This window comes from Protopterus annectens, chromosome 17.part0 (genome assembly GCF_019279795.1).
Source record: "Protopterus annectens isolate FY-2018-M chromosome 17.part0, PAN1.0, whole genome shotgun sequence".
In the NCBI taxonomy this organism is placed as follows: Eukaryota; Metazoa; Chordata; order Ceratodontiformes; family Protopteridae; genus Protopterus; species Protopterus annectens.
In genome coordinates this window covers 34,201,910-34,490,267 of record NC_056751.1, presented here as the reverse complement: position 1 = coordinate 34,490,267, position 288,358 = coordinate 34,201,910, and the positions used below count along the sequence as shown (strand labels likewise).

The 288,358-nt window shown below is 39.5% G+C and overlaps 1 long non-coding RNA gene across 1 annotated transcript; it reads left to right on the top strand.

The window, feature by feature from the left end:
• The first annotated feature begins 66,822 nt into the window (after positions 1 to 66,822).
• Positions 66,823 to 211,165, top strand: LOC122791363. Its single transcript, XR_006363151.1, has 3 exons — positions 66,823 to 67,218; positions 67,456 to 67,688; positions 210,565 to 211,165. It is a non-coding gene; the product is annotated as an uncharacterized LOC122791363 (long non-coding RNA).
• The last annotated feature ends 77,193 nt before the right edge of the window (positions 211,166 to 288,358 follow it).

The following is a 288,358-nucleotide window of genomic DNA, read 5'->3' as shown; positions in this document are numbered from 1 at the left end:
AACACCTTCTTGGCCACATCCTGCTCTATTACCTTTCCCTTTCTAGTTATTTGCATCCAATACATTGGTTCCCTTGCCAGCTTTCTCCAGCAAATTCCATCCACATCTTTCCTGTTTTCTGTACTCCTAGTTGAGGTCATCCCCATTGGCAAAATCCCCTTTCTCCATTTTCGTATTAACTTAGTTTTTAGAATACTTTCTGTTGTTTTATGACTGTAATATTCTGATGGTAGTTATTATTCTCCTTAAAGATTTGAATACAAAATTTCATTCTGTCTTTATTTATTTATTGAATTTCCTCCCTGCTTCATCACCATCATCATCCCTTTCCATTTTGAATTTTAACCTTCGGTTTGTGTTATGTATATGATCCTTAACCGAGTAGCTCTAAATAAATCCCTTCAGATCAGGTAATCCTAAACCAACTATTCTAGAGCATATCAACTTATCTCATTTAACTCTTGCCCTCTTCCTTTCCCAGATAAATTCCTTAAACTCTTTATTAATTATTGTATAGACCTCTTCCTCTTGTTGATAAAAAAATATGCCTAACCCATATATAAAACAAAAGGAGCTAAAAACATTTTCACTGCTTGTATCTTGCTGTCCATATCCATAATCAAGAGCTTCCATTGGGTTATCTACAGACTTGTTTTGTTTAGTCTCTTCTCACATATCATTAGCTGCCATAACAAAAGCCTTTTTAATCCATACTTCTAAATACTTCATCATATTATGTTCCCATAAATATGGGTATCGCTGAACCAATTCATATATGGGCACATAATTTATGGCTAAAGCCTTTGTTTTATCTTCATTAATTTGGGAGTGGACATAGAATCTCCAAATGATGTCAACATACTATAAGAGGGTCTTACACAAATAAACGATTGGTGCCAAAGTCATGGCCTTAAACTTAATGCAAAAACATGTATTATTATTCCTTTCAGTAAAAGTGATGCTCCTGTTAACTACCACATCAATAGCAAGACCTTAGTATGCACTAAGTGGTGAGAGACCTGGGCACACAGATTGACAGCAACCTTAACTTTGACCATCACATCTCCGCAGTGGTAAGTAGGGCATTCTATATTGCTCATCTAATAAGTAAGGGCATTGCCTCCAGAAAAAAATAAGTCATTACCTCCTTGTACTCCTCCTTCATCAGGCCAATAATTGACAACAATGCCCCTTTTGGTATGTACCTTTCTAAACCCCTGCAGCAATTGGAGAAACCACAAAGGTTCCTCACAAGGAAAATTCAAGGTCTTCACCATCTGTCCTATGGGGACCATCTGAAATCACTGTCACTTCATTCTGTTTCATACAGACTACTCAGAGGTGATCTCTGCCTTGCATGTAAGGCAATCTCTGACCCTGCATTATTGGAAATGCTTCATATCTGAAAGTCAAATGGTACATGAGTTACTCACTTTAAAGACCTTAACCTGGTATGTGACATTAATAAACCCTGCTGGAGGGACAGAATTGTCTCCCAGACCTCCACTTCATGTCAAACAGAGCACCTCATTGGCCCTCTGCAAATGCAATATGGACAATTGGATGGGTGACTGTAAATTCACGCTGGGGAATCCATCTGTGCTCCTCTCAGGCAGGGACAATAGGTGCTGATCATGAAATAAGGGTAAGAACTTGGCTAGGCTTGTAAGGGCCCTAGGGACATTAGCCTAGTAACTTCCTTTGATCCTAAACCCTAAAAGACTTGCTATCTCTAAATGTTCCACAACACTGAGATGCCCTTTTCTGGATTTATCAGGTGCAAAGCAATATCATGTGCAAATAAAGTCAACTTTCTCAATTACCATACCAATTATAGCCTTGCATTTCTGAGTCCCTTATTTTCTTTGTCAGTGGCTCTAAATATAAAGCAAATAACAAAAGAGAAAAATGAAAACTCTCGCTTTAATTCTTGCCTCCAATTCTTCAAATATCCCCGTAATTAGCCTTATTATTGTATCAGGAAATGTAAATGCTTCCATTGCCTTACTCATAAATATCCCAGCTTACTCTATCAAATGCTTTCTCTGCATCAAGACCCACTAACACCTATGGTATTTTCTTATATTCTGTTTCCCACTCGATCATCATTGTTCTATTAACATTGTCAAATGTTTGCCACCTCTTTACAAAATGACATTGATCTATATCTATCAATTTTTGGCAACAGTTTTATTATTTTTAGCTAGTTTAGACATAAACACTTTATAATCATTGTTTAAAATTGAAGTGGGTCTATATGAAACTGGGTCTGATGGGTTCCTTCTGTCTTTGGTTAATACAGCCACCACAGCTTTCTTTCAAGATGTTGCTAATTCTCCTTCTTTTAAAATACTGTTAAATAAAAATCTTCTAGATCTTTATCAATTTCTTCTCTCCTAACTTCCAAACTTCCAATGGAATATCATCTGTTTCTGGAGACCTTCATGAAAATTGGATATACATTACCACTTTTATATCATCTCCTCCTATCTTAACTGTTAGTTGTTGAGCCTCATGTACCTCTAACCTTGGCATAGTTAAGGCTTCCATAAATATTTTTGTTTGTGCTCTTTCTTTATTTTCACATTTTTCTAATTTATAATAATTTTCATAAAAGTTCCAAAGTATCTGAAATACCTGTAAAGATTCTTTGGTTATTTTTCTTGTTATAGGCTTCCTGTGTTTTTGGTGGCACACTTTTGCACTGTCTGTTGCCTAAGTCATTGTGCTAAAAGATTTTGAGCTCTGGAGTTATTGTAAAAAAAGTTGCTTAACAGCAATATTTCTAAACTCATGCATATTTTCCAGATACTCATTTTCTTAAGTTATGCATATTATTCAGATACTCCCTTATTTTGTCTTTGGCACTCTGCATTTGTGCCTCTTTTTATTCTGTGAGAGTCACCCTATTCTGCAGTACTTTAGTATTTGTTAGCCCCTGTAAATAATTCCTGCTACTTCTTTACCATAACCCTTTCTCTTTTATTTCTACCCCATTTTTAGACTTCATTTTCATTTAATCGTAATCTCTAGATATAACATCTGAAGACAATTCTGTCTTTCCCTGTAACTCTTGAATAATTTTCATTACCCATGCCTTAAATTCCCCTCTTTTTAACAGATGGGTGGGAAAGCACCATTACCCTGCATTTTTATTTTTTATCAGTGCATGATCTAAGACAGTTATTGGATATTTGTCTAAGCTTTCAGTTAAGGGTACATGTTCTGGTGATATTTAATTTATATCTAATCTAGTCCAGTTATTATACCTTGAGGAATATTATGTAAATTCTCTCTGGGTTCTTACGACTAAATTCACATCTTTCATACCAAATAATTTCCTAAATTTCTTCAGAAATGTACCCTCTTTTGTTATATTTTTCCCTTCTAGGTCCCCCTAATACATCCTCACTATTGAAAAGCAAGTTCCAGTACCCAACTGAAAATAATATTTCCTGCTGAAAGATGATTATTTTCTCCCAAATTGTTGTTAAGGTCCATAATAGTAGTTTTTGCTGGAATATAACATGCCACCATAGCTTTTCTCCCTTGCCAGTAGCCCCTTACTGTTTTGTCTTTTTTCCCTCTTCTGTTACTACTGAAGACCTTCTAGCAGTTGGTATAATTACTCCCCTTTTCATAGGTTCATAGGTTCATAAATTCATAGGAGATTACTAGGCTAACGGCCCTAGAGCCCTTGCAAGCCTAGCCATATTAATCCTGAGTTGCTCCATTTGTCAGTGGTTAGATGAGTGAAGTTCTCAGAGGTAAGGGTCTATAATAGTTAACATTGACTTCCTCTGTCCAACAGGGACATAGGCAACACCCCAGGAGTGAATTTGTGGTCACTCAGCCATTAATCTAGGTTGTGTTTGAAGAGGGTCAGGGAGGGGCTCTGTTTAACATGAATCGGAAGCTTGTTCTAGAGAAGTGGCAGTCTCTAGGAGATGTATCTATCTCTCAAGCATGAGCTGTTCATGTCACAGGCTAGGTTAAGATCTCTGGAGCGAGTGACCGTCCTGCAGTTTGATTTATGAATGTGTAGCATTTCCATCAGGGCCGGGTCAGAGACTGCCCTGTAGGGCAGGCACAGTCACTCCTTAGCAACCTGTAGGAGACAGAATACAGTGAGAGGGCTTTCAGTCTTTCCATGTAAGACTTGTTTTTGTACCCTGTAATTTCTTGGTGAGAAACCTCTGTGGTCTCTCCAGTTGTTGCAGGTGTCTGGTGAGGTACATGCAAAAGGGAGCACTGCACTCAATTACTGGTCTGATGAGGGCCTAGTATAATGGAATTATAACATCCTTAGATCTAGATGTAATACCTTTACTTATAAGGTGTGCCACATAGAGGGATTTCAAATAATGAGGAAACGTCTCTATGTGGAAAATCTAAGATTCCCTAGAGTTCAGGCACCTGATAAAAACCATACTGTGAATATCCCACCTAATAACAGGTGGTTGAAATACTTTCTTTAAAATATTTTCAAAGTATAAATCCACTGATAAAAGTAGGGAAGCACAAGCTAGTTCAAGTTAACTCTTTTTTATTAAAAACACACAAACAAGTGATCCAAATAGTAGCTAAAAAAAAAACAGAATAAAGTGTAGAAATTCAGCATTCCATTTATACACCTATTTAAAAGCATGTTTAAAAGCATGGGAGTGGTTTACTAGGGTAGCTGTGTTGTAAAGGACAATTGGCATATTTACTTGCTAATACCCCCTTCCCTCATACACCAGTGTGACATTGTGACATTCGACACAGTGCTGGCCTACTTCATGCTCCGTGATTCCAGGGTATGTTTAAACTAAACTAAACTAAACTAAACTAAACTAAACTAAACTAAAAGTTAAACTAAAAATTACACATTAAAATTGTTAAAACTTCCTGAAAGCATTTCATTGTAGTATCAAAACAGAAAAAAGTCTTCAAAATTCCTTAGAAATCTTTTCTACCAACATTCAGAAAAATGTTTAACATAGATCGCTTTCATCTAGTAGAACTTCTTCAGGTTTGTGTGTCAAGTGGGAAAAACAATTAAAAATTAAAAGTTAAATAACAATATATAACACTACAGTTTGTTGGGCTAAAAACTATACATATTATTTAAGAAAATGTAGTACAAAATTCAAATCCTAAATAAAAATCTACCAAACACTTGAGAATATATATATATATATATATATATATATATATATATATATATATATATATATATATATATATATATATATATATATATATATATATATATATTTCTACCTGACTTAGGGACAAGAAGATCGACAATGAAGAAGACGACGCGAATCGAAGTGCCAGAAAATCGACAATGCAGAAGACCCGACACGACGGATGACAGCACCGGGTTTAGTGTGGGTTTGTAAGTGTGCTTGTGTTGTGTGTGTGGTTTGTGGAATGGGGATGTGTGTTTGTTTGTTGTTTGTTTTGTTATTGTGTGTGTGTGGTAAGGGTTTTGTGTGGTTTGTTGTGTTTTAAGGTTGTCGGGTGTGTGAGGTGTGAGGTTTCGTTAATGCACGATTATGATTATGTGGTGTCGGTGATATCGTTGTCGGTGTTGTGTGGTTTCGACTATGTCAGGTAGAACCATATATACACATACATAAGTCTATTCATCCCAAATGATAAATCTATTAAGAATTTTAAAGTAAAATACACTCAGAAGTCTATAAAATATATATAGATTATATATATGAAAAATCTAGTGGAAAAACAGTCGCTCATGCTCACAGCAGTGATATTCCCTCAGATCTGCAAACCCCAGAAAACATGTAAACAGGACCCTATTTAAAAATTATGAATGTTATAATATTGGAGTCAGTATAAAAATGTTTTATATATCGCAACAGGGCTAGCCACTCAGAGGTGTAAACTTTGACTCAAGATGATTGTCACTATGGAAGTCGCATCCCAACCTCTTGTGCAAAATGGGGAAAGCGGTTGAGGATGGATGGATGGATAAGCATGTAGTATATCTTCTACTAATACTAAATATGTGTCTAGTTAAACTCAAAACACTATGCATTAAAAAGTTACAAACAAGAAAGGCTAAACTGTCATGAAAATCTTGCATGTGCCATATGGAATCTAGCTCTGCTGTTTGATAAAAAAATAATGAGTCTACTGTTTAAAATATTCAAGTTAATCTATCTGAGCCAGCTAAAATAAGTAGCATTCAACCCTTCACTAATATGAGTGTAGCTATTAAAGCTGTCCATGTTTGCACTAAAAAGTTATAAACAAGAATTAATGAAATGTCATGACATCTGTGGAATATGTACATACTGCTCTAATGAGGTTCTATTGTAATCAAAAGTCCTAGTTATAAAAAAATGTGAGAAAGTGTCTTACGAATGTGCCCTAATTCTAATAACAGTGCCAAATGAAGATATAATTAGAATAAACATTTAAATATTTAAAAATGGTTATTATAAACAGATAAATATTTGTATACAAATATATCAGCTAAACAAAAATTAACAATTAATAAGCTACTACCATAGTATTAAATTTTAAGATTACCTTTACAAAGTTAATAGTTAATAAAATTGATAAAGTGCACACTTTTAGTCTTGTAAACAATGGAGATACTTTTTTAGCTCTAGTACACTTTTCAGTTAGCAATAATAAGTTTAGTCCAGGCTTTTATAAAGAGTTCAGCCTTAGTTGCTACATAACTTTTTGTTTTTCTAAAGTATATGGTACGTCTCCTTCAAGGTCAGTGAGGTCTATGTGATAAAGTATTTGAAATTTAAACACACAATGTGCTCTGTGGAGTTGAAGGTGTCTGGCCAGGGCATTGTTTCTACATTTAGAGTGGATCTCGGATAGATGACTCGAAATCCTTTGTTTCAGTTTATTAATAGTCTTTCCCGCATAAAATGCATTGCATCCATTGCAACTAGCCCTGTAAACAACTTGTGTAGAGTTGCAGTTGCCACCTGCATTAGTCTTAATCTTCTTCTTCTTCTTCTTTTGGCTTTTCCCGGATATGGATCACCACAGCGGATCACCTGTCCGCTCTTGATTGGCAGTGGAGTTTTTACGTTGTTGAGTTGCATTAGTCTTAATAACCTTCTTTAAATATGGGCAGTATAAAGAGTTTCCCTCTTGAATGTAGGCAGAATATGAACAGTTTGTTTCACATTTTTTCATATTCCTTTGCTGTGGTTTAGGTTTTCCTTCTACAAAGCTCCTAATATTTCTAGCTTTCCTATATACGAAAGTCTGGGCTTCATCCAAACTGTCTACAAGATGAGGGATTTCTGTTATTATGGACCAACTCTCCTTGATAACATTCTTGATAAAATGAAAATCCATAGTATATGTCAGTATGCAGCTGTCTTTTGGCTTATTTTTCACAGATTTCTTAAAAATTCTTCCAGTAGGTCAGTTTAGTTTGTGTGCATTGGTAATTTTAAGCTAGATGATTGGTTCAGAAATGTTTCTTAACATTAGGTTCTCATACCCCCTTGCTAAGAAAAGGTTCCATCTTTGTGGTTATTCTAGCTAGCCTATATACCTGGGATTTAACCACGTTATATTTTGTCTTGGTGGGATGCAGACTTTTACTGTGGATTAAGTTCACTCTTGTCAGTTTTCAGTAAAGATCAGTGGAAATTCTGCTGTTGTTAATGTCCTTGGTAATTAGCATGTCCAAGAACATGGTTCAGCAGGAGCTGTGGGAGGAGGTGAAACATAGGAAGGTAGTAGTTAGATTGAGGTACCCGATAAACACTTCTAGCTGTAAAGTGTCACCTTTCCATACAATAAAAATATCATCAATAAAACGAAGATAACATGAGATGTGCTATTTGAAATTTCTATTGGTGAACACAAAATGCTTTTCCCACTTGCCCAAGGCTATATTGGCTATGCTGGGAGCCATCGTCGCCCCATAGCTATTCCAGTCTTTTGCTTGCAATATTTTCCATTGAAAGTAAAGAAGTTAAAATCAAGTACCAAATTAATGAACTTACTTAACTTTTCTAGCTGTGCCTGGGTATCATTATGGTGTCTTTTAAAAGCATTCACAGCTGCTTTCATGCAGTAATTGTGAGGAAGCACAGTATATAATGACTCTTCATTGATTGTTAGCAAGATGCTTGTCAACTTCAACAATAATGTTTCTTAATTTTCTCAAAAGGTCCACAGAATCTTTTATATATGATCCGTTCTTCTCAGCTAGGAGTTTCAATAGATAATCTAGATGTATGGTTATTGCTTCCATAAGGATCCCCCACTTGCCACCGCTGGCCTGTATGGTGGTTATCTTTATTTTTATGAGGTTTTGGTTTCCAAAAAACTTAGGCAAATGGAGGCATGGGATCCATAAATAATCATACAGATTCTCTGTAATCAGACCTTCTTCATATAAAGCCATAAGGTTGGTATTCCAGTCACCATATGCTCCCTTTATTCCATCCAAAGTATAATTCTCATAAAAATTCATGTCATTCAGAGTATCTTCTATTCTCAGATTGTAATTTATAGTATCAGTCACCAGTACTCCCCCTCCCTTGTCAGCCTTCATTATACATCTGGACTTATCACGCCCCAGTTCAATTAATGCTTTTCCGTCTTCATGTGTGAGGTTAAAGTACATTTTCTTTGGGGGTTTCTGTAGCAATTTTCTGATGTTTCTTTCACATTTTACTTCAAATGCAGCTAGAGTTTGGTGCAAGGGAGGGCAATAGCTGCTGGGTCTCTATCGCTTTATCGATGGGTTTATTTTCACAATTTTTAGCCTTGCCGTGGAATTTTACATTTACATTGAGTTTTCTCACATAATTCTTGAGGTCTATAAGTACTTGGGCTGCATCACTTCTGCAATTATGTACAAAGGTAAGCTCTTTAGAAAGTACACTTCTTTCAATGTCAGATAGTTCTTTTTTGGAGTAGTTCTAAATTAGTGGATAAGTTAGTACTGTGTCTGGTTCCTCTGTCTGACCTTGGGACCTGAGCTGTAGGTGGGATTGCCCAGGTACCTCATTTCCCTCAACCCAGTCCACTGTTTGGTCTTCCTGTTGCATTAGGGGTCCTGGTTGGAGTTTGAGAGCTCTGAAATTCCTGTTGTACCCTCTGAAACCTCAGTGGACTGTAGTAGTATTCCTCATTGTAGCTCTGGTAAGATGGACTGGCCCTGGGGCTCTGGTGTTGGTGTTGGTACTGGTATTGGTGTTGGTTCTGGTACTGGTATGGTGGTTGGTGTCTATTCTGATGAAAAGGTTCTTTGTGATGATGTGGGTCTCTGTAGTGGTGCTGCTGTTGTTAGTGATAGCTAAATTGTTGGTGGTCTCGGTTGTCCTGTTGGTTCTGCCATTTTTCCATTAGATCCCTTTGGCAATTCTGGTCCATTCTGTGGCTCTTATCTCTGTTCTTATCTGAATCCTCCTGTTCCACACTGGGTCTCTGAAGTGTGCTGGTAGCCAGAAGTGATTGTGATGGTAGGGGGGCTTCCTGTTGTTCTTGTGCAATGCCCCTGTCTGGTTCTATGTGGGGATCTCCATTGTGAAGATTTCATTAAGATCTGCTGCCATGGTGGCAATTCCTTCTATTAAACCTGTTGTAATTCCTATAATATGTAGAACCCTGTCTGTTGTTGGTTCTCCTGTTTCTATTTTTTGCCTTGGTAAGCCTCTCTTTACTAATATGGATACGTGGTGGTCAAAGTTCAGATTGCTATCAACCTGAGTACCCAGATGACATACCACTGGATCTACATTTGGGGGGGAGTTGCTGTCTATAATGTAATTAGCAGGGATGTCAGCTTTCCCAAAGTGAATAATAACCCCTTTTTTTCATTTAGCTTTAATCCGTGGCTTTGGCACCAATCATTTGTCTGCGTTAATCCTGTCTGTAGTATAGTAACACTGATGGGGGACTCAGTGATTGCTCCCAATTTACAATTGTCAGCAAACGTGGTCAGCCACAGGCCATCCAAGCTTGCCCAGATGTCTGAGAAATAAATTCTGAACTATAAGGGGCCCAGCACAAAACCCTGCAGTACACCACTGGTTACTCATCTTTTGCTAGAGGTGAAGTCACCTACTTTAATACTATACACCTGTCGGTGAGCCAGTTGGCTATCCATCAGGTAATGTAGGGGTTAATTCAAAACTGGGAGAGTTTCTCCATAACACCTGATTGTGCCAAATGCCTTGGCTAGGTCAGTACAGGAGATATGCACTGTCTTTTCCTCCTTCAGGGTCCTGGTCACTTTCTCAAAGATGTCAGCCATGTTTAACATACATGATCTACCTTTAATGAATCTGAACTGGGTTGGGTTCAGGGTTTGGCGATAACCTATGTCCTTGTTAATAAGGTCCATAATGATTTTCTCTATGGCCTTGCAGATGAGGCTAGTCAAGTTTATAAGCCTATAATTCTCAGGGTTGGTTTGTGCAGAGGGATTACTGTTGCTGTCCTCCATTCCACTGGAACATAGCCAGTTCTCAGGCTGTGGTTAAACAGGGATGTAAGTGGGTCTGCTAGGTCATGTTTTAGGTTGTTTAAAAGGCAACCTGGGATGTTGTCTGGTCCCATTGATGCTGTGTTTTTGGCCTTAGAGAGAGCCTAGCTGACCTGCTCTCTTGAGATAATAGACTGAAGAATGGTGGCAGGTATACTTTGAGGTATCACTGGAAGGGACAGGGGTGAAGTTTTCTCCAAATTTGTCAGCTAGCAGTTTGGCTATTAGCTCTGGTTGAGTATGGGTGGTGCCATCCAAAACCAGTTCAGCGCATAGCTGTGTATTCCCTTTTAGATTTCGGATTTAATGCATGTACATGAGTTATCTGGAGTCCATGCTCTCTCACGCCACAGTCAGTAATCCTGACAAAGAGGAGACTGCCAGCACAAACACCACACCACTCACATCAGTCACCCAAGCACAACACACACACACACACACACACACACACACACACACACACACACACACACACACACACACACACACACACACACACACCTGTGCAAAGGTCCTCAATAAAACCTTACCTAAACAGCAGCAACCTCCAAAACACACTCACAAACATTCCACACACAACAGCAAATACATCACACACAGCAGACAACAGACCAGTGTCTCACAAACACAGCCCATAAGGCAAAACAATAAAACGTCACAGCCCACAAGACATAACAATAAACCAAACACACTAGTCATTGGTGACTCAGTTGTGAGACACATGGATGTCCCCCTCACCAGGCTCGATAAGGAGAATGTCACAGTCAGTTGTCTGTCTGATGCCAGAATCCACCACATTACGCAAGCACTTAAGTCTCTGCACATGTAGAAGTACGACTTTGTCATTGTACATGTTAGTGTGAATGATGATATGTACTTCCCTGGACTATATGAACAGAGACATGATTGAACTCTCAGAGTATGTGTTCCAGGCAGGTATGACCCTGGCCCTAAGCAGCATCCTACCTTCACCAAGAATGATACCACAATAACAACAAAAAATTATTGACTTTAACAATTGGCTTAGTTTCTGGTGTCATTCCAAGGGGATCCAGTATTTGTCTGCCAGGGATAACATGGCTGACAGGCCTCGATGCATTGCCAGAGATGGCCTTCACCTATCACCACTGGATTTCTGGATCCTGGCTAAGATTCTCACCTCCCCCATTGTGCCTTTTTAGGCAATGTTCCAAAGACAAACCTTCCAACTTAAAAGATCTGTCAAAAAGCAAATTGAAGGTCATGCTGCTTAACGCTAGGATGCTTAACCTGAAAATGGACTCACTGGAGGCCATCCTTGCACTGGAAGATGCTGATGTCTGTGCAGTCACAGAAACTTGGTTCAGGACTGCAGAGAGCACCCCTACCTTACCAGGCTATACCTCATTCCACACATTCCGACCCCAAAATAAGGCCAGGAAGACTAAGGGCGGTGGAGTTTCTATCTTCATTAACGACAGACACACCTCCAAACTGGTTTGCCAGCATGACACACTGGAACTACTCCAGGTACAACTGACAGCTGGCAAGACACCCATCCAAGTTATAGCTAGCTATAGACACCCACTCCTCTTACCTGGATCTACATGACTCTATCAAGGTACTCCCTAACACCCTGATCCTTGGTGACTTCAACTACCCCACCATAGACTGGGTGAACTATTCTTGCACTAATACACTCTCTCAATGGTTCCTTGACTTCATCATTTCTAATGCACTAGACTAGCTCGTCTCATCCCCCACAAGGGGAGATAACATTCTGGTTTTGGTTCTTACCAACATGGGTGACCACTGCATGACTCCCATAGTATGTTCTTCTCTGGTGAGATCAGATCATTGGACTGTCTTATTTGAAGTTTCTCTCCACCCCAACCCCCAGCCATAATCAAGCTAATAGACTTCTCAAAAGCTGACTACTACCTCCAAAGGGAGGGTATCTGTGGCTTCACACCACCGCCCCCCCTCAGAGGATGCAGATAACTATGCTGAACAGTATACCAATGCAGTATACAAGCATCTATATAACTGTATGGACTCAGCCATACCCAATAGAACTAAAACCTTCTCCTCAAAGAAACACAAACCTGTTTGGTGGACATTCTCTATCAACACGCTTTACAACAAAAGGAAGAAACTTGTTCAAAGGTAAAAGGCAACAAATTCCAAACTGGAAAAAATCCCTCCTTAGCCTCAACAAGCAAATTAGATCACTAGTGAAAACCTCCAAGGCCAATTTAACTAGCCTCCATAACAAAATGAAACCATGAAGTCTTCTTCGGTTATGTCAGGAACCTCTGTGGCAAAGCACAGATTTGTTCTGAATTAGTACTTAACAGTATCACTTACACTGATCCTGTTGGGTTAGTCAACCTGCTGACAGATAGGTTCAGCGCAGACTTCACCCCCCCCGTCCCCTCCCAAAGGCCCATTTGACATCCCTGATACTTGTCCCGCACCTCACATTTCCCAAAGAACACAGCTTCCATGGGACCTGATAGTATCCCATGATGTATTCTGCACCATCTCCAGCAAGAACTGGCTTCACCATTGAGCACTCTATTCAACCACAGCCTAAGTACTGGCTTCATTCCAGCAGAGGGGAGAACTGCCATTGTCATCTCCTTGCACAAAGGTGGTGCCACTACTGACCCTGGAAACTATTGCTCCATTAGCTTGACAAATCTGATCTGTAATGGATCTCATAAACAAGGACATAGGCAATCTCCAAGCATTTGACCCTAGCCAGTTTGTATTCATCAAAGGCAGATCTTGCCTGTTGAACCTGGTTAACTTCTTTGAAACTGTCACCAAGGCCCTGGATGAGGGAAAGTCAGTACATACAGCTTATCTTGACTTGGCCAAGGCCTTTGACACAATCCATCACTCGGGCATCATTGAAAAGCTAACAAAACTTGGCATAAATCACTATCTCATCCGGTGGGTGGCCAACTGGCTCACCAACAGGACCCTCAAAGTCAAAATAGGTACCTCCACCTCTGATAGCAGACCTGTCACTAGTTGAGTTCCCCAGGGATCTGTCCTGGGACCCCTACTGTTTGGCATCTATTTCTCAGAGGTCCAGGCAAAGACAAAAGGCTTGTGGCTGGCCAAGTTTGTGGACGACTGTAAGTTGGGTGCTGTCATTGACTTCCCAGATGATGTTAACATATTGCAATAGGGTCTCACAGCAACTAATGACTGGTGCCAAAGTCATGGCTTCAAGCTAAATGCAAAAAAATGTATCATCATACCATTCGGCAAAAACACAACCCTGTTGATTACCACATAAATGGCAATCCCCTAAGCACACAACCTGTGGTGAGAGACCTGGGCACTCAGGTTGATAACAACCTCACATTCAACCATCATGTAGTGGCAGCGGTCAGAAAAGCCTTTTACTTGGGTCATCTCATAAGTAAACGGATTGCATCCAGAGAAAAGGACCACTCTATACTCCTCCCTCATTAGACCAATAATTGAGTATAACGCCACATTTGGGATGTAACTCTCCAAACATCTGCACCAACTGTGAAGGCCACTGAAATACCTCACAAAGAGACTCCATGGCATTCACCACCTGTCCTATGCAGACAGGCTCAAATCACTATTACACTACTTGGTATCGTACAGATTGCTCAGCGGTGATCTTTGTCTCGCCTACAAGGCAATCTCAGACCCTGCCCTACTAGAGATGCTCCATATCTGTAAGTATAAGTCCTCATGCACTACCTGCTCAAAAGGCCTGAATTTAATATCCAACATCAACAAAACCTGCTGAAGAGAAAGGTATGTCTTCCAGAGGCTGCCCCGTCTCTGGAATAGACTTTCCATACACGTCAAGCAGAGCACCTCACTGACCCTCTTCAAGTGCAACCTTGATGAGTGGATGGAAAACCACAAATTTGTCCCAGGGGTTCCACCTGTGTCCCTCATTGACAGATGCAACAGGTGCTGACTGAGGTTTCTTTTTGGGGATAAACTCTTGGCTAGGCTTGGAAGGGTCCCAGGGCCATTAGCCTATTAACATCCTATGATCCTATGTAGTTAAATAATGTCTTGTGATTATCCTTAGCTAGGGAGGCTATTTTTGCTTCATAATTAGCTTCGGGGGACTTGACAAGATCTGTAATTTGCTTGTTTAAACTAGTGAGGGATTTCTTCCTCTGCTGAGACACTTCCCTGTTGTTCTTGGAAATTAGTTTCATTCTGTTGTTGTAGAGCTTGTTTATACTAGGGGTCTACCAGGGTGGATTGTTTTTTTCAGCAAGACCTGGTTTTAATCCAGTCAGGTACAGCCAATTCTATACAACTGCTTAAGTGGTTATACAGGGTATTTGTGTTCAGCTCTGCATAGAAGTCCATGTTATCTGCATTCAAGGGGGCTTTGAAACGTCTTATAGCATCCCTTCATAGGAAATAATTTGTCTTCTAAAATGTATTCAGCATTTTTGAGCTTGATGAGGTATCTGTTCTTATAATTGCATCAAACAAGACAGATTTATGGTCCGTCTTACCAGAGAGGACATCACACGTGGGGGGGGGGATGTGCAATGCTCTCCTATGTTAGTGAGTACTATGTTCAGGCCATTTCAGAGCCTTTTGTGGGTGTGCTGACTAGCTGTTCCAGAACATTTGCATTGACAAAGTCAAGAAGCTCTGAGCCAGCATGTTTGTAGATGTATATGTTTCCCAGTTAATGGCTGGATAATTAAAATCATCCATAAGTAAGGTGTTGGGCTGTATGACAAGTGACTCCAGTAAATACAGCTATATGGTATACTTTTCCTGTTTCATGGTGGAGGACCTATAACTAGCTATGATGTGGTAAGGGACTTTGTATTTAGTCAATAGGACATGAAGTAACTCAAGAGAGTCATACTGTTTGATCAGTCTTGAAGTGTACTTATCCTTAATGAAGGTAGAATGCTGCTTAAGGCTAGGCTTATACTTGCCTGTGACACATAATCTCAGGGCTCAATCATGTCTCTTTTCATATAGTACAGTGAGGTACGTCTCAAGTTATTCACCCCCACATGGACTATGATAGAGTCATACTTGTGGTTGAGTGACTTGAGTGCTTGAGTAACTTGATTGATCCTGGTGCCTGACAGGCAGATAACTTTAACCTACTCCTTATCCAGCCTGGTGAGGGGAACATCCAATTTTTCAGAATGGAGTCACCTATGATCAATACATTAGGTTTTTGGTGTTATGCCTTATGGGCTTGTTTGTTGAGACACTGGTGTGTGTGTTATTATGTGTGTGGTTATTGTCTGCATTGTTATGTGTGTAAGTGGTTTCCAATTGGGAAGACTCTGATCTTTTGGCAAGTTGCTAATGAGTACCTCTGCATATGTGGGTTTATCTGTCATGTCTTTATTTAGTGTGGGGAGTGTGTGCTTGTTGACAACATGTTTGGCATTAGATTTGTCCTTATGTGAGAGTCTTGCCTCCAATTTTATAGCATAACTATGAAACACAGTCATAGAGTCCCCCAACGATATTAGCTTATTACCGAAAGGGCTGACACAGACAAATGATTGGTGCCAAATGCAGGGACTAAAACATAATAAAAAAAACCCCTCCTTATCCCTTTGGCAAAGTAGCCCCTGCTATTTATGATACAGATAGCACCTCTCTAAGTTCAAACTCAGTGGTGCGAGACATGGGAACACAGGTTGATAGCAATTTAAACTTTGATCACCATGTGCCCATAGTAGTAAGAAAAGCATTCTGCACTGTACATCTCATAAATAAGGGCATCGCATCCAAGACCAGGGAGGTCATAGCTCCACTCTACTCGACCCTTATCAGACCACTAGTTGAGTACAATGCTCCCCTCTATAGGTTCTTCATTAGACATCTGCAGAAACTGGAGAGACCACAGAGCTTTCTGTCCAAGAGAATCCAGGGCCTCCAAAACATGACATACATGGAAAGACTGAAAGGCCTGTCACTGTACTTTGTATCATACAGGCTGCTGAGAGGTGACCTGTGCCTGGCTTACAGAACAATCTTGGACACTACCCTAATGAAAATGCTGCACATCCACAAATCAAACAGGACAAAAAAATCTTGCTCCAGGGACCTCAACCTGGCCTGTGACATAAACAGGAAATGCTGGAGAGACAGATATATCTCCCAGTGATTGCCAGTCCCCTGGAGTAAGCTCCCACTCAATGTGAAACAGAGCTCTTCAATGACCCTATTCAAGCACAACCTTAAAAGCTGGATGGGTGACCATAAATTCACTCTTGGGGTGACACCTATGTCCTTCATGGACAGGGGCAGTCAGTGGTCAAAAAGGGTACTTGGGTTTTTACATGGCTAGGCTTGTAAAAGCTCTAGAGCCATTAGCCTAGTAACCTCTTATGAACCTATGAAATATATCTCTCACATAAAGTATTTGTTTGTTTCAGGAATAAGTGGTTGTCAGTATATGTGAGACAACTGCTACATTGCCTTAGGATGCCCATGTATGTCAGGTTGAGGGAACTTGACCACCCATGATAGCAGGCTCCTACTGTATGTTTTATTAGGGAAGGGAATGGGTTAATTTGACAGGACTGTACTGGAAGAGCCAAGACTACAAGAGGGACCTATACATTGAGTAGGCTGAGGTTGATCAATAAGGCAATGCTGCTCAGTGTGCAACTGCATTGCTTCTAGAGCAGCAGAAAAGCTTGGAAGGGTTTCACTGACAGCCGTTTAGGGGAAAAACTGAGCTTTTAGACTTTTGCATCTCTACAGGGCACTGTTAACTGTCGCTGCTTGAAGAACAGCACCACACAAATGTGAGGCTTAAATACACGTAATAAGAAACTAGTTTTAAGCTAACTACAAATCAGGAAAGCACACAATAAGCCTTCCATCAGGAATCCCAAACTCAGACAGGTTAGATCAGCACACTTCTGCCACAAGGGTGCAAAAAAACACATTCTTAATGTAGAATAGCTGGTTTGGAGCCCAAGTGTGACAGTACTGCACAAACTACTTACAACTTACAGATACAATGTAATACAGTGCAATTAACTACTTAAAGCAGCAGCAGACAGTACAGTTTTTTTTGAACCTGCTAAAGTACAGTCACAGTTTATAAGAGAAATGCAAAAAGATACTTGGAGCCCTTTTTGTGTGCTTCCCAGCTCAGATAGACCAAGTAAACACCTATTACCACTAGATGAATAATTCCAGTCCTCCTAATGCAAAAGCATAATAAAGGAGTGTCCAGAATGAAATGCTACCACAAACAAAAGATACAAAATGCTACCACAAATAAACTTAAATGGATACAGCAGTGTACTTTAAATAGCTTATGAAAGTGTGATTATTTAATAAAAGTTCTTCACTTTTTATAAAGCCAAGAGCCACTCAGTTGTACAGAATTTATAATGGCACTAAAAAGAAGATAAGCTGATTAATAAGCCATCCATCCAATAAAATTGCATGCAGAAATCTCAAGTGTTTCTTCATCCTAAACAGACCAGGCTACCTCCCAGTGCACTAGATGGAAAATCCACTGACCTCTTGATGCTTGCCAGAGTGTAAACTATACTACTTTATCCAACAGCTAACTAGAAAATGAATTCAGGGCAAGTAAATCAGTAGAACAGATAATGAGAGGCAAAGTGCACTTTTTCAATATAAGTACAAATAAGGACAAATAAATAATTCAAGATATCAGCAGTGTATTAAGCACAATTTATAGTAGAGGTGGGCAGCTTAAAATAACCATGTTTAAAAAGAAGATCAACAAAGGGGTGGGTAGATGGGAAAAACTAGCTGGGAATCGCCAGCAGTGCTTTATAGAGGCTTGAAATCTTTTCAGAAAAAGACAAAAAACATTCTCCTTGATATTCTGCTGAATATCATAGGTTCATAAGTGTTTACTATGCTAACAACCACAAGGACATTTTTAAACCTAGCCATGCATCCCAAATCTCTGACAAGCTATGGTACCCTTGATAAGTGTAAGTAAGGGCTTGGGAGATGAAACATTTACAAGCAGGGGCCTGAGAGATGAACCATTTACAGGCTGCCTGAGTCCAGTAGAGACATAGGTGCCAAACCAGGGATGAATTTCCTGTTCCCCATCAAGTTGTCCATATTACACTTGAATTGGGTTAGGGAGGAACTTTGCTTCACATGGATGGGGGGGCCTGTTCCAGAGAAGGGGTAGTTTCTGGGATAAGTCTTATTTATATCATAGGCAAGGTTTATTTGTTTAGAACAGGTAATTCTGTTGCTGTTTGTTTTGAGGATATGCAGGAAGTCCATCAGAGTGGGGTCTGGCAATGCCTTGTATGCCAGGCATAGATCTCCCCTCAAAAACGTGTAGGAGACAGAATACTGGGATTTGACCTTGAGGTGGTCTGCATAGGACATGTTATCCATCCTAAAATCATTTCTTTATCAAATTCACATACTCATTCCTTTTCAAATGTGTCTCCTGCAGCATTGCTATTTGCACTCTGAATTTCTTAATATAATTCAGTAATCTTTTTTTGTCTATACCTGTAAGCAATTTACATTCCAAGATAATATGGATAGCACAGCCATTATAATAAAAAGCTGTTGTTCCTAGCTATTATACATGTCAGTTTTTTAATGTGCATTTCTAACTTTCGTGTTATATGCTATCTCTAATGTTTGGCAGGCTGATCCTTTATACTATTGCTTCTTCTCAACACCATTTGAACATATGTTACATTTTTCAAGATTTTTTGTTTTAATGAAAACCCTCATTCAGAAAATTAAGTACATTTTCAAAACACCCACCCTTCCTATTAACTTAGAAGAAACACACAGAACTATGTACATCTTCAGAAAATGAAATATACCCCTCCAGATAGTAACAATTGCCCCAGATTGACAGCTGCATCCACAAGCATTACATAACCTTAACTTAAAGTTACCCATGCTAAAGTATATGCTACAGCTTGTGTTCCTGTGTAACACTGATTGTTGTATGTTTTTTCTTATCTCTGTTCCCCTCCCAGTTGTAAAAGAACAGCTTGGATACTTTCAGAAAACATTACCTTTTAGCTCTAAGAAAAAAAGTGCACTGGTTTTCTTCAAATAAATCTAAATTGTACACTAATTATTAAATACATTAAAGTATTACAGCTGCTAGAGAGGCTGCTGTCTCTTATTCACTTCCCATAATTTCATACCTTATTTTTCCAGTGAGCTCCTTGTCATTGTACCTTTAAATTTTGCATTTCCATCAGCAAAGAATGCTCAGAACTCTCAAGATTAATTGCTTGCACTTGCAGACAGCTTGTCTCCATGGAAAAGTAGTCTGCAATGAATCTTTTAAATTTCTCTCAGAATAGAATGTACAGCTGCAGACTTTTTGTCTCTCACTGAACATTTGCTAATGGAAGAAAATCAAGCTAATATATTTGCAAGTGTAAAAAAATTGGCATTTTCACGGCTTTCATCATTTTGTCTTATTTTTCAAGCGTACTTGCTTACAAAACACTTGTTTATATCTAAGCCAAATGCACTAAACTAGATATAAAAGTAAGAGCAAATAGTTTAATCCTACATATAATATGATCAGTGCACTTTTACATCCTACCCACTCCAGCCACCTGAGATCACAGCATATTAACATTACACATGTTTTGCTCATAGGTTCATAGGTTCATACTAGGCTATCTGCCCTTGGGCATTTATAAGCCTAGCCCGATTGTGTTTGGCTTACGCCCCCCCTTGATTTGAGTATACTGTGCCCTTTTTAAAGTTTAGTTTACTGTGCCTCTGTCTAATAGTGACACGGAAATAATCCCCGGGACAAACCTACAATCCCCCATCCACTCATCAAGATTCTTCTTGAAGAGAGTCAGTGAGGTGCTCTGCCTAACATGAATTAGAATTCTATTCCAGAGCGATGGGAGCCTCTGGGTTATGAATCTGTCCCTCCAGCATATTCTATTTATTTCTGTGCTGAGGTTCAAGTCCCTCGAGTGCGTGGCTGTAAGGGATTTAGATTTACTGAGGTGGAGCATGTCCATTAATTCTGGGTTGGACATAGCTTTATATGTCAGGCATAGATCGCCTCGAAGCAGGCAGCATGCAACTGACTAGAGCTGGAGTTTTTTTAACCGAGCAGCATATGGCATCTGTTTGAGTCCCTTGATCCTCCTGGTGAGGTACTTTTGGGGTCTTTCTAATTGCTGCAGGTGTCGGGTAAGGTACATCCCAAAGGGGGCATTGTATTCTATGATGGGCCCGATGAGGGATGAATAAAGGGGCATGATTACCTCTCTTGATCTAGATGTGAATCCTTTCATGATGAGATGGGCTATGTAGAAGGTCTTTCTAACCACTTTGGCAATGTGGTTGTCAAAGGAGAGATTTCTATTAACTTGGGTCCCCAGATCCTTAATTACTTTCTCTGTACTTAATGGGTTACCACCTACGTGGTAATTTGTGGGCACATTGTTTTTGCCAAAGGGTATGACTATACACTTTTTGGCATTTAGCTTTAGACCATGGCTCTGGCACCAGTTATCCGTCTCTGCGAGACCTTTTTGAAGGATGTTTGTGTCAGCTGGAGAGTCGATTATGGCGCCCAGTTTACAGTCATCTGCGAACTTGGTGAGCCATAGTCCTCCCACGTTGGCCTGTACTTCAGAAAAGTAAATACTGAACAAGAAAGGTCCCAGGACAGAACCTTGTGGGATGCCACTTGTGACCGGTTTCAAGTCTGACATGGCCCCAGCAACTCTGACTCTGTGGGTTCTGTCTTTGAGCCAGTTTGCGACCCATCTTGTGACATAGGGGTTTATATTTAGGATGGATAGCTTATCTATGATGCCCAAGTGGGGTATTGTGTCAAATGCCTTTGCGAGGTCCAGATAGGCTGTGTGAACTACCTTCCCTTCATCTATGGCCTTGGTGACTGTTTCGAAGAAGTCGACCAGGTTCAAAAGGCAGGATCTGCCCTTGACAAAGCCAAATTGGGTAGGATCTAGTGTCTGTAGGTCCCCAATGTCTTTGTTTATGAGTTCCATGATGATCCTCTCCATAGCCTTGCAGACTAGGCTAGTCAGGCTTATGGGGAGATATTTTCCAGGGTCCGTAGAGGCGCCACCTTTATGGAGTGGGACCACTGTTGCTGTACGCCATTCTTTGGGCACATATCCTGTAGTGAGGCTGAGATTGTACAGCAGTTTTAGTTGAGGAATTAGTTCTTCTTGGAGTTCATGTAGGAAGCAATCTGGTTCCATGAAAGCAGTGTTTTTTGCTTTGGAGAGGGCGGCCTTCACCTGAGCATCAGAGATGTTTGGGAGGCTGCACTCTGCCGGGATAGATACTTGCTCTTTTGGGGGGGAGGGGGGGAGAAGTTTGCACTGAACCTGTCTGCCAGGATATTGGCGATGTCTGTGGGTTCATTATATTTTTTGTCATTTAGAATCAACTCACAACAAGTCTGGGAGTTGCATCCCAGGTTCCTAACATAACTGACAAAAGCCTTATGATTATCTTTAGTGTCCTGTGCAATTTTTCTCTCGAAGCTGGCCTTGGAGGATTTTATGAGGGATCATAATTTTTTGCTAGTACTGATCAGAGATGCCTTCCCTTTTAGGGGTTTTGCTCTATCATGTAGTAGCTTCCTCCTTCTGTTGTACAGTTTATTTATGGCTGGGGTCCACCAGACTGGATGCCTGCCTTTGGATGATTGGGTCTTGATTTTGTTTGGGATAGCATGATCCATGCATTCCTGGAGATGTCCGTAGAATGCGTTTATATAGGATTCTGCAGTTTGGGCCGTAGTTTCCACTGGCCCTGGGGCCTTGAAGGATTCCACTTCGGTTTTGAGAAGTGTGAAGTTCACTTTTGAGAAGTTTTTCACTGTGGTTTTCTGGGCTGGGAGTGGGGTCGGGATGTGGATATCCAGTGAAATTAATTTATGGTCTGATCTTACCAATGAGGGATATACTTCTGGTATGGAGCATAGAGTCCCCATGTTGGTAATGATCAGGTCTAGTATGTTTTCCCCTCTTGTGGGAGTGGTGACTAGTTGTTCCATAGCATTTGAGTTTATAAATTCCAGGAACCTTTGGGCTAAGGTGCTGGGGCTTGAGTAATGCTCCGTGTCTATGTTTGGGTAGTTGAAGTCGCCCAATATAATGGTGTTCGGAGAGATCTTCATGTTCTCCAATGTTTTCAGGAAAGCTGAGTGGGATTCCTGACTTTGAGAGGGTGGTCTGTAGGATGCTATAAACTGAAAAGCAGTCTTGCCCACTGTCAGTTGCACATGGATGGTCTCCGATACTTCGTGCAATGCCACTAACCTGGAGGTGTGGATATCCTTGATAAATATGGAAACTCCCCCTCCTTTTGTGGTTCGGTCCGGGTTTTGGGGCCGAAAAGCATGATATGAGGTATAACCTGGTAGTGCTGGGGTGCTCTCTGGAGCCTTGAACCAGGTTTCTGTCACTGCACAAATATCAATGTTCTCCATACTGAGGAGAGCTTCGAGTGCGTGCATCTTGAGGTTAAGACTTCTGGCGTTTAGCAGCATTACCCTTAGTTTCTTGTTCCTTGTGCTGTCTATGGAGGTGGGTTTGACTTTTGAACCTTGCCTAAAAAAGGCACTATGGGGGTGGCAAGAGCCTTTGCCAATATACAAAAGCCCAGGGGTGACAGGTGCAAGACATCCCTAGCGAAGCAACGTGGCTTGTCGAGCATGTCATCCCAGGGTGACAGACACTGGATCCCCTTTGAATGACACCAAAATTTTAGCCAATTGTTAAAATCGATCATTTTGTCTTTATACTGTGGCATCATTCTAGGTGAGGGTAAGATGCTGCTCAAGGTCAGGGTCATACCGGCCTGGGCTACCTGATCAGAGAGCTCCTCTATGTCTCTTTTCATGTAGTCGAGGGAGGTACGTCTCAGGTCATTTACGCCAGCATGTACAATGACTGAGTCATATTTGTATTTGCTTTGGAGTGACCTGAGTGCTTGCGTTATGTGGCGGATCCTAGCGCCCGACAGGCAGCTCACTGTGACCTTCTCTTTATTCAGCCTGGTGAGTGGGACGTCAGTGTGTCTGACAATAGAGTCACCTATTACAAGAGTATCAGGTGTGTTATTCAGCCTTAAGGGCTGTGACTGCTTGGCACACTGACTTTGTGTGCTATGTGTTGTACGTGTTTTGTTTTGGGGTAGCGTTTGCTTGGATGCCTGCTTTGGAGGTCTCTGTTGCTTAGGTAGATTTTATTTAGAGCCTCCGAGTATGTTTTTGTGTTTTTATGTGTTTGGTTCGCTGTTGTGGTGGGACTATGTGATACTGGAATTTTGTTGTGTGAGGTTACCTTCTCCTCCTGACTGGTTACACCAGTTTTGAGATGAGAGAGCTCAGCCTCCAGTTTGGCTGTATGGTTGCATCTCTCACATATATTTGAACCTGTTTGGAGGAGGAAAGGGTTGTCCGTGTACATGAGACAGTTGTAACATTGCCTCAAAATTCCCAGATTCACCAGCTGGACTGGAGAGGAAACCATTGACTGACCTTTGGACATGCTAGAGTAATATAGAGAACTGAATTAAAACGGACCAATAGGGGACAAGGTAATCGTAGAGAGTATAAGAGTAAGTAGTGCTTATGGTTTATTAGTGCTAACTTGTAAGATTACTTATTTGGATCAGTGAGGGGCCTTAGAATGAGAATAAGGTGTTTAATTTGAGAGATAGAGCAGTTCTAAGGGAAAAAGTGAAGCGCAGACTTTGTGGAGCCAGGAATAGTTTAAACCCAATTAGGCGGCGCTGCCCGATGTTGCGCTATGTGCAAAAAAGTGCAAAACTGCGCAAAAGAGGGTTTTAAGAGAGGGAGATCAAGGAGTTTGGAATTGACCCAAAATGGCCAATAAAACTACAGTTTCAAAGCAGTAACCACTCCCACAGGGGCAGGCAGGCTGCTCAATGTTTATCACTGCCACTGATGAACACAGAGACTTCCCTTTAGCCCAAGCAAACAATGGCCTCCAAGAAACTTACAAACAGTTCAGAACAGCAAATCTGTAACTGAACTTTTTTAAATCTCAGAAAAGTGGGAAAAAAGCAAGATTTTTTTTGTCCAGCCTTTCTTCTTGCTATATTGTTATGGTATTTTTTGTTACTTAAAAAAATCTTGTTTACTTTAATATCTTTAACACATACAACAGTCACTGAAGAGACTCATGCAGCTTTAAGGTGAGCTTACACAAAACTCCTATGTGACAAGCCCTTCACAGCTTTACTGCATTGAAAAGTATGCTCCTCTAAGGCTTTTGAGGATTGATGGCTGGCTTGCTGCTCCTTTGCTGGTAAGATAAGTCCCTTTAGGAGAAAACCTTCCATTGCCTACATATTGTTTGTATTTTATAACTTTCCTCTTCAGGAAAGTTATTTTAGAGTTAGGAGTTTTGTGTTTTACCAGACTTTCAAGAGAATGTATCATACTTTTAAATGGGAGTGCTATTTTTTCCTGTCAGTTTAAAATTTGTGTAAAGTAAATTATAACCTTTTTTCTGTGGAGAAATAATGTTTATTTTGCTTTTTGTGGGGCTGGCAAATTGTTTTAACGTGCTTTATACAATGCTTTTCTGTGAAAAGGTTACTTTTAAAAACTTGTGGTATTTGCCAGCATTTACTGCTTGTGTTCCTAGGAAAGAGGCACCATTTTTGGCTTGCCGATGGAACAAACTACTAGTCCCATGATTGGTCCTTCTTCCAGCTACAAAAAGAAAAATGTTACGCAAACATCCTTTGCCACCACAGCAGGCTAACAATTTGCCACAGCTGCAGGTAGGTGACTCTGCTGTTGCCATTTCTTGTACTTCAGACCACTCATCTTTTACCCCAGATTCCTCAGGTGTAGCACCTACAGCCACTATGGATCCGAGATTAGCCATATTCTCTGAGACTGTTGTGTTCCCCTCAATGGGCATGGGAAAGTCACTCTTGTCTGTCCTGGGATAGGGAACAGGGAAAGATTCTTTGTTGTGTCAGAATGCTGTGTCTATCCCTAGGGAAGCTGCAGCTGCCATTAGTAACACAACTGGCCACATTTTTCCTGTCAAAAATGAAACAGGAAAATAAGCATGTGTCTACCTCTTCCTGAAATTTCCTTAGACAGGATTAGTTTACTGGATCTGGCTCAGGGTTTTATTTGAGCTATTAATTTTTTTTTTTGCAAAGTAGTTTCTGGTAAAAGCAAGAGGGGTACATCTTTTTCTGAAGCATTTCAAGATTCTGAATATGAACAGGAAGATGAACAGACAGATACAGGTTTTTCCTCTGATCTCTTTCTCAGAATCAGAGTAGAGCTCTGTACCTGATTCTCCTTGTATCAGTTTCTCTTTTTCTGCGACTATTGCTAGAATGTGCCAGTGTTTTCAGTGGGAGACCATTGTGGTTTCTCAGTCCTTCATCAAATACTATGTGCTGTTACAGAAGGAATTTCCAGAACCTGTACCCATTCCTCCTATTCTGTCAGCTTTAGAGGATGTGTGTATACTCAGTCTTTTAAGTTTTTATACACTATTCCCAAACCTGACTCAACAGCTATAGCTTTAGTTGATCCCACTGCTGCTAATCACTTAGTTAATTCCAACACTACTCTTTCTGATAAGGATGGGAAAATCATTGATACATGTGGGGGGAAAAGTATATACTTCTGCAACTTTGATTTTCAGAATTTTGTATTGTCAGGCTAATATGTTAAAGTTTATTCTGACTAATTGTGAAAGTATAAGGAATGTTTTATTAGCAATTTCTTCTTGTGATGAAAAAATCTGCTTTAAATAATTGTTTTTTTATTGAACAGGTCACAACTCTTTGCTTACAGTGTGTGTGTGTGTGTGTGTGTGTGTGTGTGTGTGTGTGTGTGTGTGTGTGTGTGTGTGTGTGTGTGTGTGTGTGTGTGTGTGTGTGTGTGTGTGTGTGTGAGACTCTGTTGATACCTCTTTCAGGGCTAAGGCTTCTGGTACTGTTTTGAGGAAGCTTACTTGGTGGCATTCTTAGACCTCTCAGACGACGTAAAAATTAGATTTTAAATTCTCCCTTGGACAGAGATTTAATGTTTAGCCCCTCTGCTGCAAAGGTGATCTAAAAGTTTGATGAAAGGGGTAAGCCGATGCAGGGAATATCTACGATTTTTTCAGGCTTCCTTTTTCAAATTTTTTAAAGCATTCTCTAACTCCTCATCCAGTTTTGGCAAAAAGCAGAATAAACAAGTCTCAACAAAATACAGGTAAACAGATGTTTAAGAAGAAATGACAAATGTGTTCCAAAAACAAGCCTCAAACCTCTCAAAACCAAGGAAAGTCCAACAAGTCTTAATGACTTTTCAAGAGACCTTGTGACCCCTGACCACCCTGCCCCCTTTTTTCTTCCAGAAAAATGGAATCTCCATTTTCTCTTTGTCAACAGGTAGTTTCAGAAAATGGGTTCTGAATATCATTTATTCAGGTTACAGATGGCAGTGGGAGGAAATTCTTCCTTTGCTTTTATTTTTTCTCTGGGCCTATGTCAAGTTTTGGTAGGATGATTCTCTAATGTCTCCTGGACTCTTCTACTTCCATCTCTTAAATGTTGTCAGCTTGGATAATCTACCCATATAGCTAAGGCTCTTGTAGCAGTGCTCAGTATGATAAATATAGTACAGTTGTTTAAGTAAACTTAACAGGAGATGTTTGAATGATCATTGCTGCAGTACATCTTGGTGCCCAAACTTGTCTTTTAGTCAGCTCAGCTGGAGATGCCCGACAGTTTAGGCTTGTGAAATGTGCCCTGAAGCTTGGAAAGCTGGACAGGTGTTATAACCTTGGTAGGATAAGCCCATATAGTTAAGGCTACTGCAGCAGTGATAATTCAAACATCTGGTGTTATGATAAGTTTACTTACATGACTGTACTTTCTCCATTCTTATGGAATTGGCCAAGAGCATTTAGCACATGCTTCCTTACAGACTGGATCTACTCACACGGGGAAGTGTAATACTCTCCAGTCTCAAACAACTTCAACTAACTCTGTGGATGATGAATTAATTTTGATACCTGTTTTGTGAAGACAGGCAGCAAGTTCTAAAGGAGGCAAGAAAACCTTCTACAAGGAAATCTTGGCAAGTGGAACAAAGATTTTCTGTTTCATGCCTAGTCAATAACCAGAGTCCCATCAGGGATTATATCCCAATGGTTCTGAAATATTTCGGTGAGTTCCTGTCCCCTGGTTGTCTTACTCCTATATCAATGTACATCTGGTGGCAATGTCAGCATATCTGCCCAAGGATCCTCCCCTTTCTTCACTGTTTTAGGTAGAACAGTTTCTTAAGGGGGGAGTTACATATTAGGCCTCCTAGAAAACAGGTGGCCCCTTCCTGGGATCTTACGTTTGTGCTGGAAAAGTTAACTATGTTTCCCTTTGAAGCAGCTTATCAAGCTGATTTAAGGTTCATCACATGGAAGACTGCGATTATTGCTCTGACATCTGCAAGAAGAGTATCTGAGTTGCAAGTTGTCATGGTGGGTGAACTCTATCTGGTCTTCCATACAGGTAGAGTCATTCATAGTACAGTTGTGTCAGTTGTACTTACTATAACGGTAGATGTTCACATTCCTCACTGCTACAGTAGCTGCACTCATCTGCCACCCCTTTCTTCTGTGCATAAATAGTTGTTGGAGTGTAAAGTTACTGGTTTGTTTTTATATCTTTTAAGGTTCAGAATGAGTTTGCTCTTATCTCTGCGTGGGCAAAAAAAACTAAAAATCCAGAGGATTGCTTCATTCCTACTGCTGATTTCTCTTTATTGGACTGACCAATCAGCAGTCAGAGTGAAGGTATGGGAGGGAGTGAGAACTTGGTGAAGCTGGCCAGTTGTTGTATCCTGTGCAGGATGCAACCCATATAGCCAAACATTTACTGCAGCAGTGAAGGATCTGAACATCCACTGTTATGGTAAGTGCATCTTACACAACTATACTTTTATTATTCAGCCTTGTACAACTGCTGCATCAGTTCCAGTTGATGCTAGGCTAGGAATACCACCATTTATGTTAATAGTGTCTGTCTGGGGCTACCAGTGTCAGAGATAACTAGCTGGGCTTGCTTCAATCTGTTGAATCATCAAGTTCAACAGCAGAGAGAAGTGTTTGGGAGAATCATCAAAAAACTGTTTCATGAGTGCTGGAGATGTCAGAAGGAGGAAGATCAAGTGTGTCTGTGAGGTAAATGTGGGTTTGAATTTTTATTGCTGAAACTTTTGAATTTACCAAAAGTTTAGGCATTGTGTGTGTGTGTGTGTGTGTGTGTGTGTGTGTGTGTGTGTGTGTGTGTGTGTGTGTGTGTGTGTGTGTGTGTGTATTTATGTTAGGGTTAGAATAAGGCCTAAGAAAGGGAAGGGGATGAATTTAGTGTTGTGCATGTGCACTGCTGTATATGTGTCTGAGTGTCTTGTGTGATAGTGATGGTACAGAAAGTTTTTCTTAAGGTATAATGTAGGGTTGAGGTTGGAGGTTAGTTCTCCCACCCTTACTTAATAATGTGTAGTAAACGTAACCCTGCTACCAACTCTGCATCTCACCTTATGAAAAACCATTTGTGTAATACTGCCACTATTCAGTCAATGTGTGCCTGAAGTTAGTGGTTGACTTTAGGTTAACTAATCACACAAGGAAATGGTTTGCTTTCATTTTTGGATTGGTTGTTGTTTCATTTCACAAATATAGTCTAAGACCATTGAGTCTTTTGACCATTTAACATTGCTACTACCCTCCCTCAGGCCACACCACCTTTCTACAGAAAGACAGTGAGTCTAGCTGGTCAATATGAGGGACTGTGTGCTTTTACATGTTTTATCCATGATAACCCAGGTTATGCCCGAAAAGGGTCCTTGGACCAGTGCACTACTTGGTTAATGAAGTGTTTGGTTTTTCATTATGTATATTTTTGAAATGCCAGCATCGATCACCTGTGTTTTAGTGAGTGTGCATTTTGATAGTTCAACATACTCTGACCATACGACAGTACACGACTGCTCTTTATTCAGGGGCTCTGCACTAAATAATTGTACTTGCAGTGCTGGAATTCATCTCCTGCCTACCATTGCTGAAGCACTGGTATTTCTCACTGTTACTGTGCCACACCTTCTCTGTTTTGCTTCATCAACATCAGCATTTGCTATTGAACCAGTTTTTATTAAAAATGGCAGCCATGTCACACTCATTTGGGACTCTGTTGTCTTCATGTCCCATTCGTTGCTGCAGCTGTCAATCATTTTCATATCTGCATGTACTATAACATACCTGTGTATATGGCAAGTGCATTATGGCCATTTAGCACTTTGAATATATGAGTATTGCTTATCAGGATGCCTGTTTATACTATTGATCCTACCCAACCTTAAAATGGCATAATCTAACGCCTAAGGTAGTACTGTCCTCTTTCTTGAACATACATGAACAATACTGAATTGCAAAGAGTTACACATGCTAATTCATCCAGGCAAGCTAGTAATGCCACGCATAAATGCCACTGTTCAGGATTTTTCTGAGTAGCACACTGTTTGATGTCACCACAGATGCTGTAGCAGAAGGACACAGTTGTGAATGCCACAGTTCATGGTATTCTGCACTGTGTGCTCCTTATTCTCCATGCATGCTTAATCAGCACTATTTATATCTCATTGTAGGCATAGTATGGCATACAGATACAGAATTACACAGCTATAGGGCATATGTGGTCCACAGCATTGTTGGCTGTATTCCTACGAGGTACAAGACTGTGATCAGTGATACAGGTATATTGCAGATGTAGATGCCGTGCAATTTGCATGTGATGTAAGCATATCTATGTTAGTCATCACTGAGGTATCCTTTGCTGTCTTTAACTTGCTGTCAGTAGGAAGACGTTAACTTTACCAAGGAAGAGAATGAGGTGTTTCTGAATGTATTTTGCACCAGTAATGTGCTCTTTATGGGCAGAGGTGGTTATCAGCATTAATACCATATGTTGACATTATAGGCTAACCAGTGAATGTCATCACTGGTGGGACAATTAGATCACGCTAAGCATAATTAGTAAGATACCTATTTGCATGAGAACAGGAAAGGTGGTACATAGGACAAACTCAGCTTGACTTGCTGGAGGAGCATCTGCTGATCAGCCTGGTCCTGAGATCTGTCAGTGGTGTTCCCTGTGGTATTGATATTGATGCTCCCAAACGCGTGTTTTATATGTGCCATATTTGGCACATGTTGCTAGCTGTATGACAGATGACTAACCTTATGTCTTAATAAGTGTGTTCCTCCACTCTTACTAATATATCATCAGTGGTGTCTGCACCATATGATGCTCAACACAGCATAGGCACATTATGCAGCTAGAATCCTGCTGAAGCACTGGCAACAGAAGTCATATCCATATAAATGATGTTAGTGGGTAGGTAGTATGTTTGCTGTAGTGCTAATGCTTACATTTTCTGTTCTACTGTGTGAATGTGTTTCCATTATGGATGGTGAACTATGTCTTTGAACCCAATATACAGTCTGATTGCTGCATGTGTGATGTGTTTGTGTCCTAAAATGCCGATGACACCACAGTATATACCTGCCTAGCTGATTCTGCTGTATGTGGTGGAGTTAGCTCTTGTATCATTCAGCCTGTGCATGCACATTGTTGCAGTAATGCCAGCAATATCCATCTGCTAGATGTTGCAGTTTGGACTGAAGAAACTTTGCACCTCCTGGTGCTGGGATGAAATCCTCTCTAGTACCACTAGCGGGAGTTGCAGTGTTTGAAGGGACCACATAACTTTCACAAGACACAGTTCAGCAGAGAACAGCAATCTCCTTTATTGCACAGAAAGACATGTATGTGAGAGACTAGGCAGTCATAATCCTGTCTCCTTGAATTATAGAAACTAGAAGGTTTAATACATTCTTTACATTAAAAACAATATTACTGTAACAAATATTAGACTGCCATGACCAATTAGGAATGAACACTACAGCATTAATTTTGCTAAGATCTCACAAGTGCTTATTTATGACATTCCATATTAGGCACATTTCCAAATTCCATGACAAAACATTCTACTCGGAACAAATCTTACACTTATCTAACCCTGACAGCACTTGCTAATATTAGACAAGAAGCAAGCTAACATATACATACTGAAGGACATTCTGAATACTTTTATTCTTGCTGTGTAAGCATATTAGAAATGAAAAGCACACACAAACATTTTTCCCTTCCCATAAACAATCCCCCATCTGACACTGTAAAGCATTACCCAAATCATAGTGGGTATTTATGATTGGACAATGACTACAAGTTTTCAGATGAACAGACACTTTTCACTTGCTGGAACCATGAATATAAGCTGGTTAAAACTTCTTTACTAGAAAGACTATCAAACTCGCAAGTATAAAAACACTTTCGCTCTTGGGCTTCTTAAAGCAAATATCAAAAATGTTAAAAGACACTATTTAAATAGTTAGTCATTCAAGTCACATGATATATAATAATTCAATGAACCTGTCTATGTAATTTTCTAAGATGAGGTTTTAAAGTAACCATTCCACTGAGACCTGGGAAAGTATGAGCTCTAATTCTAAATATCCATTTGAATTCTTGTTCAGTTTGATGTATAATGTCTCCTCCTCTGAATGGTTCATATACTATACTTAAAATCATAAATTTAAAATTATGTATATTATCGGTATCAGAAATATGTTTATAAATTGCAATTGTAATTACTTTTCTATTGATTTCTGATATGTGATTGCCTATTTTCTCTTTTAGCTTCTGATTTGTTTTCCCTACATAATATGCTTCACATTTGCTGCACTTCACTAAATAAACTAGACCCACAGTGGTGGTGCTGCGATAGCATTGTCGCCTCACAGTAAGATGCTGTCCGGTTCGATTCTCAGCTAGAGCGTCTTCTACGTGGAGACATGCGTGAATGGGCGTACCTTCGTTGAAGGTTGTGTGTCAGGGCTGATAACTTGGCACGTAAAAATCAACTACCAATCATTAGCGGACTGGAGTTTTGCTGCGGCGACCCCTAACCGGGAAAAGCCGAAAGACACAACAACAACAACATGTATTACAATTGCCATAAGCATAAAGTATGAAATCTTGACCAGTCGCTGGATGTTTGAATGATTTATATATATATATATATATATATATATATATATATATATATATATATATATATATATACACACACACACACACACACACACACACACACACACACACACACACACAGTGGACACACTCATTATATTTAAATGTACCACATTTAGTACAGCAGAATAATAACAGAGTAGTTGGTTGCTCAATCTTTTTTTAAATTGGCATTTCTTTTGTAACAAAATATAGGTTTTTCATTCAAAACTTTTTTTAATTTAGGTATATTCATCAAAATGAGCCAATATTTATGTATTATTTGCTTAACTGCTGGTGTGTTTTTAGCATATATCTTTGTATATTAGTTGGTTATATTCTAAAAACTTTAATTGTGAATGATTTGGAACAGGAACTTTGTCTAGACAAGGCCATGTCCGAATCATTATTCAAAAGACAGGATGAATCAGCAATGTTGGAATTGGAAGTAAGAAAAAAATATTGTCAGAATCGAAGAAGACTTGCTGGAAGTTGACTCAGACCAGGCTGAGGTAGTAGAATCACATTGTTTAACTTTCTGGTCAGGCAGCAAAGGTAACTTAGCTGTATTCAGTTCTGGATGCAGACTGGGTGGCAGATGTGGAATCTGTTTAGATGGCAAATACTTCACAGGTGGTTCCAGATCTGGTTTGGATGGCAGAACGTCATGGACTGCCATTTTTGGATGGAACAATATCTCTGGTTTGTTGTCTGGTTCTGCTGTCAATAGGCTCTGCTAGTTCATATGGTCTGTCGTCAGTGGTGTTTCAATTATACTTATCACAAGGGAGGGTAGTTTTGACAGGCGACACATGGATCCAGGTGGGGAGTCTCTCACAACTGATGGTAGTAGCAGTTGTGAGCAAAAACAAGTATGGCCCTTTCCATATGGGGTTAAATGATTTCCTTCAGGAGTGTATTTTGATGTATACCTGTTCTCCTGGATGCAAGTCATGCTCTTGCAAAGGACTTCAAGGTTGTTGGACTATATGCAGAACAATACTGTGGTATTTCTGCAAAGGGAACACAAGGATTTACAATAGGAAAGCATGGCTTCATCAATATCTTGCAACTCTAAATTTTTAGAGGGGTGAGAGGCATTCTCATGGGTCTACCCATAAAAATTTCATGAGGGGACAATTTCCTAGGAACACTTACTGCACTTTTAATACTAAATAAAGCTAAAGGCAATGCTTCTAGTCATTTAAGACCAGTTTCCTCACACACTTTGGCTAGTATAAGATTAATAGTTTGATTAGCTGTCTCTGCTATTCCAGAAGCTTGTGTCTATCAGAGCAATGAAAATTCAGCTTAACACCCAATGCCTTGCATATCCGTTGTGTTGCTTGACTGGTAAAATGATTTCCATGATCTAATTGTATACTACAAGGGAACATCAAACCTAGGGATTAGATTTGATCTGATGTTGTCTCTTTCATCCTTCCTGGCATATGGGGTATGGATCCAGCCTCATATCCAACTTGGCTGCATTTCTTCAGACTAGGATCCAAGTCTAAAGCTCCTCCCACTACCCACAATGCCATGCACTCTAACCAACCTCCTCAGATCTCGTTTGCCACCAATGGAATCAGACACAGTTACCGTAGTCTCGAGCAAATCAGTGGTTTCTCTTGGGTATCTTCTTTACACATAAGTTCATTTTATCTTTTTTCTTGCCTTTACTTCCTCCCCTACCTTTTTTATAGCGTATGTCATGTTTTCTCTCTCCCTTGCATCCACGGCACTCATTTAACAAATTTCCCGCTCTCTGGGTAGCCGGTAACTGTTAGGCTCCCCACAGAGGATATTCCTCATAAGAGGAAGTATAAAATGAGACACATTGACTCCCCTTCAGAGTCAGTCATCAAGGATACAGACTATGATGAATGGGAGGGATCCCCAGATCACCACTGGAGGATGCCTCCTTCTGAGATATTTCAGGGATTCTGCGGCAGAGAGGTGGTTGGTCAGCCCAACCTCCCTCCTCTGAGGTGTATGCATTTTTGGAGGCCTTTGGAATGGGCCCATCTACATCTTGATTTATTCCCCTGGTGTATGAGTTAGTGGATTTGGTGTCTAGCTGGGCCTGGAAAGAGCAGGACTCAGTGAAACTGATCCCCAAGTGCCCTGACAAATTTTTGTCTCCCTCCAAAGATAGACCTTATTGGAGTAAGGATATTCCAGTGGATGCCATGGTTGTGGCAGCAGCTACCAAAGAGAGCTAGTGGGACAGAGCTCCACTGTCCATCTGCCGAACAGGGAGTCCAGAGCAATGGTTAGGTTTGGTAAGCATGTTTATGCTTCGGCCACATTCTCACTGAGGGTGTTGAACTACCTGGCACATTTCACTCATTTGGAGAGGGACATGGTGAAATAGCTATCAGACTCTCTGGTAGAAACCATGTCACTGGAGGATTTCAAGAAAGTCTCCCCCTGACTGGCTACCCTTTCGTCCTTGTCCAACTCCTCCATGAGGCTGATTTCCCATTCCACAGAAGGCACCTATTTGGCAGCTGGCTCAGGCATTGCTATTCGGAGACATGCCTGGATGAGGCTTTGTGATTTTGGAGAGTCCTTTAAGGTGCCCTTTGTTAATGCACCCATCAATACATCCTCACTCTTTGGTCCATCAGTCAAAGAGACCTAACCCACAGTGAACAAGAAGGGAAGACCTTTTCTGCCATTGGGGTCAAGTTCTCCACTCCACAGTGCACCATTTCTAGATATCAGCGCAGTAGAAGGAAAACCTGGTTCCATAAATATCAGTGGTCTTCCCAAGATCAATGCAGGGATTCGTCCTCTAGGGGCAGAGGATGGAGTTTCAATGGGAGAAGCTGCCCCAGAGGCAGTGGGGGTCTGCAGAATCAGGCCTTAAGAGAACCCTTCTCTGATGGACCCTTCCATTGCTCCTGAAGGGCTACCCAACTGCACATCTCTGGAGGCAGTCGGGGGTCATTTCTCCCTGCACCCTGCCACTTGGACTGATTTAACACAAAACAAGTGGGTGCTTAATATTATATCTACAGGCTAAACTATACCCTTTATCTTTTCTCCTCCAGAGAGGTCAAAGAGGTTCCCTGAAATTCCACCCAGTCAGAGGGAATTTGCTGTAGCAGAAATTCCAAGTCTACTGCAAAAAAGAGTCATCCAATAGGTGCTGACTGAGCAAAGAGGATTTGAAACTTACTTTTGCTTCTTTTTAGTGCCAAAGAAAACCAAGGACCTGCAATCCATTCTGGATCTAAGCAAGTTAAACTTGTTCATAAAAAAAGTAAAGTTTCGAATGGTGACGGTTCAGTCCATTCATCAACTGCTGCGGAATGACAATTAGATGTGCCCTGTGGACTTAAAGGATGCATACATAAAAATAGACAAATGCTCCAGGAGTCATCTGCACTTCCAGTTGGGAGCCAGTCATTTTCAGTTCAGGGCTCTGCCCTTTGGACTCACCACAGCCACCAAGGTGTTACCAAATGCATGGCAGTAGTCTCAACTCACCTCAGACTGCAGGGAGTCTGGGTGTTTCCTTACCTGGACAACAGGCTTTTTACTGCCCCAACCAGGCATTAACTACTACAGGCCATGGATTACTTCTTAATCTTGCCAATTATTTGGGGATTGTTATAAATCTGGCAAAGTCAAATCTTTCCCCTTTGCAAACTTTAGAGTTCATTGGAGTTACCTTGGATATAGTTAATAAGATTGCTGCTCTTCTCCCTCACCTCATCCTAACATTGAGAGATCATGTCAAACCGTGTTGAATCTAGCTTCCTCCCTGGCAAAGCTAATTTGTCAAGCTCTAGGATCTATGGCGTATGCCATTTCATTACTTCCTCTTGCAAAATATTTTATGCGAGTCCTTCAATGGACTGTGGTTGCTCAGTGGGCTATAATCTAACAGCCGCTCTCTGTTCCTATCAAGCTGACTCCAGTTTGCAGATTGCATCCTCAATGCTGGCTTCTGTCAGACCACCTGACATTAGGCAGACCTTTACTTCTTCCATCTCCCTCAGCCACGGTGACCACAGATGCTTCCCAGTTTGGGTGGGGTGGGGCATTACAAGGGAAAGATGGTCCAAGGCACGTGGTCACACACAGAGCCCAGATTGCGTATCAATTTTCTGGAGTTGTGACTTGTCCTCCTCACATTGCAAGCTTTTCAGGATGTTCACCCTCTAAGAATTATTGCAATCCACACAAACAAACAAGGAGGAAACCCGCTCTTACCTACTGTGCAGAGAGGCCATGAGAGTTTGGAAATGGGTGGTGCCTTTGGACCACCTTCAATTGGCCAAAGTCTGTGTTGCTGCCATCTCAACGAATAAGATTCATAGGGGTAGAGATAGACTCAAACCGAATGCGGGTCTACCTACAGACAGAATACAAACCATACAGACTCAAGTTCGAGCCTTACTTCCCAGGTCCAAAGCTCCAGCCAGGATGGTCCTGCAGCTATTGGGATCCATGTCCGCCACGGTTCTTCTGGTCCCCTTGGCAAGGTTGCACATGAGAATTCTCCAGTGGCTTCTTTCAGCTCAGTGGTCCTTTCAGGAACTCCCTCTCAGTCACCTCATATGGATCACAGAATCTTGCAAGCGGGACCTTCGCTGGTGGCTAGTGCCCTCCAATTTGGATCAGGGACGACCCTTTGTTCTACCTCCTCCTGCAGCCACTTTGACCACGGACGCCACCCAGATGGGGTGGGGGGGGCATTCCCTGGGCAGGTCAGTCCAAGGCAAATGGCACCCGGAAGAGACCCTACTTCATATCAACATCCTAGAAATGAGGGCAGTACTTCTGTCCCTTCAAGCCCTTCACGATTGTCTAACTCAGGGCGTAATTGCCATTCACTCAGACAACATGTCAGTTGTCTGGTACCTGAACAAACAGGGAGGGACCAGATCCTATCCTCTTTGCAGAGAAGCCATGAGAGTTTGTGAATGGGCAGTCTCGACCAAACGCTTTCTAGTGGCTACTCACATACCGGGCAAGTCCAGTGTGATAGCCGACAGATTGAGCAGAACCATCCTCTCTCCTCACGAATGGTCTCTGAATATGACAGTTGCAAGTCAGATTTTCAGCAAATGGGGAGTTCCGTGTTGCGACCTCTTCGTGACTCCTCTGAATGCGAAGTGCAAAGAATTCTTCTCTCTAACCCCGGCTCTGGGGAAGAGCCCCATGGACGCACTAGTCCGTCCTTGGCCCACCGGCTTGCTTTATGCCTTCCCTCCAGTTCCTCTACTTCCCAGGGTGATTCAAAAGGCATCTCTCTTGGGGAGCAAAATGATCTTAATTGCTCCTTACTGGTCTCGTCAAGTATGGTTTCCCTACCTTCGGAAATATGCTCTGGAAGGTCCATGGTTCCTGAATCAGATCCCAGATCTTTTGGTTCATCAGTCGGGACTATTCCACCAGTCCCTGCACACCTTAAAATTGACGGCTTGGCTCCTCCTCTTCCGACTATAGTCAGGAGTCATACATTGGATCCAGAGGTTGTACACATATTATCTTAGACCCATAAGTCTGCTACAAAGAAACTGTATTCTAGCAAATGGAAAAGATTTGCTATTTGGGCTGAACTCCGGCCTGGAACCCATCTCTATTCCCGTGGCAGAAGTACTAAAATTTTTAACTTCTCTTTTCAATCAAGGCTCTTCAGTCTCTACCATCAAGGTCCAATTGGCAGCGATTTCCAATTTTCACAAATCCATAAACCCACCTTTAATGAGCAACAGATTGTGTAAGACCTTCTTGAAAGGTGCTGCTCTATTAAGACCTCCGATTTCTCATCCTGCACCTCCATGGGATCTCGATATAGTGTTACGCACCTTGACTTCCTTCCCCTTTGAACCGGCGGCTACATGTGATCTAAAGTTTCTATCATGGAAGACAGCTTTTCTGGTGGCAATTACCTCTGCCAGAAGAGTTTCAGAGCTTCAAGCTTTGTCAGTAAAACCCCCCGTACTTGGTTTTCCACAAAGACCGAGTATCTCTCAGGCCAAATCCTTCCTTTGTCCCTAAAGTTTGTTCCAGTTTCTGCTTACAACAATCGTTAGAACTTCCAGTCTTTTTTCCAAAATATTCCAACAAAGCAGAATTCATATTCCATACACTAGATGTTCACAGGCAGTTGCGTTTTTATTTAGACAGGACCAAACAAACAAGGAAAACAGATCAGTTGTTTGTATCCTTTGCAGACAATAAATTGGGCAAACCCGTCACGAAGGTCACTATTGCCAAATGGATCAGGGACTTTATTACTCAAGCTTATTCCTTTTCTAACAAAGAGCTTACCACCTCTGTCAAAGCTCATTCTACAAGGGCTATGGCTACTTCGGTAGCATTTCATTCCAAGCTTGCCATTAGTGACATTTGTGCTGCAGCTACATGGTCTTCCCCAAGACACTTTCATTTCCCACTACAAATTGGATGTGGCATCTAGAGGACGAGCTTCATTTGGTTCCACAGTGCTCAGGAGTGTTTTCCAATGAGCCACCCAGGATTTAGGTGCTAGGGACGCTGTCCCATCAGTACAGAATGTGGCAGATAGGATCACATAACATCTTTTAGTTATGTACTTACCATAACTTTAGATGTTTGGGATCCATCTCCTACATTCCTAATAACCCACCCTCCTTCCCCCTTCCTTGGAGATCAGAGGATATCAGAAGGTCCGAATACTGTTGTTTCATCTTGAAACATCTATCAATGTTATATAAACAAGTGGTGCATGTGTGCATGAATGCGGACAAACAAGATCTGGGGGATTAGTGGTGGTGCATCCTGGGATAAAGATAGCTCAGCCAATAAGAGGCCTCGCTCTATAGCATAAGCGTGCTGAGTCGGAGCCGAGGGATTGGCTCCGAGCCCATCAGTACAGAATGTAGGCGAGATGGATCCCAAACATCTAAAGTTATGGTAAGTACATAACTAAAAGTTTCATCAATATCTTGCAACTCTAAATTTTTAGAGGGGTGAGAGGCATTCTCATGGGTCTACCCATAAAAATTTCATGAGGGGACAATTTCCTAGGAACACTTACTGCACTTTTAATACTAAATAAAGCTAAAGGCAATGCTTCTGGTCATTTAAGACCAGTTTCCTCACACACTTTGGCTAGTATAAGTTTAATAGTTTGATTAGCTGTCTCTGCTATTCCAGAAGCTTGTGGTCTATCAGAGCAATGAAAATTCAGCTTAACACCCAATGCCTTGCATATCCGTTGTGTTGCTTGACTGGTAAAATGATTTCCATGATCTAATTGTATACTACAAGGGAACATCAAACCTAGGGATTAGATTTGATCTGATGTTGTCTCTTTCATCCTTCCTGGCATATGGGGTATGGATCCATCCTCATATCCAACTTGGCTGCATTTCTTCAGACTAGGATCCAAGTCTAAAGCTCCTCCCACTACCCACAATGCCATGCACTCTAACCAACCTCCTCAGATCTCGTTTGCCAGCAATGGAATCAGACACAGTTACTGTAGTCTCGAGCAAATCAGTGGTTTCTCTTGGGTATCTTCTTTACACATAAGTTCATTTTATCTTTTTTCTTGCCTTTACTTCCTCCCCTACCTTTTTTATAGCGTGTGTCATGTTTTCTCTCTCCCTTGCATCCACGGCACTCATTTAACAAATTTCCCGCTCTCTGGATAGCCGGTAACTGTTAGGCTCCCCACAGAGGAGATTCCTCATAAGAGGAAGTATAAAATGAGACACATTGACTCCCCTTCAGAGTCAGTCATCAAGGATACAGACTATGATGAATGGGAGGGATCCCCAGATCACCACTGGAGGATGCCTCCTTCTGAGATATTTCAGAGATTCTGCAACAGAGAGGTGGTTGGTCAGCCCAACCTCCCTCCTCTGAGGTGTATGCATTTTTGGAGGCCTTTGGAATGGGCCCATCTACATCTTGATTTATTCCCCTGGTGTATGAGTTAGTGGATTTGGTGTCTAGCTGGGCCTGGAAAGAGCAGGACTCAGTGAAACTGATCCCCAAGTGCCCTGACAAATTTTTGTCTCCCTCCAAAGATAGACCTTATTGGAGTAAGGATATTCCAGTGGATGCCATGGTTGTGGCAGCAGCTACCAAAAGGAGCTAGTGGGACAGAGCTCCACTGTCCATCTGCCGAACAGGGAGTCCAGAGCAATGGTTAGGTTTGGTAAGCATGTTTATGCCTCGGCCACATTCTCACTGACGGTGTTGAACTACCTGGCACATTTCACTCATTTGGAGAGGGACATGGTGAAATAGCTATCAGACTCTCTGGTAGAAACCATGTCACTGGAGGATTTCAAGAAAGTCTCCCCCTGACTGGCTACCCTTTCATCCTTGTCCAACTCCTCCATGAGGCTGATTTCCCATTCCACAGAAGGCACCTATTTGGCAGCTGGCTCAGGCATTGCTATTCAAAGACATGCCTGGATGAGGCTTTGTGATTTTGGAGAGTCCTTTAAGGTGTCCTTTGTTAATGCACCCATCAATACATCCTCACTCTTTGGTCCATCAGTCAAAGAGACCTAACCCACAGTGAACAAGAAGGGAAGACCTTTTTTGCCATTGGGGTCAAGTTCTCCACTCCACAGTGCACTATTTCTAGATATCAGCGCAGTAGAAGGAAAACCTGGTTCCATAAATATCAGTGGTCTTCCCAAGATCAATGCAGGGATTCGTCCTCTAGGGGCAGAGGATGGAGTTTCAATGGGAGAAGCTGCCCCAGAGGCAGTGGGGGTCTGCAGAATCAGGCCTTAAGGGAACCCTTCTCTGATGGACCCTTCCATTGCTCCTGAAGGGCTACCCAACTGCACATCTCTGGAGGCAGTCGAGCGTCATTTCTCCCTGCACCCTACCACTTGGACTGATTTAACACAAAACAAGTGGGTGCTTAATATTATATCTACAGGCTAAACTATACCCTTTATCTTTTCTCCTCCAGAGAGGTCAAAGAGGTTCCCTGAAATTCCACCCAGTCAGAGGGAATTTGCTGTAGCAGAAATTCCAAGTCTACTGCAAAAAAGAGTCATCCAATAGGTGCTGACTGAGCAAAGAGGATTTGAAACTTACTTTTGCTTCTTTTTAGTGCCAAAGAAAACCAAGGACCTGCAATCCATTCTGGATCTAAGCAAGTTAAACTTGTTTATAAAAAAAGTAAAGTTTCGAATGGTGACGGTTCAGTCCATTCATCAACTGCTGCGGAATGACAATTAGATGTGCCCTGTGGACTTAAAGGATGCATACATAAAAATAGACAAATGCTCCAGGAGTCATCTGCACTTCCAGTTGGGAGCCAGTCATTTTCAGTTCAGGGCTCTGCCCTTTGGACTCACCACAGCCACCAAGGTGTTACCAAATGCATGGCAGTAGTCTCAACTCACCTCAGACTGCAGGGAGTCTGGGTGTTTCCTTACCTGGACAACAGGCTTTTTACTGCCCCAACCAGGCATTAACTACTACAGGCCATGGATTACTTTTTAATCTTGCCAATTATTTGGGGATTGTTATAAATCTGGCAAAGTCAAATCTTTCCCCTTTGCAAACTTTAGAGTTCATTGGAGCTACCTTGGATATAGTTAATCAGATTGCTGCTCTTCTCCCTCACCTCATCCTAACATTGAGAGATCATGTCAAACCATGTTGAATCTAGCTTCCTCCCCGGCAAAGCTAATTTGTCAAGCTCTAGGATCTATGGCGTATGCCATTTCATTACTTCCTCTTGCAAAATATTTTATGCGAGTCCTTCAATGGACTGTGGTTGCTCAGTGGGCTATAATCTAACAGCCGCTTTCTGTTCCTATCAAGCTGACTCCAGTTTGCAGATTGCATCCTCAATGCTGGCTTCTGTCAGACCACCTGATATCAGGCAGACCTTTTCTTCTCCCACCCCCATCTGCCACGGTGACCACAGATGCTATCCAGTTGGGGTGGGGGTGGGGGGGCATTACAAGGGAAAGATGGTCCAAGGCACAGGGACACACACAGAGACCAGATTGCATATCAGTGTTCTGGAGTTGTGACTTGTCCTCCTCACATTGCAAGCTTTTCAGGATGTTCACCCTCTAAGAATTATTGCAATCCACACAAACAAACAAGGAGGAACCCGCTCTTACCTACTGTACATAAAGGCCATGAGGGTTTGGGAATGGGTGGTGCCTTTGGACCATTTTCTGCTTTTAAAACACATACAGGGAAAATCCAGTGTCCTGGCAGACAAGCTCAGGAGGTCCATTCTGACCCCTTATGACTGGTCCCTCAATCAATAAGTAGCAGACTTGATCTTCAGCCATTGGGGCCAATCTTGCTGCGACCTATTTTCATCCCCCCAGAACAACAAGTGCGGAAATGACTTCACTCTGATTCCCCCCTCTGGGGGAGTCCCCAAGGGATGCTGTGGTTCATGATTCACCCTCAGTCTCCTCTATGCTTATCACCCACTACCTATGGTCCCAAAGTTTCTCCAGAAAGCAAAGCATCTGAAGTCCTCGGTAATCCTCATTGCCCCCTTCTGTCCTCATCAGATTTGGTTCCTCTTCATCTGGTCTCACCTGAAGTATCCTCCATGGATTCTGGAACACAAACAGGATCTCCATTATCACCCCATAGAGGGTTATCACCCCAATCTGATGTCCCTCAAATTAACCGCTTGGTTTCTTCGCTTTCAGTGATCATTCAAAGGCCCAGGCTTGCTGTCCCAGTCTGAGATATTATTTTAGCCTCTCAAAAGCCAGCTACTAAGAAAGTTTACAGTAGCAAATGGAAGAGATTTGTCTTCTAGACTTCCAAAGAAAACATTGACTCTTTTTGGCACCTATTTCTGATGCTTTGCATTTCCTTGCACCTCTTTTCAAAGAAGGAACTAGCTTATCCACCATCAAACTTCAGTTAGCGGCCTATTTGTAATTTTCATTCTGGCAACATTCTCAATTGCCCTTCAGCTTCCAAACTATCCAAGGCCTTCTTGAAATGGGTCTTTCTCCTTAGGCTTCTGGTAAAGGATCCCTTTACACCATGGGATCTCACCTCACTGTGGTTTTGCAGAGGTTAACTAAAAAACCCTTTGAATCAGTGGTTGGGTATGACCTAAAGTTCCTTCATGAAAAACAGTTCTTCTCATTGCCATCACCTCAGCTAAGAGAATATCAGAAATTCAGGCCTTATCTTCTAAGCCACCTTACATAGTTTTCCACAAGGATAGAGTGTCTCTTCATACAATCCCTTCCTTTATGCCGAAGGTAGCTAATGAGGCCAATCTTAACCAGACTGTCCAACTACCAGTCTTTTTTTCCTAATTTCTTTAATGATGGAGAATGATTGTTGCATTTCTTAGGTGTTCACAGGCAGTTAGGTTTTTACTTGCACAGAACTTAGCCCTTTCAAAAGTCAGATCAGTTATTTGTTTCCTTCTCTGCTAGCCATCTAGGTAAAGCAGTTTCACCTTCATTTATAATAAAAATGGATTACAGCTACCTCTCCCTCCTAAGGCCCACTCCACCAGGTCTATGTCCACCTCATCTGCCTTTCTTCCAGGGCCTCTTTAGATGATATCTGTGCTGCAGCCACTTGGTCTAAGGCTCACATGTTTGTAAAATAATATAAATTGGATCTTGTTTCTCGGAACAGGGCTTCAATTGGTTCAGTAGTGCTCCGGCATATCCTTCCTTGAGACCACCCAGGATTTGCCATAGCTGGGGATGCTACCCATATGTGAGGCGAAATGAAAGCGACAACATTAAATTTATTAGTTATGTACTTACCATAACTTGGTATCTGTGCTGTTTTCTTTAATTTCTCCTCACCTTCCCACCCTGCCATCCCCCTTCCTGGCACTCTAGAAGACCTGGAGAAAAGTATTCTTGGGAAATGTGGTTCATGGGTTTCTTTGAGCCTCTGGTTATGGAGCTGTATGTATATATTTAAATTTCCTTCTTTCTTCTTTTACTCTGTTATCTATGGGCAGCAAACTCAATCTGAGGAGGTTGGTTAGAGTGTAAGGCATTGTGGGTAGTGGGAGGAGCTCGAGACATGGATCCTAGTCTGAAGAAATGTGGCCGAGTCGGATCGGAGGACGGATCTGTAACCCATATATTAGGAGGAATGAAAGAAGACAACACAGATACCAAGTTATGATAAGTACATAACTAATAATTTCTTAGCTACTGCATGTGCATCATTTTCACACATGGATAAGCCTCTACCCAGCCTAAGAAGATGTCAACAATTGTAGCATATTTCATTTTCTGTTTTTGGGGAAATTGAATAAAATCGCACTGAAGAGTATAGAATGGTCCCCAGGGTTTTTCTATCGATTGAACAGTTGCAAGTACTGATTTAGACACATTACACTCTAAACAAACTACACAAGTATTTACAAAATGTTGAATGACTTCTGAGAGATGAGGTTTATAACAATCAACAGAAATGTTGTTTGATCAATGCACTTTTGTCCAGCTGGTGAGGTAAATGATAAGTTTTAACCAATTGATTTAGGAATTTTAATGGGGCTACTAGATGATCATCAGGGTGGTGCCACAAAATATAATGAGAGCAACTGTAGCCATTCCTTATCTAGCTCTTTCTGTCAGAGTCTTCTATCTGATTTTCAAAAAGACGGTAACTCCTGTAAAGAAAAGTTGTTACTTTCATTCAATTGCTGCAAAAATATAGCTTGAACAGAATAAAACAATGCAGCTTGTCTAGCTGCCATATCAGAAGAATATTACCCTTGGTTACAAAGGAACTGTCAGTCGTATGTGTGGCACATATTACTACAGCTACTTCTTTTGATAATACTAAAGCTTCTAGCAGGTCATTAACAAAAACTGTATTTTAATAACTATTCCTGCTATTGTTAAATACCTCTTTCTTTCCAAAGTGTACCAAAATCATGCACAACTCCATATGCATACCTGGAATCGGTATATATGGTTACTGACTTATCTTTGTCAGTTTTATATGCTTCAGTTATAGCTACTATTTCAGCTACTTGAGCAGATACATTTACATTTAATTGTCCAGTTAATAAAATGTTTTCTTGCATGTAAATGGCAAATGCTTCATTAAGTTCACCATTCTCACTTGGAATACAGGAGTCATTTATAAAAGGATAAATCTGGATTCTGCAAAGGAACATCTTTCAAACCTAATCTAGGAGGAATCAGTGTTAGTAACAACTGCACAATGTTGGGGGGTTTCTTCATCTACTGTAGGGATTAAAGAAGCAGGATTAAGTGGTGGACATTGAACAGTCTGTAAAGAAGGGTTGTTAAGTAAAGACAGATGAATATTGTGTCCCTGGTCTTTAGTTACAGAGCTTTTACAGAATGCACAGAAGTATTATGTCTAAGAGTCAGTGCAGCAGCCATAAGTACAATGTGAGCTGTCCCAGTCACTGCCTTAAGGCAGTGGAGGAGGACTGCAGCTACAGAAAGGACCAAGATTCATGCTGAAATATACAGCAGGTCTAAAACCATCATTTCTATGTTGTGCTTGCAGTCCTAGTGTTACTCTATGACTTTCACTACAGAACAGAAAAAAATTCTTTGAATAATCTGGTAACCCAAGTGCAGGAGGGTTTAAAAGCAATGTTTCCAATTGTACAAAAGCTTGTTCGTGATAATCCTGCCAGGGTAAAGGCTCTGGGATATCTTTCTTTAAACAGTTCTAACAAAGGTCTTAACCACTTCAGTATAGTTAGAAATCTGTTGTTTACAGTAATCTGTTAAACTCAGAAAGGCTTGCAGCTGTTTCAGTATAGTAGGGGTGCAGCTTAGATTACAGCAATACATGAAAGCAGAATCTGTCTAGCACCTTCTGAAATAAGGTATCCCAACTGAAACTGTGACTTCCAGAACTGCAATTTGGTTTTGTTAACTTTAATTCCTAGTTCTACTAACTGAGTCAAAAGAAAAATAGTATCTTGTTTAAAATTAGGTACAGTTTTTAATGCTAAAAACAAATCCTCAACAAATTGAATCAAAATAGATCCATCTTGTTGTTGTTTGTCTTTCGGCTTTTCCCGGTTAGGAGTCGCCACAATGGAACTCTGGTCCGCTAATGATTGGCAGTTGTTTTTTTTTTTTATGGTGTCGAGTTGCCAGCCCGACGCCCAACCTTCAACGAAGGCACATCCATTCAACACATGTCTTTCGAACGTCCACGTGACCGCGGGGAGGACATGCAGACTCCACACAGAAGGCACTCCCAACCCAAGCCGAGAATCGAACGGGAGAACCTCTTGCTGTGAGGCAACAATGCTACCGCTGCACCACCGTGACTATCAAAATAGATCCATCTGATTGTTTAATTTCCCTAGAAAATAAAGGTGGAGACTGTGCATACCCTTGTGGAAACCTAGTTCAAGTGTGTTGCTGACCCTTATAGAATCATAGAATCACAGGATCATAGGAAGTTACTAGGTTATTGGTCCTGAGGCCGCTGTAAGCCTAGCCAAGAGTTTAGCCCATGTTTAGACAAATCAGCACCCAAAGCCCCTATCCAGCAGGGCACAGGTGGAATCCCAGGGGTGTATTTTCTGTTTCCCATCCAGTTATCCAGTTATAAGTAAAAGCAAACAAATACTAACTATCATGGTGGGTAGGCATAGAAAAGAAGGCAGATGAAATATCTATCAGTGAGAAGGTGTTGGCATCTGAAGAGATAGAACTCTGTATAACAGGAAATGTTGGTACTGTTACAGCATTCACTGCACATAAATCTTGTACAAACCTATATCTCTGTTTCCTCATTTTTTAACTGGTAAAATAGGAATATTACAAGGACTGTGAGTTGGGATAGTGATGCTTGTTGTAAAAAAGGCAGACATAACAGATTAATTTCCTTTTTCTGCTTCTACTGACAAAGGATACTATACTATCATAGACAGGTGCTCACATGGTTTTAATGTTATACTGACAGGTTTTTTGTCCTGTATGAGCCCTACCTCATTGTCATGGGTAGTCCACAGTTGTGGAGGAACAACATTCAGTTCCTCAGTGTCAGCATTTCCTACTGACTGCTCCTCTATTAGGACATATTCATTTAAACAGATAGTATTAGTATATAATCCTAAAACTTCATTAGGGATATCTAAAAATATACCATCAGTTGTACAATAAACAGTACATCTTAGTTTGCATAGTAAATCTCTTCCTAATAAATTTAGAGGGGCTGAATTTCCCACAATAAAACCATGCTGTTCTTTTAATGGGCCAGTTTGTATAGGGGCAGGTTTATTTTCAAGATAATCTATAGGGACCCCCCCCCCCGAATCATGTGTTTGGAAAGAGGAAGGTTTTTGATGTTTGCTGAATTCAGCATAAAACTAGTAGCTCCTCTGTGTATAAGAAATGAGACAGATGTATTTTGCACTGTAGCACTGACAAAGAGACCATCTGGTCAATCGGGACCAAGGGAAATAACTGTAATTTATGCTCATGGCTGTCCTAATGAGATTGCTCCCACACTGGTGGTTGCAAAGCATTATTCCATACAGGAGGATTTTTATCAGGTTTCAGTGATGTTTATTTGGTGAAGTAAATTGTTGTCTGAGTGGACAATCATTTCGCAAATGCCCCATTTGGCCACAATTAAAATAGGTATTTAACAGTGGTGCACCCTGCAGTGCCTGTGATAAGTCAGGGGGGATAAGAATTTTGCTGATATTGTCCTGGGAGTTGCTGAAAAAAATGGTTTCTAACTCTTCTCCCACGACTTCTTCTTCTCCGTCCTTGCCATCATAAATTGGTATTGAACTGGTGAAGTTGAATATCCACTAACTTTTTCTTTTGTTCTTTTTCTTCCCTAAGGATATTTTCTACTACATGTTGTGTTTAATTAACAATTTCATGAATACCTAAACTTGGGCATTTCAAACAAACCTCTTTAATCTGCTCATGTCTAGGAGGTTACAAACCCTCTACAAAAGCTGCTGACAGCCCACTGGCTGCCAATCCATCTGTAGTCTCAGGATGTTCAGCAAAGGCTTCAAACGCATCTATCATACATTGCAAGTACGCATCCATAGATTCATTCTCTCTTTGCATAATAGCTTTGATTCTTGTCCAGTTAGGGGTGGGGGGTACACACTGTAGTAATGGCTTTTAAAAGGTTATTTCTAACAGATAGAAACCCTTCATTTATAAGTTTCGGAATGTTATCACCTAAGTTAGATTTTTCCCATATTTTCCTAAAAATATAAGGAGGTGTGAAGGCTTTTAGTATGGGTCTTAAGTCTTCAACAGTAGGGTTTTGCAATTGTACATGTTCTTCTAGGATTTTTGCATATTTTGCTGTGTATTCTGATAGGAGGGAGATAATCTACAATGGTTTGAAAATCCGCTGCACCTCATGGACGTACCACTCATAGTGGGTTCAGCCTCAATATCTCTAGCTGCTGCACGTTTGGGATTTCTTGCAAGAGGTATAGCTGTGTAGAAGGTATATCAGAATCAGCAGAAGAGTCAGAATCAGTCTCTTTACCTGCAGGTTGGGTTACAGGAGATGCCCACTGATATTCCTTCCCATCAATTACAAGGGGTAATTGAATGATAATGTTTTTAGGTTTATCCAAAGTGCTAGTTTTTGCTGGTCAACTTTTGTTTGGAAACCTTTTTAACTTTCCCTCAGTTGTATGTTTATTGTATAATTGTTTCCTTTTATTAGTTATACGTATCATAATTTGGTCTGAGGTTACAACTGGTATGTGATTTTGACAAAAGCTGGTGTTATAATCTGACTCACAGAGGAGACTGGAAGTACTAGAAGGGATTTGGATTGTATCTGGGGAAGTGGTAGTCATTTCTGCAAAATGGACCTCCACCTGCCCTCTTGAAGAGGTAGAAATGTCAGCTGGTCGAGATTCAGGTGAGGCATAAGGTGGAAGGGGTGTAGAAGGTAATAGTGGCCAGTCACCATCTGATGATTTTGGTTGTGTGAGTGATAATTTCTCTAACTGTTGTAAAGGATACACACCCCAAGAATGGAAGTTCCCATCTGTACATGTTTGTAAATTGTTAGCTATTGTATTTGCTGCCCGAAGCTGTGACTTTACCCTAACAGAATTACATTTTAAGCTTTTAACTACAGATTAATTTTCCTTATTTTTAGATTGTTTTAACTAGTCGTTAAAAGCTGACCAACAAGAGGCTCATAACTTGCTACTCTTTTGTTTTTACTTATTTTTCAGATTTCTAACATTTTCTCATCAAAACTGCCTTTTTCCAGAAACTGTAAAGTGCTATCATTTATTGTGAGCTCAAACCATTTTACCAAATAATTGCAGCTGTCTCAAGTATACTTATTACACATATACTTGCCTGGAGTATCCTACTCTGTCTCCTGAAATTCACTTGTACTGGTGCCCATTATAAAAACCCACTCTGTGCGAAAGGGATAGATCTTTGACTATAATTAGGGTCACTCACCCGTGGTAGTGGTGCTGCGGTAGCGTTGTCGCCTCACAGCAAGACGTTGTTGCGTTCGATTCTCAGCTAGAGCGTCTTCTGTGTGGAGGCATGCGTGAATGGGCGTGCCTTCGTTGAAGGTTGTGCATCAGGGCTGGTAACTCGGCACATAAAAATCCACTACCAAACATTAGTGGACCGGAGTTCCGCTGTGGCAACCCCTAACCAGGATAAGCCGAAAGACACAACAACAACAGCAACAACACTCCCAGTGAAGGAATCCTCTGTTTTCCTTTATATTTTGATTAGAACCCACTCTCATTCCTGCAAAGGCTTGTCCTAGGAACTCAATCTACTTGTTCTCTTCTGAGAAGTGGGTGTTTCAAGTCCTAATTAGGACATCTCTGGCCCTTTTAACAAGGAATCCCTGTCCTTGTATATTGATTAGAATCCCACTAGCACACCGTCATATAGAAGTAGGTTAGTAAAAAGTGATCCCACAGACATTCAATTTCTCTTTTCATCCAATTTACCTGCTAACATACAATCAAAAATATTAAAGAAGTATTAGTAAAGTTTACCTGTTAGGACTAGACAGTCATAATCCTGTCTGCTCAAACTATAGAAGCTAGAAGGTTTTATACATTCTTTACATTAAAAGCGACATTACTGTAACAATTATTAGACTGCCATGACCAATTAGAAATAAACATTACAGAATTAATTTTGCATTAATTTTGCTAAGAGCTCATGGCTGCTTGTATATGACATTCCATATTAGGCACATTTCCAAATCCCATGACAGAACATTCTACTCAGAACAAATCTTACACTTATCAACCTTGACAGCACTAGTTAATATTAGGCAGGAAACAAGATAGTAGATACATACTGAAGGACATTCTGAATATTTCATTCATGCTGTGAAAGCATATTAGAAATTAAATGCACATGAAAATTTTATAATCACTATTTAACAATGATATGGGTTTATAGGATGCACATAGTTGGGGGTCCTTGCCTTGTTTCAGAATGAAATTATTGAGTACTTCAACAAGGGAGGGAAAATTAAGTCTTGTTTAACCATGTCCATGTTTATTAACAAAATTTAATAAAAATGTTTTTGGAAAAAAGAAATGAAATGCACAAACGCATTTCCCCATACCTTTACTTCTCACCCTTCACAAATGGTATATGACAATGTGAGAGGGTAATATGGGGTGCAGACAGCAGATGCCAACATGGGTGCTGCATTGGTAGACTGCCTCTACAATAGCTATGGGATAGATGGATGCAGAGGTGTCTGCATATACAGGAGAGTGTCTACCTCCTTTTCTTGCAGTCTGGATTAAGACAATGAGTAGATATTCAGCTTCATTCTGTAGTATTATATTGGACTCCTTATGTGTCAGTTTGCTGCTGTGTGATCGAACAAGTCACTTAACAAGACAATGTGGTTTCACCCACATAAAAAGAGGCTCTTGTGCCTCATTATATCTGGTTGATAAATAAAAGTTACATAAAAGGCAGCACAGGTCCATGATGCTGGGACCAATGTGACCACTATAAATGCTGTTGACAATACTATGGTACAATACAGTGATTTGTTGAGTGACGCCATTGCCTTGCTTATAACATTGTTAAAGCAGAGCATTGACTGACAATGGGAAGACATATGTATGGCTCCCAAACATGCAACAAAATTTAGAAGATTTAGGATTTTTGCCTGGAAATGTTTGCATAGATATGTTTATACCCCAAGTAGACCCCAAAGAATTTTTCCTTTGGTGGTTGGTGGTGTGATGGGGAAGAAAGAGTGTAATGAGTTGGCAGACTTTAAAAATTCCCTACAGAGTACTCTGAGTACTGGGCAAGCAAATGTGTGTGAATAAGGAAATTATTTTTTTGAGTTGGGATACAAGATCTGAATTGCCTTGACAGTAAGACCTTGTTAAATTTAATGCTGGTGTTTGCCAGAAAGGCAGTTACTAGGAAATGGAAATCAAAATCTAAACCAACTATACTTGTAGTAGAGAATATTGTTACAGAGATAAAAGAACAGGAAGTGAGATCTTTAGAAAAGGGTTGGAGTTAATTACATAGAAAAATGGAAATTGTGGGAACAAAAATGCAGAAACATGTTTTGGAGGAGGAATGAGGTTTAAGAGAAGGTGGGAATTTAATAATTTATGCAATATTGCTCATATTATATATGTAACAGTATATGTGATGTATAATATTTGAAAATGTGAACTTGTTAATATGGTTTGATTTCTTCTATATAAATGTAAGTTTGCCTATGTAACAAGGGCTAATTCAATAAAGGTGTTAAAAATAACTAAATAAAATAAATAACTAAGGAGTGGTAAGACAAAAAAAATCAGCACAGTAGTTTCCATTTTAGTATCTGTCACTTTTCTGTAGCCAGTGAACAACATCATATCGATATCTCACTTATCTGCTCGAAACATATTATATACAATAATTGTACATGATCTCCTTTATCATTTAATATTGAATAGGCATAAAATGTGCCCTGGAGTACTTAAGAGGTGAGTACTGTATCCCGTAATATAATATTTGTTTAGTAATGGTTTATAAATTTGAAATATTGTCAGCTTTACTTATGTACATCGTTGACATGGCTTTGATTTAGTGGAATTTTTTTGACATACCCCTCATCTTACCCATCCTGTTTACAATGTCTCAGGTGGCTGGCCAAGTATCACAACCAGTGCTTGTGTCCTGTGCACTCCTACCCTGGATGCAGCTTCCCCAGAAGAATCAAGCAAATACTGACTGATTTTTCCATTTACTCCTATCATGAACTCATCCAGAGCCAGAGCCACTAATCAAACCTAGGCAATATGAACTTTGGTCAGGGTTTCACCCCTCTGTGCCCTACAGCTCACTTAAACAACATATTTAGTTAATGAATTTGTGTCTCTGTGAATGCTTCATCAGATCTTTAATTCATTACCTCTGAACAAGCTAGCTGCTCCAACACCATATTTGTGTTTGTGTCTGTGTGTGTGTGTGTTTGTGTGTGTGTGTGTGTGTGTGTGTGTGTGTATATACATACTCACTTGATATATAAAATCTGCACTTGCATGTACACCTTACGGCATAAGCTTGACACATCAGGTGACAGTAAGGCTGCTCTAATGTTTAATGCATTTGTGAAATAATAATTTATTGACAAGTAGAAAAGTGCTCCCTAACTATACAATACAAGGTATTTAATTTATTCAACATCTTACCTATATATTCAGTTTAGCCATTTTTGTTTGTTTAATAGGTTGATTTATTTTTCCTGTTCTTTTTGCTGGGTTGTGGTTGTACTATTTCTTTTATTGGATAGTACTTACTGCAGAAATCCGCAGTGGTGCAGCGGTAGTGTTGTTGCCTCACAGCAGGAGGTTCTCCCATTCGATTCTCAGCTAGTGTGCAGGGAGTGCCTTCTTTGTGGAGTCTGCATGTCCTCCCCGCAGGTTGAGTGACGTTCCGAAAGACATGCGTGAATGGGCGTGCCTTCGTTGAAGGTTGGGTGCCGAGCTGGCAACTCGGCACCATGAAAATCTACTGCTAATCATTAGTGGACCGGAGTTTCGCTGTGGCAACCCCTGACCGGGAAAAGCCAAAAGACAACAACAACTTACTGCAGAATTAAGTCTTGCCAAAAGAGTTAAGTGTAGGGATTCAGGTTTACTGCAGGTTAGTTTATTTCAAGCAATTTGGGGAGCTTTCTGTTTGCTGCTGCTGTTTTTACTTGGAAATTTACTTTTGCAGGTGGAGAAAGAGTTCTGGATTATTTCCTTTTCATTTTAGGCTTAGCCATCATTGAAGGCTTGCGGTTTAATTAGTGCGAGTTTTTTATTATTTGCGGTTGTAGTTTTACTGTCTTGGTGTGTTATTGGATTTTGTATGTTTAGGCTTTAGACTTAGTGGGAATTTATTTCTTAGAGTGAGTTATGTATTTGTGTCTTGATCCAGATGCTGTTTTGGTGTGATTTTCAGTGAAAATATAGTAAATATAATTATTTACTCAATTTGGATTTTTAAAAACATATATATGTATTGTACTGATTTATTTTCTTTTAGGTATTGTGTAGATAGGCTCTGATGTTCATTTTTCATGTGGAAAGTGTTATAGCAATTACAGTTTTCATATATTTTGATTTTATTTTGTGATTTATACTCTAGTGTTTTTCAATGGCTGTTTATGTGACTTTTTGATGTTCATAGGTTCATAGTTTCATAGGTGTATACTAGACTAACAACCACTAGGACCCTCATAAGTCTAGCCATGTACCCAAAATGTGATCCACAAATCTGATTTATATAGGGGTGATTTATTGACTCCCTCTGTTCCTCAGAGACAAAAGCACCAAGTCAGGGGTTAGTTGTTTTATTATTTTTAGTGTTATTTACTATACAGTAGTTTGTGTAGCACAGGGCTTAATGACTACCTGTGTTTTAATTAGGTCATGTTGCTGATTAATGGCAATAAAATATATTTTACTGTTATTCAAAAAAGCATTTAGATATATATGGGTGTAAACTTGATTGCTGGCAAATCATTTCATCTATTTTTAACTTTTGGAACTTCGCTGTTGGTAGATTACTGCTTGTAATGACTTGCATATGGGATGAGTTTTGTTTTGTATGGGTGATTCCCCTTTCATGACAGTTGTGTGACTATGGAGTTACTATGTATAAAAGGGGGTTGGCAAAGCTTCCAGATTGGGTGTGTAGGGGGCAAAGCCCCCTATGCAAATGCAAGTTATTTATGGTTTTGATAGGTAAAATGGTGTTTGCATGTTGTTTTTTAGCAACTGCAACTGCAAATGCAAATGCAAGGCTATTATACTTGAACTTGCAGTTGTGGTTGTGAAGTCTGCTGAAGTTTCATCAATGATTGACCTTTGCATAGTCAGTGGTTTGAGTCTGACTACATGAAAGTTGATTATTGTCAGAATTAGCAATTCGTCATATTATACATATTTTATCAAACACACTGTAATGCAAATTAAAATACATTTTGCCAGCACATATTACTGTAATGTATTATATGCAGGCAGGTCATTGTCAGATATCGCATTGCTGAGATCCACAGCTTCCAGTCATGAACACTAATAGACATATACAGGTTCCCTGCCCTAGCCAGATGATCAGACTTGTTAGTGCATGTATGTAGAGGTGGCGGACTGTTTCATGTAGACCGTACCTGGTTGCTGCTGCTGTGCATCTCTAGAAGTTTTTGAACTATCCTGCAACATTTTTCCATATTCCTTTGTGGGCCATACCTGTCAGCTGAATTGAAAAGCACAGATATGCTCTGGTTGCAGTAATCAAAGTGTACTTTTGCCCAAGTTGCACTAACTTTGCCTGAGAGCAAATACTTTAATGAAAATAGATGGACAAATAACACCTGCATAAAACAGTACTACAGTTCATAATTTTATATGAACAATAGTACATCTGTTTAACAAAACTATTTCAACACACGTTTTAACCAAATAAATGTAGTAACACACTTTATACTACTTGTCAACTGCACAACTACATATCATGGATTATTAAATAATGTATAGGTACCACACAATATGTACATTTGTAAACCACCAAATCTTATGCACATACTAAAGTTGCCCATAGTACCCAAGGTGCAGAACATTATGTGATCAAATCTCAAATAAAGTAAGGCAAGCGCATGGGCAACCACAGGATTTTTTGCAGGGGGGTGCAAACCAGAGGCCAGAGCTGCAGGGTATATTTGTTTATGTGTGGATAACCAAGAACTCCTGCTGTATTCCACAGTGTAGTACAGAAACTGATGACATCTCTGTGGATTTATAGTGTTATGAAATAAGACCTCAACGGAATTGTACTATTGAACTCATTCATGTAAAAAGTATAACGTTTCTGGGTAACTAATTTTTAAAAACAAAAACTGAGCATACTATATTGTTGTAAGTTTAGGCCTACAACTAAGTGTGAAGCTGGCTCAGTATTTTTACTTATTCATTTATTTTCATCTATACCCCTTAATCCAGTCAGTCTATGGTATGGAAAAGCCGGAACCCATCCTAACATTCACATGCATTGTGTGGTAAACATGAACCAGCAAGCATAAAACAGACAACTGATGCAGAAGCCGCTGATCCATCACAGAACACCCCTTCCCCAATTACACCTCATTATGAACAACATTCATCACTTGTAGTCTTAAAAAGTCCACCCTGTTCCACACACTGTTAATAATCCTTAAGTAATATAAAATCATATTATATCATCAAATGAACTGGTTGCAAGAATGAATAAGTTTATTAATCATGCTATGAACTTCCTAACTGAAGTTATTAAGGAGGCATAGCTCTCAAGTCAATCATGGACCTTCATCCATTGCTTTGGTGACAAGAATAAAGCTTAAAATTGCATTTTTTTTTCATTTGTTCAATTAAATAAAACAGAAGTGCGACAAAAATTGTGCAACTTGAAAAATAATAATAATAAATAACTTATCTGAAGGCTTAACGTCAGGCAAGAAGCTTTAATAACATTTCTGTAAGCAGAATAAAAATCACACAGTATTTTTTATTGTTTTATTGTTCTTTTAAATAAATTGTTTCCTGCATGCCTTTAAAAATCGAACAAAACTGGGGTCAATTTGCAGTAATGAAATAATGAGAAAAATAGAGGGCTTAAGGCAAGGACGAAACTGTCTTACCTTCTGAAAACACAGCAACAGCAGAGTCAGTCATTCCAGTTTCTTGCCTGCTTTGTCTTATTTTATCATCATCATTGTTGTCATTATTATTTTTACTGTTATTACTTCATAAATGACTGCCCAAAATGTACCTGGGTGGGCTACTGCCACTTCAGTTGAGGTCCGCAGTCCACAGAATTGCACTGGCATGTTCAACAATATGACCGTTATTAACAGTAAATAACAGTGGAAACCATAAACTATTAGAAGTTGGAATGAAACAACGAGGCGTCAGTTATAAAATAGGCCCTTTTGTTCCTTTATTACCAAACAGAGAATGAAAATGCTTATTATTTTTTACAACTGACACTTTGTTGTTTTATTCCAACTTCTGATAGTTTATAGTAAATAGTGCAAAATACCTGAGCTGGATCATGGTCAAATGGGGCCATAGGCAGAGTAATAGATTGGGGCACCCCCAGAGAAGCCCCTCTTGCAGAAACCCCCCTACCCCCCAGCATCAGCCCCCTCCCCAGTTATTCCAGTGTTCCATTACTTGGCTGTTTCTCCCCAGTTACCATAAACACTGTTCAAACCTGTTTTCTTAATGTTAAGTTGTCAATCTCGCCTTCATTCTTGCTGGATGGGTTCGGAGCCGATCCTCGGCTCCGACTCGGCACTTGCTTTAGCTTAGGAACTCCTTTTACCAGCTCGAGGCAACCCTATATCCCATGATGCAAGGCGGAACTACCTCAGATCTCGTTTGCCGCTTAGCGAAAGAGGTCTCCTTTACCAGCAGAGGTAAGTGAATTTCTTGTAAAAGAAAGAGAAGCTTAGTTAGTATTTTTATTTTCCCTTTTTTAGTCATAGTGTAGTCTGTAGTGATTACAGCCTACCCTATTCCCTTGTTGTTCGAACTTTTATAACTTCTTTTAAGCCTTAGTGTAAAAGTTTTAGTTAGGCCTTAAACTCCAGTTGTTAATCCCTTCCTGTGTGTTGTGTGTAGGGGATTAATTTGTGTGTTTGTTGGGGTTTGTCTGTGTTTCTTCCACCTAGGATATGTCTAGGGAAGGCAAGGTCTCAGGCTTCAAGAAGTGTGACTCGTGCTGTCAGAAAATGTCTCTGACAGACGGTCACACTTCTTGTGTTTATTGCCTGGGGCCTTTGCACCTGCAGGACTCCTGTGCTTTGTGTCACTCCTTTAGCCAGAGAGTCCTGCAGGAAAGGAGGAACAAACTTATCCTCCATGGCTTACTTAAGCCAGAAAGTTCTCCCTCGAAGGCAGGGTCTGGGAAACCTTCTAAGCCACCGAAGGCTCAGGCTTCAGTATCTAAGCCTCCTCCGGTGGCTCCGGCTCTGTCGGAGCTGAGATCGGCTCCGGCTGGAACCGATGTATCTGCCTCGAAGGTAGTGGGTTTGGTGCCGGCTGGCTCCGATACCTTATCTACTATAGCCTTGTCGGCTCCGGCTGGAGCCGACACTTTATCCAGCATCGGAGCTGAGAAACCTTCGGCTCCATCTGGAGTTCAGGGGACTTCGGCTCCGATGGCTCCGTCCCGGAAGAGATCTCGGTCCCCTTCGTTACTGAGTATCCACTCGGCTCCGGGGTCTCCTCTTTTGTCGGAGCGGAGCCATCGGAGCCGATCTTCGAGATCTTCCAGGCTGTCTGACCACGACTTGGAGAGGGTGGTAAGCAGGCTGTTGAAGTCTCAGGCACTGGCCCAAATGCTCCATAGCCCATCTCATCAGACTTGACTATAACCTCACCCCTTGAACTTCCTCCTCCGACTCCACATCGCAGTTCGGGCCGGAGCTTCGGGACAGCGACTGTTTGGTGCGGAGCGATACATCCTTCGGCTCCGTCATCCTCGGCTCCGATCTCCTCCTTGAGACCTTCCTTGGAGGGATCCGGTCGTCGGGTTTCCTTGTCGGCTCCGAGGGGCTAGTGGCATCGGACCCTTGTCCGACCCGCTCTCCCTCTCGGGGCTTGGCTTTGGTAAGCTCGGCGCCGACATCGGCCTTGGAGCCTTCCCTCTCAGTGGAGCCGGGCATTTCTGCTTCCTCGGGCGGGGATATTCCGGCCTCCCGGGGAGGGGAGCCTTTGAGGTGATGAGGAGTGTCCTGGCCTCTGAGCCTGGTCAACGGTCCATCCCTCTAGCTCCTCCCTCATCAGTGCCTGCAGATGCCTCTTGCCAGCCTCTTGCTCTCAGGCCCAGGGATCCATCGCCCCAGGTTTCCCCATTGGGAATTTCCTCCTCTTCCGAGGTTTCTCCTGATCCTGCAGGGGAACCCCCTCGGAAGAGGACGTGTAAGAGGAAACACACAGACTCCCCTGAGTCTACTACATCTGATACCAACTTAGATGAGTCGGAGGGTTCCCCACGATCCCCCTCTGAGGATGTCTCCTTTTCAGACATCCTTGAGCTCCTCAAACAGAGGGGAAATTGGCCCTCCATTGACCCCTCCGAGGATGAGTCGGTATACCTGGAGGCTTTTGGATCCCGACCCTCCACCTCCTGGGTGTCTCCGCCTTTTGACCCACTGATGCAGATAGTGGCTCGGAAGGCGTGGGCGGCTCCAGATTCTGTGGAACCTGTCCCCAGGAGACCATCCAAATTCATCACGGCCCCGGACAAACAGTTCCTTTCCAAGGGTGTCTCTGTGGATGCTATGGTGGTGGCGGCCACTAAGAAGGAACTGGCGGATCCTTCAGTACCTGTCCATCCTCTAACAAGGATTCTAGGACCATGGACAGGTATGGAAGCGGATGTTTTCTTCAGCGACCTTTGCTATCGTTAGCTGAATTATCTTTGTCACTTCACCAGGCTTCAACGAGATGTTCTCAAGGAACTGGATGAAGTAGTCCAGGATCCTTCTGCTGCTGGGGCTCAGGAAAAGATTGCCTCGCAGCTTGCAATCCTGAATTCCATATCTAACTCCTCCATGCGGCTCATATCCTATGCGGCCGATGGAGTGAGCAGGGCCGCAGGCACAGGAGTTGCTCTTAGACGCCAAGCCTGGATGCGGCTTTGTAATTTTGCGGACCCCTTTAAGGCATCCTTCACTAATACCCCCTTTGATGGTTCGGCTTTGTTCGGACCTCAGGTGAAGGATACCTTGACCAGGTGTGAGCAGGACGGTAAAACTCTTTCTGCCGTTGGAGTCAGTTTTCCACTCCTTCTAGACCATACCCCAAGGGTCAGAAGGGGGAAGATGTGGTTCCGTAAAGCCCAAGGAGCTACACGGACACACGTGGTCAGTTTACCCCCAGAGGCAGAGGGGTAACAATAATAGATGCCGCCCTAGAGGCAGGGGGGGGTCCTCAGAACCAGGGCAACAGGGAGTCTATTCCTGAGAAGCCCTTTCAGCATCCCTGAGGTGTTGCCCGACTGTCCGCCCTTGGAGGCAGTCGGGGAAGGATTTCGGTACCCAGTAGCCTGGCAATCCCTATCTCAAGAGATGTGGGTACAGTCGATCATATCCGAGGGTTACAAAATCCCCTTGAAGGTTTCCCATACCTCTACAATCCCTTCCAGACATCTCACCCGGTCAAAGGGATTTGGCAGAACAGGAGGTTTCAAAGCTCCTAGAAAAGAGCCGTCCAGACTGTGCCGGCAGACCAGGTAGGATCCGGCGTCTACTCGAGATTCTTTTTGGTCCCCAAAGGGCGGGAGATTGGAGCCCAATATTAGACCTGAGCAATCTAAACAGATTTGTCAAGAAGGCAAGATTCGGATGGTCACGCTTCAGTCCATTCTGCCCTTTCTGGGCAAGGACAACTGGATGTGCTCTATAGACCTTCAGGATCGTACTATCACATAAAGATTCACAGGCGGCTCCAGAAGGTTTCTCCGCTTTCGGCTAGGGACCAGTCACTACCAATTCAGAGCCCTGCCCTTTGGCCTCACTTCAGCCCCCAGAGTGTTTACCAAATGCATGGCAGTGGTCACAGCTCATCTGAGGCGTCAAGGATTCCAGGTGTTTCCTTATTTGGACGACTGGCTCCTCTCCGCCACCACCAAGTGTCAGCTTCTTCAGTCCAGAGACTACACTCTACAGCTTTGCAGGAGTTTGGGAATTTCAGTAAATTTCGAAAAATCTTCTCTGCTGCCTTGCCAATCTATCACCTTTATAGGCGCAGAATTAAACACCGTCAAAATGTTAGCCAGACTAACAGATCAAAGAATTCTGGACATCCAAAAATTTGTTCAGCTTCTATTGCAAAGCAACAAGATCAAAGCCAGATTTATACTGAAGGTTCTAGGTCTTATGGCTGCGGCCATTGTTCTTCTACCACTGGCTCGCTTCCACATCGTCTTCTGCAGTGGATGCTATTCACGCAGTGGTCGTACCACAGTCTCCCGATGAGGCACGAAGTCTTGGTAACACAGTCGTGCCGAGCTCATCTGAACTGGTGGATATCTTCCCCTCTTCTTCATCAGGGCCGACCCTTTATTCCCCCTCCTCCAGTTGCCACAGTCACTACGGATGCCTCTCTGATCGGGTGGGGGGCATTATCAGGGCAGGATGGTCCACGGACGTGGCAACCCATAGAATACCATCTGCACATAAATGTCCTGGAGATGAGAGCAGTGCTTTTAACGTTGCAAGCCCTCAGCGACTTTCTTCCCACGGGGACTATTGCAGTACAGACGGACAACATGTCCGTAGTCTGGTACATCAACAAACAGGGCGGGACCAGGTCCTATCCGTTATGTCGAGAAGCTCTCAGACTTTGGCAATGGGCGATCTCTTCTCAGCGGTTTCTGATAGCAACGCACATCCCCGGCAGGTCCAACCTATTAGAGGACAGGCTGAGCAGATCCATTCTGATGCCTCACGAGTGGTCTCTCAATCAATCTGTAGTGGATCAGATTTGTCTGAAGTGGGGCACTCCTTGTTGCGCTCTTTTTGCTACTCCTCAAAACAACAAGTGCCCCGATTTCTTCACTCTCTTTCCCCTTCCAGGCCAACCCTGAGAGATTCTCTAACCCAGGATTGGCCCCGGGGACTTCTGTACGCTTTTCCTCCTTTTCCCTTGATTCCACAAGTCATTCAGAAAGCCACCGTTTTGAGAGCCAAGTTGATCCTCATTGCCCCATATTGGCCCCGACAAATTTGGTTTCCGTCTCTGCATCGTCACCTTCTGGTGCAGCCCTGGCATCTGGACCCAGTTCCGGATCTCTTGATCCACCAATCGGGTCAGCAGCACTGGGCCATTCATTCTCTCAACCTCACTGCTTGGTTGCTCCACTTCCTACCCTAGCCAGGCTACCGATGATTTCGGACTCAGTCAGAGACATTTTAGTGTCTTCCTTGAAGTCGTCCACTAGGACTGTTTATGCTAGCAAGTGGCGACGTTTTTCTATTTGGGCAAATTCCAGAAATATTGACCCCTTTACTGCTCCTGTACATTCGGTTTTAGATTTCCTGGCGGAGGTTTTTCATTCAGGATCCTCGTCATCTACAGTCAAAGTACAACTGGCTGCTATTTCTAAGTATCATGTTGGCTTGCATGACGATAATATTATGTCTCATAGGTTATGCAAGGCCTTTCTGAGAGGAGTTTTCCTCCTAAAACCACCTATTAAGCATCCTCCTCCGCAATGGGATCTAAACTTAATGTTGGCATCCTTGATACTACCTCCTTTTGAACCGTCTGCTTCATGTTCTTTGAAGTTATTGACCTGGAAAACTATATTTTTACTGGCTGTCACGTCTGCAAGAAGGGTTTCCGAGATTCAAGCTCTCTGCATTCGTTCCCCTTATTTGGTTTTTCATAAGGACAGGGTATCATTAAGAACTAACCCTTCCTTTCTCCCCAAAGTCGTATCTCAAACCAACATTAATCAATCTATAGACCTACCAGTCTTTTTCCCAAACTATTCCGACAGAGCTGAACAGAAACTGCATTTTTGGATGTCCATCGTCAGCTCAGGTACTATTTGCATAGAACTAAACAATTCAGAAAATCGGACCAATTATTTGTCTCCTATGCAGAAAACAGGATAGGTCTTCCAGTATCTAAAGTGACCTTATCCAGATGGTTGACTTCCACTATTTCCTATGTGTACTCTCTCAGAGGCAAACAGCTATCTTCTAAGCCAAAAGTACACTCAACCAGGAGTCTATCCACTTCTGCAGCTTTTCAGGATAGACTACCCATTGATACCATTTGTGCAGCAGCTACTTGGGCTACTCCCCATACCTTTGTCTCTCATTACAAGTTAGTCTTGGCCTCCAGAGATAGGGCCAGTTTTGGTTCCACAGTTCTCAAGAGTCTGTTCCATTGAGCCACCCGGGATACAGGTGCTAGGGACGCGGTCCCATCCAGCAAGAATGAAGGCGAGATTGACAACAACATTTAGAAGTTATGTACCTACCATAACGTTCCATGTTAGTTGTCTTCTCGCCTTCTTTCTTGCGTCCCTCCCTCCTTCCCCCTGGCCTGGACAGATCTTGAAGAGTTCCTATTAGGCTGTTTCCTCCGGAGCCTTCATATGAGGACTTCTATTAGGAACTTGTGTTCCTAATTATGTTAGGATAGTCTTTAGCAGGGTAGGTTAGCTACCAAACGAGATCTGAGGTAGTTCCACCTTGCATCATGGGATATAGGGTTGCCTCGAGCTGGTAAAAGGAGTTCCTAAGCTAAAGCAAGTGCCGAGTCGGAGCCGAGGATCGGCTCCGAACCCATCCAGCAAGAAAGTAGGCGAGAGAAGACAACTAACATGGAACGTTATGGTAGGTACATAACTTCTAATTTACTTCTACAATGATTACAGATATTGAAATAAAATAGCACCAACACTGATAGCCATTTCCTAAACAAACAATACAGTCTCACAATGAAAACAGGCTTAGCATGAGCAATAAAGTTTTCTGCCCTTGAAACTCACATTCATTGAAATGACATGAAAACCCACATTTAAAGGAAATGTATCTGGCCCGTGGAGGATTAAGTTTACTTTTGGTCTGTTTTCAAACCATGGGCTCCTTGCACAAATTTTAGGACCACACATACGTACATATATGTGTTCTGTGATTCATCTTCCTGATTGTATTAAATTATATTCCTTGCATAATACAGCACCACTTGTTAGAATGTGTTTTAAATTTGTAGTTTTGAACATTCTTCTGATAAGCAATATATGAACCACTGATGACAAAACTACCCATTTCAGAAAATTTCAACTATAAAAGGCCACTCAGATGCCTCTCATTACAATCCACTAATATCACTCAATACAATAAGCACAATCTCTGCAGAAGTAAAAGTCATCTGAATAATTCCACATTAAAGAGATCTGTAACTTAACAAAGAGGTTGCTACTGGCAACCAACTTTACATTTCAATGTTCCATCTACAAATTCATTGCCTGCTGCCCTTGAAAAATGAATTGCCTATGTCACATTAAAAAAATGTAGGTAATCTGGTAATATTGGAATAGGGAATGACTAACAACCTGACAAGTTCATAGTTACTAGGCGTCTCATACAAAGGAGGACATACTCAGGAGTGTAGAAACCCTATCCCTCCTTAAAATTCACTAAATAATCAGCAATCAGAAGGGCACTGCATTATCAGCACTCCATCTAAATGAGCAACAGTAAACATTTTTCTCTTGAAACTCACAATTCCATAAAAATTAACTAAAACTCATAATCATACCCCTCAAGTATATAGATTTTCACAGAATGTCCAGATTGTTGCCTCATATTTTTGGTCCATTTTTCATAAAATTGTGGTTTACTGGAAATTCACTGGCAAGCCATTAAGGATTAAAGTTCGAAAATAATGACAGACATTTGAGTTTCAGACTTCATACTCAGAAAATTCATGCTAATGTAAAACCTGTTATTCTATCAACTTTCTAAGTTTGTAAGATCAATATTCAAAAATTGCCCCTATTTTTGGGCCTTTGTCCCCCATTATTTATAGTTTTGTTCAGATTTCTTGCTCTAAGAGATTGAGGTATGCTCATAACCCCTCGAAAAAGCACTGAAACTCATAATTCACTGAAAATGTACTGAAACTCAAACTCACAATTCCGTCAGCAGTTTGGCAGTTGGTGTAGAGGATTCAGGCTCTTGTTTCCATTGAATCTCACAATTCCTTCAGCAGTCTGGTAGTCAGTGTACAGGATTTTGGCTCTTGTCGCCACTGAAGCTTACAATTCCTTCAGCAGTCTGGTAGTTGCTATAGAGGATTCAGGCTCTTGTCTCCTGTAACCAAGTTACAGGGTGAAGCCTGATCAAGTTAATTGACTAACTTGCTTCCCCCCCGAACTAGGGCATTACTTGCCATACCTCCATACCTCTCAACCTCTTAACATAAGAGATCTGGGCAAAGCCTCAGATTTTAAATATTTGCTCTTATAGACTTAGTTGCTAGAATAACAACATTGGTCTTAGCATGCATTTTCTGAAGGAAATGAAGTCTTTAACTCAAATGTGTGGCATTTTTTAGTTATTTTGATCCTGAGTGATTTGTCAGAAACCCACAAATGTTGCGGAGTAGCCAAAAATATGAGGCAAAAATGAGGGCATTCTGCAAAAATCTAGACAATTGAAAGGAACTCATACCTCTCAACCTCTTGGCGCAAGGAATCTAGTCAAAGGCTGAAATAATGGGGATACAATGGCCCAAAATAGGGATAGATTTTAAGTATTGCTCTTTTAAACTTAGAAAGTTGCTAAAATAATAGGATTTGTGTTAGCATGTATTTTCTGAAGGATATGAAGTCTGAAACTTATATGCCATTATTTAGTTTCTTCAGTCCTCCCTGATTTGCCAGAAAACCACACATTTTATGAGAAACAGACCAAAACTATGAGGCTAAATCTGGACAGTTGAGAGGTATGTTATACATAAACACACACACACACACACACACACACACACACACACACACACACACACACACACACACACACACACACACACACACACACACACCTTCTCTCTGCTCTCACACAGCAACATGCACACACCTTCTCTCTGCTCTCACACAGCAACACACATGCACACACACACACACACACACACACACACACACACACGCACACGCACACACACACACACACACACACACACACACACCCCTTCTCTGTCAACGGAAAGGCCACTTACCTTCTCTCTCAACAGAACGACCAGTTTAAATTTTGCGTGTGAGTGCGGAATGTATTTACATCCGCATTGACATGCATACAACACAAGTGTGGTCCTCCATAAAGGAGAAGATGCTGCCATGTGAAGAAGTTTTTTTTTTTTTTTTTGATTGTCAAAGCTTCCTGGCCATCAGCTGTAAAAGTGGGAGAGAGCTTGCCCTCCCCCCGCCCTATGGTTCCTGTGCCCTTGATTACATCGCAAAAACTTTTTTTGAAGTCAAATTCCAGGAGGATGCAAGTGTATCCCCTTGCACCTGACTGCAGGAATTCATGGGTAAGCATAAGTAATAGCAGTACTTATGCTTGCATTACTGTGCAAGTAATAGCAGTACTTATGCTTGCCTTACTGTGTAAGTAATAGCAGTACTTATGCTTGCCTTACTGTGTAAGTAATAGCAGTACTTATGCTTGCATTGCTGTGTAAGTAATAGCAGTACTTATGCTTGCCTTATTGTGTAAGTAATAGCAGTACTTATGCTTGCCTTACTGTGTAAATAATAGCAGTACTTATGCTTGCCTTACTGTGTAAGTAATAGCAGTACTTATGCTTGCCTTACTGTGTAAGTAATAGCAGTACTTATGCTTGCCTTACTGTGTAAGTAATAGCAGTACTTATGCTTGCCTTACTGTGTAAGTAATAGCAGTATTTATGCTTGCATTACTGTGTAAGTAATAGCAGTACTTATGCCTGCATTACTGTGTAAGTAATAGCAGTAGTTATGAAAAGTATTTGGAAATCTAACTCTGAAACATGCTGCCCCATGTCATGGAAGTGCTGGGGAACAGTAAAAAGTACGTCAGGTAGTATGTGTCTTTAAATGGGAGTAGCAGTAATAGAATGCACGTCATCGGAAACATAGCTACGTCAACTGGTGCCTTAGGCAGATGGTAGATTGATGTCGCCCTCAACACTCAAAGTTGAGGACCGCAAAAAATGTCTTTCAAAGTTGAGGGCCTAAAGAAAAATAGGAAGTACTTTGTTAAAGTGAGCTACTAAGTGCATTCATTTAGGCAGCTTTGATATCACCCACAACTTCTTAGATAAATCTGCACTCGCACAGATCAGCAAATGTTGATCCATGCCCCCTAACAGTTTGTGTCCTGCGCATCCGTCCACTTTGCACTGCTTTAGTTTTAACTCTTCATGTCATCCTATCAATAATTCTGTCTCTGACTATCGTACAATAATGCCTAGTATATCGATACACTTTGCTGTCTATAAAGAAGCTTTTTAGCATTCCCTCTGTAACTTTTAAAACCATAAAGAAGGCCAGGTCAGTATAATTTTCCTTGTACCATAATACTATTGTAGAAGTTATTTGTAGCAGCCTACTGTTATTTTTTTCATATGCCAAATTAAAATTTTAACAAATAACTTAGATTACAATTTTCACTACAATTTATATTAAAGCAGCTCTCATTCACAGTATAATGTTAAAAAGCAATAAAATAATTGTTTGTATTTTGTTTCATGATGTTGCAAAGTAATCCTGTTTTTTACATTATTGTAGAAAAACACTGAACTACCAGTCTTTTTTGATTTCTGTCAGCATGGATCTTTTCATTTTGGCTCAGCATCTCTGAAGCTGCATGGTAACTTCTATGAAAACTGGAAACTTTGGATTCAAAAGTTGGAGTTGTATCCCACTGGAATACAGAAATGGAATTGCAGAAAACAACAAAAGAGCCCAGTTTACATCATTACTGTACATTACAAGCAACGATTTAAGGAAGAAAAGGACAGGTTAGTAGTAACATGAGACTGGTTTTAAACATTTTATGAAACAAAGAACAAAACTTGCATATACGCTTACTGAATTCAAGGGGCATAAGGACTACAGATGCTTATATAACAAGAGTTAAAAAAAAAGAAACTCTAAAGACAACCACAAAGCATTCTATAGCTATGTCTAGAATCTAAATGGGAACACTCAGATCTGCTCTGAGTTACAGCACAATGGCACTAAATATACAGAACCAACTGATATTGCCAATATCCTAGCAGATAGGTTCAGTGCTAACTTTACCCGAAGGCCCATCTCTATACCGGAAGAATGCAAAGTTCCTATAATCACGGCTGCACAGGTAAAACACACTCTCCAAAGCCAAGAACACAGCATCCATGGGACCTGACAATATCCCAGGCTGCGTTCTACATGAACTACAGAATGAACTGGCACCCTACCCAAGTACCATGTTCAATCATAGCCTCACCTCAGGCTTTGTACCCACTGAATGGTGCACCGCGACAGTTATCCCACTCCACAAAGGGGGAGCCACGACAGACCCCGGGAACTACCCCCACATAAGCCTGACAAGCCTGGTCTGCAAGGCCATGGAACGTATCATTGTGGAACTCATAAACAAAGACACTGGTAATCTCCAAACTCTGGACCCTACTAAGTTTGGATTTGTAAAAGGCAGATCATGTATCCTAAACCTGATTGACTTCTTTGAAACAGTCACCAAAGCCATAGATGAGGGTAAAATGGTTCACACAGCTTATCTAGATCTCGCCAAGTTTTTTTTTCACCATCCCCTACTCTGGAATTATAGATAAGCTCACTAAACTAGGTATAAATCCCTATGTCACAAGATGGGTTGCCAACTGGCTCACGGACAGAACCCATACTGTGAAAGTAGCGGATTCCAAATCCGACATCAGACCAGTGACAAGTGGAGTACCACAGGGTTCAGTCCTGGGTCCTCGCCTGTTTGGTATCTACTTCTCTGAAGTGTAGGCCAACACAGAAGGTCTTTGGCTAACAAAGTTTGCAGATGACTGCAAACTAGGAGCCATAATCGAAACTCCTAATGATGTGGACAAACTACAAAAGGGCCTCACTGAGACAGATACCTGGTGTCAAAGCCATGGCCTGAAGCTCAATGCCAAAAAGTGTATTGTCATCCCCTTTGGTAAAAACTCTGTACCCATGAACTACCACATAGCTGGTAGTCTACTTAATGCTGAAAATGTGATAAGAGACCTTGGGACACAGGTGGACAGTAGTCTCTCCTTTGATAATCACATCGCCACAGTGGTCAGGAAATCCTTCTACATGGCTCATCTCATCACAAAGGATTCTCATCCAGAAAAAAGAGGTCATTGTTCCCCTCTACTCATCACTCATTAGACCCATTATAGAGTACAACGCCCCTTTTGGTATGTACCTCACAAGACATCTACAACAACTGGAAAGACCACGGAAATACCTCACAAAGAGGATTACTGGCCTCAAACAGATGCCCCATGCAGACCGTCTAAAAAAATTACAGCTTTACTCCATCGCATATTGCCTACTCAGGGGTGATCTCTGCCTAACATACAAAGCTATGTCAAACCCAGAGCTGTTGGACATGCTCCACTTAAAGAAATCCCAATCCCTCCGAGCTACATGCTCTAGGGACCTAAACCTTGTCACTACAATAAACAGAACATGCTGGAGGGATAGATTCCTGTCCCAGAGACTTCCCATACTCTGGAACAGACTACCTATCTATGTCAAACAGAGCTCCTCATTAGCACTCTTCAAGAAAAATCTTGATGATTGGATGGGAAATGGGAAATTCACCCTGGGGATCACTTCTGTGGCTCTGCTTGACAGGGGCACAAGAAAATAATTTTCTTGGGTGGCGAAAGCCAGGGTACATTTTTTGGCTAGGCTTGTATGGGCCCTAGGGCCAATAGTCTAGTACCTACCTATGAACCTATGAACAAGCAAGAGACTGTGAGTTTGGTGGCTTGCATGATTCAATGATTAGGGGTAGAATTATCAGTTGCATTATAAATGATGAAATCAGAGCCAGAACACTGAGAGGGCCTGATTTAACACAAGGTAAAGCATTAGATATATGGGGCCACCCATTTAATTTCTCCACGTGTTTTGGGTTTCTAATACCATGACTGGACTGGAATGGACCCCATTCCTAAGTCAGGGTACAATTAGAATTCATGAAATTAGTATTGTTTCAGTCTTTGATGTTAGCCAACAGGGTCTTCTCAGTACTCGCACTGTGCCTGGAATTGCCTTCTTGTGTAATTCATATAGGGTTACACATACTGGTAGCATATTTAAGTACAATTCTAAATTATTTTTATTAAACCTGTTTCTCCTGCTACTATTGGAACTGTCTGGGTATCTTTCTTCCACTTTGCTCTCATTTATGCTTGCAAATCATGGTATTTTATGGCTTTGTGTCTCTCTGTGCATGAGACATTGTAATCACATAAGTGTGGCAATTGCTACTCTTGCATTTTATTCCTTGACCTCTATATCTGTTTTTCTCACATCTATTTTTTGAACTGTTGGTAATGGGTGATCCCATGTGCTATAAACGTCATCATTCTCTGTAATGCTTTGTGGTTCGTGTTCTCAATGCTTATCAGCTACTTCAGTGCTGTAGTGTTCGGATAATCCCCAGTGCAGCAGTCTTGCCACATTATTGTGCCTTTCAGTATACAGGCCCTCTACCACGAGTGCATCACACTAAGCAACAAGATTTTCCAGCTCTCTTTTATATAACTTGCATTTGTCTGTTTCACTAACATTTTCAGTGGACTGTGTAAGCCAACACGTCATTATTATTAGCCTTTCATCCCAGTACCAGATCCAACACAAGCCTACCTAGGTTGCCTAGTGCCTGGTACTGGCTGAGAAGCCCAGTTAGCCATACAACATTCAATAAAAAGAATAATGTTTTTAAATCTTGGGAACTATTAAAAAACTCAGAAATGAGTTTTTCAGTGACTGTGCATGCAGTCTCTTTCATTGATAATGAGTCAGTCAACCAGGAGCAGGGTTGCAGAAGAAATCACTGATGTCCAGGAACTGTTGCAAGTGTTTGAAATTCTTGCAGCAGTGAAAGTGAGGCAACAGGATGGAGCACTTGAGATATTTAGATGCACAGCAAACATGAGTCTTAGGGGATTCTTTAATGATTTTGCAACATTTTTTGCAGCTCGGGTGTAAATATACAGTAACGTGTGTGTAATGGGCGCTGTCTAGTTAGTTGACTTGTTTAGAGTCAAGCCCTGCACATTAGCAGTTGAAGCAAGAGCCTCAGTCCTCCACACCAACTGACAGACTCATTCGTTTTGTTTTTTTTTTTTTTGCTTTTGGTAAATCAATGAGGATTATAGCCAGTCAGTGTCAGTCTTTATAGAGTTATAGGTTTTGTGATTTGCAAAATAAATGTTGATGCAAAACCAATTATTCTTTTAATTTTTAAAATGATTTAGAGTAGACTGTTCTTATCTGTCTCCAGTTTTGCAGAGCATCTCTGATTTTGCCTCATTTATGCCCTGTCCTAGAGCATGTCACTTAAGCAGATGGTGCTTTTGGGCAACTGGAAATTTGGGCTAAGCTCCTCAGTGATCCACTAGACTGTAATACTAGTAACTACATATGAACCAACGGTATTCATGGTGTAGAGGAATTAAAATGATTTTAGTAAACAGGAGCGTCATCATGTGAGCCATATTCTTTGGATATGATCCTTGGTTTCATCATTCTATTGAATATTGACTTAATTGGACAGCATGGTCTGAGTTTAATGTAAATGTTTTAAATATGACTACATTTTAATTTACCTTGCTTTTTATAGGCACACAGGTGTGAAATGCATTGTTTGGACTACAGCAATTTGTGTAACATTTAGAGCATATGAGTAAAGCTATGAACTATTAAACAGCTGTTTCCTGTAGTACATGGGTTGATTCACTCAGCCTTTATTTATCTTCTGTGTGACTCTGCCAAGTTACTTCACCAGACAGTACTCCTGGGCTGTTCCTAAAAAAGGGCACATGTCCAGTGGTCTGACCCAGGAGGTTAGCAAATGCATTAATCATTTATCTTTGGAATACCTGCACCCTTTACATAGACACTAATTAATACTTCACTATAGGTTATTTGAGTATGAATCCCAGCACGTCTCTTGTAGTTTAAGGGGGGCTGCCAGATGCATTTTCATTAACCAGATGCATTTTCGCTAAATGTGAGTTTCAAGGGAAGAGATGTTTACCATTTCTCATGTTAAGTGTTTTTTCACTGTGAGTGTTTTGCTTTGTTTAGGAAATGGCCCTTAGTGTTTTTTATCTGTAAAATATGAAATAAATGTTTTAAATAAAATCCAAATATCTGTGATAATTGTCTACATAAAGAAGAAAATAACATGAACACTGACAGGTTTGAAGAGTGCTTATGGTAATTTGGAAGAGGCAACCAAGTAATGGGATACTGGTATGGCTGGTGAGGTTCTGATTCATTACCCTGCATAAGGCTCCATTTGTCTATGATCTGACTGTTGCCTCTGGTGATGTATGCTGCAACAATACAGCTCTATTAGCCATTCAAGTAGGTCAGACCTGCACTGAGTGATGTCAGAGGGGATAGCTGTTCTTAAAGACAGAGAAGACATAGGAAGGTCAAAAATGAGATGTAGGTATGCTGCAAGCATGTAAGCCCCCCCCCCCCCAAAAAAAAACAATATGTTGTATGTAGTAATATTTCTAATTTCTGTATGATGTGGGCTGTTGAACAAAAGCTGCTACAACATTTATATTGTGTTTAATTGTTTTGCTTTATTCATTGTACTAAAGAATGAATTAATTCATTAGTAGGCCCAGATTGTGTAATATAGTCTAAACTTGTTGCATTTAGTAATATATTTTGCAGTACTTTCTTTATAGCCTTCAGCAACTGCAAACGGGTTGACATTTATCAGGACATATAGTCTGCATTATTTGGTGTGATGATCAGAATCTTCTGATCTTCAGCATCCGTTATGTAGTCATTGTTGCGTATTACTGTCAGTCTTCTCTATATGAATGGCTTATAAGGGATTTCTAAATTTAACTAAAACTGTTAGCCTTGCAATGAGCACAGAGGACTAAAGCTCCAAGTTGTTAATGAGCTGCTACCTGTAACAAGGATGCAGGCTTTGAATCTTTCCACGTTCTTTTACAGTGGATATAAAAAGTGTACACCCCTGTTAAAATGCCAGGTATTTGTGATATAAAAAAAGAGACCACAATAAATCATTTCAAAACTTTTCCCACCTTTAATGTAACTATAACCTGTACAATTCAATTGAAAAACAAACAAATCTGTTAGGAGAAAAATATAAAAAAACAAAAAACGTACAATAAGCTGGTTGCATAAGTGTGCACACCCTTAAACTAATACTTTGTTGAAGCACCTTTTGATTTAATTACAGCATTCAGTCTTCTTGGGTAGGAGTCTATCAGCATGGCACATCTTGACTTGGCAATATTTGCCCACTCTTCCTTGCAAAAGCACTCCAAATCTGTCAGATTGTGAGGGCATCTCTTGTGCGCAGCCCTCATCAGGTCACCCCACAGATTTTCTATTGAATTTAGGTCTGGGCTCTGGCTGGGCCATTCCAAAACTTTAATTTTCTTCTGGTAAAGCCATTGTTTTCTTCATTTGGATGTATGCTTAGGGTCATTGTCGTGTTGAAAGGTGAAATTCCTCTTCATCATTGACCTTATAAACTTAGAAAATTGCTAGAATAAAAAGATTTTGTGTTACCATTTATTTTCTGAAGAATATAAATTCTGAAATTCAAATGCATGTTATTATTTAGTGAATTCAATCCTTCACTGATTACAAAAATCCTGAAAACCACAGATTTTATGAGGAACAGAACAGAAGAAAAATATGAAGCAAAAATCTGGACAGTTTTCACAAGTGGTGGTGGGTAGGGAATTCAGGCTCTTGCTACCTGTACCCAAGGGTCTGAGTAACTCTAGCCCCCAGGTATATTTAACTGGGGCATTTTACACACACACACACACACACACACACACACACACACACACACACACACACACACACACACACACACACACACACCTGTATATTCCCTTACAGCTTTGTTCCTGGAGACATCCCTTCGATTGTAGCGAGAGCCAATCAGTAGCTATCCACATTGTACATAACTGCAGATGTGGCAGTCCGGTCTCCTTCCAGTAACCACATAGACTGCTGGGGAGGCTGAAGTCCTGCAGTCTGATAGCATGATCAGCTGCCTCAGATACATCAGACTTTACCTGAAGAGCAGTTTCAAGGGGGATAAAAGTGCAAGGTATTTGGGACAGCAAGGACACCAAGGATAGATGCAAGCACATAAATAAAAAAAAGAGAGATGCTTGCTGTGAGCAAGGCACTAACTGTCTGAATCATCTTTGCTTACCTGGACCTCTTCAAGTTGTTGCATACAGTACCACAGTCATTTAGTACATCAGCAAGCAAGGGGAACCAGGACTTACCCCCCTTTGCAGAATAACTATGGTGGCTTGGGATGTAGTGTCACAGCACAGTTTCACTATACAGACATCCTACTTTCTGTCAGAGCAAAATTGTGTGGCAGACAAACTGAGGAGGACAAAGGCAGACCCTAAGGAATGGTCATCAAGAGATCATGGAGATGTGATCAGATTTTTCTCTTAGTCCTTTTGTCTCCCAAGGTCTCAATCAATTGTCCTCCCCTGACAACATCCTTTTTTGCTCCTCCCTCCAAGAAGGATTGCAAGAAGGGATGGAAATATTCAGGAATTATCTGATATGGAAGACAGGATTGCCAGTTCCTTTCCAGGAATCTTCATTTGATATCATACTTCTGAAGATTTCTTTGGAAGTACCCCAAGATTTCGTGTGAGTTACTCCTTTGGTTGGTCTAGGAAAACCATTGTTGGTTCTTTCTTTAAGGAAATGATTGACATGCAACTACTTCAATGAGGATGTATCAGTTCACACCAGTGATTTATTTGTTACACCAGTCACAACAATTTTACTCAGAGGATGCTGGATGATAGGATCTTAGGCACCTGTAGGCTGATGATGAAAAGTTGGTTGCAAATGGTACCAATCTGCAGAAAAATGCCTGTGACATTAAAAATCAGTATTAAACAATGAAAAAGTTTTCTATCTGGTGTAACAGCTTCTTAAAGTTTTAACCAAGGGGTTTTTTGGGTTCATTTCAGTTTTGTTTCATTGAGTTCCTGTCCACTTCCTTTCATCTTTTCACAAGGTTTTTTTAGTTGTTTTTTTTTCATGCTTGCCTCCCTTCCTTTTTTTTTTTCACATTGTATGTCAACATGTAAAATGAGTCTGATTGTCTAGAAACTCTCAACTGGTTCCTTGTGCTCCATTAATGTTTTGTTAGGAAACACAATCCATATGAAACTTACTTGCTCATTTGGCTTGATATCCTTGAGCTTTCCGTTCTAAGCTTAACAGGGGAAACAGTTTAGTACAACAAGTTTTTATTTACAAGTAAACAAGTCTTTCTTTCTGAGCAAAGCACTCTTCATTATCCATTTAAATCAAAAACAGCTTTTCTTTGAGATCTAATCTTCTTTATTTTTTTACTAAAGTTTACTTTAAATCAAATCAATGCATCTACATAAATTTCTCTCTGAATCTTATTAATGAGGTGTAAAGAAAGGACACATAACTTTTATACATTTCTACACATACACTTTATTTTACTTTTCTTTTAAAAGAATTCTTTTTTTACTGTTTTCAGAAGAAGATTTCTTGTTATGGTATTCAGACTGTAAGTTTCTACTTTGTCTCATGTGTAAGTTCAAATTTGGTTCAGAGTCAAGCCCAAATATCAGGCTACATCAAGGGTTCGCACCATAAGAAAGGATTTGCAGTTTTCTATACTTTGGAAATTGTTGAGACTGTAGAAATATTCTAGAAGCATGCAATTGGGTCTCACATATACTTTTCTAAATCTCTATATACCTTCTTTAATTCTATTATCACTAGGTCTTTGTACCTACTCCATACCCAGCTGGCTTTTACTATCCTTACCCCTACTGCTTGTGTTTCTTTGTATGCAGCATACATCTTAGAATGATAAGCAGGGTGATTTCTATAATAGTATAACAGTAAATGGGTTCATATGATAAACTGCGTACAGTTCTTTTAGTAAATCCTTTTATCTTTTTCTTCCTTCAAATTTAAACCTGCTGAGCCTGACAAGCAAATGATAGCAGTGCCAATGCAAAAGCAGATTCAAATTGTATCAAGGCAAAAATTGCAAAAACTTAAAAATGCAACATGCAAAAATAAAATCCATGTGGAGGCAACATCTGTGGAATAATTAGTAAACATACTCACCCACTTCGACACAATACAAACTCGGTCCCACATCCCCGAACCCGGGATTGCCGATTTCACTCACCTGTCACTCACCTGTATCTGCAACAGCAATGGCAATTCAGTGTGCCATGTTAAGCAGATGTAATGTGACAAAAACCAACTGAACCCATTTTAACATATGTCATCAGGTATTAGTATTTCTTATGTATTTTTAAATTACTTATCATCTATATTATTAGCCTTTCTTATGCTCTAGTTTTATTTGCCTTTCTGCCAGTCTAGTGTGCCTGTGCTAGAAATACCATTAAATACTTTAATTTAATTGTGTTTCTGTGTGTTGTTGAAACAGATGAGATTTTCATTATTATTTATTTTATTTATTATTTATTTTATGACTGTGATACTGCAGAAATGGATGTATAATAATTCTGTTTTTGGGGCTGTGTTTGGGATGCCTGTGGGTAAAATGACTGATCCTGCTGATAAAATAAAAAAGTCTGTCTTCTCTAGTTACAGGATCATTGACTAGTAAAACAAACATTATAGTGTCTATTTATGGGATTTTTAATATCACAATCAGGCACCACACACATACACAGTCAATAACAGTCAATAAGATGTTAAGTTGGGTATGATTATTGGTGTTGCAGTGCTTTTAGCATTTCTTTATAGCTGAAATGTCCTGAAAGGGGTACTTTTGTCATTATTGGCTTATACATTTTGTTTCACTGCTTACTGGAAAAAAGAACAAAGTCTAAAAAATTTAAAAAAAAACTCTAAATTATTAAAAAAAAAAAAAAGAAATTAAATTTAAATGAATCTGAATCAATCAAAGAAGCAGCATATGCATTTATTCATGGTCCTAAAAATATGTGAGAGCAACCAGTGGTTTGAAAATACCCCGGGGCTCAAGGAAACTTAATCTGTCACTGGCTAGATGCATTTTCCATGAATGTGAGTTTTGGGAGGAGAAGCATTTTCTGTTGCGCATGTTAATTTTCATTGTGAAACTGATTTATTTTGTTTAGCACAGGGACATCAGTGTTTGGGCCCTAAATCTTGAAATAAAAGTTTTAAATTAAATCCACCTCTCTGTAATCATTGTGAAAAAAGTAAAGAAGAAAATAGTATGCACACTAACAGGTCTGAACAGTATTTATGGTAAGTGGGAGAGACAGCCAGCTAACGGGACACTGGAATGTCTCGGGGCCCGAGTCCATTACCCTGCCTAATGTCCAGATAAACATGATCTGAGTCTGTTTCATCTTTTAGTTTCAGTTCACATCTCTTTAACCATTTCTGTGTCAAATTTTGATCAACATGAGGTTGTTCCAGGAGATGGCTGCAAGTTCCACTATATGAGTGGATTTTCCCTTTTTCTCCTTTTCTGATCCTTTTCCTTATATTCTCTCCCCCCCCCCCTTTTTTTTGATGTTTAGTTGTCTGATTTTTTTTTGTCTTCCAGTTTTATTTCCATTCTCACTTTATTCCAAAATGCTTCTTGGTGGTTTAATTTCTATAATTTCAACAAGTGTTTTTGGGTTTCTAATACCATGACGAAAATGAACCCCATTCCTAATTCAGGGTATGATTAGAGTTCATGAAATTAGTATTGTTTTGGTCTTTGATGTTAGCCTAGAGTGCTTTTCTCAACACCTGCAATATGTTCAGAATTGCCTCTTTTTGTAATTCATACAGAGCTGCATGTATTTGTAGCATATTATGTCCAATTGTAAAATCTTTTTTATTAGTCCTTTTGCTCCTACTACAATTGGAACTGTCTGAGTATCTTTCTTCCCCATTACTTGTTTCTGTCTGCAAAACCTGCTATTTTATGATGTTGTGTTTCCTGGATGTTTCAGTTTCAATGAGGGACTCTACTTTTGTCTTTTTTTCATGGACTACTATATCTGGTTTTCTTGCATCTATTTTTTGAACTGTTGGTAAAGGGTGATTCCATGTAATATAAACTTCATCATTCTCTATAATGTTCTATGGTTCATGTTTCCAGTGCTTCTCATCTACTTCTATGTTGTAATGTGTTCACAATCCCCAATACAACAGTCTTGCCACATTATTATGCCTTTCAGTATACAGACCCTATGTCATGAGTGTATCAAACCCAGCAGCAAGATGTGCAATTGCTTCCAGTTCTATTTTACAGAAGCTGCATTTTTCTGCTTCTCCCATATAGTCAATGAACTTTGTAAATCAGCTTGCACATAGTCCACTGTACTGGTCACCGTGATTAACCTTTCATCTATTGGTTGTAGTTCACTTCTCCTACATCATATCTTGGTCAACATTAGGTTGTTCCAGAAGATCTCTATACTTGAAAATATATATGTGGACTTTCACCTATCTTTCCCTTCTTGTCTGATCCTTTTCCTTATATTCATTTGGTTACTATCTGAATTATTTCTACTTCTTTTTTGATTTCCATTCGCACTTGATTCTGAAATACTTCTGTTAAAATATGCAAATATATCATCTTAGACTTCTTGTTCTCCTCATGTTTTAAAACTTTAACTATGTTTGGATCTGGTGAGGTCAACAAATATGTCTGTAGTCCTGTAGTTGCTGATCTATACATGTAGTCAATTTAGAGGAGGCCCATCCTTCCTTCAGAGTGAGGAATATATGATCTTGGTATAAAATGATTTGTATATATCATTTTATAAGCATAAATCATTTTTCTTGTTTTTGTATCCAGTTGATCCAATAATTTTTGAGGCCAGTCTTTCACTCCAAAATGGTAAGTTACAACAGGAAGCGCAAATGATTTATACGTAGCTTGGAATTTATTCCTAAATGACAAAGCAATTTTTAATATTAGTTTTAGTCTTCTGAAATATTCCTTACTTAGCTTTATTCTCATTTGTTCTTGCTTTATTGCTTGCCCTTCATCTATTCCCAAATATTTACATGCTCTCTTCTGTTGAAGTTCTTTATATCACATTCCTGTCCCAGGCTGATGTTTTCTAGGTGCTGCAGCGTTCACTTTTTAATTGTTGCTTTTTCACATTTATCAAAACCAAATGCCATTCTTATATCATCTGACACAAGTTTTAACCATTTGTAGTTGTTCTTTCAGCTCATCATTTGATGAATTATACAGTTTTAAGTTGTTTGCACAAAGTAGATGAAATGTCTTTAAAGAAGGTTAGTTTCTGTTTGTTAAATTGTAACCATAGCCTAATATATTAAGTCAATGACTTAATGGGTTGAAAGGAAGACAAAATAGAAGTGGTTACCAAGAATCACCCTTGTATATCCTCCTTTGAATTTTTATCCCTGGCATACTAATTTGCCCTTTGTCATGGCTCAGCTTCAAAATGGTTTCCCACTGTTTCATAGTCATTGCAAAGTAACTGGTCAATGTTGGTTGTATCTTATACATCCTTCTATTCTCCACAAATGTGGGATGCTATCAAATGCTTTTTTTTCTCTCTCGTAATTTATTGATGCCATGCTTAGATTATTTCCCTTTTTGCAACACTAAATTATGGCTTTATTTAGAAGCATATTATCCTTTATTCCATATAACCTTCCTTGCTTTTATTACACTTTTTGTTCTATTGACATTAATGAATTTCTATTAAATGACTGTAAACTCTGTCTGCACAACTTCCTGCATATAACTGATATATTGTTGGAAGGCAAGTTATTGCTCTGTTGCTATTAGGATGGCGTGCAGGGTCTCTCTTAAGGAGGAGTATTGTTTTTCCCTGTTGTTTACCAGTTTGGTGTCTGTTTGGGATGCGCATATAAATAATTCTTACTCAGGTCTAAATCTTTGTGTAAAGATGTTGATACCTTTAGCCAGTAGTTAGGTACCAAATCTGAACTTAGAGTTTTCCAATTAAGAGCATTTCTTAATTTTGTCTCAATTTATCTGGCCATTACTTCATCTTGTTTCATATCCTTTATGTTAGAGCTCCATACTGTTTCTTTTAATTCCTCTATCCATTCAGCATCTTAGATATGTTCAACAAGATCGTCATAAGTACTCTCCAAAATGTTTCCATTCCTTTTGCTTTATTTCCCAATTCTGTATAAAACCTTTTTGGGTCATCAATGAATTGTTTATTTTGTACTTTTCCTTTACATTTATCTGTGTGCCTTCTAAATTTTTCTGCTTGTGCTGATATTTTTAGTTTATTAATGGCATTAGTGTATGATAGATCTTAGTCTGTTTTAATATTGTGGGTTGCTCGCATCTATCTTTCTAAATATTGTTGACGATCATTTCCCTTTTCTGTATTCTTCTAACAGTGATACCTTTTGCCTTAGTTGTTTTGTAGTTTTTTTTCTGTTCAGTGCTCCCATGGTGGCGTTCTGCTTATTCCCTTCCTTTTCTTTCCTTTGTTACTCTACATTTTTGTGGTAAGACTTTATTCATTATTAGTTTATTTGGGTAATAGTGTATCCTGTTTATTCCTGTTATATCACAAATTTCTTTTAATAGTCCTGATTACCATGTTCATCTGTTTTACTAGTCTTTTAACATTTTGGATCTTATTTACTTTCTGTAATCTATTTCTTTCATATATCTTAATGTGCCTCTCCATTGCTTATTAAGTCAAACAGGCCTTCTCATTTTTTTCTGGACTGAGAGCATCTTCCTTGCTCTCCATTTCCTGTGAGTCTTTCAAAAATGGTTCCAGAACATCATACTGTGACATATTCTGTTCAGATGCAGATGGCTTTATTTGATGTTCCTTCATATGGGGACCCATTGAGTCATCATGCTGTAACACTACCTGTGTCAGGTTTGCACTGTCTCCTGCTCCTTACCTACACCTTCAACTAAATGTTAATATGCAAATCTCCTTCAGCAGGTTCCAAAACATCGTTCTGAGGTATATCTTCTTCAGATGCATCCTGCTGCCCCTGCTGGTCCATCATATTGCTTCACTGCTTATGTTAGAGTTTCCACACTAAACCCTTGGCTTTTCATATAGGGCAGTACCCTCCCCTGAGGCTGGCTTAACCCTGTATTAGGAATGTTTCCATGTCCTGATGATTCTACACTGCTATTTTTTCTAGTCCTGGCACTAGTACATACACTAGGAGTGGGCCCTGTTTTTATCCTGGATCTGTGCACTCCATCTGATTTTTTATTTTTAAACTCACCTTTCTCCATGATATATAAAATATAGTCTATATTTGTGCCGTCTTGGTGAGATTTTGTAAAAACAGAGTCTACCACATGAAGGTACTCAGCAAGACTTGAGGGTAAGTTCAGTTCCAGCAGTACAGTGATGTTACTTTCTCATTTCTCCAATCAGACCCTATCAGGTACATTCTATGTATCAGTATCGTCAAAAGTACTCATCAAGAACTGAGGTTGAATTCAGATTCGACAATACAGTGATATTACTTTCCTTTTCTTGCTGCTTTCAACTTTCTATTCAGTGTGAATTAAATCATGAGTGTTCAATTTAAAGGACAGTGTGAAAGGAATAAATTAAGACAGATTGTGATAAATAAAACATGGGATGTGCAGGCACACTCTAGGGCTCAATGTATGCCATAAAGGTTTCCACTATCCGACAGATATGGAACGTAATAGTCTCCTTGTGTGCACACTGACCCTTGCTCAGTGGACTGTAGCCTGCATATTTCATGTTGGTGCTAAAATGGTGGCATACACAGGCATCTGCACCACCAGTTTCTAATGTAAGCATATACTGCACCAGACTTCAACCTTTGGTTAGACATATGCTTTTGCTACCAAAGCTAGTGCTCTTAGTGTTGGAATTTGGCACGCATGGCCTATCATAATGTATTGTTTGTGGTTATTTATGTCTTGCAATGTGCATATGGTACTCTGCAGCTGTGTGGACTATATATTGAATATATGATGATATCATAGTTGTTGATAATGCTGTTGTGGTGCTTCCCTGTCTGACGTAGTTTACATAACATGTACACTACACAGTGTGTACAGCAGCACGCACTTGTCCATCATTCATTTTACATTCTACTAATTTAGGTACATTTGGGAGCACCAGAGTTAATACATATTGCAAGTACATCTGATGAGAATTTTCCTGTGGGAAATGTCCACCAGCCCCCAACAAAATGTCACAGTATTATTATGAGTTCTTGTTGTGCAAAATTTACTAAAGATGGAGCTTCTTGTCATCCTCCTGTTTGGCATGTTGTTATGCATTAAGATTAGCATCAACCTGTACCATGGGAGGTCAAGATGACAGCTTCTATCTTAGCCATGGTGTATAGTTTGACATGGACCAGAAATGTACACGCAGCCTTCCCTGGTTAGTATTGTATCTCAAACCTGAAAGATTCAGGCATGTGCATTATCTTGTCATGATAACAAACATGCATTCTACAACTCCATCTGTTTTGATTTGTGCCCATTGGAATCAATTTTCAGTGTACCAGTGGGGTATTGGATGGAAGATATTAGCTGCCGTTGCAGTTAGTAAGTAGCAACACCTCCTATATACACAGCGATTGTGGTTTAGATACTATTTGTTTCATACTGGCATCATATTCCTAGTACATTCTAAGTTTATTTATAATTTTTTATCTGAGACACACATACTTGTAACCCTGTGGAACTTGGCATTAATGAAAGGCACAGGGTACTCATTTGCCATATGTAGACATCATGAGCATTCCCAAGGTACCTGCAGGACATGCTGGTGATCATGTCATCTGCAATGTAGGTGGCTGCCTAATGAATAATGAGTTTTTTTAAAGTTGTTTTTCTCTTTTAAAAACAGTTCTGATGTGGATGTAGTGGGCGACTTCTCCCCCCCCCCCAACTTATATAAACACACTCTAGCTTGTATATAGTAGGAGAAGGGGGAGGGGAACAACTTTTAAAAACCCATTGTTGTGATGAGTCATGAGCTTGATAAGTTTGCATGTCAGACCCCTCTCTGATGGACCTCCTGCATATCCACAAAACAAACAGCACCAGCATTACCAGTTCTTAAGACTTAAACCTTGCCTATGATATAAACAGGACCTGCTGGAGAGACAAGTATGTATCTCAGAGACTACCCCATCTATTAAACAGGCTCCCCATCCATGTGAAGCAGAGATTCTCCCTAAACTAATTCAAGTGCAACTTGGACAATTGGATGGGGAACAGGAAATTCATCACCGGTTTGGCACCAATGTCTCTAATGGACACAGGCAACATGTAAATGGTTCATCTCCCAGGCCCCTGCTTGTAAATGTTTCATCTCCCACGCCCCTGCTTGTAAATGTTTCATCTCCCAAGCCCCTGCTTACACTTATCAAGGGTATCAGAACTTGTCAGAGATTTGGGATGCATGGCTAGGCTTGAAAAGGGCCTTGTGGTTGTTAGCCTAGTAAACACCTATGAACCTATAAATCTCTAGCTTTCCCTACAGACTACATGGTGATTAAAGCAGTGGGGCCCATTTCTGTTCATGTATGCTGTCTTTTCCTTAGCATATGGGGTAAATATATCTGTATGGGTGCAGCCTGTGGTACCAGCCACCAGTGACTAACCTGCTGCCTGGAAGTTCCTAAGATGTTTGTAAGTCTGATGCAGTCCTTCACATTCTGTGTACACAGGTGAGGATTGTGCAAAGCACTTAATGCATATCACTTGAATTTGTCTTGTGCATCCCCTCTGTCCTCTTTCCTTTTAGTTGTGGAGTTCTGCTACAGCCTCTGTACTGTAAGGTTCAGCCATCTCTGCAGATCAGCTGGGGTTTGGTTTGCCATGGACATGCATGCTGTCCAGCACTGTTTAGTGAACCTGTTCCAGTCAAGGAGTGCTTGATCAGTAAGCATTATTAGGCTGAGCACAGGCTTGACACAGTTTGCAGAGAATGGTTGAGTATGCATCACATTTCCATGCATATTTTCTGTTTGCCAGTGCCAGGGTATGACAACTAAATTGCACTATATATATATATATATATATATATATATATATATATATTTTTTTTTTTACATCAAATGCTTCTCTTTATATTCTGTGTGAACTGAGTGTAGGTGCATGGCAGCCTCGCTTCCATAGCTCTATTCCTTATTACCACAGTACTTTCTTTTATAGAACACGTTATAACAGTATCACATAACTCACAGTTTTTATGTATGTTTACATGCGTTCAGGCTTGCACAATCATGCATATCCTCATGTCAGTCTCATTAGGAATACCTAGAAGTACTTCATTATTTGCACACACGATGGGACACAAGTAGGAACCAGACAAAATAAACTCTGGGATTTAGAAACATTAGCTGCATTTCCAGTTGTGAATGATACCAAGCCACATGCAAGTTGTGTGCAATTCAAAGAATCACTTAGTGTAAGTGGTGGAGGCTGAAAAGCAGAGCTGCTCATGGTTTATGATTATGGTTGTATAAGCAGATGCTAATGAGCAGCAGCATCAAAATGAAGGGCCTTGTTTACACAAAATGAAGTAAAACAAGATGTCGGTAATGAAGGTAATGGCCAAAGCCAAATCTCTGTGTTTGTACAGAACAATCACAGAAAAATGCTAGCGGTTGCTGTGGCTAAAGTAAACATAAGTATGCAATAGACTACTGTTGCTAATATGAGCCAGAGTGGTGCAAGTCACAACCCAAAAGCACCATGTCCACCTACCATGCTTAACATTTCATGGTCCACATGACACTGACATTGTAGAGTACTACCATATAGAGAGGGACATCATGCAGGAGCTGGTGGAAATGTATTGACTTCATCCACAGCTCCACAGGAGTGTGGATTACCTATCCCAGTGATTGCCAAGGAATGTGTGGCTGATGTATAGTAGCTACAGGGACCTTTTGGTGACCAACAGAGGACACAGTGAGTGTATTTAGGCATCTGCCTCAAGAATACTCTATAAAGTTATTGATGCCGTACTGCAGCATGTGGGAGCAGATACACATACCACAAAGGGGAGAGGCATTACAAAGGAGAGAGGCAACTCCATGAGGGACTTCTATGATATAGCCTACTTCCCTGAGGTGCTGGGGGCTATAGACTACACCCACATTGAAAGAAAGGTCTCATTTGGTGAGCTGGGAAAAAGGTATATGGTCCATAAAGGGTATCATGGCTTTAATTGCCAGATGATCTGTAAGGCAGTGGTTATCATCTACAGTGTGCTTGCAGGCCTCTCAGACATTTACCATGACTTTCACATATGCCACATGTGTGGCCTTTAGCAATAGTTTGTGAGGGGTGACTTCCCTCAGGGGCATCATATTGGTGATGCTGGATAAGCCCTGGAGCCATGGCTGATGACAACCATTGGAAATTCACAGAGTGTCACAGACCAAGGCTACAGCTATGCCCTATCTCAAACTAGGGTCATTATGTTGCATGAGTTTGGGCTGCTGAAGGCATGCTTTTGCTGCTTGGGTGTATCTGGTGGTTCCCTGCAGTATAACCCTGGAACATGTGATAAAATCTTTTCAGTGTTTGCAGTACTACATAGTATAATACTTAGGAGGCAATTGCAGCAGGGAAGCCAATTTCAAGAACATTTCCCACCACACAAGGCAGTGGTGGGTAAGCCAAATGAGAAGTCAGTGGAGGATGGAGCAGCAGGTGATGAACACGCTAGTCAGAGATGTTCCCAGTATGCCATGGCACTGGCAAAGAGGCAGCAGCTGGTAAAGAGCTTTGACCCATAATATAGCATGTATATGACTGTAAAGGTGATGTTTGTAAACCCAGCACCAGATTCTGCTTACCTATGCATAGACTGGCCACACTATGCATCAGACACAGGCAAATTAAGTAGCAAAGTACAAAGGGCAGGTTACAGTTATCATTTGCACAGGTGGAGGAGGGAGTACAAGTGCACAATACCTTCCAAAGGGAAGTATGTGAGTACTTTCTGCGTTGTACGTAACATGTGGGGCTGGAGAGGATTACTGATGAATGTTGCATGATGGGCCTCTGACAGTGTTAATTTGAGTGCATGTGTGAGGCAATGGATGCTTTAGCAGTGTGTGTATGTGTGTGTGTGTGTATGTGTGTGCACATGCTGGTACATACTTTAGCCTCAGCAGTAGGTGCAGCACTGTGGCTTGATCTAGCTGACAGTTCCAAAACAAACATGATAGATGCTTGGGCATCTCATGTGCATCTCTGCCCATGGGAAGTGTCTCTACCAGGAAGTTCATAGGTAGTACCACAGCCCTGGTTAGATGTAGGTGTGTTGCATGACCATGATTATTGACCATTACCAGATGAACAAATGCTATGACCCCAGAGATGTCTTCTCCTGCCTGTAGGCACCTCCACAGCTGATGTTGCTGTGGAAGTGCTGGTGTCATGTTACTGTGAACTTAGCTGTCCATATACATGATGGCTACTATCTGTGGGTGCAGAGCTTCATGGACCATATCTGCCATGCTGCATGTGAGCTTTGGAGCAGCTGCTTTACACGCGTATGTGAGTAACTCTATTAAAAATGTCACTTGTGTGGGATATGCACTTCCACAGGTCAACCTGAATATCCTCTTTATCTGTATTCAGCACCTTATAATGGAATGAAACTCTGACCAAAAATGAAACTCCAGCACCTGAATAAATTCTGCAAATAGATTTGTACACACAAAGATAAAACATAAGTAATAAAACTGTCAGTAATTGTTTTCATCTCTCTAATGGTCACGATAGATTGGAGACTTCATCAGACTGACTACGGTCCTAAAGCAAAATATCTTTGCATCAACTGATTCAATTAAATAAATCATATAATTAACAAAATTAAGAACAAAGACACACTTAATGCTCTATATAGGTACTCTGCACTTTGTACTGGCTTCAAAAAGTGCATTTTTGGTGTTTTAGTTTATGCCAAGCAGAATGTGAGCGGTGATAGAAGGGATGATTATTGAAATTCATAGAATACAAATGGCAAGTTAACTTGAATACAGTTATTAACTTTAAGTTATTTAAAAAGCTCGGGTTTTTTAAGTGTTAAGTATTGTAAAAAGGTAAATCAAGTCTGAAAATAGGGACATACCTCCAAACATAAGGTCATCCTGTGCAGGGGTAAATCAGGCCTGAAAATAAGAATGTTCCTCCAAAAGGGAGGACATTTGAGAGGACTGCTTGATATCCCTTGTGTGCTCCCTTCTCAGTGCTTTGCTGACTACATTTCTTTTGTTATTAAAGCACTTAACAGCCACTGCATATTTTCTGAAAGCATGCATTTATACTGAGAAATTATCATTTACATCTACACACAAGTACTTTTTAGAATAATGTACATGCCTTTACTAAGTGAAAATTCAGCTTTCCACAGTGCTGATTATTATCAGCAGGTGAAGCTTATACTGATCTTGGTGCTCTCTGTTTTTTTTTTTTTTTTGCAGCAGTGTAGGTCTTTGTGGCTGCTATAGTTTATATCATGCTGAATTAGGACTCTGAGCACAATAATCATGTAAATGAGGTTTCAGTTCATAAATGTCTCTGAATCGCTCAATGTACATGTCATGCCCATCAGCAGAAATTTACAGAAAGTTCTACATGGAGTTGTGCACATATATCTGAGCATCTGTGAGGTGCATTGCACATGCTTGGCTGTGAGAATATTGCAAAGATGTTCTCTTTAATTCCCAGCTACATCCTGTTTGGCATGGGTCCACCAAGAGCAATATCACTGTAATAGTCACACAACATGTAGTACGGCTAAGCTATAGTTGCCATATTTCACAACTCTAACCCTGTATTTTACAAATACATAAAAAGGCATGGCCCATTTCAAATCCTACCCCTTCACTGCCCTACCCCTTGACTGCACTATTGAGCTGCTGTACATTGCATGACAATTCTTACAACTGGAAACAGCCATGATCATGAGATGAAAGCTATTATTCTCTGGTATGAGATCTGGTGAGTGTCTGTATACTCAGAAGGCACTTGCACCTGCGGAGTGCCCCAGTGGTAGTCTCAGTAGACTAAAATCTGCCTCTATTTCCTGCGCAGAAACCACTAGGACTGTATGCTAAGGGTCTGTTATGAGGACTCCTAGTATAAGATGGATGCCTGGAACTGTCTCACCAGGGGGATTTAAGTCCACTGACATCTCCTGAACTAACAAGCAGTGCAGGCACCAATACAGTTACCTGAAGAGGTGCCATCCAGACCTCTTTTGTTGATGGGAGGAAGAGATCAGAGTAAAAGCTCCTGAAATGTATTGTAAGTAGATTTTGAACTTTTTAAAAATATCAATCATGTCAATATGGACTGTAGTTTAGTTTAGTAATGTTTGTCTGTTTTCCATATCGCCAGAGGCCATTGTGGAGACTCATGCAGTAACAGCATATGCTTGTCTTTCTTTCCGAGCACAGGGACAAGTGCACCTGTTTTATAGTGTACCTTTTGCATCTGTTTAGTTGCTAGTCACAGCCTAATTATCAGACATAGTGCCATGTGTTTAAACGTCTTAGGCAGCTTCAACTGTGGGAATGTGGTAACTCCTGATATTACCAATCTGCTACTTTTGTCAGCTAATTCAGTGGTTTGTTACTATGTGTGATTGTTGCAGGAAGTTTGGCAGTAGTATTGCTGTCATGGTAGCTTTGCAAGTAATGCACTTACCTTTCATGGCTCACAAATGGAATGTTCTGGATTGTATTCTGATAGAAAGTGTTTCTTTCCATATGCATAAAACATGATATACTTCTCCACTGGAGAGCTACAGAATGGGATCTCAGTTGTGCTTTATCTGACTGACAATGAGGTTGCTGTATGAGCAGGCAAGCAGGATAACCTTTATTGTTCATAAGGATGCACATGTGCATATACATAGTAGGTATGTTGAACATCATAAATTGGCATTTGTCTGTGTGTGTGGTATGGAAGAGCAGCCACAGCAGGGCTAGCCACCTGGCTGTGTTTACATTGGCTCTAGATGATGGTCACTGTTAATGTGATACCCCAACTCCATGTGCAAAAAAATGGGAAGAGGGGGGTTATGAATGGATGGAGATGCACTTGACTGCATGAACTTTTACTTACAACACATGCAGTAACTGTGCAATAACTTCTGCATATGTTTGGGAGTAGTGGATGTACAGATAGCACACTTACCTTTCATTGCACACAAGAGTAAGGTTCTGCATTTTATTCCCACAACAGATGTTTTCCTTCTATATATATATATATATATATATATATATATATATATATATATATATATATATATATATATACACTACAGTACATTACACCATGTGGGAACATGAACTGATGCCCTCTGCCCACAGAGAGGATAATTTCTGTAGTACATAGGGAAGCACATATGCCTAGATATATACATGTGCAAGCACATTGCTGTATGACATCATACTTTGAGTAGGGTTGCCACCTTTTCAAATGGTCAAAGTGGGACATTTTCTGGGCAAACATCAGATTTTACAGGCCGACACATACCCACGGTCAGTACAAAGGATAGAACTTAACTTTTTTGCCTAAATAAAAGCTTATTCTTGTAGCATTTTAGTTGCTTATTCTGTTTCTTATAACATTTAGGTATTTTAGATACAGAATAACAGTTTTACGCAACTATTACATAAAATATAGGACATAATTATGCCCTACAATCTCAGGACATTTGCCATTTTTAATAATTTTTGTCAGGACACAACTACCCAGAGAGGGATTGTCCCTCGCAAAGTGGGACAGGTGGTAACCCTAACTTTGAGCATACACATTCACTGGATCTCCATTTAATACAGTTGCACATAAAACTTTTTCAGGTTACAGAGGTTGCACAAATTATGGTACATGTCTTTCCTTTGTAGTAAACCTCTGTTATTGTCAGTGATTTTTTTTCTAGAGAATAATGCAGTTGTAGTTGAGGTAATATATTTTCATTGTTATGGAGTAGTTATTTAATTGTATGCTAGCATTTCTTCTCAATCCTTTTTGTTGTTATTCTTCCTCTTTAATACATTTATTATTGTTATTTATACAACATTGTCCTCTATGGACCCACTGTGGACCAACAGACCCTGAGACCAGTACCACCCCCTGGATCACATGACCAGGCTGCTAGGACTACCTCCAAAGAGAAGTCTGTCATGGAGGAAGCTGATAGACCATCAAGCCCTGCTCCTGATAGTGCTTCACTGATCAAGGCTAGTGTGGTTCTTGCTGGTGACTCTGTTAGGCGTGAGGATCCTTTTGTAAGGAGGAGCCAGCTAGCTGAGGTGACCAGAGAGCTGGTATACTGGCACCTTAATGCCCACATCTGTCACCTGGAGACACTTCTTCAGTGCTTATAAAGTCATGTTCCTACCCAGCTGTGGCATAATCAGAGCCAAGGCTCAGTGGTGAGGGGGCCCAGGGTGGGATCTGATCTCCCACAGTATCAAGGGTGGGGTGATAATGAAGGTTATACCCACCCTATCCCCCATCTTGTGCTCTCCACTGTTTTGACTTTATGACCTCCTTTGTTTGTTGTCCAATCCACCCCTTCACCGTTGTCTTCATTCTTTCTGATGTCTCCCACTCCACTGTTCCCTCTTAGCATGTCATCACCTCCCTGTCTTCGTGTTTATTCATGTGCCCTTGCCACCTACTCTAACCCCCTTACCTTCCTTCAACTTTCTTTCCTTCCTCACCTTACCTTCATTCCACATATAAAATGGGTGCCTGTCCCAAAAAAAAAAAAAAAAAACTTATCTCACCTTCCCCACCACCATGCTATTAATTCCTTAGCATCTCCCCATATGTGCTTCCTTCCATTTGCTTTTCCCTTTTTCATGACTGTCTTATACCCCCCATTTCCACTCTTTAATTTGGTCAAAACGTAGATGAAATTTCACTGTATTGGCCCTTTAAGGCTGCCAGTGGCCTTTTCCTTCTTTCTGCTGCTATGAGAATATGAATGCACTGACCGCTTTAAGATACGCATACATGTCAAGTTCACAAACTTTTTTCTTCGCATACTGTGGCTGCCTCTGAGGGATACATACCCTTACCACAGCCCCTGCTGTGTCCACAAAGAGGATTTTTAATGAGATGCTATGTGCACACTGCTTATCACGATGCTAAACCATAATGAGCTTCAGGCCACTTTGGGCCTGATATGTAAACAGAGACTAACTAGGCTCAGCCTTGGCCACCATATTTCTGAATCTCATTTATTTATTTATTTGCATTTGTTTACAGGGAGGTCTACTGGGCCAGGGTGAGCCCATTTTCAGTAGAGGCCTGGGGAGAAAAGCTCCAAAAACAAACATGATAAAGCTACAGAATCAAAATATAGAAACCAATCAGTGATGGTACAGACCACATTACAGAATAGGTAATACGATAAAATAAATAAAATCTAACATCTGTATAACTAGTATTAAGTATGCGAGCCAAACAAGAATACACTTGATGACATGGGATAATAGCGAATGTGTGAACAATACAGTACTGCAGTTTTGTAGTAGAGAGGGGAAGATTTAGAGCAGCAGGTCAAAGATTCTGAAAGTAAGGTATAGCCTTAGAGCTATTGCTATATAGGCATCAAGAATGAATAGAAGATATGGTAGGTAGCTGATAAAGTAGAGTATGTATGGCTGGGTAGCACATGTTGGACTTAGTAAGATGGAAGCACTGAATGTATATATGAGGAGGCTGAGCCATAAGTGAGATAGGGAGGAAAAGCAGGAAGGATAGGAATATTTTTTTATAGTCAGTGCTGGTACTTGTACATACCCAATGGGAGAACAGGTGTTGTTTCAGCTATGTCTTAAAGCATTCAGAGTTGCTAGTAGACCTAATTGAGGGGGGCATTCCATAGTTTTGCTATAGCCTATGGATAACACATTTGCCTGGTGGAAAGATTAGGTTTTGCTGCATTAAGGAGCATCTGATTGACTGATTGCAAGGTTCTATTTGGGTGATACATGGTGAACAGAGAGGAGAGGGCAGGACAGCTAGAAGGCTTATAGATTACCTTATGAGCTGTGGTTAGTTGCAGGTATGCTAGATGTTGGGGAAGTTCTAGCCAGTTTAGATGTTGGGACGATACACAGTGGTGGGAAGAGTGTTTGGCGCTGGTTACAAATTTTATGATTTTATTGTAGCATGAGTCCAGTTTGGATTTAAGAGAGGATTGTATATTAGTAAGGAGAGGTGCACCATAGAGCAAGGATGGAAGTAGAAAGGAAGAAGCAAGGGATAGTCTTGCTGCATAGGCGAGGAAGTGTTTGTGCCTGTACAGGATGCTTAGTTTCTGATGTTTTTTTTTTTTTATGTTTGTGTTAATATGCTGATCAAAAGTTAAGTGTTCATTTATGATGACCCCTAGAAGTTTGGTATATGGGACGACTTTGAGACGTGTTGTTGAGTGAGTTGATGGTAAATTCATTTTTGATTAGAGGTGTTGTTTTTTGGGGGCATGAACAACATAAGTTTTGTTTTATTAGCATTTAGGGCTAAATGGTTATTATACATCCAGATTTCAGTGAGTGTAAATAGTTCTGAAGTAGACTTGGCCATGCAGATGATGGTGGAGTCATCGGCATATTGGATGACATTAGCATGGGGTATGCTGGTATGGAAATCATTAATGATAAATTCTAAAGAGCAGTGGACATAGTATGGACCCTTGTTGGACTCCAGTATTGATGTTGAGGAATGAAGACAGGGATTGGTGCCATCTGCTTGCTTGTTGTCTATCTGTAAGGTAGTTGGAAAACCAGACTAGGGTGGGGGAAGATATGCCTAAATTGGAGAGTTTGGTCAGAAGAAGTGGGTGGGAGACAGTATTGAATGCCTTGGAAAGGTCAAGAAATAGTGAGGAGACAAGGTATCCTGAGTCTCAAGCATGGTTGACTGTGTCCAAGAAAGATATAAGAGCAGTGGTGGTGCTATGATTAGGCCTAAACCCATGTTGGGGAGAGGAGGGTGTGGTGCAGTAGGTAATTAAGTAGTTGGTTATGGATACATTTTTCCAGAATTTTGGAGTTGTGAGAGAGGATGGCAATTGGATGGAAGTTAGATATGTCATTACTGTTTCCACATTTGTGGAGAGAGAGAGGATAAATGCCTTTTTCCAGATGGTGGGAATGAAGGACTCTTGAATGGATCTGTTTAGTAGTATACTAATAGGATAGGCTATAGTGCCTGCTGATTTTTGGAGGAATTTTGGTGTTAAGTTATCTGGAGCATTTAAGGAGGTTTAAGTTTAAGCAGGAGTTTCTTTGTTGTAGAGTTAGGTATGGGTATGAGAGAGAAGTTTGGTTTTGTTGTAGCAGATGGATCTGGGGACACTGGGTTGATTAGTGGGAAGCTGGCAGTAAAATTGAATATACTGTTTTTAAAGAATGAGTTAAAAAGTGAAGCAGTTTCAGCTGGGGCCATGTCTGGATCAAGGGAGGGATTATTGCTTTTGCCTGGGTATAGCAAAGAGTTTATGGACCTCCAGAACTTTTTAGGATTTTGCATATAGTCATTTTGCAGAGTAATGTAGTAGTCTTGTTTGTTTACTTGATTACTCGGTTGTTTGTATTGAGTGAAGTCTGCATGGTTTTTACTTGTATGCCATAATTTCCAGGCCTTATCCCTAGCTTTCATTAGTTGTTTGGTGGATTTGGCAAGCCAACTGGCCTGGTTGGCTTTCACTCTCCTATGTTAGAGAGGAGCGCAATTGTCTAGTACACGGAGGTATGTTGAGTTAAAGAATTCAATAGCATCATTCAGTGGTAGGACTTTAAGTTGATGCCAGTTGATATCGCATGGAGTATTTATTGTGCCCCTTAGTCTCCCACAGTGTATGAATAACCTAAATATGCAGAATTTTGTGTCATAGACCAAGTTTGTCATGAATATGATGGATAAGTAATGAAGATTAAACTCGGGCTGGATAATCCCAACAGTTTTATTTTTTGTTGCTGTTGGTTTGACTGCAAACACAGATAGCAAGATCTATGATGAGAAAAATGCAATTAATTTAAAACAAACCAACTGCAAAGAAAAGTTGTCAGTTTATACTTATCTGTCATGATGAAATAATTTTATCTCATATGTTAAGAAGTACAAAACATGGTTATAATGAAATGGCAATTAGTGTATTTACTTTCAAGAAAAAAGAAAAGCAAAAAATGATTGTGTATGTGAATTCACAGTTCATCGACTTTAGAACTCAAACGATCAATTAAAAGACTTTTATAATAGTGGTCTTTTTTCATACTAGAAAAAAGAGAAGAAAACATCCAAATAAACACAGTTACCTAGCATTTAAATGGATGTGAGTAAAACATTTCTAATATGCATAAATAATGAATGCCCCTTTGTTAAAATAAGTAAATGCTCCTTTGAATGACCACAAGCATTTTTTCCTCATTTGATGACTTAGAGGCTTTCATGGGTTGTGTTGTGTTTTGTGAGATCTTATCAATCTGAAGTTAAAGCTTAAATGTTAAATGACTTGGACAAAATATGGGTATAATAGGTATCAGACCATGGAGTATTCAAAATGCTATAAGGTGATTTTTTTTCTGAGTGCTTAAATTGGACCCAGGAAGCTGTGAGTGCAGCATTTTGACAGCAGGCTCTGTAACATCTTGTGGTAAGAGACAAGCATTATTTGCATGTGGCAGGAGAGCAGGGATGTTACTTAGTTAAGGGAATGCAAAGTAGAACAAGGCAAAACTGTTAAACAAAACAGCAGCTGTCATTTCCTCATCTCCACATGATGATGAATTTCAAGAACACAATAGCCAAGAGAAAGCACCCGAAGCATTAAAACAAAATGTCAAGCTCCATGAGTTTATTAGATGATGTGCTATGTCATTGTATTGATATTATAGATAGGAAGCTACACATGAACTGTAGAAAGAAAATCAAATACAGGTATGTCATTCCACAAGCTGTGGCAGCTTGGCTGATAGGTACCAGCTCAGGTTCCTGTTACCTGCACTAACCTAAAACAGACAGGTAATGCAGCATAGCACTATAAACAAAGCAAGATCCCACTGCCACCACAGTCAATGTGAAAGTTAAATAACAGATGTGATTGGAAAGCTCACCCCCAGTGATAGCAGACTGAGGCAAGTGATGTGCATAATGCACCAGTTCAAAGTAAGAATAAAAAAATCTGCTGCAGGTGGTAAGAAAAGCAGAACCCCTAAGAACTGGGTGGGTCCCTAGTTTAAATGGTGGAAAACTTCTCCCTGGTACTGTATCAGCAGCTGGGTTAGCTGATAATTGAAGAATCCATAACTGTTAATTTATGTTCCATGTCCTTGTTTTGACAGGGAAAGAGATACTGCCTTCAGTGTAAGGAGCATGTTGCCTTCCTCACATGGAAGTACTGGCCATAAAGCTTAACAATGTGCATTCATTATATACCTAGCAGGAATAAATTGACCTGCAGAATCATCAGTTCAGACATAGTGAGGAGGTATTATCACTAGTGAAGGCAGCCGAGAAGAAGGTGAGGGCAAAATTAGTTGTGAAGGAGAAGAAGGGCCCATATTACAGAAAATGAAGTGAAGAAATGATGTGGAGAGTCGTCATTTAGTGTGAAGCTGAAGCTGACAGTTGCAGGGGGTTGAAAAAGATCACATATGAGTTGGGCCATTGTACTTTTGATGGATTTTCTTTCATTCTTTTTTTTTGTTTTTTTAATTTGTAAGTAAATAATCTTGGAATTTATTTTCAGAATGGTTAAGTTGTTCCTAATCATTTTTTTTTGCAGTATGTTATGGCTTGCACAGGATTTTGCATTAAGCTGTAAAGCTCTGTTGTTCAAAATAATATCCATCCTGTGTTCACCACTGTTTTGGTTTTATGCCCTCCTTTGTTTGTTTTCTACCTACCCAAAACATAAGTAGAACAATCAGAACCAAAAAAAACTTCAACTTGGAGCTATTTCAAAGTGAACTGAATGCATGTAACTGGTCCCCCTTAAAACACCTTTCTCTTGATGAAGCTGTAGATTTCTTTAATGCTAAGTTTCTGGCCATACTCAACTACCTTGCCCCCACTCGCTCTATTAGAATTAGAACTAAATCTGCCCCTTGGCTCTCAAAAAAAACTAAGCAAAAAATCCATCTCAGAAATAAAATCTGGAACAAATATCGCTTAACTAAAAACACAACAGATTACCAACACTACAAACAACTGAGAAATGAGACCAAAAAAAGCAATAATGACCGATAAAAAAAACTATTACCTGAAATCTCAGCAAACTCGTCAAAATAACCCACAAAAGTTCTGGGCAAACATAAATCAGTTACTACAGCCAAGTAAACCTATCACACCCAACCCACAAGGCTCTGACATAAAGAATCCCAACCAAATTGCTAATGGCTTTAATTCCTTTTTCACCGAAGCAATCCAAACTCTAGCCAATCAACTCTAGCAAAAACACAAATATATCTAACGGCAACTTAAACCCACCTCCCCCATTTCTTTTCCAACCTGTCCCAACAACTTACATTCTCTCCCTTATCAAAAAACTCAAACCATGTACTCCCTCTGCTGACCTACTACCCGCAGAATACTTGCAATTAGCAGCCAAATCCATAGCCTACCCAATTTCCATACTGATCAACAGAACCATCACTGAGGGATATGTCCCTAAACTTTGGAAAGTATCCCATATTATTCCTCTTCATAAGGGTGGAAATTCTACTAAAATCTCTAACTACCACCCTATAGCCCTACTCTCTCCCTTATCTAAGATTATGGAAAGATGTATACACAAGCAACTGCTTGACCATCTTCTCCAAAATAACTTACTCTCTAATACCCAACATGGTTTTAGACCTTCCCACAGTACCACCACTGCCCACCTCTCCTTTACAGACAGAATCAACAAAAATCATAACCATAACACCCTTTCCTCTGCACTTTTCTTAGACCTGTCCAAGGCTTTTGACATGGTCAACCACCAAATACTCATACACATTCTTCAATCTTTGTCACTTGAAATCCAACCTATTAACTGGTTCAAATCCTACTTAAATAACAGACATCAAGCAGTACTCTGGAACTCCACTCTATCTTCCCAGCCACCTGTTAACATTGGTGTCCCCCAAGGGTCCATACTGGGTCCCCTCCTATTTACTTTATTTATCAATGACCTCCACCAAGTAGTTCCCCAAGCTACATGCGTACAATACGCAGACGATTCTACACTAATTTTCTCAGCCACATCTGTATCAGATCTTCACTCCCTTACACAACACATATTTAATTCTGTAGAAGAATGGTTTTGACAACGCTGTCTCCTACTTAACCCCAAAAAAAACTAAACTCCTCTTCACACCTTCCTGTAAATCTCCCCATATAGACTTTACAATAACATCTAAAAATGGCACACCTATATCACAAGATCCTACTACCAAACTACTAATCATTACCATTGACAACAACCTTAACTTCGATACCCATATAAGCAACACTTTGAAAACTATTAATAAACAAATAGGCTCTCTTTACAGAATCAAACCTTTCCTCACTCCAGAATCTAGAATAACTATTCCCACTCCCACCTTATCTCTCCCCTTCTCTATGCCTCACCCATATTTACTAACTTATCAAAAAAGAATCTTTTGAAATTAGAAAACTCCTACCACAACATAGCCAGATTTGCTACGGGTAACCCTTTCAGAACCCACCACTGTACTAATCTAAAGCAACTAGGCTGGCTTGAATTTCGGCAGCAGCTAAAAATTAATCAACTAGCCATAGCCCATCAAATTCTATATCAACCCGACAAAACACCTATACTATCTACTCTTATTTACCCCTACCATAACCTAAAGTCCCTAAGATCCTTTTACAAACTTCTTGTAAATATTGACAAAGCAAACAACAAGGCTGGAGATTCCCTTTTTTCTAACACTGTTGGAAAACACTGGAACCTGCTTCCCTTTGAACTTTCTACTATTCCCTCAAAATCTCTCTTTAAAAAGAAACTTAAACTCTACCTCAAATCACAATGGTTGTGCCCCTGTACTAATCCTGACTAACTCTAGCTCTTGACACCTGACTACATTCTAGACCTTTAGAACCCTAAATCTACTTCATATTTACATCCACTGATCTATTTCTCCTTCTTACTATCTATATATATTAAAAAGTGTGTTTTTTATATATATTCTTTCCACATGTTATACCACTACATGTACTTACATAACTGCTATTTTTTTCTTACTTTCCTTTATCCTCAATTACTGGACATTATGCTAGTATTCTCTCAGAATGTCACGTGTAACAATATTTGTGTAACAATATTTTTACCATTTATGTTTTACTTACTGCATTTTTACACTTTATAACTATGTCACCAGTTATAATGTTTTCTTTTATTCTGTTATTTTCATGTATTTCTTTAATGTAAATTCATTTTAACTTTGGAGCTTACCTCCCCGGGCCTCTACTGAAAATGGACATATATCCAGCTAGACTAGCCCGGTCAACAAATGTAAAATAAATAAATAAACAAAATAATCCTCCCCATTACCATTGCCTTCACTTTGTCCGATGTCTCCTACTCTACTGTTCCCTCTTAATATGAGAACATCTCCTCGTTAGTCTACATCGTCTGAATCGATTTGTGTACAGATATAAGATGTGTATGATTAACATGTCTTTATATATGCAATTGTTTTAAGTTTGACTTGTGCCTGTGGCTAGGGTCATGTCTGAAGATGGTCTTGAACTAGTCCATCTACATAACTAACTAATAAATAAGCAAAACAAATTTAATCCTGTAGGGTGTGTTGAAAAGGAAGGAACGTCAATGCATTGCTAAATGATTTTGAGAGAAAAATGCAAGTGGCAGAGGTTGAAAAGTAAACGAGGAATGGAGGAAATGCAGGTGAGAGTTGCAATGAATCCATTAAGGCAGTTCATAGGTTCATAGGTTCATACTAGGCTATCTGCCCAAGGGCATTTACAAGCCTAGCCCATAGTTATGTGGCTTTCGCCACCCCTTTAGTTTGAATAAAAACTATGCCTATCATTTTGCTGTGCCTCTGTCAAGCAGTGACACTGAAGTAATCCCTGGGGTATATCTGCGATCTCCCATCCATTGGTCAAGATTTCTCTTGAACAAGGCCAGCAAGGTGCTCTGCCTCACATGTACCGGGATTTTGTTCCACAGCATAGGGAGTCTTTGGGTGATGAATCTATCCCTCCAGCACGTCCTATTAATAGCCGTGTCAAGGTTTAAGTCTCCCGCCCTTGTGGCTCTGATGGATCTAGATTTTTTGATGTGAAGCATATTCATCAAATCTGGGTCTGACATGGCCTTATATGTCAGGCACAGGTCACCTCTGAGCAAGCGGTATGAGACTGAATAGAGCTGGAGTTCTTTCAGTCGGGCAGCATAAGACATATTTTTGAGACCCTTTATCCTTTTGGTGAGGAACTTTTGGGGCCTTTCAAGCTGCAGCAGGTGTCTGGTCAGATACATTCCGAACGGGGCATTGTACTCAATCATAGGTCTAATGAGTGATGAGTACAGGGGGACGATGACCTCCCTTGATCTAGATGTGAATCCCTTCATGATCAGGTGGGCGATATAGAAGGTTTCCTAACTACTTTAGCAACATGAGTGTCAAACGAAAGGCTACTGTCAACCTGGGTCCCCAGATCCCTGATGACTTTTTCTGTGCTCAGTGGATTGCCACATATATGGTAGCTAGGGGTAACCTTGTTTTTCCCGAAGGGTATGACTATGCATTCTTTGGCGTTTAACTTCAGGCCATGGCTCTGGCACCAGTTATCTGTTTCTGTGAGGCCCTTCTGGAGGATATCTGTGTCAGATGTGTTTTCGACTATGGCGCCCAGTTTGCAGTCATCTGCAAACTTTGTCAGCCATAACCCTCCTGTGTTTGCTTGTACTTCAGAAAAGTAGATGCCGAACAAGAGTGGACCCAGGACTGAGCCCTGTGGGACACCACTTGTGACAGGCTTTGAGTCTGACATGGCTCCAGCAACTCTGACCCTGTGGGTTCTGTCACTTAGCCAGTTTGCAACCCATCTTGTGATGTATGGGTTTACATTCAAGCTGATGAGTTTTTCGATGATACCTGAGTGGGGGTATTGTGTCAAAGGCCTTTGCCAGGTCGAGGTAGGCTGTATGGACTGCCTTTCCCTCATCAATGGCCTTGGTGACTGTCTCGAAAAAGTCAACCAAGTTTAAGAGGCAGGATCTGCCTTTGACAAAGCCAAACTGGGTTGGATCCAAAGTCTGCAAGTTCCCTATGTCTTTATTTATGAGTTCAATTATGATCCTCTCCATGGCTTTGCAGATAAGGCTTGTCAAGCTAATGGGGCGGTAATTTCCAGGGTCTGTGGAGGCACCGCCCTTATGAAGTGGGACCACAGTCGCCGCGGCGCCACTCCTTGGAGTGCGTATCCTGAGGTGAGGCTAAGATTAAACAGCTGTCCTAACTGTGGGTTTAATTCCTCGTTGAGTTCGTGAAGCACACAGCCGGGGACACCATCCGGTCCCATGGATGCTGTGTTTTTTGCCTTAGTGAGGGCAGTTCTCACCTGGGCGTTGGAGATGTTTGGGGGGCTACAATCCTCTGGAATAGATATCTCTCCTTTTGGGGGGAAGGGGGGGGAGAAGTTTGCACTGAACCTGTCAGCCAGTATGTTGGCAATGTGTGTAGGTTAAGTAATTTTCACATCATTTTGAACTAATTCTGAGCATATCTGGGAGTTGTCTCCTAGGTTTCTAACATAGCTAAAGAAGGCCTTATGATTGTCTTTAGAGTCCTTGGCGATTTTTCTCTCAAAATTTGCCTTGGATGATTTTATGAGAGCTCTTAGTTTTTTACTTATAATGATCAAAGGTGTCTTACCTTTCAAGGATTTTGCTCTATCTTGTAGTAGCTTCCTCCTTTTGTTGTAGAGCTTGTTTATGGCTGGGGTCCACCAGACTGGACGCTTGCCTTTGGTACAGAGAGTCTTAGTTTTGTTTGGGATTGCCTGATCCATGCAGTCCTGTAGGTGCTGGTAGAAGGCATTTGTAAGTGATTCAGCGGTTTGAGTAATGTTTACCACTGGCTCAGGGGCCTTAAAGGAGACCACACTAGTTTTTAGAAGTGTGAAGTTTTAGAAGTTGGAGGAGAAACCAAAGCTAAGGGTAAGAGAACAGGTATCTTAAAGTTTTGGAAGAAATGCATGGTTACTGAAGGTATTTTGTGTTTCTGTCTCATATCTATATGCTGATATCTTCGTGGAAACAATTAGTGGTACAATAGACTGCAGGAAGGTCGGCTAACAGTTGTATGCATATCTGAACATTGAGAGAGATTAAAAGGTGGAAAAGTAGCATAATGATAATGTAGAAAAATGAAGATGTATGCAGATGCAGTCGTTAGTTTATTATACCATTATAAATATGCAATAATATGTGGAAGGATGAAGTATGAGATAAAATGGCAGTAAGCATGTGGGAAAAACATTTTGAAAGGTATCTTGTCAGTCTGAAAGAGGCTGACCTGGACTATGAGGGAAGAGTGTGTAGAAAATCAAATAACAATAACTGAGAGAAAAAAAATGTTAGTGTAGTAGTTAATGTATATTGACCTGTATGTGTGTTTGTAAAATAAAAATGATAAAAATATTGTAGAATAACGGCCATGTTGTCTTGTGAGCTGCTTGTATAAACATTTCATATATAGCCATATATAGCCAGATTTCAGAAATGGTTGAGTTTAAACTGAAAATGGGTAAAGAGAGAATGTCAAGTAAGATTTCTCCCCTACATACAGAGGTCTGCTGAAGGAAGTAACCCATACATGGTGAATTAGGGGAGGTGGAAAATAAATGCAAAAATAATACTAGATATCAATGGGAATGCAAATGAATGTATTGGATATTATATGCAAATGACTAAGTCCAAGTAAAAAGGAGAATATAAGGTAATGTATGGATATATGGAGGGTACTTGCCCTTTAGATGAATGTAAGTAAAAGGTATATGAGGTGGGGTAGTATGCCTATATAATCAGGAGAAGGGGACAGAGTAGCATGCATTTTTCTATTGAGAGGGTTGTAGATATATGCAAAAAGCTTATTACTGCAGGAGGTGTGTGTTATATTGCAAACTGAAAGAATAGATTAAGAAAGCTCCAACTAAAAGAATGGGTCTGATAGTGGGGTTTGTGGTAGAGAAAGCAGTACCTATTTTAACTTGAAAGTAAGCACTAGTATCCAGCTTTATGATCTGATTAACACATCCATTCCTCACACGTATGAACATAAACACCTTGGGTTATAGCTGGTGTGGTAGAAAAGTTTGCAAGACACTGCAACTACAAGTCAGTCTCTGATGCTTGACAGAGAAGCTTGGTTATGTGAGAGCACAATGTAAAAAAAGCTTGCATGTACCGGGGAAGGGGAAAAGGAGGTCAATGGAGATGAGATAGGAAGGGGAGATGATACAGAGGAGTAAGGCAGGGTGGGATGCCAAATTATAGGGATGCCTAGGACAGAGTTTGTGAATGCAATGTTGTGTGTCAGTATCTGTGTACTGTGGAAGCACAGTCCCTAGCAAGAGCCCCAGGTTCTAATTTACTGATGGCCCCCCAAAAATATTAACACTGGCCCTATTTAATGCAGAGAATGTCATGTCTTATTACATACATATGTAATACTGGATTTGCCCAGTTCTAGCTGTTTTCCTTCAGAAAACCTGGAAATGCAAAAGCACATGTCAATTCCTTATAGCAGTCCAATAATACACATACTCTGATTACATTTGGTTCATCTGCATAATGAATTGGCTATGTTGAAAGCTAAAAATGTTTCCTTCAAAAAAAAAATAAATGAAATAAAATAATAAATAAATAATGATAAAAAAATCTTATGCACAGAAAAATGAAAAGAGAAATGTGTAATCTATGTTACCTAAACATCAAAACCTGTAGGTTAATAGCATACTTTTAAAGAAGTTACATTCCAGTAACTCCAGACATGGGAAAGTGCTGGCTGTTTTGGCACATGTATGTGTAATAAACTTGAAGTCAGATTCTAATTCAAGTCTGTAATGCGGGTTCACTTTGGAATCTCAAAATACTGAAATGTTGAATTTCAGTATTTCAAGACCAAACTGTCGAATCTGTAGTTGCATGAAACTGCAGAATATCAAACCCGAAAATGTCGAACCCGTGGTACTGATGGCACATTCGGTAAGTGTTATGTTTTTTAAGGGTTTTGGAGAGGGTTTGTGTGTCTGTGTGTGTGTGTTGGGGAGTTTTAGGTGTGGGTAAGGGTAGGTAGGTAAGAGTGTGAGTGTGTCAGTGTTGAGAGTGGTGGTGTTTGCATGTACGTGATGTGTGTTTGTGCAAGGGAGTGTAGAATGTGTGGTGGTGGGTTTTCTGTCTTTCGGTGTTTAGTGTGACCTCAGAGTTAGTATATATAAGTAGCAGGTGTGTGTGTGTGGGAGGGGGTGCAGCCCCCCTACTTATAGGAAGGGTAGGTTTGTGTGTTTGTTTTGTTGTGTTCATGTGTGTTGTTTTGCTTTGTTGTAGTGTCGGGAGGTAGGTGTATTTGTGTTTGTATGTGTGATGTGGTGTTTTGTTGATGTTCGCGGTTCTGAATTTCGCGGTTTTGGTTTTCGGATTTGTGAGTTTTCGGCTTTATTGTCTCGAGATACTGAAATTCGATATTTCAGTATTTTGAGATTATAAAGTGAATCCGTAATGCATATGATGCATATTAGACTTTAAGATGGCTCTGAGTTTAGAGCTCGGATCACTCTGCAGACCTTAGCTTGAACCCAGGTACATAAAGCATTATGCAAGACCTGTTAAAATGTACTCTGCTACCACTACACCATGAGTGATCTTCTGAAACAGATGATGTGAAGTTGTTCTATCTCGCCATTCATTCTTACAGATGGGTTTGGAGTACCCCCCGGGGCCTTAAAAGAATTTTAGAATAGGTAATTTATATAGCTTTTTAGTTTTTTCCTGCAAAATGGAGGTTTTAGTGGGGAATTTTTTTTGTTTCTCAGAATTACTGCCCTTTTTTTTAAGTATTATTATAGTTAAATTTAAAATTTTGTTGTTAAATTGTTGTTTTCTGGATTTTCTTATACCCATCGTTTTTATGGCCAGATTCCCTTTCCCCCTTTTTGGGGTCCTTTTTGTTTGGATATTAGGGAAATTTATTGCTTTTTTTTCTAAACATTTTTAGAGAATATTGTGAGGTTCTAAAATTTTTCTTTTTCAAAAGCCCCTTTTTTTAAGGGGAAAAGTTTTAAAACTAAAAGGGGGCAAATCTTTTTTTTTTTAAAAAAAAATTTTTTTTTTTTCCAAAAAGTTTTTTCCCAAGGTTTTTTTTTTAAAAAATTTGAATTGGAAAAAAAAAACCCCCCTCAATGTAAGAGTGGCCCGGTCCATGGGGAAACTTCGCTGATCTGCAAGAACTACTGTGGTGGTCATTACCGTGAACATCTTGTGATGTAGGGTACATCAACTAGGGAGTTTTTCATATAAGGGGGTATTTGGCTAGGCTTTTGCCAGGGCAGATAGCCTGTATAAACTGCCTTTCCCTCTCATGATCTTGGTTAACTGTTCCCCGAAAAAGCAAGCAGTTTAAAAGAGCAATCTCCTTCCTATTTTCCTTAGGTGTACCGCAAGGCTTTATCTTAGGCCCCCTTCTATTTTCTATCTTTATTAATGACCTCCAATCAGCTATCCCAAACTCAACCTGCATCCAATATGCAGACGATTCTATTATAATCTGCACTGCCAATTCACTTAATGAACTCCAGTCACTCACCCAAAAAGCTTTTACCACTGTTGAACAATGGTTCTGCCGTTGCCTACTCCTTATAACGCCAAGAAAACCAAACTGCTATTGTTCTCTCCTTTCCATAAAACTGCTACACTCAATTTAACTCTTACTTCTGCTGACAATACCCTTATTTCTCCAGACACAACTACTAAACTATTAGGAATAACTATTGACAATAATCTCAGCTTTGACTCCCACATCAACAACACTATCAAACTGGTTAATAAAAAAATCGGATCCCTTTACAGAATCAAACCTTTCCTTACACCTGAAGCAAGGACCACCTTAGCCAGATCTCACCTTATCTCTACTCTTCTATATGCTTCCCCCATCTACACTAATCTCTCCAAAAACAACCTCAAGAAACTAGCGACATCTTACTATAACATTGCTAGATTTGCTTCTGGATCCCCATTTAGAACTCACCATTGTCTGAACTTAAAACTACTAGCTTGGCTTGAACTTCCAAACCAACTCATTCTGCAACAGTTCTTAATAGCTCACAAGATCTTATACCATCCAACTAAAATACCTATACTCTCTAACCTCATTTCACCATACATCAACCTGGAACATCTACGCTCTTCCAAAAAACTACTGATTAATATAACCAAACCCTCTAACTCTGCAGGTGACGGTCTCTTTTCCAACTCTGTTAGAAAAATGTGGAACAATCTACTCTCTGATATCACATCTCTATCCTCTCTCCCACTTTTTAAAAGACAGTTGAAAATTCATCTCAACAAACACTGGCTTTGCTCCTGCACCAACCCAGCTTAACTCTTCCACTTCCTCTCATTCTATTATTTTTCCTTAATTCTTACTATCTCTGCTCCCTTACCCTTGTAAGGTCTTCCTGATATAAAAACTTTATAGATATATGTTATCCTCGCATACTGTATAACTATAGCAAAAAAAAAAAAAAAAAAACACCTTTAATTAAGATATTTTTTTATATTTTTGCTCTGATTGTATTTGTGTACTTAGTATAATCACAACCTCTTTTTCTACCTGTTTGTATTGTATTCCCTATCTTTGTTTAAACTTATCATAACCATTGGAGCTTTTCTCCCTGGGCCTCTACTGAAAATGGACATATATCCAGCTAGACTAGCCCGGTCAACAAATGTAAAATAAATAAATAAATAAATAAAAAATAATGTATATTGACCTGTATGTGTGTTTGTAAAATAAAAATGATAAAAATATTGTAGAATAACGGCCATGTTGTCTTGTGAGCTGCTTGTATAAACATTTCATATATAGCCATATATAGCCAGATTTCAGAAATGGTTGAGTTTAAACTGAAAATGGGTAAAGAGAGAATGTCAAGTAAGATTTCTCCCCTACATACAAAGGTCTGCTGAAGGAAGTAACCCATACATGGTGAATTAGGGGAGGTGGAAAATAAATACAAAAATAATACTAGATATAAATGGGAATGCAAATGAATGTATTGGATATTATATGCAAATGACTAAGTCCAAGTAAAAAGGAGAATATAAGGTAATGTATGGATATATGGAGGGTACTTGCCCTTTAGGTGAATGTAAGTAAAAGGTATATGAGATGGGGTAGTATGCCTATATAATCAGGAGAAGGGGACAGAGTAGCATGCATTTTTCTATTGAGAGGGTTGTAGATATATGCAAAAAGCTTATTACTGCAGGAGGTGTGTGTTATATTGCAAACTGAAAGAGTAGATTAAGAAAGCTCCAACTAAAAGAATGGGTCTGATAGTGGGGTTTGTGGTAGAGAAAGCAGTACCTATTTTAACTTGAAAGAAAGCACTAGTATCCAGTTTTATGATCTGATTAACACTTCCATTCCTCACACGTATGAACATAAACACCTTGGGTTATAGCTGGTGCGGTAGAAAAGTTTGCAAGACACTGCAACTACAAGTCAGTCTCTGATGCTTGACAGAGAAGCTTGGTTATGTGAGAGCACAATGTAAAAAAAGCTTGCATGTACCGGGGAAGGGGAAAAGGAGGTCAATGGAGATGAGATAGGAAGGGGAGATGATACAGAGGAGTAAGGCAGGGTGGGATGCCAAATTATAGGGATGCCTAGGACAGAGTTTGTGAATGCAATGTTGTGTGTCAGTATCTGTGTAATGTGGAAGCACAGTCCCTAGCAAGAGCCCCAGGTTCTAATTTACTGATGGCCCCACCAAAATATTAACACTGGCCCTATTTAATGCAGAGAATGTCATGTCTTATTACATACATATGTAATACTGGATTTGCCCAGTTCTAGCTGTTTTACTTCAGAAAACCTGGAAATGCAAAAGCACATGTCAATTCCTTATAGCAGTCCAATAACACACATACTCTGATTACATTTGGTTCATCTGCATAATGAATTGGCTATGCTGAAAGCTAAAAATGTTTCCTTCAAAAAAAAATAAATGAAATAAAATAATAAATAAATAATGATAAAAAAATCTTATGCACAGAAAAATGAAAAGAGAAATGTGTAATCTATGTTACCTAAACATCAAAACCTGTAGGTTAATAGCTTACTTTTAAAGAAGTTACATTCCAGTAACTCCAGACATGGGAAAGTGCTGGCTGTTTTGGCACATGTATGTGTAATAAACTTGAAGTCAGATTCTAATTCAAGTTTGTAATGCGGGTTCACTTTGGAATCTCAAAATACTGAAATGTTGAATTTCAGTATTTCAAGACCAAACTGTCGAATCTGTAGTTGCATGAAACTGCAGAATATCAAACCCGAAAATGTCGGACCCGTGGTACTGATGGCACATTCGGTAAGTGTTATGTTTTTTAAGGGTTTTGGAGAGGGTTTGTGTGTCTGTTGGGGAGTTTTAGGTGTGGGTAAGGGTAGGTAGGTAAGAGTGTGAGTGTGTCAGTGTTGAGAGTGGTGGTGTTTGTATGTACGTGATGTGTGTTTGTGAAAGGGAGTGTAGAATGTGTGGTGGTGGGTTTTCTGTCTTTCGGTGTTTAGTGCGACCTCAGAGTTAGTATATATAAGTAGCAGGTGTGTGTGTGTGTGTGTGTGTGTGGGAGGGGGTGCAGCCCTCCTATTTATAGGAAGGGTAGGTTTGTGTTTTGTTTTGTTGTGTACATGTGTGTTGTTTTGCTTTGTTGTAGTGTCGGGAGGTAGGTGTATTTGTGTTTGTATGTGTGGTGTGGTGTTTTGTTGATGTTCGCGGTTCTGAATTTCGCGGTTTTGGTTTTCGGGTTTGTGAGTTTTCGGCTTTATAGTCTCCAGATACTGAAATTCGATATTTCAGTATTTTGAGATTATAAAGTGAATCCGTAATGCATATGATGCATATTAGACTTTAAGATGGCTCTGAGTTTAGAGCTCGGATCACTCTGCAGACCTTAGCTTGAACCCTGGCACAAAAAGCATTATGCAAGACCTGTTAAAATGTACTCTGCTACCACTACACCATGAGTGATCTTCTGAAACAGATGATGTGAAGTTGTTCTATCTCGCCATTCATTCTTACAGATGGGTTTGGAGTCGATCCTCGGCTCTGAGTCAGCCTACTACAAAGCTCAAGGTTTTCAGACAGCTCGAGGTCAATTCCCTATCCCATGATGCACCTTGAGTTACCTCAGATCTAGTTTGCGGCTGCAAAAGATCGGAGGTTTCCTAGCACAGGTCGGGCCAGTATTACATTTTTGTTTCTCAAGAATTACTGTTTCCTCTCTTTATCCTTATATATTGATAGTTATTGATAGTTATAACTTTAAAATATTAATAGCTTGTTAAATTGTTAGCCTTTTCTGACATTTTCTTATACTCCCTTTAGCCTTCGTTTTTTTATAGGCCTTTAGTATTCCCTTTCCCTTCTTTGGTGTGCCTTTATAAAGATATTAGGATAGTTTATATAGCTTTGTAGTATTTCATAAGCATTTATAGATGTTAGATATTGTGCGAGAGTGTGTTTATATAGTTATAGTTAGCTCAGATTTATTCACATACAGCCTATTTGTTTTTAAGGGCTACTTACTATAGTTTAAAATTGCTAAAATTTGTGTGTGTGTGATTACAAGTCTGTTGGTTTACAGTTGGATAGCTTCATGGCTGACCAAGAAAAAGATAAACATCCCAAGTCTGGGTTTAAAAAATGTTCGAAGTGTGGACAAAAGATGTCAGTAACTAATAGTCATGTAAATTGTGTCTATTGTCTCGGAGCCTTGCACTTGCAAGAGAGTTGCTCCAATTGCCATTCTTTTTCTAGCAAAGTACTACACGAAAGGAAAAGAAAACTGATTGCTAGAGGACTTCTAAAATCTTCTTTTCAGGAAGCTTTGAGCAAACAGGATAAAACTAGCCAGTCTCCCAAGTCTTCCAAGTCCTCTAAGGCTTCTTCATCTGACTTGTCAAAATCTAAGAAACCATCAATGTCGGCTCCACAGCTTTTGGAGAAGAGCGTCCTGTCTTTTCGGAGCCAGTCCCCAGTCCTGGAACTGGTCTCTGAAATACTGAAATCACCTATCCTCCACTCGGTACCACCCTCCATACATTCATCTTGGTCCTTGATTAGCCTATCCAATTTGGATGTGGATGGTGTGGTGCAGAAGCTGCTACAGGCACCAGCGTTTGCTAAATTTTTATCGGCTCTGACCCAAGTGGTTTCGGAACTGAAAACTGTTATTCCATCTACTTCTTTTCCTCCTCTGAGCCATACCAGTCCATCAGAGCTCTAGGAGTTGGACCTCATGATTGTGGAGCCTTCAGATTTGACACCTGCTCCAGTGCCATTGGTTCCATTTACTCAGACTTCCTCGGCACCCATCGAGAAGTCTAGGAGCCAACACTCGCAGGTCAGGTCCGGGGAGGATAGTCAGACTGACCTGTTGGTTCTGACTTTGCCTCTGAGGGCCTCGACTCAGATGAGTTCAGCTCCTACCTCTGGATCAGAGCCTACTGTTCTGGTGCTGAGGGGATCAGTTGTTTCTTCGTATCCAGCAATTCCCTCTCGTCAGAGCAGAGGTGCCAGTTTGAGGCCATGTGGAGAGTAATGTTCCCCAGGACATCCACAACTTCAGGACCAACTACCTTCTCCCCAAAAGCATCTGTGTCCACTTCTGCCTCACAGATCGCTTTGAAGCGTAGAGACCCTGAGCCTCAGGAAGCCCCACTGTGTGGCCCTGCTCTTCTGAGACCTCACCAGAAGTTCCCACTGATAAGGTTCCCAGGAAGAGAATTTGCAAGAGGAAGCATCTAGACTCCCCATGGGAGTCTCTCACTTCTGACACTGACTTAGATGAATCAGAAGGGTCCCCCTCTGAAGATATTTCATTTGCAGATATATTAGAAATCCTTAAGCAGAGAGGTGGCTGGAAGCCCACCAACCCTACTGAAGATGAGTTGGTCCTCCTGAAGCCTTTTGGGTCTCAACCTTCCACTTCTTGGGTGTCTCTGCTCTTTGATGAGCTCATGGAGTTGGTCTCACGAAGGGCGTGGGAGTTTCCAGACACCATGGAGCCTGTCCCTAGGAGGCCCAGTAAATTTATTTCTGCCCCTCAGGATAAGTCTTTTCTCATTAAGGAAATGCCTGTTGATGCCATGGTGGTGGTGGCAACCACCAAAAAGTAAATGTCAGAAACTTCTTCCTATGTCCATCCTCCTAACAGAGACTCTAGGATCATGGATAGATATGGGAAGTGTATGTATAGTTCAGTGACTTTTGCCATGTGCTCACTGAACTATCTTACACATTTCACAAGACTGCAAAGAGACCTCCTAAAAGAGTGTGGAGATACTCTTCAGGGTACAGTAGCTGAAGGAGCTTCAGACAAAGTTGCCTCCCAGCTTGCTACCCTTAATTCCATAGTGAACTCATCCATGCATCTCATCTCATATGCAGCTGATGGAACGAGTAGGGCAGCGGGTACAGGAATTGCTCTCAGGAGACACTCTTGGATACACTTATGTTCCTTTGCAGAGCCCTTTAAGTCATCCTTTGTCAACACCCCTTTTGATGGCTCGTCCCTTTTTTGGGCCCAAAGTTAGGGAAACTTTGACCAGGTGTGAGCAGGAAGGAAAGACTCTGTCTCCTGTCAGAGTCTGTTTTTCCACCCCTACTAGACCCTACCCCAAGGGTCAAAAGGGAGGAAAGATGTGGTTCCAAAATGCCCAAGGAGCCTTTCTGGCCACACGTGGTGAACCCCCCCCTCCCGGGGCAGAGGAGGGGGCAATAATGGAAGACACCGAACTCATGGCAGAGGGGATCCGCAAAACCAGGGAGACAGAGACCAGTTCTTTGGGAAGCCCTACCAGCGCTCCTGAAAGGAGACCCAACTGTCCTACTCTGGAGTCATTCAGGGGTCGCTTATGGTTGTATCCAGACGCCTGGCTCAAAATAACAAACGACAACTGGGTACAAAGTATAGATTCCAGAGGATATTCTTTTCCCTTCTCCATCCCCCCTCCATTCACAAAAAATCCTGGACATTCCACCCAGTTACATGGAACAAGCAACAGTAGAGGTCCAAACGTTGCTAAGAAAAAGAGTCATCCAGCCACTCCCTGCAGACCAGACAGGATCAGGAACTTACTCAAGATTCTTTTTAGTTCCAAAAAAGACAGGGGACTGGAGACCTATTTTGGACCTCAGCAGACTAAACAGATCTGTCAAGAAGGAGAAGTTCCAGATGGTCACGTTTCAGTCAATACTTCCCTTCTTAGGGAAAGACAATTGGATGTGCTCGATAGATCTCCAGGATGCATACTACCATATAAAAATGGCCAGACCATCCAGGGATCATCTGCGTTTCTGGCTGGGAGCCAATCATTACCAATTTTGAGCCCTGCCCTTTGGTCTCACTGCAGTCCCAAGAGTGTTCACCAAATGTAAGGCAGTGGTCACGGCTCACCTGAGGCATTTGGGATTCCAGGTGTTTCCATACTTAGACGATTGGCTTCTCACTGCCACCACCAGGCATCAGCTAATACAAGCCAGGGACGCCACTCTTACTCTTTGCAATCAACTGGGAATTACCATAAACTCAGAAAACTCTGCCTTGTTGCCATTGCAACATATCGTTTTTATCGGAGCAGAATTGGACACCACCACCACCACTTGAAAACTTCCATCAGAATGGATATTACTACTTCGTCAGCAAATTCGGAACATCTTATCTAGAGACAAGGTTCCAGCATCAGAAGTACTAAAGTTGTTAGGGATGATGGCAGCTGCAATTATAGCAATTCCATTGGGTGGCATGCAGATTCTACAATGGCTGCTGTTCACGCAATGGTCTTATCAAGAGCTCCCAGTGTCTCATCTCATTATTGTAACAAACACATGCAAAAAGGATCTTCAGTGATGGTTAACCTCTCTTCATGTAACGACAGGTCGTCCTTTTATCCTACCTTCACCATCGGCCACAGTGACCATGGACACATCTCTGAACGGGTGGGGGGCATTTTCAGGGAAGAACAGCCCAAGGCACATGGATAAAACAAGAGACACATCTGCATATCAATGTCCTGGAGATGAGAGTGGTACTCTTGGCATTACAGTATTTTCAGGACTGTCTCCCTCTGGGGACAATTGCGATTCAGACAGACAGCATGTCAGTGGTCTGGTACTTGAACAAACACTAGGAACCAGGTCCTATCTCCTTTGTTGAGAGGCCCTAAGAGTATGGCAGTGGGCTACATCCACCCAGCGCTTTCTGATAGCAGTGCACATCCCAGGGAAATCCAACGTGATTGCAGACAAACTGAGCAGAGCAATTTTGTTGCCTCACGAGTGGTCACTCAAAAAAGAGATAGCGGAGAGAATATTCCACAGATGGGGCCAGCCTTGCTGCGATCTTTTTGCTTCCCACATGAACACAAAATGCAGAAGCTACTTTGCCCTGATTCCCTAAGGGACGCACTCATACACAATTGGCCTCTGGGTCTCCTCTATGCTATCCCACCAATTCCCCTGATACCCAAAGTACTACAGAAAGCAAAAGCCCTGGGAAAGACCATAATTCTAATAGCCTCTCATTAGCCTCATCAGATTTGGTTTCCCTTCCTTCGTCTTCATCTGTTGGAAGAGCCTTGGATTCTGGACCCAGTTCCAGACCTTCTGACGCATTCATCGGGGGCTCTTCATCCCTTCCTTCAGTCCCTAAAATTGACAGCTTGGCTCCTCCAATTCTCAACATAGCCAGGTTCCATAACTCTCAAATGAAGTGTAGCGTATTTTAATATCTTATCATAAATCCTCTACTAGGAAATTGTACCTTAGCAAATGGTGGAGATTTTCTATATGGGCTTCTCAGAATAACATTGATCCCTACTAAGCCTCATGCTTTCACACATTATCCTCCATCTTTCGAGCCAGCTTCCTCATTTGATTTGAAATTTGGTTCCTTCTCAGATTCTAGGAAAGGTATGCCAGTGGCAAAAACAACACTATCTAAATGGTTATCTGATTGCATCACTTTCACTTATTCAGCTGCCAATTTACCCCTACAATGCAAAATTAAGGCTCATTCTACCAGAGCAGTGTCCACATCCTCTGCTTTTTCTGCTAGACTTCCTATAGACAGTATTTGTGCAGCAGCCACTTGGTCAAAACCTCATACCTTTATCACTCATTACAAAGTTGATAGGGCCTCCAGGGACAGGGCCTCCTTTTGTTCTACTGTCCTGAAAAACATACTCCCGTGAGCCACCCGAGAAAGATGGTGCTTGGGATGCTACCCATCTGTAAGAATGAATGGCGAGATAGAAGAACTTCACATAAAGAAGTTCAGTACTCACCATAACATTCCATGTGAGTGGTTCATCTCACCTTCATTCTTACTTCCCACCCTCCTACCCCCTCCAGGGTTTTTCGAGGATCGAGATACTAGTTTTATCATGGTTGTTTGGTCTTTCTATGGTTTTTACCTAAAAAAAGTGACAGAATGGCATATGGCATTATTAAAGGCAGCAAACAAGATCTGAGGTAACTCAAGGTGCATCATGGGATAAGGACTTGGCCTCAAGCTGTCTGAAGACCTAGAGCTTTGTAGTAGGCCAACTCGGAGCGGAGAATCGGCTCCAAACCCATCTGTAAGAATGAAGGCAAGATGAGCAACTCACATGGAACATTATGGTGAGTGCATAACTTCTTTTTTTCCAAGCAAGCCTTTCCATTTCTCATTGGATGAAGTAAACCTGATAAAATCCTTCTTCCTCTGTAAGATTAATATATATTTATTTGTGTCTTTCGGCTTTTCCCGGTTAGGGGTCACCACAGCAGAACTCCAGTCCGCTAATGATTGACAGTTGATTTTTACGTACCGGCTTGCCAGGCCTGACGTACAACCTTCAACAAAGGTATGCCCATTCACACATGTCTCCATGCAGAAGACGCTCTAGCTGAGAATCGAACCGGACAGCGTCTTACTGTGAGGTGACAACGCTACCACAGCACCACCACCGTATATTTATAAAATCCAAAACTGTGAAGATGTAGTTATTTATGTGTAGCTACAGGGTCCATGTTATAGCTTATTTTAATGTACTGAAAATGTATTATTGTAATTCATTAACTTTTATGGTTTACTGTGTTAACTGAAGATGTCCTCAGTTAACACTACACAGGTCTGTCAGTCTCCGATGTCACCTTGAGAACATCCTCTGTGCTAGGAGTGCAATGCCTGGCCAGTTATGATATCATTCAGTGATTTCAGTTTAATCAACAAGCCATTTTGTTTAACTAGGACTGAAAAAATTAAATTGCTGGTCCTCATTAAAATGTAACCCCAGCACACAGAGGTGCCTCCTTTTTCTTTACGTTTGCATGACTTTGAGAGAAGGTTGCGTAGTTCAACAAAAAGAATCAGTAAATTAAATGGGAATCACTTAAGCAATCGAGAATAATAGCCTGATCACTAACGTATAACAGAAACAGAAATAAAACAAATGATCAAGATTCTGTCCTAACAAATGATCAAGATTCTGTCCTACAAAGACAGAGGTGTGATCATTTATGTCACTCATGAGTATAAGCATTAGGATATTATAACCTGCTAGTTATCAAACGGTACAGTTCAAATGGAAACCCAAAGACCTATCATAACAATATAAATGTAACAGAAACAGACAAAAAGAAATGTTGAAAACCAGAAATGATAAATGTAAGATTGTATTTATTGCTGCAAATTAAGATGGGTAAGCACTTGTCTCACCATATTATATCTGTACAAGACTTCATCACTCTGAACAATACAATTCAAAAATAAGTTAAATGATGATAATTAACGTCTTGTGATACCTGAATACATCAATCGATATGCAGGTAAAAATCTTCTCATGAATAAATAACATGCTTTTAAAGTAAGCTCATTTGTTCAGAGAAATATTTTCAAATACTTTGGAATTTGGCAGTATTAACAGGAAAAGTACAAGCATTCATATATACTTTCCACCTTTATTCCTTGGGCCTGATTCCAAAAGAATAGCTCTCAGTGTCAATGACTTACTCTGGCGTAAGCCTTCTTTATAGATGGTGACTTTATATAGGGTTGCCACCTTTTAAGCGGGCCAAAGTGGGACATGGGAGTGTGGCCAATATGACACTGGCCACACCCTCAACCATGACAACACCACAGGAGCGGTGAAGGAGATGCTGTTATGGGTATGACGGATGGCTGCTGGAGTGGCTAGCTAGCTGGCTAGCTGGCTGCTGGAGTGGCTGGTTGGCTGGTTGCTGGACTGGCTAGCTGGCTGGCTGCTGGAGTGGCTAGCTGGCTGGCTGGCTGGCTGCTGCAGTAGCTAATTGGTTGGTGGGAGTAGCAGCTGGATGGATGAATGACTGTATGGATGGCTTGATGGATGGATGGCTGCATGAATGAATGCCTGGCCGGATGGATCTCTGGCTGCATGAATGGATGGCTGGCTGGCTGCATGAATGGCTGGATGGTTGAATGAATGGCTGGCTGGATGGCTGGCTGCATGAATGGATGGCTGGCTGGCTGGCTGGATGAATGGATGGCTGGCTGGCTGGCTGGCTGGCTGGATGAATGGATGGCTGACTGGCTGGTTGGATGAATGGATGGCTGGCTGGCTGGCTGGTTGGATGAATGGCTGGCTGACTGGCTGGATGAATGGATGGCTGGCTGGCTGGCTGGCTGGCTGGATGAATGGATGGCTTGCTGGCTCATTAGGGAAAAAAAATCTCGGTCATTTTTTTTAGCGGTTGTAGAAGCACTTAAAACAAAGCGCTCCTACAGCCACAATCTTTGCAGGGCTCTTCCTGTCCCAATCCCCACCTCTTTCATAAATTGCAGTGGATTGCTGCATTAATTAAAGCACCTGGACCTAACAGGCAGCAGTTTTGCCTCCAGGTCCGGGTTGATGACGTCACTGAATTGCCATGGAAAAGCAGGAAGTAATTACGGCTTTTCCACGGCAATTCAGTGTGATTGAAAAGTGGGACTTTTCAAGTCCCACTACTTTACAACGGCAACGGGATGAGGCAGCTCAACCTGTGAGTGTCCCGCTGACAGCGGGACGGATGGCAACCTTAACTTTATAGACTGACTTTTCCTGCCTTCTGGAATAATAGGGAACATTTTGCATGTAGTTGCTCTGTAGAATCAGCTGGTGGCAGGGGATAAAGTAAATGTAAATGAGAAAAAAGCTGCACTTGACTAATTGGTAAGTCTCTTCCTGAGAACGAGATGCATAGACTGAACAATATGTATGTTTACAATATTAGTCTCTGTGGATCAATTCTTAATCCTATTGAGGTTCCTGGTGTTTTAGCCTATGCAGTTATCACTCTAAGAAGTGCCTGCTCTTATCTAACAAAGCAGAAAATGATATAGAATACATACACTAATTTGTCAACAAATCCATCTTCAAGTTACAGTGTGCAAGAGAACATGCATAGCCTGATTACAACATTCATCTGGCTCCTCGAGTATGTCATCAAATACCAAACATTCAAAACACCGACCATCAAATGAACAATCATTTTAGATCAAATCTAAAATTATCAAAAACAGAAATTAAAAAAAACATTTTTGCAGGGGGGCAATCCCTCCTACACCCCCCACCTTCTTCTCACTTATATATACCAACTTTGAGATTGCACAACAGCTGGGCAAAGGAAAATTCCCTTAGTCCGCTACACCGTGATCACATACAGAATGCTGGCAGTAAAATTTCCATTGAAAACCTTTGCTGATGTGGGCATTCACTGTTATCTACAGCCTGCAAAACTGTTTGCTTATATGAGCGTTTGATGTTTCAGACGGTACCCATCTTCTTATACATAGGTTATCTAGTTGAAGTATTAGGACCTTGTTAACACATTTAATACTATTCCACATAAGAGAATAATTAATACATTAAAAGCATTAAATATTAATTCATATATAATTCAATGGGTAAAACAGTTGTTAAACAACAGGACATAGCAAGTCAGGGTAGGATGTCCCCAGTAGTATTCCACAAGCTAAATCCTGAAACCACTTCTTTTCAGACTAGTCTTTGCAGAAATAAATGTGGGAAATAGGTTGTGGTTAACCACATATGCTGACTGGATAAAATAATATACAGTATCATAATATCGTGAAGTTCTTTAAGATAGTCTACAGAAAACATAGACCTAGTAGTAATGCCAGTAAATACAGCATCTTCATTTGCAGATATCCCATGGGCTTCCACTACAAGGGATTTAAGATATTGTGCAGTAAAGACTTTACCATTACTGGATATTTCTTGAAATTTGTACTAAGTGGTTTGTCTGTGTGACCTTTTTATCCTTTAGTTTAAATATTGCATTGTGAGACTTGCAAAGAGATCAGTTATTATTACAAAAATAAATGGTCAAATTATAAAAAAGGCACCATCATTAAAGTTCTAGGCACAGTGGTAGAAAACAATTTGAACTTTAACCCTTGGGTATTTGCCACAGTAAGGAAAGCATATTTTGTTACCATCTGCTTTTAAAGAGCATGTCTGGTCACTGTAGGAAATTGTAGCATTTTACACCTCAAGAGTTCTGACTCATTGAATGCAATACTGAGTGTTGTAGCTTTTGAAAAAGCCACTTGAAACAATTTAACATGGTACAAAAATTCTGCACAAGAAAATCATGAGGTTGTTAAACTTGATCTACAGTGAAAGGCTCCAGGAATTATCATTCTGTTCTGTTTTCATTGGATTACTTAGAGGTTACCTCTGCCTTTTATGTAAAGCAGTGTCTGATAGCACTAAAAGTATCCATCAACAATAGTCATGGAAAAAAAAAAGACAGATGCGTTATACAATGCATTCCAAGATTATATAATAAGCTTATGTGCATAAGGAAAGTATCAGCTATTAACATGTTAGCAGAGGTTATAAAACTCAAGCTTCTTAAAGGCCACCAGGTATGTTTAGCTTGACAGTGAAGCCTATGAACCTGTGGGTAGGGTTATTCTGTGCCTTCAATTTAAGTATTCATGCAGCTATACTTACAGCAATCAGCAAACTACTTTTTCCAGCTTCCATTAGTTCGAGTTTCTGTTATAAGTGGAATAAATAATATAGTTTTAATACCTGCTAATGGAGGCAGTTATAAAGAAGATTTGCTCTCATTTGGCCATATTTGATCCTAAGGCTAAGTCTGAGGGATCAAATGTTTGTACCAGAAACAAATGAAGGCTGCATGATTCCCACTCCTGGCAGCTATTATAATTAACTACATATAGCTTGCCAAAACATTACATCTTTAAGGTTTGGCAGGTATTAGTTTTTCACTGAGGTTGCACAGCTGTGTACATTTTTATTGCCTGAATGTTGTGAAACACTGCAGAGTAGTAGTGCTTTAGTTCAGAAAGGACATGCTGATCATTTATACTTTGCTGTAAGATATATGAGGGTGTGCTGGAATATTGTATATGATTATTTTTTGTTTGTAGAAATTGATGTTGAAAGAACGAAAGAGCTAATGAAATAAATGCAGTAGTACTGTGACTTGTCCGCAAGCAGAAGATAACTTCATACAGGACTCCAGTGGTTGATGTGACGCAGTTTCATACAAATGCAGTACTTGGTGGTGGCAGTAGTTTTAAGATTTTTCATTATCAAGTGTCCAGTCATGCATGAATGTCAGCTCTGAAACTGAAGACTGTTGCTAATTTACATGATTTGAGTGTTTGACTGAAACTGAATTCATTCAATATTAACCTCTAGAATCATTTGCTGTTTCAGAACCATTGACTGACTATTTTAGATTTCTTAACTCTGGCCATAGTATAATATGTATTAATAGTTGCTGTTGGACCATGGATGAGTCAGGATTTACCCATGTCTGGAGCAGTTTACCTGCAAGAATAAAATCAAGTGGGTACATTTTGCTGGGAGTGGATAAATCCTACCCCACCCATGGTTCAAACTGTAACTATCAGCATTATAAACTATACTTTTTTTTAAATAAATTTCTTAATTTTCTAAAATAATTCTAGTGTGTAACAGATCTCTTTTCAGTAGTTATATGAATATAAACAAAGTAGTGGAGATGCCTCTGTCGTACTGTGCATTCATACTTTGTTTATGTCCCAGTACATATACCCTTCATCAACAGAATGTACTTCTTGTATTCACTAGCTGTAGAGTCATAACAGTGAGATCTGATGTCTTTTTCGTCTAACTCAATGTGTGGATTATCGGATCTGACCTCAGTGCCTTTTTTTCAAGTTCTTGGATCCAGTGATCAGACTCCACCCCTACCCACAAGTCTCTGTTGTCCATACAATACCTCAAATCTCATTTGCTGCCTCTTTGGTCAAGACATGATTCCGAGGGCTCAGTGCTCAACTGGGAAATAAGTGTCTTATTTCTCTTTGTTGATAGTGCTTTTGTGGATTGTTCTCTTTCCCATCCCATTTAGACTAGGTGTTAATTGTTTCTACAGGTAATTTTTGAATTTTAGCATAGTTATGTCTTTATTAGAATTCATGAGTTCTCAAAGTTCTACACTGTCATGTGAATTTATGATTCTACACATTCCTCCAAGAGAGCTTTCCAGATCGCAAACTATTATTTGTATGAATATTTTTTTGCTGATGAAACTCTATATAGCCACAAATTGGCTAGAACCACATAAAACATCATGGAATAATTTTAAGCTTGTGGCTATAAAACATATACTAGCACATAAATTACTTCTGAAACAAACTAACAAAAATATTAATAACCCGAAAATATGGGAAAAGGTCTTCAATATTATATTAGCATGATACTGATTTTAGGAATATATTAAATATAGGAAGCATTTCATGTAGATATTGTATAAATGGTTTGTAGTAGTTATAGTGTATTATGTGTGTGATGTTTATTGTATTTTTGTAATGTTTTTGGAAAATATATTTCAATAAAAATTTATTATGGAAAAAAAAAAGAATTCATGAGTTCTTCCTGTCCTTTCCACTCCTACTCAGTGTAAAAAAAAAAATGAAAGAAAATGATGATTCTTTCCCTTTCTGTAGTATTAGTTGCAAGAATTTTCTGGCTTGACACAGAATACCCCAAGACATTACAATCAGATCTTACTATAAATTAGAATCAACCTAGGCTCATATCTCCTTTTTCACCTTGCTGTTTCTTGCTGGAGCTAGACAATCTTTGGCAACACTGTCCTATACTACACATTGGACTGACCCACTGATCTTCCAGACCACCTTGAGTGGCATCTTCACTCAAGTACTTTTGATCCTCAAGGAGCCTCTCTGAAACTGAAGTCAATAGGATGATGTGGAAATTTCTCAGTACACAGATTGAGATGGGGGGAGTCCTTCTATTGTCTGTTTCACAAGGGGCTCCAGCCCAGATCACAACAGCTCCATTATTGATCTCTTCTACTCTGACCTGGCCTTTGGATCTGTTGATCTTAGTTCCAAGTGACTCCCACAAGAGGACCTTAGCAAAGTTGAGAGCTTGGTTGGCTTCAGCTGTGATGTTTTCACTCACCCCTTTGATTCTGGCTTCATCAAATTGAGAAATATTTGGGGACTGAGGTATGGGGTTGACTCTGACATTCTCACACCCATCTCTACCTTTAGGTCCTTTGGCCTGGGACAGCTCAGCCCTGATGTCAACTTCAGAACCAAGCTGGATAATGGCCGAGGACATGCCTTCCTTGACCTTCTTTGGCACTGGTCTCAGCTTCGGCTTTCAAAGCCTTTGAGAGGGTTTTCTCCAGGTTGAGAAAGGAGGTATCTCATACCCACTTGGCATCATCTTGACATCCCTCAGATACAGTTCATCCTGTTTCCACTCATCCTATCAGACAGGGAGAACCAACCCTTTAAAGCCTCAAGGGTTCTAACTTGGCAAGTTCTCCCTCTGGTTCTGAACATTCTCCAGACACTTCTACTAGAGAAGTTGACAGGAAATGGATTTGCAAGAAGAGGCATCTTGACACCCCTACTAGTGTCTCTCACTGAGGATACCACCTTTGAATAAGGGTGGTTCCGCCAAGGTCCCTTCTGGAAGATGCCAAGGTCCCTTCTGGAATTAATGAAGCAAAGAGGGGGGTGGTACACTGAAATCACCTCCCAGGGAGAGTAAGTGTTCCTGGAGGCTTTCAGGGCTGGTTTAACTACCTCTGTGACAGTTCTACCAGCTGATGAGCTCATTGATTTGGTCTCACAGTGGGCTTGGAGGAAACCCAATGTGGTGGAGCCATTTCCCAGGAAACCCGATATATCAGTAGCCTCCAGGGACAGGTCTCAGTGGAGCAAGGGTCCCCTGGTAGATACCATGGTGGTTCCATTAGCCACTAAGAAGGAGTTTCAGAAGAGACCAACTCTGTTTATCCCCCTAACTGGGATCCAGGGTGTTGGACATGTTTTGGAAATAGTTATGCTTTAGTGACATTTGCTCTTTGCATGCTGAACTTCCTCACTCATATGACTCATTTCCAGTGGGACTGATGAAGTAATCATCCAAACCCTCTCAGGTAACCTGCCTGATGACATAGGTCACCTGCTCAGAGGTGACCTATGCCTGATGTATAAGGCCATGTCCAACCTGGAATTAATGGGCATGCTCCACCTCAAGAAAACCAAATCTCTTGGAGCCACACGCTCCAGTGAATTAAACCTCAGCACAACAATAAACAGGACATGCTGGAGGGATAGATTCCTGTCCCAGAGACTTCCCTCGCTCTGGAATAGAATCCCAGTTTATGTTAGGCAGAGCCCCTTGCTGACTCTCTTCAAGACAAATCTTGATGAGTGGATGGGAAATCTTAAATTTACCCCTGGGATCACTTCAGTGGCCCTGCTACACAGAGGCCCAGGAAACTAATTTAAAAGGGAAGCGAAAGCTAACACATTCTGGCTAGGCTTATAAATGCCCTTGGGCAGATAGCCTAGTACCTACCTATGAACCTATGAACAAAAAACTTTAGAGTTACAGCTCTCTACCTTTCAGTCCATGTCCAACATGTCCATGTGCCTGCTTTCCAAACCAGCTGACAGTTGCATCGGTAATCATCTGCACTCCTGGATTCGTCTATCCAGTTTTGCAGAGAGCTTTAATACATCCTTCAACTATGCTCTCTTCGATGGTGCAACCCTTTTTGGACCGAAGGTCAAGGATATGCTTACTAAAAGCAAGCAGGAAGGCAAACGTTTGCTTGCCATAAGCATTTATTTTTCCCAGCCTCCAAAGAACCTTCTACCAGAACAAGAAGGGTGGATATAAACTATGGTTTTGAAAGAGCCTGACTGTGCCCATGCCTCTTCTGCTGACAGATTCCCCCTTCCTGTGCAGAGGGGAAGAAACATCTGTGTCACCCCAGGGACAGAGACAGACAGAAGAATTAAGTCTTTTGAGATCCATTTACTGAAAAAATCTTTTTAATGTTCCTAAAAGGTTGCCCTACTGTTGCACTCTGGAGGCAGTCAAGAGAGCTTATTCCTGCACCCTCACGCCTGGCTAGTCATCACTCAACATTTTTGCGTGCAGAAGATAATTTCCAGAGACTATGTTATTCCTTCTGATTCCCTCCACAACAAAGATAAAGAGCATCCCTGACATTCCACCCAGTCAGAGTTAATTAGCAGCAGCAGAAGTATCAAAGCTGCTGGAAAAGTGAATCATCTAGGAGGTCCTACCAGACAAGCAAAGATTCAGAGTCTATTCAAGATTCTTTCTGGTTCAGAAAAAGACCAGGGACCTAAAGCCAATTTTGGACTTAACTCACCTTTTGTGAAACAGACAAAGTTCTGGATTGCCAGTGCTCAGTCCATCCTACCTTTTCTGAGGAAAGAAGATTGGATGTGCTTGACAGATCTTCCAGACATCTACTACTACATCAAGATAGCAAGGCAGTGCAGGAGATTTCTCCATTTCCAATTTAGAAGCCATTCACGTCCTGTTCCAAGCACTGCCCTTTGGTCTCAACATCCCCCAGGGTGTTCACCAAATACATGGCAGTAGTGATGGTGTAGTTCCAAGTATCCCACTATCTAGATGACTGACTCCTTACTGCTCCCTATAAATCTATGCAAATGCCACCTAACACTAACATAGAGCAGAGTTAATAGGGTGCCACCTGGACACAATTTTCCAAATTTCCAAACTTCCATAATCAAGAGTTCTGTCTCTTCATTAAGAAGCTTTTGAGGTAATTATTTCTTCAAAATTCTCCAGCAAAGCTAATTCGTCACCTACTGGGAACAGTGGAAGCTTCTATCACACTGGTACCTTAGGAGAGTTTTTACATGAGAGCACTACAATGGAACCTGTTATGACACCCATGCACTGGCCCAGTAATCAAGGAGCCTCAATCCTCACCACTAACACCAGTGAGGGGCATCCACATTGGGAAGGATAATAAATACGCACACAGTAATGTACAATTTCCCTTAAGAGCACACAGAGATCACAGTTAGTCTGGGGCTGGTTTCTCCCTTTCTCTCCAGATCTCTAATAAGACTCCCCACTGGCACAGCTATAGAGTGGGGTCCTAAGCCAGGGTCCCAAGCCAAGTCCTCCTAGCACTCTCTCTGTCCAACCAGTGCTTCATGTCCCTGCCCAAGTAGCTGACACACACACTTTGAGATATGAGTTATATACAAACACACAGACACTCCTGGGGAAGGCTGGCACAGGTTCTCCAGCTATGCCCCTTCTCTCCAGACTATAAGGTAGAAATCACTGCCACCAGGACACCTACTTATCAGCTACTCTAAGGCCCTTCCCAAAGGGTCCAATTTTACTGTGCAATATTATTATCCAGTTAGTAAGAGTGACCAGAACTTTTAAGGCTTATTGGAGTGGCTTTGTACAGTATCATTATATACATGCAATGTACTCTAGAGCTTAAATTATCTCTACACAAAATGGCCACAGTTGAAATGTTTAAAAATATTTAATATTAAATAATAAAAACACAAATCTCCACAATTCAACATAGTGCTAGTCAAGAGTTCAGAGATCACAGGAAATGCTTAAAATAATACTGTAGAATAGTTTGACATAAATATAGAAAACAGCTAGACTAAACTTACTATTTTCTATTTCTAGGAGGGATACTAAAGTCTAAGATCCTACTTAGATACAGAGCAAAGTAAGTGCTGGTGAGTGGTCAATTCTGAAGACAAATGCAAAATGTCCTGATTCTTTATCTCTGAGAAAGTCTTAAAAATAATACATCACAACTGACTCATTTTAGATTACATCATTCTTCTTTGGTCCCCAGGCTAGCAGAAACTCAGAATTTTAACATTGCTTTGATCGTGCACCTGGCCAGGAAACTATAGCAATAAAAGAGATTATATATGTAAAATCTAGCAATTAACTCTGGTCTCAAAACAATAGAAAGAAGTCCTCAGTCCAGACATTATGTCTCCGAGCTTTGGGATCAAACACTCATACAATGCCTGACTTATCAGCTTTCTTCCAGCAGAGTGCACTGTGGTTACATTTCTGAAGTTCAACATTTAACACAGTTTTCTTACATTTAAGAGGACAAGCCTGTGGATTATATTCATATTTACAATGACATAGAATTATCTACAAAATTATATCTAGCTAGGCTGGCAGCCTTCACATATCTTCACATACCCCCCCCCCCCCGGAGAACTCAAGCTAGTTTTTCAAGTGACCCTTGAGAAACGTTACTTGAGAGGATAAGGTCTTTCTGAGTATACCTTACCCCGTTCCCTGTCTTGAGAGCCCAGCTGCATTGGCATTGCTAACCCCACTGCAGTGCTGCACTGACATATCATATGCTTGCAACCCTAGGCTCCATCTTAGCAACTTAGCATTTTGCTGGCTGGCTTGGTGTAACCATGTTAGGGGATTGTGATCTGTAACTACAGTGAATTTTCTTCCATACAGATAAGGCTGAAATTTCTGCAGTTCCCACACTATGGCTAGATATTCCTTTTCTACAGCTGCATAGCATTCCTTCATGGGTTGGAACCTACGACTGAGATAAACCACTGGGTGCTCTTCTCCCCCTGAAGATATCTGGCTAAGTAGAGCCCCCACCCCATGGTTTGAAGCATCCACCTGCACAACAAATTATTTGCTGTAATCTGGACTGGCTAACACAGGGGGTCCTCCCAAAGCTTCTTTAAGCTACTGAAATGCCTGCTCACATGCTGTGTTCCACACTATCTTATCTGGCCTGTTTTTCCTTGTCAGGTCTGTGAGGAGAGCAGCTATGGTATTATAACTGGGAACAAACATTCTGTAGTACCCTGCTGTCTCTAAGAATGCCCTCACCTGCTTTTTGGTAACAGTGGCACGCCATGCCTGAATGGCTTCCACTTTGGCAGGTTGTGGCCTGATCTTACCACTCCCTACTCTATGTCCCAGGTAGGAGACCTCTGACATACCAACCTGACATTTGCTCGGCTTAATGGTCACCCCTGCTCTCTGTAGTCTACCCAGCACCTCTCTCACATGTTGAAGGTGCTCTTGCCAGGGATGGCCTGTAGATGGCAATATCATCTCGGTAAACAAGGGCAAACCCTCCTGCTCCTGCTAGGATATGATCTACCAGCCTCTGGAAAATCACTGGAGCATTTTCCATCCCAAAGGCCATCTTTGTGAACTCATACAAGCCAAAAGGAGTCACAAAGGCTGACCTTTCTCTAGCACTGGGAGTCAAATGCACCTGCCAATAACCCTTGGTAAGATCAATGGTGGTAAGATACTAAGCTCCACCCAGATGCTCTAGGGCCTCATCTGTCCTAGGCATAGGGTAAGCATCCGATTCTGTGTGACTATTTAATTTCCTGTAGTCCACACAGAACCTGGTGCTGCCATCCTTCTTTGGCACCAGCACCACTGGGGAGGCTCAGGGACTGTTGGACTCTTGAATTACCCCTAGTTCCAACATCTCCTGTACCTCCTCCATCAGAGTCTATTTGACTTTCTCAGGCACCCTGTAAGGGGGCTGCCTAATAGGCCTTTGGGGTCCTGTATCCACCAGGTGCTGCACCAGGTGGGTGCACCCTGGTTTCCCAGTGAACATGTCCCCAAACTCCTGTAACACTGCTCGGATTTCTCGAACCTGGGTAGGAGATAGCTGCTGGGACATTGCTATCCCTTCCACTGAGGTATCAGTCCGAGCCTCACTGAGGAGATTAGTCACCAGATCTCCCTCAGACTCCTCCTGCAATCCACTGCAAATACTCAGCACAAGGGCCTCCCTATCAAGGTAAGGTTTCATCATGTTAACATGGTACAATTTATGCTCCTGCCTAGCAGTTCTACCATGTAGTTAACATCACTTACCTTTCTTACCACCTTGTAGAGTCTCCCCGAAGCTGCTAGCTGCTTGTTGTGTCTGACAGGAATGAGAACCATTACCTGCTGACCTACAGCATACTCACTAGCTCAAGTATTCCTATCATACCATACCTTTTTTATTGTTGGGTTTCTGCCAGATTCTCCTGGGCCAAGCTCATGAGTTCCCTGAGCCTGAGGCTTAGGATATATGCCACAACAGACTCCTTGTGAGATTCACACTCACATTCCCACTCATCTCGAATTAAATCTAGAGGTCAAGCCAAGTAAATGTGATACAAGACAAGATAAGGGTCCAGTGATAAAAAGAAAAACTGTAATTAAAGCAATAAAACTGGACCAACACGGCCAAAGGTGCAAAACAGTTTATTAAAGCTATAAAAGTAAGCACTTTCACAATGTCCTCATTGCTTTTTCAGACTAACAAAAAACATTCAGTCTCTTATATGGCACATAAAATCAATTGCTTAATCGGTAATCAAGAATTAAAAGGGCAATCACAACATACTTATATAAAAGTAGTGATACAAATAGTTATAAAAAACAGTCATACAAAAAGGAAATGATCAGATACAAGACACCAACAAAAATAATAACCGCCTAGTGTTTTAGTGGACGTTGTTTCAAAAATGGTTTTAAACTAAGCATACCATGGTGGCTGATGTGCATGTAACCTTAAAATCCATCTCTGCTCTGCTAATTCAGTTTGGTTCTTTAAATCACCACCCCTCAAACTCTCATCTAGAACGTCTAATATTAAAAACTTAAAATAATGTTTAGAATCATGAGACAGAATGTGGGAGGCCAGAGCATTAGTGTATTTCTTATTTCTAATGTCCCTACACTGTTCTAAAATTCTCTCTTAGGGACCTATTAGTTTTTCCTATATAAAGGACATGACAAACCTGGCAACAAGCATAATAAACAATATTTCTAGTCTTACAATCAGCGTAGAAATTAAGTTCTATTTTAAAATTAAGGAAAGGGTGTATATAAGAATAACCTACAGAGATGTGCTTGCAAGCTGTACAAGACCTGCACTGAGACATGCCTAGTCTATTAGAACAGGGACCTGGTCTATAAGCATGTGTTCTATAACACAGATAAGAGATTTATTATTTCTAAAAGAAAAAATGTGGTTGGTCATCTATCTCTCCATGTAGCTCTGGTATAGTAGTTAAGATGTTTGCTTAAAAATCAACTTTAGTGTTAAATTTCTTAACAAACATTTTTTTCTTACAAACATTTTTACATCTGTAATTGCAATTACAGATGTAAAAATGTTTATAGTAGTTAAGATGTCCCAGTTTTTCTTAATAATATCGCAATAGGTATTAATGCCACTAGAAAACTGAAGTGGAACTCTAAAGACATTAACTTTACCAGCACCAGCTATTGCGAAGTCTTGTGGTGTCCCATCAAGAAAAAATGGTTTACATCTATTATTCCTATCAGCCCACACATTATGCAGAGGTCTATATCTCTGCTTCTATAGCCTCTGTCAATAAAATCATGCTTAAGATTTACTAGCGCTGATTCTAATTCTGCGTCATTGTTGTGCAACCTCATAGTCCTGTAAACCTGTCCCTTCAGAACATTGCGTGATATATGTCTAGGGTGCATGCTTGCTATGTGTAACAAAGTATTTAATAGGTTTTTAGGTTAATAGGTTGATGCAAAGCTATCAGCCCTAGGGCCTGTACAAGCCTAGCCATAACAATTCCCTGGCTATTTCTTCCCACAATATTTACTTCCTTGGACCCCTGTCTAGCAGGGCGACTGATAGGTTCATAGGTTGATACTAGCCTAGTTGGTTTCCTATAAATGCTTGTAGTCATGGAAGTTAAATCAGACCTCTTTACTTTTAATATCAAGGAAATCAATCTCCTCTGTAGAGTATTTACAACTAAATCTTAGAAAATTAGTACTATTGTGTAGATAAGATAAAATATCATGTAGCTGAGTAGCAAAACCTTTCCATAACTTAAAAATATCATCCACAAAGCGTGAATACCAACCTACAAAGGTGCAAAAGGGATTATTATTCAGAACATGGACAGTCTCCCACTGAATCAGCACAAGGTTGGCCAATGCTCTGGCCTTCCACATTATGTCTCATGATTCTAAACATTATTTTAAGTTTTTAATATTAGAAGTTCTAGATGATAGCTTGAGGGGTGGTGATTTAAAGAAGAAAACTGAATTAGCAGAGCAGAGATGGATTTTAAGGTTACATGTACATCAGCCACCAGGTCTTAATGGTATGCTTAGTTTAAAACCATTTTTGAAACGTTCACTAAACCACTAGGCAGTTATTTTTGTTGGTGTCTTGTATCTGATCATTTTCTTTTTGTATGATTGTTTTTAATAACTACTTTTATCACTACTTTTGTATAGTTATGTTGTGATTGCCCTTTTAATTCTTGGTTACTGATTAAGCAATTGATTTTATCTGCCATATAAGAGAATGAATTTTTTTTGTTAGTTTGAAGAAGCGATGAGGAGATTGCGAAAGCGCTTACTTTTATAGCTTTAATAAACTGTTTTTCACCTTTGGTCGTGTCGGTCCAGTTTTATTGCTTTTAAATCTAGAGGTCCCCTTACCCTATGCCCATACAGCAACTCAAAAGGTGAAAAAACTGTGGATACCTGGGGAACCTCTCTGTAAGCAAACAGATGGGGCAAATATTTGTCCCATTACCTCTTAAACTGGTCTGCAAATACCCGTAGCATGGACTCGATTGTAGAGTTTAACCTCTCAACAAGACCATTAATCTGGGGATGGTAGGGTGTAGTCTTCAGGTGCTTCACCCACTGTTCTTCTACAGACAAGCCAGCAGGTCTGACATGAAAATGGCACCTCTGTCAGTCAGTATTTCTTTTGGGAAACCTACCTGCTGAAAATCTCTAACAAAGCATTTGCCACTTTTCTGCCTCAGTGGAGGACAAAGCCACTGCCTCAGGGTATCTTGTAGCATAATCTACTACTACTAGGATATATGTTTTCCCTGTGGAACTTGGAGTACTCAGAGGCCCCACAATATCCATAGCTACCCTCTGAAATGGCTCCTCAATCAATGGGAAAGGCATCAAAGGTGCTTTCACCTTGTCTCCTGCCTTGCCTACCTTTTGGCACTGCTCACAGGTCCTGCAGTACCCTGTTACATCTCTAGAAATTCCAGACCAACAGAAGTTCTGCATAATATGTCTCTTTGTACATTTTATGCCCCTATGACCTGCTACGGGAATATCATGGGCTATGGCTAGAAGTGCCAGATGGCAAGCTCTAGGCACTACCAACTGTTGTATTCTCTCACCTTCTAGCCCTCCCTCAGGGGTCCACTCTCTATATAGTATCCCTTTGTCCCAGTATTCAGATTCCCCTTCCCTTGAGAATCAGGTGCCTCAACAGCTACCTTCCTCAGGCCTTGCAATGTAGCGTCTGAGAGCTGAACCTATCTCAATTCTCTCTTCGTAATCCTTCCCAGCTCCCCTTCCACAGGAAGTCTGGCATCCTCTGACAGCGGTGCCTCACTGTCAGCCTGGGTACTACTACTCACCTTTACCTTTGCAGTTACTCTGTCCAAGGGAACATTAGTACCCACAAGCAGCTGTGGCTCATATTCAGTCTCGCTGCTACAGGGTAGCTTCCTCCCTGAAGTAACCACCTCAGCAGTCCTGGCTGAAAGTAGGCGGTCTGTCTGGGTCTCCCCCCGGCTACCAGACCCACGTGCTTGTCTTGAAGCCTGATTGCATGTAACTGCATTAACACATAGTACTGCCTCATCAAAATCTTTCCCTATCAGGACATCTGCAGGATGATAGTTTGGTACCCCTGTTGTCTCAAGACAACCTACTATTGACATTTTGTCCTTCCCACTTACTGGCTCCCTCACCTTTTCTTCCCCACCTTGCCTCAGTGGACATCTATATGCCACATGGCCCCATTGGTTGCATTCAAAACATTTAAACCTAGGTCCTGGATGTCTACCTGGACTAGTAGCTTCCCCTGCTACTGGCAGATTCTGTTGGGGCAGTCAGGGCTGCCCACCACGGGTTCCTTTAGACCCATGAGCAGTACTGGGGGTCTCTTTCCTGTGCAGGGATGCCCTGCTTGCTAGGTATAGGTCTCCCTTCTTCCCCAACCCATCTGAAGTAGGACATTGTCTATCAGCTAACCAGATCCTCATGTCCTCAGGCAAAGTGCTAAGGGCTTGTTCCATCACCAAAAGGTCTGCCAGCCTTTCAAAAGTGGTGACCTGACATCCACTCACCCACCTATGGAAATAAGTGTTCAGTTCAGCAACATATTTGCACACACTTTCATCTGCCTTGTGTCTGTGCTCACAAAACTTTTTTCCTATACGTTTCAGGTGTTAGCTTAAATAATTCTAACAGACAATTCTTAACAGCAGTATAATCAAAAAATTCATGATCAGAAAGTTTAGACAACACAGTTACAGCTTTACCATGGAGTAAGGGGGGTCAGGAACCATACCCAGAGCCTTTGGTCAACATCATGCTGTTTACATAACCCTCTCAAACATATGAATGAAACTATCAAAAGTATCCCCCTTTGTAAACTGCAGAAGAAATTTACTGACCTTTTGTGCTTCTGGGGTCCAGTTACTCCCTTCTCCATTACCTCTATGACTCTGGCAAAGAGTCAGCATCTCCTTTTCATGCTGCCTCTGCCTTTCCTTCTCCTCAGCTTCCAGGCATGGCAGTTTCTCATTCTCCTCAGCCTGTAAACGTTTCAGTCTCTCTGCTGCTTCTGTTTCCAAATGCCTGGCCTCAAACCCAAGTCCCTTTAGCTCCAGATGGATTTTTAAGTCCTCTGCAGAAAGGCTGAGCTGTCCATAGCATTGTACATCTCCCTGGCCAGTCTGATCATCCTCGTATTTACATTATATTTATATTTACAATGACATAGAATTATCTAGAAAATGCTATCTAGCTAGGCTGGCAGCCTTCACATATTTTCACACCTGTCTGTCCACTGGTCTGTGATGCATCAACCCCTTTATTGCCCCATTTGACTCATGGCAATATACATAAATCACATTCTTTGGTGGTTGACCTTTCCTGTAATCACATGGGGTTGACCTTTCACCTTTTGACCCCTGACAGCCACTGTGAGCAGAAACGCCTCCCTTCTGGAGTGGGGGGCATTTTGAAGGGAAGATTATTCAAGGCACATGGTTGACAACAGAAACCAAACTACTCATCAATGTCTTGTAGATGAGAACAGTCCTCCTAGCATTGTAAGTATTCCAGGATCCCTCCCCAAGGGTGTGATATGAATTCAGATGGACAGCATGGCAGTCGTCTGGTATATCAATCAGCAAGGAGGAACTCATTCATACCGATTTGCTGGGAAGCCATGAAGGTGTGAAAGTGGGCAATGTCTTCCCAATACTTTGTAATGGCAACACACATTCTGGTGAGTCTCAGTGTTTTGGAAGACCAAATGAGCAGACTGACCCTTTTGCCTCATAAGTGGTCTTTCTGTCAGTCAGTGGCATCACAGACCAGTGGACAGATATGGTCCATTGTAGTGCTGTCATGTGAAAGCTACGACTTTCATTTGCTGGGGGCAGACATACTGTGATCTCTTCACATCCCACCTTAATTATTAGTTGTTGAGCCTCATCTTCCTCTAACTTTGACATAATTAAGCATTCCATAAATATTGTCATTTGTGCTCTTTCTTGGTTTCCACATTTTCCTGATTTATACAAATGTTCATAAAGCTTCCAAAATATCTCTAATACCTCTATAGGATCTTTAATTATCTCTCTTGTCATAGGCTTCATAACGACACCTCTTTCTACTTTGTGTTGTCTAAGTTGTTGTGCTAAATGTTTTTGTCCACAGGAGTTGTTATTAACAATAGATACATAACAGTAGTCTTTTTGAATGCATGCATATTATCAAATACTCCCTTATTTTCTATTTAGCACTCTGCAGTTGCTCCTATTCTTGCTCTGTGAGATTCCTTTTACTCTGCAGTACTTTAACCTTTGTCAGCCCATCTACATAATTCCTATTATTTCTTAACCATATCTCGTTCTCTTTTATTTCTACCCTATTTTAGCTCCACTTTCATTTTATCCCACTAGCTAGCTATTACTTCTGAAGAAATTTTTATTTTCCCTAATAACTCTGGAATGATTTCCACTACCAAGAAAATCTAAAGGTATTACTGCTCAGTGCTAGGAGTCTAAACAAAAAACTCTACTCCCTAGAAGCTCTCTTTACCCTAGAGAATGCTGATGTCTGTGCAGTCATTGAGACATAGTTTAAAGGGTTTACCTTTGAAAGGCAGAAGTGCAACTTGTCAAACTTGTCCAGGTGCACGAAAGGACGTTTTTAAAATCTGAGTTACTGGAATACAAATGCATCGAATGTGCAATGAGCAAATGCACATTGACATTCGCTCATTATAGATTCGGCATTGTGGGTGTGGAGTGCACTATAGTGGGGATCGGGAAATGGATCCCTTCCCCACTGTAATGTGTTCTCGGAGTTAGAATATTAAAGTAGGGGGTGCATGGGGGCTTGCATTACAGTGTGTTTTTGATATCTGAGTTCAAAACTCAGCGAATCTGCTTTTCGGTTTGCTGAGTTTCAAACTTCAGTGCCGTTCGGAAATGACAGTTTCGGCATTTTGGTTTGCACAAAAGGCTGTTCGGCAGGTTGATTTTCAACCTTTCAAAGGTAAACCGGTTTAAAGCCACAGAGAGCACACCAACGGTACAAGGTTGTAATGCCTTCCACACATTTAGGGCAGTTATTTCACAGGCAGGAACTAAAGGTGGAGGTGTCTCAGTTTACATAAAAAATAAATATACTTCAAGGATGGTCATACAGGACAATGCACTTGAGCTGCTCCATGTTCAAATTACCATAGGCAAAATCCAGTACCACTTCCTTGCAAGCTGTAAGTCCCCCTCTATGACCCAGGAAAGCCATACCATGTATTTAAACTTATTAGAAACACTAACCATCCAACACAATACCATATTCACAGGTGACTTTAATTACTCCACTATTAACTGGGAATCCTATACGACATGAAATGTACATGCACAGAGATTCCAGGATTTTGTAAACACAAACTCCCTGGACCAGATAGCCAATACACCAAGCAGTGGTGCTACCATACTGGATATGGTCCCCACTAATATGGGAGAGTGCTGCACACCCCTAACTGTAATGCCTTCCCTGGTGAGATCAGACCACAAAATGGTCTCCTTTGAAGTAAAAATAAAACCTGGACCCCCAGCTAAACTCGGAATATTCAGGAACTATTCTAAGGCTAACCTCCTGCTATCAAGTGAGAACCTGGCAAAGTTTCAAGCCCCCATAAACCCTGAGAACACTGCTGCTTATGCAGAACTGTTCACAGACACCCTGTACAAGCATGTTAATAGCTACATAGAGGCAGCTGTACCCACCAGGAAGAAGTACAGAACTAACTCAAAAAACAGGCCACCCTGGTGGAATCACAAAATCAATAGGCTGTATAAAAGGAGGAAGAAAATCATGGCAAAAATTAGGAGGTGCAGCACCCAGCAGGATAAAAGCACTCTCATCAAACTAAGCAAACAACTCTGAGGACAAATAAAGTCTACCAAAGCCAAATTTGAGGTAAGTTTGGCTTCCCATGCCAAGAACAACCAGAAAACATTATTTAGCTATGTCTGCAACCTCAAAGGCAATACACAATTGTGTGTAGAGCTCATTGTAAATGGAGCCACCTATACTGAGCCAGAAGATATAGCAAACCTCCTGGCTCATAAACTCAGCCCCAACTTTACCCCTTCCTCTCTCCCCTTCAACCTTCCCTCAGGAATCACTAGAGAAAAGGTCCTTAATGCTCTCTTTTAAGACCAAGAACACTGCATCAGTGGGCCGAGACAATATCCCAAGATGCCTTCTAAACAGCATGAAACATGACCTATCAGGACCTCTGGAATTACTATTTAACTGTAGCCTCCAAACAGGCTTCATGCCTCATGAATGGAAAAAGACAACAGTCATCTCTCTACACAAAAGTGGGCGATCGACAGACCCTGGAAACTACAGACCCATAAGTCTCATTAGTCTTATATGTAGAACCATGGAAAAAATTATCATGGAGATGATCAACAAAGATATAGTAAACCTCCAGACATTGGACCCAACCCAGTTTGGTTTCATCAAGGGCAGATCATGACTACTCAACCTGGTGGACTTCTTTGAGAAGGTCACCAAAGCAATGGATGAGGGTAAAATCATTCACACTGCCTACCTTGACCTGGCCAAGGCATTTGACACAATATCTCACATTTTTGACAAACTCAAGAGGTTAGATACAAATCCGTATGTCACCTGGTGGATAGCCAACTGGTTCACAGACAGGACCTAAAAAGTTAGAATTGGGGAGTCCACGTCTACAAAGAGGCCAATCACAAGTCGAGTCCCTCAGGGATCAGTCCTTGGACAGCTACTTTTTGGCATTTACTTCTCAGAAGTCAATACCAATGTCAGTGGCCTCTGGCTGACTAAATTTGCAGATGATTGCAAATTAGGAACTGTCATTGAATCTCACACTGACACAAATGTTCTCCAGGAGGGGCTGACACAGACAAGCAACTGGTGTCAGAGCCATGAACTAAAACTAAATGCCAAGAAATGCATAATAGTATCCTTTGGGAAGTCATCCATCCTTGATAGCTATTATATTGCAACACACCCCTTAGAGTTGACCCAGTAGTCAGAGACTTAGGGACACACATAGATAGTAATCTAGCCTTTTGACCATCATGTGTCTACACTAGTGAAGAAATCATTCTATGTTGTGCAACTTATTAACAAAGGTATGGCATCTAAGTCCAAGGAAGTCATTGTTCAACTGTATTCAGCATTCATCACACCTATCATTGAGTACATTGCTCCCTTTGGTATGTACCTATCCAGATATATCCACCAACTAGAATGTCCACAGTGGTTCCTCACTAAAAGAATACAGGGCATAAGTAATATGTCCTATGCAGACCACCTCAACGCCCTATCCCTGTATTCTGTCTCCTACAGGCTTTTGAGGGGAGATCTATGCCTGGCATATAGGGCATTGTCAGACGCCATTCTGATGGACCTCCTGCATATCCACAAAATAAACAGCACCAGAATTAGTCATTCTAAAGATTTAAGCCTTGCCTGTGATATAAATAGGACCTGCTAGAGACATAGGTATGTATCCTAGAGACTATCCCGTCTATGGAACAGGCTGCCCATCCATGTGAAACAGAGTTCCTCCCTAACCCAATTCAAGTACAACTTGGACAATTGGATGGGAAACAGGAAATTCATCCCTGGTTTGGCACCTATATCTGTAATGGACACAAGCAACCTGTAAATGGTTCATCTCCCAGGCCCATGCTTACACTTATCAAGGGTATCAGAATTTATCAGCGATTTGGGATGCATGGCTAGGCTTAGTAAACACCTATGCACCTATGAAGCTATGAACTTGCCCATTCCTTAAACTCCTCTTTTTAACAGGTAGGTGGGAAAGCGCCAATGTCTCATTTTTACTTCCTTGCCCTGAATTTTTATCCTAGATTTTATCAGTGTATGATCTGAAATAGATATTTGATATATGTCAAGCTTTCAATTAAATGCATGTGTTCCTTTAAAATATAATTTCTATCCACTCTAGTTCAGTTATTATGCTGAGGGGAATAATATGTAAAATCTGTCCAAGTTCCTACTACTGAATTCTCAACTTCCATACCAAACATTTTCATAAATTTCTTTAGGAAATCTACTTTCTTTGTTATATGTTTCCTTCTAGGCCCCTTGATATATCCTCACTATTGCAAATCAAGTTCCACTTCTCACCTATAAGTAATATTCCCTGCTGAAAGTTGATTATTTCACCCAATGCTTTCTTAAGCTTTATAATACCAGCTTTTGATGGAATATAAATATGTGTAAATGTAATCCTCCTCCCTTGCCAGTCACCCCTTACTACCACAAATCTGCCATTATTGTCTTTTTTCCTCTTCTGTCACTATTGGAGACTATCAATCAGTACTATATACATACATACAAATATTTTAAGCACGGGCATTAATGCCCTTCTAGCCTGCCAATATACTAAAACACTTGCTCCTATAATAAGTGTCCATGCTTTTCTTAAAACTATCTATACCTGCTTTAATGTAATTTGGTAGTCTATTCCATACATCAGCTACTCTCTCAGAGAACCAACTAGTACACTTCTCATTCTTATAGAATCTTCTACATAGGTTGTCTGGTGATTCTCTACCTCCTTGATAACCCCAAGTATTCCCAGAGGTAGTTGTCTCAAAATGCCCTATATACATGAATAAGGCCTCCTCTTAAATGTATATATGAGACACTGTACAAGTTCAGATAATTTAGTCTTTCATAATTACTTACATTTTCCAGTGTACTTTTTCCAGTTTACTTGTGCTTATTTTCTTATAAGGCTTTCATATTCAGTGACATCATTGTTTCTAATTTCCTGGACTTTGCTAATCTTTTTGTACAACCTATAGTTCTATAACTATCATTAACCAATTAGTTGATATGATTAGAAAAACTCAAAGCTGGATCTACCCATATACCCAGCTCCTTAAATTAATCCATCCATCTACAACCCCCTTTTCCCATTTTTGCACATGAGGTTGGGGTGTCATTTCAACAGCGACAATCATCTAGAGCTAAGGTTTATACTGCTGGGGGGGGGGAGTGACAGTTTCAGTCACTGTGTGCTGTATTTAATATTCACCTTTGTCTCCCAAATATAATTTGCTTAGTTTTTGATGTATTTGTCAACAAATTATTCTTCTGTGCTGAAATTGTCAATTTAGTCAAGTTCTCTTGCAGACATGCCCTCCCTGTAACACACACAATCAGTTTACCCAATATAAAGTTATGTGCATACAGATTGTAGAGCAACTCAGATGAAAAAGACAGATCTAAAAAATACAGTGTAAAGACGTATGGGTCTAGGACAGAGCCCTGTAAGACACCTTGACTGTAACCTCAAATTTCACCTGTCCAATTGGTATATGATACTTGCCACGTTCTATTTGTAAGCCATGCAGCCATCTCTCTGATCAAGACTACATCAATACCTAGTTGTTTTAATTCATTGATCAGTGTGTTTTATATAACCCTGCCAAATGCTGAAGTTAAATCTGTATAAATTACATCACAACACAATTTTTCATTCATAGCTGTTATTATATTGTTATAGAACATCATGTTACAGGTGGCAATAAATCTATTTCCACTATATGCATGCTGATATGTGGTTTCAAGTCCCAACCTTTCCATTTCTGACAATAACTTATCCAAAATTACCTTCTCCATTATTTTCTATACATGAAAGTAAACTTAATGGTACTTATGACTCTGGGTTTGCCCTACCCCCTTTCTCTGAAAGTCAGGTTTAACAAGTGTATGTCTCCAATCTCGAGGAATCTCTCCATATTTACACAACCTAGTAACTAATAGATATAATGGTACTGTAAGTTCTTACTGAAATGTTCTCAGGTTATTACTATTAATTCCATCTTCCATGCTTTGTTAGGATCTAGTTTACATAGTTCTTTTTCAATATAAGCTAATTTGATTTCAGTATCTGAGGTTATCTGTATGACACTAGGGCAGTTTATCACCCCCTTTGTGGAAAACTGTTTTGCATATGATTTTGTAAATATATCTATAATTTGTTGTGTCTTATAATAAATTTTAGAAGCTACACACAGTTTATCAATCTGTGTCTTCACTCCTTCCTCATCTTATGTATCTATAAAATAGTTTCCTATTATGATCAATATCTTTATGTAATTCTTATTCAAATTGTTCTTGACCTTATCTTAAACTGTTTAATTTGTCTAGCCAACTTGTTTATTTCAGTTTTCAAAGTTGCAGTTTGACCTCTTCATTTCTTTTTTTTTCTGTCACTCACCTTAATCACATACGTTGTTCTTATGGAAATATATCCTCCTGAAATTGTATGCCTAGATCCTGATGTTAAACATTTTTTTTTATTTTTTGCATTCAAACAATTTCTCTTGCAAAACTTTTCATTTTCCTTCTACAGCTTTTCCATTGAATGCATTACTCCAATTCATTTTACACAGTGACTGTTTTGCTTCATATACTCTGTTTTTAATCTTCTATGTATTGGTTTAGATTTCAGTTTGGTAGAATTATCTAGCAAAAAATTAACCTTTATAGCCCCATGATCACTGCATATCGACAGTGATAAAACTTGACATGAAGGAATGGTAATTTCTTTAGGAACACAATCAATGTCCTGTATATCCCATTTCCTGGTAGGCATTTTTACAATCTAAAGCAATTTTTGTTCCTGAACATACATTGTGAATAAGTTCCTTACTAATGCTGTTGAATCAATATTATTCTAGTCTGTTTCTTGTAAGTCCCCAGCCACTATTATTCTTTCTTCTGTGTTTCATGCAAGAAATGTATGAATTCCCCTCCCCTAAGTCATCAGCCCTTGACTTTGGTAGTCTGTAGACTCAAGCAATTGTTATATGTTCCAGAGTTGTCTTTATTGTGACAGTTACACAATCTATATTATTGGTGTTATCCATGAACATGTAATAATCACAGGTGTCATAAATATCTTTAATCCTTATCATAACACCTTCACCCGATTTTTTGGTAGAATGTCTGTTACAGTAAAAACATTTATACCCTATCAGAAATTGTTTCCAGTCATTGTTCTTTAACTTATGTTTTACAGACAATAACAATATCAATCTTATGGGAACATAGCACATTTTCAAAAGAAAAAAACTTTATTATTAGTGCTCCTGGCATTAACAACCATCAGAAATGCATCAAATGTTGCGATCGGTGAACTGTTAAATTTTCACCTGGAAAAAATCCTGCCTTGTGTTTGTGTAATATTGCAAAATATCTGCTGCAAAAAATCTCTTCCGTGACCTTGACAAGTACATGCCTCATGTCTGAACATATGTGTGCCCAAAAGTAAGCTCGGATGCTCTACACATTCTCATTTTTTTAAAATGGGACATTTTTTTCATGTAGGTATTTACCTATAAAATCTTTTCATTCAAGGTGACCTGATGCTTCTCTCTATATATGATTTGTGAGAAATGCATCCTAATTGCTGTACAACATGTGCTATCTAAGAGGGCTGTAAGTTTCCTGCTAACAGTCAGAGACTCCTTTTAGGTGAGATCATTTGTAAGGACATGAAAAAAAACAGATCCATACTTCCTTATATTAAGACGTTTTAAGGCCTCTTGCACATTATCTATTTTTGCCCCTAGCAAGCATAACACTGTTCAATATTCATTATCTTCTCTGCAAATGTAAGTATCAGTTCCTCTAATAATTGAATCACCAATTACAAGAATATAATTTCTGACCATTTCTGAAGAATCTTCAGCTTCTAATTTAGTAATATCTGCTCTATCAATTGTTACAAAGGAATGATCTTCATTACCGTTAACCTTATTAATCCCACTGTTTTCATTGCTTATTATATTTGCAAGCATACAATTCTCATCCAGGCTTTGTACACCCACAGCTTGAGCCATGTTGCCAATGTCTATCTTTCTCCTCTTTTTCTTACAGTAATATTCTTCAAACCTTCCATGTTCAATTTTTTTCTTCCTTTCATCTGCCCCTTGCCTCTTTTTTCTTCCTTATCTTTTGGAAAAATTATGTATTCTTCTGCAGACTAAAGGTTTTCTGATAGAAAAATGTTATCATTCCATGTAATCTGTGTGTTACAGTACATGACAAAACAGTGTGCTTTTTTAGTTTGTATTCTCTTTGCTTTGTAGACACTTAGCAGTTTCTTCTTCTTCCTTATTATTTGTTGTGAGCCTCTTTTCTTTCTTTTATTTTCTTTTGCTCTGAATCCTCATATTGCTGAATATTTCTATCCAGAATTCCAAAGATGTCAGTGGTATTATACTGTTCAATAAGGGATGAGTGATCCTTACAGACAATAGATACTTCCCTTCTTAAGTGTGTTGTATTTGTTTTTTGCCTAACATTATCTCATTAGTCCAATCATTAATATATGTAACAACTGTTCCAAGCTGTGTCAATTGCACAAGTAAAATTGTCATCAGTAAGTCTTGATTTACTACTAATAGTGCTAAGCAAGCCATCCTACTTTTAACATGAGGACAATAGATCCCAGGGTTATCAGATGTTACCTTTACACCCTGTCATGGGAAATTGCAGTTTTACATGTATTCCCTACCAACTTTTCACATGAAAGCAAACACATCATAGTAACATTGTGTGAAATGATGAAATCATACATAGCCCAAAATTGACTTGATAGTACAAAAATGACATGGGAAGAATTTAAAGGAATGACTATGAAATATATATTAGCCAGCAAACTAATCACAAGAAGCAAAAAAAAAAAATTCTATTACCAGAAATACAATTTAGACTCATCTTGAATTTGGAAAGGTCTAGGAAGTGCAAACATACTGTATACTTGAGGTGGCATTGATTGTATATAGTATACAAAGTATTTACAAGATACAAGACAACTTAAAAGTTAGGTAGGCTATAATATTTTGATGAAACTTTTTTAATGACAGACATCTTTAAGCCTAAAATAGATCTGAATAGATAGTATCCTATAATGAAATGCGAACAGTGTTAAATGTTAGATAGTTCTGCTTATTGTTAACTGATCTCTTATGAGTTTTTTTGTCCTGCATATGTTATTATGTTGATTGCAATTGATTTTCTATGTATCTTGTTTTTTATACATTGTTGTTTTTTACAAATCCTTTCTGTATTAAAAAGAGGAAAATGCAAATAAAAATTATATTTGAAAAAAATAATATGTTACCTTTAAATATACATAGCATATAGTATACTGTACAAGATACTTGTACTTTAGCAAATTATTAGTGACATACTCATTTAAGGAATCCATATTCAGTTGCAAATGAATAAAGAATTCTAAAGAAAAGAATAATCAAAATCAGTTACCACAGAATTCAAAGAGAATTTAAATCAACTTCTTTTAGAAAAATTACACAAACAATATACAACTAAATATTAAATTAAGTACAGTAAAGTTGTTGCTTTGGCTGTACAATCTGTGAAAGTCACACAAAGCAGACATTCCTTTAATTTTCTATTGTTCACAGTTGCACCTCTTTTTAACAGTACAGATCAATAAATCATAATCCAAGACAGGATTGCTTAGATAAGCTCTGTATTGCCCTCTCTGCAGTCTGTGCGAATTTATAGCTGACTAGACCCCTTGGGGTGGCTAGAGTTTGCCTGTCTAAAACCTATCCCTTTCTAATAACAAACAGTGAAACAACAAAATAGAAATCAAAGTAAACCTTTGTCTACAAGTTATCCCTTCCTTTCTACAAACAGTGAAAAACTGTGATAAAAAAGAAAAGATAAATTCATATAAAAACATTCTCTCACCAGGCTACTACACAATCAATCACAAACCAAGACAGGATTGTTTGGATAAGCTCTAAGCTTGCCTTGTCCTTTGTACATGATTTTCTGCTAAAGATCCATCCTGAAATGCTTTCTTTGTCACATTCACATGATCACTATTCTTTATGAATACCAACCCATATTTCCACTGAACAAAGTTTTTGTTTTGCAGTCTTCAAACATTGTTATGGGTAAGTGTGTTCCCCTCTCAAAAGACCTACAAAAATGCCTCACAACTACTGCAGACTATTTGGTCTTAAATCATGAGTGCAAAAAGTATGGATTTACATTTGCTGCCTTCACTAAATGAAATATAGTTAGGGGAATCTATAGAAACATATTTAAAGTAGACATTATTAGCATTCATGTTATCTAGTAGACCAAATCAAAACTGCATTCCTTGTAGATGCCATACAACCACAATAAAACCCCTAACAAAATCTTAACGGTTCAACACCTAAAACACTGCTTTTACACAAGGGGCTTTGCCCCACACTTCCTAACTTAACTCTAGGATTGCACACTAAAAAAAACAAAAGTTCAAAGCACGTATACAGTGAATCATTGCTGGTGTGCTTACAGACAGTGCACCAGTAATGATTTCCAAAACCACACAGATAAATTCTAAAATTACAAATAAAAGGTTGCCACCTTCCTTCGTGGCAAAAACCGGAGTAAAGCCACTCCCCTCACATCACCACTAACCCCGCCCACCCCATCCCTCTCCCGCCCACATTCCGTCCATTTTGTGATGTCGCAATGACATCACTCGGCGAGGAATGCCCTCTTTTTTCATTCCTGCTGCCTGCTTTCGGCTGATTTACTATGCTTTTCTGTAAAAAAAACCAAAACAGAATACCGGAGTTTGTACAGTGTTTTTCCGGACTACCGGAGAATCAATTTGATTTCCGGATAGTCCGGAAAAAAACTGGAGGGGTGGCAATCCATTTGAAATGCACAGTAAATAACTGTTGCTGTACTAATACGCAAAGCACTGGTACTGCCTTGTAACAATACAGTCACGTGCTATTATTGATAAGACACACATTCAATAATAACATAAGCCAGTAAATAAAGCTCTTGACAAAATGGAACTCCACAGCCACCACACAACAAACTGATGGTGTAATAACAATAAGGATGCACCAGTTAAGAATACATAGTAACTACACAGTGCTAATGATTTTGCAACTTTATTGTTTTACTGTGATCTATTACTAGTGATGATCATGCACAGTAAATGCTACTGACAACAGATAACATGTTAGAAGCAAAGCATTTTTTAATGTTAAACAATGTTTTTTCTTTAGTCAAACTCTACTGCTGGTGAATTAATGATATTAAGAGATGGAATATGAGTTAAAGGACCTTTAATGCCTATTGTGAATATTTTTAAGTATAAGAAATAACAAAAAAGTCCTGTTTCCATGCAAGGAAAAAAAATGACAGGCAACCAAATCCCATTACTGTACAGTGAGTAAAACACAATAAAAATGTCTAATTAATCCAATGTATGTGCTACAAATCTCCCACAAATATTGCTTTACCAAGGAAACTTATGCTAGATTCATTTAACACGGTTATATTGAACTGTGTTGGAGTTTGCATGATGCTTTCTTTGATGGATTTGCCCTTTATCTCCATTTGATTGTGTGCACATTTTGAATATTTATTTATGTACTTAATTATTGATTTTCTTATTTATATTTTTTACCAGAACAGATTCTCAGCTAGAGCGTCTTCTGCATGGAGACATGCATGAATGGGCGTACCTTCATTGAAGGTTGTGCGTCAGGGCTGGTAACTCGGCACGTAAAAATCAACTACCAATCATTAGAAGACCAGAGTTCCGCTGTGGCGACCCCTAACCGGGAAAAGCTGAAAGACACAACAACCAGAACAGAGCACTAATTTACATTGACCAATTTTAGCCTTAGCCCAGGTGAAATGCAAAACATTTTACAAACAAAAAAATACAGAAATGTAAGCAATAGCAGAGTACTTCAGACTGGTTACATTGTGAAAAATGAGTATATACATTCTAGTGGACAAGTACAGTGCAATGTGCAGTTAAGCAGAGTGTAACGTACAGTATATGCATTAGTTTCTGAACTGGGTCAATCTTCAGTGCATCTTGAGAGAGGAGACTTGTAAAGGAGATAGGGATAGTGAGTTAAGTGATAAGTCCTGTGCTGAAGCAGGAGCAATTTACTTGGATGAAGAAGTGTTTTTTTTTTCATTCTAAATTTGGAATAAGTGTTGACTTCCTTTAGGTCTGTGGAGAAAGAAAGCTTGCCAAAAAGTACGTGGCTGAGAGGAGAAAGCATATGCAATGCTGTGGAGTTTAATTCTAGGGGTAATGAGAGTCAGCATGGCTTGTGAGTAGTGTCTTGGGATGTATAAAGAGTTTTTTTATGAGGTCTATCTGCAAGGGAAGTAAATATGAGGAGATGGAGTAGTTTGTAAAGTTGATATCCTTTGGAGTAAGTTATATGATTGTTTTATGGGTAGCTATTTGTTTTTTTTCTAGGATGGTACAGTGATGTTCACAGAGATGTGAGTTTGTAATGAATGAACAGATGCTGTTACAGACTGTCTGGAGTAAGGCAATATTTTTCTTGGAGGCAGGAGCAAAAGTTGGAAGCCTATATTCAATTTGAGAAAGGAGAACTCCTTTGCCACTGGCTGTTCCTGCTGGTTGGTATAGAAAAGGGGAGATCTTTTTGGCTCAGAAGAGAGGAGAGTTTATTTGTCTATGTGGAAATGGAAGTTCAGTAACTAATCAAGCCATAAGCTTGGTGTTTGAAGGTGAAGGTTGTGTCTACGAAATGGATGTGTAAGTCAAGGATAGTTAGAGTCAGGCACTTGCTGAATTTTTTGTGGAGTTCCAAAAATTATAGTTTTGGTTTCGGTAGGTTTAAGAAGTAGTTTTGGTTTATGAGCCATTGGTGAAGCTCATATAAGTCCATATAGAGTTGACACTGAATGTTACTGTGAGAGTGACCTGACTGGTAAATGATCATGTCATCAGCATAGAGGATAAGGGAAAGAGGAGGGAGGGCATAACGAAGTTTGTTAATGAATGTGGAGAAATGGAGGTGACAAGAATGGATCCTTTTGATACACCTTTTGTAATAAATACAGATTCCGATTTGGAGGATCATATTTTAATTCTGAAGTGTCTGTTAATGAGGACATTTTTAAACTAGGGAGCTGCAGAAGGAAGGTAGGGAAGTCTGTGTGAGATAAGACTGTGTGTGAACTAGGTTGCTCAATACGTCATTTCTGCTCTCAATTTGGTGATAGGGCTCCCATTATGAGGGAGCATCACAAAAGCTGTTCTTCATATTCCTGCAACAAACGCTGTTTTTGAGCTTAAGTTAAACAAGTTGAAGAGGGATTCCATGAGAACATGTTTGGTACTGTTTATGAAGCAGCCAGGTAATTTATCTACACTCAGGAAAGTGGTATTTTTTAGTTATTGTGAGTACTGTTAGGATATGTTCCTTGATAGATAATGGGCTCGGGGATTTGTGTAGTTTCAATGATAGTCTCAGCTTCACCCCAGAAACAAAATTTGTGTGCAAGTATATTTTGTTATGGGTAATTAAGGGAGAACATTTAGGAACCACTTGTGGTTGGTTGGGCACACGAAAGGTGCCCTACAGCAGGCTATGAATTGGTAGTTAGCTTTGTTTAGAGTGAGTTTGAGTTCACTGAGTTCTGTTTTTGTGTCTCAGGGAACATGCCTGAAAGTGATATGGTTTCTAACAGATGTGAAGCACCCCACAGTTTCCCTCTGGCCTGAATGCATTGTAAGCACTAAACCCAGTTAAGGAGGAAGTGCTACTTTTACAATGAAGCCCAAATTTCACTTACAACACAGACATGGATATATTCAACTTGCAGAACAGTCTCAAGATCAAACAGTTTGTTTTTGAGACTTCTGGCATTGTGAGGAGCAATGTTGATATTGTCCGAACTAGAACTATATCTACTGTGTTGTGATGTACATAGATGGACTCTGCCTAAAAAAAAAATAAAAGGCACTGTGTGGGCAGCAAGGGCTTTGACCAATAAGCAGAAGCCATGAAGGAGGGGCGCAGGCAATCCTTTGTGAAGCAAACTGTCCTGCCTACCATGTCATCCCAGACAGACACATATTGGACCTCCTCATTCCCCAGTATGATACCAACTACTTAGCCATTTACGGAAACCAATTATTTTATCTTCTTTTTAGGGATCCTTCTGGGTGAATGTATGATTCCAGTCAGGACCAGAGCCTTTCCTGCATTTGTCAAATGCATAGCGAGATCCAACAAGTATCTCTGCATGTCCTTCAGGACCAAATACTGCAAGTAATTTCTACTAACATAGGCTACTTCTAGGTCATACTTATATTTGCCTGAAGTGAGGAACTGAAATGTTCTTGTAACAGCACAAATCCTTGTCCAAACTTGTAAACATGGAGTCGGTGTGGTTAACTATGGGGTCACCAACTACTAGAACATTTCTGCATGTCCTTATGGACTTGGAGGCAGTGGATATCTGCAGTCAGCAGCCTGGTGACTTATTTCTATGTGTGGAGATGATAATGTTGTGCTTGTAGATTCCTGATGGGACTTGCTCTTTCTAGTTCTGGGAGTATTGTGAAGTTACGTTTTGGTTTGGCATATTCATGCAGTGGTGTTGTTTGTAATGTGTGGTACCCTCACACCATCTTTTTAAGTGAGTCATCTCAAAGTAATGTAAATACTTAATTCCTCTTGCAAATTGTGTTATGTTTGCCAAGCTCATTGTCTACAAGCATATGGTAGTTTTTAAACTCCCTGACAAAACCAAGTGTGATGAGGCTGGAAACAGAAGGGATACAAAAGTGATTGTTCTTCTTTGTCTGCCAAGTGGGTATATGTCCTACAAGTGCGAGTACTAGGCGGGTACATGTTGTAGTGTCAGTAGTAACTAAATTTTAATTTGTAGTTAAGTTGATAGCTAGAGGAGGTCTTATGAGAAAAAGGTTCCTGTATGTTAAGTGCAAGAGGTTAAGAGACCAGACTTGTGGCAATTGAAGTAGATAACTAATAATTCCACTACAAGTAAAAGCAACAAGCAGGATAAAATCCTACAATAAGTAAAAATCAGCAATCATAATAATAAGAGCAAGGTAAGAGCTACTTTGTGCCTGACAACTATGAATCACTGCCTGCTTTTCCCAGTTCTCATTTGCATGTCATTATGCACTTACTACAATCCACTTCTTCATTTGCATGTAATTGTAGAGTCATTTGCTTACCCATTTTTCTGTGCCTTTTATATGATTGCCCTATCGTGCTATAAACTGTTACTTACTTACATGGACTTCTCAATTTCAGCTTAAAAGTGCACTGTGTATATTATAGTTTGGCAATTACTACTGACCTTTGTGTTCATAAAATGCAGCTTCCTCCTTGTATGCTACATTTATATAGTTGTTTGCATGATCTGGCATAACTGCTGTACCCATAGCCCTTCCTAAAATCTGCACAGGAAATGGATGAGGGCTTATTGGCCAGCAGGCACTGGGAACAAAAGGATAAAAAAAAAACAGAGCAGAATGTTATTTGAACCAAAATAAAACAGACTGGGCAACATTATAAATTCAGTAAATTAAAATTTCAATAAAACTGTCTTTCAAAGTAGAATACCTATTCAAAACAGGTCCCTACTACTTCATCGAAAATTCACATCAATGAATGGCATTTCGGATGGCATTTTATCGAACATGCTGTTCTTTGAACAGTTCTAATTGAGATCATGTTACAGTGGGGACCAGGAAATTTGCCCTTTCCCCACTGTAGCGTGATCTTGAAGTTAGTGTATATAATTAACGGAGGCTGTGGGGTTCTCATTATTGGGGAGTGGGTAATTGATTCTCACCCAGGGCAATAACAATTCTAACACTGTTTTTGCTGATTCTATGGTTTTGTATTATGACAGTTTTAGTAAAGAGGCTAAGGCCATTCTAACCAAAAATTGGGTGATGTTTCACTTGAACATGGATCTAATAAAAAGTTTTGGAGATAGGCCCCACTTTGTTTTTAAAACTGAATACAATTTGAAATATCTGTTGGAACATCCCATTCATAAGTTTAATCACAGAAAGGGTACTAAAATGTGAGGCTTATAGATATTGTCCATATATTTTATCAGGGAATGAGGTTTTGGTTGGACATCCCCCCAAATTATCAAGTTGGAGACAGGAGACTGTGGAAGTACAGGTTTAGTTTATATTGCTGTATGTCAAGATTGTAATTATTTTCACATGGGGAAGACTGGGTGAACCCTACAAAAACAGGTTTATGAAGACCTTTATTCTATTCAGTGTAAGAAGCCCAATAATGCCCTATATAAACACTCCACTAGTTGTTTTAACTTTAATAAGTTTTTATTTGGTATTGTTGAAATTGTGAGGAAAGATCAACGGGGAAGGAGCTTGGAAAACTGATTATGTATGAGAGAGCTTTTTTGGCAGTTTAGGCTTAATGCCACTATCCCCCCCAGGGTTAAATGATAACATTAATCTTATGTCCATGCTCAGACATAGAGCCTTAATGTCACGTTCAGACACTGTATTTTTCATATTTATTTTTTATTTATTTTATTTTTATTTTACATTTGTTAACCGGGCTAGTCCAACTGGATATATTTCCATTTTCAGTAGAGGCCCGAGGAGAAAAGCTCCAGTAGTAACAAATAAAAATTGAAATTAACATTGTTATTACATAGTAAATGAAAGGATTTCAACAAGAAAGAATACTAAAAATATAGGAAGTAAAAAGTATACTAAAATACAGGAAGTAATAATAAAATAAAGTAGGTATTTACAATAGTAAGGGTGACAATATGTACAGGATAAATTATTATACAGTATGATCATGTGGACTTTCAGAACATCAAACAGGATAGATTACACCAGTATGTTGAATTGTGTTCAGCAGTTACAGTCCTGCTTCGAAGGAGTGTGAATTAAAGTTATGGTTCTAGAGGAGGAAATATGAGTAGTGAAGCAGAAGGTTAATTGGGGTTGCTGCAGGAGCATAACCAGTGTGTTTTGAGGTGTCTTTTGAGGTTTTGTTTAAAGAGAGGCAGTGAAAAAAGTAGAGTTAGTTCATTAGGCAGTTGGTTCCAGTTTTTCCCACAGAGTTGGAAAACAAAGAATCTCCAGCCATGTTGTTAGACTTGCTTATGCTGGCAAGAAGTTTGCTGGAGGAGCGTAGGGAATTAAAATTTTTGTAGGGGATTATGAGATTGAAGAGTATATGAGTGCTGTTAGGTTGATAAAATATCTTGTGGGCAATGGTGAGTTGGGAGACTTTCAGATGGTTTTGAAGTTCAAGCCAGCCTAGCTGCATTAGATTCAGACAGTGGTGAGTTCTAAAGGGATTGCCAGTGGCAAATCTGGCGATGTTGTTATAGGAATTGTTAGTTTGATAAGATTATTTTTCTTTAGGTTAGTATATATGGGTGAGGCGTACAGAAGAGCTGAAATTAAATGGGAGTGTGCAATCTTGGTTCTGGCTATTGGAGTTAAGAAAGGTTTGATTCTATATAAGGTGCCTATTTTTCTGTTGACAGTTTTTATGGTGTTATTTATGTGGCTGTCAAATGTAAGGTTATTGTCAATAGTAATTCCTAACAATTTAGTGGTAGAGTCGGGGAATATAATTGTGCCATTATTGGAAATAACAGAGAAATCTATGTGGGAGGACTTACTGGTGGGTGTAAAGAGAAGGAGCTTAGTTTTTTAGCATTGAGAAGGAGGCAACATTTTATGAATCATGTTTCGACTATGTTAAATACATTCTGAGTTAGACAATGTAGTTCTGATGGTGAGTTTGCTGAGCATACTAGTGTAGAATCATCTGCATATTGAATGCAGGTGGCTTGTGGAATAGCTACATGGAGGTCATTGATAAACAGTGAGAAAAGAAGTGGACCTAGAATAGAGCCCTGAGGGAGTCTGAGGGTGACTGGCAGAAGGGATGATATATTATTTTCCCAGAGAACTGCCTGTTGCCTATTGGTAAGGTAGGGCTTGAACCATTTAACTGCCAGACAGTCAAGGGAAAGGGATTCAAGAATGTTGATAAGAAGGGCATGGTTTACCATGTCAAAAGCTTTTGAAAGGTCAATAAAGAGTGCAGATGAGAGGTTGTTTTATTGCAATTTCTATTGATGGCATCTGTAAAGGATAATAGGGCAGTTGTGGTGCTATGTGATGGCCTAAAGCCATGCTGGCAGTTTGCTATTATGTTATGTTGAGATAAATGATTGATAAATGTTAAGATAAATGGTTTAATAGTTGTTGGTGAATGCATTTTTCCATGATTTTTGCTAAGGGTGAGAGCTATTGGCCGGTAGTTGGAGTAATCATTTGAGTTACCCCCTTTGAGTAGGGGGATAATATGGGAGATTTTCCAGATGTCTGGAATGATTCCTTCCTTAATGGTTTGATTTATGAGGATGGATATAGTATAGGAAATTACTTTGGCTGCTTTTTGCATTTATTCAGATGGTAGCTGGTCAGCAGAAGGAGTACAAGGTTTAAGTTTTTGGATGAATTTGTAGATGAGAGTGGTTGAGATGGGTTGCAGATGGAATGTTGGTAGAGTGCCAGATGTGGTGGGAAGGCTTGAGTTGTCTGGGATTAGTTGACTGGCTAGTGATTGTATGATCTCTGTGAAGAAGGTATTGAAGGTATTGGCAATTTGGTGGGTGGTATTTGGTTTGGCCTGAAATGGGTAGGTGTATGTGAGTGCCCTGGGAACAGGAGTTTATTTGTACTAGACCAGAACTTCTGGGGGTTGTTTTGGTGATTTTGCTGTAGTTTACAGTAGTAGTTTTTTTTTTGTCTGTAAGTATTGCCTTTTTTGTACTTTTTCTCAACTGCCTAAAAATTTGTTGATCTGAGATATTTTTGTTAGCTCTCCATTTAGCCCAAGACTTGTTCCTAAGTAAATTTTTTTGTCTGGCTTCTTTAGAAAGCCAGGGGGCTGGTTTGGACTTCATTCTAATGGACCGTTTGGGTGCATGCTTATCAAGGATAGATAAGAATTTAGAGTTTAGGTATTTAACAGCTTCTTCAAGTGGTAGAGTTTTTAAAGGGTTCCAGTCACAGGCACTTTATTTACAATTTTATATTTGTTTGGTATTATTTAATAATTTATATTATATCTTTCAAATGGTAGTGAAAGCTTTACCATCTAAATGCCTCTATTAGGTTTACTGGTTCTTTAAGAGGATGTTTAGGCTGACTTTATCACACCTTTTAGATTATTTATATTCATTTTTTAATATTTTTGTATTTATCAATATCTGGTTGCAGAAAAAGCCTTTTTTGTATTGTTTATGATAGTAAAATGGGGATTAGTTTGTTTTCATTTGTATTCATTAACAAGAATGATTTTTCTTAATGAAATGCTTGATCAATTAAGAGTTGTAGAGTTCTTATAAATACTTGAAGGTGCTTTATTGATATATTTTGATGAAGTTCTGGATTGTAAGGATGAAAGTGCTTAAGTTAATAAATGCTTTTTACAGTACTGGTGCCCGTTGGTTTTACAGGTCAACCACTAGCTTGGCTTTTGGTTTAATTTAAAAGTTTCTTGGTTGCCTAAAATTCACTGTGTTTATGAGTTATAAAGTTGTTATCTTGACATTTTCAAACCTGTTAGCACTTGATTAACAGTTAAGTATGCCTTAAAAGTCACCATTGTCTAAGACACATTTCTGAATTGCAGCATAGTCCATTCTAATTCAATACATTAACTGGCATTGTCTTTCTCAGCCCGAGTTCTAATTTTTGCTATATCCTTCCTTTGTCCACTTGGCAACATGCTGTCAGAACTGGCCTGATTTGTTCTTTAAGCCCCATAAACATTTTTTTTCTTCATTCTTGAAATTTATACCTGAAAATGTAAGTGCCGAATATGTTCATATTTATGCAAACTACAACTCAGTTAGCCACAGTCAAAAGCAAACCACTAAAAAGAAAAAAAATCTGGTAATGGCCAAATAGGAGTGAAGTTATTATGTCCTGGATGACCCAGGTTTGAATAGCAGCTTGGGCACTGTAGAACTGGTTGGGGGAGTGGGAGTAAATAGACATCTGCTTGCCCATCCCAGAGGGAATGGAAGCAATGTAGCCTTGGCAGATTAGGGTTTTCTACCTGACAGAGGTCAGGGTAAGGGACCTGGTGCAATGTCATGGCATGCAGTCCTTACCAAGTAACTTGTATGACTGTGGTCAAAATTAGCACGTGTGGAAGCATGCATGAGTCAAAGGCCCAGCATTACAAAGCATATGTCAACTGCAGAAGACTTAAGTTAAAGTTTATATAGAAAAACACAGCAGTAATCTGAATGATAGTATCCTGTGACTGACTGCAGCCCTTGGGAAATGGATCAGGGATATACTCAGGCACTGGGAACAAAAAAGCACCAAAGTGTATTTAAAACAAAATAAAAAACTAACCTTGGCTTCACTAATACTAACTACAGTTTATTATACCCAGTCTTTTGACCATATTGATTTTCAAGTCAAGAAACACAGCAATGCATTTTTACAAAGCCTGCTCAATTAGTCCTAGTAAAGTAATAGCTGACAGATCTGCATATTCATTTAATACATTGTATCACATTTCCACTGCCATGTAAGATCTAAACTTTACTATAGGCTCACGTGAAAACCGACTGTTCATGTGTATCCTTGTTTATATTCTAGTAATGTGTGATGTCTCATCTCCTTTTAAAATAATAAATCTGAAAAATTTCAACCTAAAGGTTTTGTTTTAGCATAATACACGCAGTTTAAAATGGATGATGTAATCTGGCATGCTCAAATGTTTATGCAATTTGTCTCATATTTGTTCGTAATGTACTTCTATGTTTTTGATTTTCAGTTTTCACTACATGGAGGCATTTATAAACTCCCATAACCGAATACACAATGAAAGAAGTATTACATTCACAGCACTATTAAAATCATTTAACTTTGCAACAATGAATAACTTCACCCAGTCAATTACTTACGACCTATAAAGCTCTAAAATCCCAATGATTACTCTAATATCTCTAAATTGTAGATATTGTAAGTATGCCCCCACCCTTTTATCTCTTTCTATCTTCCTCTTACATATAGAATTGTCAATACTCTGTTTTGTCTTATTGTAGTAAACTACAATTACTTTATATTTTAACTCGTGCTTCGTTATATACTTATGAGCCTTTACTGTAATGTATAGAAGTGTATGCTCCTGGGCAGAGGCTGAAATTGAACTGTTTGAATCAGTGCTATACCCCAGTTAACAAATGCAAAATAAATAACTACAGTTAAGAAATCTAAAATGAAGAATGAATAAATAAATAAATAAATGAATGAATAAATAAATGAATAAATAATGGCCTACATCCTACACAGCATGGGACGCCCATCTGTTTTACATTCACGTGATTACATGTACAGGACAGATGTGAAGTAGTGCCTTTTTATTTAGCTGACTATCCCTAGCATTAATTAGCTTGATAAACAAATCTTTTGAAATATTTATTTTAGAATATACAGAAGATTTCCTGTCCTCTAACACTTGTGCTACTTTCTTATTACTCACCAAAATATTGTGTGTTCTTGTTTTGCATAATGAGCTCTCAGTTGCCCAATAGCAGTTATATTGTATTACAGCTAGACTATTTTAAGACCATATTCACATTTTTTTTTCACTTTTATTACAAACTCATCCTCCCTCATGCATAATCAGTCACACTCCACATTGTTCATGCTCAGGTGTGGTTTTAAACAACTCCCTGTAACATCTGACCACATTTTACTTTCTCTCTCAGTCAGAGCCTCATGCTTATTATAACTCCCTTTGTAAACTTTGTGTACAATCTTCTAAATTTTGTTTTTCACACCTGCTGTATTGCTTTTGTTTATGACTGGTCTCACAGAATTACTTTTTGTAGCTCGTTGCTTGATTTGTTTCTGATACCTTTCTTTTTTGGCAAACTTAAGTGCATTTTTACATTAAGAAGGCTGGGACTGCAGTTATAGTGGGAGTAGAAACGTAGCCTGGTCTGCCTGAGTTGGAAAACACAAAAGGAGGCTTAAAGCAAAAATTACTTGTTGTAGCTAGTTATTTGATTTGTTTCTCTTACCTTTTCACATTTGGCTAGCAAAGTTTATTTTTATATTAAGAAGACTGGGACTACAATTCTAGTGAGAGTAGAAAAGTAGCCTAGCCTATCCAAACTGGGAAACACACAATGGGCCTTAAAGGGACAATTTCTTGTTGTAGCTAGTTGGTACTTTTTCACTTTTGGACAACCAAAGTATGTTTTTACATTAAGAAGATTGGAATTGCTATTCTAGTGGCAGTAGTAAAGTAGCCTGGTCAGTCTGAGCTGGGAAACACATGGGGAAGCTTAAAGTGAGATTGTTCTATCAACTAGAGGGCTTATTATAGACTTAGTTTGGTGCTAATTTGCACATGAAAGTTACCTTTGCTGTTCTTTTACATTAAGAAGTCCGAGGGTCATCCATCTTGTGGCAGAAGGTGTTTACCTGGTCTCCCCAAGGTGGGAAGCACTCTAGGGAGCTCAAAGTGTAGTTGTTTATTGGCCAGAGGGCACAGGAGTTAGTTTTTAACTTTATTCTATAAATTAGGCATTTTTCGCGACCTGTTCTCCACATGGTGGCGGTTAGCAGTACCCTGTGTAGTAGCAAACCTATAAAGCTAGTACTTAGGACTTTAACATGTAACACAGAAAGGATTTGCATGGAGCTTAGCTTATGGCAGCTAGTTAGCACATCAAACAGCACCAATATCAGATCATAAACTATCTAACATCTAGCCTTAACTCCAGACACTGCTCAGGTGACGCCTGTAAAACCAAGTCCCTAAACCATAATAGCCCAACCCTAATGCAGGTCTTGACAACATGAATTTGCAATTTCCTAATGTCTCTGTGGTCAGCTTGTGCAATTTTCTCATGTACTCAGACAACCTTTTAATCCTTAAAGAAACTAACACATTATGCAAAAGATGTACATACATAACTTCCTTGGAGGCAAAAATCTCTCTTGCAAAGTTGTCAAGAACACACACACAGTATAACTTTCACACATACCACTCACCACACTCATAGACCTTTTATGCTGAGGCATTTAAATGTAACCTGTCCATACCTCAAAGACCTCCTAAGCCATCAAACAGTAACACCTATATCAGCAACCACTGGTACAAACACCTAACACCACACACAGGCCTACACCCTATGATCCCCTAAGAACAAAGCCAATAAGGCAAGAAAACACTTTGCCTAGTACTCTTGTCAAATGGGATTCTATTGTATGACACACAGATGCTCCTGTCTCCAGGCTGGACAAAGTTAGTTGCCTATCTGGAGCAAGGATCCACAGTATCATGCAAGCACTCATATCATTGCACCACAGGTACTAACGTGATTTCTTCATAGTCCATGTAGGTGTAAATGACACGAGATGTACCTCACTGGATTATATGAAAACAGACATTAAGGATCTATCTGGATATGTGTCACAGACAGGTACATGCCTTGCATTGTGCATTGAGCAGCATTTTACCTTTACCAAGGAAGATGCCACAGTATGAACAGAAAATGACTGTTTTTAATAACTGGCTTAGTTTCTGGTGTTACTCTGGGGGTATCCAATATCTGTCAGCATGGGACGATAAGGTTAACAGATCACATTGCTTTGCCAAGGATGGTCTATACCTGTCCCCCTCGGGTTTCAGATATTGGCTAAAATTTTATCCACCCCCTTAGAGCCTTTTTTAGGCAATGTCAAAATAATAAAACTACCAAGATAGAAAAAAAAACAACCCTCAAAGCAAACTTAAGCTGTTACTTACTCTTCGGAGCCTGATGAAGGGTTGACCCCGAAAGCTTTCTGATTCTTTTCCTGTTTGGAATAAACGCTGCATTTTACCTCAGCGTTTCCAGGTTTTGGATTTTTTTACTACTGTTTTGCATTTTGTATCCTGCCTGGTTTACCTACATGCTGTTCTTGTATCTTTGGACTGTTCAGAGCCTAAATAAGAAACTCCACACCCTACAAGCTCTCCTCACTCTGGAGAATGTAGACATCTGTGCTGTCAAGGAGACTTGGTTAAAGCCACAGAAAATAGACTTGCAGTGTAAGGCTGCAGTGTCTTCCACACATTTAGACCAACTGCAGCACAGATAGGGGCTAAAGGCAGAGGTGTCTTGATCCTCATTAGCAGCAAAAACAAGTCTAATTTGCTTAAAGAGGATGATGTCCTGGAGTTCATCCATATCCAAGTCTCCCTTAGACAAGACTCCTTACCATGTCCTGGCCAGCTACAGGTCACCCTCAATGACCCACGAAGCTTACAACTCTTACCTAGACATAGTAGAAGCACTCACCATCCAGCAAATACCCTATTCATTTGAGACTTTAACTACCCTTATATAGACTGGGAAACATATACTGCCTCTCACTCACAAGCACTATTTTTTTCTGGACTTTATCAACACAAACATCCTGGACGAGATAGTGAGTACTCCAACCAGAGGGTCAAACATATTGGACCGAGTACTCAACAGCATGGAAGAGCATAGCAGGACCACTTGAGGCGCTCTTCAACTACCATATAGTCATCCTTGTTCATAAGGGTGGACCGTCAGCCTGTTTCTGGAACTGCAGTCCCATCAGTCTGACAAGTCTGATATTCAAAGCCATGGAATGAATTATCATGGAAATGATCAACAAGGAAATTGGCAACATACAGACACTGGACCCATCCTATTTTGCCTACATTAAGGAAAGGCCTTGCCTACTCAACGTGGCAGATTTCTTCTAGAGGTTCACCAATGCTTTGAATGAGGGGAAAACAGTTCATACCACCTACCTTGGCCGGGCCAAGGCATTCAATACTATACCCCACTCAGGTATTATTGACAAACTCTCTGACCTAGACATAAATCACTACATATCTTGTTGGATTGCTGGCTGGCTCACAAATAGGACCCAAGAAGCCAAGATAGGTGAGACAACCTTCATCTGAGACCACGCAACCGTGGAGTTCCTAGGGCTTCATGTTTGTCCAGCTCTTGTTTGGCATCTATTGCTCACCAGTAAAGATTCATGCCAATGGCTTCTGGATCACAAAGTTCACAGATGACTGTAATTTGGGGGCTATCATAGATTCCACCCAATGACAGCAATATCCTACAAGAGGGTCTAACACAAACAAATGATTGGTGCCAAAGCCAAATATTAAAATTCAATGCAAAGAAATGCATTATAGTGTTCTTTGGGAAGTCATCCACCCAAGCTAATTACTACATGAATAAAACACCCCTAAAAGTTGATCTGATAGGGATCTGGGAACATATGTAGACAGTAATCTGGCCTTTGACCAACACATAGCCAAGATAGTAAGACAATAATTCTATGTCTCCCAACTCATAAGCAAGGATATGGCATAATTTTCCAAGAAAGGTATCATACCAGGCACTTGCAACAGCTGGAATGCTAATCAAAGGCTACTCACCAGAAGAATCTAGGTATGAATACCCTGTTCTACAAAGATTGCCTTAAGACTTTATATCTGTACTGAGTCTCCTACAGGTTACTGAGAGGCGATCTATGCCTAGCATTTAAGGTATTCTCAGATCCAGCTCTGATGGATGTTTTGCACATCTGCAAAACAAACAGCACCAATATCACTAGAGCCAAGGACCTGAACTTTTTGCCTGCAACATAAACAGAACATGCTGCAGAGACCAATATGTATATCAAAGGATCTCTGCTCTATGGAATAAGCTCCCCATCTATCTGATACCCTATTTAAGAGAAACCTAGATCACTGGATGGGAAATCACAAATTCATCCCAGGTCTGGCCTCCATGTCTCTGATGGACTGAGGTCAACATTAAGTAAATTAATCCCCAGCTAACACCCCCCCCTAAATAACCCTTAACTACCTCTTTACTAACATAACCCACCATATAGGCATCTGAGAAACATGAGGACAGAATTAGGATGGGTTGCATGGCTAGGCTTGTAAAGACCCTGGTGGTCATCAACTATCCAGATTTTTGCTTTATATTTTTTGGTCTATTCCTCAGAAACTTTCTAGTTTTCTGGCAATTGACCACTTAGTGACTACAAAAGGGAAACACAACTAACACCGAACACCCTTTTGTTGGAAACAAGACAGCTACATGCCACTTATAACTTTTTAATTGCTTTCATTCTTTTATTTTAGTTAGAACTTCATCAGAAAATAGTACTGAGATCTATCTTCCATTTAAATAATATTACAAACCATGACGTATTTTGATTTGAAACACTCCCAACCAATCCAATGCATTCTCATTAATACCTAATAAAAAATACTTCATTTAAATTTAAAAAGACAGGTTCAGAAAACTTATTTTAAAAGTATCATACATAATGCAAAAAAGCATATATAAAATAAAGTATTCATCTAAACAAATTGGCTTCTTAATATACATTTGATGTTAATAAATTCATTTAAACTGGGCTCTCTATTTGTCTGTAACAAAATATGCCACTTCACTTCTTTACTTTCAAAGGCATTGTTGAAACTTTGAATAAATAGTTTCTGATCTGCTACTTCCAAAACAAAAAAAAGAACATTTCTTGAAATTAACACATTGTGATGCACATTTAGCAAGAGCATTACTAAAATCCTTTTTTTCGATCGCTACATCTACCTCAGGTGTATGCTGCTGCTACTCCATAATAAACCATCTTTATCAAAGCTCTAAAGAGGAAAGACTTTTATTTTGATAAGTGAATTAAGATTTGTTCCATAAAGGAGAAACTTTGCACTTGCTCAGCAAAGCTCTACGTACTTCAAAAGATAAAGACATTTATTGCAGTTCTTACATTGAACAACCCCTAAAGAGTGAAGACCATTATAATGAATGACAGTAACCAGCCGTTGAAGAGGATAAAACTTGTATGGTCTATATTACGTTATCGAATGATGAAATGAGCGAACGCTCTTTCATCGATCCGATAAGGATGAAACCCCTAAAAAGAGAAGACATGGAACAGCGATTATTTTCCCAGGGAAAAAAATTGCTGCTCTGCAAAAAAAAGTTTAAACACAAAATGAAGTGGGGGGCTGTGGCCCCCGCTCCCCTCCTACTAAAATATACCATCTCTGAGATCACACCATAGTGGAGGAAATGGCAAAGTCCCGAAGACAGCCCTCTGATTTTTTTTCCCTGGGGAAAAAAATTGGTGGTCTGTGTCTTCGCTCTTTAGGGGTCTTTTCATCATTTGACAAGGTGATACAGACCCAGACTTGTATGCATGGTAACCCCAGTGACAGAACAATGTGTCCATAACAGTAAGACAAAGAAACAAACAAGTTATGCAATAGACTTTCCAAACAAGTTACACATAAGAAGATGTATGTAGGGTAGTCAACATTCCCTAGAGAGTATAAAACATGTATGCATGATAGTTAACTGCCAATGATGACTGGATATGCATGTGTGTTAGTAGGGTCTATATCACCATATCAAAAGCACTGAAAAGCGAACGGCTTTAACATCGAAAATGCCGTACATCGAAGTCGCTCTCTTGGGGGGCTGCACCCCCCTTGCTAATTATATATATATACCAACTCCGAGATTGCACTACAGTGAAGAAAGGGCAGATTTCCCATCCTTCACTGTACTGCAATCTCACAATAAACACCTCCATGAATGGCATTTTCAATGTTAAAGCCGTTCGCTTTCTGGTCTTTTCCTTTTGGTGATATAGACCCTGTATGTATGCATAGTTATGTGCACATTTGTAAGTGTATATGTGTGTGCATGCATTCTTCTTTCTCTGTCATTAAATAATGAGCATTACTACAATATTTTTAATATTCAGAGTCAATGAAAAATAAATTATCTTTTATATTACATGGGGCCAAAGCACCTTCAGCTAGGAGACTAATTAGCAACTTAAAGAATATTGTAGCCTACTTCCTTTGGGAACTACTAGAATTTTTACTTCCCTCCCTGAGAAATGGTATTTTTATTATTCTAACTGGGTGATATTGACTTTGCATACTATAAAGTGGTTGTCAGAAGAGTTTGCCGTTTATGGCTCAATATTTGAATCATGACATTAGTTTCAAAATGAATATCTGTGATTCTCTGGGTTACTGACTTGAGTTGCTGGTACTTAAATATTGGAGATTTTGTTGTAGTGCATTTTATTTATATACAGAAAAGTCAGTATGCCTAAAGAGAGTAAACTTGCAAAGCTAGAGTAAGACATATAGTGCAGTGGCAATCTGCATTTTCACAATCTGTTAATTAATTTGAATGAACTCAAGCTATAAAACATTTAGTAATAGATAAAGCTAGTATATTTTAGAAGGATTACATTAACCTAGTTGTTGTTTTGGATTTAAACATTACAGTCAAATGTAATGATAACCTGAACAATGTATTCTTCCATTTCACTCTAGCAGTTGTTGGATTCTTACTTGGTTGGTATGATTAAGAATAACTTTTTCAAGAGTACCTGAAGATGTAATATATTCATTGCTTTTGAATAGTATAACACAATGAATATATTCCTTATAACATTCGCATAATAAAAGCTATGCATTCTTTAATAACTGATTTGCGATAGCTTTTTTTGATAAAATTGATGCTATGCACTGTTAATATTTATTAACAGAAATATAAAGAGTTTACTTTGTGCACTCTACAACAGAGGTAGTGTTCTTTTTATTTAGATTATCATTATAAAATTTTAGTTTTCATTTTTAAGGAAAGTAATAAAATAATTTTTAATTTTAATTATATTCTATAATATACTGTCTTCATAGTGTATGGTTATATGGTTAATTGTGGATATCGGTTTTTATAAACAGTTGTTGCCATTTATTTTATAGCAGCTCATCTATTGACAATATATTACTGATCTAAGTGTTGCATGAATGCACTATTTTGCACACTTGTATACTAGTTAATATTTTCTTATTATCTTTCATTTCTTGTTAATATTTAATATGAGGTGAAACTTTAGATCATGTAGTTATATTATTTTGTAGATAGTTTGTTAAATGAAATGTTGTGGTTGCATTAGTATTTAATACATAAGTATTTATTTTTAATAGCATACTTTAGAAATTATTTTATGAACTACATACATTTAATTAACATAATAACAAGTGCTATATTCTTTAATGTATTGTTTAAAAATATACATATACCTCGTCCTTACCTTGGTTTCTGAGCAAGACTCTGGGCAGATTAAGGTATTCTCCATTAATACAGTTTAATTTATTGAATATGTTATGTGATGTTGATCTCGCCTTTATTCTCACTGATAGGGGGGGTTAGATCCACTCCACTGGATCCATCTCAGCCATTTCTAAAGCTTGAGGTCTTCAGCAAAGCTCAAGGGCATCCTTCCTTACCCATAATGCAACTCCCTAACTTCCTCAGATCTTGTTTGCCACTCTGTGAAGGAGGTTCTACATAGCAAAGCTCTGAGCTAAGTGTCTCTATTTTCTATTTTATCTCTTTTATAGTACTTTTTTATTGTACTGTAGTTTTCTCCTTTTATAATTTTTTATTTGTCTGTTCTTTTACTTCAGTGGTTAGCATCTGTTTAAGTTAAAGGATGTCTAACATTCATTTTAGTTAGAGGATGTTTTTCTTACCCTCTCCTTTCTTTTCTGCCCCTCATCTGTTTAAGTTAGGGGATGATTACTTTAAAAAAAAACTTTCCTTTCTATCTTCTGTCCTGTTTAGGCCTTGTCTGGTAGAAATGTGAGTGTGTTTTTTTTCTTATTAGAATGTCTTAAAAAGAAAAAGACTCTTGGCTTTAAAAGTGTGAGCAATGTGGGAAGAAGATGCCCCTCAGCTATTCACACACTTTATGTGTGTACTGCTAGGGGCCTCTTCACCTGCAAGAATCCTGTTCAACTTGTCATTGATTCAACCAAAGTGCGCTTATGGAGTGCAATAACAAGCTTATTTTAAAGGGGTTGTTAAAAACCCTTTTTTCCTAGGCTATAACGTCTGGCTCTACTTCACCCAAATCAGAAAAATCTTTAAAATGACTTTCTTCAGCTCTGAAGTCTTCTTTGGAGCCGAAACAGGAAGCTTCTAAGCTATTGGCTCTGACTGAACCTGTGGAGCAGACAGCTCAAATTGCATTGAAAACTCCCTCAGAGCAATCAGAACCTTCAGCTCTGAAGTCTTCCTCTGACTCTGAAGACTAATTTGCCCATGGAATTTACGTATTGGAGCCGATCTCCTTCCTTGGAGCTGATCCCATCTTGGCTCCCTTCACCCTTCTTAGCAAGGTCTAGGTCTCCAACCCTCTTTACCCGGTTGACTAGTAGTCTGTCCTTGAAGATGTGGATAGGGTGGTGCAAAGGCTTCTGAAAACACCGGCCTTGGCCAAATTATTATTGGAGCTGAACCCACAGATATTGGATCAGACACAGTCTTCCCCTTCAGCGCCTGCTCCTCCTCCAATCCATCCCTTGGTTTTGGAGGCAGAAGATTCCAACATCCAGCTAGTGTCTGTATCAGGTCTGAAACCTGTAGATTCTTCGGATCCAATAACTACCATGAGTGTTTTCACTCAGTTGGAGCAGGGAAGCTCTGGAAGCCGACACTCTCTGGTCGGGTCTGCGGAGCTGGTTTAGATCTCTCTGGATCTGAACCTGCCTCTGGGGGCTTTGGCATGGGTAAGTTCAGCTCTGCTTCAGAGCTTCTGTCTTGTACTCCAGAGGTTCCATCGGCTCTGATAATTCATTTGTCAGATCTGGAGAGTTCTTTGGAGTTGAGCCAGACTGCCTTTGAAGTTATGAGGAGGATTCTGACTACTTCCCAGTCTCAGACACAGTCCTCTTTGGATCTTCCTCCCAGCTCTGTGCAGGTATCTTTGGCCTCTCACGTACCCCTTCCGAAGGACCGCAGAGACCCTAGGCCTAAGGATGTCCAACAAGGGACCCCCCCCTTCTGAAACCTCTCCAGAATATCCCACTGAGGAGGTGCCTTGGAAGAGGACCTTCAAGAGGAAGGATGTGACTCCCTGGAGGAGTCTGTCATGTCTGCCACCAATTTATATGAAGCAGAAGGGTCCCCAAGGTCACCAGCTGAAGATGTTTCCTTCCGACCAGCTTATCGAATTAATCTCTCAGAAGGCTTGGGAGACCCCAGACTCCATAGAACCTACTCCTAGGAGGCTAAATAAATACATTACAGCTCCAAAAGATTGAGTCCTTTCTGACAAAAGGTGTAGCAGTTGATGCCATGGTCATGGCAGCAGCCACCAAAAAAACTGTCTGAGACCAGTTCCTCTATCCATCCTCCTAATAAGGATTCTAGGACCATGGATAGGTATAGGAAGCAAGTCTTTTTGTCAGCGACCTTCTCCTTGTGGTCACTGAACTACCTTAACCACTTCACTATACTACAGAGGGATCTGTTAAAGAAACTCTCAGATTCCCTACAGGGAGCTGTAGCTGATGCAGTGGCAGATAAAGTCAACACTCAGCTCACCACTGTTAATTCTGTTGTCAACTTGTCCATGAGACTCCTATCATATGCAGCAGATGGAGCGAGTAGAGTGGCAGGTTCAGGCATCTTTTTCAGGAGGCAGGCTTGGATGTACCTTTATGATTTCATGGAGCCTTTCAAGTCTTCCTTCGTGAATGCACCTTTAGATGGCTTTACTCTTTTTGGGTCTAAAGTTAAAGAGATGCTTACCAGGTGTGAACAAGAGGGGAAGACCTTGTCTGCCATTGCCGTGCATTTTTCCAGGCATAGCAGACCCTTCTGTAAGGGTCAGAGAGGTAGTAGGAAAATGTGGTTCAGAAAATCTCAAAGGTCTTTCCAAGACACATAGGGTGAAAGTTCCCCCAAGGGCAGGGGGGGGGACAATAATGGAAGACATGAACCTTGCTACAGGGGAAGCCCACAAAATCAGGGTGACAGAGAATCCTTCTTTGGTAGAGCCTTCCAGTGCTCCTGAAGGAGTGTCTGATTGCTCACCTCTGGAGGCAGTCGGGGGTTGATTGTCTTTGCATCATGAAATCTGGCAAAGCATGACAAATGACAAATGGGTGCAGGACATAATATTCAGAGGCTATATCATTCCTTTCTCTTTCCCCTGTCCCACAAAAAAATCAGTTCCAGGCATTCCACCCAGTCAAAAGGAGCAAGCAACCCTATAGATCCAAATGTTGCTAAGGAAAAGAGTCATCCAAGAAGTCCCCGCAGACCAGAGAAGATCTGTAATGTACTCAAGATTCTTTTTAGTTCCAAAGAAAACTGGGGATTGGAGACCTATATTGGACCTCAGCAATCTGAACAAGTCAGTGAAAAAGACCAAGTTCCAGATGGTGACACTGCAGTCGATACTTCCATTCCTGGAAAAAGACAATTGGATGTGGTCTATAGACTTTCAGGTTGTGTACTACCACATTCGAATGGAAAGATGATCTATAGGGTTCTTGTGCTTCTGGCTAGGAGTCAGTCATTTCCAATTTTGAGCTCTTCTCTTTGGCCTCACTACAGCCCTCAAAGTGGTCACCAAATGTATGGCAGTAGTGCCATCTCACCTGAGATGCCAAGCATTCGGGGTGTTTCCATATTTGGACAACTGGTTCATAACTACCCCGACCAGGCATCTTCTGCTACAAGCTAGGAACTATACCCTTCAACTTTGCTCCTCCCTAGGAATTACCATAAACTATGAAAAATCTGCTCTAGAGCCATGTCAAAACTTAGTCTACATAGGAGCAAGGTAAACACAACTACATTGATAGCGAGACTCCCATAAGACAGAGTAGACAATCTCCGCCATTATGTAAGATTGCTGATCAGGAAGATGCGAGCTTATACAAAATTGGTTCTTCAGGTACTGGGAAAAATGGCTGCATTTATCATACTCATTCCCCCAGCTTGTCTTCTTATGAGAATACTTCAATGGTTGCTTTCTGCATAATGGTCAATCTTGGAACTTCCAATGTCTCACAAAATTATGATAACCAACACCTGCAAAAAAAGATCTTCAGTGGTGGATTCACTCTTCATTAGTATCTGAAGACCATCCTTTCATCCCCACTCAACCTCAGGCAGGTCTATATCATATGAGCGAATAGGTTGTCATTTGGGAATGAGGTGGATGCTCCTGGTGGTTCAGTCCAACAGAATCAGACTCGGCACAGTGACCGGTTGTCAACCATCTGATTTAGTACCCATCAACCCTCTCCGGGGAGGAGGCAGAGATACAGACAGGGAGGAGGAATTAGGTTCACCTGTCTTTTCTACAGTATTCCCAGTAATGAGCCCATGTCAGATTGTTACCAATGCTGGAAAGGACCTTAAGATTTACAACTATTCAGGGTTTGTTTTTACCCCACCATTGGTGGATCTCCTGGCTAAGGGTTTGACATTTGTACCCAGTAGGAGGGCAGATGTAGCCAATACCTTGAACGACCTCAAGCTTTTTATTAGAAAGCTTAATTTCCATCTTAATTTTGGTGATCAGGTCATGATGCTGAAGGATTTTTACATTCCAAGTACATTTAATCCCCCTTTACATCATTCTCTTTGTCTTTTTGAACGACTGTGTGACTTAGACATTTGTCATTTATTGAAATGTAAACAAATTGTCCCTTATAATATCAACAAAGATGAGAAGTGTCTTTTAGAATTGTTAACCAATTCTTCTGTGAGGGTTATGCAGCCAGACAAGGGGGGAGGACTGGTAGTGATGGAAGAGGTAGATTACATTCAGAGAATGGAAAATATTCTGGCATCTGAAACCTATAGGGAGGTTTTGAAAAATGAGTTGAATCAGAGTGTGACCAGGGTCTGTACTTATTTCAAAGACATGTTCATTAATGGAGTCATCAATGTGGAAGTTTTTAACTATATCTGTACCCCTAACCCCAGGATACCTGTCCTGTTTGGCAATCCGAAGATTCATAAGAATGTGCATGACCCCCCCCCATGCGCCAATTGGTGAGTGCAAGGGGCAGTGTGACTTGGGTGAAGGTGGTGGACACGATTTTGAAAAAGTATGTGTCCAGTGAGTCCCACATTTCTAAAGACTCCTGGTCATTTCTTGAGAGGGCTAATCGTACCCCTTGTACAGGGGAGAGTAATTTCTTGACAGTCGATATTATTGATTTGTATTCTTCCATCCCTCATTCCATAGCATTAGTATGGATTGAAGCTATCATGGCCATTAAACAGGCACCTGCTGGGGACATTCTGATGGTGAAGGAGTTATTGGACATCATTCTGACCTGTAATTTATTTCTCCTTTAACAATCGTTGGCTCCACCAATTAATAGGAGTCCCTATGGGGTCTTCTTGTGGGGCCAGCGTTGCTAATTTGGTGATGACTTACTGGGAGAGAGAGTTTGTTTTCCCTAATCCTATCATTCAGGAGAAAACCCTGCTTTACACTAGATTCTTGGATGATATTTTTATCATCCTACAGGGGAGAGGGAAGTGGCTGAGACACGGTTAGATAGTTTTAATACCTCCACCAGTTTTTTTAAATTTACATTCAATTTTTCTAAGGAGAGGATCTCTTACTTAGATGTGGAGTTATTTAAGGATATCCCTCTAGGTTGTTTTACTGCCAAAATGCATCGTAAAGTAACTTTTTCTAACAGTCATTTACATTTTGAGAGCAGTCACCCCTTCCATCAGAAGAGGTCGATAGTAAAGGATGGTGTCTAAGTTCAGCGAAGAATGTGAGTTTATTCGTGGCCTTTTTTTGAACATGGGATACCTGGACCATCTCATATCAGAATTGGCCAAGGAAGTTTGCGGTAAGAGGAAGAGTAAGAATGGGTACTATGTACCAATATGTACCAATTTTGGGCAATAATGTAGCACCCCAGAACCCCGAGCCATCCAATATGCAAGCCTATGTGAATTACCTTTGCAGTTTTATTACAACTTTCAGTGTTGATGCAGGGGACATTTCCTCCATCATAAAGAAAAATTGGAGTATTTTACGATTAGACATGCAAGGTAACTCACGTTTTGAGATTACACCCAAGGTGGTGTTTAGGAGGGGGTTGAATCTGAAGAGTATTCTACAGATGAAATCGAACCATGCCCCGGTTAGGGGGATGTACAAATGCAATACGTGTAAATACTGAAGGTTTATTAAAGCAGGGACCTTTTTTAGTATTGGGGAGACCAAATACTTCATCGGGGTAGATTTAACTGTGCCAGTTCACATGTGGTATATTTGGCTAGGTGCTCTTCATGCCAGGTGTTTTATATAGGATAAACTGACAGGAAACTTCAGGAACGCCTTTATGAACACCTTTATGCCATCAAAAAAGAGAAGATGGAGAATGCGCTTGCCAGGCATGTTAAGGAATACCCGGGTCATGAATTTACTTTTTCAGTCATTGATCAGGTAGTTCCTTCCAATAGGGGGGGTCCAGATATGTTACTTTTAGAACAAAAGAAATTAATTTGGCAGCTAAAACTAGAAGCTTATCATTATCCAGGCTTAAATGGAATGTTATCCATTTCTTGTATTTTAAAATTAAGAAGTTTGGTTAGGTAATTTTATTGTATTTATTTTTGTAGATTGCATCTATTTTAATTTCTTCATCTATTTTTTATCTATTTCAGCATGACTTACAAAAGTATGGATATTCCTTTTACTGCTTATTCAGTTAGGTTGAGTCCTCAGGGAAGGGTTTGAGCAGGTGTTGTGAATGTATTGGCTTAATTGCAAAGTAGTCATGTGATTTATGAGCTTTTTATTAAGGTGTAAGCTGGAATGTGGTGTTTGTTTTTCTGACGAAGTTGGTGTGGGACACTGATGAATAGCCTATTATTGTTGTGCTTAAAATAAAATTTTAACTTGCAGTTTATCAGCATCGCTGTGTCTGGAATTGGTGCATCTGCTGATGTTTATCATCTCGCCGGCTTCCTTTTCCAAATATGAGCGAATTGCACAAATTGTGAACGCTCATAATATCGAATGTACTGGACCTCGAAGTGCTTTTTCTGAGATCGTGGTACAGTAAAGAATGGGATATTTGCCCTTTCCTCACTGTAGTGCGATCTCAGAGTTGGAATATATATTTAGTGGGGGATGCAGCCCCCCCACAATAGGAAGCTTGAGGTCGGGTACGTTCAGTATTATGAGCGTTCGCAATTTGTGCAATTTGCTCATATGATAAGACCCCCTCAGGCCACGGTGACCACAGATGCTTCCCAGATATGGTTGAGGGGGCATTCTCTAGGGAAGACAGTCCAAGACATCTGGCAGGAACACGAGGCTCACCTGCATATAAACATCCTGGAGATGAGGGTGGTGCATTCAGCACTGCAAGCATTTCAAGACACTCTCCCTCTAGGAATAATAGCAATCCAGTCAAATAATATATCCATGGTCTGGTACATAAACAAACAGGGGGGAACAAGAGCTTACCCTCTTTGTCAAGAAGCTGTGAGGGTCTGGCACCTCCAACCATTTTCTGATAGCAACACACACCCCAGGGAAATCCAATGTGATTGCAGACAAATTGAGAAGAGCCATTTTATGGCCACATGAGTGGTCCCTCAGCCAGAAAGTTACAGAAGAGATCTTCTGGAAATGGGGCCAGCCTTGCTGTGATCTCTTTGCATCACCCACCAGTGCCAAATGCAGCAACTGCTTCACCCTAATCTCCCCCATGGGGGAGTCACCAAGGTATGCACTTATACACAATTGGCCTCCGGGAGCCTCTGGGACTTTTTTATGCCTTTCCTCCAATCTCTAATTCCCAAGTTTTTGCAGAAAGCAAATTTGATGGAGACAACAATAATCCTGATTACCCCCTATTGGCCTCATCAAATCTGGTTCCCCTTTTATCAGCCTCACATTCAGGATGAACAATAGATTCTGGACCCTGCTCCAGACCATCTGACTCGCCCGTCAGGCATGGCTCATCCCAACCTGGACAGTCTTAGACTAACAGCTTGGCTGCTCCATTTCTCCTAATTGCCAAGTTTCCGTCCCTTTCCTCTCCAATCAAACATATTTTCTTATCTTCCCATAAAACATCTACACAAAAATTGTAGAGAAGTAAATGGAAGAGATTTGTTATATGGGCCAGCAATAATCGATAGACCCATTTTCTGTGCCCATACATTGACAAAACTTTTCAATGAAGGAGCTGCTGCAGCAACTATTAGAGTTCATTTGGCAGCAATTTCTAATTTCCATGTAGGAGAAAATGGTTCTGGAATCATGTCACACTGACACTGTAAAGAGTTTTTGAAAGGAACTATGTTAAGACCCCCATATAAAAACTGGGATCTCATTTTCATCTTATCTAACATTTTCTGTCCTCCATTTGAACCATCAGCTACATGTGAGTTGAGATATTTTTTCCTGGAAAACACTTTTTTTTAGTGGTTATTACTTTAGCAAGAAGACTTTCTGAATTGCAAGCTTTGTCTGCCAAGCTCCCATACCTAGTATTTTCATAAAGACAGAGTTTCATTATGCACTAATCCCCTCTTTTCTGCTGAAGGTTGTGTTGGAAAGTTACCTCAACCAGTCTATAGTGCTACCCGTTGTCTTTCCTTACCTCCAAAATAAAGCAGAATATTTACTGCATCTCCTAGATGTTCATAGACTGTTACGTTTCTACTTACATAGATCTTCGGAACTTAGAAATCTGATCTGCTCTTCATCTCTTATTCTGATATTAAAAAAGATCAACCAGTCACAAAAGTAACCTTGTCTAAATGGCTTACACTGTGTATATCCTACATTTACGATTCATAGAACAGACCATTTCCAAATACTGTTAAAGCTCATTCCACAAGGTCTGTAGCCATGTCTGCAGCCTTTCAAGCTAGGTTACCATTGGATAATATTTGTGCTGCAGCTACTTGGGTAAAACCTCCTACCTTTATTACTCATTACAAATTGGACTTGGCCTCGGTCTCTAAGAGTAGAGTCTCTTTTGGTTCTGTGGTTCTGAAGAATATTCTCCCATGAGCCACCCAAGAGTCAGGTTGCTTGGGACTCAGTCCCATCAGTGAGAATAAAGGTGAGACTGACAATATCACATAAAGAAGTTATGTACTTACCATAATGTTCCCTGTGTGTTGTCCATCTTGACCTTAATTCTCACAACCCTTCCTCCATACCCCCTGCCTATACTCCTGGGAGACTGAGTAACATAAATTGCTTACTACAGGGCCATATAGCCTCAGAATTGATAGTCTTGTGTATATTTTGATATATATATATATATATATATATATATATATATATATATATATATAAAATAAAACCAAACTGCAATAACTAATGTAAATGAAGAACTGTACTATTAAAACAACAAACTTCTTCCTTATATAGATATACATATACATAGGTATTCTCTCAGTAAGTGTATTATGGGCAAACAAGATCTGAGGAAGCTAGGGAATTGCATTATGGGCAAGGAAGAATGCCCTCAAGCTTTAGAAATGGCGGAGATGGATTTGATTTATTGGATCCGAATCCCCCATCAGTAAGAATAAAGGCTGAGATGGACAACAAACATGGAATATTATGCTAAGTACATAACTTCTTTTTTGAGCTATAGCAATATTTTTCTCAAGTGTTATATTTGGTCCACTATAGTGGGGTTAAGAAGTGGTTTTATAACTATGCGTCACTTCTTGCACAGCAGGTTTTTCATGTGATCAGCTACAGATATTAGCATTTCATAGAGCTTGTAATAAGGTATTATTTCTGTTATGATCTGTGAGTTTGTTTTAGTCATACCACATTATAGCTGTACATCATACTGTATGCTAGTGACACCATGTTATTCTTAACTAGTACAGTTTGAGATGATGTTACCTGGACTGTTTTTGAGGTTCCAGCTAAAGATCATTACTATATTTAAATAAATGAGCTTTAGTAAGGAGAAATATAAGTTCTTATGTCATGCTGTTGTAAACAAGAACTAGATTAAGAAATTCTTCTCATATGTGATCATTTATCATCATGTGTATGTCAATACAGAGAACCCTATTCTGTGGGAAGTCAGGTACCATATTGCATGCATTACTGTTTTAATTAGCATATCCAGTTTGAGGATGATGTATCAACTGCTTCTTAAATGTATACTCTTCTTAATTACTAAATATGGAAATCTGGTAACTCATTGTTCAATGCTTTTACTCCATATAACTAATATCAAGATCATGTAGAATCAGCATATCTTAAAGGTGCTTGTTTTTATATCCATGTATGGCTTAACAGGGTATTTCATACACTTTTGAGTGTTCATACTTATTGCCCACTGAGTGTTTTTATTTCAAAATGGCATTATTTTAGTTAATAATTATGCTTGTCTATTGTAGATTTGAGGTTCCTTGATTAGTAGATAAATATTTTATAAACAAAATATTTAAGAATTAATTTGATCATCCAACTCATATTAAATTCAGTAGATTATAATTATCTTATTACTTTAAATTTACTGTAACTTTTTATCCATTTTAATGAAATAATTTTAATGATCTATTGAAGTATATTATTACATAAATAATTTTATTTCAATGGACTTTACTTATGAATAAGCTTAGTTTTAATAAACTCATTTATATGTAATTTTTGTTATATGTTTTGCTTTTTGAACTAGATCAAGTTTGTAATAGAGAATATTTAATTGCTTTATTTATTTAATTACTGTCAAGGTCATCATTTAATATTTTACGTCACTGTAATTAAATCATTAATTAACTTTTTTCTCGAATAATCTTATAAATTATTTCCATTATTTAATATGAAGTGTACATTTGAGAACTTTATAGCTTTGAATGAGTAGAATTGAACTATCAAGAATTATAACAACCTTAGACTGGAAATAAGCTGTACTTTTCAATTGAAAATTACTAAGAAAATCTTACCAATTTCATATGCCAATGAATATTACAAAAATTCTTAGATGTTGAAATTTATAAGTTGTTCTATGTAGTAACTTTATTAGAATTACTGTTATATATATATATATATATATATATATATATATATATATATATAGTTCTTTGGATCTTTTACATAGTTTGCAGTCTTATTTTTACTGCAGGTTGATTTGGGAGGCCTAGACATGACTAGGAACTCTAGTATCCATGTTTAAAATTTATTTTTGTATCTTAGTAATATTTACAGGTTTAATTTATTTATTTGTTTTTATTAACATTTGCTTCTGTTCAATAGATGTTGTCTCACACGTGCAATTGTATATGCTTGCTTAGTAATAAGTTATGGTTAAAATATTATGATTCCTCAGAAATATCACTTAATATAAATGACATTAATAGTGATGATAAATGGAAACCTTTATTCAAATTCTTAAACTATAACAAAGTTAATGTAGTATTGTTACTAGAAGCACATGTATTATAAAAAAGATTTGACATTTTTAACTAATTTTGAATATGAAATATTAACTGATGCTTCTTTAAAAATAAAAGGAGAGGTACTGTATATAGTGTGTGCATTTATGCCAAAACTTTTATGTACTTAAAATGAAAAGAAAGATATGCTTTCACTAGTTGTCTTAGAATATAATAATTAAATGTTAACTATGCAAAGCATGTACTGACTTCTAGGAATCAGAGCAGAATCTGATAATAGTGATTTAAACATTGTATTAAATAAAATGAAAGGTAGTCTGCTATTAAGTGATGATTTCATTTGCATTTAAGATAAAAAAACAAGTGTTGTAAGAAAGCCTAAAGGTTTAGCATGTGCTAACTCATTAAAAATGGGCAGAAAATCCACATTTAAAGGTTATAATGTTGTTCTCAAGTAATAACTCCTTGTTTTATACTCGTTCTTATGCATATGGCTCCCAAACAGAAATAGATAGAATCAATATTTCATATGATTTTTGAATTAAGATTGATTCATGGTGATTTAATGTCCTATCTCTGATCATAATGCGATATATTGTCAATTGGAAATAGCTTCTGGGAAAATCCCTTTGATATTTGGAATACCCACTTATTTAATTAAATAGCCAGATTTTAAACTCTGGTTTCTAGTACAAATAGTTAATTATATGAAGTTAAATGATAATTTGGTTGATGAAATGATTTTATGGGATTATATTAGTTTATTTGCAATCACAGAATTAAAAGCAGTTGCAGTACAAAATAAGAAAATGGGATGAAGATATTGAATCTCTGCAAGATAAGTTAAATCAGGAGAATCTAAAATTACAAAAAAAAAAAAAAAATAAGGACAGTATTGAAAAAGTCAAAGAAATTATTAAACAATATCAAGTGGTCGTAGTACAGAAAACTGAACTAGCTTTGGAAAATATGAAAGTGCACTCTTATGCAATTACTCCTAGAGGTCTAGATAGATTAGTTAGTAGATAGAAAATCAACAGACATAATCAAATTAAATACATTTTAATTCCAGTTTCTTGGTAAACACTGAAGAATTAAATACATTTCATCAACTAATTTATTACAATATGAATAGTTTTCTGATAGAAAATATTGATAAGAAGCAGATTCTCATCAAAAAGTTATTAACAAAAGACATTTCTAGTAATGAAATCAAAAATCAATTTAAGAGTCTTAAGAGTAACAAACTCATGAGTTAGACAGACTAACTTCAGACATCTATAAATGATTTCCTCAAAATATAATTTTATTATTGAAAGTTTCTTTTAGCTACCCCAAAATATAAAAGTATTCCATCTTCATGGAATTATTTATTGACTTCTCCAGTTTTAAAACATGGTAAAAACTCAGAAGGCTATTTCTCATACTGTCCAATTCACTATTAAATAGTCATTACAAAATATATGCTTCAATTATATCTAATAGATTAAAGGACATCACTAGTTCTCTTAATCATAAAGATCAAACATCTTTTAAAATAAAAAGATAAACTCTGGTAATATTAATAGAATTTTAACTATTACAAAATGTGCCCCAAAATAAATCTAAGTTAACAATAATTAGCCAAGATATGATATTGAAAGGGCCTTTCATTCTGTTCATTGATCCTATCACTTTAAATCTCTTGAAGGTTTTGGATTCCTTGATAAGTTTGTTTCACTACTTAAAAATGTATATGATAACTCTATGTCTTATTTTAAGATTAGTCTTTTTATTTCTCAAGGCTTCAAATTAAATAAAGGAGCAAAGCAAGGTTGTCCTTTATTACCTCATATGATCATAGGATCATAGGTGGTTACTAGGCTAATGGTCCCAGGCCCCTTACAATCCTAGCCAAGCTCAACCTGTGTTCTCAAGGGTGTATGGTTCAAGCAGACAATAAAATCAGCACTGGTTACCCATCCAATCACCCAAATTATACTTAAATAGGGTCAACGACGGGCTTTGTTTAACATGAATGTGAAGCTTATTCCAAACGTGGGAGAGCCTCTGTGAGACAAATCTGTCTCTCCAGCGAGTTCTGTTGATGGCACATACCAGATTAATGTCCTTTGAGCAAGTGACCCGTGTGCCATTTGACTTATGAATGTGCAGCATTTCCATTAAAGCTGGGTCAGAGGTTACTCTATATGCAAGGCAGAGGTTGCCTCTGATCAGTCTGTATGACACAAAGTAAAGTCACAATGATTTCACTCTGTCTGCATAAGACAGATCTTAAATACCCCAAATTATCTTTGTAAGGACCTTTATGGTCTATCCAATTGCTGCAGGTGTTTGGAAAGGAACATACCAAAGGGAGCGTTGTACTCTATTATTGGCCTAATGAGTGAAGAGTATAGGGAGGGGTCATAACCTGTTTTTTTTTAGAGGCAATGTCTTTACCTATGAGATGAGCAATATAAAATGCCCTTCTTATCACTTTGGAAACATGGTCATCGAAGTTAAGGTTGCTGTCAACCTGTGTGCCCAGATGTCTCACCATTGACTGTGTGCTTAGGTATTAGTATTGATATGGTAGTTTACAGGAACATCACCCTTGCTAAAGGGAATGATAATGCATTTTTCCTCTACCAATAAAACTCTTTGCCAATTTTATAAGAAATAATGATAATATTGTGGGGTTTAAGATTTATAATAACCACTACTCCAAAGTTTTATTTTTTGTTGATGGCATACTTTTAAAAATTGGTGACATCATGTAATTCCTTGAAGGGATTACATGATATAATTCAATACTTTGAAAATATTTCTAGACTGAAGTTCAGCAGTGGTAATACATAAATTCTAATTATCAGTCAGACTATATGGGTAATAGTTTAGATAATTTTAATATAAGCATACTTTAAATATTTAGATGATCATATTTAGGCTACCATGTCAATAAATATCAAAGATAATAATATAATTGAGGAAATTATTTCAATTATGTCAGAATGGAGTAATGTTTTTCTCATCTGAAGAGAGATTTTATCTTATTAAAATGTTTCTCCTTCTTAAATTTTTATTTATTAATGACATCTTGTTAATGGCTGAAAATATGGCAATTAAAAACTAAAACATTTGTTATTAAATTTGTTGTGGTATCCATTAAAACTGAGGTCAGCTTATAGAAACCATATTAGGACTTGGATTGGAAAAATGGGGGTATACGCTTTCCTGATCTAAGTTTTCATATGTAAGTTTCATTACTAAGAATTTATAAAGTAGCAGAAGGTCTTCTAAGAACTAAGCCAGCACAGGAATGGAGAAAGGAGATTCTGCCAATTGGGATGGCTGCAATTAGGGAGACAGACACTAGCAAGAGGGGGCGGGAATGTATTGGAGAAAACTGGCAAAGGAACCAAGGTACTGGGAGCAAATACCTAGAGAGGGAAAGGTAATAGGATGAGAAGATGCCAAGAACTTATTGGACTGCAGGCTAAAGATTACCTTCCATTATCAAGGATTGATATCAAAGTATGGGCAAAGAGAAAGAAATTGGGGAGGGGTCCTAAATGAAAGACCAGTATTGGTAGAATTTTTAGTAGAATCCAGAAAAGAAGTTGCCATTAAAAAAGGAATAATTAGTAGAATATATAAAATATTGCATGACAACTATAAGAATCAATCAGAGGAGGTTCGGAAGGAGTGGGAAAAGGGATTAGAAGTGATACACAAAGAAACAATGGGGGATATATGTATGTCTCCCAAATATGCAACAAGATGTAGACGATTTTGAATCTTTGCCTGGAAGTACCTACATAGGTATTTTTATACTCCAAGCAGACTTCAAAGAACTTTTCCTCAGGTAGACTGCAGATGTTGAAGGTGTGATGGGGCAGAAAGAGGTAACTGGGAACATATTTTCTTGGAAGGTAATGAGTTGGCAGACTTTAAGGATTCCCTGCAGGCTGCTTTGTCAGAGATGCTGGGTGAGCAAGTTGTGGTGACTAGGGAAATTATTTTTTGAGCTATGATACAAACTCGGAATTGCCTAGCTATAGTAATGTCTTGAGTCTAATTATGATAGCCGACAAAAAAGCAATTACTAGCAAATGGAAATCAAAGTCTAAACCAACTTTACTAGAAGTAGTGAAGATAGTAACAGAATTAAAATAACTGGAATTGGGAAATTTAGAAAAGGGTAGGAGTAAATTATATAGGAAAAATGGGCACGGTGGGATCAATACATGCAGAGGAAGAATGATGTTCAAAATAAGGCAGGATTTGAATGAGCTATGTAATAGTTGACTAATAATGACTAGATATGTTAGAAGTTATGTATAATGTTTGCAGCTACAGTTGTGTTGCACGGTTTGGAATGTATACTATTTGCAACTGAGATTGTGTCGCCATGGTTTATTGTCTTTTATATCAATGTAACATGGCCTATGTCATACATGATAATTTAATAAAGATGTTTCTTGTTTTTTAAAAAATAATAATTTACTGCTTAATCATAATATATTTTCTATAGATAGCATAAATAAAAAAATATGGCTTATACATTTTAAATGGACTGTAAATAAGCTGACTCATTAAAATTATATTAACATGATTTTAAAATATCTTAGGAACTTCATTTATAAAAATTCTTATTTAAAATGTTTTCCATCTTACCTATAGCTTATATGACAGATTGTTTTGATTCTAACATACATAATAAAATTTGATCATTAAAAAATTGTTTATTATTCTGGTAACAAAGTTTGAAAGGAATTAATATATTACTAATGCTCTGATTCCTAGTTGTATAAATTCAGCTCACCATTCCTTATTGTGGACGCCTTTGGCTGTAGCAAGGAACATGATTATTGTTAATTGAAAAAGCTAGCTTCACCTAATTTCACAGATTTTATTGGAATTTTCACTGTTGTTTGCTACAATTAAATGTATTCCATCAAACTGAGAGCATTAAATAATAGTCCAACTGCCACTATTCAGACAAATTGGAGACTACTGTCATTGGGGCAGTTTAGTTTAAACCTCAGGAAAATAACTTCTTTTCCTTTTCAATGTTTCACTTGCTCAATGTTATGTATGTTCAGTCTTATTTTTGTCTGAAAGTTTTGCTCAACATTAAGTACGTTCAATCATACATAACAAAATTTATATCTGCGTTTCAGTGAACAAGGACAAAACAATGTACAATCAAGCAGAGAATAATTTAGAATATATACATTAGTTTCTAAGATGGGTCAATCTTCAGTAAGTTTTGAGAGAGGAGAAGAGACAATGAAAGGAGATAGGTTAGGTGATATGTCCTGTTTTGTAGTAGGAGTATTTGGTTTGGATGAAAAAGTGCTTTTTGAATTGCATTCTGAATTTGGAATAAGTGTTGATTTCCTTAATGTTTATGGGGGAGCTTGCCAAAGTGTAGGTGCCTGAGAAGAGAAAGCATGTGCAGTGCTGTGGAGTTTGGTTCTAGGGTAATGAAAGTTGGTGTGACAGAGCATGTGCAGTGCTGTGGAGTTTGGTTCTAGGGTAATGAAAGTTGGTGTGACAGAGCATGTGCAGTGCTGTGGAGTTTGGTTCTAGGGTAATGAGAGTTGGTGTGACAGAGCATGTGCAGTGCTGTAGAGTTTGGTTCTAGGGTAATGAGAGTTGGTGTGACAGAGCATGTGCAGTGCTGTGGAGTTTGGTTCTAGGGTAATGAGAGTTGGTGTGACAGAGCATGTGCAGTGCTGTAGAGTTTGGTTCTAGGGTAATGAGGGTTGGTGTGACAGAGCATGTGCAGTGCTGTGGAGTTTGGTTCTAGGGGTAATGAGAGTTGATGTGACAGAGCATGTGCAGTGCTGTGGAGTTTGGTTCTAGGGTAATGAGAGTTGGTGTGGCTTGTGAGTAGTATACTGGGTTGTATTAAAGAGTTTTTTTCATTAAGTCTAGCTGCAAAGGGAGTAAACGTGTGGAGATGGAGTATTTAGAGTTGTGATCTTAAAATAGGTTAGAGCTCTGTTTTTGAGTAGCTATTTGATTTTATCTAGGATTAAACAGTAATGCTTACAGAGAGGTGAGTTTGCAATGAATCGGCAGGTGGTATGTTTCTGGTCAGCAAATAGAAAAGTTACTAGCTTAACTAGCAATTCTGTTTCTTACACACAATTTCAGTAACATAGTCAGCAAGATGAAAGTGTTTCATTTTGTAAATAGCTGGATATTATCAGATACCACTGATTTTTGACTTTCACCATTTCATCATTGGGGCAGAATATTACAAGAAGCTGCATGTTTTCTTTGAGGTCGGGCTTTTCATTATCTAAGTTTAAACTTGACATTGCTTGATGGGCTAAAAACTACCACCGAAATGTAAGGCTAGGCTTTTTAAGGTCCTCATAAATTAATAGCTAAATTAAGCACCTATGAACTTGTAACTACCTAAAAAAAACCTTTGCATGAAATCTTTATTTATTTATTTATCTATTTCCAGTTTGATTACTGGGGATGTCCACTGGGCCGAAATTACCCATTTTCAGTGGAGGCCTGGGGAGAAAAGCTTCAAGATACATTTTACAGTTCAGATACAAATGATACAAAAGTATAAAAGATACGTTATATAGTACAGTTACAAGTAAGCACATTCAATATCACGCATAGTTAACAAAATTCATTGTGGGTGAAGTTAAGGGTTATACAGTTTCATTTCAGCAAACACTCTTATGTATTAGGTGTGGAAACAGTTTACATACAAACATTTAAGTAAAATGTGGATACACTTTACATGCACACATTTAAAGTAAGATGCTATTTAGAGTATTTACAAAGTTGAGTCATGTGAGAGTAGTTATAGGAGTTGTAGAGAGCTTAGAGACAGAGTAGCTACCGGAGTTGTAGAGAGCTTAGATAGACTCAGAGGAAAATAACTATGGGAGTTATAGAGAGCTTAGGAACCTGAGATAGAACCCCCTGGGGGCATATTCATGTTATACATTACTTCTATTTAAAGAAATATATTAGCCTTTGTCTTGTGATAACTCACTGTTTAAATTAATATTCTTTGTAGTATGTAGAAGTTAGAAAATTTGAATTCTGGCTTCTAAATACATATAAATAGAGTAAGCACATAACTGAAAACAAGGCACTGTTCCTTCTCCTCCTTCTCTGCATCAGAAGTGCCACAGTTCCTTTATTCTGTCTGCAATGCCAGTAAGAGCTTCCCCAAACAGAAAGCTGCAGACTCAAAGTACAGTTACCCTTTCAAGGAAGAGAAGGAGGGATGGGTGGAGGGCAGAATGACTTGTATTTAGATAATCCTTAATGGAGACAGTTACTTAGTGATCTGCAAGTTGAACAGTCATTGCAGCTAATGCCAGTGTATGCCCAAACCTTCCACACTAGGAAGGGAACATATCACAATGTTTTTAGGATATTAACCCAGTCATCTAGTCACCCTGCTTACTCTCTCATGCACTTATGTGGCCATTTCTATACTAAAGTCCTTTTGGGAAAATCAGAAATTAGGATGGGATTTGTTGATATAAGCTATGAAAACGAGGTGCGGATGACTGGCAGTTTCCAGAAGATGAGTTGTAGAAACAGAACTGTGAAAAAATAACCATTGGGCCCTGTAACTGTTTGTACTGGCTGCTTGCTTCTACCACTTATCTTGTGTGACACCTGATTCAGGTAAAATAACTTCCCAGTGCTAGCTTTACAACTTCAAAAGAAATGTTTCTTCTTAATTTCCTTTGAGGCTCACCTTACTGTTAAAATGGTTTCCAATCAGAAGTATGAAACCTGATATGATACACGTGAATCCTGACTTGATGTTAGACATTTTATATGTGTTTGCAGGGAACTTTACAGCTTGCACCTCCCAACTATACCACTTACAGATAATAGCTATGAGATCACTGCACCTTAAAGTAGGGTAGAAACTTTGAGATATCATAACCTCAGACTTGAGATGTATTCTCCCACATTTGCACCTGTACTTCCACCATTCCATGGAGGGCAGCTGTAATCCTTGGAATTTCAACAGGCACAGTTTTGTAAATTCTTCTGACTGTTATTATTCCCAGGCAGGATGTAGATGGATTGAGGCATACTGTAGAGGCATATAGTATACCACTGCATCTTTACTGTTTGGCATATTACCTAGTTGTTGTTTGACTTTATCCATCAATTTTGTATACCACTTGGTGAGGGATGTCGTGGCAGAACAGACTTCTCTATCCACAGCTACAGTCCTCTGCTCACCCTGTGTAATCACCAGGCATTACCCTTGCCAGCTGAGAATATAGTATCTCTAGTATGTCTTGGGCCTGCTGTGAGTCCTCCTCCCAGTGGGCTATGCTTAGCTACTCTCCCATGGGGTGCATCTGAGGGGGTCTATATTAGAACATTGAAAGTTTAATGGTTCGAATCACTAAAGGTTGACCCTTAATGATCGAACCATTCAAATTTTGAATGTTCAGAAAAAATAAATTAAAAAAAAAGGAAAATCTAAAGGGTGTAGGCGGGGGGGGGCAATCCCCCACTGCACCCCCCACACTCCCCGCTACTTGAATATACCAACTCTGAGACTGCACTACATTGAAGTAAATGGAAATCTCCCCTTATGGAGATTTCCGTTTACCCGTTTGACATTCTGCACTTTTGCTATTCTCGTGTCGACGATGTCAGATTCAATATTGTCGGCTTTTGAGAATATAATAGGTAACCCATCCGAAGGGCTACTAAGAATTTATTCAGTGCTATCTGATAAAATCACCTCAGCTGGTGTCTGTCGGCCCAGTGGAGTAGTACTTGTAGTTTGAGATCCATCTGGTTGCTGAGTTGCTCCCTCTGTCGTGGATGAGGAACCCAACAACAATGAAAAGGAGCCTTATTTCCACCTCTTGTATGTCACTACCCAAAGCTCATGACCATAGATGAAAACAAGGGCAGTGTCTGTAAACCAAGAGATCTAAGGATGTCATAGTACCACTGTACTTGGCTCTCATCAGACCAATAATTGAGTACAATGCACCATTTGGCATGCACCTTGCCAGCCACGTGCAACATTTGCAGTGTCCTCAGAGGTTTCTCACCAACAAAATATGGGTTCCTATTATATGATCGAAGATGCATTCTTTCAAATGTGTCTTGATCGAACTTGAAAGCATGAAATAGCAAAATACCTAAACAGCATATAAGCGAGTTCTTTCCCTGGGAAAGATATTGCTTGTCCGCCTCCATTGCTTTGCTGTTTTTGTCACTGTAGTGTGATCTCGGAGTTTGTATTATTTAAATAGGGGGGGTATGGGGGGGGGCAAAGCCCCTCACTTTATGTAATGTTTTAAAGTTTTTTCTTTTGCAGAACAGCGATTTTTTTCCCTTGGAAAAAAAATCGCTGTTCTAAGTGTTTGGGATTGTAAGCTTTCGCTTACATGGGGTTAATACATTAGCGTTCGCTTTTTTAATCGTTCACTGATTTAATATAGACCCTAAAATACAAGGTATAACCAACATGTCATATATGGAATAACTAAAAGCCCTGTTGCTGTATGCAGTTTCCTACTGATTACTGAGGGGTGATCTGTGCCTGATCTACAAAACTGTCTTTGACCCAGCCCTGATGGAAATGTTACATGTTCGCAAAACTAATTGCACAAGAATTACCTACTCCATATATCTAAACCTGATCTCTGTCATGAATAGATCTTCGTTGAGAGAAAGATATGTGTCTCAGAGATTGTCCCTCCTCTGGAATAGGCTTCCTATTCACATGAAGCAAAGTCCTTCCTTGTCCATCTTCAAGTTCAATCAGGACCAGTGGATGGAAAATTGCAAATTCACTCCTGGGGTGGCTCCCATGTCCATTATGGACAGAGGCAGTTTGTAAAAACTGTCAAACCATGCTTGCTGACCCTTGTTATCTTTCTCCTAGGAGTAGAAAATTGGGTAAAATCTAGGTAAAACTGGCTAGGCTTGTCAGGGTTCTTGAGCTGTTAGCTTAGTAATCTCCTATGAAGCTATGAAGAGCTTCATCCTTTGACTTCACCTTTAGACTCTGGCATAACACCTGCAGTACTGCTGCTGTACCCATTGTCTTGTTAGTCTCCTGATCCTCTATGTCCCAACTTGTGAACAAGACCCCAAGTTAAGCTACTTCTCTGAGACAGCTTCTGAAAGCAGACTGCTTTTTCCAGGAGAGGAAATATAAACTTAGATTTGGAGCTGCTTATTTTCACAGGACTTTTCCAGCTGTATTTGGAATTGCTTCTTTCCTTAAAGGCTTATGCTGAAGCATTGGTGACTTTTACATGGTATCAATAAGTTATATTTCAAGAATATCATCAATGAAGGCCCTTCTTATTTCAATAATATCATATGTGAAAGGCATAGTTTCATTCTGTGATGTTATAAATGGCAACTAGAAAAGTACTGGCACTGATTTTTATCCATCCACTGTAGACTTAGCATTGAACTGTCACAGTGCACACAGGTGATCACAATAATGAGAGGTCAGAAAAGCAACATTACCTACAAGCAACCTTCACATCCTCAAATTAAATGCTGTTCAGGGCTGCACATCAGCATTCTGTCCATAAAATTTATAAACAGAAGGGGAAGCAAGACATACTGTTGTTGGAGTTCTATACTTGTCTTAACTGTATTCAAATTAATGTTGAAAATGGGGCTACAGCTCTCACTTCACAAATAATCAAATGGTAAAAAGCAGTGGCCCCAGCACTCCATACTGTTATAGCCTCTTCTGCTGGACATTTAGCGGTATGAAGTCACGTGCCTTCTCTAGGTTCACAAAACAAATAGTGCTGGAAAAACTCCCATGACCTCTTCAATATCTGTGCAAGAGCATACAGTCAATCTACTCTTTCTTGCACTGTATGGAATTTACATTATTTATTCTAAATCAAAGGCTGATCTGCAGGATGAAGCCACTTTCCAGCACCCTAGCAGAGTCTTTCCCAGGGAGGGTGAGTAGCATTATCTTTCTGTAAATAGAGCTCAGTCTTCTGTCCCTAATTTGTAAATTGTGACCACTGTTTCACTTTGCCATTCCAGAGGTATGGTCCCCTTTCTATGTTCAGTAGTAAAAAGGAGTGGTAACAGTGACACAGAAGCAATATTCCACACCTTCAGCATTTCGTTATGGTTGTAGTCCACTTTTGCAACCTTGCCACCACAGAAAGTAGAGCTGAGTATTCAACCGACTACATTTGTAGGTACTCAAGTCTAATCACTGTTGCTATCATAATAACAAGGAATTCAACAACTGGCAGAAGACTGGACTGGCAAGACTTTTGAGGCCAAGTATACCCCCAAGCCATCAACCTCACCTCATATGTCTCCATACTCCTGGTACAAAGATTGACATATGGTTAGTCATCTTTGGTTCTTTCTTGCCCGCCAACTATACAAGTTGGAAAGGTGCAACCAGTACCTAGTGCTCCTGGGAAGGCCCAAGATACTCATCCTACTTTGACACTTGAACAAAAAGGGGCACAGAAAGCACTGTGACAGGATCAGGCCACAGGGAGTAAAGGAAGGAAAAAAGGCATTTACCCACTCCAGCCTAGCTTTAGAAAGGTTTATGGGTGGAACTGGGGAACTGGACTGCAGTAGGGATCACACAAACTTCTACAGTTATGGTAAGTCGAATACACAGCTAGACTGTATTCATCTTGTGGTTTACTGCTGCAATCATAACATCAAGGAATACTACCCAAGCTGGCAGCCATTGCATGTAGGATAGTTGGAGGTTTCAAGTGGAGGAGAGCATTGTGCCCTTTAAGATGACAGTGGTAAACCCTGCCCTAGCCCTGGACATGAGATCCAGTTTGTAATGTTTGTAAAATGTGTAGACATAAGAAAAAGTGGCTCACTGTAGGATGTCTTGTGTACTTATCTCCCTTTAGGACAGCTGCATTGGTGGCTTTGGCCCTAGTAGGCAAAGGCTTGACTTTTTCCTGCACAATCTTTCCATGCTGTTTATGTCAGAAATGGATGTAGTAAGATATCCACTTTGAAATGGTCGGCTTGGATATAGACAACCCTTTCTTATTTTTAGCAAATGCTACAAAAAGTTTTTAATTTCTTCTGTTATGTCCAAATAATAATCCAGCTGCCTGCGAACACATAATGAATGTTGTTTCCTCTTATACTGTGGAGGAGGAAAAAAACACTGGCAATTGAATACCTTAATTTAGCACAACCTCTGTGATTACTTTTGGTATAAAGGAAGGGTTAGTATGCAATGTGGCCCTATCCTTCTGAAATGTGAGAAGAGTTTCTTTACACATAAGGTTACAGTTTTTATACCCTTCTAACTGAGGTAACTGATACTTACAAAGTTGTTTTCCAGAAGAGAAATATAGTATATGCAAATACAAATGGTTTATATGGGGCTATGCTTATTTTTTTCTACATAAAATTAAGATCTAAGCAGGAGCAAGAATCTACCTTGGTGAGAGATGTCGAATACCCCTTATAGACTATTTGACAGCAGGTGAATGGAAGTCAGGGGGAATACAAAAGTAAACAGATTGAATGGCTGATAGCTGTAGCTTTACAGTAGCATATATTAAAGTTTGCAGAAAATAACTCAGATGGATGCTGTAGGATAATGGACAGAACTCTTTCATTAAGATACAGGTCCTTCCTTTCGCACCAGAGGGAAAGCATTTTCACTTAGCTAGGAATGATTTTTCTAGCACTTGGTCTCTCAGCTTTCCTCATTATGTTAAGCAAGTCTCTGGAAATATAGTGCCTAAAAAGTAGAAGAAGAGCTAGATATTCCAAGCTGTCAGATTCAGGGTGGCTTGGTCTGGGTGTATTAGGGACCCTCCACAATGTGTCAAGAGATCTGCCTACTGATGCAGCAAGACTAGATTTTTCCTGCCCATTTGAATCAGGCAGGTGAGAGAACAAGTGTTGCCTTTGCTAGAAAGGAGCTGTTAGTATTATTTCTGGCCTCTGTTACCTTACTTTCTGTACTACCCTGCAAGTAAGGGATGAAGAGGGAAAATGTGCAGATACAGACCCCTCCAATTCAGGAAGATGCATTCACTACTCAAGTTATCTTGTGATGTGCTGTGAAGTAGAAGTTCTTCAACTGTTTGCTGTTCAGAAAAGAAAAGCATTGTATGCTTGGGACACCCCACCTACCTACTAATAATAAAAAGACTCCCTCGTTGAGGTGTCCTTTTGTGATTGGTTGATGATGTCCTAATAAAATAATAAGTGATAGAGTTGTCCACTGATTGTATGTGGATAGCTGTTAACTGAAAAGTGAAGCAAAGTGTCTTCTCCCATGTCTGCATTGCCAGCCTGCATAGTTAATATGAATGGGTATACAGTTTGTTGATGGACCACATAGCACTGGTGATGTTCATCCTGCTGATCACTGCTGCACTAGCCTTAGCTATATGGGTTATATCCTGCTGAGGATATAAAAAACAGCCAGCTTCCAAAGCTTCAGGGCACCTTCCATGCACCCAAACTGTCAAGGAGCTTGAGCTGAGCTGACTAAAGGACAAAGTTGGGGATGAAGCCCTTCAGAGCTTTACTGACACTGAAGAGTATGCTTCTCTGAATCTTTTGAGGATTGAGGGTCAGCTTGTGCTGTTGCTTTGCTGGGCAGATAAGTCCCCTTGGGAAAATTCCTTCCATTTTCTTATTTGTGTTGCTGTTTTATCACTTTCCTGTTCGGGAAACTTATTTTAAACTTAGAATTGTTTTGTTTTTAAGGATTGTAATTAGAATGTAACATTTTTAAATGGAGCGCTAATTTTTCCTGTCAGTTTAAAAGTGGTGTAAAGTAACTGAAAACATTATTTTCTATGGAGAAATTGTGTTTATTTTACTTTTGTGGCGATGGCATGGTGTTTTAAAGTGATTTTTCTGTTTTCTGTCAAAAACTAACTTTTATAGACTGGTAGTGTTTACTGGCATTTACTGCTTGTCTTATGTGAGAAAAAGGCATCACTTTAGGCTTGACCATGGAAAAGACTACCTGTCTCATGGTCGGTCCTTTTTCTAGCCACAAAAAGAAAAAAATAAGCAAACAGCCTTTACCACCACAGCAGGCTAGCAATTTGCCTCTGCTGCAGATGGGTGGTTCTAACATAGCCATTTGTTGCACCTCAGACCATTAATTTTTTACCCTGGATCTCTCTGGTGTAGTACCTACAGCCACAATGGATGGGAGGTTAGTCATGTCCTCTGCGGCTGTTGGAGTCTCCTCAGTGGGCAAGGGAGAACCACTGTTGCCAGTCCTGGGAGATGGAACAGGGAAGGTTTCCCTGTTATGTCAGAATGCTGTACCCATCCCTGGGGAAGTTGCTGCTGCCATTAGTAACATAGTTGGCCCCATTTTTTTCTGTCAAAAAGAAACAGAAAACCAAGCATGTATGTACTCCTTCTCGAATATGTTAGGATAGGAGTAGTTTACTGAGTCTGGCTCAGGGTTTAATTCAGGCTATTGATCCTTTTTGTAAAGTAGTTTCTGGTAAAAGAAAGAAAGATACCTCTTTTCCTGAAGAGATTCCAGATTCTGAATCTGAACAGGTATATGCAGCAATAAATACATGGCTTTCTCTTCAGATTTCTGATTTAGACTCAAAAAAGAGCCCAGTTCTCTGATTCTCCCTTTGGGGGTTTCTGTTTTTTTGAGACTATGTTTTGTGCCTGTGTTTTCAGTTGGAGAACACTGAAGTTTCTCAGGCACTCAGAAAACAATGAGTTGTTACAGAAGGATTTTCCAGATCTTATACCCATTCCTCACATTCTATCCACTTTAGAGGATGTGTATTACTGCCTGCAATTTTTCTGATAGTCAGACAGCTGTCCCTAAAAATGCAGATAGAATGTATAAAGTTCCTTAGTCTTTTACATTTTTATACACTGTTCCCAAAGCTCACCTAGCAGCTATAGCTCTAGTTGATCCCTTTGGTGCTAAGCACCTAGTCAGTTCCAGTCATACGCTTTCTGTTAAGGATGGGAAAATTATCAAAAGGTATGGGAAGAAATATATACTTCTGCAACTTTGATTTTCAGAATTTTAAATTGTCAGGCTCATATATTTTAAAGTTTGTTCTGACTACTTGTGAAAGTATGAGGAATGTTTTAGCTATGTTTTGTGCCTGTGTTTTCAGTTGGAGAACACTGAAGTTTCTCAGGCACTCAGAAAACACTGAGTTGTTACAGAAGGATTCTTTGAAGAAAAATCTGCTTTAAATAACTTAGTTTCTTGTATTGCACAGGTCACTACTCATTGATTAGAGTGTGTATGACTCTGTTGATACTTTTTATAGGGCTGTGGCCCCTGGTGTTATTTTCAGGAGGTTTGCATGACTGCTTTCTCAGAGCTTCCCAGGTGATGTTAAAAATGAGATTTTAAATTCACCTTTGGATAGAGATTTAGTGTTTGACCCCCACTGCTGCAGAGATTACCAAAATGTGTGTCAAAAGGGGCAAGCTAATCCAGGAAATCTCTAAGATTTTTCAGCTGTCCTTTTCCAAGTTTCCTAAGAGAAGAGATTTTCTGTCTCCTCATCCAATTTTGACAAAAAACAGAATAAACAGTCTAAAGAAAATACAAGTAAACAGGTACTGAGGTAGAAATAGGTTCATAGGTTGGTACTAGACTATCTGCCCGAAGGCATATATTTTAGTAGTTTCCTAGACCCTTGTACTAGCAGCTAGTATATCTAGTAGTGCTGTAGGTGTGATCCCCAGTGTGAACTTTCTGTTACCCATCCGCTCATCAAGGTTCCTCTTGAAGAGTGATAGTGAGGGGCTCTGTCTTATGGCAAGGGAATTCCAAAAAGAATGGCTGTTCAAGAGAATTTCTGACCCTCTCCCACCAATTGCCCTTTTTTTCCCCAGAAAGTCTGAATCTCCATTTTTCTCATTGGCAACAGATAGTTTCAGACAAATTGATTGTGAAAATCATTCATCAAGGTTACAGATGGCAGTGGGAGAAAATTCCTCCTTTCCAGGGGGTCAGTCTTCATCCTCCAGATTAGACTCTTTTGTTTCCACCGGTTCTTCATCACATGCTCTTCCAAGGTGTGATAGAATCACTTGCTCCTCCAGAGGTGGGGAAGGGTTTTTATTTAAGAATGTTCCTAGTGCCAAAAAAAAGAAAATGCTTGGAGACTAGTTCTGGATCTTTCTTTCCTAAACCTGTTTGTGATAGTGACCAATCCTAAATGATATCACTTTACAACCTGTTACCCCTTCTTTACCTTTCATGTTTCCTGGTTACACTAGACTTAAAAGATGCTTATCATCATATCCCTATTCATCCAGACTTCAGACATTTCTTAAGGTTTTGTGTGTTTGGATCATATTATTAGTTCTCTACCTCACCCTTTGGACTATCTACTGCACCAAGAGTGTTCATAAAGTGTCTAGCTCCACTTATAGCTCATGGCAGGCTACAGGGTATCCACATTTATCCATATTTAGATGACTTACTTATCTTTGCAGATTCTTTTTCAAAGTGTCAGAAATGTTTCTCTTGGATTCCAAGAGAACATTCAAAAGTCTTTCCTGACTCCTTCACACAGGATTGTGTTACTGGGATGTCAACTAGACACCTCAGTTCAAAGAGCTTTTCTTCTACAGGTAAGAATAGATCTATGTCTATATCTATTTCTAAGGTTTTCCACTCATACTTTCATCACTGTGAGGGAATACCGCAGAATTTTGCATCTCATGACATCTATGATTTTCATGATACCTCTGTCAAGATTCCACATGAGAAAGATACAATGGTATCTGAAATCTCTGTGGTTCCAGCACCAACACCCTTTATCTTTTCAAATGCTGGTGCTGGGGTTGTCAGAAAAGAAATAATTTGGTGGAAACAACAGATATTCTTAAATCCAGATTTCCCCTTTGCCCTTTCTGCTTCTAAGCAGTTAGTCACCACTGAAGTCTTGGACTTTGCTTGGGGAGCTGTTTCAGGAGGGATAAAAGTGTGGGGGGTATGGAACACCAAGGATAGATACAAGCACCAACATATCAAGTAGATGCTTGTCATGATCAAGGTACTCTCCTGTCTGGATCATCTTTGGTCCCCGGGACCTCTTCAAGTAGTTACAGACAATACCACAGTTATGTGGTACATCCGCAAGCAAAGGTGAACGAGATCATACCCTCTTGCAGGTAGGCCATGTTAGCTTGGAATATAGTTTCATGGCACAATCTCACTCTACAGGCATCACATTCTGTCAGAGCAAAATTGTGTGACAAACACTCCGAGAAGAATCAAGGCAGATGTTCATGAATGGAAATTAGATTTGGGGGTCTTCCAAGGTTTGATCCACCTGTGGGAGAGCCTCAAGTAGACATCTTTGCCTCCTCTCTGAACAATCAACTGTCAGTTCTGTTCCAGGACTCCATTAAAGAAGGCCTGGAATACAGATGCCTTTTCTTTTCCTTGGTTATGAATGTTCCTGTATGCATTTCTACTCTTTCCACTAATATCCAGGGTACGTCTGAAAATTCAAAATGAATCCCAAAGATCATTGTGGTGACTCCCTTCAGGTCCAGATAACTGTTTCTTCTTTCTTTTGGAAATAGCCATGGGCAATTACCACAAGCTTCCACATAGACTGGATCTACTCACACAAGAACAAGGGTGTTTGACACAACTAGACATTAATCACCTTCAGCTGACTGCCTGCATTATAGGACCTTAATTCCTTTTAGGCATGTGTTTACTGAGGATGTGCAGATGGTAATAATGGAGGCAAGAAAACCTGCTACTAGAAAATCATATATTAGCAAATGGAAAAGGTTTTCTAGCTGAGCCAACAGTATAACCAGTACATAACCAGTATAACTAACAGCATAACCAGCATCCATTAAGGGCTAGTTGTTCTCTGGTTTTACAATACTTGTGTGAGTTAATATCCTACGGTCTTTCTTATTCATCTGTCAATGTTCATTTATTGGCTATTTCAGCACATCTCTGCATGTATCCTCCTCTTTCAATGCATTCTCATATCAAAATGTTTTTGAGAGGGGTTTTGCATAAGAGGCCTCCAAGAAACCAGTGCCCTATCCTTGTGATCTTAATTTTGTTAGAGAAGCTAATATTTGTTCCATTTGAGTCATCTAACCTGGCTGTCTTGAAGTTCCTAACATGGAAAATAGTTTTACTTACTGTTCTGATCTCTGCAAGAAGAGTATCTGAGTTGCAAGATCTTATGGTGAGTCAACTCTATCCCGTTTTCCATAAGAACAGAGTATGATTGATAGCTAGTCTTTCTTTTATGCTTCAAGTGGTATCCAAGCTTACTTTAAGTCAAACTATACCTTTTCCCATTTTCATTCCAGAACTTACAAATGAGGGAGAAAGGATATTCAATACTTTGGATGCCCACATACAACTCAGGTACTTTCCTGATAGAACTAAATCTTTCAGATCTTTGGACCAATTGTTCATTTCTTGAGAAGATAAGAAAAAGGGACAGCCTGTGTCAAAACAGACTATTTTCAAGTTGTTTTCTAAGGCTATTACCTTTTGCTGTACTCACCATAACAACATTTTTCCAGGCATGGTCAAGGCCCACTCTACAAGGGCCTTGACTTAATGTATGACTTTTTCAAAAGGGTTGGATTCTAGAAGTATTCTAGAAGCTGCTACTTGGTCCTATGTACTTAATTTTACAAAGCACTATACGCTTGATTCTGTCTTTAGGCCCAGATCAGGCTTTTCTAGGACCATTCTTCATGGCTCCTGGACTCTTCTCCTTCCACCTCCCCAATGTAGTTAGCTTGGGTAATCTACCCATATAGCTAAGGCTAGTGCAGCAGTGATCAATATTATGAACATAGTAAAGTTGTGCAGGTAAACTTACCATAACAGTAGATGTTCAAATGATCGCTGCTGCAGTAGAAGCTACCTCACTCTATCCCCCTTATCTTTTTGGTGTGCATTTTTATGCTACTGTTGTGGTACATTTACTTACACAACTATATTTTATCCATCATCACCTTCAAGATTCTAGGTCTCCAACATGTCCATTATACCTGGATGGCATGGTGAACTACAAACATTCCCTTCATATTTATATGAAGCTTATTTTCTCCTGCCTTCCAGGTACTCTGTGTTCTCACAATGCCTGACTAAAGCATCCGTGTTAAGGATCTGATTTTGAGTGATCTGGCTGAGTGGCATACACTGGTTAATACTGATTTGGTGGATTCACCAGCCCAGTTAATTTTTGATAAAGGATAATGCAGAGATTATGGGCTCTAAGAGCTGGTGCTGCTGATGTCAGATTTCTCAGATATCAGTTCAGTTTCCTTATTTCAGGTTTGGCAAGGGGAGTCTTGAGAATGGTGGATGCCATGTGGCCCTGCAAGAAAATCATCTGCCTAGCCATCCATTGCAATTTTATAACCCATTACATTGAAGAGATGTGGCTAGTAGTCAACTGAAACTTTTGTAAGCTCAGACTGAAGCCTGGTCCTGTCATGCCATACAAAGTACATTCTAAACTTCCTGGCACCTCCTGCATGGACTTTGCTTGGAGGAGACAGTCATCCAAGTAAGAGTTGACATGAACACTCTTCGCTGTGCATTGTGCTACTTTTGGGGCCAGGCATTTTGTAAATATTCTTGGCACAGTAACTAAACCAATGGCAGGGAGGTCAATTGGAATGTTGCTCCCTGCTACAAACCACAGGAATTTTTATATGGACTTTGAAAATTGGAGTGTATGCATCTTTTAGATTCCGAGTTATGAAAGCCAGGCATCTTAACAGGGGGAGCAGTGCCTGAAGGATCAACATATTAAACTTGGGTATTTTCAGGAACTTATTTAGTATTAGGAGGTCTGGAACAGATGTCCAAGGTCCATCCTTTATGGTAGCCAGAAATAGCCTGGTATGGAAACCCATCCTTCCTGCCCCCAGGGAACTCTTATTTTGTTGCCGTGGGACAACTTTCTCCCATGTTGTGCAAACTGTACTTGGTCTAATTGTGCTATAGTGTGTGTTATAGTGATTACTTTTTTGGGGTGGGAGCATTGCAAAGAATTCTAGTTTGTATCCCCTTGAGATAATGCTTTGTACTTGCTTTTCTGTAGCTATTTCTAACTGCTGATTGAGCCAAGATGACAGTTTGCCTTCTAGTGTGTGACAAGGAACTGCAGAGTGTGTGTGTGTGTGTGTGGGGGGGCTGGTGTTTTATTTTGTGAGTCAGGGAGTGAGATGGCTGAGGTGGTCACATGGTTACAGGTACTACCTAGTGGAAAAATGCCCTGCATCACTCTGTCTTCTTGCTGCCATTTCCTTTTCTGAAAGGCCTTTCTTCCCTTGGGCTGCTTTCCTTTACCTTGCCTCCAGTTGAAATGACCATGGTTGGCTGGGCAATTCCTGCTGTATTTTGCTAAGGGGGATAAAAGATGTATTTGACAATCTCCATTGTTTTCTCCTTGTCTTCCAGTTCTTTAAACACTTTGTAAGCTTGCAGTACAAAAATCAGTTCTCCATCCAAATAAATACCTTGTAACTGCACTTTGACACCCTCAGATAGGGACTATCTTCAGGCAGGAGTGTTTTCTAAGCAGTGACCTTGTAGTAGCATCCATGGGTGATGCATTCTCTGTATCATACCCACATTTAATAGCACATTTTCCAACCTGCAAGGCTGTCTGGAACTGCTGAACCAAGGAAGCCAACCTGGTGTCATTTTGCTTTCTACCACAATCCTTTCAGTATCTGTGTCACCACATGCTTTTGAAATGTAGGACTGATGGACTAGCATTTGAGGACCCTGAAACCATGCTTGTTTTGGCATATGCTTTTTTGACATATCTCTAAAGCAGAATATTTTCCCTGTCATTAGTGAGCACATTATAACCTGGAGCCAGTGTGCAGCTGGATTATCGTAAAGGAACTTACATAGAGCCTGCAGGCTGTAAAATAGGTATCAATCTCTTAGAGATCCAGGAGGGCCTCCTTGACTAGTGGAATGAAAAAGGATTTTGGAGGGACAAACCCCAGAAGTCCCATTAATCTCTTTTGGGAACCAGAGACATCCTGAACTTGCCATTTAAAATGCTCTTCCATGAGAAACAGAACATCTCCAAATTACAAGTCCACTTGGGGGACAATCAGATGCTGAGGGAGAAGACGGATGCATAGTCAAGCTCATCCTGTCTGTTTAGAATCTTTAGAGTTAGTTAGTCTCTCTGGTGAAGACGCTATGTTTCTCTTAGAGGGCCTGACTCCATACACAGATGGCTTTTCAGGAGCTTTGTGAACAATTTGAAAGAAGCCTTGAGCCAGCTAAACCTAATCTTGTGAGGAAAAGAGGGGTGGGCTGTGCTCTGGTGACACACCATCTGGCATACTGTGCTTGACAGAACTCCACATTTCTGTGGGGGTCTTAGCTTTGGGGGCTGATGGGATTCTATGAGATTTAGAGGGGATATCCCTAGACACTGAATTTGTAGTGGGTAGATGGATATCCTCCTCTGTGATATGTACAGGCTAACCATCTTGTTCTTGCTTGATCAGCAGACATCACTCTTGGGCAGGAAGAGCCTTATCTTCTCCAGTGTGATCCAGTGGCATTTTGGTCTGATGAGATGTATTTTCTACAGAAGGCATGATGGCATCCTGTGAGCTTAAACAGAATTCTCTGTCAAGAAAGATGTTAGGTTCGGAGCTATTCAAGTACCTCCACATTACTAATATCTTCAGACCCAAAAGGCCCAGTGGAGTTTCTCAGGGCCCTTGATCTCAAACAGATACAAGGCTGCAGACCTCTTTCTGTTCAGGTAGGCCTCCGGCAGCATTTCCTTTTGTGCATATGGCCTTGGTAATAAATTCCAGTCAGATTTCACAAGCACTGATGTCACGCTTCCTGCTTCAAGAGTAGGCAATAAATGTACTTCTCAGACCCATCACTGAATTCTATGTCCCTTTTTGTATGTACAAATCCAAGCACATTGTTCTGCTGGAAAGGCCTCAATGATTTTTATCCAAATGAATAAATAAGTAAATAAATAAATAAATAAAATAATAAAGTCCTTAAATCATTCAACTATCCAGATAGGTTAGTGCAACTGTCCTTAATCTCAGTAGTCTAATAGTTGCTCCAGTGTGACTTGTGTCATTCTTTTTGAGCTATGAAAGACCCAGTCCTTATTTAGCCATCTGTACCTCCACAAAGACAGAAGCTCTACAAACTCCTGTACTAGGGTTCTAGATTTACATGAACAAATATGTAAGACGTGCTGGAGATATAATCAACCTAAAGCCTATAGAACAAGTTACCACTACAGGTCAAACAAAGTACTACCTTATCTGACTTGAAGGCTAGCCTTGTTGACTGAATTAGCAGACACATTTACAACAGAGTTATCTTGTATGTCCCTCCTTGATTTGGGATGTGAGCACTATTAAATGTTTATAGAGGTTGTCAAAAACTTTTAAGTATATCTTTTTGAAGGCGTATGTGCTAGGTACCTTACAGTTTCTGTAATTGCTTGCCTAATATTGTTTCTGTGATTGTATGTCTGCCTTTTGAAAGAAGTCTGTCACCTGCAGGTGCACTTACCCTTCTAACGGTCATGACAGAAACCTTCAAAGAAGAAACCCAACAGATAACTGCACAAACAACAGCAACAAGAATCATCATTATCAGACATCTAAAATATGACAGATGTAATCACTATGAAAGACAAACCTCCTGCACGTAAGCAGTTGCTCGGCTCAAGGAAACAGACTCATACAGGAACCAAAAGAATAAGAGCCAGCAAACAGTGACTTGAAATAAAAATCTTGTATTAAGTGAACATAATCACAGCTATTGCAACAGTTACAAACCGGTTTCGGCTGGCAAAGCACAGCCTTCTTCAGTGTACAAAAAGTCATGACATACAAAGCTGTATATATACAATAAGCAGACATCCTATTGGTTGAGTCCTAAAGATGTTCATTAAGTCCCGGGGGGAATAACCCTCCCAGTCTAATGATCCATATCTTTTCTTTTATGTTTAATATGGAGTGCCATCCAGTTTTATTGGCCCTATTTCCAAATATTGTGTCAATAATAATGAAGTTAAACTTGCATGTAGGGTGAACTAGTTGGTGTTTGTAAAGGGCATTGTGCATCCTTTTTTGTTTGATGTTACTGATGTGTTCAGAGATGCGTATTCTTAGAGATCTGGATGTTTGTCCCACATAAAAAGAACTACAGTTGCAAGAGGCCAAGTAAATAATTCAATCACTGGAACAATTGGAAAAAAAGTTGAGGTCAAAAACCTAGGGACAGTTGCGACTGGAGAATTGTTTGGACTTATTTATATATTTGCAGTTGTTACAATGTCCACATGGAAAACAACCATGTAATGGTTCACCAGAAAGTGTTGTTTGTAATAAATCATGTGTGTTATTGTCCCTGTGTTTGTAATGATTAAAAAAAGAATTGAGGTTTTTGCCTTTCTTATAGGAAAATAAGCAATTGTCTGGAATGATACTGGTGATATCCGAGTCACATTGTAGAATGTTCCAATGCCTCCGTACACTTTGGATGAGGCGGTTGGAATTGCGGGCATATGTAGTCGTGAATCTGAGAGGTTGAGATGGCTTAAGGACATGTGTCTTGTATGTAAGTAGCTCTGTTCGCTCCATAGAACTCACCTTATTACTGGCCATGGATATATCACCACTCCTATACCCATGAAATTTGAATCTAGTGGTTAGATCCGATTTGTGTTTCAAATAAGTAGTATCATCTGAACAGATGCGTTTAGCACGTATGAATTGTGACTTAGGGATATTGTGTGCTATGTGAGGTGGATGGTAGCTAGAGGCATGTAAGATGGAATTGTATTCTGGAAACTTTCTGTATATCTCTGTACATAAAGTGTGATCCAAGGACCTCTGAATTAATACATTCAAGAACGTGATGGTGTCCCTATCAAAACTTACAGTAAAATGCAGACCCCATGCATTGTTGTTTAAATAAGTAACAAATTCCATTAATGAACCTTCGTCACCCTTCCATACCAACCAAACATCATCAAGATAATGCCTCCATATATCAGTCTGTGACAAAAAGATGTTTCTGTCCCTGTCATATATAATATGATTCTCCACAAAGGCCATGAAAAGATCAGCATATATGGGGGCAAAAGAAGCCCCCATAGCTGTCCCTTTGGTTTGCCAAAAACATTGTTCCTTATACTAAAAGACATTACTTGTGAGAACATATTGTGCTAGACCAACCAAGAAGGCATTGAAGTCAGAGCTATACAAGTTTGAGACTTCGAGCCAATAAGCTAATGCATTTAATCCATCTTGGTGTGGAATATTAGTATACAGGGCACTTACATCCAAAGTACATAATAGCCAACTTGGCTCAAGCTGTGTATCAGAAATAATCTGTAGGAAGTTTGTGGTATCCTGTAGGCGTGATCGAATATTGGGTAACAAAGGTTTTAGATGTTTGGTCAGAAATAGTGAAAGAGGCTCTGTAATGTATCCCCTGCCAGATACAATTGGTCTGCCTGGTGGATGGGAAAGATCTTTATGGATTTTCGGTAGAAAATAAATGTATTGATTGATGGGGTCATGGACCAAAAGCTGATTCATAATGTCATTTGTTATGATTGCATCCTCCCTAGCCTGTTGTAAATACCTCTCAATCCGTTTGCTGAACATGTTAGTTGGATCTATAGACATATGCGAGTAGTATCTTTGATCATTGAGTTGTCGCAAAGCCTCATTGTCATAATCAACCCAATTTAGGACAACCACAGCACCACCTTTGTCAGCTGAAATAATGACAATATCCCTATTGTTTTGGATTTCCATAATAGCTTGTTTTTCATTGAAAGATAAGTTGTTATGTTTTAATGGAATATCTGAACCCAAGAAGTGTAAATCCTTGAGTACTCTGTTCTGGAACTGCAGGACCATCTGATGCATAGGTGGTGAAAAATTGGATTTATGGTATGTGAATCTGTCATAATTGTAGGTAGAATCTGAGTCACCAAAAAGCAACTTTAGATTCAAAAGGCGACAGAAACTAACAACATCTTGAGCAAATGATTCCTCGGACACAGTAAAGCCTGGAATAAATGTATGGCCTTTATTTAACATTCTGATCTGTGTCTGAGATAATTCAAATTTTGACAGATTTAAAACATTGTGATATGATGTATTCATTTCGCCAAAGCAATGTTCAGAATACCCTGAATGTTCTCTATTTCTGCGGTGTTTGCGCCCACCCCGCTTGATTTTAGGCCTAAAGGGGTTGACCCTGGTATTCTTTTTGGGGTTGGTGACCCTGAGACTGCTGGAGATTCATTATCAGTGCATGATGAAGTATCCTCAAAGGAGGAAGTAGTCTCCATATCATGCCTTCTTAGGATTGATCTAGGTCGTTTCCTCTTATTGGTGGGTTTGAATGGAGCAGTGGAAAATCTAACATGTTTAGTACTAGATAAAAATGGGGTACCCCTTTTGTAATCCTCCTGGTCCCTAGTAAATTTTTTTGTTTTTCTGGATTTTAGTTCAGTATCAAGCTTCCGTAGATCGGAAGCCACATTATTTAATGATTTCTTAAAGAATGGTTCCTGCTCGTAAACCCTTAGTTTGCTAACCAAAACATTGATTTCCTCCAATTCTTTATCAATGGCCCTGTTGTGAAACTTAAATAATTCAACAACAAATGCCATGGTTGCTTCTTGTTGCATCTTAGACTATTGTTGATTAAGTTCATCATCAGCATTTGTAACATGGGGAATAGTGCGTATACACAGCCCCCTTGGAGTGATTCCTGCAGTCTGGTAAGCTTTAAATAATTTGCTGTGCCAGATATTAGATCTGAGTGATCTAAGATGCTTGTTTAAATTATCAAAAAGCATACCACAAATGGATTCTGAACCAACCAAGTCAGACCCCCCAGTGTTCCCTTGATTAGAGGGACCGAGTCCAAAGACCCCAAGGTCCTCTCTATCAGCAGTCAGCCCAAGAATAAAGCTGGAGAAATCCATTTTGTAGCAACAAAACAATACTAATCAATGACCTACAAGTAATAAAGAGCAGACTGACAATAATGGCCAATAGACAACCACGTCAGTCAAAAAATGTATGAATTCAAATAAGTATAGGGACCATAGCAGCATTCAATATCAATTGACAAAGCTGCATCCAAATAACCAATTATTTAAATATGGAACACTGAAAGAGATCCTAATTGGTTTGTACAAAATATAAAATGTCTAAAGGAAAGATCACAGCAGTTGGTGTTTAACAAAAATTCAGCAAACAAGGGGATAGAGCAGCTCCGAAATATTAAATATATCTAATCTCTGTGTTTGATACTGAACCAAACAGAAAGACACTCAATGATTGCCAAATATCAACAGGTTATAATATAATAGCCCTTGTTAAGGACCATTAAAAACTAAGGGACCAAGAGGAAACAAAATCTAGGGAAATTATATGCTCCATAGTTGACCCAAAAATATCAATATAGGAATGAAAGTAAAGGATATTAAATGGTAACAAATCAGGGCAGTTGACCAATCTGCTATAATGTGCACATCATTAGCAGAAACCTCCTGGGTCGGAACAATAACCTGATATAGGGTAATATTAATAAGGTGGATGAAAGAAGTATAAACCTTCAAAAATAATAATGTTAAAGACCAATATACAAGTCCCAGAAAAAAATGACACTAGAACATAGTGTAACATAAACATGTGGAAGACATGGTATATGGTCAATTAGAACAAGTATGACCAATAATGCCATCTAGATTATATATAACATACCATGGCCTGTAATCACTACAAAAAATTAAGTAAATTTCTCATTGGGTTTTATTTATCCCACAAATCCTTGACTCTGGATAGCTGTGGCATAGCCTGATGCTTCCTCAAGGGCTTTGAATAACATGTACATGCACAGCAAGAAAGAACTGAAGTTGGCTAGCTATACATCAGCCTTTATACCAGAAGCATGGAGAAAACCAAGGTGAAGCTAACATTTCACAGACTTATCGAGCTGGGATGCTTGGCTTTTAAAATCTGGCTAGTCTAGGTCTTTGCCTTTAGCTACATTCCCTAATGTAATGACTGCAGCAGTGACTCACACTGTGATAATACAACTATTCTTACTATATTCTCTACATTATTGTGATGTCCCCACTCTGGGTCAGTAATCAAGGAGACTGAATCCTCACCACTGACAAGGGTGAGGGATGTTCACTTGGAATACAAATGGATACTCTCAGTATTTCCAGGTGCAGACCTCTCTGCATCAAGCACAATTTCCCTTTAGAGCACACAGGAAGCACACATAGCCCGAGGTCTGGGTTTCTCTCTCTCTGTCTCCAGGTCCCCAAATCAGGATCCCCACTGGCACAGCTTCTGAGTTAAAACATCAGCCGAGTGCCCACGTCAAGTCCTCCCCCACTCTCTCACTGTGAAACCAGTGCTTCTTGTCCCTACCCAAGTAGCTGACACACACACTTTGAGATTTGAATTTCACACACACACACACACACACACACACACACACACACACACACACACACACACACACACACACACACACACACCTGAGAAAAAGCTGGCACAGATTACCCACTCTACCAACTTTGTCCAGAACATAAGGTAGATTCACTGCCACCGGTCTGTTACTATAAGGCTCTTAAAAGGGTATCCAATTATACTGAGTGAAATTTATATTGATAAAAATGGTAATGCTGGCCAAACAGCCAGACTTCAGGAGAGGCCAGAGCTGTTATAAAATAAATATGTGCAAATACTCTCAAAACGTAAATATTTTCTAAAAACGACCAGCCACAATGAAAAGTTTAATTATATTTAATAATAAATAATAAAAGAACATGAAAAATGCTAAATATCCATTTACAGTAAACATCATAGTTTTAGTCACAGGAAATATTGAAAATAACACATCTGGAAAGAGTCACACAGTTACAGAAAAAAACAATGCTTAACTATTCTGACTATATTTTCATGACTTCTTCTTCTTTTTCTTCTTTCGGCTGCTCCCATTAGGGGTCGTCACAGCAGATCAACTGTTTCCATTTCTTACTGTCCTCTGCATCTTGCTCTGTCACACCAACCACCTGCATGTCCTCTCTCACCACATCCATAAACCTTATCTTAGGCCTTCCTCTTTTCCTGTTACCTGGCAGCTTCATCCTTAGCATCTTTTTCCCAATATACTCTGCATCGCTCCTCAGCACATGCCCAAACCAATGTAATCTTGCCTCTCTGGCTTTGTCTCCAAACCTTCCAACCTGGGCTGACCCTCTAATATACTTATTCCTAATCCTGTCCATCCTCGTCACACCTAGTGCAAATCTTATCTTCAACTCTGCCATGTCAATCTCTGACTCTTGCCTTCTTGTCATTGCCACTGTCTCCAACCCATATAACATTGCTGGTCTCACTACCCTCTTGTAGATCTTCCCTTTCACTCTTACTGGTACTCGTCTGTCACAAATCACTCCTGACACTCTTCTCCACCCACTCCATCCTGCCTGTACTCTCTTCATCACCTCTCTTCCACAATCACCATTACTCTGAACTGTTGATCCCAAGGATTTAAACTCATCCACCTTCACCACCTCTACTCCCTGCATCTTCACCATTCCTCTATCCTCCCTCTCATTCACACACATATATTCTGTCTTAGTCCTGCTGACCTTCATTCCTCTTCTCTCTAGAGCATATCTCCATCTCTCCAGGGTCTCCTCCACCTGTTCCCTACTCTCACTACAGATCACAATGTCATCTTCAAACATCATAGTCCACAGGGACTCCTGTCTGATCTCGTCTGTCAACCTGTCCATCGTCATTGCAAATAAGAAAGGGCTCAAAGCTGATCCTTGATGTAATCCCACCTCCACCTTAAATGCATTTGTCACTCCCACCGCAGACCTCACCACTGTCACACTACCCTCGTACATATCCTGTACCACTCTTACATACTTCTCTGACACTCCCGACTTCCTCATACAATACCACAACTCTCTAGGCACCCTGTCATATGCTTTCTCTAAATCCACAAAGACACAATGCAACTCCTTCTGACCTTCTCTGTACTTCTCCATCAACACTCTCAGAGCAAACATTGCATCTGTAGTGCTCTTTCCTGGCATGAAACCATACTGCTGATCACTAATCATCATCTCCCTTCTTAACCTAGCTTCCACTAATCTTTCCCATAACTTCATGCTGTGACTGATCAATATAATCCCTCTGTAGTTACTACAGCTCTGCACATCACCCTTGTTCTTAAAAATTGGTACCAAAACACTTTTTCTCCATTCCTCGGGCATCCTCTCACTTTCCAAGATTTCATTAAACAATCTAGTTAAAAACTACACTGCCATTTCACCTAAACACCTCCCTGCTTCCACAGGTATGTCATCTGTACCAACAGCCTTTCCGTTCTTCATCCTCTTCATAGCTATCCTTACTTCCTCCTTGCTAATCCACAGCACTTCATGATTCACTATCCGCACATCATCCAACCTTCTCTCCCTCTATTCTCTTGATTCATCAGTCCCTCAAAGTACTCTTTCCATCTGCTCAACACACTCTCCTCGCTTGTGAGTACTTTTCCCTCATTATCCTTTATCACCCTTATCTGCTGCCATGCACTTCATCTCCTGATACTCTTGTCTACTTTCTTCATCTCTCTGACAATCCCACTTCTTCTTCGCCAACCTCTTTCTCTGTATACTCTCCTGTACTTCTTCATTCCACCACCAGGTCTCCTTGTCCTCCTTCCTCTTTCCAGATGTCACACCAAGCACCTTTCTAGCCATCTCTCTTACTAGCTCTGCTGTAGTTACCCAGCTATTCGGTAACTCTTCACTGCCACCCAATGCCTGTCTTAACTCTTCCCTGAACATCACCTCACAATTACCCTTTTTCAATTTCCACCATTTGATCCTTGGTGCTGCCCTTACACTCATCCTCCTCTTCTTGATCACCAATGTCATCCTACAAACCACCATCCTATGCTGCCTAACTACACTTTCCCCTGCCACCACTTTACAGTCTCCAATCTCCTTCAGACTGGCCCTTCTACATAAGATATAATCCACCTATGTGCATCTTCCTCCACTCTTGTATGTCACCCTATGCTCCTCCCTCTTGTTAAAATATGTATTCATTACAGACATGTCCATCCTTTTCGCAAAATCCACTACCATCTGACCTTCTGTATTCCTTTGCTTATCACCATACCTACCCATCATTTCCTCATCCCCTCTGTTCCCTTCACCAACATGCCCACTGAAATCTGTTCCAATCACCAGTCTCTCACCTTTAGGTACAGTCATCACCACTTCATCCAACTCACTCCAAAATTTTTCTTTCTCATCCATCGCACACCCAACTTGTGGAGCATATGCACTAACAACATTCATCATTACACCACCAATTTCCAGCTTCATAAACATCACTCTATCTGACACTCCTTTCACCTCCAAAACACTCTTAGCATACTGTTCTTTCAGGATAATGCCTACGCCATTTCTCCTCCCATCCACACCATGATAAAACAATTTGAAGCCGCCTCCGATACACCTAGCCTTGATCCCCTTCCATCTGGTCTCTTGCACACACAATATACCAACCTTCCTTCAGTCCATCATATCAGCTTGCTCTCTCCCTATACCAGTCATACCGCCAATATTCAAAGTTTCGACCCTCACTATCACAGTCCTAGCCTTTACCTGCCTTCGGGCATGCCTTCCCCCTCTTCTCCTCCTTCAGCCAACAGTAGCCCAATTCCCACCAGCACCCTGTTGGCCAACAGTACTGTACTGGTAGTGGTAGTTGTTAACCCGGGCCTCGACCGATCCGGTATGTATATCTGTACTATTGTCTGCATGTATGATTTGGCAAAGTCTTATGCCGGATGCCCTTCCTGACACAACCCTCCCCATTTATCCGGGCTTGGGACCGGCACAAAGAAATGCACTGGCTTGTGCATCCCCAGTGACTAATCTAAAGAATTACTGTTCCTACTTACTGAATGGAGAAGGCAAGATAATATGGGTGAATGGTCCTTGTTATCAGATCCAAGACAGAATACAGAATGTTGAGAGCAATCTCCTACTAATATCTAAATATTATTTCTGGCTTACAGAATGACATCACACTGATCTGTACAAATCAGTTTGATACAAAAATGACATATTATTCTTTACAAAATTCCAGCTAGCTGTGTTGGTATAAGTTATAATCCACTGCTGTACTTCCCCTGGCATAGCTGGCAGTACCTCCTATCATCACATCTCTCCCCACTTTGTAAACTCTAGCTAGTTTTTCAAGTGCCCCTTGAGAAACATTGCTTGAGAGGAATGACCCTGTTTGGGAATACATTATCCCACACCCTGTCTTGAGATCCCAGTTGCCTTGGCATTCCTGACCCCACTACAGTGCTGCACTGTCATATCATATGCCTGCAAAACTAGGCTCCACCATAGTAACTTGGCATTTTGCTGGCTGGCTCGCTGTAGCCATGGATCTCCCTCACACTCCTCCTACCTTCTATTGCTCCTCAATCACAGGCAAAGGCATCAAAGGAGGTTTGGCCTTGTCTCCTGCCTTGCCTACGTTTTGGTACTGCTCACAGGTCCTGCAGTACCTGTTACATCCCTTGCAATCTCAGGCCAATAAAAGTTCTGCATAATATGCCTCTGGGTATGCGTTATGCTCATGTGACCTACAAAAGGAATGTCAAGGGCTATGGCTAGAAGTGCCAGAGAGTTGGCTCTAGGCACTACCAACTGCTGTATTACCACACCCTCAGAGTCCACTGTCTATACAGTAACCCTTTATTCCAGTCACAGAATCCCCTTTTCCTTGAGAATCAGATGCCTCCCTAGCTACCTCCTTCACGCCTCTTAGTGTAGTGTCTGAGAGCTGAGCCTTTCTCAGTTCTACTTTTATGACTCTTCCCAGCTCCCCTTCCACAGGAAGGCTGGTATCGTCTGACAGCAGTGCCACCCTGTCAACCTGGGTACTATCACTCACCTCTGCCCTTGCAGTCACTCTGTCCAAGGGAACATCAGTACTTACCAGCAGCTGTGGCTCATCTTCAGGATCACTGCTACAGGGTAGCTCCCCTCATTGAAATAGCCACAGCACCAGCCCTGGCTTCAGGTGTGGTGTCTGTCTGGGTCCACCTCAGGCTACCAGAACCACATGCCTGTCTCCAAGCCTGTCTGTGTGTACCTGCATGCACACAAGGTGCTGGTTACATTTAAAATGGCCACAGCACCAGCCCTGGCTTCAGGTGTGGTGTCTGTCTGGGTCCACCTCAGGCTACCAGAACCACATGCCTGTCTCCAAGCCTGTCTGTGTGTAACTGAATGCACACAAGGTGCTGGTTACATTTAAAACATTTAACCCTTGATCTTGGATGCTGCTGGGGTGGTTTAGGCTGCTCACTATGGGTTCCGTTATATCCATGTGTAGCACTGGGTATCCCCTTCCTGTGCAGTGATGCCCTTCTTGCTAAGTAGAGATCCCCTTTCTTCCCCACCTCATCTGCATAGTTGCATTCTCTGTCTGCCAACCAGATTCTCGTGTCCTCAGGCAAAGTGCTAAGGGCTTGTTCCCTCACCAAAAGGTCTGCCAGCCCTTCAAAGTGGTGCCCTGACACCCACTCACCCACCTATGAAAATAAGTGCTTAACTCAGCAATATAATCACACATACTTTCATCTGCCTTGTATCCATGCTCATGAAACTTTTTTTCTAAGCTTCAGGTGTTAAATTAAAACATTCTAGTAAATATTTCATGACTTTTTCATAGTTTAAACAATCAATATCAGACAACTTAGAAAAAGCAGTCACAGCTTTATCATGGAGTAAGGGGGGGGGTCAAGCCCTTGGTCAACATTATACTGTTTACATACTATTTCAAATATATGAATAAAACTAAAAAAAAAATCACCTTCTGTAAGTTGTGGAAGAAATTTACTGACCTTTATTACTTCTGTTGTTCAGTTATTCCCTTCCCTATTACCTCCATGACCATGGAGAAGAGTCAGAATCTCCTTCTCATGTTGACACTGCTTCTCATTTTCTTCAGGATCTAAATGCAGCAATCTCTCTGCTAATTCTACTTCAACCTCCAAACACTGCAGTCTCTCTGTTGATTCTAATTCCAATTGTTTGGCCTCCAGGTTAAGTCTCTTTAATGCCAGACACATTTTTAAGTCCTCAGAGGAAAAGGTGAACTGAGCTGTTTCGGAGGGCAGCAAATTCCTGACTGGTTATTCTCCTGGTTGCTGATCTGAGCTGTGACTAAGGCTGAAATAATTTCCTTTTTAGTCAGAATGGCATACACCAGTACTTTGGCTTCACACATCTTGGCCAACTGTTCTTTGTCAGCTTGCCATAATCCTCTGCTACATATTTGTCTGCTCACACTGACTAAACTAACAATAAATAAATAGGCGGTAGCTCACTAAGCACTGAAAGTGTGGTAAGAGACCTCGGGACACAGGTGGGCAGTAGTCTCTCCTTTAATAACCACATTGCCACAGATTTCTCTCTCTGTCTCTCCCCAGGTCCTCAGTTAGGCTGTCCACTGGCACAGATTCAGAGTTAAGTCCTCAGTGAAGTTCCTAAGTCAAGTTCTCCAGCACTCTCTCTGAAACCAGTGCTTTGTGTCCCTGCCCAAGTAGCTGACACACACACACACACACATGTGCACACGCGCACGCACACACACACACACACACACACACACACACATACACACACACGTGCGTGCGTGCACACACACACACACACACACACACACACCTGGGAAAGGCTGGCACAGATTACCTACTCTACCCAGAATATATGGTAGATTCACTGCAAAGATTCAGTTACTATAAGGCTCTTAAAAAAGAGTTTGCAATTATAGTGAGTTAAATTAATATTAATACAAATGGTAATGTTGACCAAACAGGCAGGCTTCAGGAGTGGCCAAAGCTGTCACTAAATAAATATGTTCAAATGCTCTCAGAACTTAAATATTTTCTAAAAAGAACCAGCTACAATGAAAAGTCTAAATATATTTAATAAAAAATAACAAAAAATATGAAAATACTAAATATCTATTTACAGTAAACACCAGAGTTTCAATCACAGGACATACTGAAAATACCCCCCCTGGAAAAAGTCACACAGTTACAGAAAAAAAACAGTGTCTAGCTATTCTTACTATACTTTCCTGAATAATCTAAAGAACTACTGTTCCTACTTACTGAATAGAGCAAGGGAAGATAATGTGGGTGAATGGTCCTTGTTGTCAGATTAAAGACAGAATATAGAATGTTGAGTGCAATCTCCTAATCTAAATATTATTTCTGGTTTACAGAATGACATTGCAAACATCTGGTCATCTGACTCTGTTTCCCACACTATCTCCCATCAGTAGAAACTACTAGGGTTTGGCACCTATGTGCTACAATACACACTAGGCCTTTAGCTAAGTTTCATTAAAGCATCTGGAAGCCATAAACAATAAAACCATTCCACTCTTCATGTAGGAGCTACACCCTATTCTCGACCATGGATAGTGCGTCTCTGTCTCTCTTCAACTGTGGGATAACATCTTTATGGCTTAAACCCATAAAGTAATTTAATTTCAAGAATATTTTTTCAAAGTCAGGTATAATAACCTCTTCTCTTCCAGAATATGTTGTTGACATTCCCGGTAAACAAATGATAAATAAATAAATAAATAAATAAATAAATAAATAATGTATATATTTAAACAGTTACACTAATGCATGTACATTTCTTTTCTGTCCAGCAGGAAACACTGTTGATACTTTTTAACACAAGCAACTTTACAAATGCATTTTTAAACACAAGCATCTGTACAAATCAGTTTGATACACAAATGACATATAATTCTTCATAAAATTCCAGCTAGCTGTCCTGGCATAAGTTATACATCCACTGCCCTACTTCTCCTGGCTTAGCTGGCAGTATCTCCTGTCATCATAATTATAATTAACAGTTTTGTATAATTTATCTTGATCTGTTTAAACCCTGCAGTAATACCATCTGCAAGAAGTTGGACCCTGCATCATAAATTATTTATAAATTATGTAGAAGCATTGGTTTGTAGTATTTTGTATCTGCTCCTGCTCAACCCCAGGATGATATCTTTCTCCTCTCCTCATTATATCACTACACTTCCTTCCTCTGTTACTCTCATCTGTATCATCTTTACTCCCCACTATTTCTTTTCATTTTACCGTTCTCCTCTCCTGTTCCTACTACCAGACCCTTCCCTGCTATTCCCAATCAACCACCGCAGCTACTTTCTTCCTATTATCTACCTCTACAATAAAGGCATCATTTAGAATAAGCATGTACTGATATAATATCTGTAACCATGTTTTTATTATTGCTACTATCACGTTGAATATCTTCTTCTACTGCTAAGCAAATGTTATAATTTTTGCTGCTGTTACATTGAATACCTTTGTCTACAGCTAAGTGAATTTTGTTTTACTTCTATGCTTTTTCATTGATACTCTTTGTCTCTTGGAGCTTTTCTCCCTGGGCCTCCACTGAAAATGGGTTCTTTATGGCCCAGCTGGACATTCCTGGTAAACAACTGTCAAATAAATAAATAACTACATAAATAAATTCATATTTTAAGTGCAGTCTATTTTCTATTCTAAGACATGGGTTCCTCCTGGAAAACGTTACTTACTTATTTTGTAATTAATTACTTGTTGACAAAAGCAGTGTTGACTAAATTAATACATTTACGATCTGTACGCTACCATTTTGAGTCGTGCAGCATTGACATATAACTGTTTTTGTGTTTAATTATTTCATTGTTTATATATGAAAAGACTCTACATTAACTAACATTATATGTAAAAATCACCAGATTGTTTCAGAGAGAGAAGAAAACTGCAACAGCATGTTGTTTATTAAACTATAAGAATATAAGATAATCATTTTCATGTAGTTTTACAGTCCAATTTAAGTGTGGGCAAAACAGGAAGTGTGTGTTATTTCCAATTACACATGGAATGAATTAAGTGGTGGTGTATTGTAGATCGCTACGTGGCTACGATAAGGAACACTATCAAATGTAATGTTTAAAATGCATACTGTGGTTGGTTTTACTACTAGTTTATTGTTTTATTACTTTATTGATCTGTTTTCTCATTTAACTTAGCTTTACCTTTGTACTATGTTTTGATTTGTACAAAAATATGTGACAACAGTTTTATGTATTTTTACATAACTGAAAGATTTATTGATTACCATAATGCTTATAAAGACAAAAGATGGACCCAGACAGGCACAGAAGTAAATTAAGTGTACAGACAACCCAGCTTACTGCTGCAGGAATCTCTCACAGTCACAGAAGGCTGAAACTACCCCAGTTTCTACTATTAGAAGTTCCCACAGTCACAGAAAGCTGGTATACTTGGCTGTGCAGCCCAGACATTTGACAGTCACAAAAGAAACTTTATGCAAGACTCCATCCAGAAGAGGAATTGTGGGAGCATGTTGTTAACATCCTACAACAGTCTGAAATGTAACACTGTTAACTTATAGCCTTGTGGTTTGTTTTATTTTATCTGGCAACTGGGTAAATACATTTATCCATGGAACCTTTTTATCTATAACTTTGACCATAAGCACATAAAACGTAACACAATGGCAGCTTTGCATGTAGTATGAGATTAGACTTTGACACTGTATTATCAGAATATAACTTTCACTTTTTAGCAGACACAGCTATTGTAAGTAAAAGAGTCAGCATAAGCACTATTACAAAACTATCAATCATAATGTAGACAATGTAGTATGAATAGCTGTATGCAGCATGCAATACAAGAGCACTTACCCATGTATATTTCTAAGACAAGAAAAGCTAATTGCTGAAACAATAGCAGTTGTGCTGTGCAGTACTGCCTTGTAATGTTGTATCTCTTGGTTCTACTGTTAATTGTCTGTGGCCCTGCATGTCATTGCCCTGTGGGTATTTTTTGTACATCTAGGCTCTGCAGTCTTATCTGCCATTTCTATGAACTCGGGGTTCATTTGCAATATACAGAATTTTTATTACTGTTTGCTTCAATGACTGTGCAGTTGATAATTATGCTGTGTATCCAGTTTGGTGATTGGGAAGCTCTTTGCTAAGTTTTCCATGGGTAGCCCTTTGACACAGATATCCTAAGTTGTCACATGCCACATAACGTTAGTGGCTGTAGGTTAAATTAAGATGAACACACTACCAATGCATTTGTTTGACTTTGTGCTGGAAATTTTAAAGAAGAGGACACATACAGGCATGTTCGTTGGTGGTGGTAGTGTGTATGTGTGTGTGTGTGTGTGGGGGGGGGTAGAAAGTATGGAAAGGGTAAATATTTGGCAAGTCCTTTCTGTGCAGATACCAGCTTGATTGGCACATATCTTCTTCAGGTGGTTTGCTATATTTTCAATTAATTTTTGGAGAACATGTTCTTTTAAATGAAAATACATAAATGCTTTTAAATCACATACAGATTAATGCTTCTTGTGGTGTTTTCTTGCTGTGACAATACTGTCTTTTAAATGGAAGGATTACTTAGCCCAGCATGTCTGCGTAGATAAGTCACAAATCCTTGATGATCTACAACCCAATAGATTTTTCTCCCTCCATTTCATTTAGATACAAATAACAGTAAGCAAATCAATGCATGCATATACGCACACAAAATGCACACACAAACAAAATGACATATACTTGTCTCATACATTAATGATTTGTTTTTACATTTCTTGATTTCACTGTGTTTTTAGAAAGACTGTTATGTGCATTAATTTTCTGTGTTGTAATAAAAGTACTCCGTTCCCTAACCCCTTGTACTGGACACCCTGATATCTTTAAATATCACCATTTTATTCATGTATAGGTATTTTAAGATGTGAATCTACTGGACTCTGATTTTCTCAATGTCTTTCTTCATTTGTTTTATAGCCTTCATCCTCTCTCCATTCCAGTGCTCTTCCTGTGTCTACGGACAATCAGTCGGAAATAACCCCTTATTAGGTGATGTTATTGTATCTGTTTGCTTAGGGGAAAATCATGGCAGTAGAGAAGCACAGGGGTGAACAACAGCAGGCACTGAAGGAAACTAGTGTGAATGCAGTTGCTTACATCCGCACAGATCATATGGCAGAAATTGTGGAAGTAGTAAGCTTGTCTTTTGAAAATCAATGTTGTTCTTCAGTTATGCTCTATGATAGCACTGGAGCATTGTATTACCTTAAATTAGAAGTAACAATTAACCAAGTTGGTCAAGCATTTCTTCTAAATAACTGTGACTGTTCAGATGGCAGTCCTCTCTTCTGCTGCAGAGCGATCTGATTCACTGCCACTGCTGCTCTGTTTACTGAAATCCTGAATGAGTATGTACCAGGTTATCTCAGAGAGTTAATGTTATGAGCTGTTAATGAGCTTCTTCCTGTACTCTTGGATTTGATTTTCTCCATGTCCATGTGCAAACTGTACAACTCTGAGCAAGTCACTTTATCAGACAGTGCTCCTGGATTGGCTTTTATTTTGCCCAGTGGGTATACTCAGTTAACAAATAAATAAAAATCTTGAAAGAAGAACAGAGGTGTAGTGAAATGCTGCTTTTTTTTACAATGCATGTATTTTATATGGTACTTGTATATAGGTGGGAGGATGAGCAGTTTAAGTCGTGCAACATAACTTTTTATTTTAAATGCACTGTAGTTAAAATAAAATTTATATTTGCCCAATCTGATGGTATATAGGGATAAAGATGTGACTATAACCTAAGTAATCCAAGTCCAATTAGAAGTTTGGATGCTTGATGAAGTTAGCAGGAAGTTATCAGGAGAGAATGGGCAAGCCCCTTCTGGGGGGTGATAGGGAGGATCAGGATGTACACTGCCATGGTCCCTCAGAAGAAGGGCAGTGATGCAAATGCACATCCTGGAGAGGAGGCTTTCAGTTCTTCAAGCCAATCCTTGACAGTAGCCTTCCTCCGAGGTGATGTAGATTGCATGTCCCCCTGCTAAAGGGTTGGGGTCATAGCCATTCAAAGTGTCCTCATAGCCAGTTGTATTGATGAGGACACCAAACACATTCATGGCTACCTTTATGGACCTCCCTCTGATGACCTTGTCCTTGCACATTTGGTGAGTAGCCCCCTGCTATATAGGGAAGAAGGGGCTTAAATTCAGTAGTGAGGGGACTTGCTGGTTTGCAAACACAGGGGCAAAAAGACTTAGGAAAAAAATGGAAATGTATGTTTTGTGTGTTTTTTGCAAAAACTGAAAAAAAATGGCAGCTTGCAGTTGGCCTAGAATGGGGATGTCACATAGAGGTGAGCAGTGGTGTGGATATTAATTGAACTTCTGTAGCCTGTAAGCAGTTGTCACTAAAGGTATGCATTCTCTCAGCAGCCACATGGTAGACATTCAGAGTTTCATATCACAACAGTTTTTATTTATTTTTTTGTTAGTTTACTTTAGTCAGGGAAAGCAGGCAAAGCTGTCAGCAGAGGATTATGGCAAGCTGATAAAGAATCAATTGGCCAAGGTGTGTGAAGCACCAAATGACTGGTACATGCAAACCTGACAAAAGAGGAAAAAAAAAAAAAAAAATATATATATATATATATATATATATATATATATATATATATATGGATTCACTTCAGAAGCTCGAATTTACAAAATCTCGAACTGCAAATAACCGTAAGCAAAAGATCGAGTTTCGTAAACTCGAACTTCTGAAGCGAAACCAAAAAAAAAAAAAAAAAAGACAAACTTTGCTTTTGCAGGGGGGCTGTGCCCCCCCCCCCTACTTAAATATACCAACTCCAAGATCGCGCTACAGTGGGGAAATGGGAAATCTCCCGTCTTGCGCTGTATGTGGAAGCGCAAAATGGGAGATTTCTCATTTCCTGTCAACACCGCAAAAAAAAAAAACATTACGTACACACAGAGCATACAAGAATCCTTGCCTCTGTGTGCACGCAATGTATTAAGGTAAGTAAACTCTTATTTTTACACACTACACATCTTCGATTTACTGAAATCTCGATCATATGGTCTCGACCATATGACATTCGAGATTTCAGTAATTCGATTATGTGAAGTGTTCCCATATATATATATATATATATATATATATATATATATATATATATATATATATATATATATATATGTAAGTATCAAAAACATAAATATATATTGCTGTTGTGGCATTATGCCTAACAAGAATATGCATTTTTATATAAAAGTGATGCTTTTATTTTCTTAAATGTTATCTAACAAAACAACATTAACATTCAGTATAAAGCTGCTTGTTTTTTTTTGTTTGTTTGTTTTTTTTTTTTTTTTTTAATCTAAGAATACAGTTTCAGGCTATCTTATTAGTAGTTGTTTCAGTATCATTCTTTGAAATTACATGTGAATATGATGTCAGGTCACTGCAGGCTCAGCCATTCAAATGCAGGGAACAAATATAGCCAAAGCAGTCAGCAGTTTTGGGACAGGGCATTTAGTAATATGAAATGACCTTTTCATATCTGCAGCAACAGCCTCCCATCCATTTGAACACATTTCCCTATGTTTTTTTGTTTCTCACATGCATTTCTTTGTAGTGAATCCAGATGTCTGTGTGGTAAATCATCCCTCCAGTCTTGACACTACTCCAAACTTTGTTCTAGGCCTATAGGTGATTTTCATGTAACCTGTAAAATATGTTTTCTTTCTTCACAGTCCATTGATCCATCCATCCATCCATCCATCCATCCATCCATCCATCCATCCATCCATCCACAGTCTGTACTTAATTGTTATCTTAAAATAATCAGTCTGTATTACTTCATTATTAACCTCCATCTTTCATTTTGGACTCCATTTATTGTTTGTATTTTACTTAGACCATGGATCTACTCCAAAGCTGTCTGATTTGTTTATTATCCTTTTCTGTGCTACTGTATCAAATACTTTATTTAAGGTCCATTATGCCCAAAGCTCCTTTTTGTTTACTACTTCAGTGATCTTGTTAAATTCATCTGAGATCATTGTCCTTTTTCCCTTGTCCCTATATCCCACACTCACCTCTAGATAATTAGTGTACTGCGGTGGTGGTGCTGTGGTAGCGTTGTCGCCTCACAGTTAGACGTTACCCGTTCGATTCTCAGTTAGAGCATCTTCTGTGTGGCGACATGCGTGAATGGGCGTTCCTTCATTGAAGGTTGTGCGTTAGGCCCGGCAAGCCAGCATGTAAAAATCTACTGCCAATCATTAGCGGACCGGAGTTTCCACTGTGGCGACCCCTAACGGGGAAAAGCCGAAAGACACAACAACCTCTAGATAATTAGCAGTTCTTTCCAAGTAATCCCAAGATTTCCCTCCATCACTATGGTCTGATTAAGAGGTATTTCCTACCAATGTTTTATTTCTGCTCTAATGTAGGGGACTGATGGAAATCATTCTTTAAATTATGACTACTTTTGCATGTTTTTATATTTGTGGAAAGAAAAAAAGTATGTTATTGGCATCAGCAATTCTTCGCTAAGAATTATAGCAAGGATTCTATAATTCTCCATTGTCTTCTCCGTCATACAGTCACATAATTGTTTCAGAGCAGATTCATCTGTGAATACTGGCATTGATTCTCTATGCAGAATGCTTCCGTTGTCTGGATCTGGTGATCCTCTTTCCTATTTTGTGAATAATGCTGTACTCATTCATTGTTACTGCCTCTATTCGTTTAGTCAGCCAATTAACTAATCAAGCAAGCAAGCAATTAACCACCATCCATCCTTATTTAAACCTTTGTAGTTTTACTTATGCCTTGATTTGTTCTATTATTGACCTTTTAGCATCTTATCAACTAACTAACTGTGTTTTCATAGTTTGGGCCTTTATTACTCTGACTGCCTTTTCTATTTAATTTTGCTTTTATTGATATAATTATATGCTTGGTCCCTTCTATATTTCTTTTTATTTAATGAATACCCTGTACTTTTCTCTAACCTATTCTGCCTTTTGATTTGAGACATGGTTGCTTTCTATATGTGTTGCTTACTTGATGGCATAACAACAGCCTGCATCAAAAATACTTTTATGTTTCACATGCAAACAAAACCAGCAAGAACTACCCCAGTATTATATTGTTCATGGAGAACAGAATAACCACAAAACATTTAAGCCCATTTTCATATTCTGTTTGTAAAATGTTGTGTGAAAACCCCGAAAATCATGTTTAAAACATTTAGTTATTCATATGGGAAGTATATGGTTGAGATGTGTACAGCATGGCCAAACTGTGGTTTTATACACTATGGCTGCAAAACACGACATGATACCATAGATCCATTTGACTCTCTACAGGAACAAGTACTACAGATTGTGCAGGTATTTGTAACATTTGGTATTACCAAGACAGCTGAGCTTCTCTAGCAGCCTTAACAATTTAATGCCTTTACTAGAGCAATGCATAATTTACTTTTATTTAAAGATAGCCAGTGCACTTTTCTTTGGGCTAATAGTTAATGTTTTCTGAAAGCATGCAAGCTCTTTTTTACATCTGGGAGGGGAAGAGAGAGAAGAAAATTATAGACAGAAATCAGTGCAAGTGGGGGCACAGGTTGTAACATGCTACTAACGTTAATTTTAGATTAGATAATGCTTATGGGTGTAGCTGTCAATTTGGGTCAGTTGTCCCTATCTGGAGGGTTATATTGTATTTAATTTGTTAAAAATGTAAATAGTTTTGTGTGTCTGTTTTAAGTTAGTAGGGAATGGGGGATGAAAATGTACTTTATTTTTGAGGGTTTTAATTAAAGGAAAAAAGTCTTGAAAAGCGCGGCACAAGTTCAAATGGACATGATAAGAAACAACTATGTAAAAGATCAGCCTGCCAAACAGTGTGTGCATGTAAGACAAAAGTTCGAAATACACATTTGAAAGAGCTGTCACATATATTAGGTTTGAGCAATAGTTTCTATCACAATGGCAACCCTGCACATATTATCTTGGGATGTAGCCTTAAAGGTATAAACTTAAAGGAAAGAGTATTGAACTATATATATATATATATATATATATATATATATATATATATATATATATATATATATATATATATATTGTACATTACACACTACATTATTGGACATTGCACTGTGCTTGTTCAGTAGAATGTATACACCCATTTTTTTTTTCTGTGTAATTAATCTGAAGTACTATGTTATTGGTTATATTTTTGTATTTTTTGTTTGTGAAATGTTTTCTATTTTACCTGGGATGAGCATGAAATTGGTCAGTACTGATCAGTGCACTAACATAGTAAACAAATAAAAATAAATAAATACATTTTATTAATTATTTTAGGGTGCAGATAATGTTTCGGGAGACTTACTTGGATAGAACTGACAAAGAAAGGATTTCAGGATGGACAGTCAGTAGAATATTAGAGACAAAAGATATTTTGTATTACAAAAGTTAGTAATGCTAGGCTTGTGCTGGTAAGGGGCTATTTGCAGGGTAGGATTACACTGGCATATATTTATATTCCACGCAAAACTGCTATTATATGGCTTAAGAAAATATTGGTAGAAATAATCAGCTTTAAGCAAGGAAAATTATTTAGAGGTGGAGACTGGAACATGATTTGCAATAGTATGGCTGTATCAGGGAGACCTAGAAGAGAAATACAACAAAAGATGGTAGATTTCTGAAGCAAGTTATGAAAATATTTGATAAGGGAGATATGAATTCAGTCGTAGGGACTCTTGATAGAATTTACATATTATACCCCAAAATACAATAACTGGGTTAGACTGGATATACATGATATTTTTGCAGAAACATGCACATTTAATTGAAAGCTTTGTCACACATCCTCCAATAAGTATTTTACATCATACACCAATAAAAGCCAAGATAAAAATACAAGGTGAGGAAGTAAAAATAAGACAATGGCATTTTCCTAATTGCATGCAAAACACGTATAAAGGATTAGTCCAGGTAAAATCATTTTAGCTAGCAGATCTAAGAGACACTCTGTCTGATACCCTCCTTGGGAGAGGAATAAAGACATCTTGTTGAAGTTTCAGTAGTTTATTCAGTTAAGTAGGTAGATGGATTATTGTTCTTAACACTTAAGTACTTGTGTGACTAATCCTTTATGCTGTATTTCTTGTTAGTCCTGACACCCTCTGGGTCACAGTTGGGATACCAGACTTCACTTGAACCCTCTGGGTTACCTCTTTTTACTTGCTTGTAGAAATGAGAGGAGTTTACGGAATATGTAGTGTAAACTGAGAGTCATTAGGAAAGATAAAAATTTCTTCACAAGGGATAGCTAGTGAGTGGGATAAAATGAAAATTGAGTTCAAAAATAGGATAGAAATAATAGAGAAAATATGGTTAAGAAGTAATAGATATTATTTAGAGGTGTGGACAGAGGTCAAATTATTACAGAATAAGAGGAATCTCTATGAACAAGACAAACAACTGAGGAGTGCTAAAGGGAAAATAAGGATGTATTTCAATAATATGCATGAGTTTAGAAAGATAACTGTTAAAAAACTATTTTGATAACAGCTCCAGAGCACAAAAACGTTTATCTCAGCAATTTAGGCAAAATAAAGCAGAAAGTGTTGTTAAACTTAGGAAGCCCGTGACAAAAATAATTTTATGAAAATTTATATAAAGCAGAGAATGTAGAAACCAAGAAAAAGCACAAATGGAAATATTTATGGAGGTTTTAATTATGCCAAGGTTAGAGCAAGATAAGGCTTATCCACTAATAGTTAAGACAGCAGAAGATGAGATAAAAATGATGGTGTTTTATCAATCTACAGGGAAGTCTCTGAGACAGACTCAAAAAACTCCAACTATTCTCTGTCTCATATCGCCTACTTAGTGTCGATCTCTGCTTGCCTTACAAAGCCATGTCTGACCCAGCACTGTTACAAATGCTACATCTAAAGAAATCCCAATCCCTCCACATCACATGCTGCAGAGACCTCAACCTCATTACCACAATCAACAAAATATGCTGGAGTGACAGGTTCATAACCCAGAGACTGCCCATGCTATGAAATAGACTTCCCATATATGTCAAACAGAGCACCTCAGTGGGCTTCTTCAAGGGAAATCTTGATGAGTGGATAGGAAATAGAAAATTCACCCTGGGGATCACTCCAGTGGCTCTACTCCACAGAGACACTGGGAACTAAGGTTGGGTGGTGCGATGCCAGGGTAATCCTATGGGCTAGGCTTGTAAAGGCTCCAGAGCCATTAGCCTAGTGCACACCTATGAACCTATGAACAGACAATATTCCTGTGGAAGTTTGGAAGTTAGGAGGAAGTGATGAAGATTTGGAAGGCTTTGTTCAGTAGTATTTTAAAAGGAGGGAAGCACCAGCATTTTGGAAGAAAGCTGTTGTGGCTGTATTACTGAAAGGGGGTAAAGGCCCATCAGACTCCATTTCATATAGACCCATTTCAATTTTAAACCATGATTATAAAGTGTTTATGTTTATACTAGCTAAGTGAAGGGCAAAGGTCTTGTCAAAACTGATAAATATGTTTTTGTGAGGAGGAGGCAAACAATTGACAACATTGACTTAAATGAGCCATGTAATATTTGAGTGAGAAAGATTGGGTATATTATAAGTAATGTATAATGTTTGCAACTGGAAGCATCAGTATGATTTGTGATGGAAAATGCTTGCAGGATTGTGTCGGTGTGGTTTGTTTTCATTTATATAAATGTATGATTGCCTGTATAGTAAGTGATTGTTTAATGAAGATGTTTCTTATTTAAAAGGCAGGAACTGAATAATTTATGTAATATTGCTTAGGTTATATGATATATAGCAGTAGATGTGAAGGATAATGTTTGCTATGTTAATATAGTTTGATTACTTTTATATGAACATAAATTTGCCTGTGTCACAAGTGATAATTCAATAAAGGTGTTTGAAAAAAAAGGTACTATAAATAAAAATAAAAACATTAATAGAACAATGGTAATCCAGAGGGAAATAGAATGTAAGAAAAGACAGCAGTTGCTGGTATGTCTTAATACCGAAAGAAAATTCAATGGAGTACACTGGGATTTTATGAGTAGGGCAATAGAAGCATTCTCATTCCCTGATGCAATAATAGGGTTCATTAAGAAGAGGTAAGATGGATCTGAGGCAAAAATTAAGGTGGAAGTTTCCTCCCTGATAAGCTAATTTTTGAACAAATGAACCAGGCAGGACTTTCTGCTTTCCTGTTTGTTAGTTGTTTATGTTTTATTGCTAATGGCAAAGAAAACAAGGGACTCAGAAATTCAACAGTATAAGTAGTATGGTAATGAAGAAAAGTTGGCTTTATTTGCAGATGATATTATTTTGTATTTGATAAATCCAGAAAAGGACATTGTGGTGTTGTGGAACATTTTGAGACAGTTTTATGAAGGTAACACAAAGGCTATAGCAGTAAATTATCTAGCTACACATGAGTTGGTTCTGCAATACCAATATTCATGGGGAAATGATGAGATGAAATATTTAGGTGTATAGATTAAAAAAAACTATTCTGTTTTAGCAGCTAAGGATATCTGGGAAGAGACTAAACAAAAGACAATAAATCTGAGAAACTAGAAGATCTTGTGTATGGATATGGATAGAAATATATAAAAAATGAAAATATTTTAGTCCCCTTAGTTTTATTTACAGAGTAGGCATATTTTTAGCAATCAGAGGAGATGTTCTGGACAATATAGAGTTGAAGAAATGTATTGGGGGTCACGAGAGTTAAGTGGGATAGGTTGATTCATCTAAACAAAACAACTCCTCACAAGTACTGCAAGTGCAAAGGCCCAAAAGAAATCAAATCATAATCAAAACAAGCAGGCCAGCACAGTATAGTGTGAAAAACAAATTTAATTCATCATAGGGTAATGTACATAAACTACCCCACAATTAATGCAAATCAGACTGGTTTTGGCTGCAATAGCCTTTCTTGGTGTAAAACATATATTTAATAACAGCACAATACCCTATTATATACATCCTGGTCAACATCAAAAGCTCTGTTCATTGGATAATTATAATTGTTCATTAAATCCAGGGGAAAACAACCTACCCAATTTAATAATCCACTTTTTTCTTTGTGATTAAGTATGGTATGCCACCCAGTTTTATTAATCCTATCCCCTACTATCCTGTCAATAACAGTAAATTTAAAACATGCAGTGGTATGTATACATGAATGCTTATATAAAGCATTAGACTGCCTTTTATTTCTATTGTCACTGAAGTGTTCCGTCATATGTAATCATAATGGTTGAGAAGTCTGCCCAATGTAAAATGCTGAACATGAACATGTAGCGAGATAAATAATCCAGTTGGTACTGCAGTTGGCCAAAAATTTAATATCAAATACCATAGCTGTATTTTTGCTAGAAAAGTGTTTGGACTTAACTTCACTTGGACAATGTGTGCAGTGTCCACACAGGACACAGCCATATAATGGTTCCCCCGTAATTGTTTGTTGTTGCTTGGGTCTAGTTGATTCATCCCATTGTTTATAATGGCCGAAATGGGAGCCCAATGTCTTACCCCTATGAAAGGAGAATGAACATTTAAAGCTAAGAATGTCAGACAATCTATGATCAGCCATCAATATATTCCAGTGACGATTGACAATATCCATAAGAATATTTGTATTGTGACCATATGTAGTAACCAGCCGAATATAAGAAGCCCCAGACTGTTTTGGTTCCTGATACACCAACAACTCATTCCTGTCTTTAGCAGAAGCCCAATTGCTCACAGAGAGAACACATCCATGTTTATAACCCCTGGATCTGAACCTTTTAATAAGGTCCTCCCTATAATGTTCATAGGTGACCGAACTAGAACATATTATTCTCATACAAAGGAATTGTGATTTAGGGATATTGCGTATGATGTGCTGAGGGTGGAAACTGGTGGCATGTAATAATGAGTTATACTGAGGGTATTTGCAGTATACTTGACTATCCAAGGTATTATCAGTGTTCCTGGTCATCAAAACATCCAGGAAAGTGATCTGCTGAAGATGGTAATTCACCATAAATTGAATAACCCACTTATTGCTGTTTAAATATTGTACAAATTCCAGTAAATATTCACTATCAGCTCTCCAGACCATCCAGCAGTCATCCAAAAACCATATCCATATGCTTATCTCCTCCAAATATATATTATGGCTGGGGTCATAAATCATTTGTTCCTCCAGAAAGGCCATAAATAAATCCGCATAAATGGGAGCAAAGGATGCTCCCATCGTGGTGCCTTGTACCTGCCAAAAGCATTTACCATGGTAATTGAAGGTGTTTTTGGTGAACACATGTTCTGCCAAACAAACTAAGAAAGTATTGAAGCCAGGTGGATATAACTCTCCTTTATCCAACCAGTGTTGTAAAGCCTGCAAACCTGCCCAATGGGGGATTTTAGTATATAATGCTGCCATGTCCAGGGTACACAAAAGCCACCCAGGCTCCAATTGCATATCCAAAATAATGTGCAGGAATTGTGTTGTGTCCTGTATCTGTGATCTAACCCACCTCAACAAGGGTTTAAGGGGTAGATTTTTGAGCACACTAGTCTGAAACATAGAGACATGTTGATACATTGGGGGCATAAAAGTATATTTATGGAATTTAAATGGATGTGTATTTACATTTGATGATTCAGAATCAAAATATAGTCTTAAGTTCTGAAGCTGACAAAAAGAGATAACATCTTCGGCCAAAGAATCCTCTTGAAGAAAAAAAAAATGGGTACAAAATTCAAACCTTTATTTAAAAGTTTTAGTTCAACCTCAGAAAGAGGCGTAGATGATATATTAAGCACATTCTCAGTACCACTTATTGCTGTGCCATAATTTTCAGAAGAGTCTCAACATCGCTTACCCACCCTGTGCTTCCTGTCTCCCCTACGTGATATAACCCTAAAGGGTTATCCACATTCCTTCTTTTAAAAATGGGTGACTCAGAGGTATGATTCATATCCATATCCATGGTGGAGGATGACTCATTCCCTGATGTTCCACTATTAGAGGTTCTAGGCTTCTTAAGAATAGATTTAGGTCTCTTTCTTTTGTGCATAGAGGGCCTCATATCTGAATTGTCAAATTTGACATTCTTCGTTAACTCAAATGGCTCGCCCCTTTGATAATCCCCAATGTCTCTATTAAATTTATGCATTTTTTTCTCTTTTAGTTGCTTTTTAAGACCCAATAGTTCTTTACTAAGCTGATTCAAACAAGAAACATAGCACGGTTGATCCTCATAACTTTTGGTCTCCTCACAGATAGATCTAACTTCCAAAATACATTGATCAATAGACCGTTCATAATATGATGTTAATATACCCACAAAACTCAAAGAGGCTATTGCAGCCGAAACCGGTCTGATTTGCATTAATTGTGGGGTAGTTTATGTACATTACCCCTATGGTGAATTAAACGTATTTATTTTCCAGACTATACTGTGCTGGGCTGCTTATTTTGATATAGGGTGATTCATCCCATAGAACAAGATGGTTTAGGATTACCTGATTTTACAGCTATGCAGTTAAGGCTCATATACATAACACAAGAAGAAAGCTATGAATCATGCAGGGCTAGAATTCAAAAAAATTAAGAGAAAGTAGGGTTTTGGATGCAGAGTTTTGAGGAGAAAAACAACCATACAGAATATTATATTCATAAAGTTACAGCAAGTATTCTAAGAACTAAGTCAGCACAGGAGTGAAGAAAGAAGATTTTGCCAGTAAGAATGACTTCAAGTAGTGGTGTAGAAAATAGGCAAGAGGGGTATGGAGTTTACTTGAGAAAACTGGTAAGGAGACTAAAATTGTGGGAGAAAATAACTAGAGAGGGAAAGGTAATGGAGTGGGGTGAGGTCAAGCAGAAGTTTGGAATGTAGGTTAGAGATTGCCTTCCTTGACAGGGATTGACATCAAAGTATAGGCAAAGAGAAAGGAATAGGGGAGTCCTAAAAATACGATAAGCTCTAGTAGAATTTTTAGTCAAGTCGAAAACAAAAGCTGATGTTAAAAAAGGATTAATTAGTAGGACATATAAAATATTGTATAACTATAAGAATCAGTCTAAGGAGGTTAGAAAAGATTTAGAAAAGATTCTGAAAAAGCAGTTTACAATTGAACAATGAAAGGCTATATGGCTCCAAAGTATGAAACAAAGTCTAGAAAGTTTAGGATATTAGCTTGGAAGTGTTTGCATAGGTATTTTTATAATCCAAGTAGATTTTAATGAATTTTTCCTCAGCTAGATAGCAAATGAAATACTGGAGTTGTGATGTGAAAGAGAGAGGTAACTGGGAACATGGTTTTGTGCAGTGTAATGAGTTGGCAAATTTTAAAAATATCCTACAGTACTCTGTCAGAAATATTAGGTGAGCGAATAGCTCTAACTAAGAAAATGATTCTTATGAGATGGGACATAGGATCTGAATTTCCTGGACATACTAACACCTTATTAAGCTTAATCCTCTACGATGCCAAAAATAAATACTAGAAAATGGAAATCAAAATCAATACCAACTGTAACTGAAGTATTGAATGTTGTTAACAAGAAAAAGAACTGGAACTGAGATCTTTAAACAGGGAAGGAGAAAATGACATAGAAATAAATGGAATTTGTGGGAAGAATATATATGCTGAATAATATTCAAGAGGAGGAGTGATGTTTAAGAGAAGGCAGGAACTTAGCAATTTATGTAATGCTGGAGTGAATGACGATTGTGATAATGCAATGTATAACTCATGAAAAAAGTGTTATAGCTTCATAGGTTCATAGGGAAGTACTAGGCTATTGGCCCTAGGGCCTATATAAGCATAGCCAAGAAGGTACCCTGGCTTTCGCCACCCAAGAAAATTATTTTCCTGTGCCACTGTCGAGCAGAGCCACAGAAGTGATGCCCGGGGTGAATTTCCTATTTCCCATCCAATCATCAAGATTTTTCTTGAAGAGTGCTAATGAGGAGCTTTGTTTGATATAGATAGGCAGTTTGTTCCAGAGTATGGGAAGTCTCTGGGACAGGAAACTTTCCCTCCAGCATGTTCTGTTTATTGTGGTGACAAGGTTTAGGTCCCTAGAGCGTGTAGCTAGGAGGGATTGGGATTTCTTTAAGTGGAGCATGCCCAACAGATCTGGGTTTGACATAGCTTTGTATGTTAGGCAGAGATCGCCTCTGAGTAGGTGATATGAGATGGAGTAAAGCTGGAGATTTTTGAAATGGTCTGCATAGGGCATCTGTTTGAGGCCAGTAATCCTCTTTGTGAGGTATTTCTGTGGTCTTTTCAGTTGTTGTAAATGTCTTGTGAGGTACATACCAAAAGGGGCATTGTACTCTATAATGGGTGATGAGTAGAGGGGAACAATGACCTCTTTTTTCCTGGATGAGAAACCTTTTGTGATGAGGTGTGCCACGTAGAAGGATTTTCTGACTACTGTGGTGATGTGATTATAAAAGGACAGACTACTGTCCACCTGTGTCCCAAGGTCTCATCACACTTTTGGTGCTAAGTATACTACCACCTATGTCACAGATTCATGGGTACACAGTTTTTACCAAAGGGGATGACAATGCACTTTTTGGCATTGAGCTTGAGGCCATGGCTTTGACACCAGGCATTTGTCTCAGTGAGGCCCTTTTGTAAGATGTCCACATCGTTAGGAGTTTCGATTATGGCTCCTAGTTTGCAGTCATCTACAAACTTCATTAGCCAAAGACCTTCTGTGTTAGCCTGTACTTCAGAGAAGTAGATACCAAACAAGAGAGGACCCAGGACTGAACCCTGTGGTACTTCACTTATCACTGGTCTTTAGTTGGATTTGGAGCCTGCTACTTTCACAGTATGGGTTCTGTCAGTGAGCCAGTTGGTAACCCATCTTGTGACATAGGGGGTTATACCTAGTTTAGTGAGTTTATCTGTAATTCCAGAGTGGGGGATGGTGTTGAAAGCCTTGGTAAGATCTAGATAGGCTGTATGAACCACCTTACCATTGTCTATGGCTTTGGTGACTGCTTCAAAGAAGTCTATCAGGTTTAGGAGACATGATCTGCCTTTTACAAACCCGAAATGGGTGGGGTCCAGAGTTTGGAGATTACTAATGTCTTTGTTTATAAGTTCCATGATGATTCGTTCCATTGCCTTGCAGACCAGGCTTCAGGCTAATGGGGTGGTAGTTCCGGGGTCCGTGGTGGCTCCCTCTTTGTGGAGTGGGATAATCATCGCTGTGTGCCATTCAGTGGGCACAAAGCCTGAGGTGAGGCTATGATTGGACACGGTACTTAGATGGGGTGCCAGTTAGCTCTGTAGTTTGTGTAGAACGCAGCCTGGGATGTTGTCAGGTACCATGGATGCTGTGTTCTTGGCTTTGGAGAGTGTGGTTTTTACCTGTGCAGCTGTGATTACAGGAACATTGCATTCTTCCGGTATAGACATGGGCCCTTTAAGGGGTGAGGGGGGGTAAAGTTAGCAATGAACCTATCTGCCAGTATGTTGGCAATATCAGTTGGTTCTGTATATTTAGTGTCATTGTGCTGTAACTCAGAGCAGATCTGAGTGTTGCCAGTGTTGCCATTGAGATTCTTGACATAGCTATGTTATGGTTTGTTTTCTTTTCTATTAATGTATGTGTGTTCATGTCTTAAGTGATAATTTTATAAAGGTATTTAAAAAAGTGTACTCACAGTCTGTATGGATTAACTCAGCTAATACATATGACCACAAGGACAGGTAAAGTTAGTGGAAAAGGAATTATTTTGAACTAGACTAACAACAGACTGAGAAAATTTCCCATGTAGGAAGTATGCCTGACACCATTACAGACCATAGTTTTTTGCCATATGGAAATATACCAAAATATACAGACATATCCAACACAAAATTGTCAGAAATACAACCAAATTCATTATGGAAACCTTGTCTATTCTAAAGCATAGCAAGTGAGAGCTTTAACTATGACACTGTCTTTAGATAACTCAGAAATTCACTTCTACAAACCCTTCTTCTCCATATTAAACTCTGTAGTACCTCAATGAAGGAAAATAATCAAATCAAATCCTGCCCCATGGCTTAAACCAGATATAGAAAAGCAAATGTATAACAGAGATAATGTGTGGAAACTGGAATTTAGAAAAAATAAAAATCTGCAACAATTTCAGTGCTTACAGACCCTAACTAAGGATACAATCTTAAAGGCTAAATGAAACTACAGTACTAATCTACAGAAAACCATTGTAAAACTCCAAAACACTTCTGGTCAACGGTCAGTAACTTCTACAATCTGATTATGAATCACAGCCCTACTCCTTCACATTCAGATGAAACATACTATAATGTGGCATGCAGAAATGTTGCTAACACTGTTAATAAATCCAATGCACACAACACATCAGTAAGTGACATGGACATTGACAGAACTAACTTCTGAATTACCAAAATTCTTACCACCATGATAAAAAAAAAAGCTTATTCAAAAACTTAAACTCACCTCTCTTGTGGCTGATAACAGGGCCAGTGTTAAATTGAGATTTGCTCGGGACCCCATAGGCACTTCAATCAAAGCAAACCCTGTCACTGCCACCCCCTGAAGCAGTCTTTTAGTTCATGTAGCAGTAGTATGTACAGACAACCTGTAGCTACAATGCTCTTACAGTACAACAGGTGTATGTACCAAACTATATTTGCCCATCTCACATAGGGACATAAACACTTACTGGCATTTTTGTTACAATAATGATACATTATAGCAATTCTATGTATAGATCTGGACTTACGTGAAATGCTTTCTATAGGCTCTAAAGTGTGTTTTACTTTTTTTCTTTTTACATAATCTTTCCATCCAATGATGGCTTGAAAAATATTATGATTAAGGAAAGGCATTCATTGTTGCTGTTCAGCTTAAGTTCTCCTTGCATCCTTTCAGCACACTTTTCTTGACTAAGACAGCACTAATAACCATTTAGGAAATAACTCAGATAAGTCAGGGCCCAAGAAACCACAGGGTTATAGGTGTTTTAGGATGCATTTTAGAGCATTTTCCCAACATTTTAATCCAATAATGTCCTAAACAAAAACACGAGTAAAAAAATAATTTCTCTTTTTTTTTTCTTTCAAGGAAGACATAAGTTGCACCCAAGGCTTAATATTCAAAGATGGCAAAACAGTAGCTCACAACAAACTAACAAGCCATTTGTTGTCTGGATACAGAGGTTTAGTCTGGGAATATGGCCTGCCTCCTTAAACCCCACAAAAAGGACTATCACTGCCTATGCATCCCCCTGGTGTTAGACTGGAATGAAAGCAGAGGTTTAGTAACCTTCTTTTTACACCTCTGAGGACTGTAAGAAAAGTAAAAGATACCATGACCACACTGACCTCAGCCCAAACAAAGCTGTAATGTCTTCATGTGCACACCTCTATGGTTTGACTGTAATGAAAATTAAAGAAGTAACCCACCCCATAACCTACAGCAGCTTTCTGTACATGAACGTCTGAGCACGGCTGGTTTTAGAATGGGTGCAGCTGAAAGCAGAGGCCACTCAGCTTTATCCTAACAGGGTCAAGTTAAAGACCTTAAACAGAAAATGAATACATTTTTTTCATTTTTTCCCAAACCAGCAATATAGTTAAGGATGATTAAAGGAGCTTCCTGTATCAATTTGTACAGTCTGGGGAGTGGGGACCACCAGATTCCTTGAAGACTGAAGTGTCTGAATGTTCTGTGATATATTTTATGCATTACTTTTGAAATATGATTACTTGTTAGTTACATTTTTTACTGAAACCCAGAAGAATAACATATGTATCCTGGCATTATTGGGTGTATGCAGAGATAAAATCAGTGATAATTTTTCAAACACACACAAAAGCCATAGCAATACTAGTTTTGTACTTATTTCAGCAAATAGCAATACATTGTGCAACATTGGTACTGCCACACCAGGTCAGTGAATGCTGTTTAACAATTATCAAACAGCAGCAGGGATGTAACTTTTATTTATCTCGGTGAGGAGTAATGTCTGTGGGTGGCTGTGGTGGTGCAGCGGTTAGCTTTGCCGCCTCACAGCAAGAGGTTTTCCGGTTTGATCCTTGGCTGGGGTGCCTTCTGTGCAGAATCTGCATGTCCTCCCTGTGGTCACGTGGGTTTCCTCCCACATCCCAAAGACATGCTGTAGGTGGATTGGACATTAAATTGGCCCTAGGTGTGAGTGTGTGTGCCTTCTGTGGAAGGTTGGGCGCCAGGCTGGCAACTCAACACAGTAAAACTCCACCGCCAATCATGAGCGGACAGGTGATTCGCTGTCACGACCCCTAACTGGGAAAAGCCAAAAGAAGAAGTGAGGAGTAATGTCTACCTGTCACTGTCTCTGATTTCACAGACCTTTCCTGATTTTGCTCATAATTTTGCTCTGTCCTTCGTAAAAAAAAAGTTTGATTTGCTAATAAATCATTCAGGAACACAGACAGTCAATACTTCCAGGCATCAAAGGTTTATACTTCATATTATCCAAAAAAACACGCATGTTGATGCAAAAGATGTAAGTGAATTAGAGTGATATTTACAACGTGTTCCTGGTTTTCGTGTTCCTGATTTTCAGCCTTTATTCTGCTATAATTTTCGGTATTGTGCTGAATTATTCTGCAAAGAAGTTGAGAGTTGTAGTATCTGGTGTTCTACCAATATTTATAAAACTCCCTGAAAGTAAAAACATCTCTGAAGATTGAAAGCATCAGCTCTTCTTAAAATACAAGGTTTGCACTCAAATCAGTCATTCTGGCCTGCTGATCTCCCTAGTGCTTACCTTGCTTATGTTCATTATCAGCTTTAAACTAACAGGGTCATACCATATCCCTTTTCAGGTTAAAAGAGTATAATCACAAAATTAATACATTATTTTTTTCTTAACATCAGCTGCTTCTGTGGGCCCTCCACACATGCAAGGATAATTAAGGGACCCCCTTGCAGCCACAGGTATTGCAGGTACCTAAAGCTGGCTATGTTGTTGGTTTTAGTGGAGAGAATGTCCACCAAGCAGGGTTTAATTAAGCCAGAGGCACTATGTCAGTGGTAAAATATTTAATGGAAATGTGAAGCCTGTTACTTGACAAAACACTGTTACTATAACTAAAGATTTTTTTGAATTTTGAAGGAGATTTAAATAAGAGTTATTATTACCCCCCACACACATGGTCTATTAAGCATACAAGATTGCTGTACTAGCTTTTGTTGGTTTGACAGACGTGTTACAAAATATCAAGATAAGATAACCTGCTGTGGTTGGGGGCCTCCAATGATAGCAGGGTTCGCTGGTGCCTAAAGCCAGCTATGATACTAATGCAAGACCTGTTATTCTATCAACTTAAGTTTGTAGAGCAATATTTAAAAATTGTCCCTATTTTTGGGTCTTTACCCCACTTTTATTTATGGCTTGTCCAGGTTTCTTGCTCTAAGAGGTTCAGAGGTATGCCCCTACACTTGCAGTGGCGATTTAGGTTGCAGATCACCTGTGAATATTTACCTTGTAATGGAATAGACGAAGAGCGGATTGATTCATTTTCTACTGTGAACTGAACTAGTAAAGGAGAGAAACATGAAATGCATGTATTTGCATGTAACTCCATTTGTTATGGGATTATTTTTTATTTGTCAGGATTTTTCCTGAGTGCACAAAAGTCAGTTTTGAGATCAAATGCTATACAAATGCATTTAGGAATGTTTCTGTTACTTGTACCTGAATATTTTCCTACTACAGGTAGCTGTTACATTGCTGTGTTAAGGCAGGGTGAGTCCCATCTGTTGCTGGAGGCTGGAGTTTTCACTAGTAATGCATCTATAACTATCTTACTTTATTATTTCATTACCACAAACATACTTTTAAGAGAACTAATCTGATGTGCATCACACACACAAATGCAGATACGAAAAAAAAAAAGTAGGAGTATCTGCCCACAGTAACAGTGGACGTCTAGCATATAAATACTTTATGTATACTTTCAAAATAATTTTCAGTATAGCATCGGCACAGTTTAGGACACAATGAAGAGGAAAACATTTTGTTGACTAAGTGGAAATGCTTGATGTTTTCTGTTTTATGTCGTCTGTGGTCTTCATGATAATGTTTTACAGTAATACTCAATATTTGAGAACCTTTTTTGTGGAGCTAGGCTTGTTAATATGTAGCCTAGTGGTAGATTTGGTTTCTTTTAAGAATACTGATAATCTGACCAGTGAAAGGATTTAAAGCTGGGGCACCTGTATTCTTAGTGCCCTTGGATAGTTTTAAAATGGCTTATCAGCAGAGGATGAAACATTGTCCAGTCCTGGAAATTGACAAAAGCAATGCAGAATGTAGTCTTTCTTAAAGAAGAAGAAGAAAAATCCTCTCTTACAGGAGCAAACCACTATCCCACCATTCAGGGAGGGTATGGTGTACTATTCTGGCAACAATACCCAAATGTAAATAAAGGAACAAGGAGGTGAGATTTTTGGAGTCAACCAAACACAAATTAACAGAAATGTTTCAAGAACAGGAAGGTGAGAACTGCAGTAACAGCATGAATGAGATAGATGTGGATTTTCTGACTAAGATAAAAGGGTTCCCTATTAGAAGACCGAAGACGCATTCTTTCGAATGCATCTTGGTCGAACTCAAAAGCCTGAAATGGCAAAATATCGAAGCGGCTTTTAAGTGAATTCTTTCCCTGGGAAAGAATTCGCTTGGCCGCTTCGTTACTTTGCCATTTTCGGTGCGGTCTTGGAGTTGGTATATTTAAGTTGGGGATGTGTGGGGGGCGAAGGCCCCCACTTAATGTAATGTTTAAAGTATTTTATTTATTTATTTTTTGTTGGAACAGCGATTTTTTTTCCCTAGGGAAAAAAATCTCTGTTCTGACAGTTCGGAATTGTAAGCTTTCACTTACATAGGGTCGATTAATCACCATTCACTTTTTTAAGCATTTGATGATCTAATATAGACCCGATAAAAGATGAGTCTGTGAGGCAGTGGATGCTCAGTGATGCAAATATAATTCAGACAAAAGGGATCTTGCATTAACAATACAGGGAAGGGACACATTTTTAGGTTAGGGAGAGGATTCAGCAGAGACAGAGAAACAATTCTTTACCAAAGGGTGATAGGCAGGCAGAATGGTGTGCTATAAGAGCTGACGAGCATCCTTGGAAAAAAAAAAGAATAAATGAGTGAGACAGCAATTTTTTTAAAATTCTGCTCATTAAAGTGTTACACAACAAAAAACCTTCAACCAGTAAACATCTTTGCACTTTGTCTCATTTACATTGCTGGAGGTTTCCATTCCTCACTACAAGTTGTCTGTACTCCTCTTTGCACCTCCAATCTTTCAAGAAGAATCTGCTTGCTGTTCTTGAACTTCCTTTTAACACCTCTTCAAGCATATCCATTCTAATATGTTTTGACTGTCCTTGTCTCCTTCCACAGATCAATCCTGTTCTTACCCCATCCTTCCAGATGGCCATTGTCAAGTCCCACACAGTCTGTTCTGTCAGTAGCCAACTTCTCAACTCCCCTATTTAATCCAGAAGTCCACATTCTCTGATCATCCTTTTGTATTACGCTAGTCTCACCTTCTAGCGCCATATGTCACAGTCAGTTTGTTTCTCTTCCACATGTTGAAACTTTGCCCTCTAGCCTCTTTCTTCCTAACTCACTCTGAATCATACAGTAGCTTTGTTTGCTTCCCATATATCTCCCCTGATATTTATCCTGACAAGTGGTTTCACAATTCGCTTACCTTGTCATTCCTATGATTTTATGATCCTGTGATCAGTTGTAGAACAGCCTTTCTGATGTTTTCATCTTCAAGTTTATTAATATTAAGAAACTGCCATAAATCCTGCTTTCGTACCTTAAACCTTTTATTTACCAGTTCAAAATTTGTAAAGTTTACAACCTCCTTATCCAGTGACAGGTATTACATGTCAAAAAAAAAAAACAACAACTTACTTTCCTGGCTACTGCAGCCAATCAGGTCTTTTGTTCACTGAAGCAGACCTGATTGAGCACAGCTTACAGGCATGTTAAAAAAAAAAAAGAAAAAAGGAGGAGGAAAACAGTTAGCGATTACATGGTGATGTTACTCAGCCATGTGAAAGTCCACAAGGTGCTTTGCTGAGCAATGAGCAGAGGGGACAGAGAAACTCACAGCTGCTACATGGGGGCCCTCGTTTGCTAGGAGGTAATCGGGGGTTCCCCGTGGTCATGGGTTTCACTGGTGCCTAACGCCGGCTATGGCTGATAACCTGTCAGTAGCATACCTCTGAACCGTTCAGATTTTTGCAGAATGTCCAGAGTTTTGCCTCATATTTTTGGTCTGATCCTTACAGAATTTGTGGATCTGATGTCTTTTCCATCCATTCAGATCTAACTTTGGCTACTTTTTCCAGACTTAGGATCCATAGCTTAGGCTCCTCCCCTTACCCACAATCCTCTCCTATCCCCAGCATTACCTCAGATCTCATTTACTGCTCATAGGGCATGGATGTGATCCATTGGCTCAGGCTTTAGTTCAACTAAGTGCTTCTTCTAATTCTTTCAGTTGAAGAGTATTTTGTGATATTCTGCTGTTATAGTCTCTATACTATTAGTGTAGGTCTTTTTTCAACTGATTTTCCTTCCCTCTCCTTACATAAAAAAAACCCTTTACTTTAGGCCTCCTTCATGCCTTCTATGCATGCTTTCTTTTCTTACTAGTAATATATAGTAGTTGATGATACCATTGTTGGCATTTACTGTCAATTCTTATATACATCCTTTTTCTGTGTGTATTCTTGTTACCATTGTCGGTAGTGTTTTCCTGTGACTTTCTTCTCTTTTAGAGACTATGTCAGACAAACATGCTTGTTTTAAGAAGTGTGTGGCTTGTAGCCACAAAATCCCAAACTATGACTCACACTTTAACTGTGTGTGTTTTGTTTGGGGGCAGCATATCTGGAGGAGGATTGTTAAGTTTGCACAGCCTGTGGTCACTGAGCTATGACTGAATGACTTAATAAACTAATTCTCAAGGGTCTCATAACTTATGAATCTTCAAAATCTCCATCTAGAGCTTCCTCACTAGAAAAAGTCCTCAGATAAACACAAGAGGGTCAAGAGTAACAAGCCCAAAGAGGAGGACAGAGAGGTGAAGAAGTGATTCCCTGACTGCTCTCCTTTATCAGTATTATCTTCTGCTCTGGTTACCAAGACTTATAAGCCTTTGGATCCTACAATTGCCTTGGATCTGATCACAGTATGGTCTAAGATTTCTGTCTTGCCAGAGCCAATAATTTCCCTGGATCCATTCTCTGTTAGGCTGCATTTAGTCTTTCTTCAGGATAAATCCTTACAGAGGACTTTGAGGCCACCCTCCATATCTTCTTCCTTACGGTCCATTAGGTCTACCAAAAGCTTGACAAACGCATCTGATAATGTGGATAAAATAATAAGGAACTTCCTCAGAACTCAAATTCAGTTGGGAGTTCTCCTGTCTCTGTCTCTCATAGGACCCATGAGCTTTGCACTCCTCTCCCTTGCCTATGGCTACTCCTACTCCAATCTAACCACTGGGTTTGGAGATGCTAGTTCTTCTGGGTTGTCTGTGTTGGATCAAAAATTGTGGTTATCTATGACTCTGGCATCATTTCAGACCCAACTAGCTCTTATTTTGTCTGAGCTGGATGGATCTCCGTGCTGAAGCCTTCACACTACATAACTTAGCTCCAGCTTCAGTCTCAGAGTAGAGTTGGGGAGGTGCTGTTAGTCATGCTGGTGTGGCAGCCTCTTCTACTGGGGTGATCTTGGGCTCTTCCTCATCTTTTGTCTTTGAAGCAGTTGAGAAAGCTCTCTCCAAGGCTGGAGAATAGACATCTCTATTCCTATCAGCTCCACCAACTCCAAAAGTGATAGCTGTGGCTCTTGATCCTGCACAGTCTGTTCCATCAGGACAGATGGTTTATACTTGCCTTGATACGGTCTTCATTCAGGACTCCCTCAGACTTCCATGTTCACTTCAAAACTTTCCCCCATTGAGGCTCCTTGGAAGTATAAGTGTAAAAGGAGTCTCTGATAGAAGACATAGATTTCAATGAAGGGGAGGGGTCCCCCAGATCACCCCTTGATGACATCTCATTCGGGGAAATCCTTGAGCTTCTCAGGCAGGAGCATAGTCTTCTGAAGCCCCTTTTCAGGAAGAATCCATTTTTCTTGTGGTTTTTGGTTCTGGCTCAGCTGCACCATCAGTAGCCCCCCAGCTGATAAGATGGTTGATTTCATTTCTCGCTGGGCATGGAGAGAACTGGACTTCACAGAACTGAGTCCCAAAAAGCAAGACAAATATCTTGTTGCTCCTAAAGACTGCTCTCACTAGGACAAAGGCCCAGCAGTAGATGCTATGGTAATAGCAGTAACCACTAAGAAGGATCTCAGAAAAGAGAGCTCATCTATCCATCCTCCTAACAGACAGCTCAGGGCTGTGGACAGGTGTGGGAAGTGAGTTTATGCTTCAGCTACCTTTGTGTTAAGGTCACTGAATTATTTGGCACACCTGACTAGTTTTAAGGGATACATGACAAATGAATTATCCAAGTCTCTTTCTGGGTCCATGTCTATGGAAGACAGAAAAACAGTGGATTCATAGTTAGACACCCTTCATTCCTTGTTGAACGCCTCCATGTAACTAATATCCAGTGCAATAGAAGATGTTTCCTGTGCCACGTGAACAGGCATTACTGTAAGGAGTCATGCTGGGATGCATTTGTGTGATTTTGCTGAGCCTTTTAAGATATCTTTTGTCAAGGTCCCATTTGATGGCTAGATTTTGTTCATCCCTAAGGTCAAAGGCACACTTTACAGGACTGAACAGAATGGAAAAACTTTTCTTGCCATAGGCATATGGTTTTCTACCTCTAAGAGGACCTTCTTTAGAAATCAAAAAGGAGGTAAAAAGCTGTGGTTTTGGAAGTCCTAAGTGTTTCCTCAGCATTCTTTTGGAGATGGCAGAGGGGGGTATTCTAATGGTAGATGTTGCCCTTGTGGCAAAAAAAGCCTGCAGAATCAAGACGTCAAGGGTCCATTCTCTGAGAGGCCTTATCAGTACTCCTGAATGATTGCCCAGCTGCTGCACTCTGGAGCAGTCAGGGGCACTTGTCTCTCCACCCTGGTTGTCCATCACCAAAGATGTCGGATTGCAGGCAGTTATTACCAGATGCTATTATACTCCCTTTCTCTATCCACACCATTATGAAAGAAACTTCCCATTGTATCACCCTCTTAAAGAAAAGCAGCAAAATTAGAAATAAAAAAAGCTGCTAGACAAATGAGTCATCTAAGAGATCCCACCAGACCAGCAAGTGTTCAGAACTAATTCCATATTCTTTTTAGTTCCTGAAAAGAATGAGGACCTAAGGCCAATTTTTGACCTCAGCCACTTGAATCAGTACACCAAGCACACAAAGTTTTGGATGGTCATAGTATAGTCTATCCTCTTCCTTCTGAGCAAGGATGATTGCATGTGGTTGATAGACTTTCAGTATGTGTAATACCATATCAAAATGGTTAGTCATTCTAAGAGATCAGATCCTACAACTCCTTTCCTGTCAGATGCTGCCTGCCAGATTAGTTATTCAACTTCAACTTCAAGCACTATCTTGTTAACCTCCATATATTATTTTCTACAAAGACAGTTTCTTTGTAAAACAACCCTTCCTTTTTGCATAAAGTAGTACACAGACTTCACTCAGAGCATTAATCAACCGGTCTTTTCAAACTTTTTGAATAAAGGGGAATACGTTTGATTCTCAGTTAGAGCGTCTTCTGTGTGGCGACATGCGTAAATGGGCGTTCCTTCGTTGAAGATTGTGCATTAGGCCCGGCAAGCCAGCATGTCAAAATCTACTGCCAATCACTAGCGGACCGGAGTTCTGCTGTGGTGACCCCTAACCGGGAAAAGCCGAAAGAAAGAAAGAAACAAACAAACATTCTGCATTTATTGGATGTCCACATACAATTATGTTTCTACCTTCATCAAATACAACCTTTCAGGAAGTCAAATCAATTGTTTGTTTCTTTTTCTATAGCCAAGATTGGTCAAAGGTTGCCATAGCTAGATGACTGACTGGCTGTGTCCCCCAAGTATATAAGCTAAAAGGTTTGGCTTTGCCTAAACCACCAAAAGCTCACTCAACATAATCTGTTTCCACTTCTACAGCCATCTTTTCTACAGCCTTGATTGATAACTTTTGTGCTGATGCCACTTGGTCTAATGTTCATACTTTCATTTCCCATTACAAATTGGATTTGCTTTCCAGAAATAGGGTTGCTTTTGGTTCTGCCATCCTCCGGAGCATCCTTCCATGAGACTACTCATGCAACTAAATAGCTGGGGACTTTGTCCCATCAGGTGAGGAGTGGACAGAAAAGACAACATCAAATATGAAAGTTACGTACTTACCATAATGATAGATCTGTGTTGTCTATTTCTATCCTTTCTGAACTTCCTTCCCTCCTTCCCCCTTTCCATCTCATGGAAAAATTCCTTTCTTTTGGCTTCTGGTATGACTGTATGAGCTTTCATTGGTAAAGAATTTCATAATTTTGCAGCTCCAATGCAGATTTTCTTCCTTATGTGGTCTTATGCTACTTTGTCTATATTAATACATATTTATACATAATTATTTTTTTAGGAGTTGAAGGCAAACTTGATCTGAGGTAATGTTAGGACAGGAGGAGATTATGGAAAAGGGGAAGAGCCTAACTTACAGATCCTAAGTATGGAAAAAATGGCCAAAGTGATATCTGAGGTTGGATCCAAGACTCATCAGGTGAGGAAGGACGAAAACAGACAATACAGATCTATTATTATGGTAGGTATATAACTTTTGTTTTTCTGGTGAATTTTTGAGGACTGAAGTCACTAAATAATGATATACATTTCAGTTTCAGACTTCATATCCTTCAGAAAATACACGGTAATGCAACATTTATTATTCTTGCAACTTTCTAGGTTTATAAGAGTAATATTTAAATCTGGTTCCTGATTTTGGGCCTTTGTCCCCTCACTATTTTTGGCCTTGTCCAGATTTATTACACTTAGAGGTTGAGAGATATGGTCAGTAGAATATCTCAAATAAGTTGCAGAAGCTATTGCATTCCCAGTATCAATACTTATGTATCATTTTTTCCAAGAAAGTATAGTCTGTGGACTCTCAAAATAATCTTGTGTTATTCCTTTATTTAAAAGTGGCAACTAATTTCAACTAGCAAACTGCAAACTCGTAGCTATCCTGTTCCGTCTTTCTAAAATACTTGAAAAATATGTTCATATACACCTTATTAGCTACATAACAGAACAAGTTATTTTAGGCTAGGCCACAGCTTTCATAAACTATATTCTTGACAGACAAAATCAAGGTGAAATGGTTGCATTCATTTTTTTAGACCTTTGCAAAGGATTTGAAACACTTACACTCTACACTGGTACTTAGCTTAAAGGAACTAGGCCTCACAAGCAATACAATCAAGTGGTTTAAAAGTTATCTCAGCCACTAAACACAGGGTGTATGCTGGGCTGATGAGATGTCAGCTCCACATCAAATAATAGTAGGTGTGCCACAAGGTTAAATATTAGGACCTTCACTGTTTATAAATAAAATACGTACAATCTTTTGCCCAGCAAGTCTAATCCAACATGCAGACGATTTAACACAAGCAGGTGCTGCCTGTTCAATCAAACAGCTTATTCATTTTCAAAATTGAAAACTGACTGGAACAATCTTGTAAATCCAAATTAAACTAATGGCATTTTCACCACCACCCCAACAAACAAACTATTGCAACTTAATATTACACGTCATCACTACTAGAATTGAATTAGTACAAAATACAAACATACTGGGAATATTAATAAACTATAAATTAAGATTCAATCAACACATACAACAGCCAGTTAAAAAAAAAAAAAACTTTGTAAAGTGTAAGACCAAAGCTCAGCCCTACTCTCTAGAATATTATGTGCCTCATCAATACTTTCAGCTGTCTAAACTGGAACAATCTTATAAAAGTGCAAAGTATGCAAGTAACCCCATAACTAAGCACATTACCTTGTGGCATTTTACTCCCTTAAACAAATGGAGTTATCTAATCTACTAAACATTTCCTATATTAAGGCTGCTCACATCATCCTGTATACCTCAGACAGATGCCCTGCTACCACCAAGTTATAAAACTGGTAAATACCATCCAGAGAACTTTCTTCACTAAACCAACACATATGACTTACTCAAAAAATGCAAAAAAAAAAAAAACATAATATTGACTGTTTATACGCTGTATACATTGCTAATATGTGGCATTTGATCCCAGAAGATATCAGCAATATCTAATGTTATGTATCTGTTAAATTCTCTTTGAAGACATACCTCTCAAACATATCGCCCTGTACTTGTAACAACCCCATTACCAAGACCTCTTCTTATTCTAAATCTTATCCTGCCAATAATTTACAATCCCTATAAAATCAGACCTACAATCCCAATTAATCTGTGCATATACAATCAGAATTATACAATGACTGGCCATTAACATTTAAAAATGAGCACGTTGATTGATCATCCCTACCAGTGTGCCCATTGTAAATCGAGCATATACCAATAGAAAAAAGTCTGCTTGACTGGACTTTCTTCTTTTAATATATGCTATGGAAATTCTAGTTTTCTTTAATTTGAAAAAAACAAAAATAAACTTAGAAATCCAGAGACTTCATAAGAATGAGAGAGATGGGATAGAGAAAATACAAGGATAATCTGGTACGTTATGCAAGACTATAGAAATTTACCTGGTAATCCTTACATTTTCTCTGTTTCTTTTCTTTCATACATTTGAAGTCTCTAGATTTCATTTTTTTAATTAAAAATCAAAAAAAAAAAGCAGCGGAGATCGTCCTTTCTCCATCAGTTCCTTACCACAGAACTGATGCACTGCTCAAGTGTAGGAACACAAGTCCCATACGCATGTGCAGTGCATCAAGAAAGCCCCATGATACCAGGAAAAATGCAGAACACCACTGTACCATTATAGAAAAACATTATTTAAGAAAAATAAGTAACATTTTTTCTTAAATAATGTCATTGTATAATAGCGATAACCCATGGCTGAGTGTGAGCAATGCTGATTTACCCATAGTTGGCTTTGTTTGGCCACTTGGACTTCACCCTCATGACCAAGCCACACCAACTGTGGGTAAACCCAGCATTATCCACACCCAGCCATGGGTTATTGCTATATTAAACCATACTTATTGATATAACAGTACTGCATTAGTACTAACCCCAGTACAAATTCCCCACCTCATGCAATTAAATCAAACAAATGTCACAAAACTGTCACACTTTTACTGTAGCAATCTCCCTGTTGCAGATCCCAAGTAAATTTAACTATTCAGTTAAAATATGCATATGCCTTACCTGATATCTATTGTTTTATTCTACTTATTCTTTTTCTATCAACTACCTCTTATTAAAGGGTATTTGTATCATTATATTTATTCTACTGTCACCAACTTGTATTATGATTACTGAATTTTTCATTGTTAAAAAATGTCTGCTTACTTTTTTTTTATTTGGGCCTCCACTGATAAAGGGCTTTTGCACAATCAGACTTCCCCAGTCAACAAATGCCAATAAATAAATAAATAAATATCACAGTGGTAGTACGTACATAGAATGTAAAATAATCCTGAATGTCCTATTGATGTGTGTGCTAGTTTTGCATGCCATGTATACTATGTTTTATAGATGTGTCTGAACCTGACATGCTGCAAATACTATGTAGTGTATATAACATGGTGATCATCTATCAAGTTATGGAATATAATCCTAACTATTGTACTATACTTTTACTGTTGGCTCATTTAAATGTGGTAATTCTGAAGCGTCTGCCCAGGCCTTAGCTGAAAAGGAGCTTTGCTCAGTTAGACATTCCTGTTAAACAACAGCAAATAAATTAACAAATAAATATTGTTCTTTCTCTGACTCTTTCTACTGAACTAAATATCTACTGGGGCATTCTGGCCTTTCATGTATATTGTAATCATTTGTTACGATGTTCAGGCTTTCACATTTGCTTCTCATTTTGATATCATAGCACCCTCTTACCTCAGCATTGTGAGGTGTTAGTGAACGTCTTACCTCCTTTGTGGTGTTGTCTAACATGTAATGGTATGCCTGCTTCTCCACATTAGAGTTGACATCTTTAACATAAAGTGATGCCTTATTTTACCTGAAACTTATAAAAGCAGGACCACCATTATGTTCAAGTGATATGCTTGTGTGTCACAGTAGAAAATAGGCCAAAAATGAATGACACTAGTCCAGCACCTTTTTTTGCCACCAGCTTGTCCTTCATCTGTAGAGAGTAAACAAGTGGATTGTGTCATAACTGGACCGCTATATTAGTGAACAAACTTTCACAGCATCAAATGATGACAAAATGAACTCTGGGGTTCAGGGTTTTCCAAAAGGCTTTGAAATAAACCCTTTTCAATCGGCTGTGTGCAGCATAATGTCAACAGAAATGATTATCATAAAGGGCTTCATAAAATGTATCCTTATAAGCTACTTTCTAAATCCCTTTGGCCATTTTTAAATCCCTGCATCCATATTCTAGTCATATTCATGTTATCTCCCTGTTTTTACTCCATTCCAACTGCTGAACAGCACACTGTAAGTCATCTTCTTAAATGTACTATAGCTTTATCTTATCCACTGACTGCAATTTGTTGTGTACTTGGGTCTGTACTAAGTTTTATATCTTGCAATGTACTTGCTGCTTGTATTTGTATGGCAAAGTGGCACCAAGCAGTTGTTTTGCATAAAAACTGACTGAACACTCAGACACTTCAGGTCTGAATCTTAACCTGGTATAATCAGTTATTGAATTTTGCCTCTCTGGCTTTGAAACTGTTTTTTTTTTTTTAGAATTATGCTGAAGGAAATACAGGTCATTGGCTAGTTCTTAAAAGCTATCTATTGACTTTCTGTCTAAGAATATAATATTGCCTGATATCTTCAGCTATAATTTAAGCACCACAGTGATATTTACAATACCACTTCATCACTCAGATCTACTCTAGCTTTCTAATTGGATCAGATGTTAATGTGAAAACATTTTTAATTACATTTATTTTAAGTGGAATACTGTTCATCTGTGAGCAAAGATGTGAAACATTACTAACACTTACAGAAGTCACATGAGGGCTGCTTTGCCTATAGTCAAATCTAATGTAATAGAGGATATTTATGAGGATGATTTTATTTAGAGCACAGTACTATAGCATATTGCTGTTTTGTTTATATACACGGATAGATGCTGACAAACTCTAATGAATACTGTTTGATTTGTAGATTCCTGTCCTTTACGCAAAATGTTCTTGCTCCTGCCTTATCATCTGACCCTGCATCTACTACCCTATATGATACCCATTAGACTTACTCTATCCCTCTTACTCTTACAAAAATCTCCTGTTTTAAGACTCTTATTTGGTGCAAAGCACTAATTTAATGAAAGAGGAATTGCTCACAACAGGGAAATTATCCTTCCTCTGTAAACAAACAGAAAAAGTACAAAAAGGATGAAAACCCAACCAGTCATAAGCATGTTCATAATCACTGTTTGACTAAGTAAAAAGTAATGCATTAGCTAATGTTCAGTAGCTGGAATGTGACAGAGAAGACATTCATCAAATTATTCAGGCATTCTGCATTTTACCCTAGCTGTAATATTTGCTGTGGTCCCCAAGTTGTTACCTTACGTTGTTAAACTCTACTGACTGGCCACAGCAAAATATCCCAGTTCATTGTGTTGTTTTCCCAACTCTTTTTCAGCTAACTAGACTATGGGATGCCACATAGTTTGTAAAAGTAGAACCTCCACTTGCCCAGTATTAATCACTTCTCTACAGACAGTTTTTAGAAGTACTGCTTGACTTTCCTGTCAGTATAGCCCACTGCATTCCCATACCCTACCCAAATTCCCACCCACCCAGCCCAACTACATCTAAATTAAAACCAAATCAACTTCTCCCATCCTACTCTACAGTCTGTCCAATCACCAACTTAATTTACTCCACTTCAGATATCTGACTTCCCTTAGAATGAAATCTCCTGTATTACTATATTGCTAATTGCAACAAAAATATCCTTATTCTCAGTAACATCTTTCCCCTACCTCTCCATTCCACTATAACTATCTACCCAGCAGTATCCACTTCCAATTTAAAATGCTTACTCTTTTACTTATCATAATACCACTGTTGACCCTTGGTCACATCACCTCCTATGAGTACTTACCTCTGAACACACTTTAAAATCAAGTATCATACAGATGTTCATCCCCTAAATCCTCCCATGCCCACTTCACCATAAGCACTAGCCTTATAAGTATAGTAATCAACCTATTTTACAAAAATAAATACAGAAACCAAAGTTTACAACCTACCAAACTTAATGTAAAACCCATAACCAAACTAAAATCACCTCATAAATACATTTTCCTCTACAAATTTCACTTATGTGGAGACATCCTTACAACACAGGAATCCAAACCCCACAGTTATCCACACTCAACCCAAAGCAATCCATCATAATTCCACCATCTAATAACTATTCTAACTTACTTCTACCTGCAGTCAGTCTAAAAATCATTTGCAATAATCTGGCAGAGTTACATGCCTAGATTGATCAAAACCACCCTGGTATCCTAGTAATTACTGAAGCCTGGTTAAAACCACTAATCAAAGATGAAGAGATCCTACCATCAGGCTGTAATATTCTATAGCAAGATAGAATTAACAGACAAGGAGTTGGTGTCACCATTGTATGCAAAAATCTGCTTAACCTTTCCATCTCTCTGTCTTGCTAGTACACCAAACATAAATAATGCAAAGATCTTAATAATGTCACTAAACCCAAATGCTAACAAAACCCTTTGCATCATAGCATTATATAGCCCACAGTAATATAAATGCAACAAAACTCCTTCTATCATGGACCTCAACTAATATCCCACTGGAAACTAATATTGTAGGTGATTTCACTTCCCCAACTAGATATCATAACTCAACAAACAAGTCAATGGTCATTGACTGCATACTGAACAACACCCCTAAATATATTTATACTACTGTGACTTTTCCAGATGTACTTAGCAATCATCATCCAACCTTTGCAATAAAAAGGCATAACTCTATACAGAAATGCTACCACTACAGCACAGCTCTTAACCTCTTCTGTTTCAACCCAGAATCCTTCATCTTAGAATTAAAAGCCATAAACTGGTAAGCAGTAGAAACCTATAATCTGGATGATACAAATCTATACTATAATCCTCAACATTCTAAACACCCATGCTTCCAAAAGAACAAAAAGAATCTAAGCCAAACCAGCACCCTGGCTATTAAAGGGAAAAAAAACAATTAATGACAAACCATGACAAAGCATGGAATACCTGGAAACATAACCCCAGCACAGTAAATCAACAACAGTATAGCCACATTAGAAACATCAGTAAAGATAGGATGACATGATAAAAAAGCTTCCTCTCCAGTATAATAACCAACACAACCCTTAAGCCTTCTGGTCAGCAATAAACCTTCTATTACAACCTGGCTAAACTACACAACCTATCCCAACAGGAAAAAATGAAAATACTGCCACTCAATTCAGTACCCACTTTATTCAATCCATAACCTCATTTATCTATAACCCAACTCCCATACCCACTACCCCCCATCTCTACCATCTAAAACAATAGTTAACCAGAAGTTCTTCTTCCAATCTGTTCCCAAATCTACCGTAAATAAATTACTTCCTAAACTAAAATGCACTACCCTTGCACCTGACATCAACTGCTCTCAGTTGCAGAATATATATATATATATATATATATATATATATATATATATATATATATATATATATATATATATATCTTACACTTGGGTGGGAGCTCCACCAAAATTACCAGTTATTGACCAATAGCAATCCTCTCTCAAATATGGCAGAAAAATGTATAGAAAAACAACTCCTTGCCTTAATTAATGACACTAACTTACTATCCCCAACCTGATAGGGCATCCTTCCACACCATAGCACTTCAACTGCCCTTATTAACTTTATGACAACAATGAACCAGAACAAAAATTCTGGTAACTCAGTATCTGCTCTCTTTCTAGACATGTTGAAAGCCGTCAGCATAGTCTTCCATCCCAAACTCTTATAAGGACTAACTGCCCTAAGACCTGCACCATCAGCAACCACCTGGTTCAGCAGCTACCTAACATAGTCCAAGCAGTTAAATAGCAAACAAACAATTCACATTTCTCTCGGTAACTGTCAGAGTCTCCCAAGCATCCATTCTGGTTTCCCTGCTATTTAATATCTTAACTAATGACCTGCACACTACAGCCAGGCAGGCATCCATCATTCAATATGCAGATGATTTAACCCTCATATGCTCTGACAAAAGCTTGAGTAAACTCAAACAGTATACCTAGGAATCCTTTTCCTCAGTTGAAGCATGATTATCAGTCTCCCAATTCCTACGCAACCCAAAAAAACAAAGCTAACCCTTTTCATAATTAAACCAACAGCTGACTAGAAACACCAGTTTACTACTTTCTCATCCGACTACACTGCAATTGAAATGGTAATACATACTAAGCTCTTGGGAGTCACAGTTGATGAAAAAATAAAATTGAACCTCCATATAGAACAGTCCATAAAAAAACACCTGGAACTTGGTTCGCTTTATAGAGCCAAACCATTTTTAACAGATAAGGCCAGAACCATTATAGTAACAACATTCCTACCCCCTGCTGTACTTTATCCTGTCTCAGTCCTAATCAACCTTCACTCTACCTCACTCTCTTCACTGTAATAGTGCTACAATAAAGTTAGCAAAGTTCACCATCAATCACAGGTATAGGGCCATCATTGCTTGCCCCCTTAAATGCTTAACTCATTCCAATGAAGGTCTGGAAGCTTACACCATAAATTCCAATGGGCGAAGCCTATGCTTTTGGACAGCAAGAAATTATGTCCTCACATTTCAAACATTCATATCTCTGAAACAGCGAAATTACTAAAGAAGTGGAAATGACAAACTCTTCAGCACAAACAATTTTTAGAATAGTAATATTCTTTAGGGTCTAGGTTTTAGGGTCACAGAAAACATAGTAACTATTAAATTTATAATATTTTGTAAACAACTTATAATTTCTCAGCAGCCATTCAAGTTACACATACTGTAGCAACATTTTGTTCTCCTAGCTGAGAGCTTCCATATGAGGCTAAACAGTTCTGTCTGGGATATTTGATTGCCAAGATATTTAGAAAAACATAAGATTTATGACAATATAATTAATATAATATGAAGAGCAATTACATATCTTTTCCTGCACTAGACAGAGGGCAAATATCAATACAGTTGTGTTTTTCATTATACAAGCTTTAAGATACGAGTCTAAACAAAAAACTCCACTCCCTAGAAGCTATCTTTACCCTAGAGAATGCTGACAAGTGTATGGTCACTGAAGCATGGTTTAAAGCTGCAGAAAGCACACTGACAGTGCAAGGTTACAGTGCCTTCTACACATTTATATCAGCTACTACACAGACAGGTACTAAAGGTGGAGGTGTCTCGATTTACATCAGAAATGAATATACCTCAAGGCTGGTTAAACAGGACAATGCACTTGAGCTTCTCCACATTCAAATCACCATAGGCAAAATCCAGTACCACTTCATTGCAAGCTATAGCTATAGCTATGACCCAGGAAACCCATAACACATATTTAAACTTATTGGAAACACTCACCATCCAACCCAATACCATATTCACGGGAGACTTTAATTACCCTACTATTAACTGGGAATCATATATGACACCAAACCTATAGGCACAGAGATTCCTGGATTTTGTAAATACAAACTTCCTGGACCAGGTTGTCAATACACCAATAAGGAGTGCAGCCATACTGGATCTGGTCCCCACTAATATGGAGAGTGCTGCACTCCCCCTAATGTAATATTATCTCTGGTAAAGTCAGACCATAAAATGGTCTCCTTTGAAGTTAAAATAAAACCAAGAATCCAAGCTAATCCTAGAATATTTTGGAACTACTCTGAGGCTAACTTCCTACTATTAAGTGATAACCTGGCAAAATGTCAAGCCCCAATAAACCCTGAGAACACTGCTGCCTGTGCACAACTGTTCAGAGAAACCCTATACAAGCATGTTAATAGCTGCATAGAGGCAGCTGTACCCACCAAAAAGAAGCACAAAGCTAAAGCAACATCAACAGTCTGTATAACAAAAGGAAGAAAATCATGGCAAAAATTAGGAGGTGCAGCACCCTGCAGGATAAAACCATTCTCATCAAACTAAACAAACAACTCAGAGGATGAATAAAGTCTACCACAGCCAAATCTGATGTAAATTTGGCATCCCAGGCCAAGGAGAACCACAAGGCATTCTTTAGGTATGTCTGCAACCTCAAAGGCAATACACAATTGTGTGCAGAACTCATTTTAAATTGAGCCTGCTATACTGAGTTTATATTTATTTAGAAGAAAACTCAATTGTGGCAATAGGACAAAAGGGTAACAAAAGAAAGTCATATGGAACAAAGGATCATTTGTTGTTAAAGTCATAATGGAGAACTGTAAAAAGGGGAAGAATCTAAGTATGGCATGGATAGACTACAAAAAAGCATTTGACAGTATTTCACATTCATGTATAAAAGAGTGCTTAAAAATGTATAAGATACACCTTAGACTAATATATTACATTACAGTGACCATGAAACAGTGGCATTGCAGTTAAGCCATGATAAAGGAGAAATTATTATTCCAGAGGTAAAAATTAAAAGGGGGATATTCCAGTATGAATCTTTGTCACTGTTGCTCTTTTGTCCTGCTCTTAACCTATTAAGCTGCCTACTTAACAGAGTAGGACATGGCTACAACTTGGCTCCCAGAAAACTACAAAGTGTAAAGACTTCTCATCTTCTTTTTGTGGATGATTTAAAACTGTATAGTTCATCAGAAGAGGAACTTAAAGCACAACTGCAAGTGATCAAAAGTTTTTCAAATGATATAAGAATGTAATTTAGGGGGAATTTAATAAAGCTTACACAGTCATTTTTTCCATGTGTGCATTATGGCGCAATATGAACATGGGCATGAACAATTTTAGATTCAGTAAATTCCATGTAGCAGTGTGGAATCCCGCACACTCACATGCAGTTATGGAAACTGTCATGGAATGCAAATTTCAGCATAAGTGGCTGAAATGTATGCTAATGAAGTGAAACAGCACTGTGGAGTGATCCAACAACTTCTAATAAAAGTGTGTAGACTCTGTGTCCGTGTTGGTAGTGTACACAGAAAATTTCCAGCTAAAGGAGTCTACATGGAAGCAAGGGCATGTAAAAGTCCAGAAATATGGACAGAATTCCCCTGAAAGGTAACAAGACACATATAATAGGTTTATATACACTGTGGATGTCCAAAAACATCAGAGGAGTATGTCAGATTACTGTAATGTTTAATATATTTTTCACCCCATGTTTCCGCAGTGTACCACTTGACGCAAACAGTTTTAACTATGATTGTCAAAAATGTCATGTAAAAGAGGAGTGTAATGTACTGTAACCATAGGTAAAGTAATACCTTGCCTTGTGTCTTTAATATTGTGTTCCTGTGCTGTTAACCAGCTTACACTACTACTAACCATGTAGATTCCTGGCTGTCAGCATGGTTATTATGCAAATGAGTGAAAAAAATCAGTGGATTTGTTGAATCACAAAAAGCAGGAACCGTGTAGGGATGTTCACTTCATGTAGGCTCCTGCATGGTATTTATGTTTCCAATGGATGTCGATGACATCAGTGGGGTGTATCAGGTCACTTTATTTTGCTTTTTGTGTATTGTGTATGTTTGCACAGTGTGTCACTTGCTGCAAATGGGTTTGGCGATGCATACCTTACTTGAGCGACTAGATCACCCAAGTATCAGACATTAGGTATACATCCAAAAATAAAAAACTGATGCATTCAATTGATATTTCTGAGCACCGCTGGACATCGAGCAAACCTGGTAAGTGGTGCTGCACTATGGTAATACCTTCAAGTTATGGGACTTTGTGTAACTACTTCTGTGGCAACAGGTGTTAAGTACTGGACTGGAATGCAAATGCTGCTTGGGTTCTAGTACAGGGTATGCAATCATTTCTTATACTGTTGTGACATTGCAGTTTATACAAATAAAGTATAACTTGCAATAAATAGCATGTTTTGCATGTTTAATGACAATAGGGATAAAAATATAAAATTTTGACATGGTTACCTTAGTTATGCACAGTTGTGCCCTGCTGCGTGGCTGTGTGCACAGCATATTACTGCACACTGAAGCATTAGCTTTAAATCATGTTAATTATAGCCTAAACAGGTGAATTTCATCTTAATTAGCCAATCCCACATGGTGGACCTACTCAAGAAATGTATAAATTATGCATACAGTCTACACTCTGATTTTCCCTCGATATTTCAAAACCATTGGAAAATCATTGAAAAATCCATGGTCGTGCAGTGGTTAGCATTGCCGCCTTACAGCAAGAGCTTCTCTGCTTTGATCCTCGGCTGGGGTGCCTTCTGTGTGGAGTCTGCATGTCCTCCCTGTGGTCGTGTGGGTTTCCTGTGGGTGCTCCGGTTTCCTCCCACATCCCAAAGACATGCTGTAGGTGGATTGGACATTCTAAATTGGCCCTAGGCGTGTGTGCCTTCTGTGGAAGGTTGAGTGCTGGGCTGGCAACTCGACACCATAAAACTCCACTGCCAATCATGAGTGGTCAGGTGATCTGCTGTGGTGACCCCTAACCGTGAAAAGCTGAAAGAAACTTGAAAACCATTAGAGTAGAGACTTGGACATTTTAACTGAGAATGCTAGGGGCTGCTGCTGTTCTACAGCTGTATGTACTAGAGGCTGAAGTCAATGCTGCTGGTGCTGCTGACAATAGGCCTAGGCAAAAAAGGAGAACAGTGTTCAGACACAGGGTAAACTACCAGCTGCTACATGAGCTGGACATTGTATAGTGCTACAGGGCGGACAGGGACATATTACAAGAACTCTGGGAGCTCTGCCACCCTCAACTCAGAGCCAGAGCCAACCCCATCCCAGGGAAAAGTAAGGTATGTGTTGCCCTTAGGTCATTAGCTACAGGTTCTTTTCAAAGACCAACTGGGGACATGATGGGGGTGTCACAGGCATTAGCATCCAGTATACTCCACCAGTTCCCAGATGCTATGCTCCTACATGCCAGTGAGCACATATATTTTCCCCTTTCCTCTGAGAAGCGGAACAGCAATATGCAACAGTTCTATCATGTAGAATGTTCCATCTGAAGGTTTTTATATCAACCACAAATTCAGCTAAATCAGATGAAACTGCCAGTATGAAGGTTAAATCTCTATTTAATACTGCAGTCTCTGCTTCACTTAATGAATATTTGGAAAGGTTAAAGCATTGCATAATATCCTTTTCTGTTATCCTGATATTTTTGTCTTCTTCCTGCTTCTGCTGGTGGATCATGGTTTCATTTTCTGATATCTTTGTTTTAGGGACACAGGGAGATCCAGAAAAAAAAAAACAGAATGTGCTTAGCATTATTCTTGGGTCTTACCCCTTGAGGTTCAATAGTTCAGTGAATATCAAGTGGAATATTAACTTCCTTGGATATTACTTCAGTATTAAAGAATTTATTTGGTAATCAATCAGACAACACTCCCAACATATTTAAGAAACAAGTACTTACATACTGATACTGCATCCAACAGTTGAGTTATTTGCTAAGGTATTTGAGACAGAGGTCTCTAAACTTAGACATAAGCGACAAAAGAAGATGTTTTCATAATTTGACAAGTGAAGAGAATAAAGCTGTCAGAGATTTGGCTAACAATACAAATATGAGCATCCAACCAGTGGATAAAGGGGGAGGTATTGTTGTTATGGATACTGTGGACTACACCAGTAAGATGAAAGAGATGCTTTATGATGACCAAATGTATAAGCCATTGTCAAAATGGGAAGTGAATATGATGATTGAGAAACTTAAAGAGGATATATAAGATATGCTAATGTCACAAAAAATAAATTAAGATGTTTATGAATATCTAATAGATGATAAGCTTATAGTTCCTATTATAAAAGGGCTTCCCAAAATTCACAAGAATGAGTCAAACCCACTGATGTGCCTGATTGTGTCTGGGGGGGGGGGAGGGTGGATAATGGAACCAGCATTCATTTTTTTGAAAATTCATTGAAACCCATAGCATCAAGAGCACCAAATATTTTGAGAGATACATCATAATTTTTAACTTCTGTTTTTCAATGCATTGACAGCCTCGATCAGTATATAAGACCAATTCTGGTGACAATGGGCATTAAAAATGTATTCACTGTGATACCTAATGATTATGGAATAGGAGCAGTTTGCAGTGTTTTGGAGATGGATAACACCATTGCAAATTATAGCACTGAACAGATATGTTTCTTACTTAATATTATTTTGGAAAATAATGTTTTTGTTTTTGAGAATAACTATTATTGGCAGACATGGGGAGTAGCTATGGGCACACCATGTGCCAAGAGCTACTCCAATATAGTTATGGCTCAATGGGAGAGCAGATATGTTTTAAATGATGTCAGTCCTTGGAAGAAAGATATATTATTTTATAAGCGATTTGTGGATGACATCTTTCTGCTATGGGGAAATAATGAATCAGAATTACATACATTCACTGCATATCTTGATGGGGATTACTTTGTTCCTCAGTTTTGATATTAAACATTCAAGAACAAATATAGATTTCTTAGATTTTAAATTGGATTTAGATGTTGACAATGTAATAAATATGCATGTTTTTCAAAAAGAATGTTAGAAAAACGATATACTGCATATATCAGGTATGCATCTTAATTATATTTATCCACACATTTTGATGGGCCAGCTACTTAGAGTCTCCAGATTAATCACTTGAGACAATAACTATGATCTTGAAGTAGAATCTTTATCAAAGAAATTCCTAAACTGAGGATACAATAAGAGAGAGGCTGACATAGCTACTGATGAGAGTAAGGTGCTGAGGAAAGCAAAAGGTAGATGTATTTTCGAATTATGATACTACCATAGAACAGAAGTCTAAAGAGAACAGATTCAAGACAGATTAGATTTCCTTTAACTTTTAGTAATGATGCTAGAGACATATGTCGAATCATTAGAGACAATTGGAATATTTTAACAGAGGACTCTAACATCAAAAATGTGGTTGGAGAATATCCCAGATTTTGCTTTAAAAACAAAAAGAATTTAAAAAGATTTTTGTGTGATACTTCCCAGAGAAAATCCAAACAAGAGTTTATTCAGTTGGGAACACATCCTTGCAGGAATTGCAAGGCATGTGCTTTTATTAACACGGCTTGTTCTTTTACACATCTTACCACTAAGAGGACCTACACCTTTATGCAGATTGCCCTAGGCATCACCTTGTTTATATAGCAACTTGTGAGCAGTGCACATGTTTTTACATTGGTAAAACTAATAAGAGTTTTTAACGAAAGGATACTTCTTCATTTAAGTGATATTCGTTTGTTGAACAAGACAAATGCATTAGCTCAGCATATTAAGAATAATCTAACACACCAATTTCGCTTTATGGTCGTACAACTTGTTGAAAAAGCCCAAGGGACGGTGATATAATTAATCATACTCAATATTTAGAAATGCAATAGTGGAGATATGCTCTACAGAGGAGAGGAATGAAGGTTAGTAGGACTAAGACAGAATATATGTGTGTGAATGGTAGGGAGGATAGAGGAATAGTGAAGATGCAGAGAGTAGAGTTGGTGAAGGCATATGATTTGAAACACTTGGGATCAACAGTTCAGAGTAATGGTGAATTTGAAAGACAGGTGAAGAAGGGAGTGCATGCAAGGTGGAGTGGGTAGAGAAGAGTGCCACGAGTGATTTTTGACAGACAGGTACCAATAAGTGTTAAAGGGAAGGTCTACAAAATGGTAGTGAGACCAGCTATGTTATATGGGTTGCAGTCAGTGGCACTGACAAAAAGACAGGAGTCATAACAGGTGTTGGTAGAGTTCCAGATGTTAAGATTTGTATTGGATGTGCTGAAGATGGACAGGCCTATTAATCCATATAATAGAGTGTCAGCTGAGGTTGTACGGTTTGGAGACAAAGCCAGAGTGGTTGGATTTTGTTGGTTTGAACATGTGCTGAGGAGTGATGGTGGGTATATTGGGAGAAGGATGCTAAGGATGGAGTTGCCAGTTAAGAGGAGAAGAAGAATGCCTAAATGAAGGTTTATGGATGTGGTGACAGAGGGCATACAGGTGGCTGGTGCGACAGAGCAAGATGCAGAGGATGGGTGGAAATGCTGTGGCGACCCCTAATGGTACTACTCAAAAGAAGATGAAGAAGAAGAAAATGACATCTGTGTTTGGAGAAACCCCATCTATACACTTGTGACAGGAGTGTACAGTAGGAGTATCAGTTTAAGATTAGTGTTTCTGGACTCAGTTTGAGCTTTAACAGTGTGCCTTTGTATCACCTGCTCTGCTCTGCTCTGCTCTGGATTGTGTACAGAGACTGTAACACTTTGTCCTTATACATGCAGAAACATCAATACACTTATTTTCAAATGCAATCGGCTGCTGCTATGTAGAAGAGCAGATCTAGCTGTCAGAACGTCTGTTACATAAACAGTGACTTAAAAACGTACCTGTCAATAACAGAAATGTTGCACCACGTTATGAAGGACCTCCTAATGTACACTCCCTAGGTTAGTCCCATGAAAATAGCAGTCAGATCACATATCACCATCCTTTTTGCATTCTCTGTGCAGATACCAGGTTCAAACCTCCCATTATTACCTATCATTTTCCCTGTTTCCCCTGCTAACATAGTTGACATGAGTGCAGATAATTCCTCATGTGCAATGAACAGCCTGTATCTCCTACATCACTGAAGTACAATTTTCAAGAGATCCACCTATAGTAGGAATCTGGAGTCAGTGCTCTCTTGCCTCCATAAGAGGAACACTAAACAGGTTGTCTGCTCACATACCTTGACTCCTGCTCATAATATGAACCCAACAAAAACAATCAATCAATAAATAAACTGTCCAGACTTTGGTAGAATAGCCCTGATTTTGCCTTATATTTTTTCCCTGGTCCTTTTAAAATGTTTGATTTTCTGATAAATCATTAAGAATCGTACCTCTCAACTCTTCAGAATTTCACAGAATGTCCAGATTATTTCCTCATATTTTTGGTCTGTTCTTCATAAATTTTTTTTTTATTTTGGCAAACCATTGAGGACTGTGCTACTAAATAATGAAACTCTGAGTCTAAGCCTTCATATCCTTCAGAAAATGTATGCTAAAGCAAAACCTGTTAAACTAATAGCTTTCTAAGTTTTTAAGAGTAGTATTTAAAATTTGTTCCTGATTTTGGTCCTTTATCCCTTCATTACGTTTGGCTTTTTCCAGAATTCTTAAGCAAAAGTTGAGAGGTATGCAGGGGATTACAGTCAGTCACTAATACCAGACATTAAAGTTTCATCCTTCTGTTGCTCAGAAAGTGCATGTTGATGCAAAATCTGTTCTATTAAAATGTTAAATGGATAAGTAATGTTCAAACATTATCCCTGGTTTTAAGCCTTCATTCCACTGTTATTTTTGGCTTTGTCCAAAATTCTTGACAAAAGGTATTGATCAAAGGTACCTAGAATGTGCCTGACAAATGGGGTAATAGAAAACATGATCTATCTGCTTTCCAAGAAGTGTTCTAAAATGAAATATCATTGATGGGAGACTAGCATAGTGGTTAAGGTGTTCACCTTATAGGCACAAGCTGCAGGGTTTGATTCTCACATGGGGTAATTGGCTGGGCTTGGAATGGCCCACAGGGGTAGTTAACCTGGTACTAATTTATATATACCTCACTGCTCCTCTTCAAGAGAAATCTTAATGAGTGGATGGGAAATAGAAAATTCACCCTGGGAATAACTCCAGTGGCACTACTCGACAGAGGCAATGGGAACCAAGGTCAGGTGCACAATGCCATTGTAATCCTATGGGCTAGGCTTGTAAAGGCTCCAGGGCCATTAGCCTAGTACACACCTATGAACCTATGTGCAGAGGTACTCTCCACAAACCAACCTAAACAGCAGACACATCCTAAACACAATCATGCTACATCTAACACTACACCCAAAGCAGACAGTACACACAAGAAATATTATCACCAGTGCCTCACCATGGAAGGGCTTAAGGCAATGGGCATCTATTCCAGATGTTTTCCTAATAGTTGATATATATGTATATGTATAGTGAGACATACAGATGGCCGTCTCACCAGCTTACGCAAGGATAAGTTTAGTGTCAGCTGTCTGGCAGAGATAAGTCACAGCACACATGCAATCAAGTCTGTTAACAACAAGTCCTCCCACTCTTAATCCAGCATACTTTGTGTTGGTATGCACAACTTGAGACATGGCTATAGGAAAGATATGAACAGAGACATGGCTGAGCTATCTAAATATGGATCCAAGCCAGGTATGTCCCTATGTTTGAGCAGCATTGTACCCTTGCCTGGGATGCTACCACTACATAAAGAACAACAGATTTTTTTGAACTTGCCTAAGTTTCTGGTGCCATTCTAAGGTGATACAGTACCTGTCAGTGTGGGATGACATGGTGGATAGAGCATGCTGCTTACCCAGACATAAGGCACTTGACTGCACCATAATCCCTTTATTAGACAAGGTCATAAATGCAGAATTACCAATGTGAAAATATACAGCACCAACAAAGTAAGGGTCATGCTGCTAAACCCTAGGAGTTCACACCTTAAACTGCACTAGTACTCTTTGCAGTGAAGATGTTGATGTCTGTGCAGTCACAGAAACCTGGTTCAGGGCTGCAGTAAGTACTCTGGCCATGCAAGGCTACAATACTTTCCAAACATCAGGACAGCAAATGGAAGTTGTGTGAATCACAGGAGGTGTTGTATCTATTTACACTGAAGATAATTATGCCTCAAGACTGGTTAGAGAAGATAACTATATGGAGTTATCCTACATTCAATGTACAATAACTGTATGGAGTTATTCTACATTCAATGTACAATAACTATATGGAGTTATCCTACATTCAATGTACAATAACTATATGGAGTTATCCTACATTCAATGTACAATAACTATATGGAGTTATCCTACATTCAATGTACAATAACTATATGGAGTTATCCTACATTCAATGTATAATAACTATATGGAGTTATCCTACATTCAATGTACAATAACTGTATGGAGTTATCCTACATTCAATGTACAATAACTGTATGGAGTTATTCTACATTCAATGTACAATAACTGTATGGAGTTATCCTACATTCAATGTACAATAACTGTATGGAGTTATTCTACATTCAATGTACAGTAACTATATGGAGTTATTCTACATTCAGTATACAGTAACTGTATGGAGTTATTCTACATTCAATGTACTGTGGATAGGAAACCACTTCATGTTATCGCCATTAATAGGTCACCATCCATAAACACAAAAGGCCACGCAGCCAATTTATTATTGCATGGAACAATTAAAGTAGAACAAAACAACCCAGGCAGGGGTGAGTGAAACTTCATCCATTGATTGGGATAATTATAGCAACTGAATGGCTTAAAGGCTACTTAATCCACCACAACAGATTATATGATAAATCAAAACAAGATTTAATGTAAGCGCTTTCGCTGGAAAAATGTTCCAGCTTCTTCAGACTACAAACAGTAAAATACTTAGAAAAAACACCTTTTAAAACAATTCAAAAAACGAACTGCCGATACAGTTTGTTGCCCCTCCTGATGTCATACACAAGCATTTAAGAATTAAAGCTACAGGGGGTTACTCCAACTTAAAACACACTAGGATGCTTAAGCAACCTCACAGCACCATCATTAAAGAAAATAAAGAATTTTTTTAAAAAAGAATTTTTGAAAAAAATAAAAATAACAATGACAACTGAATTTGTGTACTATAAATAACACCTTAAAGTTATATCCTTTACATGGTCAAGATACGGCTATGTTAAGTCGCTCACAGATCTAATATACTATATTTTTATGACGTAAACTATGATATGTGAGATCAACAGCTTGGTCTTTAAAAGAATTTTTTGAAGAACTACTAGAACAATAACAAAGGCTTTGTCAGTGTATACAAACCATACCCACTTAAAGACCTCATTACAACACAGATTAAATCACCAACATTTAGGCACATATGAGATACTACACATTGTTGATACTGTGGACTAAGCAGGTAATATTAACAGACTACAAACCTACGTGATGGATCGTGTATGCCTTAAGTCCACCTATTCTCCTAACACTAAACTATTCACCTAGCCAAAGCCTTCTTTGTTCGTTTTTTGAATTGTTTTAAAAGGTGTTTTTTCTAAGTATTTTACTGTTTGTAGTCTGAAGAAGCTGAAACATTTTTCCAACGAAAGTGCTTACATTAAATCTTGTTTTGGTTTATCATATAATCTGTTGTGGTGGATTAAGTGGACTTTAAGCCATTCAGTTGCCGTTTTACCCAGTTTGTTCTTTGCTGTTAGTTTTCTGGAATAATTATAGGACAACAAACTCACTTTCACAATATTACCTGTAGTTTGTGAACTGAAATGCCAATGAAGAAATAGTGCACCGTCCCACAAGGTTATCTCATATTCATATTCAATAACTTCAGAAACAATAATAAACTATCATCTGTTCTTTTCTTAGACCTCTCCAAGGCCTTTGATATGGTGAACCACATTCAACTCCTCCATACATTAAAAAAACTATCACTCATCAATTCCACGCTGAAATGGTTCCAATCCTACCTGTCCAATAGGCAACAGGCTGTTCTATGGCAGGACAAATTATCCACATGCCTACCTGTTACACTTGGAGTTCCCCAAGGATCTATTCTCGGCCCTCTTCTCTTCACCATCTTTGTTAATGACCTGCCCACAATCACCCCCCATGCCACATGCATTCAATATGCAGATGATTCGACTATCATCAGCACTGCCTCCAACCTGGCAGACCTCACTGCTTCAACCCAAGACACCTTCAACCTAATAGAAAAATGGTTCTCAAGTCGTCAACTAGTTCTCAACCCCAACAAAACAAAACTACTTACTTTCTCACCCACTAACAAGACTCTTCCCCACCTTCTCTATTACATCCTCCAATGGAATCACTATATCACCAGAAGCTCACACAAAGCTATTAGGTGTTACCATTGATAACTCCCTTAAATTTGACACCCATTTCAATCTAACCATCAAAACCATCAATAAAAGCTTGGCTCTCTCTATAAAGTAAAACACTTTCTCACTCCTCACGCTAAAATTACAATTGCCAGCACACACCTACTATCAACTCTTTTCTATGCCTCCCCCCTTTTACAAACCTAAACAAGACAACCCTTAACAAACTTGCTTCTTGTTACAATCACATAGCTAGATTTGCCACAAATTCCACCTTTAGAACGCACCACTGCACTAACTTGAAGCAACTAGGGTGGTTAGAGTTTTCCAGCCAACTCCATTTCAACCAACTCAAAACGGCTCACCAGATACTGTATCATCCAGAGAAAACACCAGCTCTGAAAAACATCATTCACCCCTATATTAACCTGCAATCTTTACGCTCCTCCAATAAGATCTTAGCTCAAACTACCAAAGCCAATAATTCTGCTGGGGATTCTCTATTCTCAAACTTTGTAGGTAAAATGTGGAACTCCCTACCGACCATGCTCACCTCAGAACCTTCACTCCTACAATTCAAAAAAAAGCTTAAACCCCATCTCAATACTCCCTGGCAATGTCCCTGTTCCAAACCTGATTAACCACTATCATTTACCCTTCTCTTACCTCACTATCCTTAACCGCTTTTTAACAAGGTGCCTCACCTTTGTAACTGACCTATGTTTTTTTTTTATATGCTGCTGTTATTTTTTTCCCAAGATGTAATGTATCTTTATATTGTATTTAGACTACAACTATCTTCCTTTTTTTGCATTAATAATGTTCATATGTCTGTTATGTACCTGGAGCTTTTCTCCCCGGGCCTCTGCTGAAAATGGACATGTATCCAGTCGGACTCTCCCGGTTAACAAATGTAAAATAAATAAATAAATAAAATAAAATAAATAAATAAATAGGTTCATAGGTTCATAGATAGGTACTAGGCTATCTGCCCGAGGGCATTTATAAGCCTAGCCAGAGTGTGTCGGCTTTCGCTGCCCCATTGATTAACTGATCCTCTGTCAAGCAGAGCCACTGAAGTAATTCCAGGGGGTGTATGTTCTGTTACCCATCCACTCGTCAAGGTTTCTCTTGAAGAGTTAGTGAGGGGCTCTGCTTGATGTAGTTTGGAATTTTGTTCCAAAACATGGGGAGTCTCTGTGACAGGAATCTATCCCTCCAGCATGTTCTATTTATTGTTGTGGTGAGGTTTAGCTCACTAAAGCGCCTGGCTCACAGTGACTTGGATGAGCATGTCCATCAATTCTGAGTTGGACATGGCTTTGTAAGTCAGGCAGAGATCACCTCTGAGTAAGCGATATGCCACTGTGTACAGCCGGAGTTTTTTCAGTCGGGCTGCATAGGATATATGTTTGAGGCCAGTAATCCTCTTGGTGAGGTACTTTTGTGGTCTTTCCAGCTGTTGGAAGTGTCTTGTGAGGTACATCCCAAATGGGGCATTGTAGTCTATGATGGGTCTAGTGAGTGATGAGTAGAGGGGCACTATAACCTCTTTATTTATAGATGTGAACCCTTTAGTAATTAGATGGGCCACATAGAAGGATTTCCTATTTTGGCAATATGATTGTCAAAGGAGAGATTACTGTCTACCTGGGTCCCCAGAGCTCTTATTACCTCTTCTGTATTAAAGTGGCTGCCACCTATGTGGTAATTCGTGGGTGTTTTGTTTTTCCCAAATGGGATGACTATGCATTTTTTTGGCTTTTAGCTTGAGGCCATGACTTTGACACCAGATGTCCGTCTCAGTAAGGCCCTTTTGGTGGATGTCTGTGTCAGCCGGAGAGTCAGTTATGGCTCCCAGTTTGCAGTCATCAGCGAACTTGGTTATCCATAGTCCTCCTGTGTTTGCCTGTACTTCTGAGAAGTATATGCCGAACAGTAGGGGTCCCAGGACCAAGCCTTGTGGGACACTACTTGTGACTGGTTTAGAGTCGGACCTGGAGCTCGCTATTCTTACTGTGTGAGTTCTGTCTGTAAACCAGTTGGCAACCCCATCTCATGACGGTGGGGTTTATGTTCAGCCTGGTGAGTTTTTCTGTAATACCCGAGTGGGGAATGGTATTGAATGCCTTGGCAAGGTCAGGGTAGGCTGTCTGAACCACCTTTCCCTCATCTATGGCCTTGGTGACTGTCTTGAAGAAGTCAACCAGGTTTAGTAGGCATGATCTGCCCTTAACAAAGCTGAACTGGGTTGGGTCATGTGTTTGGAGGTTCCCAATGTCTTTGTTAATGAGTTCCATGATGATGCGCTCCATAGCCTTGCAGACCAGGCTAGTCAGGCATATGGGACGATAGTTACCAGGGACTGTTGTGGCCCTTCATTTGTGGAGAGGAATAACCGTTGTTGTGTACCATTCTATGGACACATAGCCTATGGAGAGGCTGAGCTTGAACAGTGTGTTTAGGTGGGGGGTTAGTTTGTTCTATAGTTCATGCAGGATGCAGCCTGGGACACCATCTGATCCCATTGACGATGTGTTTTTGGCTTTTGAAAGGGCTGTTTTCACCTGTGCGTCTGTGATTTTTGGGACACTACACTTTTCCGGTACTGTTGTGGGCCCTTTTAGGGGTGAGAGGGGGGTGACATTTGCACTGAATCTATTTGCCAGGATGTTGGCAATATCAGTGGGTTCAGTATATTTTGTGCTATTTTGCACTGGATCAGAGCATATCTGCGAGTTGCCACTTAGATTCTTAACATAGCTAAAGAAGGCTTTGTGGTTATCTTTTGAATCCTTGGCTATTTTTCTTTCGAAGTTAGCCTTGGATGATTTCATGAGGGACCTTAGTTTCTTACTGATACTGATCAGGGATGTCTTTCCTTCTTGGGATTTGCTTTTTTTCTGAACTACTTTCCTCCTTCTATTGTATAGCCTGTTTATGACAGGGGTCCATCAAACTGGTTTCCTTCTCTTAGAGGAGTGAGTCTTGGTTTTGCTAGGGATGGCATGATCCATGCATCCTTGTAGGTGCTCATAGAGTGCATTTGTAAAGGTTTCTGCATCTTGGGCAGCGTTATCCTTTAGATTGGGGGCTGTGAAACTTACCACCTCTGTCTTAAGTAAGGTGAAGATTGCTTTAGAAAAGTTTTTTACTGTGGTTTCCTTAGTTGGGGGTGATGGTGGAGTGTGGACATCCAGAGTGATTAGTTTATGGTCTGATCTAACCAGTGATGGGTTGACCTCCGGTGTGGAACACTTGTCGCCCATGTTGGTGATGACCATGTCCAATATGTTTTCACCTCTGGTAGGGGAGTTTACCAGCTAATCCAGGGTGCTTGAGTTGATGAATTCCAGGAAGCGCTGGGCCTGGGAGTTTGTACTCGAGTAGTTTTCCCAGTGAATGGCAGGGTAATTGAAATCACCCAATATCAGGGTGTTCGGTAGGACCTTCATGTTTTCCAGTTTCTCCAGAAAGGTGGAGTGGTGGTCCTGGGTCATGGAGGGTGAACTGTAGCAGGTCACAATTTGCATTGCAGATGGGCCCGATGTTAGTTGCACATGGATGATCTCGGAGGTATCATGCTGCGCCGCTAACGTGGAGGTGTAGATATCCTTGATGAATATGGATACACTCCCTCCTTTTGTGTTTCGGTCCATGTTCTGTGGCCGAAACATGTGGTATGAGTTGTAGCGCAGTAGTGCTGGGGTGCGCTCTGGAGCCTTGAATCCGGTTTCAGTTACTGCACAGATGTCGATGTTCTCCATACTGAGGAGTGCTTTGAGCACGTGCATTTTGAGATTTAAACTCCTGGCGCTGACCTGTTCCTCAGCAATATGAATGAGCAATATAATGGCACATGTGTAGTGCCTGCACTGTTAATGCAACCATAAAGCAGTATATTTTGAAGTAGATATAGCTACTGAACTCTCTAAAGGAGGAGTCAGGTTCAAAAACATCATCCACGGTAGCTACACCCTCTCTAATCTACTTCCAAGCCCTAGTTTCCAGAAAGGACATTGACATCTATAATAAGTTACTCCCTGATGCCCTGTCTAAACATCTTCACAGATGTATACACACAGCCATGCCTGATAGGCTCAAACAAAGATCCTCTGGAAAATACAAACCATACTGGTGGATGACTGTCATTACTACATTATACAGTAAGTTAACGAAGCTGCTGTTTACAAATACAACATTGAGAAACCAATACTGGAAGGCCAGTCTCCTCAGTGTAAAAATGGAAATAAGACACCTTCAAAAACCCTCATAGAGGAACTATGCTAATAATTTATAAAGCATATCCAGGGATAACCATAAGGCTTTCTTCATTTACATCTGCAAACTGATATATGTATATATATATATATATATATATATATATATATATATATATATATATATATATATATATATATATATATATATATGTTGCAGATGTATTTGGAACTAATTGTGTATGGTATTGCACACACCAAACCTACTACAAACCATGTCCACAATATCATCTCAAACCTATGGTATATACAAGGAGAAAGTTATCAATGCACTCTCCAGGATTAGAAGCACAGTCTCCATGGAACCAGATGGCATTCCAGGCTGTGTTCTTCAAGTGCTTCATCAGTGAGCTACTCCACTAGGCATCATATTCAACCACAGTCTGAATACTGCTGTTGTCTACACTGAATGGAATACAGTGACTTTTTTCCAACCACACAAGGGATGATCAGAAAAATGCAAGTATAATTATAGACCCACAACTTTATGCAACCTCTGCTGTAAGGCAATGGAAACAATTTGCATGCATCTCAGACACAAGGGCATTTATGTCCTCCAAACAGTAGATGTGTTCCAGTTAGGTGTTCTCAAGGGTAGCTCGTGGCTGCAAAACCTGGTGGGATTCAAGACTGTGACTGGAGGCATACACAAAGTCAAAGCTGTGCACACATCCTATCGTAACTTGGCCAAGGCCTTCAATACTATCCGACATTCGGTCTCAGTGAGAAACTAACCAAGGTGAATATCAAATCCTATGTTATCAGTTGTTTTGCAAATGGGATCACAGACCAACAACATTCATTCACAGTGGGAGACTTTGCCTCAAGCAGCAGACCTGTCACCTGTGTAGTAGCAGAAGTGTTAGTGCTGTGGCCCCTCACAAAACAGAGGCTCTGTGGCAATCTTTGCAGCACTAATTACTGCTGACAAAGCCATAGGTGTTACATCAACTGCAGAAAAATGCATCGGCATACCCTGTGGTAATAAAAAATGTTCCTGCTTATTATAAAATAATCAAGAATACACTATTCCCCAATTCTGTATTGATAGACCTTGGACACATGTCGACTGTAACCTGGGTCTACTGTGGGGAGGAAGGCATTCTACATCTTACATCTGATTAGCAATGGCATTACATCAATAGCAAAATATGTTATCAATCCCCAATACTTATCCCTCATCAGCCGTATTAATAAACATAATCCTCCTTTTGATATGTATTATACCAGACATCTGCACCAACTTGACAGACCTCAGACATTTCTGAGTAATAAAACATCAGAGGGTCTTCAACATGTGTCTTCTGTGGGCAGACTGAAGTAGCTGCCACTGTGTGCAGTATCATATAGATAGCTTTGAGGCAGATTATGTATGCCTTACAGGGCTATCTGTGGCCAAAATGGGATGAAAATGCTGCATATCCATAATTAATGTGAGTCTAGAGTTACCTGTTCCAGGGACCTCAGTGTACACTATGACATACATAAGACATGCTGGAGAGACAGATATATTTCTCAAAGGTTATCACTCCTCGGCAGTAGGCTTCAAATCCATATTAAGCAGAGCACCTACTTTACCCTGTGTAAGCACTGGCTGGATGACCTGATGTGAAAACGTTATCTGCCATGGATCACTGCTGCTTCTCTCCTGGACATGGGTGGTCCTTGCTAGACAAAACTTGGCCATGCATTATATTTGACTGTTAATATTATATTGTGATGTAACAGCTATGCTTCTAAACACCATCAGGTCAATACCCTAGTCACATCCTATGAATCTTGGAACCTTTGGTGATGTACATGCAAAAACAAACATTATACTGTATTATTGTTCTGATGAGATTTGTCTTCAGTGCTAATATAGAATCCTGAGCTCTGAATCTGATGGGTTGACTTTGGATGTGCACCCATAAGTTTGTAATAAACAATCCTTAAAGAGAAAATTAGATATATTAATGAGACACATTTCATTGTCTGACTTCACAACCCTTACAAAATCATCCACATTAAAGTAAATTATTATGCTAGCAACTGTCTAACTGTCTAAGTACAATCTAATTGACAGGTATAATTACCAGTTCAACAGCACAAATGGAGGTAATAAATTCATATTAATATAGATGATAACCCTGTGCATCAGACACATAGCTTTAGTATCTGTATCCCTGAATTCAAAAGATAGATAACAGGGATGTGGCACAGTTATCATCACTTGCACAGGGTGCTGTGTGGGGGCGCAGGAGGCCTAGGCTGACGCAAAAGGTTGTCAAGTGTGTATGTGAGTAAGCAAGGGAAACAGGCAAGATGGAGCATGTCAATGTTGCGTGTGTGTCTATAGGTGCCCTCAATGTAACATTGGTGTGTGAGTATCTGCATGAGCACAGCCAAGCTCAGTGCTAGCCCTATGTGTCTGTATGTTGGACAGCTGTGAACCATGCATGGCAGAGCTGACAGTTCATCGTCTCCACCCCTGACCACTAGAACTGGCTCTGCCAGGAGATGTCAACCTCAATGTCAGATTCAGCCTCTGCAAAACTCAGTTGTGCGTCACTTTGGCCACCATAATCATCAGAGTCTGATGAGATACTAAATCAGGTGGCATAGGAAGCACAGAACCACTTCTATGTTCACCTGTGATAAAAGGAAGGAAACAGGAATACATTAATACCTTCACTGCTGTGTGCAATATATGTTAATAGAAACACTGAAGCAAATCAGTACAATTAATCTGAGGGCAGGTTATAAAACTTTATATGCAAGTAAGAATAGAAAGGATAAAAAATTAGTATCTATAAAATGCCGCATACTGGTAGTTTATATTAATGGCAAGAATAAGTGGGAGAGAGAAAAGTTTTACTCAACTACCACACAATGTAAAATGTGTTGTATCACCGATAGTCATAATATAAAATTAAACAGGTGTACAAAAATGTAATGCTAAACATACACAGAGCTAACCAAGACAATGACTTGCCACATAGATTTCATCAGCTTAATAAAGCACATCCTGCAAACAGTAAATCTGAACCACTGTCCATTGAGTTCCATACTGTTAATATAACTAATTCATAAAAACCTTTAAACAGTGTTCAATGCACACCAGTTTCATACCCAGTCCTGACACAGTCCTCACCAAAAAAGAAAAATATTTACATTCTCATCTTATCAGATGCATACATTTATCGCTGCCATTACTGTTCAGTGAAAACAGAACACTTACCCTTTTTGAACTTCTCTAAAAGGCATGGACTGACCCGCCGTGGGTAAGTGGCACTGTAAGGACAGACCGTGATCGGTCATAAAGTAAGTGTGTCGTACTAATGAGCTAGGGTACCCGCAGGCAGACTTAAAGGGAGGGTTAGGCGGTATCCGAGTGTTTGTGATTACACAATAGTATCTTCATTTTAAACACAATCCCATTTCCACATTTAAGTGTAACAATAACTTACTTTAACCTTTTACTCACGACGTTTAGCTTCCATGATTGGTGGTGTGGCTATTAAGCATGCGCTAGGTAAACTCACGCATGCATTCTACTTGCAACATAACTGTAGTATGTCTGAGAGGCTCAGAAGTGTATTTTTTTTTGGCACTGCTGTATTGTAATGACGCGTTGTCATGTGTTTCTTGACTTCTTCACATAATACTGAGGGATTAAGTTTAAATAAATAATGAGAGACAAAGACCCCCAAAGCAATGGACATTTAATTCACTTAACAGAAAAACAGGTTTTGCATCAACATGCAGTTTCTGGACAATAAGAAGTGTTGAAGTCAAAGAATTTACCTATCTTTGTGCACTTTGCTGTGACAGTTATCAACGAGCTTCCTGTACCAGATGGATGTACAAGTTAAGTTTGAGTATAAAAAAGAGAAAGTAAAGCCTCTGACCAGGGTTTGGACCAGAGGCAATAACTGCCGCTTTTTGAATCATCAGTCTCCTAAAAGACCTTAGTGTGATTAAAGTACTGTCGAAAAAGTCCTACATGATTTAGGTTTTGGATTTATAGACCACTTATTTTAAATAAAACATTATACAAAGTAGATTATTAAACTTCAAGTGTTGGATGTCCCAGGATCTCGTGTGTGGTCATGGATATTTTAGCTTGTGAGGCTGCTCCTCTTGTTGTAGTAGATGACCATATGTAATATATGTAAATTAGTGTGGAGTCTAGGTAACTTGTTAACAGAACATTCAGTATTGCCACTTTGGGTAACTTTAAAGAGACAGAACAGTGTATATATACGATTATAAAAGTAAATGCAGTGCAATGTTTTTTTTTTTTTGTTTTTTTCTGCTATGTCTTTTAATGGAGCTCGTTTCACTTAGAAAACCCAAATAAGTAAACTAAAAAGAAAACATTAATTACAATCTGAGTTCTCCATTTTGTATGAGCATTAACAAAACAACTTAAACAGGAAGTCTCGCTCTGGTGTCTGTCATAATACGATTCAAACATCATTCAGCTGTCTATAGCTCTCTGACAGTAGAATGAGTTTCAAGTTACTGCAACAGGGCCATAGTTGAAGTTCTTTGGGTTTCTTATTTTGCCACTGTCAGTCTCTTAAAACAACAGCCAGAGGTGGAAAAAATTAACTTACCTTGTCCACTGTCCTTAAAGATTAAAGCATTGCCAACAAAATGATAATAAGGACTGATGCCAGGAACTGGCTTCATCTTTCTCCATCTGTGCATGTAAACTGTGAATAAGTGCAGTGTAATGGCAGTTACAAAAGTCAGGAAAATGGCACTAATGCCTAGAGATCCATTCAGAAGCACTTCCATTGTTTCAGTAGCCCTTTTGCTGTGTTGCCTTCCAACCCTTAGTGCTTACTCATTCTTTCAGAGATGCTCTTTTGCCGAGTTTTAGTTATATAACCTTATTCAGCATCAAAATTGTGCAATAGGAAAGAAAAGTTGCTGCTCTTTTCATCGTTTGACTTTTTTGCTTAATTGGGAACACTCTTGTAGGTGTCAGTAAACTGAGTGAAGTCAAGTCCCACCCCCTTTGACATCACTGACGGTGGTTGGTCCTACGATCTGCTGTTCCCATTCTCTGTTTACAACAACGGAGTTCAGTCTGACACAGATCTGTTTCATTATGTAAGTAACAGCAGTTTGAGTACAGAATGAGATGTGTAGAGTCAAGGAACTGCAGGTTAAAATGAGCAAATAAAAACAGTACACTTATGTAGAGATATAGGTGAAAAATGAATGGCCATATATCAAGGAGGCGGATCACCGTGTAAACACGCTGCTATACCATAATAATCTTAACGCGGCCATAAAATAAACCGTGAACTAATAAGCTTAGTAACTAAGCTTATTAGTTCATGGTTTATTTTGCAACTAAGCTTATTAGTTCACGGTGCCCCTGTGAGGAAGCTGCGGCTCCCCAGGGCGCGCAATGCACACTTTGGGAACCCCTGGGCTAATGGATTGCTGGGAGCTGTCCTGTATGGCAATGTTTGCCAGGAATTCCTCAGTGGTAGTGAGGGGGTGTTCTGCTGCAGGCCCACCAGTAGTGATCTGTCAATCATGTGCCACTTCAGCTGCACACCTCCTTGCAGCATGAATCATGTCCATTGCTCTGTGTCGCACCAGCTCATAGCTGTGATTTTGTCACCCAATTGCATTAAGGTTTCGGACCAATTCATCCAACAGGGCTGCACATTCTGACATATTGGCCTGTCCTCTGGACATCAGGACTGCATAATATTGGCATAATGCTTCAATTATTAGGTCATTCTTTGCCTCAGAAAATGGAGGCCTATGGCAAGTGGGCATATTGTTTAATGATAACACATATAAGGATCACATAAGTACAAATAAATTGTGTACAGATAAAGCAGTAAAGGAAGGTTGTCAGTATTCACCACTTGATTACTTGATTACAATTTGAAGATTCAACAGTGGTCAAAAAACAACAAGGGGGGGCTACAAAAAAAGGAGAGTAGCAAGAGGAACATATCCTTGTTTATGCCATAACAAATACTCAGCTATGCTTACCCACCCAACACAACAGTCCATTTTAGTTTGTGCCATAGCAGGAACTCATCTCACCTCCCCACCCACAAACAAAATAACAGGCTAAGGGCCAATTGTGCTAACCAAACAACAGTGAAATGTTAAAAGTGCTATAAAAGGAACTTTCCATGGAACATGTGTACATAATTATCATACAGCATTACACATTTGGCCTACTGTACATCCTCTGTACCTCTCAAACTGCCGGAGAAGAAGGCCATGTCATGAGTGAAGTTCTAACAAATGCTTACTGATTTACTTCACATTATTTCTAAGTACATGCCAACATATGCATTATTTAGGTAACAAAATGGCTACATACCTGATGGAGTACAATACACCTCTGTTGAAATATACTGCTCCAAACGAAATGTGCAACTGAGTTTGACTTATGAAATAACTCTTATCCACATTGGTTTACCTAGCTACACATTTGCCTTTTTATAATGGTGTATATTAGTAATTAATTGCATCTGACCTAGTCTAATTAGCTTCAGAGATGCAAATTGCCGCATACACTGCTGAATTGCATGCTAATCAACCAATCCCGTGGAGCTACTCAACAAGATATAAGGCATCAATAGAGACTCCATATCCTTTCTTATATGTAGAGCGAGAAAATAGTAGAGCAAAGACACAGTGTAAGCACAGACAGATTGTAAATAGCAACTACTTTTTAAATAGAGTTGTCTGTGCTACAGGCTGAAGCCGATGGTGCTCCTCCTGCCAATAGCCATAGACTGAAGACTTTGCAGGCTGACAACACAGGAGAGGAACTGTGGGACCTCTGACAGACTTGAGTCAGATGCAGATCCAAACACAGGGAACCCATCCCAGTGGAAATTAAGGTATGTCTTGAACTTAGTATGTTAGCCACAGTTACCTTTAACAGACTACCTGGGGACATGCTTGGTGTTTCATAAGCATCAGCATCCAGTATCTTCTGAACATTCCTGCATGCTGTGCTACAACATGGCAGAGAGCACATATGTTTTAACATAAATTCTGAGGAGGCCTAGCCTCTGAGGCAGAACTACCTGGGGGTCCAAGTAGGGCAGGGACAGCATGGGTGGGGGGGTGCATCCCAGAAGTGCTGTCCTTGGTGCTTCAGCCAGTGGAGCGACTGTAGGTGGATAACAGGGAACTGGCCTACCCTGCTAATAACATTAATAAAATTAAAAACAAAAATGAAATAAAACATAAACCAAGATAAATGAAAATGATAAAATAAAATAAAAAAACAATAAATTATTATAAAACGTTTAAAATATAATTATGAACACAATGATAAATAATAAAAATAAAAAGGTATTTAACAACAAAGCAATATTAAATTATATATAATTAACAAAACATAAGAAGTAACACAAAATAATGTAATACGAAGAAATATGATGATGATGATAATAATAATAATAATAATAATAATAATAATAATAATAATAATAATACAAAATAAGAAATCCCTAAAAAAAAGAAAAGGGATGAGGTGAGAGAAAAAAAGAACATTAGTAACTTCACAGATAATATACAAAGCTTTCTACAATTAATTTATTCTATTCTGTTACATTTTACTTTTAACAATACCAGCTGCTAAGAAGTTTGTTTATTATTTGGAATACTAGCCTGTTCCTAATGCATGCACACTATAGTACAGATCATACTGCATAGCAATCATTCTGGGTGTATATATTGCACATATGTAGGTTCCAGCCACAGTGATTACATTTAACAGCAGGTCATTCAAGCCACAGGTATAGAGGTCTGCACTTCAAATGCTATAATGCTGATTATATAACAGTACTGTGTTGTTTATTGATGACAAGCTAAAACAGTATTGTAATTAGCTGAGTTTTACCGTATATTTGGGGAGTGTGGTATTTGAACCCACAAGCAGTAACTACTGTAGTACTCTACTATTTCATTGGAATACAACATAATGTGAGCAATCTTTCCTTTTACACTTTATAGATTCATGTTCACTGTTATCTGAGAATGTGAAACTGTTGCTTTGTGTTACAGACCATGCTTCTCCACCTTTTAGAGCAGGATATGTTGACATATCATAAAATAACAGATGTACAATGACCCATAACTGGGAACATATTTCAAATATCACTCTTACACACATGGATAGTTGCATAGGATTTGTGTTAACATACATTTTGACACTCATTATTTATTGACTTCAACATCAATTACTTGCCAGACAATCATAAATTTTATAATGAACAGACCAAAACAGTAATTCATAAATCTGGGTATTCAGCAGAAATAAGTACAGTTGAAAGCTATGCTACAGAGTAATGTACAATGCTTGCTTTTACAGTTCAGATATGCATCCCCAAGTTCATACAACTGTATGATATAACAACTAATCTGTCTTTAACTTTTAAGGCTGCAATAACAATACTTTATATAATTATGCTTACATACACATGCTTGTCTCATCCTGACAAATCACTTGGCATGAGACCTCACATTCGAGGCCCTCTCCTCTGCAGCTGTGGAAAGAGGGAAAAAGAAAAGAGCTTTATGAATACCAGTTTTTGCCATATTCAGCTTGAATATTTATGAGTACTGAATGAAATTCATATGTAGACATCTCTGGGGTGCTCCCTGCCTGACACTCCCTAATCCAACAATCAAGAGTATTCTGTTTCCTAAGTCAGAGGTTGTCAAAATAGTGATGACATTGTTCCCCAGTGTGTGTGGCATATCAGTTGCACTAGACAGAGCCGTTCCCAAACCAGACCAGGCTTCATATTTGTATTGAGAGCCAGTATAGTTTTCCTACATGAAGTGAGGCCCATGATCCTTAACCAGGAGCCCAATAAAGACCTTGGACTTCTGGACACCCCAGCGCTGTGCTCTGAATTACACACCATCTCCAACACCTGATGGGTTCACTTCTAAATCCTGAAAGCCCAAACTCCTGAAACCCAAAATCCTGAGACCAAAATCTTGAAAGTTCAAAATACCGAAAACTCAAAATCCTGAATCTCATAATACTGAAAACACACAGAATACTAACACTATATTCCAGCACAAGTACATACAGAAACATATTACTCTTCAACTAAAAGAAGGTGGGCAAGCCCCACTGTGCCCCCATGTGGGGGGCTGTGCCCCCACACCCCCCTGCTACATAAATATACCAACTCTAAGATTGCACTTCACTACACTATACTTGGAGAAGAGTAATATGGTTTGTCTTTTATTTATTTCTGTATGTACTTGTGCTGGAATCTAGTAAGTGTTGGTATCCTGCATGTTTTCAGTATTATGAGATTCTGTATTTTGAGTTTTTAGTATTTTGAACTTTCAGTATTTTGGTCTCAGGATTTTGGGTTTCAGGATTTTGGGCTTTCAGGATTTAGAAGTGAACCCCACCTGACATATCTACAGAAGTTCAAGCTCAATGTGTAATGTACAATTCCCACCAATTCACCTTTAAATATCATGTTTTCTAGCCAATTACACTTACTGAGAGTGCCCACTGTCTGCATTTTGATACACTTGAAAAAGCTGTGCATCTCTTACCATCTTGCAAACATGGTAAAACAAGTGCATTGGTTTGCACAATGCTAAGCAGCACACAGCTTTTTCAAATGTATCAGAAAATAACTTTCAACCAATGTAATTCCATAGTTATTTCATTAGATTACCACTTGTATAAGCTGCAAAGTCACAACAGTGCCAACTTTACCCCCAAAGGACCAATCACAATACCAGTAGATTGCCAGGCACCTAGTATTACTGCTGCACAGGTTAAAACAGCACTGTCCAAGACCAAGAATACAGCTTCGATGGGACCTGACAATATCTCTGGTTGTGTTCTACATGAACTACAGAGTGAAATCTCACCTCACCTTTGTGCCCTGTTCAATCACAGCCTCACCTCAGGCTTTGTCCCTACTTAATGGCACACTGCTACAGTCATCTTGCTCCACAAAGGAGGAGTGACTACAGACCCTGGGAACTATCGCCCCATTAGCCTGACAAGTCTGATATGCAAAGCTATGGAATGCATCATCATGGACCTAATAAACTATGATATAGGGAATCTCCAAACTCTGGATCCCACACAGTTTGGTTTTGTGAAGGGTAGATCATGCCTGCTGAACTTGGTCAACTTCTTTGAGTCAGTCACCAGAGCTGTGGATGAAGGCAAGGTGATTCATACAGTCTACCTTGATCTGGCCAAGGTCTTTGATACCATTCCCCACTCAGGAGTCATAGAAAAACTCACCAAGCTAGGCATCAACCCCTATATCATTAGGTGGGTTGCAAACTGGCTCACAGATAGAATCCACAGTATGACAGTAGCTGACTCCAAGTCAGACTGTCAACTAGTCACGAGTGGAGTCCCACAGGATTCGGTCCTGGGTCCTCTCCTGTTTGGTATCTACTTCTCTGAAGTTCAGGCCAACACGAAGAGACTCTGGCTAACAAAGTTCACAGACAATTGCAAGTCAGGAGCTATTATTAACTCCCCAAGTGATGCTGACATCCTACAGAATGGCCTCACTGAGACCAACGACTGGTGTCAGAACCATGGCCTTAAGCTCAATGCCAAAAAACCTGGTTCCCATGAATTACCACATTGATGGTAGTCCACTGAACACAGAAGGCATTATAAGAAATCTGGGAACACAGGTTGACAGCAACCTCTCTTGATCACCACATTGCCACTGTGGCACATCTCATTACTAAGGGTTTTGCATCCAGGAAGAAAGACGTCATTGTCTCCCTGTGCTCTTCCCTCATTAGGCCAATCATCAAGTACAATGCCCCATTTGGCATGTACCTCACTAGACACTTGCAACAACTGGAGAGGCCAAAAAAGTACTTCACAAAGAAGATCCTATGCCTTAAACACTTGTCCTATATGGACAGAGTCAAAAAACTCCAACTATTCTCTGTCTCATATCACCTACTTAGAGGTGATCTCTGCTTGACTTACAAAGCCATGTCTGACCCAGCTCTGTTAGAAATGCTACATCTAAAGAAATCCCAATCCCTCCACACCACATGCTCCAGAGACCTCAACATCATTAACACAATCAACAGAACATACTGGAGGGACAGGTTCATAACCCAGAGATTGCCCATGCTACGGAATAGACTTCCCATACTTGTCAAGCAGAGCACCTTGCTGACCTTCTTCAAGATAAATCTTGATGAGCAGATGGGAAATAGAAAATCACCCTGGGGATAACTCCAGTAGCTCTACTTGACAGAGGCACTGGGAACTAAGGTCGGGTGGCACAATGCCAGGGTATTCCTATGGCTAGGCTTGGGCCATTAGCCTAGTACACACCTATGAACCTATGAACAGTATAAGTAAAGTTTGCAAACCCTGGACTAGAACCTAGTAGCATCTCCACTCCAGTCCAACACACGACATATGTCGCCACAGGATTATTTAATTCATATTCTTCAGAAAATGCATGCTAATGCATAAACTTTTATTCTGTCAACTTTCTAAGTTTATAAGGGCACTACATCTCTATGTCCTTATTTTTCGGCCTTTGCTCCACTTTATTTAATGGCACAGATTTCTTTCTCTATGAGGTTGAGAGGTGTGGGGGCAGACAGTCGGTGCTCTCCTGTACATGGATTCATTATCCTTGTTGTTCTATAAGGTTTCATGGCCATCACTATCGTAAAGCACCACAAAACCTCACTTAGGAGCACCACACATTATTAATATGCATTGCACATGTCTGAGAGCATATCATGGCCATGTACATGGATACACTCCATGTAAGCTTTACATGCAGCCTACACAGAGTTTATTGAATTCTGCAGCTGGTCTTGATAAATGTGCAAAAGCAACCTTTAAAGCAGAAAAGCTGCAGCACCAAGAAAATATCAGCTTGGGACAGGAATGCAATATAAAAGAACTTGAGCAAGAGGAACTGTATAACTATTTGGGAACTAATGAAAGATCAACAATAAAACATGAACAAATGTGAATAAAACTTAGCAAGGAATATCTTAGAGGACTAAAATCAATACTGAAAACAGCGCTGACATCTAGGAACAAAGTCCAATCTATAAACCAATTTGCTCTTCCTGGCCCCAAAAGATGTTGGATCTGTTGGACAGGAAAACAAGCAAGATGCTTCACACTCATCAAATGATTTATAAAAATCAGTGTAGACCAAGACAATATATTCCCTTTCTGAAGGGGGTATAGGCCTCTTCAGAACTGATTACATGTATAGACCTGCAGTCATAGGACTGCATACGTATCTGCTGACCTCACAAGACCCAAACATACTGAAAGTTTTAAAACATAAGGAGAATAAGTCTAAAATTACTTCTCTGCTTAGTTTAGCAAGACCATATTGGTGTTAAGCGGGAATAGAAATCAAACCAGAAGTAGATAAAATTAGGTAGCAACTGACTGTGCCAAAAAAAGAACGAATATAAGGTGAAGGATCAGATGAGAAGGCAAGAAATGTGGAAAATGCATAAATATAGTTGCAAGTATAGAAAACTCTTGGAAGAACCTCATGTTAATCAGGATAGAATGCAGGAATGGTTAAGGAGAGGTGAATTTAAACCTAAAGACAAAAGGTTAATTTTGGCGGCCCAAGACAGTGGACCATGTACACGTTGTTTTACAAAGTCCATTGAACATGTGGGAGAAACAGACAAGTGTAGGTTATGTAAAACAGAATTGGAAACAGTTGCACATTTTATTGCTTGTTGTGATATACTAATTGCAGAAGGACTGTATACTGTATACTGAAAGGCATAATAATGTGGCAAGACTGTTGCATTGGGAATTTTGAAAATGTTATAATATTGAAGTAGCTGAAAAACACTGAAAATATGAGCCACAAAGCATTATAGAAAATGATGAAGTTTATATCACATGGGATCACCCATTAATAACAGTTCAAAAAATAGATGTGAGAAAAGCAGATTTTGTAGTCCATGAAAAGAAGACAATAGTAGCATTGATCATTGAAATTGCTACACCCAGTGACTACAATGTCTTATTTACAGAGAGACACAAAGTCATAACATACCAGGATTTGCAGGCAAAAATGAGGGCAATGTGGAAGAAGGATACCTAGACAGTTCCAGTAGTAGTAGGAGCAACAGGTCCTATAAAAAGAATTTACAATTGTACTTAGATATGTTAATGATACATGTAACTGGGAAGAAATAGCCAGGGAATTGTTATGGCTAGGCTTGTATAGGCCCTAGGGCCTATAGCCTAGTACCAACCTATGAACCTATATGAATTGCAGAAGGAGTCATTATTGGGCACATTGTGGGTACTGCAAAGAGCTCTTCAAAGACAGAAACAATACTGAATTCATGATCTTTAATCATACTTTGACTTAGGAATGGGGTCCATTTCCACCATGGTATTAAAAACTTAAAGGCCCTGTCCCTCTACTCAGTCTCCTACAAACTCCTCAGAGGTGACCTTTGTCTGGCATATAAAGCAATCTCAGACCCCGCCTTGATGGGATTGCTGCACATCTGCAAGTAAAGCTCCACTCGAGTAACCCACACATGCAACCTGGACCTGGTCTGTGACATCAATAGGTCTTGTTGGTGGGACAGATTTGTGTCCCAGAGACAACCCCCTTTTGTGGAATAGACTCCCTCTCCATGTCAAGCATAATACCTCATTAACCCTTTTTAAGCGCAACCCAGATAACTGGATGAGAAACAGAAAATACACCCCTGGGATTCCACCTGGGCCCCCACTGGACAGTGGCATAGGGTGCTAACTTGTTGGAACATGGGCTACATTTTTGGCTAGGCTTGTATTGGCCTCAGGGCCAATAGCCTAGTAACTTCCTATGATCCTATGATCCTATGACTTTGAGAAATTAAAAAAAGCGAGAAGATATAGCAAACCTACTGGCCAACAAATTTAGCCCTAACTTTACCCCTCTCTCCCCATCAACCCTCTCACAGGAAATACCATCAAATATAACTCCCTCTGCTATCATTAGGGAACGGGTCCTTAATGGTCTCTCTAAGGCCAAGAACAATGCATCAGTGGGCTCAGACAATATCCCAGGATGCTTTCTAAATAGCATGAAACATGATCTATCAGGCCCTCTGGAATTGTTATTTAACTGTAGCCTCTAAACAGGCTTCATGTCTCATGAATGGAGAATGGCAATAGTCATCCCTCAGCACAAAGGTGGGCCATCTACAGATCCTGGAAACTACAGACCCATAGGTCTCACTAATCTTATATGCAAAGCTATGGAAAGATTATTATAGAAATGATCAGTAATGACATAGAAAACCTCCAGACCCTGGACCCATCCCAGTTTGGGTTTATGAAGGGCAAGTGATGCCTACTCAACCTGGTGGACTTCTATGAGAAGGTCACCAAAGCAATGGATGAGAACAAAATTGTTTACACTGCCTACCTCAACCTGGCCAAGGTATTTGACACATTCCCACACTTGGGCATTGTTGACAAACTTAAGAGGTTATGTACAAACCCTTATGCCAACTGGTGGATAACCAACTGGCTCACAGACAGGAACCAGGAAGTTAGATTGGGAGTCCACCTCTAAAAAGAGGTCAGTCACAAGCAGAGTCCATCAGTGGACGGTCCTGGGACTTCTCCTTTTTGCCATTTAATTCTCTGAAGTCAAGGCCGATGTGAATGGCCTCTTGCTGACTAAATTTTACAGATGATTGCAAATTAGGAGTTGACATTGAATCACCCACCAACCCAAATGTTCTCCAGGAAGGGCTGACACAGACAAACAACTGGTGCTAGAGACATGGACTAAAACTAAATGCCAAGAAATGCATAATAGTATCCTTTGATAAGTCATCCACCCCTGGTAACTATCATATTGACAACACACTCCTATGAGCTGACCCAGTAGCCAGGACCTTGGGGACACACATAGACAGTAATCTAGCCTTTGACCATCATATGTCTACAGTAGTGAGAAAATCATTCTGTGTTGTGCAACTTATAAACAAAGGTATGGCATCTAGGTCCAAGGAAGTCATTGTTCCACTGTTATTCAGCATTCATTAGACCTATCATTGAGTGTAAGGGTCTATATTATGTGATCGAATGATTAGGTGATCGAACACCTAAACAATGACCACGTAATACTGGAAGCAAAAAACAGCGAACGGACAATTTAATGCAGGGAAAAATTTCCCTTGGCCGTTCGCTGGATTTTGCCATTTTCTCCACTGTGGAACAATCTCAGAGTTGGTATATATAGTTAGGGGCGGGCACAACCCCCACTTAGTTTGGCTGTAAAGTTCATTTTTTTTGTGGTCAACAGTAATGTTTCCCGGCGGTGTTCACTATTTTGCAGTTCAATATTACGTGGTCAATGTTTAGGTGTTCAATCACCTAATCATTCAATCCCGTAATATAGACCTGAGTATAATGCCCCATTGATATGGACCTGAGTATAATGCCCCATTGATATGTACCTAACCAGGCATATCCAACAAGTGGAACATCCACAGAGGTTGCACACTAAAAGAATACAGTGTAAGTTAACATGTTCTGTGTAGACCATCTCAAGGCCCTATCCCTGTATTCTGTCTCCTACATGCTGTTGAGGGGAGATCTATGCTTGGCATACAAGGCATTGTCAGTCCTCACTCTGATGGGCCTCCTGAATATCTGCAAAACAAACAGCACCAGAATTACCCATTCTAAAGATTTAAACATTGCCTGTTATATAAATATTACCTTCTGGTGAGACAGGTATGAATCCCAGAGACTACTGCTTCTCTGGATCAGGCAAATCAGATGTGAAGTAGAGGTCCTCCCCAACCCAATTCAAGTGTAACATGGACAACTGGATAGGGAACAGGAAAGTCATCCTTGATTTGGAACCCATGTCTCTAATGGACACGGGCAGCCTGTAAATGGTTCATCTCTGAGGGCCCTGCTTGTAAATGTTTTATCTGGCAAGCCCCTGGTTACACTTATCAAGGGTACCAGAACTTGTCAGAGATTTGGGATGCATGGCTAGGATTAAAAAGGCATGTGTGGTTGTTAGGCTAGTAAACACCTATGAACCAATAAGATGGAATATTTAAAAACTTTGTATGTAGCATGCTTTTGGATTATTAATGCAAATATGAACAAGCAACATTTGATGCCTAGAGGCATCAGTTGGATGTAAATGCGGAAACATCTGGAAACATCACCCAGCTGTAATGAGTTAGATGGCACAAACATAGCATTTCTTAATCCACTAACAGCTAGTCATCACCAAAAACCTTTTATATCAGGTACCCGACAAATCTCTCAGCCTACATAATACCCTTCAGCAATATACTCCCAGTATGCCTCTTCACTCAAGTGATCACCTTCTGCTATCAATATCTAAATTAAATAATTTGACTGGCAAAATGCTGTACTTCTGCATTTCAAAAGCTTTGAAATTAATCCCATTACCTACCAGACAAATAGTGGATATCACATACTGTAAAATCTTACTTAAACACCACCTCTCTAGCACTTGGCTCTGATCCTGTTCATCCTCAAACTAACTTCTCTTCTACCAATATTTGCTTTAACAAGATATGGACTGCCAATACACTAATAATACAATATATAAAATTGCCTTCCCATGTGATGACTGAAAATATTGCTGTAGTCTGTGTCTTTTTTGCATTGTGTAACCTCTCTTTTCTGATGATTGTTATGTGTTGTGCTTCATTTTTTGAATCTTGCATGTATGTGTCTTTCGGCTTTTCCCGGTTGGAGTCGCCACAGCGGAACTCCGGTCCGCTAATGATTGGCAGTTGATTTTTACGTACCGAGTTGCCAGCCCTGACGCACAACCTTCAATGAAGGTACGCCCATTCATGCATGGCTCCACGCAGAAGACGCTCTAGCTGAGAATCGAACGTTTTTCAACTAACCTAGGTATTTAGCTATATAAAACCTTTTTACCTTTGTATACTCATATAATCAACCTGACAAACTGATTTTGTAAATTTATTTTCTGGATCTTTTCTCCCTGAGCCTCTGCTAAAAGGGACATTTCCTTGCCTTTTCCCAGTAAACAAATGCAATGAAATAAATAAATACTACAGTAACTGATGACACAGCACTTAAAGACAAACAATGAGGGGTGTAGAACTAACTCTCTCCTAGAAAAGTCACAGTTGTATGTATATATATATATATATATATATATATATATATATATATATATATATGCAAGGCAAAACAGGGTGTATGACCATGCATCAGCATGCCCCTCAACCTCTTAGCACAAAAAATTGGGACAAAGCCTCCCATAATGGGGGGACAAAGGCCCAAAAATAGGTACAGATTTTAAATATATCTCTTATAAACTTAGAAAGTTGATAGAATAACATAATTTGTCTTAGAGTGCATTTTTTGAAGGATATGAAGTCTGAAACTCAAAAGTATCCCAGGGATTCATGAAAGCTCCATACAAGAATAAGTCTATTCTTACACAGAGTGGATCGTGCCCGTGCAGCACAGCAAAGCGCCTTGCATTTTCAAGAAGATGCACTACTGTATAACCTGCTTGGACACGATCCATGAATGAGTGCAGGGGATGTGTCACAGCAGTGCCTGCACATGTTATATGCCCACTGCACTCAGAGAGTGCAGGTATGGCACTGTTAAATGTAAACAACAGTTGTTTGCAGGCATACCACACAAATTTGAGATATTCGCAGAATATCCAGAGTTTTGCCCACATATCTGGCCATTGAAGCTCAAAGTAAAAGTATATAATTACAGACATTTGAGTGCCAGGCATCAAACATGAGAGAAAACTCATGCAATGCAAAACCAGTTATTCTATCAACATGTAAGGTTTGTAAGAGAAAATTTTAAAATTGCACCTATGTTTGTGCCTTTTTGTCTCCCCATTAGTTATGACTTTGTCCAGATGTCTTGCTGAAAAAAGGCTGGAGGTATGTGCACACCACAAAAGTGTACAAAATTTAAAATCCATTTTATTTTATTTTTTTATTATCCCAAGTAAAGTTTAAGTGTAGCTGAGTGGGTGTATGCATTGCACAGCTGTGCTTAGCATAGCTTAAATATCTGAAGGAGCTAAATAGCAATATACAGGTAAAGCTATCAAGCTGAAATAGTGTAGTGGTTAGAGCTTCTGCTTTGTATGCAGTCATTTACAGTTCGAGCCCCAATGAAGTCTGTTCACTTTTAAAAGCAGTATTAAAAGTCCAATGTTTTATTAAATGTGGTTATAAATAATATTTATCAATTGGGGTAATGTAGCAGGTCCAAAATTAAGGTGTAAGTCCAGAAAAGATGTCAAACCCCCATATAAATACAAATGCCCCATACAGTATAGCCATACAAGAATAAATGTAAATGAAAGCACATAGGGAGGTGTCATGGAAGGTAAACATAAAATTATAATATGTCAGTAATGATGAATGAATTCCATACACCTGATAGTCTATAAAATGAAATTTGAGCAATGCTAACTAGTGATCAGCTCTGCTTAGCTGGTGTAAGCATTGCTTAAATATAAATGCTAAGCACCAAGTAGCCCAGCTAAGTGGATTTGCACATTGGTAAGCAGTGTTCAACATCTGACCCTGTAAGCACTGCCAACCTTAGCTAAGCGGGTTTGCCCGTCACTTAACTTAGCTCAGCATATTTAAAATTGGTCCAATGATGGCAATGGGTGGAAAATCAGCCCTATTTAAAACTTGCAGGTGGGAATACAGCCCATAACCAGTTGTAGCTCATCACAGCAGGCTCTATGGCTGTAGTTGGTGAGGGATCGCACTTTCGGGCGCAGCGCTAGGGCATTCAGAAGTCCAGGGTCATGGTTGGACTCTTAGTGAAAGACCATGAGAGGAGACTGTTGCAGGGCCAGTACCAGGGCTCCCAATACAAAGCAGAGGCATGGGACTATCCTGCACTCGATCTCACCAGTGCCACTGGCATTCCTCTGACTGATGAGCAGGTCCGGCACCATTTCGCTGACCTGAAGCATAGGAAGAGGGAGCTCTTGGTCCAATGGGTCAAAGATGCACAGGCAGGGAATGCCCCAGACGTGTGTAAGTATCAGTATCAATTATTGTTTGCCAAAGTCCAGCCTGTGTATGTGATGGATAGGTTTGCATAAATGTTTCTCTATCTCCTGTACAACTGCAGTTGACAGGGCCACAAATGTGAACACCCATGCCAGCAGGATGCTAAGGCTGCATTGTGAGGCTGGTGAGTACAAATCTAGCTTGTTTTATTCAGGACAAATAAATAGAAGGAATAGAATGTCACCTGTCAGTATTTTAAAAAGGTGTATTGTTTGTACTGAATAAATGAGACATTAGCAGAGTAACAGTGACGTACAGGATATATATCAATAAAAGTGTCAGTACCTGTCAATAAAATGCAAAACCCCAGACTGGTTGTGTTTACTTTGGTATGTGATGGTATGAATCTAAATATGTACAGGTTCCGCACAGCAGCTATGGCCCTGAAAGCAATAAATAATTGAGGCTCATCTGACAAAGATTGTGGAGTTGTAAAACAGGAGATTAACTATATGAAATGTTCCATGCACCAAGATCAGATACCTGAATAGTAATGCTGTGTTAACCAGTGTTTCCCAGACTGTACTATGTCAAAGTATGAATACACAGTATAAGAACTATCTGCCATGCATGAATGTCAGAATTACAAGTTCAGATTGTACAACCAAGAGAGTATTAGGCAGAAAACAGTTAAATAAGAAACAGCAGTTCCTCAATAGCACATTCTGATGAACCACAAGCTTGTGTTTTTTGCACAAACAGGCACGGTTTGAATCCCGGGAGTGATAGTAAGCTGTATGCATAACTTCACCCAGGAATATGTGAATATGTGTAGAAACAGTCAGGTAGTGTTAACAGAAATTTCCTCCACAGGTCTGCCAGGTAAGAAAAGGTATATATTATCTGTAAGAAGGCTGTACTTATGATGGCACAACACCCACTGTCCAATGTCAAACTGAATAAATGCTCAGCAAGGGTTTAAGTACATACACCAAGTAGTCTCCTCCGATAAATGCCCGCCAACACCCAGCGTGACCGATAGAAATCAAGGCAGAGTATGGCAGTAGCACACACACACAATATGAGTGCACATATGTAACCTTGACTATGTGAATATGGGTAGAAAGAGTCAGGTAGTGTTAACAGACATTTCCTCCACAGGTCTACAGGTAAGGGAATGTTCATATTAGCCTTAAAAAGGCATTATTAATACACTGTGTACAAACATACCACTGCCCAACCCAAGGCCATAGGTAGATGTAAGTAATGATCATTACAGTTTTGAGCAATTGAAGCCTATACAGTTGTTAATTGACATCTCTCTCTCCCCCACCCTACCTGCACCAAAAGTCTATACACATATATCAATGGGTATGTTTTTCACCAAACCTGCTGTTGGGACATGTATCCTGTTGTTCTACAAATATTTAAACATTTGATTACTGATGTTCCCTGTTCAAATACTATCACTGGTGGCCTGTTGCTATAATTGTAACCTGCATGCTGTTATAATGTCCACTGTAGTTCCATATATGCATGTGTTCTGTTTGCTATGTAACTGTTTCAAATCCATTTTATGGGGTCAATTGGAACACCCATGCATGCTGTTATAACTAATCCTGGAATGTGTTGTTTATGACTAACCAACATATGTTATAAAACCTAAATACAATAGCATGTTTGGGAAGGCCGATCCCAGCGGATCCCCCTTTCCCGCCTCATCTGGCCATGGCACTGGGACCCAACCAAGGACCTCCTCGTCCACTGATCCTGCACCACCTTCAGGTGGAATAATAATATAATTATAATGTAAAGAAAATTATATAGTAATGTACAGGGTTTGATGCATAGCGAGCTCTGAAAGGAATTTGGAAATCAGCTATGCCAGCTTGAGGGCCATATGGTGCATCTTAGGGGCCAGCCTGCCTCTCCTGCTCAGCCCCCAGCACAGCCTCCTTTGGGGCCGTGAAGGTGCAGTGGTGACTGCCCATGGTTGGGGACCTCAGTTCCACTGTATCCATTTGGGGGCTCGTGGGCATCCAATTCCCAACCACCCTCCATGTCTGAGGTGTTTACCCCCCACATGTGTCATATACCACCCCTGTCTGCTGTCTTGTCTGTATAAAACATATTTCCCAATTACACCTACTATCCTTCCTCAACATCCCACTCTCATCTTAAAAAAAAAAGGGCTCTGTGTTCCTCCCCAAAAAATCACGCTCCATACATAGCTGTCCATTTCGCACGTGTCCACTGGACACATGTAGTCTGGTCCAATTGGTTTGACAACACAAGGGGTTTGAGTGTTCAAATTTATAAATTATTAATTTGTTCCATGAATGGACAGCTATGGCCCTTCCCTATTCCCGTCCTGCACATCCCTAGCTATTTCTCATATTGTTTTTTCCCTCTGCGTGCCCTTTTTTCACCACTGTCCTATCACCCCTTTTTTCTTTTCTTTTAAAGAAATTAGCATGGGGTAAGTGGGAGTAATCAGCAGTAAGCGAGTTTGTGCGATGCTAAGTGATGCCTACACAGTTTAAGCATCTGTACGGTTAATGGTGTGTTCGCATCGCTTACCATCACGCAAACCCACACAAACATAATTACAACTGCACTGCCTTAATCACACTGTCTCCATCAGCCATTATTCTGCCCAGCAACAAAATAATCAGCCTTGCCAAGTCTTGAATCCAGGTCCCTGTACACACTAGTTAGTGCAATGTACCACTACACCATCTGAACTGTAGGAATCTCTGTTGCTTTTTCAAATATATCATTCCATACAGGTACTGGATAGTAGTGAAAAACACTGAGGAATCAGTCATGCTTCTATATATAAATATAGACATATAAGATACATATGGTGAGATAAATATGCGAAAGTATATACAACTATTTATAGAGATATACATATATATATACATGTAATATATATATATATATATATATATATATATATATATATATATATATATGTATGTGCGTGTGTGTGTGTGTGTGTGTGTATATATATATATATATATATATATATATATATATATATATATATATATATATATATACATATAAAAGGAATATATATATATATATATATATATATATGCAAAAAAAGTATATATATAATATATATATATATATATATATATATATATATATATATATATATATATGCTCATAACATGTAGTAGAGTCATACCTCAGCACCATACCTCTCAACCTCTTACTGCAAGTATTTCAGCCAATGGCTGTGAAAATGGGGGACAGTGGGTCAAAACTAGAGTTACAGGGTAAGTTTCAGCATGCATGTTCTGAAGGATGTGAGTTCAGAAAATGAAATGTATGTCAACACTTACTGACAGGAATTGTGACATCATCACACTGATGCACCAGAGAAATACAGTTAAGAATGTGTGGAACAGACCAGAAATATGAGCAGTTACCTGGACATTCTGACACAATCTGACCAGTTGAGAGGTATGCTCAGAACCCCTTGGTGCAACAAATCTGGACCAAGCCTGACAAAGTGGAGGGTGGAAGCAATGAAAATAGGGATATATCTCAAATACTGAAGCAGATAAGCTGACACAGTTGCTGCAGTAACACCCTCCTTTCTGTTCTAACATATATTGGCTAATATAGCACAAGTCCAAAACCCAATTACTTCCCACTAGTTATTGACTTAAATCCTCGCATCATCCCACTGATGTGTCAGAAATACACAACACATATGGGGAACAGGCAGCAGTACATCCCACAAATATCTGGACATAACATCACGGTGGGGAAACTACCCTCAGCTGCTAGGCACGTCACCAATTACACACAGGGATGTAACAGCACTGAAAAACAGACACCAGTGTGAAAGTGCATACCCACAACCAACTCCACCACAGTCACAGTCACATACTGGTAAGCCAAATGAACAGTAGTGTATAAGGATTGTGTGAACAAAACCATCAGCATATTTGCCACTCACACTACATATACTGTCCCAGTTCACAGTGTAGTATGATGTCTGACCGTGGTACTGGACATATCTCAGTCCTCCCCTACAAACATAAAAAGTTGATAGAACACCGGAAACTGGGGCAGCATGCAAAGTCAGACAGAAAAGGAACCATAACACTTACATCTACTCCCTTCCCTACACAGGCCAAATAACATATTCACAATACACTGCTACACAATCCTGACAGTCTGTCAACAATTGCCAGAAATACACAGACCTCCCAACTGTACAGAGTCCCACAGAATGTCCAGGCTTTGTCCTCATATTTAAGGCTTGTTATATATAACATGGCTGGCAGTTTGATACATCACTGGGATGATATCAGGAATTAAGTCACTAAATAATGATATACCATATCTATCCACCACTTACTGCATGATATCTGACATATGGACAAAGCTGGACATACTTGGGGGACAGAGGCCCAAACACAGGGGCATCATTGACATATTGCTGTTATAAAGTGAGAAAGTTGCTGGTGTAACAGGGTTTGTTGTAACATATCTGTTCTGAGGGACACGAAGTCAGAAACACAAATGGATGTTACAGTTTACTGACTTCAATCCTCAGAGTATGCTACTGAATTTCTAAAGACAAAAAACATGTAGCAAGCCAAATATGTGTCCAAACTCTGGCCAGTCTGCAGATAGCTCTACAGTTGATTGTTATGTCAACCACATATCACTGTCAGACTTAAAATCATGCAGAGCAGCCATATCCACACAAACCCTGTTAAACTAGCAGTACTTCAAATGTATAACAGCAATACTTACATTCAGTCCCTATGTCTGGAACATTAACCCCCAGATTGTTGGGCTGTCTCCACAGTGTTTGTTGTAAGAGGTATTTCCAGCTACCCTCTGTGATGTTGTTTGTCGCACACCTCCATGAAGTCCTCCTCACAGGAAAGGTAAAGGGCCAATGCCCACATGAAGTACTCAGTTATAGGAGTGTGTTTCCATGCAATTGGCTATTGTAATGATAACACAGTGTTCTACATGCAATTAGCAAGTGGGAGACTCCAATTGGTGCATGGGCCATCAGCTGCCCATGAGCATTACCTACAAAAGGCAAGTTGCTGCCTATGCAAAACAGATGTATACCCTACATCCTGGAGAGAGAGAGAGAGAGAGAGAGAGAGAGAGAAACAGACAGAAAATAAAACAACAGCAAGCAGGATATAACCACCTACACTTGAAAAAAACAGGTATGTCAAACAAGTATGCATGTAATGGACTGCAGTAGGGGGCATGTAATAATGGGAAATAGGAAGTTTAACTTATATGTCTCAACAAGACTTGCTGTACTGATATATTGCTGATCAGAACCTATGGCCATAGCATCTGTGTCTGTTTGCAGTGACATAGAATACAGCTCAGGCCGCTGAGTCACTCCAGGAAAGGATGGCTCACATATAACTACTACAGTATATGATTCCTGAGTGGGCAGTGATATCCAAGGATTAGATGGTCTGCCTATCTTATTGTCTATTCCATACTGTCACATTGTTATTGCACATGGCACAATGCTTATAGGGCTGCAGAGTGTCTACAGGTCTCTCTACTCTACAGTGGATGACAAATGTGGGCCTTGTAATGTGGACACTGGGACATGTGGACATGTACTGGGTGGGCAACAGCAAAAAGTAGCACAATCCACCTCCAATGGAAATGGTTTTCACACAAACACAACAACCTCCCCACACAGACAGGATACTGTTCACACACACACACACACACACACACACACACACACACACACACACACACACACACACACACACACACACACACTTGCCAGAACTGAGATTAGAACCCCTACCTATCTATTTATTGTTACTACAGTGTTACACATGTATCACATGCACCACGGAGCTTATAGGGTGAAGGCTGTCCAAAAGTACTTCTAAGGTGAGGAACATCACCAGCCCTTGTAAAGTATGAAAATGGGTGATGTACTGGGTGAGAGAAGCCACAAAATACTTTAAACTACACATATACACACACACATTTGCCAGAATTGGGATGAGAACTCCTACCTAACAAGTTACTTACAACTATAGTGTTATGCAGTTATCGCATGCACCACAGAGCTTATAGGGCTGAAGCCTGATGAAAGGGACTTCTAAGGTGACTAATATCTGCAGGACTGCTAAAGTAGGGCAATGGGGAGTGTACTGAGTTTGAATGGACTCAAAATCTTAACTTATAAACACACACACACACACACACACACACACACACACACACACACACACACACACACACACACACACACACACACACACACAAAGTGTATGAGCATGTCCATTGTGACCTTCTATAGTAAATGTGGGACTCCATTCCAGGGATTGTTGTAGTCCAGTCCAGTTTGTTTTGTGCTACAACCACACCTCTCAACCTGTTGGTGCTGGATATCTGGAGATAGCCTATAAAAATGGGGAGACAATGGGCAATACGATGATTGAGACTATTTCTCTTAGTAATGTATGGGTTGCTAGGGTTACAGGCTTTGTTTTAGCAGACATCTGTCATATATACGACATTTGATACTTTCATGTATTGTTTCAGTACCTTGTGACATACCTCCTCAGATCATCACAGTGATTTACCAGATGAATACAAGGTGGATGATGTACACATCAATATTATGGGCCAAATGCTAGGCATTCTTGCACAATCCAACCTGTTGAGAGGTGTGTCTACAGTCAATTGACTTTTGGAGCTGTTGCAATGGTCCAGCACCTTGGTGATATCTTACAATGATGGAATCTCTGTGCATTTCTGTTCTGGCATGGTTTGATTTCCAGTCCACAGTTGGGTAATATAAGTCAGGCAGGATCAGGGTGACAGGCAGACTCCAGATAGATTTGTAGGGGATGAGATATGTGGGGGGCGTGTCCTGGGTCACATATGTTGGTCTATAGCTACCAGTACTTTGCGTAGGGGTCTTCTCAAAGGTGGACTGCACGTGGAGGGTCTTGTGTGTGTGTCAGACTGTTTGACCATCCTGGAGGTATGTGTGTGTCTCACATATATGTAAGGCCCACCTCATTTGGCTTGGCTGGCCACATTTTGTGGTTAGGATGTTGCATAGGATGAGTGGTCAGGGAAGGGTGTGTTACTCCCCATGACTGTGGGCCATTGTTCTGTGGGTGCTGACATGTCACCATCTTCCAGGGTTAGGACTGTCTGTAGTGAGTGCATTCACATGTTTAGACTCCTAGCCCTGCCTGTTGACTGTACAGAGTTTCACAGAAAGTCCAGATTCATGACTCATATACTTGGTTGGTTACCCAAACGAGTGTGGTTTTCAAGAAAAAGTGTTTTGCAAGTCACTTAGGGTTGAAGTCAGATATTACTGACAGTTGACATTGCGGTTTCAGACTTCATAACCTTCAGACATTCCATGCTAATACAATCATTCCATCAACTTTCTAACATTATTAGAGCAGTATTTCAAAAGTGTCCTTCTCTTTGGACCTTTATCTCCCCATTATTCTTGGTTTTGTCCAGATTTCTGGCTCTCTGATGCTGGCAGGTTTGCTCTAAGCAGTTAGCAGCATGGCCTTTCTTTGCATTTTGTAGACTGTGTTATGTTGGTGTTATAGACCCCCATGGCACTCCCTAACAGGGCACTGTGGGTGAGGCATGGCATTTGCCAGAGGCCTGTAGGCCAGGTGTGACAGATGCAGGCCATCTGTAGCAAGGTAGTGCATTCTGATGATCATATGTTCCCAGGCTCCCAGGCAGTGGACACCCCTGGGATGGCACCAGTAAGTTGATTGGTTGTTACTGACAATTGCTTTCAGTTCATGTTGAGCTATCACTCAAGTTGACAGCTGGATGCTGCTTAAGGCTAGGAACATGTTACTGCATTTCTATGGGACTATGGTTTGGTGGGGTGACACATCTGTACACAATACACAT